Source organism: Carcharhinus amblyrhynchos, chromosome 6 (assembly GCF_965287045.1).
Source record: "Carcharhinus amblyrhynchos chromosome 6, sCarAmb.v2.hapA, whole genome shotgun sequence".
NCBI classification, from domain to species: Eukaryota; Metazoa; Chordata; class Chondrichthyes; order Carcharhiniformes; family Carcharhinidae; genus Carcharhinus; species Carcharhinus amblyrhynchos.
The window spans coordinates 64774630-65046227 of NC_137329.1; the positions used below are offsets into that span (position 1 = coordinate 64774630).

Consider the following 271598-nt stretch of genomic DNA (forward strand, 5'->3'; position numbering starts at 1 on the left):
GGGTCAGTAATCTCAGCTCCAGGACATCTCTGTAGGAGTCCTTCAGGGTAATGTCCTAGGCCCAACCATCTTCAGCTGCTTCATCAATGATCTTTCCTCCATCATAAAGTCAGAAGTGGGGATGTTTGCCGATGATTGCACAATGTTCAGCACCATTCGCGTCTCCTCAGATACTGAAGCAGTCCATGTTCAAATGCAATAAGAGTTGGACAATATCAAGGCATGGGCTGACAAGTGGCAAGTAATATTTGCACCACACAAACGATCATCATCAATAAGAGACACTCTTACCACCATCATCACTTGACATTCAATGGTGTTACCATCACTGAATCCCCACTGTCAACTTTCTTGGGATTGCCATTGATCAGAAGCTCAACTGGATGCATCACATAGACCCGGTGGCTACAAGAGCAGATTAGGGGCTAGGAATACTGCGGCGAGTAACTCACCTCCTGACCAAAGCCTGTCCACCATCTACAAGGCACAAGTTAGGAGTGTGATGGAATACTCCCCACTTACCTGGATGGCTGCAGCTCCAACAACACTGAAAAAGCTTGACACCATCCAGGACAAAGCAAACCGCTTGATTGGAACCACATCTACAAACATCCACTCCCTCCTCCACCAGCGCTCAGTGGCAGCAATGTGTACTATCTACAAGGTACACTGCAGCAATTCACCAAAGATCCTGAGACAACACCTTCCAAACCCATGACCATTTCCATCTAGAAGGACAACGGCAGCAGATACATGGGAACACCACCACCTGCAAATTCCTCTCCAAGCCACTCACCATCCTAGCTTGGAAATATATCGCTGTTCCTTCGCAGTCGCTGGGTTAAAATCCTGAAATTCCCTCCCTAACGGCATTGTGGGTCAACCCACAGCACATGGACTGCAGCATTTCAAGAAGGTGACTCACCACCACCTTCTCAAGGGCAACTCAGGATGGGCAATAAATGCTGCACAGTCAGTGAAGTCCATGTCCCCCGAATGAATTTTAAAAAAATCTCGTTTGGCACCATCACTATAGTTGAGCTCTACTCACTGGAACTCACTTCAATTATGTAATTTCAAGCATACTTTCAATCTATTTTTGAACCTGTGCCACTTTTAGAGAGTTACATTTATAAGGATGTTATTTAATTGGAACAGCATTTCCCACATCTACATCATTATAACCATTCTAGTACTTCACAACATATTTCTATATACTTGCCCATGTGATATTAATAACTCTTTCAGGTCATTTTCTGGAAGGTAACGCAATAATTTATCCCAATTTCTGATAACTTCCTCATTATCCAATTTAACGTGAGGAATCTCAAATTCATCTGGATTTGGTTCTTCACTCTTGAATTATAATCACTAAAACATCCTCCTTCTGCTTTCCTTAACCAATCAAAATACCTGTTAAGCATATTCACATAACACGTTCTGTGAGTTTTCTTTCTATCTGGCGTACTTAGCAAATAATTCACCTCACTTAGCTTCTTTTCAATTTGGCTAGGTGCACTAAACCTTGCTTTCAAAGGTTCACCTACCACTGAAAACAGTACTAAGACTTTATCTCCACTAGCAAAACTACAAATTTTTGATTTCTTATCTGCTTCCCGTTTCATCACATACTACGCCACTTTTAATTATTGTCTAGCCAATTCACCTGCTCTATTCAATTTTTCCCTAAAATTTGACACAAAGTCCAATAACGTAGTCTCAGAATATTGACACACCAATTCCTCCTTAATCAAATAAAGTAATCTCCTTACCGCATGACAAAAATCCATTCAAATAGATTAAATTTGATTGACTCATTAGGTGCACCCCTAATTGCAAAGAGTACAAATGGAATTCCTTTGTCCCAATCCTCCGGATAATCCTGACAAAAAGCCATCAACATTGACATCAAACTTTAAAGACATCGCTCTAATGCTCCCTGTGATTCTGGATGGTATACAGTTAATTTGAATTGTTTTACTTCCAAGCTACCTACAACATCTTTGAATAACTTGGATGTAAAATCTGATTTGACTCTATTTCTGTGAGTAGTCCATATCAAGTAAATTCCTCTACAATTCTTCACTGTGTAACGGAATCCCCTCTGGAAGCCTAATAGAGACATCCATTATAATCAAATAGATATTGATTCCCACTTTTTGTTTTAGAGAGGGGTCACTGGGAGTCTTCAGAATGAAGGCCCTGGCTTCTAGGGTGTTTTCCTGTGAAGAGGGAGCCAGTGTAGGGAAAGCCCCATCCCTGGCACTGCAACACCAGCTGCAGGGCCCATGTGACCAACTGGTCCAGGTCAGCTTCAGGTCGGGTGTTTCCAGGGTCCTAAGGATCGCCAAACCTGCAGGAGATTCAATTAAAGCATTGTTAGAGAGTTTAAAAGTGTTAGAATAAAGTTTTAGAAACATACAATGAGAATAAAAGCCAGATTTAGAAGGTATGCTGGGCAAAGCTTACAAGAAGCTGCCACACTCCGGCACCATCTTGCATCATGAGTGATGCAGATATCTCACTAACTCTACCTACCAACCTTGTTTGAATCAGTAATACCCAAATGGTTTGTGGCCAATTCATTTGTTTAGCTACTTTCTCAAATGAAATGAAAAAGGCTTCTACATTCTTCTCATCAAACCTTGGCAACGCTTGGACATATTTAAATGGATCCCCACCAGGCCTTTGACTAGGATAAGAATGTAAGAACATAAGAAATAGGAGCAGGAGTAGGCCATCTAGCCCCTTGAGCCTGCCCCGCCATTCAATAAGATCATGGCTAATCTGAAGTGGATCAGTTCCACTTTCCTGCTTTCTCCCTATAACCCTTAATCCCCTTGCCTACCAAAAACCTATCTACCCGTGACTTAAATATATTTAGCAAGGCAGCCTCCACCACTTCAACGGGCAGAGAATTCCAGAGATTCACCACCCTTTGAGTGAAGAAGTTCCTCCTCAACTCCGTTCTAAACTGTCCCCCACTTATCTTGAGGCTGTGTCCTCTAGTCCTGCTATCCTTTCTAAGCGGGAAGAATCTCCCTACCTCGATGATGCTGTTCTTCTTTCTCACTGTCCTTATCACTATTCTCAAACTGTATTCTTCCCTTTACCTCTGCCAATTTAAACTGATGCTCACTTTTTATTTCCAATTTCCAAAGTTCAAATTCTCTCTCTTTTTCTTTTTCCCTGCCTGCAATTTGAGCAGTTTCATTACTTGTGCTTTTTGCTTCTCTCTTCCTCTTGCTTTCGCTAATCTCTCTTTCTTTTATTTCAAATTCAAGTTGCTTTAGTTCCTTTTCATGTTCAAGCTGTTTCATTTGTGATTGAACTCTAGCGATTTCCAATGACTCTGACAGTGTTTTTGGCAATTTTAAATGCTGGACTTTCACCATAATTATCTTCCCTTCCTTACACAGGTATTGCCAACTGTAATGTTTTTGTCTATTCCAAAAGCTTTGTTTTAGTCACCTTTTCTAAACTACCCTGCATGACTTCTTCTACCCCCAGGAACTTCTTAGCCTCTGAAAGAGCCATTATTCACAAGGCATTCTCTATTTAAAACTGAATACAACACCTGAAAAGAAAGCACAAATATGCTCACTATTCATGTTCTTGCGTCCAATAATAATTCCAAACCAATCAAGGAATGTAGATTTTAATCCTACAAAAACCCCCAAGTTGTTAGGAACCAGGTCAGAAATTCTAAAGTGTTTTATGAAGTCTGTCTAGATCATGAGTTTTGCACTTTGAATTTGGTTAGGATAAGCATGAGATGTTTCACTTCAGGTATGATTCAAATGAGCCACTAAGGGAACTTTTATCAAACAAAGTTTATTTGTGAATACAGTTAACACATAGAAAGTAAATTAGCAATAGTTTTTACCAATTACAAAGAAGGAAAAAAAAACAACCATGATATTGTATAAACTTTAACAACTAAATCCCCAGTTCCAATACAACAAATCTCCTTATAAACATACACCTGCCACAGGTTAAGCACAGAAAATAAGAATGCTCATGTGATGCTGAAACTTAGTCGTTTGGTTAGAGAATTGATAATCTGACTTCCCAGCCCTGTAACTTCCAGCAGACCTCAAGGTAGAGATAATGCCACTGCTGGCCTCTAGCTTTTGGCCTATAAACCACTGCAAGAGACAGAGGTAATCCTTGCCTCCAGTTACGAGCTAGCAAACTAGCAACAGCAGGATTTTCACTTGAGAGAGAGAAAAGGAAGAAACATGCTTGTCAATCTGGATTCCACACAGCTTCTAATCAGCCAGCATCAAAAGCTGAAAATGAAAGAACTCTTGGGAGAGAAAATAACTGTCCTGTTGAACTGTCAATCATTCTTCCCCCCACCAATTCAAGACGTCATAAACACCTAAAAAGTGCATTAGGCCCGGATTTAAAATAAACAAAATCCCATTTAAGCCATCTAAACAAAAGGACATCTAATCAGGCAGCTAATGCCACAACAAAAACAAAAGGCTTGCTTACAAACTGCAGAGAACATGATTAAAAAATATATTTCTTAAAAGGCACAATACCATCACACTTGAATGCCTGCCATTGCCTGTCCCCACTGTCCTTCCTTTCAGTAATGTTTCCTAGTCCATCATAACCAATTTGTACATCATCACAGTTACCTTCATTGAGATTCAGGAGCCTGGTCTCAGGATCAACAGCCTCACTATCCACTCTGACAAAGAATTCTATTGTATTTTGGTCACTCATCCACAAGAGTCCTTTCACAACTAAAATGCCAACTAATCCTTTCTTATTGCACAATACCTAGTCCAAGATATTCCCTTGTTGTTTCCTCAACATCTTGGTCCAGAAAGCCATCTCGTATACACTCCAGAAATTTCTCCTCTGTTGTACTGTGACTAATTTGACTGACCCAATCTATATGCAGATTAAAGCCAACTATAGCCACAAATATTCCTTGATCAGATGCATCTCTGATTTCTTGTCTAATGTATTCCCAACATTACCACTACAGTTTGGTGGTCAGTATACCACCCCAGGAATGTTTTTTGCTCCTTGATGTTTCTTAACTCGGTCCATTCAGATTCCACATTGTCTGTGCTAATATGTTTCCTCAATATTATATCAATACCTTATTGAATTAACAACGCAACTCCACCACCTTTTCCTTTCTGTCTATCTTTCCTAAACACTTATTAGCTCTCAATGTTTAGTTCCCGTCTTTAGTCACCTTGGAGCCGTATCTCCACAATTCCAACTATATCACACTCCTTTACATTTATCTGTGCAATTAATTCATCTATTTTATTTTGAATGCTCCGAGCATTCAGGTACAAAACCTTAAGGCTAGTCCTTTTAATGTTCCTTGCCCTGTTCCTACTTTTTTAAAATCTTATCTGCTTCTGGCCTTTGATTTCCCTGCCTGTCCCTAGTCTTATCTCCTTACTGTCTTTTTCTATTGGTTTTGATTTCCCCCTGCTCTGAATCCTGACACAAGTTCCCATACCCCTCTCATATTAGTTTAAACTCTCCCCAACTATTCTAGCACAAAGAAATCAGTCCTGTCCAGGTGCAACCTGTAATGACTTTGACCAGTTCCACGAGGTGGGCCTTTTAGAACATAAACTCCCAGATTAAGGCAGTAATGGCTTGTCCAATCAGGGAGCCCTGCATATGTGCATAATATGAAGTGTCAGGGCTACTGGCATTCTGGGCTTATATTCTGTATGAGGAAGTATCTGTCTGAGTGTTGTTTCCTATGTAAGTAAATCTAAATTTGGTTAAAGGACACCAGCCTTGGAGGAGTTAGGAGGAGGAGGAGTCCTCCCTTGGAGGAGTGCGACCAATACAAACTGGACAGGTTCTGAAATAACTCCTCCAAGCCTGGTGTCCCTTAACCAAATTTAGATTTACTTACATAGGAAGCAACACTCAGACAGATACTTCCTCATACAGAGTATAAGCCCAGAATGCCAGTAACCCTGACTTAATTTGGTGACTAGTGGAGTGCCCCAGGGATCGATGCTGGGGCCTCAGCTATGTACCATTTATATAGATGATCTGGAGGAGGGAACCGAGCGTAAAGTGTTGAAATTTGCTGATGACACAAGATTGGTGGAACGGCAAATTGTGCGGAGGGTGTGGAAAGTCTGCACAGGGATCTAGATAGGCTGGGCGAATGGGCCAGGAACTGGCAAATGGAATTTAATGTTGGCAAGTGCGAGGTTGTCCACTTTGGTAGGAAAAATGGTAGGAAGGACTACTACTTACGTGGCGAAAAGCTGCAGCATGCTACGGTGCAGAGGGACCTCGGGGTCCTTGTGCATGAGTCACAAAAAACCCAGCCTGCAAGTGCAGCAGGTGGTCAGGAAGGGGAATGGGATGCTGGCCTTCATAGCGAGGGGGATTAAATATAAAAGTAGGGAGGTCTTGCTGCAACTGTACAGGGCACTGGTGAGGCCGCAGCTGGAGTACTGTGTGCAGTTTTGGTCGCCGCACTTACGCAAGGATATTTTGGCCTTGGAGGGAGTGCAGAGGAGGTTCACTAGGCTGATACCAGAGTTGAGGGGGTTGAGTTATGAGGAGAGGCTGAATAAACTAGGCTTGTACTTGTTAGAGTTTAGCAGGGTGAAGGGAGATCTCATTGAGATGTACAAGATGATGAATGGGATGGATAGGATAGAGGTGGAGAGGCTCTTCCCACTCAGAAAGGACAGTAGGACTAGAGGGCACAGCCTCAAGATAAGGGGGGGCAGTTTAGAACAGAGTTGAGGAGGAACTTCTTCACTCAAAGGGTGGTGAATGTCTGGAATTCTCTGCCCATTGAAGTGGTGGAGGCTGCCTCGCTAAATATATTTAAGACACAGGTAGATAGGTTTTTGATAGGCAAGGGAATTAAGGGTTATGGGGAGAAGGTGGGAAAGTGGAACTGAGACACTTCAGGTCAGCCATGATCTTATTGAATGGTGGGGCAGGCTCGAAGGGCTAGATGGCCTACTCCTGCTCCTATTTCTTATGTTCTTATATATCCACTCTGAGACATCCTTGACTCGAGCATCACAAGGTAACATACCATCCTGCGGTTTCTGTTGCAGCCATAGAAAAATCTAAAGTTTATTTATTTGTGTCACAAGTCGACTTACATTAACACTGCAATGAAGCTACTGTGAAAATCGCCACACTTCGGTGCCCATTCGAGTATTCGAGGGAGAATTTAGCATGGCCAATGCACCTAATCAACACATCTTTCAGACTGTGGAAGGGAACGCACGCAAACACAGGGAGAACATGCATGCAGAGAGTGACTCAAGCTGGGAATTGAACCCGATTCCTCAGTGCTGTGAGGCAACAGTGCTAACCCTTGTGCCACCTTGCTGTCCCATGTCTATCTATTCCTCACACATTTGAAACCCTTATGACTATTGTATTTCTACTCCTTTTGCTCTTTCCTTGTGCAGCTAAGCCAACCGTGGTGCTATGAATTTGGCTGCTATTCACCAAGAGGGCATTCCCGTCAACATTATCCAAAACGGTATAACTGTTTTGCGGGGGAAATGCCTCAGGAGATTCCTGCACTGCCCTCTGAGCTCTCTTGCTCTGCCTGGTGGTCACCCAGTCCCTTTGTGACTGTGCAGTCTGAGCCTGAGGTGTGACCACTCTCTATACGTGCTTTCACAATATTCTGCATCTCACAGATGCTTCAATGTCCCCAGATGATACTCCAGTTGCGAAACTCAGGCTTCCAGAAGCTGCAGCTGGACACACTTCCTGCACACACGCTGGTTCTGGGATGTGCACGTTAGGTGAATTGGCCATGCTAAATTGCCTTTTGAGGTCAAAGGGATTAGCAAGGTAAATACATGGAGTGACGGAAATAGGGCCTGGATGGGATTGTGGTCGGTGCAGGCTCGATGGGCTGAATGGCTTCCTTCTGCACTTTAGGATTTTATAAACTGGAAAAGTTCCTTGTCTCCCACGTAGAGCAGGAAAAACAGAAAACTGCTCATAGCTTTCCTGCCATCTCATACCCCTTTGAATTAAATCAATCCTTTTAATTTCAAACAATAGCAACTCAGGTTCTTCTACTCTGCTCTTAGTAAGAAATATATTCTATAATAACAATGAACGACAGAATGCTACCTTAACCATTAGAACCAAGTAAGTACCCAACTGTACTCACCCAAAGACCTGTGTAAATTTCCTTTGGAAATGTAAATATGCACATGAAACAAGCCCAGTGAGTGTGAGAACAGCAAAAACCACCCATAATACAGTGAAAACAGCAGAAATAAGCCTGGAAAGTGTGAGACCAGCTCAGAGGGCGTGAAACCAACAGACATAAACCCAGAGAGTGTGAGACCAGCACAAAGGAGACCAAGAAGTGTGAAACTAGCTCAAAAAGTGTGAGACCAGCAGACACAAGCCCAGAGAATATAAAACTAGCAGAAACCAGCCCAGAATGTAAAACCAGCACAAAGTGTGAGACGAGCTCAGAGAGCGTAAGACCAGCAGAAACCAGTCCAGAGAGAGTGAAACTGGCAGAATAAAGCCCAGAGAGTGTGAGAACACAGAAACCAGCCCAGAGCATGTGAGACCAGCAGAAACCAACCCAAAGATTGTGAGACCAGCAGAAACCAGTCTAGAGATTGTGGGACCAACAGAAACCAGCCCAGAGAATGTGAGACCACAAAAACCAATCCAGAGAGTGTTAGAACAGCAGAAATCAGCCCAGCGAACGTGTGACCACCAAGACCAAGCTCAGCGAATGTGAGACCAGCAGTGCCAAGCCCAGCGAATGTGAGACCAGCAGAGCCAAGCCCAGCGAATGTGAGACCAGCAGAGCCAAGCCCAGCGAATGGGAGACCAGCAGAACTAAGCCCAGCGAATGTGAGACCAGAAGAAACTAGCCTAGAGAGCTTGAGATCAGCAGAGTGGCACAGTGGTCCACATTGCTGCCTCACAAGCAGCAGGGACCAGCGGAAACCTGGGTTTTATTTTGGCCTTGGGTAACTGTGTGAAGTTTGCATATTCTCCACGTGTCTTCATGAGTTTCCTCTGGGTGCTCTGGTTTCCCCCCATAGTCCAAAGATGTGCAGATTGGTGGATTGGCCATGCTAAATTGCTGCTTGGTGTGTGCCAAGGTGTATAGGTTAGATGGATTAGCCATGGGAAATGTGTGGAGTTGTGGGTCTGGCTAAGGTACTCTGTCAGAGAGAATCAGTGAATACTCGGCAGGCTGAATGGCCTCCTTAAGCACTATAGGGATTCTATAATAATAATGATATTGTCTATATCAATATCAATTGTCTATCTAATACGCTGCAGAAAAGGATGTCTGAAGCATGGTACATTGGGGAGACCATGCAGACGCTATGACAACGGATGAATGGACATCGCTCGACAATCACCAGGCAAGACTGTTCCCTTCCTGTTGGCAAACACTTCAGTGGTCACAGGCATTCAGCCTCTGACCTTCAGGTAAGCATTCTCCACAGCAGCCTTCACGACACACGACAGCGCAGAGTCGCTGAGCAGAGACTGATAGCCAAGTTCCACACACATGAGGACGGTCTCAACAGGAATCTTGGGTTCATGTTGCACTATCTGTAACCCCCGTGACTTGCCTGGGTTTGCAAAACCTCACTTACTGTACTGTCTAGAGACAATACACATCTCTTTAATCTATGCATAAAGCTCTTTCCATTCACATTGTCGGCATCTTTAAGACTTAAGTAGCAGGTTAGTTGTAAAGACTCGCATTCTAATCAGTAATCTGTAAACTGTGCTGTTATATGCTCTGTCTGAGGCCAGAACTCTCCATTCACCTGACGAAGGGCAAACCCCGAAAGCTTATGAGTTTACTATCAAATAAATCGGTTGGACTGAAACCTGGTGTGATCAGACTTCTTACCATCTTGCTCATTACCAGTGTCAAAATTGGATATGGTTTGAGCCTAAGAGCTGCCAGTGGTGATCTCTAGCATATCCTCAAGACAGAATCTGTGATGAAGCCTGTGCAAAAGATCATCAGCGTGTGCGATGGTATGTGGGCACTGCACCAGGTGTGCTCTCAGCATATTGTCCCCACCCACCCTACCACAGACACAAGGAGCAGGTGGTATCTTTTGAACCAGTACTGAAGCTGGCATTCAGTGTTGCTTTTGGCAACTTCTCAATGTCCTTGATGAGTGTTCCTTTTCTCTCTTATACAGAGGAAGAGAACACAGTCTGAGTGGCTTGTCTTTAAAATTTTGTTAAAGTTGTTTTGTTGGGGTACGCTCAAAATGTGATCCAGCTCCCTTTGATCCTGTGTCACCTCAACACAGCCTGGTGAACTTCAGTTCCTTCTGGAGACCTCCCTCACCCCGTGACCTTCCCCTCACCCAACAGCCTTACCCCACTCCCCCGGGCTAGCCCTTTATCCATCCATTTACTCTGCTGGTTACCCATTTGAAATGTATTTCCTCCCAATGAAGAACTGCTGGAACATACAAACTGTTTTTTTTAAATTGTCAGCTGATCGTGAGCTTTCATCTTCCACTTTCTATCTTATAGACAATATCCTTTCAGTAGAACTCATAAAGAGGGCGGAATAAAAATGTTGTGAGAAAATGCTGGAAAGGGAGAGTTGCAGCCACCCGGATGTGTGAAGTGAAAAGGCAGCTTGATGGGCAGGTGGAACCGGTCAGCTAAAGCATTCCGCTAACCTCACTGCGCGTGTGTTACTGCTCAACATAGAGAGAGGAAGCAGGTAACTGCAATTCATTATTACTGTGTGTGACTGATAGCAGCTAATCCAACAATTAACACTGATTCACAAATATTCATGTCTCTGGGACTCTATTGCTCTCTGTGTCTGTCTTCCTTCTCCTTGCTTCTCACTCTCCCTCCTTTTTCTAGCCCTCATTTCTCTTCACCCCCACCCCCCGCAAACTGCCGGCAATTTTCTGCCTGCCCCCTCTCTTTTCCACCTCTCTCTATTCCCTGCCTCCGCCCTCTGCTAACCCTTCCTTCTGTCGCCTGCCAAGCCTTCCCTTTGCCCCCCCCCCCCATACTCCTCTTTCCCCTCTCTGCCAACCCCTCCTTTTTCCCCCTCTGTTTCTGCCCCACCCTCTCTCTGAGCAGCCCCTCACCGTTGCTCCCAATGTGGTTATTTTCTGTGTGTCTTACTCTTTATTTCCACCGTATTTCAGTTGCTGTCATCTTTCTGAATTTGTCTGACTACGTTCAAGGCTGTGATGATTTCAGTGAGAGCTGGAACTGGGCTCGGATGAAGCAAACCAGTTCTGGTTGCCATGACATTCTTGTTGTCTTGATACGTCTCTGTATATTTTGAAGAAGCTGTGTGCTTTGGAGTTTCCTGTTCTAGCTGCTGTGGAGTATTCTGTTGGTGAGCCCTCTTACTGTGTAACCCTCAGCTGACTCTCAACTGACTTCATTGCCAGGCCGAGAGCTGCGCATTCTTTGTTTCTTTGTTCTTAAATTCTGCATATGAAAGGAATGTTCTCTGTTCTTGAATTGCAGGAAGATCCGTCCAGAGAAACAGAGAGAGGAAGAGGAAAAGAAAGCTGCGTGACAGCGCGGTTTCTATGTCCTAGTTCTCAGTAAATGTTCAACGAAAGGTTCTGCAGAGCCCTCGGTAAGTGTTACGTGTGTATTCGCTGTCTGTTGTTACCACAGGCTTCACTCTGCTAGCCTGACTTTTCACCTACTTTCTCGAGCAATGATTAAATCATTGACAGGGAGGAGGGGCGAGAGATTGTTGTGTTCTGGGACGAGAGTGGCAGAAAAGCAACAATGCCAAATTCACCCGCCACCTTCTGTATGGAAACTATACGACAGTGAAATGGAGTCTGCTTCTCCAGCTCCTGCTGCCTGCTTTCAATATGGCATTTATAACTGGCATAAAACCCAGAAGGAAATTGATTTCATACAGCCAATTGCAATGATCTGGAATGCAGTGTCTGGAAGGGTGGAAGGAACAAATTCCTTGTAAACTTGAAAAATATATTGGATAAATACCCAAAAGACAAGGATTTTAGGTTTTTTGAACAGAGCAGAAGAAGGTATTGCTAAATTCTGACATAGCCACAATAGGCAGGATGGTCTTTTTCTGTGCTATATCCTACAATGACTCGAGAATGACGTCAGGCTTCAAGTTCACTCAACCAGTAGTGAAACAAGAGGCCGTTGCTTAAAGCTAGTGAAGCTATTCTAACTTACAGAGCTTCCTGAGCAGGTTGTTCTCAAAATAAATTATAGTTTAGGCCCAAATACTGAAGTTTCAGTCAGGAGCCACTGAGTGATTTTTTTTTACTGTCTTCATCATGCATGAAGCTACAGAATGAAGCTAAACCTGCTACACTGGCCCCATTAAACACGATATGGAGATGGACTGGGGTAAGCTTAGTAAGAAGTCTCACAACACCAGGTTAAAATCCAACTAGCTTTCGGAGTCTCAAGCTCCTTCATCAGGTGAGTGAGGACTTGTAAGGACAAGTTACTTGGATTTTAACCTGGTGTTGTGAGACTTCTTACTGTCATTGAACACTCCCAGGATAGGTACAGCACGGGCTTAGGTAGAGTAAAGCTCCTGCTTTACTGTCCCCACCAAACACTTCCAGGACAGGTACAGCACAGGGTTAGATACAGAGTAAAACTTCCTCTACACTGTCCCTATCAGGCACTCCCAATGTAATATATGTATATAATGTACCTTGGGGTTTGAGGTGCATACTGCACCTTTAAGAATGCAGGTCAGATGATCCCTGGGGATTAGCACCTCCTCTGTCAAACCCATGACCAAAATATCATCTCGGTAACACTGGACTGCTGTCAATCCACTCAAGATTTGGTCTATGGCCCTCTGGAACAAAACTGGAACTGACATAATGGATAAAGCCACTTACTGTGGAATAGGCCCCTGTGTGTGATTATCATTAGCAGTGGTTGTGAATCCTGACTGAATTTTTTCGCTCTGCCAGGCCTCTAAATAAGTCCTCCTATGACAGCAAGCTGGGTTTACTGTCACTTCAAAATCCCCACAAACTCTCACCAATCCATCTGATTTCAAGACTGAAGCAATTGGGGAGGCCCGATCACTGGGGACCCAATGCTCCCAGATCCACCAGCTCTTCCAAGCCAGCATGCACCTTAGGCCTAATAGTGTTTGGTACCAGACATGCCTTTTAAGCTTTTAGAACAAACATCCACTTTTAGCTGTAACTTTATCTTGATATTCTTGAAAGGGTTCCTTGAAAGGCATCCTTAAATTTTTCCAAAAAGTCTTGACATCTTGTGTTCGCATCCGCCAGCCTATTTACCACACCCAGTTCAATTTCAATTCTGTAACCAGGAGCGTCAAGGGGAGGTTTCGAATAAAAGGGAGGGGTGTAATATATGTACATAATGTATGTTGCGGTTTAGAGTGCATATTGCCCCGTTGAGTATAGGTAGTTGACCCTTGGAGGATAAGGTCCTCCCACTGTGGGACCCGGTGTTTAGTTTTAGATCTGATTGTGGAACAATAAACACCTACAAATAGAGCTCTCATTCTTCAAGTTAGCAAACCCACCTTGTGGCTCTTCAGGTACCAGAATTCGAGAGGGGCATACATAATACCCCGGCCAAGTATAGCACAGGGTTGGATACATGGTAATGCTCCCTCTACACTGTCCCCATCAAACATAGTAAGAAGTCTCTCAACACCAGATTAAAGCCCAACAGGTTTACGTGGTAGCAAAAGCCACTAGCTTTCAGGGCACAGGCCCTTCAAACACCCCGAGGACATGTGCACTACAGGGTTAGATGCTGAGTGAAGATCACTCTGCACTATAAGACATTGGTCTGGTGCATTTTGTGTCCAAGCATAAACATCAAAATATATTTTGAATCTGATTTGACTTTTTATTGCTGAGTTTTGTATTGAGGTGGCCAAGCTAATTTTTAATGATTTTGTTTTGGTGAGCTTTAGATTATTCCTGATTGTCCTCCTTTACTTAAAGGATGGAAATGATCTTTGATCAGGAGGGTGTTGCTCTGTTGTTTACCAGTTCTGAGCCGTAGTTTGTTGAACCTGGAGTTGTTTGAATCTGGATTGCGTTTTTAGCTCCATTCATCGTTGTTTTTCTCTTTTGTTTTGCGCATGGTCTGTTTAAACCAGGTCACATGTTGAAATGGAGGCTGGGAAATGTCATCCTGAAATTGTTGAACATTAATAATACCAAGACCTGAATCTACTGGGCAGTGCTGGAAAAGTTGATTTTTTTTTTCATTCATTCTTGGGACATGGGTGTTGCTGGCTGGCCAGCATGTATTGTCCATCTCTAGTTGCCTTTGCGAAGATGAACTGTCTTCTTGAATCATTGCAGTCTACGTGGATTGACAGACAATGCCATTAAGGAGGGAATTTCAGGATTTTGACCCAGTAACAGTGAAGGAAGGGCGATATATTTCCAAGTCAGGATGATGATTGACTTGGAGGGGAATTAGCAGGTGATGGCGTTCCCATATGTCTGCTACCCTTGTCCTTCTAGTTGCAAGTGTTTGTGGGTTTGAAAGATGTTTTCTGAGGATCTTTAGTGAATTGCTGCAGTGCATCTTCTAGATGGTACACACTGTTGCTACTGTCAGTGGTGGAGGGAGTGAATGCTTGTGGATGTGATGCCAATCATGCAGGCTGCTTTTTGTCTTGGATGGTATCAAGCTTCTTAAGTGTTGTTGGAGCTGTACCCATCCACACAACTGGGGAGTATTCTATCACATCCCTGATTTGTGCCTTATAGATGGCAGATAGACTTTGGGAAATCAGGAGGTGAGTTACTCACTGCGGTATTCCGAGTCTTTAACCTGCTCTTGTGTTTATGTGGCGAGTCCAGTTGAGTTTCTGGTCAATGGTAACCCTAAGAATGTTGACAGTGGATGATTCAGTAATGGTAACACCATTGAATGTCAAGGAGTGGTGGTTAGGATGTCTCTTATTGGTGATGGTCATTGCCTAGCATTTGTTTGGCGTGAATGATATTTGCCACCTGTCAGCCCAGATCTAGATATTAGATCTTCCTGATGAACTTCCACCCCAAAATTGCTGTGAATTACTTTCAGGGTCTTCTGATCCTGACGGTCAGGGGTTTGCACCCTATCTTCCTCAGGAATTCCCTCGAGCAGAGTAGAGTTGGGGGAAGACAGTAACTGCTGTACTCTGTATGATAAGCTTAAAGGTCCAATCTTCAGGTTTGTGAATAGATGGTTGAGGTGGGTTGTCGGAGGTTCCTGAGGTTGGGAGGTGGTTGTTGCGGGGAGCTTCAGGTTGTAGTTGAGGCCTCTGCAGGGTTAGTTAGCTCAGGTTGCAGGAAGGGTAGTTGGGTGGTCTCAGGCCTCCGGTTTGGAAAAAGAAACCCTCTACAATCAACCTCTGGCTTCTGTCAAAAAGCCAATTTTGTATCCATTTAGAAACCTCACCCTGGATCCCGTGAAATTCAACCTTATGCAACAACCCACCATGTGGTACCTTGTCAAAGGCCTTGCTAAAGTCCACGTAGACATCAACTGTACTGTCCTCATCTACCTTCTTGGTTACCCTTTCAAAAAACTTAATCAAATTTGTGAGACATGATTTTCTACTCACAAAGCCATCCTGACTGACCCTAACCAGTCCTTGCATCTCTAAATGCCTGTAGATCCTGTCTCTCAAAATATCTTCCAACAATTCACCCACCACAGATGTGAGGCTCACTGGCCTGTAGTTCCCAGGCTTTTCCCTGCAGCCTTTTTTAAACAAAGGCACAACATTTGCCACTGTCTAATCTTCAGGCACCTCACAGTGACTATCGATGATTCAGATATCTCAGCTAGGGGACCCGCAATTTTCTCCTTAGGCTCCCATGAAGACATGAGTTCTGAGCGTGTGTTAGTGGCGGGGTGCATGGGGAGTGTGTGTTGCTGGGGAGTTGTCCGAGGAATGGGGAGTGAGAGTTGCTGGTGGGCCGTGGGAAGGAATGGGGGAGCTATGGTGCTGGGGGGGCTGTGGGAGGGGGAATGGGGAATGTGTTGCTGGGCTGGGAGTGAGCAGAAATCTTCAACCTTTCCATCTGTCTCTCCCTTCCCCAAATTCACCCCGGCCCCCCTTCAGATTGATGAGATGGCTTTTGTAGTGCAACCCATTGATCTTCCTTTTTTTTTGGTTGCTACTGGAACTGAGGAAGAGGAGCAGGAGGATAAATTGTGGGCAGAAATAGGAGTAGAGGGAGATGGCTGCCAGAGGCAGGATGTGGGTGCCATTTTTACCCCAAGAGGGAGGGGGGGGGAGAAGGAGGGTATGGAGACCCTAGCAGTTCCACACACAAGTATCCTTTGAGCAACTGTCTGACATCACGTGCTGCTGATAGCTCCAAAAGGAGATACGGCACAGGCACTGCACTTTGTTGTAGGGCCTGGCACCTTGGGGCACAAGGGAGTGCACCCACTCCCAATGGCTATGAAAGTGATGGCCGCCTTAAACTTTTTCACCACCGGATCCTTCCAGACATCCACTGGAGATCTTTGTGGCACTTCACGATCACCCATCCACAAGTGTGTAAAGGAGGTCCTTTATGCCCTGAATGCTCTGGCTGGCCAGTATATCATATTTGACCTGGGATAGGCCCAGCAAGAAGCCCAGGCTGCAGGATTTGCAGCCAGTGCAGGGGGCTATAGACTGCACCCATGTCACCCTCGAGGCCCCTGTCAAGAATCCAGAAAGATTCATGAATAGAAAGGGTTTTCATTCAATAAATGTGGAATTGGTGTGTGACCATTGGCTCAACATTATGTACATCTGTGCCAGACGTTCCATCAGCATGCATAACAGCTTCATATTGAGGAGCTGAGATATCTCGGAGGTCTTTGAGGAGGAGTCCTAGGTGCAGGGATGGCTTGTGGGGGACATGGGGTACCACTTCAGATTTGACTGATGATGCCTGTGCAGAGGCCTGAGACTGATGCGGATACCCGCTATAATGAGGCCCACGTTGCTATCCGTTCCACAGTGGAGCAGTGCCTCAGGCATCTCAAGATGGGGTTCAGGTGCCTGGACACCTCTGGTGGAGCCCTCCCAATACAACCCCCGATATCATCCCGCCTTGTGGTGATGTGCTGTACCCTTCACAACCTAGTGCAGCAACGAAGAGGCCAACCAGCCGGACATCAGTGGGAAGGAGGCCGCTGAGCAGGAGGAAGAGGATGAGGAGGAGGAAGAGGACGAGGATGACAAAGAGCAACACCAGCCAAGCATTGGAGGGCTGGCGGCAGCAAGAATCAAGCATGTGAGGGTGGGGATGGAGACCCTGATCAACCAATGCATTGGACAATAGGAGGCTATGTTGCTGCATGTGGGTTCCATTCGCCCCCACCCTCCCTCCCCAGTGTCCCACAATCTCCTGCAACATTGTAACACCAGAGTGGTGGGCCTGGGTACACTGTGTTAGCAAGTTTCTTTGGCAGATGGGAAGGTGATGACCGCTTGCTAAGCACCATTGTGATGATGCCCTGGTGCAAAGTAGTCTGACTCCTACCTGTGCTCTGAATGCGTGCTGGCACATGGTGGGTAAGGGCTCACTAAACCCCCATACAGGGCTCCAGGGCAGGGGAATGGGGGAGGTGCAGGAATCTGTCATGAGTTTTGGGGATGCCAAATGGTGTATGTTGTTGCCAATGCATGCCACCCACCATAGCCAGTGATTTTTTCTTTTCAGCACCTTCATTTTCACAGTGACAGAGTGATAAGCCCCCCACCCCACATGGACGTCAATATGCAGTGCCCCTCTGGCAACTGTCAGGGTAACCATGTTCCTGTTACAGGCAAATCTGAGACAAATTAGTCACAGGTGGATGGTGACATAACATTTATTGGTGCCAATAAAAGTGCCTTAATGCTCAGTGATAATGTAAAAACATGTGAACAGGAGACATTAAAGTGCCTAACTATTCTTTCTACCCAGTGTTGCCTTCCACCTGTGCTATCTTGCTGCCACTACAACTTAACTTTACGTGGCTTACCGCAGTGTCTCGGTGTCTCCCCAGTATGTATATCGGAGGTGGAGAACAAAGAACAATACAGCACAGGAAACAGGCCCTTCGGCCCTCCAAGCCTGCGCCGCTCATTGGTCCAACTAGATCATTCTTCCGTATCTCTCCATTCCCAGTCTGCTCATGTGACTATTCAGATAAGTCTTAAACGATCCCAGTGTGTCTGCCTCCACCACCCTGCTCGGCAGTGCATTCCAGGCCCCCACCACCCTCTGTGTGAAATACGTCCCTCTGATATCTGAGTTAAACCTTGCCCCCCTCACCTTGAACCTGTGACCCCTCATGCTTGTCACACAAGGCAAAGACTCACCTGGACCTTCAGAGCCCTGGCCAGCTTCCAGGTGTCTGGGATGTACCCATGATACCCTCTTCATCCAGCTGTCCCTGAGATGCCCCAATGTTAGGAGGTGGGGGGGGGGTGGGCAGTCAGAAGGTGTAGCTACCACTCCTGGGTGGAAGGCCCCAGCGTGGGCTTGAGCACCTCCTCCTCCCTTGAGGTTTCTGTGGGCCCCTGGGCCACTCCATGGGACTGCGATGCTTCTGCAGTGAGCTCCAGTGTCACCTTGCCCTGCCAATTTTGGAGGACCACCTGTGTTCTACCCATAGTGATCAAGCCCTCTGCGATGGCTACCTGAGTTGGGGGCCACCAGTCAATGGCGGCAGCAAGTGCCCTCTGAGACGGGGCCACACTCTGCAGCCTCTCAGCCATGACCCTCTGCGATTGGGCCTCGTTCTCAAGGGCTGCTGTCATTGCCGGCAGTGTCTGTGTGCTGTCCTGCTGGGTCTTCTGCAAGCTCTTGAGCCTTTCAGCCATGGACTGCAGAATCTCAAGAAGCCTGTTGAGCCCTCAGTGGCCTGCTGTAACTCGGCCACGGCCTCTGGGACTCCACTGTGGCCTGCTGTGACTCGGCCATCACTTGGGGCCTGCCACCCACGGTGAGGATCTCCTGCCCCAGGCTTTCCATTGCGTTTGCCATCCTTGGAGTACTGGTCTTGGAACCAATACTCTGGAAAGTTTTGGGACTCCTCCCAACAGCCTCACAGTTGGTCCAGTGTGGCCGCCAGCCCCTCCTGCATTCCCTGGATCTGTTGCTGCATCTCCAGCAACTGAGGGACAAGTGATCTCAGAGGCCCAGCATGTAGCCTGGGGCAGGTGAATCTTTGCCTCCGACAGGCCCCTGCGTGCCAGAGGCCTCAGATGTTCCCCTCTCCAACCGATGTACATCAGCAGATGTGTCCTGCGCACCAGAGAGTGACCCAGATGCCTCACCGCTAACTTGACCCACCGACATGAGTGTCTCTGGGATGGTGAACTGTGAGATGGAAGCTGACGCAAAACTGGTGCCGGCCTCAGAGTTCCTTCATCTGCTTCCTCCGAGGAAGGCTGGATGGGTGGTAGTAGCAATGGGGGCCAGAATGCCAGATGGCCCAGGCATATCAGGGACCCTTCCTGCAGCATTGGACAGAAAGTTAGTGCAAGGGAGGGAAAGGAATCTGGACTGCATGCAAACTACTTACATAAAATTTAACTTACTCCATAAAGTGGAGGAGTGGCGAGTGCTCAAGTCTATATTGCTGTCACTTAACATCTGCATCTCCTCCTCTCCCATAAGCTCTAATGCCCATTCCTGAAAGGGGGTGAGGATTCAGGGGCTCATTACCCTCTCCCGGTGATTATAGGCATTCTTCTCCTTTGGGGACAGAAGGAGCCATGAAAAATCTGATGGCATGACTCCTGCAGAGTAGCAGAGGGTGGCTCCCAGGACAAATACTGTGATACTCTTGTGGGGGGGGGGGGGGGGGTGGTGGTGATGGAGAAACGAGGGAAGTGCTTGGGGGTCAGGGGCTGGAAGCTTGCAGGATGTTGGGGGTGGGGGATCCGGGGGTCATTTAAGGGAAAGATGCGAGATGAGGTTAAACACTTACCATCGCTGCCGGATTAGGTCATTCATTTCTTTCGACATTGCTCCCCAGTTCTCCTGGCACAGAGTCATGTGGCCACACTCTCCCAGGTTGCTTTCCCATCACTTCTCCGGGGATGACATCCTGCTGGGGCTTTGCTTCCACTATCTTCAGCAACCTGGCCAAATCAGGTCCCAAAAATCTGGGTGCTGACTTCCTGGAGACCATATTTTCCTGAACTGGCTGTCCTTGCTTGGGGATTTTTATGAAGCTATCCCTTATTAGGGCACATGAGCTGTAGGCAGTTTGGAAGAGTCAGGTGCCCATTAGAGCATTCCAGCAAGTTCAGTGAAGTTTGCCTGGTTACCATTGGAGAGGAAGCCAAGTCAGCACTTACAGGTGTACTGATGGAACCGCAGGAGAATTTGTGCCTCTGTGATGATTGGGAGCAGGAAAGAAAGAGGGTCATGTCAGGCAGCCATCAGGGCCAGGGGGTGATGAAAGGACCATGTGCACGTGGGTCCAGAGGGGAATGGGGATGTAAGGGAGTCAGTAACGTTGCCAGGGGGGGCTCCAGTATCTGTGGGGGAAGAGAGGGAGGCTGTATCTGGCCTTGGAGCATTCTGCCATGAGAGCTTTATTTTCTGTTTTTTCTGTGCATGTGCAGTTTGTGGCTCCAATCTGAGTTGCTGTCTGGTGAGTTAAGTCCTGCCCACTGCCTCTTGTGGTCAGAAATGGTCTAACCTTAAATTTCAGAGAAAGATTGCATAAGATTAGGTGTGAAAACACGCCCGCAAAACAGCTCAGGAACTCTCCCATTTTCACAGCAGCTGGACACTTAGAAAAAATCTCATAAAATTCTACCCAAAGAATCTTCAAAGGGATATAAATAGGTTAGAGGAACGAACAAAAAACTTGGCAGATGGAATATTATGTGGGAAAATGTGAAGTTATGCATTTTTGGTAGGAAGAATAAAGGAGTTGAATATTATATAAATGGGGAAAGACTGCAAAAAAACTGCAGCACAGAGGGATTTGGGGGTTGTCCTTGTGCATAAATCACAAAAACCTAGCATGCATATTCAGCAAATGGGGAAGATAAATGGAATATTAGCCTTTATTTCAAAAGTAATTGAGTATAAAAGTAGGGAAGTCTTGCTAAAATGATACAAGGCTTTAATTGGACCACACGTGGAATACTGTTCACAATTTTGTGCTCTAATTGAAGGAAAAATACACTGGCATTGGAGGCAGTCCAGAGAAGGTTCACTAGGTTGATCCTGGGTATGGGGATTTTTTTTATGAAGAGAGGTTGAATAGGTTGGGCGTGTACTCATTGGAGTTTAGAAGAACAAGAGACAATCTTATTGAGACGTATTGGATTCTAAGGAGATTTGACAGGGTACATGTTGAGAGATTGTTTCCCTTGAAGGAGAGTCTTGGACCAGAGGGCGTAGTCTCAGATTAAGAGGTTGCCTATTTAAGACAAAGATGAGGATTTTTCACTCAGGTGGGAATGAATGTGTGGAGTTCTTTACTGCAGAGGGCTGTAGAGGCTGCGTCATTAGGCGTGTTCAAGGCTGGGATAGACATATTTTTAATCAGGGAATTTAGGGTTTTGCAGATAAGTGGGGAAATGGAGTTGAGGATTATCAAATCAGATTAGTCATGATCTCATTGAATGGCAGAGCAGACTCGTTGGGCTAAATGGCCTCTTTCAGCTCTTACGTTTTATGGTCTTGTAGATCCTAAGTCCTTTATGCAGAATCTTTCATCCTAATCCTTCATTAAGATTCATTTCTCCCGTTGACAATTTCTTCCAGCTCCTGACTCAAGTGCAAGTACAGTACAGGTATAGGTTTACTATCAAATAAACCTGTTGGACTTTAACCTGGTGTTGTGTAGGTCGTGCCTTACTAACCTTATTGAGTTTTTGAGAAAGTGACCAAAGAGGTGGATGGGGGTAAGGCAGTTGACGTGGTATATATGGATTTTAGTGAGGCGTTTGATAAGGTTCACCATGGTAGGCTTCTGCAGAAAATGCAGATGTATGGGATTGAGGGTAATCTAGGAAATTGGATCAGGAATTGGCTAGCAGATAGGAGACAGAGGGTGGTGGTTGATGGTAAATATTTGTCATGGAGTTCGGTTACGAGTGGTGTGCCTCAGGGATCTGTTTTGGGGCTTAGATAGGGTGGACAGTGATAGCCTTTTTCCTCGGATGGAGAAAGCTAGCACGAGGGGGCATGGCTTTAAATTAAGGGGGGGGTAGTTATAGGACGGATGTCAGGGGTAGGTTCTTTACCCAGAGGGTGGTGAGGGATTGGAATGCCCTGCCTGCTGAGGTTGTAAATGCGCCTAGTTTGGGGGCATTTAAGAGATCTGTGGATAAGTTTATGGACGAAAAGGGATTGGTTTAGGTTAGTGGGTCATTGTTTTTTAACTGGTCGGCGCACCATCGTGGGCCGAAGGGCCTGTTCTGCGCTATAATGTTCTATGTTCTTACTGTGTTTACCCCAGTACAACACCGGCATCTCCACATCAAGTGCAAGTCTCAGAGTAAGAGGTCGCCCATTTAAAACAGAGAGCAGGAGGAATTTCTTCACTCAAAGGGTAGTGGAGCTGTGGAGATTGTTTGATAAATATGCTCAAGACTGAGATGGACTGATTTTTAATCAGTAAGGGAATAAAGATGAAGTGAATCTATGTGCAGAACCAGGTGGTTAAAGATCACAAGAAAGAGTGGAGTGCAAGTTTACATCTCCAAAGAAAATCTAAACAGCTCTTTGGGCGAATACAGTTGGTACTTACTTGGTTCTAATGGTTGAGATATCTTTTTGTGATTCATTGTAAGAATTATATTCTATAACAATAAAGAGCAGAGGAGAAGGGCCTTAGTTGATATTATTTGATATTAAAACGATTAATTTAACTTAAAGGTACAACATGGTAGGAAAACTCCAAACCGTTATCTGCTCTTCCTGCTCTATGTGGGAGTCTGAGAAGTTTTCCAGTTCTCAGGACTAGCATGTGTGCAGGAAGTGCCTCCAGCTGCAGCTCCTGGAAGCATGAGTTTCCGAGCTGGACTGGCATCTGGAGACATTGGAGCAGATGCGAGGTGCAGAGTATTGTGAAAGCACATATCTAGAGAGAGGTGGTCACACTGTAGATTCAGACTGCACAGGTAGGAAAGAAATGGGTGACCGCCAAGCAGAGCAAGAGGACTAGGCAGGCAGTGCAGGAATTTCCTATGGCTGTTCCCCTGCAAAACAGATGTACCGTTTTGGATACTGTTGAGAGGGAATGGTCTCTTGGTAAATAACAGCACTGCCAAATTTGTAGCAGCTGTTGCACAGCAGAAGAGCAAAGGGAATAGAAATGCAGTAGATGTAAAGGATTCAATTGTGAGGGTAATAGACATTTCTGCAACAGAAACTCCAGAATGATATGTTGCTTCTCTGGTGCTCGGGCCAAGGATGTCTCAGAGCAGATGCTGGACATTCTGAAGGTGAAGGGTGAACTGCCAGTTGTCATGGTACACCTTGTTACAAACAACATAAGCTTTAAAAAAAGGACGAGGTTCTAAAAGGAGAATATAGGAAGCAAGTTGAAAAGTAGGACCTCAAAGGTACTAATCTAAGGCCTAATACCAGTGCCACATGCTAATCAGCGTAGATGTAGCAGGGTATATAGAATAAATATGTGGCCAAAAGGATGGTGTGAGGGGGAGGGTTTCAGATTTTCACATTTGTGGGGCATTGGGATTAGTACAAACTGGATGAGTTACACCTGGGCAGGTCCAGGACTGATGTTCTGGTTGAGGTGGGGGGGGGAGCAGGGGCAGAATGTTTAGGAACGGTTTAAACTATACGGCGGGGGAATGGGAACCTTTGTCAGGATTCAGAGCAGGGGCAATCAACAAGAGGAAAAGTCAGCAAGGAGAATAAGAGTGATTGGCAAAGAAATCAAGAGCCAGAATCAGATAAGGACACAGTAAAAAAAAATAGTAGGAATGGGACAAGCAATGTTAAAAGAACTAGCCTTAAGGTTTTATAGCTGAACACTTGGAGCATTCCAAACAAAATGGATGAATTAGTTCCACAGATAGATGTAAAGGGATGTGATATTGTTGAAATTAAGGAGACATGACTCCAAGGTGACAAAGGGTGGGAACTAAACTTTGAGAGCTATTCAATATTTAGGAGGAACAGACAGAAAGGAAGTGCATTGTTGATTAAATAAGACATTGATACCATTTTGAGGAAATGTAAAATCATAGAATGCCTACAGTGCAGAAGGAGGCCATTCAGCCCATTGAGTCTGCACTGACCGTTACCCAAACTTATCCCTCAGCCTATATATGGGTTAGATAGATAGATGATTATATCAGGGCACTAAGGAACAATTTTTCATGGCCAATCAATCTATCGTCTTCGGACTGTTGGAGAAAACCGGAGCATCCAGAGGAAACCCACACATACACGGGGAGAACATGTATACTCTGCACAGTCACCCAAGGCTAGAATTGAACCTAAGTCTCTGGCACTATGAGGTAGCAGTGCTAACCACTGTGCCGCCCAAAGATATTAACACAGACGATGTGAAATCTGTCTGGATTGAGTTGAGAAACACCAAGTGGTCAAAAACATTAGGATTGGTAAACAGTCCACCAAACTTTAGTGGTAATGTTGGGAATAACATTAGATCGGAAATCGGATTTGCGCGTGATAAAGGAACGTCTGTGATTATGGGCAACAGTAATCTGCATATAGATTGGGAGAACCAAGTTAGTCACAGTATAATGAAGGAGGAATTTCTGGAGAGTATGTGGTCTAGTTTTCTAGACCAATATATTGAGGAACCAACAACGGAAAAGGCCATCTTGGACTGGGTGTTGTCCAATGATACATGTGACCATTATATCATAGAATTCTTTATTCAGGTGAATCATGATTTGTTGATTCTGCAACCAGGCTCCTGAATCTTAATATAGGTAATTATGATGTAATGAGGCATGAGCTGGCTATGATGGACTGGGAAACATTACTGAAAGGAAGGACAGTGGGCAGGCTATGGCAGGCATTCAAGGAAAGAATATGGGAACTCCAAAAGTTGTTTATTCCTGTTTGGCGCAAGAGTGGAAGGGAAGCTGTTGCCAAACCATAGCTTACAAGACAAATTAGAGATTGTATTAGATTCAAAGAGGAATCATACAAATTGGCAAGAAAAAGCAATAGACCTGGGGACTGGGAGTTTAAAATTCAGCAAAGGAGGACTAAGAGATTGATTAAAAAGGGGAGAATACAGTTTGAAAGTAAAATAGCAGGAAACATAAAAACTGACTAATAGTCTCCACAGGTATGTAAAGACAAAGGGGGTGATTCTCAAATCCCACTGCACAGCTTTTTTAGCATAGCAGACTGGAGACTCTTAATAGTGGCCAATTTGCGCTGGGTATCCAGGCTCCTGCACATCTCCGTGCTGGATTTCTGGTGCTATCAGCTCCACACTGATCATATATTCAAATAGAGGTTTTAATATAATTTAAATATAATTAGTGGGCCCCAGGACTGAAGTCTCCAGACCCACGAGTCTCTCCTGCCCCACCAGGAATAATTCACTCCAGCGGTGTTTACTATAGCTCCCCATTAGTGGCTGCCCAACCCCACTGAAATGAAGTGGGGGGCAATCTAGGCCCTCCCAGCAGTTGAGTGCTGGGGAAAGCCCTGGGCATTGGCACTTTGCCCCTTGGGCAGTTCTGGGGGCCTTGGCTGATTCTGCCAATGTTCAAAGGGCATCTTGGCACTGCCCACCAGGCATAGGGCAGTGCTAAGGAGGTCAGACATAATGAGGGAAATGCCTCTGGGGTATGATCAGAGGAGGTGACCACTCTGCAGTTGGGATTGGTGGGGGAGGAAGGGAGGCCAGTAATTGGGTCTGGCCATGGGTGGTGAGGGGGAAGGCAGTCTGCTGCAGGGGGAGGGGTAGCGGTTTGGAACTGCTGGTGGGGATGTAAGGGGAATCAGGGGTGGGGCAAGAGATGGAGGCAGGCCATCAGGGTGGGGTGGGGGGGTGGTGGGGAACGTCATGGCTGGCCTCGACATAGTAAAAAGCCTGACAACACCAGGTTTAAGTCCAACCGATTTATTTGATAGTAAACTCACTAGCTTTCGAGGTTACCCCCTTCGTCAGGTGAATGGAGAGTTCTGGCCTCTGTCTGAGGCCGGAACACACTATTCACCTGACAAAGGTGGTAACCTCGAAAACTAGTGAGTTTACTATCAAATAAATTGGTTGGACTTAAACCTGGTGTTGTCAGACTTTTTACTGTTTACCCCAGTCCAACGCCGGCACATCCACGTTATGGCTTCGACATGTCAGGGAGACCAGTGATCAGGCTGTCGGGGGCTGAGAGAGCTAGTATTGCGGGAGTAGTGAGGCTGGCCAGCAATCGGGTGGCTGCCAGGTAGGGGCCACTGTGCATGCGCCAATCTCACACTGACAAATCGGCACATGCGTAGAAGCTTGGTCATCGCTGTGCTGCTAGCCTTTTGGGTGGGAATGGGAGAATCACTCTATTGATTTCTGTAGTGAATCATGCTAGTGCTCTTTGCAATACACAGTGTGTAGGAGATTCATTTTGAAACTTCTGCTGAAAACTTGATTTACTCCAGTTTTTACGTGAATTTGACACTTAGAATTTTTTTTGGGAGAATCCCACCCAAAGCTTGGCAAAAACAAATGGTAGCCCTTATAGTCAGAAAGGGGAAATTCATAACAGAAAACACAGAAATGGCTGAGAAACTGAATTTGTACTATTAGAATACAAATCTGAAATCCCAAGGTATATTATGAAGTCAGGTTAGGTCCCAACAACTTGCTGTTTTGCCAATAATGTGAAGATACAATATTTCACTCCAGGTATGCTTCTACTGACATACTGGGAAGCTTTTATCAAAATAAACTTTATTTAGCAATGCAGTTTAACTATAACAAATGAATTAGGTGAACTTTTAAGAATTGAACAACACTTAAACAAGATAAGACAATTCTTAACTGTTAACCTCTCATTACTAGTTCCAATTCAAGCAATATTCCTCTTAGAGACTTAAACCCCTGTTTAAGATTAGTCAGCAAAACTTAGTCTTACTGGCTTATACTTAAATTAATAGCCTAGAGCTTTCAGAAAACTTCAGAGAAAGAGAGAGAGATACACCTTGTTTCTTTCAGAACCAGGCACTAACTGGTATATTTTTTAAATGAAACTGAAACAGTATTTTTTTCCCTGCAAGCTTAGCTCCTCCCATTAAGTATGCAATTCCGTCCTTGTTAATCAACCTAATCAAAACTCTGCTCTAAACCACAAGGGAAACCTAAGTAAACACAAACACATTTGTTTAATTAAAACAAACACTCCAAGCCTAAAATGAATACTCATTCTGTGCTCACACTATTAATTTACAAAACTTCTTCGACAAATCAGCACCTTGCAAAACAGATCTAAGTTCTAAACATGCCCCTTACAAGAAACATGGCATACATGTATTATCACAATACTTTGCTTCTGTCACCACAAAGGAATACATGAATAATGTATTGGACGTTTTGTGAAACGTAAATTTTAGCTAGGAGCTGAAGAAAATCAGTCTTAGTAGAAAAATGTTTTGGGGAAATTAATGGGATTGAAGGTGGTTAAGTCTCCAACATCTGAGAATCTTCATCCCAGAGTACGTGAGGAAGTGGTCCTGGAAATAGTAGATCCATTGGTGGTCATTTTCCAAAATTCTTTGGACACTGAAATGGTTTCTAAATATTGGAGGGTAGCTAATGTTAGCCAGTTATTCAAAAAAGGAGATAGAGAGAGAAAACAGGGAACTATAAACCAATGTGTCTAATGCCGGTAGTAGGGAAGTTGCCACAGTCCATGATCAAGAATTTCGTAACTCAGCATTTGGAAAGCAGTGGCATAATCAGACTAAATCAACATGGATTTATGAAAAGGAAATCGTGTTTGACAAATCATTTGGAATTCTTTGAAGATAACTAGTTGACTAAGGTGAATAAGTGGATGAGGTCTATTTAGACTTTCAGAAGGCTTTCAACAAGGTCTCACATAGCAGATTACTATGTAAAGTTAACATGGGATTGCATGTAGTGTCTTGAGATGATTAGAAATCTGGTTATCAGACAGAAAGCAAAGTGTAGGAATAAATGGATCCTTTACCGATTGACAGCTGTGATTAGTGGCGTACGACAGGGATCTGTGGTAGGACCCCAACTGTTCACATTATATATTAATGATCTGGACTACAGAACCATATGTATTATCTCCAAATTTTCAGATGATACAACATTGGGTGGAAGGGTGGTTTGTGAGGAGGATGCAGAGATGCTGCAGTATGATTTTGACAGACAAAGTGAGTGGGCATTTTTATGGCAGATGCAGTACAATGTGGATATATATGAGAATATCCACTTCAGTAGCACAAATAGGAAAGCAGATTATTATTTGAATGAGTGTAAATTGAGAGAGGTGGATACTCAGCGAGATCTTGGTATCCTCATGCATCAGTCATTGTAAGTACGTGTATAATTACAGCAGGCAGTAAAGGTAAATGGCATGTTGGCCTTCATAGCAAAAGTATTTGAGTAGAGGAATAACAATGTTTTACTGCAATTGTATAGGGCATTGGTGAGGCCACACCTGGAATATTGTGTGCTGTTTTGGTGTCCTTTTCTGAGGAAGGATATTCTTGTTATAGAGGGGGTACAGTGAAGATTTACTAGGCTGATTCCTGGGATGGTGGACTGACATATGAGGAGAAACTAAGTCAATTAGGATTATATTCATTGGAGGTTAGAAGAGTAAGAGGGAATCTCTTAGAAGCCTACAAAATTCTAACACGATTAGACAGGGTAGATTTGGAAGGAATGACCCCAATGGTGTGGGAGTTCAGAACTAGGGATTGTAATTTGAGGATAAGGGGTAACCCCTTTAGGGCTGAGTGAGGAGAAATTTCTTCACCCAGAGAGTGGTGAATCTATGGAATTCACTACCATAGAAAGTAGTTGAGGCCAAAACATCATGCGATGTCAAGAAAGAATTTGATATAGCTCTTGGGGCTAAAGGCATTAAGGGATATGGAGGATCAGGATATTGAATTTGATAATCAGCCATGATGATAATGAATGGCAGAGCACGCTGAAAGCTACTTTTGCTTCTATATTCTGTGCATGCATCTATATGTGAATCATGGGTTATGGGGAAAAGGTAAAGTGGAGTTGAGGATTATGTAAGATCAGTCTTTTTTTATTCATCCATGGGACATAAGCATCATTGGCTGGCCAGCATTTATTGCCCATCCCTTTTTGTCCGAGGGCTGTAGAGAGTCAACCACATTGCTGTAGCTCTGGAGTCGCATGGAGGCCACACCAGGTAAAGACAGCATATTTCCTTCCCTTAAGGACATCAGTGAACTAGATGGGTTTTTCCAGCAATCAATAATCGTTTCATGGGCATCAGTAGATTCTTAATTCCAGATATTTTGTTTTGAATTCAAATTCCACCATCTGCCGTCGTGGGATTTGAACTCTGGTCCCCAGAATATTAGATGAGTTTCTGGATTAATAGTCTAGCGATAATACCACTACGCCATCACCTCCCCATGATGAGCATGATCATGGTCATAGACCCAGTGGGCCGAATGGCCTACTTTTGTTCTTAAGGTCTGGAATCATTCCCTCGAATAGCCCTCTGCCTATGACCGCTCCCTCGAATAGCCCTCTGCCTATGACCGCTCCCTCGAATAGCCCTCTGCCTATGACCGCTCCCTCGAATAGCCCTCTGCCTATGACCGCTCCCTCGAATAGCCCTCTGCCTATGACCGCTCCCTCGAATAGCCCTCTGCCTATGACCGCTCCCTCGAATAGCCCTCTGCCTATGACCGCTCCCTCGAATAGCCCTCTGCCTATGACCGCTCCCTCGAATAGCCCTCTGCCTATGACCGCTCCCTCGAATAGCCCTCTGCCTATGACCGCTCCCTCGAATAGCCCTCTGCCTATGACCGCTCCCTCGAATAGCCCTCTGCCTATGACCGCTCCCTCGAATAGCCCTCTGCCTATGACCGCTCCCTCGAATAGCCCACTGCCTATGACCGCTCCCTCGAATAGCCCACTGCCTATGACCGCTCCCTCGAATAGCCCTCTGCCTATGACCGCTCCCTCGAATAGCCCTCTGCCTATGACCGCTCCCTCGGGTATGTCCCAGACTGCGATTAGTTTGTTGAAAGTCGTCTCCCTCTGTCTGTGACAGGACTCTTGAATTAACTTCCGGCGGTGATTAGCCACCTTTTGTTGCATCTAATAGGTCCTTCGTGACAGGTTCCTTTAAAGATTGAAAGCACCTCCCTCCTATTCTGTGATGGCCTGTCAAAGGGACCCTGTCTATTGGTCTGCCTGTTTCAGGTTTTCTCGTTAAGATAGTTATGGCTAAAAATTAAAATTCTAAATTGGGGCAAGCCAATTTTGATGGTATCAGGTAGGATCTTTCAAAAGTTAAATGGGGGAGTCTGTGGGAAGACAAAGGGATGTCTGGTAAGTGGCACACTTTCAAAAGTGTGTTAACCAGCGGTCAGGGTAAACACATTCCTCTCAGTGAAGGGCAAGGCTGGCAGTAGTAGGGAACCCTGGATGACTCGGGATATTGAGGCCCTTGTCAAGAATAAAAAAGAGGCACGTGATATCCATAGGCAGCTGGGATCAAGTGGATCCCTTGAAGAGTAGAGAGGGTGTAGAAGTAGAGTTAAGAGAGAAATCAGGATGATCAAAAGGGGACATGAGATTGCTTTGGCAGGTAAGGCAAAGGAGAACCCAAAGAGTTTCTACAAATGCATAAAGGGCAAAAGAGTAACTAGGGAGAGGGTAGGGCCTCTTAAGGATCAACAAGGTCATCCACAAGAGATGGTGAGATCATAAACATTTCTTATCAGTATTTACTGTTGAGAAAAGCATGGATGTTAGGGAACTTGGGGAAATAAATAGTGATGTCTTGAGGAGTGTACATATTACAGAGAAGGAGGTGTTGGAAGTCTTAAAGCGCATCAAGGTAGACAAATCCTCTGGACCTGTGTTCCAGGCCATTGTGGGAGGCTAGGATGGAAATTGCGGGTCTCCTAGACGAGATATTTGAATTATCGATAGTCACGGGTGAGGTGCCTGAAGATTGAAGAGTGGTAAATGTTGTACCTTTGTTTAAAAAGGGTTACAGCGAAAAGCCTGGGAACTACAGGCCAGTGAGCCTCACATCTGTGATGGGTAAATTGTTGGAAGGTATTTTGAGAAACAGGATCGACAGGAATTTAGAAATGCAAATACTGATTAGGAACAGTTAACATGGCTTTGTGAGTGGAAAATCATGTCTCACGAATTTGATTGAGTTTTTTGAAAGGGTAACCAAGAAGGTAAATGAGGGCAATGTTGTCTCCATGGACTTTAGCAAGGTAGGTTATTGCATAAGGTTAAAAATCATGGGATCCAGGGTGACGTATCTAAATGGATACAAAATTGGCTTCTTGACAGAAAACAGGGACTGGTTGTAGAGAGTTGTTTTTCAAACTGGAGGCCTGTGGCCAGCGGTATGCCTCAGAGATCAGTGCTGGGTCCACTGTTATTTGTCATTTATATTTGTCATGATTTGGATGAGAATATAGGAGGCATGGTTAGTAAGTTCGCAGATGACACTAAGATCGGAGGCATAGTGGACAGTGAAGAAAGTTATCTCCGATTGCAGTGGGATCTTCATCAGTTGGGCCAGTGGGCTGACAAATGGCAGGTGGAGTTTAATGTAGACAAGTGCAAGGTGATGCATTTTGGTAGATTGAATCAGGGCAGTACTTACTCAGTTAATGGTATGGCGTTGGGGAGAGTTGCAGAACAAAGAGATCTAGGGGTACATGTTCATAACTCCTTGAAAGTGGAGTCACAGGTGGACAGAATGGTGAAGAAGGCATTCAGCATGCTTGGTTTCATCGGTCAGAACATTGAATACAGGAGTTGGAATTTCTTGTTGAACTTGTAGAAGACACTGATAAGGCCACACTTGGAATACTGTGTGCAATTCTGGTCACCCTATTATAGAAAGGATATTATTAAACTAGAAAGAGTACAGGAGAGATTTACTAGGATGCTACAGGGACTTGATATTTTGGGTTATAAGAAGAGGCTGGATAGACTGGGACTTTGTAGGAGGCTGAGGGGTGATCTTATGGAGCTCTATGAAATCATGAGGGGCATAGATCAGCTAGATAGTCAATATCTTTTTCTAGAGGTAGGGGAGTCTAAATCTAGAGGGCATAGGTTTAAGGTGAGAGGGGAGAGATACAGAAGTGCCCAGAGGGTGGTGATTGTCTGGAAATAGCTACCAGAGATAGTATTAGAGGCGGATGCAATTTTGTCTTTTAAAAAGCATTTAGATAATTACAAGGGTACGATGGGTATAGAGGGATATGGACCAAATGTGGGCAATTGGGATTAGCTTAGGGGTTTTTAAAAAAAAAGGGTGGCATGGACAAGTTGGGCCGATGGGCCTGTTTCCAACCTCTATGACTCTATTTAAAAAAAAAAGTTTTATTGACACACCTCTCCCCCATCACAGTAAGAGTTCAAGCTTGTGGTTTTGTTCAGCTCAAACACAAGGATCTGAATATTTCCCACAGTGCTAGAAGGAAAAGTGTTGAAAAACTTTTCCTCATCCCTATGTGCTATGGATTGAATGACTGTGAACATTTGTTCGTTTGCTCTTTGCCCGAATGTTATTGTCCCTCTGACAGGAAATACAGATGTGGTGGCTGCACGTGAGCTATTGGCTGCTGTCTGGAGTGACCTTGTTACATGACCTGAACTTCCTCCGTGTAAATAAGAACTGCTGCTCAAATCTTCCCTACCTGATTGGTAGAAAGTGACATAAAGATAGGGTGAATGAATGTACAGGCAAATTGCAGTGAAATATCCAACAGATCACAGACTTTGGAGCCATTAACCAACAGGAAAGACAGTGTGAGCAGTGTATTAGAAATTGGTGAGAGAGTGAAGTTTATTTTCCGAATTCCTGGATCAAGGCAACTGTTAACTTCAGGAGGGCTCAAGGGCAGAAGAAAAGGTTAGATTTTAACTTGTTGAATTTATGATTTTCTGTGATTTGAATTTTTTGATAACCTAATGAGAAAATAAAATCCTGAAAGCTGTTTCTGTTTGATTGGGGTTGGTTCTTAAATTGGGCAGTGCATCCCACTGGGGAGGGGTGCAACTGAACGAGGCAGTACTGGTCACAAAACCAAAAAAATCAGAGCTGTTTTGTGTACTGAAACTTGTCCATGTAAATTCACACTGCGGCAGAAGATGTATCAGCTTGATATTAGGGAGAGAGAGAGATTGGGGGTAAGGAACTTACCTGGTGTTGCTAAACGCCTGACATGATGTTTTTCGAAGATTCTAAATCCATCTGAGGTTAACAGTTTCTGGATTTTATTAAGCACTGATCATGTATTCTGTGGTTAACAGATTCTGTGGCACATTGGAGAGTTCACCATATTGTCCTTGTACACGCATTCAGATTAGCTGTCCCATCTATAAGTTGTAACTTGCCTCTGTCCCTTTCTCCTTCACCTGATGGTTCTCAATGCCTGGTACAAAGAAACTGTCAAATCTAAATAAATGGCTGGATCATGCCCACAGCAGAGCAAAATGTGTACATATTTAATGACTCTTGGGATCAGTGTGTCCTGCTCCCATTTCATTTTGTTCCTTTTTCTGAACAAAACTACAGAACTAAATTAATGCAAATGGTTTAATCATTTGAGACCATGTTATGCCAGGGAGATTAGATGCAGTTATTCTGAATATTCAATTTAGGTTCCTTTTTCACAACCCCTTCAGGTGCCACTTCCTCCTGTGGGGAAATGGTGTACTTCACACACTGTCTACTTGTGTGGCTATCTTAAAAGCAAAATACTGCAGATGCTGGAATCCGAATCTGAAACAGAAACAGAAAATGCTGGAAAATTTCAGCAGGTCTGACAGCATCTGGCAAAGGGTCATTTAGACTCAAAACATTGGCTCTATTCCCTCTCCACAGATGATGTCAGACCAGCTGAGATTTTCCAGATTTTCTGTGTTTGTGTGGCTAACTTGTTTATTCTCAGGGTCTAAGCAATATTGACATGGCTACAAGTTTAGACTCTTAGAATTTCTGCAGTGCAGAAGGAGGCCAATCGGCCCACCAAGTCTGTACTGTCTCTTTGACAAAGCACCTTACCCACGCACCACCACATCCCCAATTCCCTATCACTATAATTACTTTGCTAACCCCTCCCAACCTGTACATCTTTGGACACTAAGGGGCAATTTAGCATTTCCAATCCACCTAACTTGCACATCTTTGGACTGTAGGAGAAAACTGGACCATCCAGAGAAAACTCACACAGACACAGGGAGAATGTACAAGCTCCACGTGGACAGTCATCCAAGGCCAGAATTAGAACAGAGTTGAGGAGGAACTTCTTCACTCAAAGGGTAGTGAATCTCTGGAATTATCTGCCCATTGAAGTGGTGGAGGCTACCTCGTTGAATATGTTTAAGTCACGGGTAGATAGACAAGGGAATTAAGGGTTATGGGGAGCAGGTGGGTAAGTGGAACTGATCCACTTCAGATCAGCCATGATCTTATTGAATGGCGGGGCAGGCTGAAAGGGCTAGATGGCCTACTCCTGCTCCAATTTCTTGTGTTCTTATGTTCTTAACCCAGGTCCTGGAGCTGAGACAGCAGTGCTAACCACTGTGCTGCCCATATTTCTATTCCTTGTTACTCTGATGGGTAGTGAATGGTTGCCTTGAACGGTTGCAGTCATTGTGGTAATGACATTCCCATTGGAGAGTCCCAGGATATTGGACTATTCAAAGGGTTGGAATAACTGTCCAGGCAAGATGGTGTGTGACTTGGACAGGAACTTAATTAAGGTTTCTGCAAAATTGCTGCTTTTGTTTATCTCAGGGGTAGAGGGTACAAGAGAGAGTCAAAGTGTCTCTGGTTGCTTCTTGCATTGTCTCCTGTATATGGTACATGCTGCAGGCACAGTGTACTGGTGAAGGAGAAGCTGTTGATTTGAGTACGAACAAACTGCTCTGTTAAAGCTTCCTGAGGATGCACACATTCTGGTAAATGGTGAGCATTCCCTCATGCTCTGAATATTACCCTTGGATGTGGAGGGCTTTGAGGGGTCAAGTGGTGAACTATTTGTTGGAGAGTGTCTGATCTTTCTCTTATTCTAGTAATGTCTAGTTCAGCTTCTGGTCAACTGGCAGTGATGGTTTTGAGCAAGATGTTACTGTTGAATGCCAGTAGAGTTTTCTGGGCTTTTCTGTTGTTTTTACGGCTCAAGATTTGTACATCTTAGTCTGAGTCTAAGATGTAACTGAGAGTAGGGGGTCTGAGGGCAGATTCCTGGGCAACATTGATTCTCCATCAACCCCAATGTTACCATGCGCAGAATAACCTACTTACTCAATCAAGCCTCAAATGAAGAAATTACCAACATGATTTCACTTTATACGAACCTGTGCAAATAAATTACCAGGTAAATTATATTGAAATATAAAGGGAAATTTTACTTTAAATAGCTGATGCTATAAAGATATGTCTTGCACTTCAAAATGCACCTGAATTGTCCGCCTCGGGCATGTAGCACAATGGGTACTTCCAAATTTCTCTCACTTGACATCCGGTATGTGGGATCTTTCATTTTCCCACTCAATCAATTTGGCACTGGAGTCCCATTCACTTGAAGCCGTATCCTTTCCTAGATTTCCAGAACTTGTCATTATCAAACCACGTTGAACAGTGATAGAACGGCTCTGGTAGAACTGAAGCCCTATTTTCTGTATTACGTACACAGGCTTTCTGTCCTATTTAACTGTAATGCCTGCGCATGCTCACACCTGGTGAGGTGACAATATCTTTCCCTCAATGTCATCAACTTCAGAAATTGTAGAGGAGAACATGCACCTGTCTACATCATGATGTGGGTATGCCGGCGTTGGACTGGCGTAAACACAGTAAAAAGTCTGACAACACCAGGTTTTAGTCCAACCGATTTATTTGATAATAGACTCACAAGCTTTCGGGGTTAGCCCCTTCGTCAGGTGAATGGAGAGTCAGAACTTTTCAGCTTTTGAATGGATCTATCTTGCATTAATTTGATCTTTCTCTACATCCTAGCTATGACTATAACACTACATTCTGCACTAATTTCCTTCTCTATGAACGGTATGCTGTGTATGTATAGCACATAAGAAGCAATACTTTTCATTGTATGCCAGTACATGTGACAATAACAAATCAAACCTCCTTGTAAATGTACCTTCTCTGCTCTCTGTTCTGTTGCAGCTGTTCTTTGTATCTGGCCACATGACTTTCATATCATAACTCCCTGTTCTTACTGTTTCCAGGTCAAAAGTCACCAAGTTACAAGTTTTAATGAGTCAAGGAAAATAAATTGGTCTGTTTACAATTGATGCAAACTCTTAAAGGTCCTTTTCAAATATTTTAAAAAATAATTATAGATTCCACAGACATTTTAAAGAAATTACAAATGCTCCTGACTCCTGGGTCAAAGGTTGTCACAGTCAAGCACTATCAGTCAGATTGGAAGGAGGCACTTGGGGTCAGACATGGGGCTAATATTCTAAACACCTTGAAAGGCTGTCAGACACCTGGGTGTTCAGGGAGTGAGCCTACTGCTATAGGACACTGCCAACTTAGAATAAATCGCTGATCTGTTTAACTCTGATTAAAACAGTCAGATGCTTGTGTTAAAGTGATAGTGTGAGAGCAAGTATAAAGAGAGGAGGGAGTGCAGTGCTTTTCATAAACGTGGTGGCGATGATGGTGAGTTATACATGTTATGTGAATGGATTGCTGTTAATGGATTTTGCATAGTTGTCCTGTCCATAAGCAGATTTCATAACCATCCATAAGCCTCAGTAGCAGTTTCTCACCAGGTTCAGTGAATACATTTGGAGACTGAGCAAAGAGAGACGTGCTGTTTCAGCTCATTGTGCTTTGAGGTGACATTCCATTGCTTTTGTGGCGTTGCTGTTCTAGTTTCCATGTTGTAATGAATAACACCTAGGAATTTGATACAAGAAATGGCAGTACCCTGTGTTCTGCTGTGTTTCTGTATCCCCCTCTCATTGTCAGTGTAACTGGAGCAGGGACAGGTTCACATTACTCCTACCCATCTCTTCTTTGTCTTCTCTTTCCTCCCTGGCAGCTCAGTCTCTTCTGTGTCCTGCTCACTATCCCCTAACTGTCAATTCGTCCCTCCCCGTTCCTACTTGTACCAAGCACCAGTGTGTGCGTGTATACCTGAGGAGTGCCGGCTGATTGCTATTTATTGATTGACAATGGATCAGAGTTCATGGATTGTGCATCGAGTCTGTTAATACTGTGTTTCTCTTTAGGCCAGATTTAATCACCGGAGATGGCAGAAGCCCACCAGGCTGTGGCATTTCAGTTCACAGTCACCCCAGATGGAATCGATTTGCACTTAAGCCATGAAGCCCTGAAACAAGTCTACCTGAGCGGCCTGCGTTCATGGAAGAAGAGAATCCGCCGGTACAGGGTGAGCTCCGGGGTACTCAGTATTCATAAGGGTTGCCTAAGATGAGTCAGGTCCATTTGATACCTTGTGAGCTTCCAGTCACTGTGACCCAGATCAGAGTTGTTGTTTACTGCCACTAGCCTGCTCCCCTACGGATGCAAAAACCTTCATTAAAATATTCTGTGGCCCACAATGCATAGTCATTTAATCTTTCCTCCTCCAGCCTTCACATAACCTCCAGTTTCAGAACTAGCACCTGAAGCTGTGACTGGATGACTTTGGGTGAGATGTTTCCCAGTGAAACAAGCAAGACAGAATAGAACCAAGCATGGGGAATGTTTTGGGAAGGGAATTGGGACTGACACGAGCTAATGATTCCGGTCTCTGCAAGATCAGTTTGAAGATTCAGATAGAGAACAAAACCTCCAGGGTGGTATTGTCAGGATAATGTCTCAAATGGATCTGGAATAGCGTGTTGTGAGTGGGTTGCCATGACGAGCTGCCGTGAGGGTGTGAGTATTATGACATTGATGTCATGTTTGACTCAATTAGCAAAACTCTCAGCTTGGAATTCAAAGATTTCAGGTCAAGTCCCTTAGTGAAACTGAAGCTTATAGGCAGGGCTAAAGATCCTAGGCAATAGTGAGGGAACATTGCATTGTCAGAGGGTCAGTACTGAGGGAGAGTTGCACTGTTTGAGGGTCATTACTGAGAGAGTGCTGCACTGTCAGAGGGTGAGTACTGGAGGAACACTGCACTATCTGAGGTGTCAGTTTTCAGATCTCTATTCTGCCATTAAAGGTGGACAGAACAGAATCACTGTTTTTGTGTAGAGCTGGTGGGAATGGTAGGGTTTCTATTTTGTGTCCCTGTCAACACACACCAATAAAATTGATTATTTGTTTACTGATTTTATTGTAAACAAATTGCAGTACACAGTGACTAAGCACCTGATTTTACCATTTTTATTCTAAGTGCTCAATCTGGGTGCGATTCAGATGTAACTTGGAAATCAGCTCTCAGGCACCCCCATAAGCACTCAGCCTGAAAAAAAAGGGTCTGATTTATGCTGTGGGCGGGGCTTAGCATGCCCAAAATGATTGGAGCTCTGAATTGTGGCATGCGCAGTTAGAAAACAATTTAAAAAAGCGTACCCATGTCAAATCGTTCCTGGGCTGCAAAAAGCAGAGAACGTGGCTTGGGTGCGAAAAGCAGGAGCGATGGCCCCCACAGACATCACTGTCCCCCTTATCCACCCACCCCTCCCCACTACCCAGACCAATTGTGACTCCCTGCCCCACCCCAACCGATTGCCCACAGAATGGCAGCGCCCGAAACAGAATTTATTCAGCATATCCATTTCGGCGCGATTCGAGATTGGCGAATGTGGTGGTATAGGGGGAAATGCTGATAAAGTAGGGTGGGCAGTTCATTAATTCAATTGAAATGCATGCTAATGCATTTAAATCACCATTGCACCCGATTCAGGTGCAAATCGAATTGCAGCTATTCCTGAGCCTTGGGTAAAATGGCCACCTGCGCGGACATGGGCGCAGATCGCGTTAATGGTCTCGCACCCAACTTTACCATGTTTTCATGCCCAAAAATGGGCATGACGCAATGGTAAAATCAGGCCCTAAGTATCAGAAGTACTTCCAAAAGAGAAAACGCTGGAAAATCTCAGCAGGTCTGACAGCAGCTGGAAGGAGAAAAGAGCTGACATTTCAAGTCCAGATGACCCTTTGTCAAAGCTAAAAGGTGTAGAAAGTGGGAGATATTTATACTGCAGGGTGAGGGAATGAAAGATGAGTCATAGCCATAGAAATCAAAGGTAAAGACTGCCAATAGCTGTTCACGGAGAAAATAACGGCCAAACGGCAGAGAAGCTGTAAGGTGACAGATAAAAATGTTGGGGGGTAAGGAGAGAGGAGGAAGGAAGATGGGACAGAGGTAGAGTGTAGAAAAGGGGAAGCAAGGGGAGAAAAGGGGAGGGGGATGAAATAGGGGGAAAAATGAAGAAAGACTATAAAGAAATAAAAGGTAGAGAACAATAAAAAAATAAATAAAATAGAATGAAAATGAAGGGGGCCAAAGTAGGGTAGAGCAAATCATCTAAAGTTTTTGAATTCGATGTTGAGACTAGAAGGCTATAAAGTGCTTAGACAGAAGATGAGATGTTGTTCCTCCAGTTTGTATTGAGTTTCACTGGAACATTACAGCAAGCTAAGGACAGATATATGGGCATTGGAGCAGGATTGTGTGTTAAAATGGCAAGCAATCGGAAGGTCAAGGTCCTGCTTGCGCACAGACCGAAGGCGCTTAGCAAAGCGATCACCCACTCTACACTTGAACTCTCCAATATATAAGAGACCACATGGGAGCAGCGAATGCAATAGACCAAATTGAAAAAGGTGCAAGTGAAATGCTGCTTAACCTGAAATGAATGTTTTGGACCTTGGATGGTAAGCATAGAAGGGGTAAAGGAGCAGGTGTTAGACCTTGTAGAACTGCATGGGAAGGTGCCATGAGTGACAGGAGAGGTGTTGGGTATAGTGGAGGAGTGGACTAGGTTATCCGGGAGGGAATGGTCTCTGCAGAATGCTGACAGAGGAAGTGAAGGGAAAGTGTTTGGTGGTTGCATCATACTGGAGTTGGCGAAAATGGTGGAGGACTATGCTTTGCATGCACAGGCTGGTGGGGTAAAATGTGAGAACAAGAGGGATTCTATGTTTGTTCTGGGAGGGAGGGGAGAGGGTGAGGGTCATGGCATGGGAGATTGACTGCATGCTGTTGAGGGCCCTGTCGACAGCTGTAGAGGGGAATCCGTGGTTGAGGAAAAAGGAGCACCACTTTGGAAAGTGGCATCATCATAACAACAAACGTGACGGAGGCGAAGGAGCTGAGAGATGTACCAGGCGTGACCTCCTGAATTGGTAGTCCCTAAAATAAAAACTTAGAAATGGAAATGATCTAAAGATCAGTCCTGAAGATTTCCAGTGTTAGGCTGTGACTGTTTCCTTTGTCATCTTGTTCCACTGTGGGATTGTCTTTGAGAAGAAAGGCAGTTAAAATTGTTTGTGTGGTTTGGTATCTAGTGTTTTGTCTTTGCTGGAGCGCACCAAGTATTTATTTCTGTTAGTTCAGACCAGTCATTCCTCATTTTATAGAATGTGGTCAGTTGAATTTCTCTTCCCTCTACTGCACAGATTACACAAGAACTAGGAGCAGAAGTAGGCATTTCAGCCCTTCAAGCCTGTTCCACCATTTAATCAGATTATAGCTGATCACTCCTGGTCTCAAATCCACCTACCAACCCGTTCCCCATATCCTTTAACTGCTTTCTTTATCAGAAATATGTCTGTCTCCCTCTTGAAATTATTTAATGACTAAAACTCCACTATGCTATGGGGCAGCGAGTTCCACAAATTCACTACCCTCTGAGAAGTAGTTCCTCCTCATCTCAGTATTAAATCTACCACCTCTCAACCTATACCTATGACCTCTTGTTCCAGATTGCCCCATATGAGGAAACATTTGGTTTACGTTACTCCATCAATCCCTTTTAATATTTGATATGCGTCAATCAGATTCCCTCTCATCCTTCTAAACTCCAGTGGGCATAAACCCAAACTATTTAATCTCTCCTCATTCATCAACCCTTTCATCCCTGGAATCAATCGGGTGAACCTCCTCTGAATTGTCTCCAATGCCATCACATCCCTCCTCAGATTAGGAGACTTAAACTGGACACAATACTCCAGATGTGGTCTGACCAACATCCCTCACAATTGCAACAATACTTCTCTACTTTTACACACCAGTCCCTTTGCAATAAATGCTAACATTCCATTTGCCTTTTTTATTACATGCTGCACCTGCATACTGACTTTGTGATTCACGGACAAAGGCACCTAGACCCCTCTGCTCGGCTGCATTTTGAATTTGCTTTCCATTTAGATAATTTGCCTTTCTATTTGTTTTTTCAGCCAAAATGATACCTGACACTTAGTCACAATAAACTCCATCTGCCAAATTTTGGTCCTTCTTTTAGCTATCTATATCATTTTGTAAAATCTTTATCTCCTCTTCACAGCCTGCTTTCCCACCTATTTTAGTATCATCTGCAAATTTTACTATGTTGCACTGTATTCCTATTTGCAGATCATTCATCTGGTTTGTAAATAGTAAATAATTTGATCCAGGAGGCAGTCCGCTAGTTACAATTCACCAACTAGAGAAGGCCCCATTTACCTCGACACTGTATTTTCGGTCAGTCAATCCTGAACTGAATCTAGTTCTCTATCCTTAATCCTATGCGATCTCACCTTCTGGATCAGTCTTTTGTGTCACCTTGTCAAATGCCTTCTGGAAGGCTTGATCATACCACATCCACAGGTCCTCCATTATCCACCTTGCTGGTTAAGTACTCAATGAACTCCAACAAAGGATTAACCTTTGTCTTTCCAAATTTTAAGTCATTTCCTCCTTAATGATTGATTCCAGCAACTTCCGCACCACAGAAGTCAAGCTAACCATCTTAAAGTTTCTTACTTTTTGCCTCTCTCCCTTTTTGAATAGAGGTGTCACATTAGCATGTCTCCAATCCATCAGTCTTTCTAGATTCCAAGAAATTTTGAAATATCAGAACCAATGCATCCACGATCTCTGCTGCCACTTCCTTTTATACCCTCAGATGTAGGCCATCAGACCCTGGGGGTTTATCTGCCTTTAATCCCATGAATTTATTGAATACCTTCGTCCATTCCAAATCTATGATGGTGGGCACAGAGTCAAAGGTTATGAACCAGAGTTATGAATACAGCCCTTTGTGGGAAAGGGATTATTTGAAGTGTTGTTAATCTGCATTGGTGTTGAGGAGTGTTGTTAATCTGTGTCATCTCTCTCCATCCAGAATGGCATCTTAACTGGAGTTTACCCAGCTAGTCCTTCCAGCTGGCTCTTTGTGGTTGTAGCAGTGATCGCTACAATGTACGCAAGGGTCGACCCCTCACTAGGGATGATTGAGAGAATCAGGGATCATCTGCCCACCAAGTAAGTGATTACGAATTCCAGCTTGTCTCATCAAAATAATGCATTGAATGTCATTTTGGTGCATTCAATCTATCTCTGTCTCCTGGCAGCGGATATCTGTCCAATCAAAGCCAGAGCATTCTGAGTGGCCTGCTGTTTAGCACTGGGTTGTGGTTTGCCCTCGTCTTCACAATGCGTCAGACTCTCAAGCTGCTCCTGTCCTACCATGGCTGGATGTTCATTGAACATGGAAAACCTCCTCCAAGTGTGAAAATCTGGATGGTGAGTCAAATTCCTCAAGGCCAGAGATATCAAGGGAGGGGAGGGGCTTTTTCCGTGTCTGAACAATAACTGATTTGATCTGTTTAAGTGTTATCATTCCTTAGCAGCCTTCTGCCCCCACTTCCTGAGCCTCTTGTACGTGTAGTTACTGGACTGTGGTGTTTCTTCATTTCCTGAAAACATTCCCAGGGCTGAAATCAGCCAGTAGTGAAGAATTCGGGATCTGATCTTTGAATAGGGGGCTATAGGCTTCAAGACTTGGTTGGAAAAGCTACAGTCACGAAGCAAATGCTCAGGAGGAATTGAGAGCACTATCACTTTCAGAAAAGCAAAATACAGTGCGTGTTGGAATTTGGAAACAGAAAAGCTGGAAAAGCTCAGCAGGTCTGGCAGCACCTGTGGAAGAAGAAACAGAATTCTTCATGTTTTAATTCCATAAACCCTTTAAGACTGCCTGACTGCTGAGCTTTTCCACCGTTTTCTGTTCTTATCTTGTTTCATAACTTCCACAATCATAGAACATTACAGCACAGAAGCAGGCCTTTTGACCCTTCTTGGCTGTGCCGAACTATTTTTCTGACTAGCCTCACTGACCTGCACCTGGATCATATCCCTCCACACCCCTCTCATCCATGCAGAAGTCCAAGTTTTTCTTAAATGTTAAAAGTGAGCCCGTATTCACCCCTTCATCTGACAGCTCATTCCACACTCCCACCACTCTCTGTGAAGAAGCCCCCTCCCTAATATTCCCTTTAAACATTTCCCTCTTCACCCTTAGCCCATGTCCTCTAGTTTTTTCTCTCCCCTAGCCTCAGTGGGAAAAGCCTGCTTGCATTCACTCTATCTATACCCATCATAATTTTATACACCTCTATCAAATCTCCCCTCATTCTTCTACGCTCGAGGGAATAAAGTCCTAACCTATTCAACCTTTCTCTGTGACTCAGTTTCCCAAGTCCCAGCAACATCCTTGTAAACCTTCTTTGCACTCTTTCAACCTTATTAATATCCTTCCTGTAATTAGGTGACCAAAACTGCACACAATAGTCTAAATTCGGCCTCACCAATGTCTTATACAACCTCACCATAACATTCCAACTCTTATACTCTATACTTTGATTTATAAAGGCCAATGTTTCAAAAGCACTCTTTAAGACCCTATCTACCTGTGACGTCACTTTTAGGGAATTATGTATCTGTATTCCCAGATCCCTCCATTCTACTGCACTCTTCAGTGTCCTACCATTTACCATGTATGTTCTAACTTGGTTTGTCCTTCCAAAGTGCAATACCTCACACTTGTCTGCATTAAACTCCATCTGCCATTTTTCTAGTTTGTCCAAATCCCTCTGCAAGCTTTGAAAACTTTCCTCACTGTCCACTACACCTCCAATTTTTGTATCATCAGCAAATTTGCTGATCCAATTTACCACATTATCATCCAGATCATTGATATAGATGACAAACAACAATGGACCCAGCACCGATCCCTGTGGCACACCACTAGTCACAGGCCTCCACTCAGAGAAGCAACCCTCCACTACCACACTCTGGCTTCTTCCATTGAGCCAGTGTCTAATCCAATTTACTACTTCTCCATGTATACCTAGCGACTAAACCTTCCTAACTAACCTGCCATGCAGGACCTTGTCAAAGGCCTTACATGTGGACAAGATCCAGTGCCTTCCCTTCATCCATTTTCCTGGTAACCTCCTCAAAAAACTCTAATAGATTGGTTAAACGTGGCCTACCACGCACAAAGCCATATTGACTCTCCCTAATAAGTCCCTGTCCATCCAAATATTTGTAGATCCTATCTCTTAGCACTCTTTCCAATAATTTACCTACTACTGACGTCAAACTTACCAGCCTATAATTTCCTGGTTTACTTTGAGTCTTTTTAAAACAACAGAACAACATGAGCTATCCTCCAATCATCAGGCACATCACCCGTGGATACCAACATTTTAAATATATCTGCCAGGGCCCCTGCAATTTCAACACTCGTCCCTGTGAGAAACACAGCTCACAGTTAAACAATTTAGTCAAGTCAAGTTCTGAAGGAGCAAGATTTTATTTGACGTTCTTGCAAGACCGGGTGTCTAGCGAAATAGGCACACTTTACATAAATTGGCAGCACATTTTATACTCTTTTTTTTTTTACAAGCATTGTAATGGCTTTGCAATATGTTGTTCTCCCCTAATTGGTGGTCCCTGTCCCATCTATGTGTTGTCATTCCCCTATTGGCTCGAGGTGTCATCCCCATTACCCCCATCCAACAATGTCTCCTGTTATCACAAGAGTGCATTAGCAAACTCATCCATCTTATCCAATACTGTTACATGTCCAGTTCAGATTGGCGGTAATCAATCCTTTGCCAATTTAATCACTGCTGTCCCAACTATCTCAGTGACCTTTTCCCCTTTTATGCTTAGTTGTAGAAACAACACATCTTGCAGACCATTTGCTTTTTATAACGTGGGCCTCTTACATTCCTGCAGGATGTGGTGTATGCTTCACTGCACATCACATCTCTGATGTTATCTCTACATTACAGGCAGTCTTTTTATTATCCCTAATTATTGCTGTGTTAGCAGCATTGAACCTTATGTCCTATGTTTGTGACTAAACTCACAGTTGTTTCCATAAAATGGGTTATCAATGTGCCTGACTATATCCAATCTATTTAACTTTAAGCTATTTCTCTATGCTCTACAAATATATGTGTTAACAACATCTTTACCTATTGCTCACATCCCCTTCAAGGTCCAAGGGAATACCCTGTCCGGTCCTGGGGATTTATCTACTCTGATTTGCCTCAAGACAGCAAGCATCTCCTCCCCTTTTTAATCTGTATAAGTTCCATGATCTCCCTACTTGTTTGCCTTATTTCTGTAGACTCCATGCCAGTTTCCTTAGTAAATACGGATGCAAAAAACCCATTTAATATCTCCCCCATTTCCTTTTGTTCCATACATAGTTGACCACTCTGATCTTCAAGAGGACCAATCTTATCCCTTACTATCCTGTTGCTCTTAATACACCTGTAGAAGCTCTTAGGATTATCCTACATATCGAATCTGCAAACAAACTTTTAAGCATTTCAAGAGATTCCGAAGCTCAGAAACAAATCTTTACGAAATATCTCCTCAGAGGCCAGTGTCCCTCACCAGATTCCCTTTGTTTACGAACTCAGTTCCATTCCTAAGAGTGCTTCAGGTACAAAGTCAGCGTCAAACTGTCAGCATCCCTGACACTGCTCAGTAGTACCATGATGTGGAGATGCCAGCGTTGGACTGGGCTAAGCACAGTAAGAAGTTTGAACCACAGCCTGGTGTTGAGACTTCTTATTGTACTTCTCAATATATCCATCTCACAGGTGAGACTCCTGATTGGGCAGGCAATCATTACCTCAACCTCAGGGAGCTTATACTCCAAGAGATCATCCTCATGGGTGGGGCACCCCACCCAGTCCAAGGAACCTCAGTGGTTCACGCATCTCATGGGTCTCTTGTGGTGTTTCAGCTCTGGGTCCAGTTCCTCCAATTCGGTGCCCAATGTAGGCAGGGTGTATCGAGCAGGCGCCAGTCTCTTATGACATGAGCACCAGAGTTCTGGTTTGTTTCATTCCTCAGGAGGCAAAGGAGTAGTTACGGCAACATCAACAGTGTCCATTTTGGACTCTGAAGTCCCAACTATGAGCAACAGACCCTGTGGGAGGCTGGTCCAGGGAACGCTCCTTGATTCTTGGCCCACAGGGCACAGTTGGCTCCTGCAATTTCCAGGCCTGCAGCCGGTCCAGATATTTTTTTTGAATGCTCCCTTCCCCTGTCCCCACCACGTTCAGGAAAATCGAACTCCATCTAGTTCAAAGCGGTCTGCCCATGAGTAATTCTGCGGCCACTATTACCGTAGTGGCATGGGGTGGTTGTCCTATAATTAAATAACCAACATGAGAACTTGGTCTCCATTGAGGCTGCTGTTTTTTTTAAACCAGTTTTTAATGTCTAGCCGCTCTCACCACAAGGCCGTTCGATATTCAATGGTAAGGTGCCATCCTGATGTATCGAATCCCATTTGACTTTGGGACATTTTTGTCAGCCAGGAGTTCACGTTGTCAGAGACCAGCAATTCTGGGATCTCGTGTCGAAAATGAGGCGCAAAGTTTCTTTTCTGTTAGTATTGTGGTTGCCCAATGTACTTTATGAACATCCATCCACTTGGAATAGGTACTCATTATGACTAGAAACATCAAATCCATGAATTGTCCTGCATAATCCACGTGCAGCCAAGTGCATAGTCTACCTAACCATCCCAACAGGTGTAGGGGAGCTGCTAGTGGCAACATCCTGGACGAACCCACAAGTGCCACTATGTCCACATCCATTCCGGGCCACGAAAAATATCTTCTAGCCAACATCTTAATTTTGGATGCTCTAGGGTGGCCGTGATGTAATTCAGTCTGTATGGAATTGTGGCCCTGTCTCGGAATTACCATTCATGCCCATTAGCAGTCTTAACTTTTGCAAGGGCTGGGTTCTTTTGCGTCTAAAGATGTGCATTAAGTACGGCCACTGGAAAGGTATCCAGAAAATTCATGGTTCTTATTGCACCATCTGCCTGTGGTTCCCTCAGTGGGATGTCTACCAAAGACAGCCTCCTCAGGCATCTGCATTTGCCACGTGGCCTCCCGGCTAGTGTTCCAAATGATAGTTGCCCATCTCTGAATAAGGGCCAGTACTATCGATGGTACCGCTCTGTGCTCTCTTAGTAGCCCCAGTAGCAGCTTAGAATCCCATTTGGCCCATCGAATCTGCACTGACCACAATCCCACCCAGGCACTATTCCCATAATCCCACATATTTACCCTAATCTCCTGACACAATTTAGCATGGCCAATCAACCTAACATCTTTGGACTGAGAGAGGAAACCAGACCACCCGGAGGAAACCTACACAGACGTGAGGAGAATGTGCAAACTCCACACAGACAGTGATCCGAGGCTGGAATTGAACCCCAGGGTCCCTGGCAGTGCTAACCGCTGTGCCGATTGGTGACAATCACGGATCTCCATTCGTGAAGGTAGTAATGGAACTATTCACTCCAAATATTACCACCAGCCCTTTTTTCAATATGGGCATACTTTTTTCGGCTATAGCCAAGGTCCTGGTGGCATAAGCTATTGGCTGTTCCTTTCCGTTTCGCCACCTATGTGCTAATACCGCCACCGCCTCCCCCTCCCCCCCCCCCCCCCCCCCCGCCCCCACCCCCGATGCCATATAGAGACGCATCACAGGTTAGCACCAACTCTTATCTAGGATCATAACCTGCTAAGATATTTGTCAATGACAGCTGTTGCTTTATTCTTTTAAAAGTCAGGCCTTGACAGGTGAACCATTCCCAAGTTTATGTAGGGGAACCAAGGGTGGGGGCTTGGTTTGGTCTCAATTTTCTGTTGTACATCACCAGCTCCAGAAATGACTATCTCCTGGATGAAGAACTTCTTCACTCAAAGGTCTGCCCGTTGAAGTGGTGGAGGCTGCCTCGCTAAATATTTTTAAGACGCGGGTTGATGGGTTTTTGATAACAGAGGGATTAAGGGTTATGGGGAGAGGGCGGGAATGTGGAACTGAGCCACGACAGATCAGCCATGATCTTATTGAATGGTAGGGCAGGCTCAAAGTGCTAGATGGCCTACTCCTGCTCCTATTTCTTATGTTCTTATGTTCTTATGAGCATGGGAGCTGGGGCATCATTTATCACCTGCATTCTGCCTTTCAAAGGATGTAGACCCGACTTGTCCACTTAGTAGCCCAGATAGATCACTTGAGGTACCAGGGATACTCTCAATCAGTAAGGATAGGCAACAACGCCTCTTCCACAATAATTGAAGAATGACAGTAAGAAGTCGCTTAACACCAGGTTAAAGTCCAGCAGGTTTATTTGTAGCAAACGCCACTAGCTTTTGGAATTCAGAACTTCCACCCACCTGATGAAGGAACATCCAGTTCTGGAAGCTAGTGGCATTTGCTACAAATAAACCTGTTGGACTTTAACCTGCTGTTGTGAGACTTCTTACTGTGTTTACCCCAGTCTGACACCAGCATCTCCATATCATTGAAGAATGAGACAGGCCAAGTGATTGACATTTCACTGGGGGAGCATTTTGGGCTTAGTGGCCATAATTCCATAAGATTTCGGGTAGTCATTGGATGAAAACAAGAGTAGCTCTCGGGTGAGTGTGCTTAATTGGGCAAGGGCCAATTACATTAAATCAGACAGAAACTGGGGAATGTGGATTGGGAGCAGCAATTTGAGGGCAAATCCACACATGGCATGTCGGAGACTTCTAAAGGCCAGTTGACTGAAGTACAGGACAGGCATGTCCCTGCAAAGGTGAAGGATAAAAATGGCAGGATTCAGAAACCGTGGATGAAAGGGAAATAGTAAGCTTAGTCAAAAGGAAAAAGGATGTATGTGATAGGACTAGACTTCTAAAAACTGACAAAGCCCTTGGGAAGTACAGTGAAAGTAGGAGGGAACTTAAACATGTAATTAGGAGGCCATGAAATGCCTTTAGCAAACAGGGTCAAGGAGAATCCTAAGGCTTTTTTTGCATATATTAGGAGCAAGAAGGTAGCAAGAGAAAGAGAAGGCCCATTCAAGGACAACGGAGGGAAATTATGTGTGGAGTCACTGGAAGTGGGTGAGATCCTCTAATGAGTTCTTTGTATCAGTATTCATCAAGGAAAAGGACATGACAAATGTTGAGCTCAGGGATAGGTGTGTGAATGCTCTAGAGAATGTCAATATATTGAAGGGAAAGTGTTGTTTGTGGTGTATATATAAATGATCTGGAGGAAAATGTAAGACTGCGGGTGACACGAAGATTGATGGAGTTGCTGATAATGCCAAGGATTGTCAGAGGATACAATAGGATATAGTTTGGAGATTTGGGCACAGAAATGGCAGATGGACTTTAATCCAGACAAATGTGAGGTGATGCATTTTGGAGGATCAAATTTAGGTGTGAATTATATTGTAAATGGCAGAATCCTTAGAACATTAACATTCAGAGGTATCTGGCTGTACAGATCCATAGTTCCCTAAAAGTTGCAACATAGGTGGCCAAAAAAAATGAAGAAAGTATATGGCATGCTTGCCTTCATCAGCCAGGGCATTGAGTACAAGAGTTGGGAAATTACGTTGCAGCTATATAAAACCTTGAAAAGGCCACGTTTGGAGTATTGCACGCAGTTCTAGAACCATAGAAAATTACAGCTCAGAAACAGGTCTTTTGGCCCTTCTTGTCTGTGCTGAACCATTTTTTGCCTAGTCCCACTGACCTGCACTTGGACCATATCCCTCCACACCCGTCTCATCCATGTACCCATCCAAGTTTTTCTTAAATGTTAAAAGTGACTCCGCATTTACCACGTTACCCGGCAGCTCGTTCCACACTCCCACCACTCTCTGCGTGAAGAATCCCCCCTAATATTCCCTTTAACCTTTTCTCCTTTCACCCTTAACCCGTGCCCTCTGGTTTTTTTTTCTCCCCTAGCCTCAGTGGAAAAAGCCTGTTTGCGTTCACTCTATCTATACCCATCAAAATCTTATACACCTCTATCAAATCTCCCGTCATTCTTCTACGCTCCAGGGAATAAAGTCCTAACCTATTCAATCTTCCTCTGTAACTCAGTTTCTTAAGTCCCAACAACATCCTCGAGAACCTTCTCTGCACTCTTTCAACCTTATTTACATCCTTCCTGTAATTAGGTGACCTAAACTGTACACAATACTCTAAATTCGGCCTCATCAATGCCTTATATAACCTTACCATAACACTCCGACTTTTATACTCGATACTCCGATTCATAAAGGTCAATGTACCATCAGCACTCTTTACTACTCTATCCACCCGTGACATCGCTTTTAGGGAATTCTGTACCTGTATTCCCAGATCCCTTTGTTCAACTGCACTCTTCAGAGTCCTACCATTTAACCTGTGCATTCTACTTTGGTTTGTCCTTCCAAAGTGCAATACCTTACACTTGTCTGTGTTAAATTCCATTTGCCATTTTTCAGTCCATTTTTCTAGTTGGTCCAAATCTCTCTGCAAGCTTTGAAAACCTCCCTCACTATCCACTACACCTCCAATCTTTGTATCATCAGCAAGTTTACTGATCCAATTTACCACATTATCATCCAAATCATTGATATAGATGAGAAACAACAGTGGACCCAACACCGATCCCTGTGGCACACCACTAGTCACAGGCCTCCACTCAGAGAAGCAACCCTCCACTACCACTCGCTGGCTTCTTCCATTGAGCCAGTGTCTAATCCAATTTACAACCTCCCCATCTATACCTAGCGACTGAACCTTCCTAACTAACCTCCCATGAGGGACCTTATCAAAGGCCTTGCTAAAATCCAGGTAGGCAACACCCACTGCCTTCCCTTCATCCACTTTCCTGGTAACCTCCTTGAAAAACTCAGATTGGTCAAACATGACCTACCACGCACAAAGCCATGTTCACTCTCCCTAATAAGTTCCTGTCTATCCAAATTTTTGTAGATCCTATCCCTTATCACACCTTCCAATAACTTGCCCACCACCGACGTCAAACTTACTGACCTATAATTTCCTGGATTTCTTTTGGAACTCTTTTTTAAACAATGAAACAACATAAGCCACCCTCCAATCATCCGGCACCTCCCCCGTGCATACTGACATTTTAAGTATGTCTGCCAGGGTCCCTGCAAGTTAATTACTAGCCTCCCTCAAGGTCCGTGGGAATACCCTGTCTGGTCCTGGGGATTTATCCACTCTGATTCTAGTCACCACACTACCAGAAGGACATGGATGCTTTGGAGACAATGCAAAGAAGGGTCACCAGGACGTTGCCTGGTCTCTAGGGCATTGACTATGAGGAGAGGTTGAGTAAACAAAACTTGTTTTCACTGGAAAGACGGAGGCTCAGTGGAGACCTGATCTGTGTTGGGTTGGTTTGGGTTAGGGTGCTGGTCTTTATGTTGTGTTGGGTTGCCTTTAAATGCTGATCTATATGTTGGGTTTGGGTTTGAGCGCTGCTCTGTGTTGGGTTTAGGTGTTGGTCTGTGTATTGGGTTGGGTTTGGATGCTGGTCTCTAGTTTCAGCTTGGGTGCTGGTGTCTGTGCTGCGTTGAATTGGACGCTGGTCTCTGTGTTGGGTTGGGTTGTGTTTGGGCACTGCTTTCTCTGAGTTGAGCTTGGATGCTGGCGTCTATATTGGGTTGGGTTGTGTTGAGTTTGGGCGCTGATCACTGTCAAGGGTTGGGTTTGGGTGTGAGCTCTGGTGTGTGTGCTGGGTTTGGGTTTGGGCACTGACCTCTCTGGGTTTGAGAGTGCTAGTCTCTATGTTGGATTAGGTTGGGTTTGGGCGCTGGTCTCACTGGGTGGGTTGGGTTTGAGCCCTGGTCTCTGTGTTGGACTGCGTTGGGTTTGGGCTCTGGTCTCTCGTTTGGATTGGGTTGGGTTTGGGCCCTCGTCTCTGTGTTGTGTCGGGTTGGGTTGGGTGCTTGTCTTTGGGTTGGGTTCGGGTTGTGCACTGATCTGAGTTTGGGCATTGGGCTTTGTGTTGGGTACTAGTCTCTGCCTTGGGTTGGGTTTGGGTACTGCTCTCTGTGTTGGGTTGGATTAGGTTTGGGCACTGGTCTCGTTTGGGTTCTGGTCTTCATGGTGGGTTGGGTTGATTTTGGGTGCTAGTCTGTGTTGGGGCATGGTTGTTTTTGTTTCCTTGGCTTCAGGTGTTTGTCTTTCCTTGTGCTCATTTCTGACCTTCATTGTTCTTGTCCCCACAGTTGTTGGTGAGGATATTTTCTGGCCGCAAGCCACTGACATACAGTTTCCAGACCTCGCTCCCACGATTGCCAGTTCCTGCTGTGAAGGACACCATGAGGCGGGTATGTGGGATCCTGAGGATCATTCAATCTTTCAACATTCATTTCTATCCCTAGCACTGTAGCAGTGCTGTGGTGGGAGAGGCTGCTTTGCAGATTAGTTTCTGAGCTTGTGTTCAACTGTTTGTGGGTTGTCAATACTGGACGTGTATATGTGACTCAATCTTCATATTCCCAGTAAAGTACCAGCAGGAACCGCATTCCAGTGACTTGAATCCGAGCTCTCAATTTTATTACTGAAACTCAATTTCAAAACTGCACTAAATATAACAGCACAAAGGGAACTTTATATCAAACCCAGTGCTGTACCTGTCCTGGGAGTGTTTGATGGTCAGAAGTCTCAATGCCAGGTTAAAGTCCAGCAAGTTAACTTGTTGGACTTTAACCTGGTGTTGTGAGACTTCTTACTGTGTTTATCCCGGTCCAACGCCAGCACCTCCACATCAGTGTTTGATGGGGCAGTGTAGGGGGAACTTTATTCTATATCTAACCCCATGCTGTACCTGTCCTGGGAGTATTTGATGGGGACAGTGTAGGGGGAGCTTTAATCTGTAACTCCATGCTGTACCTGTCCTAGGGTTGTTTGATGGGGTAAGAAGTCTCTCAACACCAGGTTAAAGTCCAACAGGTTTATTTGGTAGCAAAAGCCACTCGCTTCCGAAGCCCTCCTTCTTCAGGTGAGTGGGATTTCAGTTCACAAACAGGACATTTAAAGACACAAACTCAATTTACAAAATAATGGTCGGAATGTGAGTCTTTACAGATAATCAAGTCTTAAAGATATAGACAATCTGATTGGAGAGAGGGTTAAGCACAGGTTAGAGAGATGTGTATGATCTCCAGCCAGGGCAGTTAGTGAGATTTTGCAAGTCCAGGCAAGTCGTGGGGGTTACAGATAGTGTGACATGAGCCCAAGATCCCGGTTGAGGCAGTCCTCATGTGTGCGGAACTTGGCTATCATTCTCTGCTCAGCGACTCTGCACTGTTGTGTGTCATGAAGGCTGCCTTGGAGAACGCATACCCCAAAGATCAGAGGCCCGAATGCCTGTGACCGCTGGCATTCCCCAACAGGAAAAGAACACTCTTGCCTGGTGATTGTCAAGCAGTGTTCATTCATCCGTTGTTGTAGCGTCTGCATAGTCTCCCAATTTATCATGCCTCGGAACATCCTTTCCTGCAGCATATCAGGTAGAAAATGTTGGCCCAGTTGCAAGAGTATGTACTGTGTACCTGGTGGACGGTGTTCTCATGTGAGATGATGGCACCCATGCTGATGATCTGGCACTTCTTGCAGAGGTTGCTATGGCAGGGTTGTGTGGTGTCGTGGTCACTGTTCTCCTGAAGGCTGGGTAGTTTGCTGCATGATGTGGATATGCTGGCGTTGGACTGGGGTAAACGCAGTAAAAAGTCTGACAACACCAGGTTTTAGTCCAACCGATTTATTTGATAGTAAATTCACTAGCTTCCGAGGGGATTCCCTCTTCTTCAGGTGAATGGAGAACTCTCCATTCTTACCTAGTTTGCTGCAGGCAATGGTCTGTTTGAGGTTGTGTGGTTGTTTGAAGGCAAGGTATGGGGATGGCCTTGGCGAGATGTTCATCTTCATCAATGACATGTTGAAGACTCCAGAGAAGATATCGTAGCTTGTCCGCTCCGGGAAAGTACTGGATGATGAAGGGTACTCTGTCTGCTGTGTCCCGTGTTTGTCTTCTGAGGAGGTCGATGCGGCTTTTCGCTGTGGCACGTCGGAACTGTCGATTGATGAGTCGAGCGCCGTATCCTGTTCCTATGAGGGCATCTTTCAGCATCTGGAGGTGTCTGTTGCGATCTTCCTCATCTGAGCAGATTCTGTGTATATGGAGAGCTTGTCCGTACGGGATAGCTTCTTTAACGTGTTTAGGTTGGAAGCTGGAGAAGTGGAGCATCGTGAGGTTATCTGTGGGCTTGCAGTACAGTGAGGTGACTGTCCTTGATGGAGATGTGTGTGTCCAAGAATGCAGCCGATTCCAGAGAGTAGTCCATGGTGAATCTGATGGTGGGATGAAACTTGTTGATGTCACTGTATAGTTGTTTCAACGATTGTTCACCGAGTCCAAAGGAAAGAAATGTCATCGATGTAGCTAGTGTATAGCATCGGTTGAAGGTTCTGTGATGGTGTTCTCGCATGAGAGCACCATCCACCAGGTACACTGTACATACACGTATAACTCTGCCAACATTGTTTACCTGATACGCTGCAGGAAAGGATGTTCCGAAGCATGGTACATTGGGGAGACCATGCAGACGCTATGACAATGGATGAGCGAACACCGCTCGACAATCACCAGGCAAGACTGTTCCCTTCCTGTTGGGGAACACTTCAGCGGTCACGGGCATTCAGCCTCTGATTTTTGGGTAAACGTTCTCCGAGGCAGCCTTCATGACGCATGACAGTGCAGAGTTGCTGAGCAGAGACTGATAGCCAAGTTCCGCACACGAGGACGGCCTCAACCGGGATCTTGGGTTCATTTCACACTATCTGTAACCCCCCACAACTTGCCTGGGCTTGCAAAATCTCACTAACTGCCCTGGCTGGAGACAATACACATCTCTTTAACCTGTGCTTAACCTTCTCTCCACTCACATTGTCTGTACCTTTTAAACTCGATTACCTGTAAAGACTCGCATTCCAACCATTATTTTGTAAATTGAGTTTGTGTCTTTATATGACGTGTTTGTGAACCGAAATCCCACTCACCTGATGGAGCAGGGCTTAGAAAGCTAATGGCTTTTGCTACCAAATAAACCTGTTGGACGTTAACCTGGTGTTGTGTGACTTACTGTGTTTACCCAGCCCAACACCGGCATCTGATGAATGGGATGGATAGGATAGAGGTGGAGAGACTCTTCCCGCTCAAAAAAGACAGTAGGACTAGGGGGCACAGCCTCAAGATAAAGGGGAGGCGGTTTAGAACGGAGTTGAGGAGGAACTTCTTCACTCAAAGGGTGGTGAATCTCTGGAATTCTCTGCCCTTTGAAGTGGTGGAGGCTGCCTCGCTAAATATTTTTAAGAAGCAGGTTGATGGGTTCTTGATAAGAGAGGGGATTAAGGGTTATGGGGAGAGGGCGGGAAAGTGGAACTGAGCCACGACAGATCAGCCATGATCTTATTGAATGGCGGGGCAGGCTCGAAGGGCTAGATGGCCTACTCCTGCTCCTATTTCTTATGTTCTTATCTCCACATCACTGTTTTAATGGGAGCAGCATAGAGAGAGATTTACACTGTATCTAACCCCATGGTGTACCTGTCCCAGGAGTGTTTGGGGACAGTGCAGGGGAGCTTTACTCTGTATCCAATCCCATGCTGCACTTGTTCTTGGAGTGTTTGACGGGGACAGTGTAGGTGGAGCGTTACTCTATCTAACCCCATACTGTATCTGTAATTTTGCGCTGCTTTTCGGCTGTCGGAAATTAATTTTCCTTGTAGAGGAGTAATGTCCAATAGGAGTTATTATCACCTGAACTGTCAGACAGCCAAACTGCTGACTGCCAGTAGTCATCACAGATGTTAAAGCACACTTTGGTCTGTTTTAGATTAATGCAACACTATCACTTTACCATGTTATTGTTATGTCACAAATATTCTTTAGAATCTGATTGTGGCAGCATTGCGAATGGACCTTGCTGAAATTCCCTTGTTTATATTTCTGCTCCCTTTAGTACCTGGAGTCAGTGCAGCCACTACTGGATGCTCAGCAGTTCAAACGAATGCAGGCGCTGGCTCGAGACTTTGAGCTGAAAGTGGGACCGAGACTTCAGTGGTATCTAAAGCTGAAATCCTGGTGGGCCACCAACTATGTGAGTAAATATTTGTCAGTGATTCTATAGTGAGGGTCAGATTTCCTCCCTTCATATTCAGTCTGCTGCCTGAATATAGAAATGTGGGAGCTGAAGTAGGCCACAAGCCTGTTCTGCCGTTGAATGAGATCATGGCTGACCTTTGACCCATCTCCTTTAATAACTTTGCTTAACAAAAATTATTTATCTCAGATTTAAATATAGCAACTGATCTAGCATCAACTGCCATTTGTGGAAGAGTGTTTCAAACCTCTACTACTACTGTGTGTTTGTAGATGTGCTTCCTGTATGGTCTGGCCCTAATTTTTAGACTGTGCCCCCTAGTTCTAGAATCTCCAACCAATAGAAATAGTTTATCTTTATCTATCCTGTTTTTTATGCTCATATCTTGAGGATTTCAATCCGATCACCCCTTAACCTCCTAAATTCTAGAGAAAGCAGGTCTAATTTGTATAATCTCTCCTCATGATTAAACCCCTGAAGTCCGGTATCATTCTTGACCTGCAATCCCTCCAAGTCCAATATATCCTTCCTTGGGTGTGGTCCCCAGATCGCTCACAGTACTCCAAGTGGGGTCTATCCAGGGTTTTGTATAGCTGTGTCCTTATACTCCGGGCCTCGAGATATAAAGGCCAGCATTCCATTAGTCGTCTTGATTATTTTCTGTATCTGATGTGAAATTTTAAAGATCTATGCACCTGAACGCCCAAGTGTTTAGACATCTCCTGAATTTAACTTCATACCATCTAGAAAGTACTCTAATCTTTCATTTTTCAATCAAAAATGGACAACCTGACACTTGCTTGGATTGAAATACATCTGCCACTGTTTTGCCCATTTACCTAGGCTGGCAATATCCCTTTGGAATTTTATGCCATTGTTGTGAAGTTAAGATTGTAAAGATGTAAAGAATGTTTGTAAAGATGTAAAAGAATTGTAAAAACTGTTAGAGGGAAAAGCAGTGCATGGTCCCTTTGAAAGCTGTTTTTGTGTTCAATGCTAGAATGTTTAAAATGTGGGCATACAGAGTACACAAATGGCAACATTTGTGCAGAAACCAAAAAAATCAAGGTTGCCTTGGTCACAGAGTTTGCAGGCAGTTGCATTTTGATAGGTTATTAGCTGAGTGTCTTCTTTAAATTTATAGGCTATCAGTTTAATGAGGACATTCAGCAATCAGGGCCCTTTCAAATTTGAATTTCCCATTGTTGACACCATCAGACCAATCATGCATAGGTCATCAGGAAGATAAAAATAGGAATTCAACTGCCTGCTTTCAGTGACTACCGTTCTGCTCAGTGAGTTCAGTTGAATTCAATTGAGAGCCATCCCTAACAGCAGGTCAGCTCTAGAGTAGCCCTGCCAGCTGAAGAACTACCTATCTAACACAGGACATCAAGTTGGAAAGACTTTATAGACAGAAAAATCACCAGAAAAACTCAAAGGTTCTGAAAGCCATCATATATATTTCTTTTGAGAGTGACTAAAATTCTGTTATTACTGTTTTGGTTCTGAATGGTCCTTGTATTTATTTGAACAGCATTTCAGTCACACTTTCCTTTAATTAATGTATTACTTGTTTAGTTAGAGTTCTGGTTTGTTAAATAAAATAACTTGTTAATTTGTTAATTATTCACTTAAAGCGAGTGTTAGGTCTTTATATTAATGAACCTTTAAACGTTAATGTAGAACAGATAACATCTTCCCAAACACTTCTAACATATTACGAAGGAAGGTCAAAGGGATTAACCTCCATATCATAACACTATAATCTATGCTGTCTACAGTGCCACCTAACTTTTTGTCATCAGCATATTTGGATATATGACTTTGTATGCCATTTTAATGCCCCAACACAGATCCTTGTGGATGTGACCACTAGTCACATCTCATCAATTTGAGTACCTACCCATATCCTTACTTTCTGTCACCAGCCACTCAACCAATTTCCCAGCTATGTCAGTAATTTGCCCTCAATTCTGTGGGCCTCTATCATGGTTAACAGTCTCCTATATGGAATTTTATCAAAGGCCTTCTAGAAGTTCATATAAACAACATCCAAAGACATTCACCTGCCCATGATCTTAGTCACTTTTTCAAAAAATTCAGTGAGGTTTGTTAGGAATGACCTACCTGTCATGAATCCATGCTGGCTCTCCCCAGTTAACTGAAAAATGTCAAGGTGTTCAGTTACCCAACCTTGATTATAGACTCCAATAATTTTCCCATCACAGATGTTAAACTAACAGATCCATAATTCCCTGGTTTTCCTCTTTCACCCTTCTTAAAAAAACGGAGTGAAGTTAACAATTTTCCAATCCAGAAGGATGACTCCTGAATGTAGGGAACTCTGAAAGATTATAGTTAGGGCATCTACAATGTGCTCCCCTATCTCTTTGAACACCCTTGATGGAAACCTTTAGGTCATGGAGATTTGTTACTCTTTAGTTCCATTTAATTTCCTCATCATCAACATACATTAATTTTATTTAGACCATGGCCTTGTTTAATTTTCTCAGGATTTCTGACAAGCGATCCTCGTTTCCTATTGTAAATACTGAGGAAAAGTAATTATTAAACATGTCTGTCATTTCCCTATACCCACTGACAATATCTTTTGCTCTTTAATAGGCCAACATTGCTCCTAATCACCCACTTTCCCTTTCTGTAACTATAATATTACTTCTTCTTTGAAGGCCCTTGCAAGTTTTCTTTCATAATCCCTTTACTAGCTCTTTTAAGCTGCTTTGTGGCCCTTTGCTGATCTTTATCTTTCCCATTTGATAGAATCTGTGCTGTTTCTGCATTTTTGTAAGCCGTTTCTTTTAGTTTTATGCTGTTGTTTCTGAAGTTGTACTTTTCCTTCTCAGGGCTATAAACTGGTTCTGAACTGTCAAATGTTTCTTTAAACATCCTCCACTGTTCTTCAGTTGGTTTACCCATTAGCAGAAAAGTACAGCACAGGCACAAGCCCTTTGGCCCTCCAAGCCTATGTTGATCATGATGCTCTAACTAAACTAAAAAACCTTCTGGTCTTACTCGGTCTGTATCCCTCTAGTCCCTCCTTATTCATGTATTGATCCAGATACCTCTTAAATGTACCTAATAAAGTGGGCACAACTGTGGACAGTCTCTGTGTCATCTCATTAAAGTTGGCCTCATCTAAATCTCAAATCCTACAGCTGATTCACTTTCAAATGTTACATTTAAACTTGACTATGTTATGATCATGATTTGATAAATGTTCCTGCGCAACGAGGTTACTAATTAAATCCGGCTCATTATTCCATCCAATATTATTATATTAATATTATATTAATGTGCATGAGTTGCAAAAACCCAGCTTGCAGGTGCAGCAGGTGGTCAGGAAGGCGAATGGGATGCTGGCCTTCATAGCGAGGGGGATTGAATATAAAAGTAGGGAGGTCTTGCTGCAGCTGTATAGGGCATTGGTGAGGCCACAGCTGGAGTACTGTGTGCAGTTTTGGGCGCCGCACCTGCGCAAAGATATTTTGGCCTTGGAGGGAGTGCAGAGGAGGTTTACTAGGCTGATACCAGAGTTGAGGGGGTTGAGCTATGAGGAGAGGCTGAATAAACTGGGCTTGTACTTGTTAGAGTTTAGAAGAATGAGGGGAGATCTCATTGAGACGTATAAGATGATGAATAGGATGGATAGGATAGAGGTGGAAAGACTCTTCCCGCTCAAAAAAGACAGTAGGACTAGGGGGCACAGCCTCAAGATAAAAGGGGGGCGGTTTAGAACGGAGTTGAGGAGGAACTTCTTCACTCAAAGGGTGGTGAATCTCTGGAATTCTCTGCCCGTTGAAGTGGTGGAGGCTGCCTCGCTAAATATTTCTAAGACGCGGGTTGATGGGTTTTTGATAAGAGAGGGGATTAAGGGTTATGGGGAGAGGGCGGGAAAGTGGAACTGAGCAGCGACAGATCAGCCATGATCTTATTGAATGGCGGGGCAGGCTCGAAGGGCTGGATGGCCTACTCCTGCTCCTATTTCTTATGTTCTTATATTACTTGACCCCTTGTTGCATCCAGGAATATTGCTTTACGAAATATTCCAGCAACACTCTTTAAAAAGTTAAAATCCCTCATTGATACCACACTGCATTTGCCTAATATCTGCATTCATATAATCTAGCACTTCAGAGCTGCTACCAGGGGGTCTGTAGACATTTATTACAGTTTTAGATCCTTTAGAGTGGAGGAGCAGAGGGATCTAGGTGTATGTGTACATAGATCCCTGAAAGTTGGGAATCAAGTAGATAAGGTTGTTAAGAAGGCGTACGGTGTCTTGGCGTTTATTGGTAGGGGGATTGAATTTAGGAGTCGCAGCGTCATGTTGCAACTGTACACAACTTTGGTGCGGCCGCACTTGGAGTACTATGTGCAGTTCTGGTCCCCACATTACAGGAAGGATGTGGAGGCTTTGGAGAGGGTGCAGAGGAGGTTTACCAGGATGTTGCCTGGTATGCAGGGGAGATCCTATGAGGAGAGACTGAGGGATTTGGGGTTGTTTTCACTGGAAAGAAGGCGGCTAAGAGGGGATCTTATAGAAACATATAAGATGATTAGAGGTTTAGATAGGGTGGATGGTGATAGCCTGTTTCCTCGGATGGAGAAAGCTAGCACGAGGGGGCATGGCTTTAAATTAAGGGGGGGTAGTTATAGGACGGATGTCAGGGGCAGGTTCTTTACCCAGAGGGTGGTGAGGGACTGGAATGCCCTGCCTGCTGCAGTTGTAAATGCGCCTAGTTTGGGGGCGTTTAAGAGATTGGTGGATAGGTTTATGGACGAAAAGGGATTGGTTTAGATTAGTGGGTCAATGTTTTTTTTTAAAAATAAGACTGGTCGGCGCAACATTGTGGGCCGAAGGGCCTGTTCCGCGCTGTAATGTTCTATGTTCTATGTTCTATGTTTACTGTTACTCAGTTCCACCCATAGGGGCTTTATAATAAATCAACTGTAAAGGAACAGTAATTTTTTGCACAAAAGATAATAAAGCAAAACCACAAACAGGTCCCAACCGAGGCATCAATGAACCCATTCAGGAGCCTGCTTTATAAAGGGTTCAGTATATGGGTCCTGCAAGGAGGTCAATCGGTGATTGCCCATGCAAGTCCTGGGGTTATCACACTCCTCCCCCTTTCAGTCTAAGGGCTCTCCCTTGCTCTTAAAGCATCAGGGCTGTCTTTTTTTTGGCTTTCAGCCTGTGGCCTCCTTTCCTGGTCAGTAGAGAATACCATGTTGGCAAGCGTCTCTTTCTAGATGACCATCAAAGTATCACTGTAGTGGTCCTTCAGCAACGAGCTCTGTTTGGGGTTCCACTGCTTCCGTTTCCATTTTGGTGGTGGAATCCTCATAGGCTGTCTTTGAACCACTTGTTAATTGCGTTCCTTTGTAGTCTCTCCATGTACACACAGCGTACATGTGCAGATGGCATGCTCACTATGTTAGCTGCTTCTGTTGACAGCTCCCAACACATAGGTGGTCTATATGTTTCCTTAAGATCTTGTCCCCAAACTTTACCATATAGGACACCAAGCCCTGTTTTTGAAAGAATTGTTCCTGGTGTCCAAGGGGTGCTGCCTCTAAAACTTTGCATTTGGATTGTGCTTCCTGACAATAAAAACACATCAGCTTTTGGTCCATCATGGCCCTTTATGGGCTTCTTGCTTTTCTCCAATTCTTCCACTTAAGTTCAGAAGGATAAGGCTTAAATCTGGTCTGTAGAGGCCTGCCATTAGTAACTCATACAATCCCTTATGCATGTTTACCATCATATGTTTCCTTAATGATGCTTTTAATTCTAACTGGAGGTACGCATGACTCATATGGTGGACACCACCTATGCATATCAATCCTCTTAAAGTGAGTGTCAATTCGTATCAGAAACATTGAGTCTATAAATGGTCCTGCAAAATCCACAGGCATCTATATCCATGGTCTTCCTGGTCGTTGCCTGCGGTGTAGGGAAGCTACTGGTGGGTCTTCTGGTTTTCTTGGTGCATTCTGCATGTGCACCATCTTTTCTACGTGCCCATTTATGCTGGGCCAAGAGTCATAGCTTCTTGCTATTTTTTTTAATATCCCTGAATGTTTGTTAGGGAGTTCTTGAAGGATAGAAGGCTGTCTTCGATGCTTAGTTCTGGACATTTTGTAATTTCAAGTCTGTGCCGGACATTCTTGCGTTCCTCTATTTAATATTATGTGGCTCAATTTTGCCAATTTGGGATCATTCGAGTGTAAAGGTGCTCCTTCACCCCTTCTCTCTCCCTCTCATCTGTTTTTGTTTTTCTCTCTCTCTTTCTCATTCACTAACCAAATGCCACTGTTACAATATTCTATACAAAGTGTGTTGGACTGAAAAAGAATATTTAAGTTAATTACAAGGAAACCACATTGTAAATGTCCCTTGCCTTTTGCTGGGAAACCAGAGTGGCTATTTATGAACTGGTTCCACCTCGCTCCTACGTTTGCTAGGCTCACTCGTATTACCTCTCCAGATGTAAAGAGTATCGATTTGGGTTTCCTGAGAGTGTTAACCCCTATCAGTCAGCAACCTCTGGTTTAAAGATGAGATATCTGATGCTGTGGAGTTTCAATGTTTGACATTTTCTGCTTTGACTCTGTTCTGACACCCAGGTTAGTGATTGGTGGGAAGAGTATGTCTACTTGCGAGGCCGTGGTCCCATCATGGTGAACAGCAATTACTACGCAATGGTGAGTTGGCCACTTCCACCCTCCAAAATTTAGACTTCATCACACTGTTGGGTGGGGCAGCAGCAGGTTGTGCTGTTTGTCCAGCCCTTGAGAAGGTTAGATTTCCTGGGAGAAGGGGCATACTTGAGGGTGGAAGACAGAGATTTTAGACTATGTTGGTTCAGATGGTGGGGTATTGGGAGGATTGTGTCCAGATTGAGCTGGAGGTAAGGATTGATGGTGTCTGAGATGGGAGGTGTTGGAATGAGGGCACTGACGGTGTCGAGGCTGGCATTTGGCACTGACGGTGTCCAGGCTGGCATTTGGCACTGACGGTGTCCAGGCTGGCATTTGGCACTGACGGTGTCCAGGCTGGCATTTGGCACTGACGGTGTCCAGGCTGGCATTTGGCACTGACGGTGTCCAGGCTGGCATTTTGGATTATGCCACAAAAAATGTCTGGGAAAGTCACGACTGGCTGGATGTTGGTCACGATTCCTATTTCAGCATCATCCACTGGTATTTCCCTGCCCGCTGTGCAGTTCACTGGGAAAATCATGCCCATCTTGTTCAGGATATTGGGATTGAGATTGTCCAGCTGTGTAGAACGGTTTATTTGTTAAGATCTCCACAGAGATAACTGACTTTAAAACAGGCACAACTAGCGCTGTCTATTCTATGAACTGGATAGGTTTTTAATACCTTCTCATTCTGGTTTTCTAATTTCTGTTTCCACTTTTTCCCTTAAAGCAAAATTGAGGGACTGATCAACATGTAATGTCACATTGGCTCCTATTTATAGTTCTTACCCAGATGTTTTCCAAGAAGGGTTATTTGAGTAGACTTCACTCAAGTGACCATTTTCTAACTGGAAGATATTTTCCCAATCCAGCTGGATTTGCTCAATCTGTTTCATCCCACTAACTCAGGTCCAAACCTCACACTACCATTAAGGGTAACCAAACCTCTTGTAAGAGACAGGAATAAAGTTAGTACCCACAATCCTCAGAGGTTCCCCTGTGTAGGTTCTCAAACTTTCTGAAATCTTGACTAAAGTTAAGCGTTGGAATATGCAAATTTTACTGAACACCGATTCTCCAACCATAAATACAGCAACACCTGTATCAACCTTCATTAATACTGAATGTCCATTTAATCTTAATTGGATGAGATTTTGACATTGCTATTTAGTTTAATTTTTGCATATCAGATGTAGGTGGTTCTTCCAGGATGTGCACTTGTCAGGACACCGACCTACGTGTCGTTTTCCTAAATCTAGGTCTTGAAGTCTGCTCCAACTCTAGCATCAGTTACAATGTCTTGCCAAGCGGAATTCTGAAGGGGCTGTTGAAGTCTGGTCAGAACTTGGCTTTGCTCTGGGGCTGAACTGTGAGCAGACCTGGGTTTACTTGTATCTGGATACTTCCTAAGGAAGGCAATGAAATTGCTGTGCTCAGGGGGTGGCCTCCAAACTCAGTCGAACTGGTATGAGTGCCCACTTTCATCAGGATACATTGCAACTCATGTACTCTACTTGCAGTATTTTCCAATGATAAGGTCAGCTGTAGTGCCTTTTTTCAGTCCAGTCAGGCTTCAACCAGTGGGCGCTTTTGGATGATTACATTATTTGTCCTGCATACCAATAGGTACAGACAAATAAACCTGTATGTAAATGTGCAACAGGCAAACCTGCATGCAGGGTGTAATGACTTCAGTGAGGTCCATGAGGTTGGCCTTTTGGAGTATGAGCTCCCTGATTGAGGCATAGTTACCTGCCCAATCAGGGATCCTCACCCTGTATATAAAAATGGGAGTGTCAGGTCCACTGGCACTCTTGATTCTGACTTAAGTCCAATCCTAAGAGCAGCATCAAACTGAATTTACATGCTTACGCCAGTTATCTCAACCTAGTTAAGAAACTTGTGACAGACTCCTTCGTCTCCCAGATTGCTGAGTAAAACCAATAACTTCTCAGGATCAAAGGTGGCTTCGGGTCATAATATTCCCTCGCTTGATCTGCCAATTCCTAGAATGTTTTGGTATATGGTGCATCCAGGAAATTTGAGCTATGAATAACTGCAAGTGGTCAGAAGAATGACCTGTTGCTTTTCATCTGCCACAACGTCATCATCCCTAAAAAAAAAGTTATATATGCATTCCACATATTGGGCCCAGTCCGCCACAGCTGGGTCAAAAAAGTTCAGTTTCCCAAACTGAGGCATGATGCCAGAAAATGGCTTACCCTCAAACAAAGCCAGCTGTTGTAAACAAGTTCCTTAGGGTTGTTCTTTTTCATTGTTGCCACTTCAGTAACTCCTCAGAGGCCCAGGTCCCTTCACCAGATTGCCTTTATTTACAAGCTCTGTACCTGAAGCATTCTTAAGAGTAGAATAAAGTCGGAATCAAGAATGCCAGTAGAACTGACACTCCCATTTTTATATATACATGAGGCTCCCTGATTGGGCAGGTAACTATGACCTCTCAGAGCTCATACTCCAAGAGGTCAACCTCACGGGCCTCATTTGAAGTCATTACAGCTTATATGTGGGTTTGCCTGTGTGGGGGTTTGCATACAGGTTTATTTGTCTGTAACTTTGTCTCTATTCAACAGGTAATGTTGGTGATTATTTTTCAGGATTATCTATACATTATTCCAACACGGAAGCAGGCAGCTCGAGCTGGGAATACCATCCATGCCATGTTGTTGTACCGACGTAAACTTGATCGAGAGGAAATTCGTCCTGTACGTATCCTCTACCTTTTCTCCACTCCCCTCATTTCCATCATCCGCTGCCTTTTATCATTTCACAGTTTTATCACTTTCACCTCATTGCCCCCTCTCTATCCCCCCACAACTACTTTACTTCCTCCCTCTTGTGTTCCCTCTCCCTCCCAGGGTCACCTCTTCCTTCGCCCCAAGTCACCCCTCCCACTCGCTTGCATCCTGATCCTCTCTACCCACTGCGTTGCCTCCACCCGCTCAACTCGCCTCTCTACCCTTGCCTCCTCCCTCCCAATCTGACCTCTCATTCAATTCTCTTCCTGCTTCCCCCTTTGCCTAGCTATCTTTTGTTTGTCCCCATTCTCACTCTCTTCTGTCTCTTTTGTTTTTCCCCTCTCTCTTGTTCCTTTCTATCTCTGGGAACTGTGCAGAGATGATACAGGTTTCTATGTGTGGATCAGGTATATATTTACAGTGCTTTAAAATTTTGGCTCTGGCTTTCTACAACCTCTGGAGGACTGGGCCCAATATGGGAAATGCATGCAACCCGTACAGTTTGTTTTCTTTTCTTCAAGCACAGTGAGCATCAATAGTAAACAGACACTCAAATAGAACAATTGAACATGACACCCTGCATCCTTCTCTCTCATTCTTCCTCTCTCATTTCCCTCAGCAATTTATCTCTCTATCTTGTTTCTTTCACACTCACCCACCCTTCTTTCCCTGCTTCTCTTTAGCTAATCATTTCATTCCTCTTCCAAGTATTTGTATGAACCCGGAGTTCATTGTTAAAATCAAATATTTCAGTGAGTGCTGATGAAGTTGATAGCCGGAGATTCCAAGTGACTTTGCTTAGAGGCAGAAGAAGCTTAGCCTGTAGGCAAGGAGAATACACAGAGCTGAGAAAGATGATGTGATATTTTCACTGTTACGAACAAGAGGAGGCTTAATTTGACAGACCAATTTCTTCTTTAACTACTCATCCCATAAATAGAATGGCATTTGGATTATTTTCCCCTTTACTAGCAGTAGTGCATTTGTTGTTCTGGCGTAATCCAATTTTCTATTAATAAGCCCGCAACAAACTCAAGATAGGATGAATTCAAAGTGTTAGTTTGTTTGCACACTCAAAAGAGGCTTTACAATGCCCCCCTCTTATCTTTCTTTAGTGAAACAAGGGATAGAGAATAGAAAGATTTGCAATATAGAGACCACAGAGGAAAGTGTAATGACCCAGCTGGGAGGAGTGCATAGTTTATCTGGCCCCATTATTCTGCAGGTTTTAAAGTTCAATTCGCGCACCAAAATCACCAATTACTTACCTTCACCGCTGTTAGATCGAGAATAAAATAGACTTTAATGAGGCTTCCTTCAATGAACTCTAAATGACTGAATTATAATAAAACTTAGTTTTTGCCATTTGTTTTAAAAAATATTAACACAAATTTATATAACTATCTATCCCTTTTTAGAATACTCTAGGACACAACCCCCAACAGGCATTCTATGCAAACCATACAGGGGTTGGAGAAATTGCCTATGGAGGATAGGGATAAAATTAAAGGATAAAGTTTGCTGTTCACCTGGAACTCCGTTATGAAGATGGCTGCTGAACCCAGTAGGCATCTGGAAGTTCTCACCCATGAAGCTTCAGCATGAAGGAGAATATAGAGATGGATCAGTTGTCCTTATTGCAGCCTTTCAGGTTTTTAGATGCAGACACATCACACTCAGATGAGGATTCGCTAGCCTCAGGTTGATAACCACACATAGATCATCAGGCAAGGCAGTGTAGGCCAGTTTACTTCTTAGCTTATTTCCCAAGCCATACTGATCTCAAGGTAGCTGGCGGGATGTTCAGACATGCATATCCCAAGACAGGAAATTCCAGCCCAAGTTCAACAGTCCATTAAACGGTCTGCCAAATTTTCTGTCTCACGCACTACAATTCCCACAGTGGGAAGACTGGGAAATTTTCAGCAGCAGGTACAAGACTGAAAGCTTGTTTCTGCCGTGTGTTTTCCTGTACATCACTAGGCATTGCCAGTTTTCTCCACATCAATTAAAGTCAATACAGTTCAAATCAAACAAATCAGCTCTCTTCTCTCCTATACCAGGCTGGTCAGCTAAATTCTTGTCTTTCTCTCTGTCCAAATGTGAACTGATGACCTTTTAAAATATGAAAAGTCATTGCATTATCTAAATATTTGACTGCTGACTTGGATTTTTTGAAAGAGGCCCATCAGTTCCTTTTTGAGAAAGTGTGCCTTTTTCCAAGAAATCACCTGATCAACACAGTACTTAAGGGGCAAGAGAATCATGTCTTTCAAAATGATATTTTTGTTGCATTATTTAGACATGTGGTTCTGATCTGCAGAATCTTAAGAAAAAATATAGGAAGTGATTCTTCAAGCCGCTGTGCTGCTCTAGCTGCTAGGGGTGTTGGGGGATTACTGGGTGGGTGGTGGGGTGGGGTGGGGGGGGTGGGGAGAGGTGGTAGGTGTGGGGGCAGATTGGGGAGATCAAAGCAGGCCAGGGGAAGAGAGTTTGAGGCTGGCCCAGAGATATCCGGGAGGCCAGTGATCAGGATGGGCTGGGAGGGGAGGGGGGGCGGTGGTGGTCTGAGAGGCAGCGATTGGGGAGGGTCACGGAGCTGCTCAGTGATCAGGATGGGGAGGGGGGGGGCGGTGGTGGTGGTCTGAGAGGCAGCGATGGGGGTGTCACGGGGCTGCCCAGTGATCAGGATGCCAGCAGTGCAGACAGGGTTACCTCACATACGCTGATATTGGTGCTGACAGTTCGGCACATGCGCAGTGGCTGGCTCAGTGCTATGTTGCCAGCCTGTCCAGCAGGAATAGACACTGCCCACTGATTTTCAGCGTGAATCTCCCTGAAGCACAGAGTTTTGGAGATTCATTTTGAAAATCTCGCTAAAAGATCAGCGGGAATTACACTCATTTTCACGCGAATTCAGCATTTAGAATTTTTTTGTAAGAAACTGGCCATAGTTTTGAAAGATTGTCCTATCAGACACTTCCAGGACAATTAAAGCACAAGGTTAGATATAGAGGAAAGCTCCCTCGACGCTGTCCCCTTCAAACACTCCCAGGACAAGTACAACATAGGGTCAGATACAGAGTAAAGCTTCCTCAACACTGTCAGCATCAATCATTCCCAGGACAGGTACAGTATGGGGTTAGATACAGAGTGAAGACAGAATGTGAACTGCGTGTGAAAGTGTTTAACTCTACAATTTGATCATTTTTAAAATGCTGGCTGATTTTTGCTGTCTCCTCTTTCTGTCTTTCTTCCTCTTCGTCCTTTTCCCTGGCCTCCTTTTTGTCAAATTGGAACCATCCGGCCCTTCCCCTTTCCCGATTTCCCCTGACATGGCTGTGTGAGTTTTGGGGCACTCTGCTGACCGGACACAGGTTTACCTCACCGGATCGACAGTTCCTCTCTGCTCCTCGCAGTTTGAGTGGCTGTTTAATACAGCCCGCATTCCTGGCCTGTACTCAGGTAAGAGGCTCACGGAGAGGGAGGGAAGAGGGGGTAGGGATGTCAACGTTAACACCAAGCAACTGCAGTGAGGATAAGGGGGTCATTGACCAGCTCACTGATACCCTCCCAGTCTTGCAATGCACTCTCAGCTTGTTTCAATGGCTTATGTTATTTGAGAAAGCTCTGCACACCCATGTGGATGGTTGTATATGAATGGATATCCCTGTGAGGTCACCGCGAATCCTGGTCCTGTCAAGGCATTAGTGTAAATGTCTATTTCCAAAGCTGCTTTCTGTTTCATTGTGTCTGTCTGTCTCTCTTTTTCTCTAGTGTGAACTTTGTGACATGTGTGCTCCCTCCATTTCATTCCCCTCCTCTCCTCACTGCCTGCCACCACCACACCCAACTCCATTACAGGTTTTTTTATTTACTCTGTGTGTTTTCACTCTTCCTTTCAGCTTATGGGTCAAAGTGCAATCCCCATGTGCTCCTATCAGTACGAACGTATGTTCAATTCCACTCGTATTCCGGGTTTAGAGACAGGTACAGTTACATCCTGAGCAATCTCTCTGCCTCTATCATAATGCCCTTTAAATGCTTGCTGCCTATTGCTTCATGGTAGAAACATGAAAGGGAACAGGTCATCGAATAAACATACCGGTGAGACAATGAGTGAATGTGTGAAGGGCTGCAGTGTGAGTGAGTGAATGAGAGTGTGAGGGGCTGTAGTATGAGTGAATGTGAGGGGCTGCAGTGTGACTGAGTGTGAAGGGCTGCAGTATGAATGCCTCTCCAGTGCATGTGTGTTGAGTTGTCTTATGGTGTTCATCTCTCTGGATCACTGCCTGAAGTGGATTTGAAGTGAGTCCAACCGACTCACCCAATTGTCTGTCCCTGTTCGCCCCATTCGTTGGGTGGTTTGCCAGTGGTGAGGAATCCTGGTGAATTGTCTTTTGGTTCAGCGATTACTGGAATGGGGTTGTGATTGTTACAACATGGCCCGCACTCCTGACTGTCTATTTCCTTTCCCTCTGCATTTCATTGGCAGCCCCTGCCCCGTGCAAGGAGCAAGGGCCAAAATACTGTGAAAGTATTTTGGGATGGAGCATTCTCCAGTCAGATTTTGCTGTGAATGTGCACTGGGTGACATACATTTGAGTAAATGAATTCCTAGAAGGCTGCAGAAATCTAATGCCCAACTCATCATGAGGGGAGGAATCACTTTGCAGACTTTTGTCCTGAGTTTCTCACTGGTCACATCTTCATTTGTGCCTGGATGTTACCCTCCCTCATGTCCCACTCTGTTCCTCCTTTATTAGAAAGCCGAGCTTTGCATCGAGTCCAGTAACTGCCTGGCTCCTGTTCAATTTGCTGATGCAGCTTCTGACTGTCTGCTTCTGTTTAACATTTCTCTGGCTTTGCTCAAACACAGGAGCAGGAGCTTTGTGTACTTTCCCAATGTGCTTTTGTCTGATTTACCTCAACACTGTCAATAAATTCTTCTCATGTTTTCTTGTTGGCCATTTGTGTGCCTCTCTCCCTCCCTCTCTGACACACCCCTTCTCTCACTCAGACACCCTCCAGCACCTCAAGGACAGCAAGCATATTGCCGTTTACCACAGAGGTCGTTACTTCAAGGTCTGGCTCTACCATAGTGGCAGGCTGCTCAAACCCTGTGAGATTCAACTTCAGATGCAGAAGATCTTGGATGACCAGTCACTGCCCCAACCTGGAGAGGAGAAACTGGCAGCTCTGACTGCTGGTGACAGGTGAGAGCTCGAGGAGAGGCCTGGCTAACCCTGCGGCTGCCACCATTCCTGAATGCAGACACAAGTACCAAAAGAACAGAACCACTGATCAGCAGTACTACTTCAGGAATGTACAGTGTGGCGAATGGAAATCTCCAGCCTACAAGTGAGGGAGGCTGTTGGCTTGCTAGAACCTGTTAATCCGAATTAAAATGCTGAATCAAGTTTCCAATGGGAGACAATCCCACGCTTTGATCCTCCTTTACATGAAGGCTTTATCCTAAACACTCCCATCAGTGGAAAACATCCTCTTTATCTAACCAAAATCCTACAAACCCGTTGAAATACCCCTTAATCCCTCATATTTCAGGAAACTCAAGCCGAGATGTAATTTCTCCTCATAATCTAACCATTGTAGCTCTGGTAACATGCTGGTCGTTTTGCACTGCACACCTTCTAATATCTGTGGAGTTTGCATGTTCCCCCATGTCTACGTGAGTTTCCTCCGGGTACTCTGGTTTCCTCCCACAATCCGAAAGAAATGCTGGTTAGGTGCATTAGCCTCCTTCAGTGTACCCAAACAGGCGCTGGAGTGTGGTGACTAAGAAATTTTCACAGTAACTTCATTTCAGTGTTAATGTAAACCTACTTGTAACACTAATAAATAAACACCAATGTATTCCTTCTTAGGTGTAGTTTCGAGCACTGTACTCAGTGCCCCAGGATGCAGTATAACCAATCCTTTGTCCATTTGTAACAAAATCTCCTCACTTTATACTCTGCTTTGAGATATAAAGATTTCTAATCCTTCAGCCCTTTTAATTTGGAAGCTGTTCTGTGGACGTGGATCCCTGAATCTCTTGGGAGCTTCAGTGTTTCACCGTTTAAGTAATACTTCATCTATCTTTCTTTGTCAAATGTACCAGTTTTTCCCAATTCCTTCATCTGTCAATGTCTGTTTACGATTCAGTAAATATAGATATGTGGCTCTTTGTCATGCCGTCTAAGTCATTGATAAATATGGTGAAATAGTTCCTTGTGGAAACACAAATCATTTTCTACCATTACTACACTGTCTTCTAAGACCAAGCCAATCTAATCAACAGGTTAAGATTTCCCTCAATTCTGTCAGCTTTCATTTTAGCTGACAAGTCTCCTCCTCAAATACGTTCTGGAAGTCCATGGAGATTACATCCACTCCTTGAGTTAGCTTCTGAAAGAATTCAATATGATTCATTAAATATGACTTCTCCTTTTATCCATAATTGTTCATGGAATCAGAATAGATCATAGAATCCCTACAATACAGAATGAGGGCATTCGGCCCATTAGGTCTGCACCGACCATAATCCCACCCAGGCCATACCTCCATATCTCTACATGTTTACCCACTAATCCCTCTAACCTACACATCTCAGGACACTAAGGACAATTTTTAGCACGGCCAATCGACCTAACCCAAAACCTTTGGATTGTGGGAGGAAACTGGAGCACACGGAGGAAACCCATGCAGACATGAGGAAAATGTGTCAACTCCACATAGACAGTGATCCAAGCTGGGAGTCAAACCCAGGCCCCTGGAGCTGCGAAGCAGCAGTGTTGATCACTGTGCTACCCAACTCATGTTCTAATCTGACCACTCACTAATGATCAGGTAATGTTTGGTTCTACACTTTCTAAACTGTGGTTGGGAAATGCTTTGGGATCATAAAGACCCTGTTGAAATACCAGCTCACTCTTTCATTCTTAATAGAAAAGATTTTGTTGTGTTGATGTTTTCTTCCTCACCCCATACCTACACGACACATTACTGCCTCCCAGTTCATTCTCTCGCTGAGCTCTGTTGTTGGTCCTGGACTATCTCCCAAAAAGACCAGAGAAAGCTGTATTACTGCCACATTTTGCTCAGACTCTATGACCATCAGTCGCTGATTTATGGAACTGGTTTATCAGGTGGACTGGATCCTATTTGGAGTTAAGCTGGTTAACTTGACTGTTGAGCTGGTCCTCTTTTAAGAAGCAGGAGGATTGCATGAGGTTCTACAAGAGTGTTTTCAATACCTCCAGATTATTTCCAGTAGCCATGATGTTTTACTGTAAGATCAACTCTACCTGTTGCCGTTCAGTGCTATTGATGTGCAGCATGCAGTTAGATGACCGCAGCATCAAGGACATAGGAGTATACCTTTGAATGTCTATATTTGCCTTGTCTGTTCCTGTTAAGTCTCCACTGTGTGTTTTACATCCTCTCATTCTAGGGTACCCTGGGCTAAAGCTCGTAATTCCTTCTTCAGTCAAGGAAAGAACAAGCTGTCGTTGGACACCATTGAGAAGGCAGCTTTCTTTGTAACCCTGGATGATACCGAGCAGGGATTCCGTAAAGAGGATCCAGTGGCTTCACTCGACAATTATGCTAAGTCTTTGCTACATGGCAAATGCTATGACAGGTAGGTGACTGACCTGGACCAATGACTAAGCAAGTTGAGCAGTGTCTGTTTGAGGATGACCTGGTTAACACTGTTGGGGAAGGTGTGGGAAGGACCTTGTCAAGGATGCGGGGAAGTGAGTGGGGGGGGGTGGTGTGGTGTGGGGAAGTGAGTAGTGGTGAGGGGAAAGTAGGGTATAGGGAGTTGAGTAGGGATGTGAGGGGGTCAGGAGTGTGGGGGTTATGCGGGGTGGGGAGGTGGTCAGGGGTATGGGGAGGTTCGTAAGGCAGTGTTTGACATTGGGAGGCTCAGTCTGGGGGAAGGGGAGGTTCTGTGAGTGGGAATGTCCCTCTGGGGGAGAGTTACTCTGAGCAAAAGGTGAACCTTGGACACTGTTTGTAATATACATCTCCTTTTTTACAGGTGGTTTGACAAATCTTTAAGTTTTATTGTCTTTAAGAACGGTAAAATTGGTCTTAATGCTGAACATTCGTGGGCAGACGCACCCATCATTGGCCATTTGTGGGAGGTAGGATAATCCTATCAGTATTCGAATTGTCCAAGCTTCATACTGCAATAAAGGAACTTCTACACGACAAACCGTGGCAGTTGCTATTCTGTACCAAAAGTGATCAATTCAACATAGTCCCAAAGGATCTGAGGAGGCTGGGAAGGTTCTCTTCACGCTGAGTGGTTCTACATTGCTTTACCAGAATGGTTGGGATATAAACCATTGTACATCAACAAGGAAATCTGAGACAGATGCACAACTGGTGATAGGAAGCAGAGAAAGGGTCATAGAATCATCAAACATAATGCAGAAGAAGGCCATCCTACCCCTTGTGAATCTGCTGCTCTCACCTTATCAGCAAATATCAGTTTCCAGATTCACTCTGTACCACGCACATTCCACTTTTCAGATAATTATCCATTTCCCTATTAAATGTCTCGACTGACCCTGTGTCCACCACGCGCCCAGCGCCACCCCACCCCCCCCCCCCCCCCCCGTCTCCACCGCGCGCCTGGCGCCGCCCCTACCCCTGTCTCCACCGCGTGCCCACGCAATATATTTCCGATCCTAGCTCATGTCACCTTTTCTGCATTGCCAGTCACTTTAAATCGATGCTGTCTAGTTTTCAACACTTTTCCACCAAAGGGATTAGTTCCTCTCTCTGTCCACTTGATTGTTTTCATTGGAATTTGGGAGTTGTTGGGAAGGGCAGAATCGATGGACTGATTTTTGCTTCAGTGCTGAACAGCTCTGCATGTCTTTTGGCACCTGGTGGCAGAGCTGCCTTGGCATAATTAGACAACAGCTTCTGAGTCAGCTGGGAGTGTCAAACCTTCTTTCTGATTCATGGCAGTCAGTGGAAAGAGAACATTCTCGGTGTCTTCCACACTGAGTACAGACTGGCCCAGCGTGATTTTATTCACATGGAGCGCTGAGTGTTTTTTATGCAGAGCTGATTTCTTGTGAATTCTTTAATGGCAGAGCTCCCTGCTGCTACAGACAACGTGGCGGCATTCGGGCGTGGTTTGACTGAGTTTGAGAGTGAGGATAGCTGTCCTTTTTGTAGTCTGTGTTTCTGCCTGCTCTCGATAAAGGTTCCTCCTAGGTTTCTCACTAGAAATTCAGAGTTTGAGAACAGTGTTAATCTTTTGTCATGTCTCCCACAGTCCATCTTGGCCACCGACCAGTTCCAGCTGGGATATACAGAGGAGGGGAATTGTAAAGGAGAGCCCAATTCCAGGATTCCCCCACCCCAGCGCTTGCAGTGGGAGCTCAACGAGCCAGTAAGTTCCTCATTCACCATGAAGTAGGATGGAAGCAGTGCCCATATGATGTTAGTTTGTGTGGGTGATCTCCTCCTGTCTCAGAGTGGTCTCAGTTTGATGAAGCTCATGCTGACTGATATCTTCTTCTCTCAGTGTCAGAAAGTCATCATGCAGTCTTTAAGTGTGGCTCAGCAGTTGGCCGATGATGTGGATTTTCATTCCTTCCCATTCGACAACTTTGGTAAAGGCCTCATCAAGAAGTGTCGGATCAGCCCTGATGCCTTTGTCCAGATGGCACTACAGCTGGCACATTACTGGGTACAGTCATCACTACTCCCTGAACAGTAATAGGTTAAACGCAGAGGTGTAGAACTCCAGCTACTTGGAAAAGAAGAGAGAATGGGCTAAAAGAAAAGTCAGTAATATTCTGAGCTTTCAGCACAGGGCCCTAGAATATCAAAGCAAATATCATGGTTGGACAGTTTGGAACATTCCATTGTCAGAAAGACCCATAGGAAGGAGAGGAATGGAGATCAACTAGATCCACATCTGATTGATCGGAATCTTGTAAAATGGTATTTTCTTCAGAAGAGCAAAGATCATCAGGGATGCACTAAAGCTTATTTCAAAATTAATGATTGTTGTCAAGAAGGTTAATGATTATTTTCAGTAATAAAAGACATTAGACTTTGTATTAAGATCAGAAAGAGGAAAGAGAAGATTTTAAGATTAGAAATCAAGAATATTCAGATCTGCAGTAATATGGAATTGGTTCAAAAGTCAGGTGAAAACTGATTAGCTTCAATGGGCTGCTTGATTCCCTGTGTATTGCGAACCTTACAGCTTCTCAGTAGCGTCATGTATTTGATGATTGGCAGTTTTCAGACACTGCCAGCCTTTCCTTCTAGCGTCCTTACTCCAGTGTGTTCTGTCACTAGGACAAAGGTACATTCTGTCTTACGTATGAAGCCTCAATGACTCGCCTGTTTAGAGAAGGTCGTACAGAGACGGTTCGTTCCTGCAGTAGTCAGGCCACCAAGTTTGTACTGGCCATGATGGACCCCAATCAGACGGTAAATACCTCTCTTTTCCCATAGTTTTCTTCATCATGATGTTCTCACGGTTTCCAAAGTGTTGTGGGACTGTTACGATGGTTTTCTTCTTGTATTTAAAACTATTGTTCCCTCAAGTAGCCTGACGAAGCCACAGAGTGGTTTCAGTTGATTTATTAAAGAAGACTATAGCTGTAGGACCCTGAATGAAATCATTCAAACCATTCGGTGAAAAATTTAGAAATACAGAGGTAATTAAAGTCTTAGCTTCGATTATAAGTAATTAGCATATCTCAATTAAAGAATAGGCGTTATCTACATCCGATTATAAAAGGTTACATCTTATAAAAGTACAGTTTTAAAACCAATCACAATCACCTTACTCTTGCTTAATAATAATATCCAATTGACATAAAGTTTTTACTTGTCTCAATTGAGTATTGTTTTCCCCTATCTTTTAGGCATTCCAACTGTGTCTGGATATTAGAACATGGATCACTCCTTTGTTCAATGCGTGATTTAAAGGGCTTTTGCCTGCATAGTATCTGTCTCTGTTCCTTATCTGAAGGTCAGGTGTCTGGAACTAGTTGCTTACTATCCTGCAGTTAAACATTGTGCAGGCTTTTGTGATTTGTCTTTGTTAACCTTTTCTCTGGACACATTTATTAATGACTTATTTTCCTCCATAATTAATTAGTATGGGTATTAATCCTCCTCACATAGAAACCATTTTCCTGTTGTCCCTAACCTCCGGAAAATTCAGGCAAGGAATTTGAGAAGGCCACTCGTGATCAGTAAGTGGAGAACGTGGTTTGGAGGGGTGTCCTAATGAAAAGTTTTCATAGAACATAGAACACTACAGCACAAACAGGCCCTTCAGCCCACAAGTTGCGCTGATCACATCCATACCTACCCAGCCATAGAACTATCTGTAACTGCCAATCCCATGTACTCATCCAGAAGTCTTTTAAAAGACCCCAGCAAGTTTGCCATCACCACCACCGACGGCAGCCGATTCCACTCACTCACCACCCTCTGAGTGAAAAACTTACCCCTAACATCTCCTCTGTACCTACTCCCCAGCACCTTAAACCTGTGTCCTCTCGTAGCGACCATTTCAGTCCTGGGAAATAGCCTCCGAGAATCCACCCTATCTATTCCTGTCAACGTTTTATAGACCTCTATCAGGTCGCCTCTCAACCTTTGTCTCTCCAGGGAGAAGAGACCTAGCTCCCTCAACCTATCTTCATAAGGCATGCCTCCCAATCCAGACAACATCCTTGTAAATCTCCTCTGCACCATCTCAATATCTTCCACGTCCTTCCTGTAGTGAGGCGACCAGAACTGCACACAGTACTCCAAGTGGGGTCTGACAAGGGTCTTATAAAGTTGCAGCATTACCTCCCGATTTCTAAACTCAATCCCTCAATTAATAAAGGCCCGTACACCATACACCTTCTTAACCACATCCTCCACCTGCAAGGCTGATTTAAGAGTCCTATGGACCCAGACCCCAAGGTCCTTCTGCTCCTCAACACTGCTAAGACTCCTTCCCTTGATATTGTACTCCTTCATCCCACTGGACCTGCCAAAATGGACTACTACACATTTTATCTGCATTAAAGTCCATCTGCCACTTCTCCGCCCAGTCTTACATCCTATCTATGTCACGCTGTAACTTCTGACATCCCTCCAGACTATCCACAACACCACCAACCTTCGTATCGTCAGCCAACTTACTAACCCATCTCTCCACTTCCTCATCCAGGTCATTTATGAAAATGACAAACTGGAGAAATTGGCAGATTGAAGGAGAAGGTTTGGGTGTGAATAGGAACAAAGTGTCAAGGTGAGGCATGTTGAGATTTGGTGGTTAACAGGAAGCAGGTTTTAATTTGGAGAATAGCATCCCATTTCTAACAAAACATCAGTGTAGTTTCTCTATTCAGATCTGCCATTTCCATTTTACCACCTGGTTTTAGCATCCTAAAATAGTTCATAACCACATTAATGGGAAGAGGTTAACCAGAGAAAGAAAGAAAACTCAATAACAAAAAGGATGCATACATGAGGTCCAGGCAATTAAAAACAGATGAAGCATTTGAAGAATACAGGGAAAGTAAAAAAGAGCTCAAGCAGGAAGTTAGGAGGACAAGAAAGGGGTCACAAAATGTCCTTGGCAGACAGGATTAAAAGAGAATCCCAAGGCATTTTATACATATATTGGGAACAAGAGGGAGGCAAGAGAGAGAGTTTGTCCACTCAAGGATGAAATTATGTGTGGTACCAAAGGAAGGCACATTAGCACTGCTGCTTCACAGGTCCAGGGACTGGGTTCGATTCCAGGCTTGGGTCACTGTCTGTGTGGAGTTTGCACATTCTCCTCATGTCTGCGTGGGTTTCCTCCAGGTGCTCCAGTTTCCTCCCACAGTCCAAAGATGTGTGGGTTAGGTGAATTGGCCATGCTTAAAAAAATTTGCCATTAGTGTCCTGAAATGCGTTGGTTAGAGAGATTAGTGGGTAAATATGGATGGATATGGGGGTAGGGCCTGGGTGGGATTGTGAACGGTGCAGACTCGATGGACCTAATGGCCTCTTTCTGTTCTGAGGGGTTTCTAAGATTTCTATAATAAATGGGTGAGATCCTTAATGAATACATTGTATTTGTGCTCACAAAAGAGAGGGACATGTCGATTGGTGTCTTGGAGGGCTGTGTGTAACAAGTCATTACAAAGGAAGTGTTAGATGAATTAAAAAGCATGAAGGTAGACAAATCCCCAGGGCCAGATGGCATTTATCCCAGATTACTGAGGGAGGCAAGAGATGAAATTACTGGGCCTCTAACAGAAGTCCTTGTTTCTTTGTTGGCCACTGATGAGATACAGAGGATTGGAGGATAGCCAATGTTGTCCTGTTATTTAAGAATGATGGCAAGGATAACCTAGGTAATTATAGGCCAGTGAGCTTGCCATCAGTCATAGTGAACCTGTTGGAGAAGTTCTTAGGAATAGGATTTGATACACATTTGGAACTGAATGGTCTTGTTAGTGACAAACAGTGTGATTTTGTATGTGGGAGATCATGTCTCATTAACTTAATTGAGTTTTTTAAGGAGGTGACTAAAATGATTGACAAGGAAGGATTGTGGATGTTGTCTACATGGACTTCAGTAAAGCATTTGACAAGGTCCCTCATGGCAGGTGCAAAACATTAAATCTTATGGGATCAGCGGTGAACTAGCTAGATGGATTCAGAACGGGCTTGGCCATAGAAGACAGAGTAGCGGTGGAAGGGTGTTTTTCTGAATGGAGGTCTGTAACTAGTGGTGTTCCACAAGGATCAGTTCTGGGACCTGTAATATATATAAATGACTTGGAAGGAAATGTAGCAGGTTTGATTAGCAAGTTTGTGGATGATCCTAAGATTAGCGGAGTTGTGGATAGTGATGAAGATTGTCAGAGAATACAGCAAGATATAGATAGACTGGAAAATTGGACGGAGAAATGACAGATGGAATTTAATCCCAACAAATGTGAGGTGATGTGTTTTGGTGGATCCAATTCAGGTGGGAGCTATAAAATAAATGACAAAACAATCAGCTGCATAGACACACAGATCTGGAAGTACAGGTCCACAAATTCTTAAAAGTGGTAGCACAGGTGCCAAAAGCGGGTGAAGAAAGCATATGGCATGCTTGCCTTCATCGGATGGGGCATCGATTATAAAAGTTGCAGTTGTATAAAATGTTGGTTAGGCCACATTTGGAATACTGTGTCCAATTCTGGTCACCACACTATCAAGAGGACATGGAGGCTTTGGAGGGAGTGCAGTAAAGGTTTACCAGGATGTTGCCTTGTATGGAGGGTATTAGCTATGAGGAGAGATTGAATAAACTGGGATTGTTCTCCCTGGAAAGATGGAAGCTGAGGGGTGACCTGATAGAAGTTTATAATAATGATGAGAGCATAGATAAGGTGAACAGTTGAAAGCTTTTGCGGAAATGACAATCACAAGGGGGCATAAGCTCAAGATGAGGGAGGAAATGTTCAGTGGAGATGTGCAGGGGAGGTTTTTTACACAGAGGGTGGTGGAAGTCTGGAATGCACTGCCAAGTGAGGTGGTTGAGGCAGTTACATTAGACACATTTAAGACTTATTTTGATAGACAAATGGGTGACTGAGGGATACAGGTGGTTGGTTTAGATAGGTAAACGTAATCAGTGCAGGCTTGGAGGGCTGAAGAGCCTGTTCCTGTGCTGTACTGTTCTTTGGTCTTAAGTGTGGGGCCCATTAGAGACCAAGGGGGCAATCTTGTGTGTGAAGCTGCAGGATGTTGCAAGGTGTTAAATGAATGCGTCTCTTGGTCTTCACACGGAAAAGGAAGACATAGGTACAGAATTTAGGAAAAGGAACAGTGAGGAACCTGCACAGTTTGACGTAGGAAATGAGGAAGTATTGGAGGCTCTGACTGGCTTAAAGATGGTCAATACACAATCACCCTCAGCATCAACTTTATAATGAGAATATTGACTTCATAAATGGTAATTCCCCAGCCCACCCATGACATCATGAGAGGTAGTGCATTGTGGGCTATGGTGATATCATGTGGTAGGACCCAGTGCATTTTGGACCATGATGGTGTCATGGGTGGATCTCATTGCATTGTAGGCCATAGTGATGCCATGGGGCAGGATCTAGAAAGCTGACTCATTTTTCTTCTCTGATTTTTAGTGTGAACAGAAACTGAAGTTGTTCAAACAGGCAGCGGAGAAACACCAGAGTCTGTATCGTCATGCTATGACAGGTGCTGGCATCGACCGCCACCTCTTCTGTCTTTACGTGGTGTCCAAATACCTGGGAGTAGAGTCTCCATTTCTGAAAGAGGCAGGTATTGTTGAATTGGAGCAGTGTGTTTGCTTCTTTTTCAATGTGAACATGGTGCATTTGGCTTTCTCACTCTCGCAACACTCTGAAGTGGACTTTAATGAACCAGATGGTGGTTGGCACTGCTGCCTCACAGCATCAGGGACATGGGTGCAATTCTGGCCTCGGGTCGTTGTCTGTGTGGAATTGGCACGTTCTCCCTGTGTCTGCATGGGTTTCCTCTGGGTGCTCAGGTTTCCTTTCACAGTCCAGAGATGTGCGGGTTAGGTGGATTGGCCAAGCTAAATTGACCCTTGTGTCAGGGGGATGAGCCAGGTAAATAGATGGGGTTATGGGGATAGGGCCTGGGTGGGATTGTGGTTGGTGCAAACTTGATGGGTCGAATGGCCGCCTTCTGTAGGAATTCTGTGACAATCTAAACTTGTGAAACAGTCATACATTTTACAAAAAGAAACAAAATGCCACCAGTTAAACCGATTTAGTGAGGCTGGAACAGTGTCAGAGTAGCAGAAAACCTCCTGTCCTTCAAGTTAAGGTATGTATAAAACTTCTTACATGGCCTAACCTCTCATCTGGAAGACAGTGCTGCATTCCATCAGTGCCTCTTTGGAGTATCAACCTGGCTTAAGGATCCAAATTATTAGAATAAGGGCTGAAATGATTTTTAATTCAACTATGAGAGAACTAGCCAAGGCTGATTCTATGTAATCTGAAATTCAAATTTCATTGATTTGTTTTATTGCAAAAATCCATCTGATTCACCAGTGTCCTTTAGGGAAGGAAATCTGTTGTCCTTACTTGGTCTGGCCTACATGATCCACAGCAATGTGGTTAACTCTGAATTACCCTCTGAATCACAGAATCCTAGATACCACAGTGCAGAAGAGGCCCTTCAGTCAATCGGGTCTGCACCATTGCATTAAAGGTGCTGACCTGCCTACCTAATCCCATAGCCTTGAATGTTATGGCATGCTAAGTACTCATCCAGGTACTTTTCAAAGGATGTCAGGCATCCCACCTCCACCACCTTTCCAGACAGTTGCCCCCCTCTGGGTAAAAAGGTTTTTCCTCAAATCCTCCCTAAACCTTCCACCCCTCTCTTTTAGTTTGTGTCCTCTCATAACTGACCCTTCAACTAAGGGGAACAGTTGCTCCCTATCCACTCTGTCCATGCCCCTCATCATCTTGAACACCTCAATCAGGTCGCCCCTCAGTCTTCTCTGCTCCAGAGGAAACAACCCATGCCTTACCAACCTCTCTTTTTATAATTTAAACATTCCATCCCAGGCAACATCCTGGTGAATCTCCTCTGCACCCTTTCCAGTGCCTTCACATCCTTCCTATAATGTGGCGACCAGAACTGCGCATGCTACTTCAGCTGTAGTAAGTAGTCTCACAACACCAGGTTAAAGTCCAACAAGTTTATTTGGTAGCATGCGCTTTCGGAGCGTTGCCCCTTCATCAGATGAGTCAAGGTGACTTTAGTATACCTTTCATAGTATACTTCCTTGTCAAATTACTCCTCCCAAGGTATATCACATCACACTTTTCAGGGTTAAATTTCATCTGCCACTTATCTGCCTACTTGACCATCTCGCCTATATATTCCTGTAAGCCAAAGCATTCAACCTCACTGTTAACCACTCAGCCAATCTTTCTATCATTGGCAAACTTACTAATCCTACTCCCCACATAGTCATCTATGTCATTTATTTAACTGACGAACAATAGGGGACGAAGCACAGATCCCTGAAGAATGCCATTGGTCACTGGCCTTTTGTCAAAGGCTTTACCAAAATCCATATAAATTATATCAATCACACCACCCTCATCCACACAGTTGTGTGCTCAAAAAATTCAACCGAATGTGTTGGGCATGACCTCCCTCTGACAAAACCATACTGACTATCTCTGATCAAACCTTGCCTCTCCAAATGAACATAGATTCTCTCCTTCAGAATCTCCTCCAATAGTTTCCCAACCACAGATTGAGACTCACTGGTCTGTTTGTCTCTACAACATTTCTTAAATAGCTGTTTTCCAGTCCTCAGGAATTTCTCTGGGTGGCCAGAGAGGAATTAAAAATTTGGGTCAGAGCCTCTGCAATTTCTTCCCTTGCCTCTCACAACAGCCTGGGACACAATTCATACGGATCTGGAGATTTGTCCACTTCTAAGCCTGCCAATACCTCCAATACTTTGTCACTCCTAATGATGATTTTCTCTAGAGCCTCACAGTCTCTCTCCCCGAGTTCCATAAGTACCTCCTTATTCTCATGGGTGAAGCCAGATTTGAAATATTAGTTTAACACCCTACTAATTTCCTCTGCCTCCACCCTAGATATCCCCCTTGGTCCTTAATAGGCCTACTCTTTCCCTGGTTACCCTTTTCCCATTGATATAAAATATCTTAAGATTTTCTCTACTTTTACCAGCCAGAACTTTCACATATCCCCTCTTTTCTCTCTCAATTGATTTCTCAAGCTCCATCCTGCACTTCCTGTACTCCAGTAATGCCTCTGCTTTTATACTTGTTTTATACTTGTTAAAAGGCTCTCTTTTCATTCTGATTGGATCCTGAATGTCTCTGATCATCCATGGTTCTCTGTGTTTATTACACCTTTCCTATTACCCTAAAGGGAACATGTTGGGCCTGTATACTCCCCATTTTATCTTTTAACACCCCCCATTGCTGCTGTGTAGATTTCTCCACAAGTAACTTGTTTTGGTCTATCTTGGCCAGATCCTGCCTTATTGTATTAAAATCTACTCTCCCCTAATCCAAAACCTTTTTCTTGTCAATTTCTTTGTCCATAACAAATTTGAATTAAACCATGTTGTGGTCATTGTCATCAAAGTGCTCCCCCACCAACACCATCAACCACCTGGCCACCTTCATTCCCCAGAATTGGGTCCAGCACTGTGCCATCCCTTGTTGGATCCTCTACATATTGACTGAAAATGTTTCCTGTATACATTTTAAAAACTCTATTCCAGCTAAACCCTTAACATGATGGCTATCCCAATTAATGTTGCGAAAGTTGAAATCACCCTCTTAATATTTTTACACCCCTCTGCAAATTGCATATATATTTGCTCTGCTATTTCCTGCTGATTATCTGGGGATCAATAATAAACACCAAGCAACATAACTGTCCCTTTTTTAGTCCTGAGCTCTATCCACAAAACTTCATTTGATGCCTCTTTCAAGATATCATCTCTCCTTACTGCAGTAACTGCCTCTTTAACTAATAATGCAATGCCTCCTCCACTTTTATCTCCTCTGTCTCACCTCAAGGTTCTACATCCTGGGATATTGAGCTGTCAAACCTGCCCCTCAACCACATCTCTGTCTTGGCTATTATGTCATAATTACGTATGTCAATCCTTGCACTTAACTCACCCATTTTATCTTTTATCTTTAATGAGGCTATGGCCTCACCAAAGTTCTATTCTGGAAGGAAGGGATCTCAGCAATGACTGGATGAGGACAGCACAACTCCTGCACGCTGAACTCCCCTCTTGGATGTAAAGTGCTTCACAGAATCTGTGACATCTGTGCCGTAAAACACTTCCCCTCGAGTAGAGGCCCTCCAGCCTTGTCTTACTCCCTTGAAACTTACTGCTGCTGCATTCCCTCTCACCTGTTTTTCTGTGTTATACTGTTTCTCTATTTTGGTAACAGTCTGAATCCCCTCCCCCTGCCAAACTAGTTTAAACTTTTCCCAACAGCACTAGCAAACCCACTAGTAAGGATATTAGTTCCGCTTGTCCAGATCCCACCTTCCCCAAAAGTCTCATGATCCATGAATCTAAAACCCTCCCTCCTGCACCAACTTTTTAAGCACACATTCATCTGTGCTATTCTCCTATTTCTGTACTTGCTAGCTTGTGGCACTGGGATTAATCCAGAAATTACAACCTAAGAGGTCTTGTTCCTTAGCCTATTGCTTAACTCCCTGAATTCCTGATGCAAGACCTCATCCCTCTTTCTACATATATCATTGGTACCAACATGTACCATGACCACTGCCTTATCACCCTCCCCCCCTTCAGGATGCCCTACAGCTGTTCAGTGACATCCCCATCCCTGGCACTAGGGAGGCAACACACAATCCTGGAGTCTCTTTCACGACCATAGAAGCACCTATCTGTGTCCCTGACTATTGCTGTTCTCCACTTTGACACTTCCTGTTGAAAAACAGAGCCAGTTGTGGTGTCACTGCCCCTACTTGCTGCTGTTGTTTTCCCCCAGTAAGCCATTCCCACCCACCCCCCACGCAGCCAACAGTATCCAAAGCGGTATACCTATTAGAAAGGGAACAGCTACAGGGGATTCCTGCTTTGACTGCCTGTCCTTTCTGGTGGTCACCCATCTATCTGCCTACACCTTGGATGTGACCACGTCTCTGTAACTCCTGTCTGATGCTGTCTGCCACCTGCATGCTCCGAAGTGCATCCAACTGTTGCTCCAACCGAACCACGCGGTCTGTGAAGAGTTGCCTTTGGGTGCACATCCTGCAGATGTAGCCATCCCAAATGCTGGAAGCTTCATGGGCCTCCTACATCTCAGTTAGAACACTGCACCCTGCTGACTGATATAATCACGTCAAAATAAATAGTTATTAAATTTAGTACCAATTAAGCCTTTTTTCTTGTCCTCCCTCATCCAGTCAATTCCAGCCTTTAGTGATTGTAAACCACAATATGTATTTTCAAACTATAAAGAGTGATAAAAGTTGTAAAGACTTTGACTTGATCCACTACCTACTGATCAACGTTCTCTCTCATATCCTCTGTTGCCTGTTTCGCCTAGCTCCCTGTTTCCACCCAACCACAAAAGCATTCTTAGAGCAGGTAAGACCAAGCAAATCACTCAGTTCAAGGGTAATTAGGGATGAGCAATAAATGCTGGCCTTGCCAGTGACACCGACATCCCATAATTTAATAAATAAGACCACACAAATAAGTATTTGATGCTTCACACTGTTCTATAGATTATGGATGCTCAATCTCTGGGTTCACTGGCCCCTCCTGTGGGACAGAGGGTATGGCACTTCTGTGTAGGAGGAGCTGAAATTACTATCAGCAGCACAGGTAGTACTTCAATAGTTTCTGTGAATCTCCCCTTCCTCACCTTGTTCTATTTCATTAATCTTTTTACTTTCCTTCAGGTGCTGTCTGAACCTTGGAAACTCTCCACCAGTCAGACCCCCCATCAGCTCCTGGAACTGGTGGATCTGAACAAGTTTCCGGAGTATGTGTCGAGTGGCGGAGGTTTTGGTCCAGTGAGTATTGTATTGTAATTTGGCCAGAGCTGACATTGGCTTAGGTGGATAAGGGGAGAGGGTGGTTGAGGGTCTCTGGACGTGGTTATGAGGGCTGCGGAGCTTTGGAGGTCGGGATGAGGGACTCTTGGGTGGGGCTGTGGGAGCCGGGATGAGGGGTTGTGGGGGGGGGCTCGGGATTTGGGCTGTGGGGGCCGGGATGACGGGAGGCTGTTCACACTATACCTGTTTGATTTTATTAATCTTTACTCTCCTTCAGGTTGCTGATGATGGTTATGGAGTCTCATACATCATGGTTGGAGAAACTCTCATCAACATGCACATCTCCTGTAAATTCTCCAGTCCTGAGACGGTACGAATCCACTGCGGGGTTGAGAGTGCGGGGGTGGGTGGTGGTGGTGGGACATTTGTGCTGCAAACCAACTTGCCTGTGCCTCGGGTGCCCTGGTTTCTTCCCACAGTCCAAAGATGTGCAGTTTAGGCAAATTAGTGGGGTAAATACATAGGGTGATGGGATTGTTCTCAGTGCAGATTTGATGCACTGTAGGAATTCTATGATTTCCTTTCTCAGTCCGTCTACCCCCCCACCCCCGCCGTCTCTCTCTGTCTGTCCGTCTCCCCCAACCTACCCATCTCTCTCTCTGTCCGCCTCTCCCTCTCCTCCCGTCCCCCTCTCTCTGTCCGCCTCAGTTCCCACAAACTCACATAGGTTAACACCAAAAGGGGAATGAAGTTTACAGGAAGAGGTGTTGGTGTTGGCAGGCTCCAATTGAGAAGATGGTGAGGGATGTGATTGGTATCCTTTGTGTTTAGGATTCTCATCGGTTTGGTAAACACTTCCGGCACGCCATGCTCGACATTCTCGCCCTGTTCAACTTGGACAAGAAATCCAATGAGTAACATCAAGTGAAATCGGTGCAGCCTTGAGGAGCCTTGTTAAGACTGAAACAACTGCCAGACCCTGGGATTTCTCCCACTGTTTAGGATGATGAGTATAATTTTAAGCATTGACAAATTTACAGCTTCCCCAGGAATTCTGGTACCTCTCGTTCTGTGGCTGAGAGGCTGTGTGTGTTTTTGATAGCCGCTGTCTGTCTCACTCTCTGTCTCAAACCACTGAACTGCTCTGACGCTGGTTCAGGGAGTGAAGGACCTGCCTTGATAGCAACTGCTACAAATTGCATGCTGAGGCCTTGGCCCAGGATTATTTCACAGGGTGAGAGCTGCTGTAAATGAATTGTGTTTCCAGCAGCCCTTCCCTCCATCAGGATGTTTAAAAAGACCTTGGTCCTCACCATTTTATAGTTATCTTTCTCTGATTGTTCAATCATATTTGCTCAGGATATATAACTTGGAATATCAGTAAAACAAGGGAGCCATTTGATCACACATGACAGTTCTTGATGCTAACTATGTTGGAAGTTTATACAGAATGGATCTAATTTAGGAGCAGGGCTGATCTCTCTCTCCAGACACCAATATGAAGTGATTTGATGTGATGTAGTTTTTGTACAAAAATTGAATTAAATAACAAAGTATTACAGACTGTTTAATGAAAGCATCATGTATATATTGTATCACCAATAAAGAACTGGCAAACCATTGCTCACTTACTGCTCTGCATCATCCACTAACTTCTCTTATTTCTTCCTGGGGTGGGGGGTTGTTCCAAATGGAGAGGTCAGGGTGGGGAGGTTACAATAGAGTTGTCAGTGTGAAGTCATTGGTGGGGGGAGGGGGCTGGCAGGGAGGTTGGGAAAGTTGGGGGGTGGTGCAGGAAGCCAGGATGGGAGGGGAGATCAGGAAGGAGGCAGCAGGGTGGGTTGGACTGGAGGGGTCAGAATAGAGGGGTGGGGTGGAGGGACACCCAGGAACTGAGCTGTGAGAGCAGAACATTCCAGACTCCCAGACACTCGGGAGCATCAAAATTCAAAAGCCTGATGTCAATTTTTGAAAATTGGATTCAGCACAAGAGAGGGTGGTACGTGGTAGGTAGTGGGTTAATTTTTTTCTCCACTTTAAAGCCACATTAAGGAAAAGGAAGAGTTCTGCATTTTTTTTAAAAAATTAATTATCAACTTGGCATGAATGTGACACAGAAAAATGGTTCTTAAGTGAATGCACTCTGGGGCTTTCCTGACTACCTGTCTGCACCCCGCACCAAACCCCTCCTCCTTCTGATTGGTGGTCACCCACTCCCTCTCTGACTGCACTTCCTTAAGCTGTGAGGTGACCGCATCCACGAATCTTTCAACATTGCAGATGCACTGCTGTGTCCCCAGACTGCCACTCAAGCTCTGAAACACAGCTCTCAAGCTGGTCAAACCAGTAGCATTAGCTGCAAATGTGGACACCCAGACTGCTTTTAAACCAAAAGACTGGTGAGCTCAGTTCCATGTTTCGCACAGCCTACAGTGTGTGAGAATTCTTAGATGCTCCTTACAATGTGAAAGAAGGGGCGATTGTTGTAATATAGATGAAGGAGTCAATTTCTGCAGTGAGGAGGGATGATATCTTAGCAGCTCCTTGACTGATGCCATATGGGTGGAACTTAAAAACAGAAAGGGGCCAATCATAGAATCCCTACAGAAGGAGGCCATTTGGCCCATCAAGTCTGTAACAACCACAATCCCACCCAGGCCCTATTCCCATAATCCCAGATGATACTAGGGTCAATTTAGTATGGCCAACCAACCTAATCAGCACATCTTCAGACTGTGGGAGGAAACCCACACAGACACGGGGAGAAAGTGCAAATTCCACACAGATGGTAACCCGACGCCAGAATTGAACCTACGTCCCTGCTGTGATGCAGCAGTGCTAACCACGATGCCACTGCCACACCTAATCGTGTTGCTGGGAGTGTACTGTAGGCCCCCAAACAGTCAGGGAGAGATAGAAGAGCACTGGATAAAAGCAAATTACTGCAGATGCTGGAACCTGAAACCAAAAGAGAAAATGTTGGAAAATCTCAGCAGGTCTGGCAGCATCTGTAAGGAGAGAAAAGAGCTGACATTTTGAATCCAGACCACCCTTTGTCGCCAGGTCTTGAAACAATCAGCTCTCTTCTCTCCTTAAGGTGTGTCAGACCTGCTGAGATAGACAAGCAGATATGTAGACAAATCTTAGAGAATTTTAAAATAATAGGGAATAATAGTAAGGATTTTTAACTTTCCCAATGTTAATTGGGACAGGCAAAGTGTGAAAGGCTTAGAGGAAATGAAATTCTTAAAATGCATCAAGGAGAGCTTTTTGAGCCAGTATGCAGAAAGTCCTGCTAAAGAGGGGTGGTACTGGACTTAGTTTTTGGGAATGAAGCTGGGCGGTTGGTAGAAGGGTAAATGGAGCAGCATTTTGGTGGTAGTGATCAGAACTCAGTAAGATTTAAGGTAGTTATTGAAAAGGATAAAGATGGATGGAAAATAAAGGTTCTGAATTGGGGGAAGACATGTTAGCACTGCTGCCTCATAGCACCAGGGACTCAGGTTCAATTTCTTGGGTGACTGTATGCATAGAGTTTTCCCTGCATGTCTTCCTGTGTCTGCATGGGTTTCCTCTAGGTGCTCCGGTTTCTGCTGTTAGAACAAAAACAAAGAAAATTACAGCACAGGAAAGGCCCTTCGGCCCTCCAAGCCTGCATGATCATGCTGCATGATTTAACTAAAATCCCCTACGCTTCCAGGGACCATAAGCCTCTATTCCCATCCTGTTCACGTATTTGTCAAGACACCCCTTAAAAGTCACTACCGTATCCGCTTCCACTACCTCCCTGGCAACAAGTTCCAGGCACTCACTACTCTCTCATAAAAAAACTTTCTCATACATTTCCTTTAAACCTTGTCCCTCGCATGTTAAACCTGTGCTGCCTAGTAATTGACTCTTCCACCCTGGGAAAAAGCTTCTGACTATCCACTCTGTCCGTGCCTCTCCATAATCTTGTAGACTTCTATCAGGTCTCCCCTCAACCTCCATCGTTCCAGGGATAACAAACCAAGTTTTTTCAACCTCTTCTCATATCTAATGCCCTCCATTCCAGGCAACATCCTGGCGAATCTTTTCTGTTTAAGAGATCCGTGGATAGGTTTATGGATGGAAAGGGATTGGTTTAGGTTAGAGGGTCATTGTTTTTTTTAACTGGTCGTCGCAACATCGTGGGCCGAAGGGCCTGTTCTGCGCTGTTATGTTCTATGTTCATCTCCAAAGCCTCCACATCCTTCTGGTAGTGTGGTGACCAGAATTGAACACTATATTCCAAGTGTAGCCTAACTAAGGTTCTATAAAGCTGCAACATGACTTGCCAATTTTTAAACTCAATGCCCCGGCTGATGAAGGCAAGCATGCCGTATGCCTTCTTGACTGCCTTCTTCACTTGCATTGCCACCTTCTGTGACCTGTACACCCAGATCCCTTTGCTTATCAATACTCTTAAGGGTTCTGCCATTTACTGTATAATTCCTATCTATTAGACCTTCCAAAATGCATTACCTCACATTTGTCTGGATTAAACTCCACATGCCATCTCTCCGCCTAAACCTCCAACTGATCTATATCCTGCTGTATCTTCTAATGGTCCTCATCACTATCCACAAATCTCCCAACCTTTGTGTCTTCCGCAAACTTAGTAATCAAACCAATTACATTTTCCTCCAAATCATTTATATATATATATATATATATTACAAACAGCAAAGGTCCCAGTACTGATCCCGAGGAAGGCCACTTGTCACAGTCCCTCTTGTTAGAGACAAGATCAGAAATTCCAAGGTATGTTATTGAAGTTTACCTAGACTCCAGCTATTTTTGATTTTGGTATTAGTATGAGCATAATGTGTTTTGTTCCAGGTGTGATTCTAGTGACCCATTAGTAAGCTTTTATTAAAACAAACTTTATTTAAGAACTTTAATTATAACAAAAAGAATGAGCATAACCTTTACCAATTGAAATACTTAAACATGACAAGGTATAATTCTTAACTGCTAGCTATTTCTATTTGTTCTAATTTAAACAATATTCATCGTAGACTCATTAACTCTTCAGAATCAGTTAGTAAAACTCACAGGCTTACATGAGTTGCTAGTCCTCCAGCCTTTTAACACCTCTGGACAAAGATATAGAGAGACAGCTGTCTTCTGATTCTCAGACAGCAGCCTCCAGAGAAAGACCTGTCTTCAAACGGTACAACTCCAGAGAAAGAAAGGGAGGGAAAGAATTGCTGCTCCTTTCAAATTCAAACAGCAAACTGTCTGCTTGTCTCTCTGTAAGCCAAGTTCCATCCATTCACATGACTCTCTCCTGTCAATCAATATAATTAAACCTCACTCTGAAACTCCAGGGGACAACACTGATAATAGCAAAACTGCATTCACTCTGATTAAAACAAGCACTCCAAAGTTGGGAGTAATAATTGTGTTCAGCATGTGGGCTGCCAGTTGTAGACAAATCATCATCATTTAAACAGAGTTAAATCTTAACATCTCCTTCACAAAAAAAGACCAAAATACATTTCTTAAAGGTACAGTATTGTCACACCTCCCACAGTCTAAGGATGTACAGGTTAGGTGAGTTGGCCATGATCAATGTGTGGAGCTATGGGATAGGGCAAGAGAGTGGACCTAGGTAAAGTGCTCTTTCAGAGAGTCAGTTTTGACTTGATGGGGAAAATGGCCTCCTGCATTGTAGGGATTCTGTAGCTTCCAACAAGATAGGATTTGACCAAAGAGGACTGGAAGCAGCTATCTGTAGGAAAATCCACATTCGAACAGTAGGAGTCGGTCAAAAAGGAAATAGAGTACAAAACCAACATGTTTCCACGAAAGTAAAGGGTGGAATTAATATGTTCAGAGAATGCTGGATGACAAGGAATATACAGGATAAGGGAAAAAAAGAAAAGCTTACGGCAAATACAGGGGAGCTCAAACAGTTGATACCCTGGAAGAGTGCAGGGAGATACTTAAAAACTAAATCAGCAGAGTTTATTTGTTACTGTTACAAGTAAGCTTACAATAACACTGGGCGTCTTTGGGCTGTCAGGGAGGAGTAGTACCTTTGGTGGGGGAACATGTCGCATCCTTTCAGGGCAGTTTGTCCATCCTTTGTCCCCACCTGGCACTCAGCTCTCACCTGTGGCTCCCTGTAGCTGTTTGCATGCGACAGCAGCCACAGCCCGGGCAACGGCCTCGACAAGCCGGCTAAACCAGGTGAGGGTAGCTGACGGGTCTCAACCCTTGGTGAGACAGGGAGATGTCTATCCCAGCATGTGAAAACAGAGTCCAGCGGATTGAGTGGACAAGACCAATGGAAGGTCCAATGGTCAAGAAGGCGGTCTCTACAAGCATCGTGGGACGTGAAGAGCAGGACAAGACACAGAAGACGTCCTGGTCATCCACTGCACCTAGTCCCACCTCCAGCCGTCTTGACTCTTGTCTTGCCACTGGATCTAGATGGGAGTTGGGAAGAGAGAGTGAGGCTGACGCTGCGCAACTCTCCCTCACTTTAATCCAAATCAAGTGCTAGTTTCGACATCATCATCAGTGTCCTGTTCAACCCTTGAAGTCCTGTGGTGATGGGCGAGTGACGAAGCAGCAGGTGTGGATAAACTGGGAGCTATAGTCACAGACCTGCACGCAGGCGGCTCAGGTCTAATGGTCATTTTCCGCTGACCAAAGCAGCAGTGGAACTCGGCATCTACCTGGGCAACTGAGCAGTTCTCTTCAGGAACGCACGGCTCACCTCCGTAGAATGAGGAAGGGGCTAGAAAAGGTGCCCTAAACACTGCCTGCTTCACTACACCCTGGCCAGTTTACCGCGGCTGGCAGGGATCCCATCTTGCGATCAAACACACAAAATAAAACACAAGGTGACACCGCTCACTATTGGCACTTGGAACGTGCGCACACTTTTGGACAACCCTACAGCAGACAGACCAGAGAGAAGAACAGCATTAGTTACCAGAGAGCTTGCAAGATACAACATTGACATTGCAACCCTGAGCGAAACTCATCTTGCCAACGTAGGTCAGTTGACTGAAACTGGAGGTGGATCCACTTTTTTCTGGAGCGGTAGCGGCAGCGATGAGTGTCGTGATGCTGGAGTTGGATTCGCCGTCAGGAGTCACCTTGTTCGGAAACTTGATGGTCTACCCAAGGGTGTGAATGACCGGCTTATGACATTACAGCCTCTGCTACAGAACAGAAGTCAAGCCACCCTGATCAGCACCTATGCCCCTACAATGAACAATCCAGACAAGATGAAAGACAAGTTTTATGAAGAACTAGACGCCCTACTATTAGCAGTGAGCAGTACCGACAAGCTGATCTTGCTTTGCGATTTCAATGCAAGAGTAGGGTGTGACTCTGCAATCTGGCAGGGAGTCATTGGGAGGCATGGAGTGGGCAAGTGTAACAGTAACGGCCTACTCTTACTGAAGACCTGTGCAGCTCTCGACCTCCTCATCACCAAACAACCTTCCGTCTGCCTACCCATAACAAGACCTCCTGGATGCACCCCTGCTCTAAGCATTGGCATCTTATCGACTATGTCACTGTCAGGAGAAAAGACAGGCAGGATGTCAGAGTAACCAAGGCCATGTGTGGTGCTGACTGCTGGACAGATCACAGGCTCATTGTCTCCAAAATGAGGCTCCACATCAGACCCAAGAGGTGACCACAAGGAAGCAAGGTTATGAAAAGAATCAATGCGGCCAAGCTAAAGAACCCCAGCATAGCTTCAGCACTGGCTGAAGACTTAGAAATCAAGCTTGCTGACCTGCACCTCGCAGGCAGCACTGAGGACAACTGGGAACACTTCAGGGATGCTATCCATACATAGAACATAGAACATTACAGCGCAGAACAGGCCCTTTGGCCCACGATGTTGCGCCGACCAGCTTTTAAAAAAAAAACACTAACCCACAAATCTAAACCTATCCACAGATCTCTTAAACGCCCCCAAACTAGGCGCATTTACAACTGCAGCTGGCAGGGCATTCCAGTCCCTCACCACCCTCTGGGTAAAGAACCTACCCCTGACATCAGTCCTATAACTACCCCCCCTTAATTTAAAGCCGTGCCCCCTCGTGCTAGCTTTCTCCATCCTAGGAAAAAGGCTATCACTATCTACCCTGTCTAAACCTCTAATCATCTTATATGTTTCAATAAGGTCCCCTCTTAGCCGCCTTCTTTCCAGCGAAAACAACCCCAAATCTCTCAGTCTCTCCTCATAGGATCTCCCCTCCATACCAGGCAACATCCTGGTAAACCTCCTCTGCACCCTCTCCAAAGCCTCTACATCCTTCCTGTAATGTGGGGACCAGAACTGCACACAATACTCCAAGTGCGGCTGCACCAGAGTTGTGTACAGTTGCATCATGACGCTGCGACTCCTAAATTCAATCCCCCTACCAATAAACGCCAAGACACCGTATGCCTTCTTAACAACCTTATCTACTTGATTCCCAACTTTCAGGGATCTATGTACACATACACCTAGATCCCTCTGCTCCTCCACACTATTCAAAGTCCTCCCGTTAGCCCTATACTCAACACATCTGTTATTCCTACCGAAATGAATTACCTCACACTTCTCCACATTAAACATCTGCGCTGAAGACGCTCGGGCCCTCTACCCACAAGCAGCATGATTGGTTCAATGGGAATGATGAGGAGATACAGGCTCTACTTGTTGAAAAGCACCGTCTTCATCAGGCCTGTCAGAACGACCCATCTTCAGCTGCCAAGAAAAATGCTTTTACCAGTGCTCGCAGGACAGTCCAGAATAAACTGTGTAAAATGCAGGATGCCTGGCTGAGCACCAAGGCAGATGAAATACAGGGATATACTGACAGAAACGGTTCTATGAAGCCCTCAACACTCTCTATGGAACTCAATCTTCCGGGAGCTCCCCCCTCCTGAGTACAGATGGTACAACTCTTATTACAGAGAAGGCTCAGATCCTGCAGAAATGGGCTGAACACTTTGAAACCGTCCTCAACTGACCGTCATCTATTAACGATGAGGCAATAGACGGGATTCCCCATGTTGATAACAACAGTGCCATGGATGATCCACCGGTTGTAGCCAAAATCACGAAAGCTGTCAGCCAGCTTTCCAGTGGCAAAGCCCCAGGGGCAGATGCCATACCCGCAGTGATCTATAAAGCTGCTGGTCCTGCACTTTTCGAGAAGCTCACCAAGTTGTTTCAGTCCTTTTGGAAGCAAGGATCCATTCCTCAGGAACTTAAAGACGCTTCCATCGTACACCTCTACAAGAGGAAGGGCAATCGGCAAGTATGCGATAACCACCGAGGAATCTCGCGGCTCTCCATCAGAGGAAAAACCCTTGCAAGAGTCCTGCTAAATTGTCTGGTCACTCATCTGGAGCTGGGCCTGCTTCCAGAGTCACAGTGTGGCTTCTGCAAAGGTTGTGGGACTACTGACATGATTTTTGCTGCGTGCCAACTTCAGGAGAAGTGTAGGAGCAGAATCGCGAGCTCTACACAACCTTTGTTGACCTCGCGAAAACCTTCGACACTGTAGCCGACAAGGGCTATGGAGGATCATGTCAAAGTTCAGCTGCCCCCCCCAGATTCATTCAGATGGTACGCCAGTTCCACGATGGCCAGAGTACTGGATGGCGGGGAATCCTCTGAGGCATTCCCAGTCACCAATGGCGTCAACAGAGCTGTGTGCTTGCACACACGCTGTTCAGCATGATGTTTACTGCCATGCTGAATGATACCTTCCAGGACAGTGTTGCTGGAATCAGCCTCAAGTACAGAGTGGATGGGAAGCTTTTCAACCTGAGGAGACTTCAAGCTATTACCAAAGTGAAAGAGACTGTTCTGAGAGATTTCCTCTTTGCCGTTGACTGCGCCCTGTATACTGGCTCACAGCCAGAGATGCAAGTTAGTGTGGACAAATTTTCCGCGGCTTGTGACAACTTTGGACTCACCATCAACATTAAAAAGACCGAAGTCATGCACCAGCCTGCTCCTCATGCACCGTACACAGAACCCATAATCACAAGGGAAAAGGGCAGAAACTACAGGCAGTGGACCAGCTCACTTATCTTGGCAGCACCCTCTCCCAAGCAGTGACTATTGATGCAGAAGTTAACTGCAGAATAGCAAAGGCAAGTTCTGCTTTCGGTAGACTGTGCTCCACTGTATGGGAACATCGAGGAATCAGCCCAGCAACAAAACTGAAGGTCTACAGTGCCACAGTACTCACTACCCTCCTGTATGCCTGTGAAACGGGGACTGTGTATCAAAGTCATGCAAGACAGCTCAATCATTTCCACATGACTTGTCTTCGCAAAATATTACGCATCAGATGGCAAGACAAAGTACCAGACACTGAAGTTCTCTCTAGAGCAAGTCTACCGTCAGTCCACACACTGCTGACGAGAACGCAGACACAGTGGGCAGGTCATGTCATCCATATGTCAGACAAGCGCATACCCAAGCAGCTTCTTGTTTGGGGAACTCTCTGCTGGAAGATGCTCACATGGAGGACAGAAGAAACATTTCAAAGATACACTCAAGGCCTCCCTGAAGTCGCTTGACATTGACACGATCACCTGGGAAATGTTGGCACAAAACAGCCCAACCTGGCGCTGCCTCATCCACAAAGGCTGTCAAGCTCACGAAGCAAGGTGTATAGTTGAAGCACAACTTAAGCGCGAGCTGTGCCAGTCCAGAGCCACCAGCGCAACAACTACAGTGTCTACACAAGTCTGTCCAATATGTGCCCGGACACACCATGCCTGAATTGGCCTGATCAGTCATCTTCAGTCACACCACAACCAGCCTCAAAATGACTAATGGTGTCGAGGTCCTCACCGATGACGATGGACAACAACAATAACACTGCAGTGAAATTACTGTGAAAATCCTCTAGTTGCCACACTCTGACATCTGTTCGGATACACGGAGGGAGAATTTAACATGGCCAGTGCATCTAACCAGCACATCTTTTGGACTGAGGGAGGAAACCAGAGCATCCGGAGGAAACCCACGCAAACACAGGGCAAGTGAACAGACTCCTCACAGATAGTGACCCAGCTGGAAATTGAACCTGGGACTGTGTAGGGCAATAGTACTAATCTCTTCAAAATAAGGGAAATTCCAAGATGTTTTATAAGTATATTAAGGGCAAGAGAGTAACCAGGGAAAGAGTAGGGCCCATTAGTTACTAAAATGGCAGTGTGTGTGTGGAGCCAGAAAATGTAGGTGAGCTTTTAAATGAGCATTTTGCATGTGTGATCCCTAAGGAAAAGGACAATGTTGGTACAGAAATCCGGGAGAGGGATTGTGATATAACTGAACAATTTAGCATTGGGGAGGGAGGCTTTAGCAGGCTTAACATAGATAAATCTCCAGGCTGCTATGAGGACAAGAGAGGAGATTAGAGGGGCTCTGACGCTAATTTTCAAATCCTCTTTGGCCACAAGAGAGAATGATGTGGATATGCCGGCGTTGGACTGGCGTAAACACAGTAAAAAGTCTGACAACACCAGGTTTTAGTCCAACCGATTTATTTGATAATAGACTCACAAGCTTTCGAGGAAGCCTCGAAAGCTTGTGAGTCTATTATCAAATAAATCGGTTGGACTAAAACCTGGTGTTGTCAGACTTTACACAAGAGAGAAGCCAGAGGACTGGAAGACAGCTAATATAGTACCGTTATTCAAGAAGAGAAGTAAAGATAAACCAGGTCATTATAGCCAGTGAATCTGATGTCAATTTTGAAGGGCAGAATTGGAGAGGCAAGATAATTAAGGATAGTCAGCATGGCTTTTTCAGGGGAGATCATAGTGAACAAATTTGATTGAATTTTCAAGGAGGTGATTCAGTGTATAGATGAGGACAGTACATGGATCCATCTGTGTGACTTCATTAGTCTTTTGACAAGGTCCTGCATGACAGACTGATCAAAAAAGGTAACAGCCCATGAGATCCAAAATTGGCTTAGTGGCAGGAGGCAGAGGATGATGGTCAAATGTTGTTTCTGTAACTAGAAGACTGTGTCTAGTGGTGCTCTGCATGGATTAGTACTGGGTCCCTTGCTATTTGTGGTATGCATTAATGATCTAGACGGGATTACAGAGGGTATGATCAGAAAGTTCACAGATATTACAAAAATTAAGGTTGTGGTAAATAGAGAGGAGGAAAGCCTTAGATTACCGGACAATATAAACAGGCTGGTTAGATGGGCAGGACAATGGCAAATGGAAGTTAACCCTGAAAAGTGTGAGGTGATGAATTTTGGGAGGACTAATAAAACAAGGGAATATACAATGAACAGTAGATTGCTAGAAAGTATAGAGGACCAGAGGGAACTGCAGGTGCATGTCCAAAGATCCTTGAAGGCAGCAGCTCAGGTAGATAAGTTGGTTAAGAAGACAGATGGGATACTTGCATTTATTAACTGAAACATAAATCAGAGCAGGGAGTTACGAAGAAGTTATAGAAAATGCTGCTTAGGCCATAGCTGGAGTACTGTGTGCAGTTCTGGTTGCTGCACTATAGGAAGGATGTGATTGCATTAGAAAAGCTTCACCAGGATAATGCCTGGGATGGAACATCTCAGCTATGAAAAGAAGCTGGATAGGTTGGAGTGGATTTCCATAGAGCAGAGAAGGCTGAAGTGGGGTGGGGGTGGGGCTGATTAAGATGTACAAAATGATGATGGACCTAGATAGGGTAAATAGGAAGAAAACTTTTCCCCTTAGTAAAGGGGTCAATAAGCAGAAGCAGAAATTTAAGACATGGAGCAAGAGATTTAGAGGGGATTTGAGGAAAAATCTTATCACCCAGAGGGCAGTAAGAATCTGGAACTCACTGCCTTAAAGGGTGATAAAAGCAGTGTTGGATGGATATGTGGTCAAAACCCCACCTTGGGGTCAAAGACATCAAATAATTCATTTGGCTTCACTTTAGGTCATTACCACAATGCCATAGAACCCTACAGTGCAGAAGGAGGCCATTCGGCCCATTGAGTCTGCACTGACCACAATCCCACCAGGCCCTATCCCCATATCCCCATGCATTTACCCTAGCTAGTCTCCCTGACAGTAAAGGGCAATTTTAGCATAGCCAATCCACCTAACCCACACATCTTTGAAGTGTGGGAGGAAACAGGAGCACCCAAAGGAAACCCATGCAGGCACAGGGAGAACATGCAAACTCACATAAACAGTGACCCAAGCCAGGAATTGAACCTGGGTCCCTGGTGCTAAGTCTGCAGTGCTAATCATTGTACCACCATGCTGCCCATGTTGAATATTTTGTTATTACTCCACATGACACAAACAGCTGAAATTTTGTTTTAATATTAATGTGATTTTTCATAACATCAGCCATACCTTGATAAGACACCCTGCATTGCAACTTCTTGGCAGGCAGATTAGGGTGGATTTCCCAATTCTTGCCCAAACCTCAGGCAAACAGCAGAATGTAGGGAAGCTGGTCTCTCAGCTGAACAAGTTAAAAATTCTGGACAGCACCTTGGGTTTATTAAAACAATTCTGCATTCTCCTTAGTGCCAGCCCACCTTTCAAATTGTTCACTTAATTCAGGGAAAGTGGGCATTGATGGAAAGGCTGGCATTTTTAGCTCATCGCAATATCTTGGCAAGCTGCCTTCTTGAACTGCCTCAGTCCCTGAGGTGTAAGTCCACTCACAGTGCTGTTAGGGAGGCAGTTCCTGGATTTTAATCCAATGACGATGAAGGAACAGTGATATATTTCCAAGTCAGGATGGTGAGTGGTTTGGAGGGTAACCTCTACATGGTGGTGTTCCCATGTGTGTGGCCCTTATCCTGAGAGTACTGCAATCAGGGCTGGGGTGCTCTGTCTGTGTCTTTGCCTGTACAATGGGATAGTCGAGTGCCACGGGGTAACATCATCTGTGAGAATGCAATTTCAGTATGACACATTATGGATTGGCTGTGATTTGATTCAGTAGTTATCCCATCTCATACTTGTATTAATTTACTGTTACTTCATATGTTTTCAAAGTACATCATTCAAAAATTAAGGAGCTACATTAAATTAAAAGCCAGAACTTCTGTTTCCATGTAACTTTTACAGAGCTCTCAGAAAAGGTTTTAATCTATTCATTTTTAACTTATCTTTTTAGACTGAAGTATACTGTACTTCAAAAAACTATAATTTCATTCTATGATGAGGGCTGCAATGTTTTTACTTTCTCAAGAGTGGAAGATTTGTTGTAAATACAATTTCAAACAAAATACAGTGGGCAGCATTTTCCGGCCCTGACACCATTGGGCATTGTTGTGGACAGAACAGGAACATTTTGGCTCTTCATATTTGCCTGTCACACCAGTGTCAGGGCCAGGAAATCCAACACACTGTGATCCATAGTACAGGGAGCTTTACTCTATATCTAACTCTGTGTTGTACCCTGTCTTGAGAGAGATTGATGGGGACATTGTAGAGGGAGCTTTACTCTAAATCTAACCCCCATGCTATACCTGTCCTGGAATGTTTGATGGGGTCAGCTAGAGGGAACTTTACTCTGTATCTAACCCCGTGCTGGAACTGTCCTGGGAGTGTTTATGGGGGCAGTGTAGAGGGAACTTTACTCTGTATCTAACTCTGTGCTGTAACTGTCTTGGTAGTGTTTATGCGGACAGTGTAGAGGGAGCTTTACTCTGTATCTAACCCCGTGCTGTACCTGTACTGGGAGAGTTTGAATGGAACCTTGGGTGTTTTGAACGACGTTCATGTTAATGAGCTAAAATAATGCACAATGTTTTGATATCTAAATGGCTGGCGGGAATGATTAAGACTGAGTGGTGACTTGAACCTGATCTTGGCCTGGAGCCTGGGCCCTGAATCCAGAACATAAGCCTCAATCTGAGCCTGGAACTGATCTCTCCTCTGCAGTGCTTGGAGAATACTTTATTCGACTGTATTCAGGAGACAATTCGTTGTTACTGGTAGCACAGCTTTGGGAAGACTGGACCTGTTTGCAGGCTGAGCTATTAGGAATTCAACCATTGTGAGAAAGAAATGTTTTTCCTCCCACAAAGTTGCTGATTGTGGGTTGGGGCATTTTCTCAGGTAGCTACTGACATTCAGGATACTGCCAACAGCCAAGCTATAGTTAGTAAGGAAAATCTTGGTGATTGTCCAGGAATTAGAAACCATTTCAGTCTCAGGCCTAGGGTGCTGTTCACTGGTTCTCAAATGTCGGAGAATTTCAGGACTTCTGTCTAACAAAAACTGCCACTTCGGTCAGAGCAACTGGGTAATCTTGCAGAAGAGTTCCGCCATCAAACACTTGTGCTGTGTTCACATCCTTCCATTGGTAGCTACTTCCTGGCAAGTAGATATCCCTGTGGACTCTGCCTGGCTCTGTCACTGGTGCCACCAGCACCTGTATGTGAGGAAACAGACAGGTTAGACAGAATGGGCATTGGACCGAACAGGAATTGCCTCTTCCATCCATATCGAGTCTAGCCTACATGTGACTCCAGACCTTCAGCAATGTGGTTGACTCTCAATTACCCTCTGAAATGACCTTGCAAGCCACTTAGTTCAAGGACAATTAGGAATGGGCAACAAATGTTGGCCTTACCAGCATTGCCCATATCTCATGAGCAAATTAAAAAAGGCAAGTCCAGCATTTTAAAGGTAGCTTCTCAGTAAATGAAGAGAGTTCCCTATAAGAGTAACAAGTTTCTATCACAGTGCTGCATCAACGGAACTAATTTTACACTGAGGCATTATAATTCCCCTCAATATTCCAGGGCTGAACCTGGGGTGACCACTAATTCCTAACCATGGACTCCAGCTGGCAAATGGTCACATATGGAGATCAGGTGAACAAAAGCACAAGTCGTGTGTGAAATCCCCACAGAGCACCTGACTCTCCATTATTTGTGGTCCCAGTGGTGAAAATAGTTTTCAATTCAATTTTAATCTGTAGATATGACTTGACTGGATGGAGCAGAGCCAAAAAAAACATGGGATCAGAGTCTGTGCATTTACTGGCTGCCACACCAGCTCCATCATACCAGCACCTTGACTTCAAACCCTTCTCTGCCCCTATATTGTCAAACAGTTTTCTCAATATCTGCTGCAGGGATGAGCTGTAGTTTTCTCAAATGAAATACTGGGATGCCTGAAGCCATTGGCGTCCAGTACAAACTTTAATACTGACTTCAGCTATTGTATTTGACACCGCCAATCACATATCTTCTCATTGCTAAAAGTATCTTTGCAATATTGCCTCATTTTCATCATTACCACATCTCCTGTTGAAACCTTCATTCATACCTTTCCCATCTCAGGACTTGAGGAATCCAGGTTGCCTCACATCTTCCACCTTCAATAATCTCGATCTCATCCACAACTCTGTTGCCTATATCCTAACTCACCACAAGATTCATTCCCTTATCACCTCCTCTGTCGCTGACCCACACTGGCACCTGGTCCATAACACGTGGACTTTGAAATTCTCATCCTTGTCCTAAAGCCCTTACTCCTCCTTATTGGTGTAATCTTCTCCAGCCTCACAACCCTCCAAGATGTCAGCACTCCTCCAATTCTGGCCTCTTAAGCATGTTCTTTTTGTTGCCCCACTGGTAGCTATACTTTCACTTGCAAAGCTCCAAATTTCCCTGTCTTAATCTCTCTGCTCTCCTTGAAGACATTCCTTAGAACCCACCTCTTTGACCATGCTCTCAGTAAACGTCCCAATTCTATTACCAAGTTTGGTTTCAGCTGCCTTCTGTGAAGAGCCTTCAGAGTCACTCATTCATTATATGTATGTTCTTGAAATCAATTGTAAATAAAATGCAACTGGCTGTCTTAAGGGCTGCAGACTCACTTTCACCAAAGGTGATTTTATATCCCAATGTTTCTATTGTGAAAACTGAATTGGAAAAGACCAATGGACAACACAGTTCTCAGGAGCCAGTCAGCCTGTGCTGGTGATATTAACTTGACCAACAACATACCTCATCACCAATTAGAAAAGCATCATCAATGGTCAACGTCCTTGGGTCATCAGGGCTGACCCACCACACAGGCCGAAACACAGGGTGTCCAAGCGATGCCAGCACTGCACTTTGTCTAACAATAAGTGGCACGACAAAGGTCTGGTGTCTGTGTATGTATGACCGGGTCATATTCACAATCTGAAATAGAGAGTGCCATACCAATGAACTGGGATTAAGAATTGAGGAACTCAGGGAGGTTTATATTCAGAATAACAGAAACTCAGGATTAAGTACAGACTAGAGCGTAACAGATAACCGGGAATGAGTTACAGCTTGGAATCTAATCGAAAGTTTCAAGGTAGTTTAGATATAGAATAACAGATACCCAGGAGTGAGTCACAATCTGGAATCTAATCTAGGGGTTCTGGATGGTTTATATACAGAATAACAGGTACCCAGGAGTGAATTACAGGCTGGAATCTGCTTTAGGGGTCTGGATGGCTTATGTAGAATTACAAACTGGAATCTAGTCTAGGGGCTCTGGAGATTTATGTATAAAAAAAAGATATCTGGGGGTGAGTTACAGATTGGAATTTAATCAAGGGGTTGGAGTGGTTTATGTATAGAATAACAGAAACCCGTGAGTGAGTTACAGCCTGGAATCTAATCGAAAGGTTTGGTGTGGTTTATGTATAGAATAGCGTTATAGAGGTCTACAGTACGGAAACAGGCCCCTTTGGCCTAACTTGTCCATGTCTCAGTTTTTACCACTAAGCTAGTCCCAATTGCCTGCGTTTGGCCCATTTCCCTCTATACCCATCTTACCCATGTAACTGTCTAAAAGACAAAATTGTACCCACCTCAACAACTGCCTCTGGCAGCTCGTTCCAGACACTCACCAACCTCTGAGTGAAAAAATTGGTCCTCTGGATACTTTCATATTTCTCCCCTCTCATCTTAAACTATGCCATCTAGTTTTAGATTCCCCTACCTTTGGGAAAAGGCGTGACTATCTACCTGATCTACAACCCTCATTATTTTGTAGACTTCTATAAGATCACCCCTAAGCCTCCTACACTCCAGGGAAAAAAAGTCCCAGTGTATCCAACTCAAACAATCAAGTATCGGTCGCATCCTAATAAATCTTTTCTGCACTCTTTTTAGTTTAAAAATATCTTCCTATAATAGGGTGATCACAACTGTACACAAGTGTGGCCTTACTAATGTTTTATGCAACTTCAACAAGATATCCCAACTCCTGTATTCAGTGTTCTGACCAATGAAACCAAGCATGCTGAATGCCTTCTTCATTACTCTGTCCACCTGTGACTCCACTTTCAAGGAGCTATGAACCTATCCCCAAAGATCTATTTGTTCTATAACTCTTCCCAAAGCCCTACCATGAACTGAGTAGGTCCTGCCCCGATTCGATCTACCAAAATGTAGCACCTCACATTTATCTATTTTAAACTCCATCTGCCATTCATAATAACAGATTCCAGTAGTGAATTACAGACTGGAATGTAAATGGGGTGTTCAGCGGGTTTATATAGAGAATAAGATACCCAGGAGTGAGTTACAGACTGGAATCTAATCGAAGGGTTGGAGGCGTTTTATATACAGAATAACAGATACCCGGAAATGAGTTACAACCTAAAATCCAATCAAGGGGTTTGGAGTGGTTTATATATAGAATAACAGATACCCAGGAATGACTTACAACCTGGAATCCAATCAAGGGGTTTGGAGTGGTTTACATATAGAATAACAGATACCCGGGAATGAGTTACAACCTGGAATCCAATCAAGGGGTTTGGAGTGGTTTACATATAGAATAACAGATACCCAGGAATGACTTACAACCTGGAACCCAATCAAGGGGTTTGGAGTGGTTTACATATAGAATAACAAATACCCGGGAATGAGTTACAACCTGGAATCCAATCAAGGGGTTTGGAGTGGTTTATATATAGAATAACAGATACCCAGGAATGAGTTACAACCTGGAATCCAATCAAGGGGTTTGGAGTGGTTTATGTATAGAATAACAGATACCCGGGAACGAGTTACAACCTGGAATCCAATCAAGGGGTTTGGAGTGGTTTACGTATAGAATAACAGATACCCGGGAATGAGTTACAACCTGGAATCCAATCAAGGGGTTTGGAGTGGTTTACGTATAGAATAACAGATACCCGGGAATGAGTTACAACCTGGAATCCAATCAAGGGGTTTGGAGTGGTTTACGTATAGAATAGCAAATACCCGGGAATGAGTTACAACCTGGAATCCAATCAAGGGGTTTGGAGTGGTTTACGTATAGAATAACAAATACCCGGGAATGAGTTACAACCTGGAATCCAATCAAGGGGTTTGGAGCGGTTTACATATAGAATAACAAATATCTGTTTGAGCTACAGACTGAAATTCAGTGAGAACCCTTCAAACATCCATCCAAAAGTGCACATTTAGTTCCCCCGTCCCCCACCTCACCTACCCAGCTCTCCCCAAAGGCCCAGGGTGGAGTACTGAATGTTATCACAGGTAGGAAGGTCACAATCTGCAACCAGCGAACAAACAGCTCTTCATCTGCTAAGAACCCATTCGTCAGTGAGCCTCCTGAAAGGTCAAAGGACACAAAGATCAGTCACATGGTTTGCTTAAAGAACAAGACCAGCTTACACATTTAACTAAATTGCTTATCATAGAATCATAGAACCCTACAGTGCAGAAAGAGGCCCTTCGGCCCATCGAGTCTGCACCGAACACAATCCCGCCCAGGCCCTACCCCCATATCCCTACACATTATACCCACAAATCCCTCTAACCTACGCATCCCTGGACACGAAGGGGCAATTTCTTAGCATGGCCGTTCAACCTAACCTGCACATCTTTAGACTGTGGGAGAAAACCGGAGCACTTCTCTCTTTCTGACGCCATCCAAACCACACCAACCCGCCCCCCTTCCATTGTGAGCCCTTGAAGCATTGACATGAGTTCAGCCATTGCGTGAGGGAGGGAGGGGGAGGGAAACGCCATCAGGGAGTGTGGTTCATCAACAGAAAGAGGCTCCACTCCTTACTTGTGCAGATTGTCAGTGATCACAGTTCGAAGATCATGCATAACAGCTTCATCCTGAGGAGCTCGGGTATCCACGATACAATGAAGCTCATGCTGCCACTAAGCAGTGCATCAGGCTCCTGAAGATGTGGTTCCACTGCCAGGAACTCTCTGGCAGTGCCCTCCAGTATAGCTCCCTCAGGGTCTCCCGCATCATTATGGTGTGCTGTACGCACCACAACCTGGCACAGCTGCGAGGAGACTTCCTGGAGGAGCAGGGGGATGAGGAGTGGACCGAAGAGGATGTAAAGGAGGAGGCCAAGGAGGAGCCAGAGAATGGAGGATAAATGGTGCTGGCAAGAGTCCATCAGGGCAGGGCGGCGAGGGAGGCCCTCATCGCAGCCAGTTCACCTAATAGTCAGCATGCAGTCCGGCAGTTGCAACCCTCGCTATTATCCTGGATCTGTAACCGCACCACCACCACTGCACCCCCCCTCTCCCCCCCCCGCCAATTCTCCCACCCATTCCTACCCCTCTGTCCACCACCAACCCACCAGGCTGATTGGCTGGGTTGGCTTCATGAGTGAGTTTTTGGTCCAGTCAGGAGGGTGATGACATTTCACTATGCAGCACAATGCAATACTGCCTGGTGCCATGGTCCACTGTGGCTCCAGAATACGTTAGGTGTAAGTGGTTAGCTGTAAAGGTTTGCATTCTAATCAGTAATCTGTAAACTGTGCTTTATCTGCTCTGTCTGAGGCCAGAACTCTCCATTCACCTGACGAAGAGGTTAACCTCGGAAGCTTGTGAGTTTACTATCAAATAAATCAGTTGGACTTAAACCTGGTGTTGTCAGACTTCTTACTGTGCTCCACAATACCAGTGACATACATGGCCATGACCCACTGTTTCTCTGCCATGGCCTGCTGGTTCTCCAGGATGCCCTGCACTCTGTCACCCATGGGGACTATTACTATTGGGTGGCACGGTAGCACAGTGGTTAGCACTGCTGCTTCACAGCTCCAGGGTCCTGGGTTCGATTCCTGGTTTCGGGTCACTGTCTGTGTGGAGTTTCCACATTCTCCTCGTGTCTGCGTGGGTTTCCTCTGGGTACTCCGGTTTCCTCCCACAGTCCAAAGATGTGCGGGTTAGGTTGATTGGCCATGCTAAGAAATTGTCCCTTAGTGTCCAGGGATGTGTACGTTAGAGGGATTAGTGGGCATAATATGTAGGGATATGGGGTTAGGGCCTGGGTGGGATTGTGTTTGGTGCAGACTCGATGGGCCAAAGGGCCTCTTTCTTTACTGTAGGGTTCTATGATAATTCTATGCCCCAGGCTATCCATTGTGGCTGCCATCTTTGCAGTGTTTGCCTGAGTACCATGGTGTGCCGGCACCACCTCCTGCAACAGAGGTCTATGGGACTCCTCCAAACAGCCTTGCAGTTGCTACAGTGTTGCTGACAATCACTGCTCAATGATGCTGATGCATCTCCAGCAGCTTTGGGATGACCAATCGCAGAGCCCTGGCACCTGGTTTGGCGACAGCTGAATCCTTGACCAAGGCCTCAGATGTTCCCGCCTCCACCCAATGTGCATTTATGGCTGTGTCATGTGCACCAGGGAGTGACCCAGGAGCCTCACTGCTAACTAGTCCCATCATGATGGTAGTATCTGCATTGGTGAATTGTGTGGTGGAAGCCTTTATGAAATGTGCTGGGCTCTGAAGATTCCTCAGAGCCTCCCTCCGAGGTACTGTCGCTGCTGTGTGCTAATAGTTGCAGCAGGAAGAATGGGGGTGGGTGGGGGGTGGAGGTAGTGACTCCCAAAGGGGCTGGGATATTGCGGCCATTCCCTGAAACAACAGACATAGGGTTCATTGGAAGGGAGGGACAAATATCAGTGCAGCATGCCACTTGCCTCAAGTAAATTATTTGAATGAAGGTTTTGCCATGGTCACTTTCACAGTGCATGCTGATCTGGCTGTTGTTAACTGTTCTTTCCTTGCCCTCTCTCACCACTTCAGTGCGCACTCCTCAAAGACAGTGAGGAGACCCAGCTCGGGGACCCCCACCTCCAGTTTTTACATGCACACCTCTTATCCAGCAGGTACATAAGGGAGAATTGAAAGGGTCAAAAGCTTCAAGTTTTTAGGTGTCCAGATCATCAACAACCTGTCCTGGTACCCCCATGCTGACACTATAGTTAAGACTGCCCATCAGCTCCTCTACTTTCTCAGAAGACTAAGGATATTTGGATGTCAGCTACGACTCTCACCAACATTTACAGATGCACCATAGAAAGCATTCTTTCTAGTTGTATCACAGCTTGGTATGGCTCCTGCTCTGTCTGAGACTTCAAGAAACTACAAAAGGTCGTGAATGTAACCATCACGCAAACCAACCTCCCATCCATTGAATCTGTCTACACTTCCTGCTGCCTCGGCAAAGCAGCCAGCATAACTAAGGACCCCACACACATTCTCTCTTCCACCTTCTTCCTTCGAGAAAAAGATACAAAAAGTCTTGAGTGGGTCATGGTCACGTATGTCACTGGTATTCTGGAGCCACAGTGGACCATGGCACCAGGGCAGCATCACATTATGCTGCAGGTAGCTTGGCCGAGTCACAAGCCCGTAGAGTCTATTCCAGCAAGAATAATGTAGAGTCTGTTTGGTTGCAATAAATTGGAGAGGGTGAGGTGGAGAAAAGAGCAGGAGTGGTGATCAGGGAGAGAGTAATGATCAGAGAGGGGGTGGTGATCAGAGAGGAGGTGAAAATCAGGGAGAGAATGGTAATCAGGGGGGCAGTGATGATCGCGGGGTGATGATCAGGGTAACTTCTCCAAGGCTGGGATTCAGGGAGAGGAATGGGGGCCTGATGTCACTGGGGTGGGGGTGCCAATTTCTGGGGGTGGAGGTGGAAATGTCTTGAGGATAGGGAGGCACCATGTCCTGGGGGGGGGGGGTGGGGGGGGGGGTGCAAGGGCATGTCCTTGGGGGGCTGGAGATGGGATGGAAATATGTATGAGGGAGTTGGGGGTGGGGGAGATGTTCCTGTATGTGGGGGAGATGGGGATGGACCACATCTGTGAGGTAGGGAGCAGGAGATCTTCCAGCATATTGGAAGATTGCTGCACCTGCACAATGGCACCCCAAGCAGTTGGCTATCGGATTCACTGGCGTCATTAGGCTCTACCCACCTCTCCCCAACTTGCAGAAATTGCATGATGCCTTCTGATTTGCATAAAGTGCCGTAAGCTAACCTCATTGAAAAAAAATTCTAGAATTTTTTTCATTCCACCCCCCCACTGTATAGTTCCACCCACTATACAGTGTATATGTATATATGTATATATTATAGGGCTAACGGGAGGACTTTGAATAGTGTGGAGGAGCAGAGGGATCTAGGTGTATGTGTACATAGATCCCTGAAAGTTGGGAATCAAGTAGATAAGGTTGTTAAGAAGGCATACGGTGTCTTGGCGTTTATTGGTAGGGGGATTGAATTTAGGAGTCGCAGCGTCATGATGCAACTGTACACAACTCTGGTGCGGCCGCACTTGGAGTATTGTGTGCAGTTCTGGTCCCCACATTACAGGAAGGATGTAGAGGCTTTGGAGAGGGTGCAGAGGAGGTTTACCAGGATGTTGCCTGGTATGGAGGGGAGATCCTATGAGGAGAGACTGAGAGATTTGGGGTTGTTTTTGCTGGAAAGAAGGCGGCTAAGAGGGGACCTTATTGAAACATATAAGATGATTAGAGGTTTAGACAGGGTAGATAGTGATAGCCTTTTTCCTAGGATGGAGAAAGCTAGCACGAGGGGGCACGACTTTAAATTAAGGGGGGGTAGTTATAGGACTGATGTCAGGGGTAGGTTCTTTACCCAGAGGGTGGTGAGGGACTGGAATGCCCTGCCAGCTGCAGTTGTAAATGCGCCTAGTTTGGGGGCGTTTAAGAGATCTGTGGATAGGTTTATGGACGAAATGGGATTTGTTTAGATTAGTGGGTTAGTGTTGTTTTTTTTTAAAAGCTGGTCGGCGCAACATCGTGGGCCGAAGGGCCTGTTCTGCGCTGTAATGTTCTATGTTCTATGTTCTATATGTAAATGTACCAAAGAAATGTGTTCATTCTGAGTATATTAATATGTCTGAGGAATTTGTTCACCGTATGCGTGTGTGTGTGTCTCCACCGCACTCTCAGCACTGACCCTGTCCCCACCAAACTGTCAGCACTGTCCCTGACCCAATTATACTCTCAGCACTGACGTCTCCACCGCAGTCTCAGCAATGACCCTATTTTAACGCACTCTCAGCACTGACCCTGTCTCCACCGCACTCTCAGCACTGACCCTGTCTCCGCCGCACTCTCAGCACTGACCCTGTCTCCACCGTACTCTCAGCACTGACCCTGTCTCCGCCGCACTCTCAGCACTGACCCTGTCTCCACCGTACTCTCAGCACTGACCCTGTCTCCACCGCACTCTCAGCACTGACCCTGTCTCCACCGCACTCTCAGCACTGACCCTGTCCCCGCCGCACTCTCAGCACTGACCCTGTCTCCACCGCACTCTCAGCACTGACCCTGTCCCCGCCGCACTCTCAGCACTGACCCTGTCTCCACCGCACTCTCAGCACTGACCCTGTCTCCACCGCACTCTCAGCACTGACCCTGTCTCCACCGCACTCTCAGCACTGACCCTGTCTCCACCGCACTCTCAGCACTGACCTTGTCTCCACCGCACTCTCAGCACTGACCCTGTCTCCACCGCACTCTCAGCACTGACCCCGTCCCCACCGCACTCTCAGCACTGATCCCGTCCCCGCCGCACTCTCAGCACTGACCCTGTCTCCACCGCACTCTCAGCACTGACCCTGTCTCCACCGCACTCTCAGCACTGACCCTGTCTCCACCGCACTCTCAGCACTGACCCTGTCTCCACCGCACTCTCAGCACTGACCCTGTCTCCACCCTCTCTAATGCCCTTTGCTCCATCCTAAAGCATAGAGCCAGAATTAAACATAATAAATACTCCACCTGATGCTGAACCAGTTTTCTACACAATATTATAAGATCCTTGTTCCTATACTGTGTGTACCTATTTATAACGCGCAGGATATGTTATGCTTTATCAACTAGTCTCTCGGGTGTCCTGCCACCTGTATAATTTGTATACATAGGCACCCTCTGATTTCGCTCCCTGAGAATTGAATTTATATTGTCTCCCTTTGTTCTCCCTACCAAAATGAATAACTTCACAGTTCTCTGCATTAAATTTAATTGGCTATTTATCTATCCAATCCAGCAACCTCTCTATGTCCTCTTCAAATTTATCTTTAATCTTCTCACGGTTCACAATGCTTCCAACTTTTGTGCAGGTTTTGTGTCAGCTTATATGGATGGTCTTTAGCAGCAAAAATCAGCTTTTTAAAAGTTTAAATATCCTAGGTAATTACATTGTGGAAGGACTGGCGCAGGGTTCCAATGCACAATCAGGAGTATTCCTGGTACCAAGTCCTGGAGAACCACACAATATAGCACTCTCAATTCAATAAAGAACCATTTGCCATAACTCTCTTTTCTGCCTTGTATCTATGCTAACACTGCGCCTCTTCTTTCACTTTGCTGACAATTTATCAGGTGTCTTTTAGACGTCTATATACACCACATCAACCACATTACCCTCGGTACCATGGCCCAGTTCTTGTTGTGAGGGGTAATGCTGAGCACATTGCTGCTGCCCACAAAGCTTTCCGTGCTGCAGCTATATTGCACATTTCAGCCAGGACATCTGAACCTGCCCAGAGCTGAAATGGGCCCAAGTCCAGTTTCTCCCAGAGCAAGTCCAGCAAGTGTAGAGGAAGATGGGCAAAGAGAAGAAAATAGCTGCCAACATCGGGTATGTTTTTAGATTTCTCACTCAGTAAATCGTTGGGTAGACAGAGAATGAGTAAGGGATGACTGAACTATGACTGAGTGGGTAGTTAGATCAGTGGATAGTCGGATTGGGGGTGTGTGGTTGGGGGGATAGGTTTGTTAGGTAAGGGGGGTAATTGTGTTAGGTCTGGATCAGTTGGGTTGGGTGAGGGGGCAGTTGAGTCTTCTCAGGAGGGGTAGTCAGGCTGGCAGGTGGTTGGGTCAGGAGAGTTTGCCCTGGCTTTAACTCAGCCTATCTCTCATTTTGCTCTAGATTTAATTTGGTTCTATCTCTGATTTTGGTCTGGGTTTAACTTAGATATATCTCTGATTTTGGTCAGGTTTTAGTTTGTTTCTATCACTGATTTAGTCTGGCTTTAACTCAGTCCAACTGATTTTGGTTTGGTTTTAACCTGAGTCGACCTGCGATTTTAACTCGGATCTATCTTTTATTTTGGTCAAGTTTAGATTGGGTCTATCTGTGATTTTAGTCTGGTTTTAACGCAGGTCAATCTCTGATTTTAATATGGTTTTAACTCCAGTCTATACAGATACAGACTTTCAATTAAACACAACATGCCAAGGCACACAGCCCTAACCAGTGGGTGAATGCAATGCTGGCTTTGAGGCACCAATCAGAGCTTGTGAGCTGTAAATTTGCTGATAGACTCAAGAAATACAAATGAACTGTCAGCAATCAATGCAGAACAACATCAAGCTTTTGCTTTATTATTTTGACATGTATTAGCATACAGTGAAAAGTATTGTTTCCTGCATGCTATACAAAACATACTGTTCATAGAGAATGAATGGACAGTGTGCAGAATGTAGTGTGACAATCATAGCTAGTGTGTAGAGAAAGATCAGTTTAATATCAGGTAAGTCGATTCAAAAGTCTGATGGCAGCAGGAAGTTGTTCTTGAATTGGTTGGTATGTGACTTTGGATGTTTGTATCTTTTTCTGGATGGAAAAAGGTGCAAGAGAGAATGTCCAAGATGTGTGGGGTCTTTGATTATGCTGGCTGTTTTCTGAGGCAGCAGGAAGTGTGGTCAGAGTCAATGGATGGGAGGCTGGTTGAGTTATGGACTGGCTTTTGTCCACGACCCTTTGTAGTTTCTTGTGGTCTTGGGCAGAGCAGGAGCCATACCAACCTGTGATACAACCAGAAAGAATGCTTTCTAATGGTGCATCTGTAAAAGTTGGTCAGCGTTGCAGCAGGCATGCCAAATTTCCTTAGTCTCCTGAGAAATAGAGGCGTTGGTGGGCTTTCCTAACTATAGTGTCACTATGGGAGGACCAGATCAGGTGATCTGGACACCTAAAAACTTGAAGCTTTTGACCCTTTCCACTTCGTCCTCGTTGATGTAAACAGGAACATGTCTTCACTCCGCTTCCTGATTGTTGGAGACGCTTAGAGCAGGAAGCACTGTGAAAGATCATTGGGAGTTTGGAGATTTTGGAAAAGGGAGCAGCAGTAAAAATATTTTTAAACAGCAGTATGCTAGGTTTCTTAACCAGAGCTGAGGAGGCCAGATAGCTGGGCAGTCAGCCTGAGCCAAAATGAGGCTGTTATCTTATCTTGGGTGGGGTGTGAACTTACAGGGGCCAAGTGAAGAGAACAGATGCTGGCCGGCTGTTGTTGAGGAGAGCAGCGGGGAACTTTCAATCCCCGTGCCAGGGCTCAAAAGGTTGGGTGGGCAACATAAGTAGTTAAAAAAAAGGCAAGCCAATTTTTGACCAGATCTAGGGGTCTAAGAAGGCCAGAGCAACGTTAGCCAACAGTGAGCTTGCCTTTGGTGCAAAGACTGAGATCATTGAGAGGATCACCATGGTGACTCGACCAGGCCAGTAGCAAGGCTGAGAGGGCTGGTGGGCATCCAACCGAGAGTAATGCGAGGAGAGAGGGCCAGCCAGGAAGCAGGTGAGGCAGCCAGTTAGTGAGCGAGTCAGCACATTTCCCGAGGTCGTCGGAAGCAGAGGTGAGGTATGAGGGCTAAGAAGGCATTAGCGGTCATTGAGGGAAGAAGCAAGGCGAATTGACCAGCCCAGCAGAGCTGAGGAAGTTGGGCAATGAGCTGACGATTGAGGTGAGGCGGCCCGAGAAGTTTTGCAGTTTGAATGTGAAACCAATTTAGAAGTCTTCATGAGTCCCATTTTCTGAGGGTGAAGACAAATGGCATGATGGAAAGGAGAAATTGGTTGATTTTTTTCAGAAACTTCTAAGGCTCCTACAGTTATGTTTGCAAATTATTTCCTGACTCTAGTAAAGCAAAACAAGCATTTGTTGCTCTAACTGGAGAAATGTTGGAAGAGATCTTGGTGATCATGAAACTTCCAAAAGTCATATTCAGGCTATGTGTGTACATGCTCAAAGATGTAAATTATCTGGAAGAATTAATTCTGCGTTATCGGCTCAGTTTGATAAGTTTGGAGGAAAGTACAGGGACATGTTGTTGCCACAGTCAAACTGCTGTCTTCCTCAGGACTTCCTTTAAGAGGACATGATGAGTCATCCTTGGCAGCTCAAAAGAGATTTTTTTTATCCTGCCTTTAATATCTCAGTGAATTTGCCTTTGCAAAATAGAATCTGTTCACACCATACCATTCAATGTAATCACGGTTTCAGGTCAATGGACTGGACTGGACTTTCGATTTGAATCAGAAGTTAACAACCTCAAATACTTGTGATAAAACGTGAAGCAGTAGTTGTAAATGTTTTTGTTCCATAGGATATTAATGGACTAACTGAAGACCTGAATGATGTTACATTTGTGTCACTGTCTTATGATGCATCGAATGATGGACTTGTAAAATAACTTATTGCTTTGCCAGTTTGTTTGTACAAGGTAAACTTGTGGATTTTGTTAAATATAAAGAGGCATCAGAATTTATTGCAGCTTAGATCAGACTTGTTACGACTATAAATTCAAAAATAATGTTGTAGCATTGCGAGCAGATGTTAAAAACACAAATATTGGTGGCTTACAGAGAGAGGTATGCTGAAAAAAAAGCCATCAATAAAGTGTAAAAAAGGCAAGTGACATCCTCGTCATATTGCGCATGACATGGCTCAAACTGCAATTGAACAGTGGGCGGCACAGTAGCACAGTGGTTAGCTCTGCTGCTTCACAGCTCCAGGGACCTAAGTTCGATTCCCGGCTTGGGTCACTGACTGTGTGAAGTTTGCACATTCTCCTTGTATCTGTGTGGGTTTCCTCCAGGTGCTCTGGTTTCTTCCCACAGTCCAAAGATGTGTGGGTTAGGTTGATTGGCCAGGCTAAAATTGCCCTTGGTATCCTGAGATGCATAGGCTAGAGGGATTAGTGGGTAAATATATGGGGTAGGACCTGGGTGGGATTGTGGTTGGTGCAGACTTGATGGGCTGAATGGCCTCTTTCTGTACTGTAGGGAGTCTAAGCAGTGGATATTTAATTTATTCGCTGTGTATAGAAAGATTGAAAAATTTCTGTGTGTGTAAGAGACAAGGATATCAGGATATACTGGGGTACAGTCATAAAAGTTGGCTATCAGTGTTACCTTTTTTAGACAGTTTCCTTCAAATTTAGAATCATTGAAGTTACTGTTCTTGTCAGAGAGGTGACAGTCGACCATCACAGAAAAGAAATATGATAACCCACATATGGAACTCTGGCTTGCTTTTAATGATGTAAATATGTTTGCTTTTTAGCTGAGTCAGCTGATACCTTAAACAATCTCAAAAAGGGATGTTACAAGGTATGAAGAAAACTGTTCTAGTAAGGAAACAACTTTGAGACCTGGAAGAATTGAGGATCACATCATGTCAATACTATCTAAATGTGACAAGATCTGTCTTCAACGCAGCCATTTATTAGGTGGATTGGCCATACTAACTTGCTCCTTAGTGTCCAAAGATGTCAAGGTTAGGGGATCAGCAGGATAAATATGTGAGGTTCCAGGGTTAGAGTCTGGGTGGGACACTCTGTTGAACAGCCAATGCAGACTGAATGAGCCAAATAGCCTGCTTTTGCGCTGTAGAAATTCTATGATTCTATGTGCAAAATAAGCATACAGGTGACTGGAGAGATGTAGAGCATCTGCTTCCAAAGAAAGTTAGGTTATGATTTAAAATTGAAATAGCATTTGTGCAACTAGAGAAGAAATGCATGAATAGGATAATTATCAAGGGTGTATTGTTTGATGATGAGGAGATCTTGTAGTGCAGTGGGTAGCATCCCTCGCTGAACCAGAAGCTCCAGGTCAAGACCCATCCCAGGATGTGGCCAAACAGGTTGAGTTTCAACTTGTAAATCATTTCAACAGACAGCAAAGGTAGGTGGTAAGAGCAGGAGAGATCCCTGGTCAGCCATGTGATAGAAAGAAAATTAGAGCCACTACTATCACTAATCATGGCTCCAGTATGTTGCCACTGTAACAGGAGTCACTGAGTGAACTATAGTATGTACACAGTTCAATGAGGTTTGTGACAGAGGAACTGAGTAAATGGAACAATGAAACTATAGTCACAGGATGTGGCAGTTAAGATGAAGTAATCAAATATTTCTGGGAATTCTCAGCAACAAATGTAAAATAGAACATGGCCTGCCTGAGGGTATTGCTTCAGTCAAGAGGCTGTTTCTGTCATGGACAGACTTTCAACAGCAGAAATACCAACAATAAGGTTGAAACTGTGAAAATCATACTCTCTGCTAAAACTAATTTTACTTTACCCTGATGTGAGTTTTTAATAAATTAAGCTAAAGATAAAATTCTAAACTGATACACTAGAGAGAAATGCAGCTATTAAACAAGTGAGCTGCTAAAGTATTCCTACTATCAGGAATACTGTGAGTACATTTTCTTGTACGTTTAGTGGGGGTATTTTTGCCCAAAAACATTTACTGTCTCCGAGACATTTTTAGGGAACTGAAAATTGAGAGTGTTGTCTATGCAAGCAGTTTGAAATGTATTTTGTGTGTAATTTTGAAGTTTTTACAAATATATAAAGAAGTGGCTGGCTAGAGTGAATGTTGGACCCTTGGGGGATGAGAGGGGGAGATGAGGAAATGGCTGAGGCTTTAAATAAATTTTTTGCCTCAGTCTTCACGGAGGAGGACACGAATAGTTTGCCGGATATTAAAGATAGAAGAATGGTAGGAGACGAGGGCCTGAATGCGATTACTGTCACTAGAGAGGTAGTGCTTGATAGACTAATGGGACTGAAGGTGGACAAGTCCCCAGGACCGGATGGAATGCATCCCAGGGTTCTGAAAGAAATGGCAGCGGTGATAGTGGATGCCTTAGTAATTATTTATCAATATTCGCTGGACTCCGGGGAAGTGCCAGAAGATTGGAAAACGGCTAATGTTATGCCGCTGTTTAAAAAAGGTAGCAGACAAAAGGCAGGGAATTACAGGCCGGTTAGTTTAATGTCTGTAGTTGGAAAAATGCTAGAATCCGTCATCAAAGAAGAAATAGCGAGGCACCTAGAAAAGAATGGTTTGATCGAGTAATCGCAGCACAGATTCATTAAGGGGAAGTCGTGTTTGACGAATTTATTGGATTTCTATGAGGATGTGACTAGTGCGGTAGACAGTGGGGAACCGGTGGATGTGGTGTTCCTCGATTTTCAAAAGGTGTTTGATAAGGTGCCTCACAAAAGGTTGCTACAGAAGGTTAGGGTGCACGGAGTTGGGGGTAAGGTGTTAGCATGGCTAGAGGATTGGCTGTCTAATAGGAAGCAAAGAGTTGGTATCAATGGGTGCTATTCTGGTTGGCAGTTGGTGACTAGTGGAGTGCCGCAGGGATCGGTGTTGGGGCCTCAACTGTTTACCATTTATATAGATGATCTGGAGGAGGGGGCTGAGTGTAGGATAACGAAATTTGCTGATGACATGAAGATGAGTGGAAAAGCAAATTGCATGGAGGGTGTGGAAAGTCTGCAGAGAGATCTGGATAGGCTGAGTGAGTGGGCAAGGACCTGGCAAATGGAGTATAATGTTAGCAAGTGTGAAGTTATCCACTTTGGCAGGAATAATAGTAGGAGGGATTATTATTTAAAAGGCGAAAAGCTGCAACATGCTACGGTGCAGAGGGACCTGGGGGTCCTTGTGCACGAGTTGCAAAAACCCAGTCTGCAGGTGCAGCAGGTGATCAAGAAGGCGAGTGGAATGTTGGCCTTTATAGCGAGAGGGATAGAATATAAAAGCAGGGAGGTCTTGCTGCAACTGTACAGGGTACTGGTGACGCTGCAGCTGGAGTACTGTGTGCAGTTTTGGTCGCCGCACTTGCGAAAGGATATATTGGCCTTGGAGGGAGTGCAGAGGAGGTTCACTAGGCTGATACCGGAGATGAGGAAGTTGGCCTATGCAGAGAGACTAAATAGACTGGGTCTGTACTTGTTGGAGTTTAGAAGGCTGAGGAGGGATCTTATAGAGACGCATAAGATAATGAAGGGGATGGATAGGGTAGAGGTAGAGAGATTCTTCCCGCTTAGAAAGGACAGCAGGACTAGAGGGCACAGCCTCAAGATAAGGGGGGGGCTGTTTAGATCAGAGTTGAGGAGGAACTTCTTCACTCAAAGGGTGGTGAATCTCTGGAATTCTCTGCCCATTGAAGTGGTGGAGGCTACCTCACTGAATATATTTAAGTCACGGGTAGGTAGGTTTCTGGTAGACAGGGGAATTAAGGGTTATGGGGAGAAAGCAGGAAAGTGGAACTGATCCACTTCAGATCAGCCATGATCTTATTGAATGGCGGGGCAGGCTCGAAGGGCTAGATGGCCGACTCCTGCTCCTATTTTTTATGTTCTTATGTAATTCTGACAATGTGCCACTAGGTGGCAATTGTCATCACTGTTGATTTACACTGCAGTTACACTTCAGCCGACTAAGGAGCAGCACTCTGAAAACTTGTGATTTCAAATAAACCTGTTGGGCTATAACCTGGAATCAAAAGAGAAAATTCTGGAAAATCTCAGCAGGTCTGGCAGCATCTGTAAGGAGACAAAAGAAATGTTTCGAGTCCAGACAGCCCTTTGTCAGAGCTTTGGAATGTCTCACTTATTGAGACTTTGAATTGGAGTTGGATTGGATTGAATTGGATATAAACAAAAAAAAACACTGACCAGAGAAAGAAGGAAGGAAGAAGCTGCCTGTTGAGACTCACCTTCGTGACAAAGGACCAGAGGACTCAGAGAACCTGGCCTGCAGTTTAACCAAATAGTCTTTGTGGGTCGTACACTTGAACCTGGGAATATCCTCTTGTTTTATGTGAGTAATTTAAGAATTAATAGTATTATAAATAAACTTATTGAACATTTACTTGTGTTTGTCCTTTGTCCATCTTGCAAATAAGGACACCTGGATGAAACTTTTGAGTAAGTAAACTGATCGAAAGTATCTGAGGTTTTACAGGTACAACAGGCTGCCTTTGTGAGTGAAGTTGTGGATGAAGGTTTCCGTTCCCCAGCACTGACTGCTAACGCTCACGTTGATGAACTGCGAGATATCCTAAAGTGAATGGATGAAACAGAGAAGAGAATCCTGTCAGTCGAGAGTGCAGTTCCCTCAGTGCGAGCTCACCTTGAATCCTTAGAAATGCTGTTGCATGGTGCGTCGAACCTCCTGGTTAATTCAGGGAAATGGGGCCGGTTTCCCAAGAGGAGCTGGAATGAACGCCTGACCAAATTCGAGAACTGGCTGCCATGCTTTTACAATCTCAGTTTGAAAACTGGATGTTTTGAGTTCAATGGAGCACATTATATCTGGTCTTTGAGGCCTGGTGTCAGTTGAAAACTCTACCACTGGTCTTCTGTTGCCTTGTCCTCGCCATTCGTCAGGAAAGGCTGGCTGTGATGGGTTTTCTCCACCCACCGAGGCTTTGGGACGACAACATGGCGAAAGCGCAAGGGCTTGGATGGAACTCTGGATGGATCTTGGATATCGCTCGACGATCCCATCATGACTTGGCCTTTCAAGTTCCGTGGATGGTATATTATTCAGCAGTTCATCATTAATCCTGAACGTTATTCCCTTGTGATTATACTCCTGATTTTGTGATATTGTCTTTTATCCAGACAAGGGTGCATGATTCATTTTGATAGGACAAATTTGAATGTGGATTAGAGGGTCAACGGCAGGGTTCTGAGGAATGTGGAGGAACAGAGAGATCTTGGGGTTCATATCCACTGATCTCTGAAGGTTGCCACTCAAGTGGATAGAGCCGTAAAGAAGGCATATAGTGTGTTAGCATTTACTAACGGGGGTTTGAGTTTAAAAGCCGTGGGGTTATGCTGCAACTATATCAGTGAGACCACATTTGGGATATTGCGTGCAGTTCTGGTCACCTCATGATAAGGATGTGGAAGCATTGGAGAGAGTGCAGAGGAGACTTACCAGGATGCTGCCTGGTTTGGAGGCTAGGTCTGATGAGGAAAGGCTGAGGGAGCTGGGGCTTTTCTCTTCAGAGCGGAGGAGGAAGAGAGGTGATTTAATGGAGGTTTATAAGATGAGGAGGGGGATAAATACAGTGGACGTTCAGAGACTATTTCCTCAGGTGGATGTAGCTGTTACGAGGGGGCATAACTATAAGGTTTATGGTGGGAGATATAGGAAAGATGTCCGAGATAGATTCTTTATTCAGAGAGTGGTTGGGGTGTGGAATACACTGCCTGCTGTGATAGTGGAGTCAGACACTTTAGGAACTTTCAAGCCGTTATTGGATAGGCATATAGAGCACACCAGAATGATAGGGAGTGGGATAGCTTGATCTTGGGATTGGACATAGCTCGGCACAACATTAAGGGCCAAAGGGCCTGTACTGTGCTGTACTGTTCTATCTATGTTTCTATATATGAGCAGTGACACTTTTTGCCTATTATGCTGTTACACTGTGAAAATCATGATTATTAATCCTGGATTGAACCCCTGTAATTCTACCTTTCTGTTGATCCAGTACTGTGCTGTTTTCATACTGATGGGGGTGATCCTGTAACTGAGCTCTGAAATGAATTCCACCAACTATCCTGTTTAGAGTAATGCTTGAATGTATCCCCTGTAATTTTATCTCTTAATCACATGTTACACGATTTATCACATTGATAGGGAAAATCCTGTGAGTGAACGTATGAGAAAATCTTTTCTTGTTATTCTGATATCCTGGTGAATCTAAGGACATCTATTTATCCTTATCCTTTGTAATTTCATCTCTTAATTGTTCCTGATTAATGATTTATCACATTGATTAGGGAAATCCTGAGAGTAGCATGGAGTGAATTTTTGCTTGTTATCTGATGAACCCAGAGAAATCCATTTACAAGAGCTGTGCAATTTTTATCCATCTTCTTGCCTTACAATCCTGACACAAATATTGCTGGACTTTTTTTTAACTGATGTCCTTTATTACAATTCAGATAAAGATGAGTAATGCCATTGCAGGGAGGTGGGCAAGTGTTTTAATATGCAGGTATTGGATAAGGCCCTACCAACCCTCACAGCAGATGAGGAAAACCCTCCTCGAACTTATGAGCTTTTTGTACGTCTGTTATTTTGGGATGAAGAATTCCTTGCTTGATTCCTATGAACAGATAGACCATTATTCTGGAAAAAAAATTGTTTTTTTTTGTCATTGGCATCTCTGGTATTGTTGGAGTGGGGGAATTACATATTGGTACATACCTAGGCATGGTTGGCTAACCCTTGGATATCTAGCCTTCTTAGGTTGGTCTTCTACTTTGACTTGCCTGCATGCGTAGTAATAGTGGTTACTTGACTCATGGAATGTACAGTGGGCATATTATTCTGCTGTTAGGGTTTCTCCGATGAGGGGAAAAGGGTCGAATCTTGCAGATGACAGGGCCTAAATGGAGCCTTTGGGATGCCTAGAGACAGGGTAGTTTGCTCAATGTATAAAAGTGCTATGAGTAGTTTTGGCTTGTTGGCCCATATTCTGGTGTATCGTTGAGTAGGTTAGGGCAGTAGTGGTGGAGGGTATGTTGAGCAGGGGTGTAGGTTGCTGTCACTACCCCCGCACCCTAGAAGTCCCCTTTTAGGGACTTCTGAATTGCTCCCCTTCTTGAGACTTGCTTCCCTTGGGGATATAGTATCCTGTTGGCTGTGGGGCCTGAATGTCAGTCTGAATGCTTAGGTTCAGCATGGTTTGGAGTCTTTTTCCAGATGTAGATTAGGCTGGTTGAAGGCGTGGGTGGCCTCTTATATGGAGATTTCCAGTGTGTCCACCATCTTGAAGTTTGGGCTCCTCTGACGGGAGGTGGTGGCTCTCATTTTGGTGTTTCTTTTCTTTATAAGCTCTGATTTGTTGCAGTTAATCCTAGCGGGTTAGGGAAAAATGTGGAGGTGTCGTACAAGGTGATTTATTCTTGTAGAGAATCAGCACATCACAATGGTGTTCCTATGTGATAATTATTTTATCAGTCTTTGTTTATGAAATGGGAACATTATTGGCTAGGTCAGCACTTATTACCCTTGTGAAGGTGTTATGAACTGCCTTTTTGAACTGCTGCAGTCTCTGTAGTGTAGGTACAGGTTTTAGAAAGGTTTTAGAAAGAATTATTAGGGATAGGATTTATAGTTATTTGGAGAGTAATGAATTGATTAGAGATAGTCAGCATGGTTTTGTAGCGGGAAGGTCGTGCCTTACTAACCTTATTGAGTTCTTTGAGAAGGTGACCAAAGAGGTGGATAGGGGTAAGGCAGTAGATGTGGTATATATGGATTTTAGTAAGGCGTTTGATAAGGTTCACCATGGTATGCTTCTGCAGAAAATGCAGATGTATGGGATTGGTGGTAATTTAGGTACTTGGATCAGGAATTGGTTAGCAGATAGGAGACAGAGGGTGGTGGTTGATGGTAATTATTCATCATGGAGTTCGGTTACGAGTGGTGTGCCTCAGGGATCTGTTTTGGGGCCACTGCTGTTCGTAATCTTTATTAATGATCTGGATGAGGGTATAGTTGGGTGGATTAGTAAGTTTGCTGATGACACCAAAGTCGGAGGTGTGGTAGATTGTGAGGAAGGGTGTCGAAGTTTGCAGGGTGACTTGGACAGGTTGCAGAGCTGGGCCGCGAGGTGGCGGATGGAGTTTAATGCGGAGAAGTGTGAGGTAATCCATTTCGGTAGGAATAACAGATGTGTTGAGTATAGGGCTAACGGGAGGACTTTGAATAGAGTGGAGGAGCAGAGGGATCTAGGTGTATGTGTACATAGATCCCTGAAAGTTGGGAATCAAGTAGATAAGGTTGTTAAGAAGGCGTACGGTGTCTTGGCGTTTATTGGTAGGGGGATTGAATTTAGGAGTCGCAGCGTCATGTTGCAACTGTACACAACTCTGGTGCGGCCGCACTTGGAGTACTGTGTGCAGTTCTGGTCCCCACATTACAGGAAGGATGTAGAGGCTTTGGAGAGGGTGCAGAGGAGGTTTACCAGGATGTTGCCTGGTATGCAGGGGAGGTCCTATGAGGAGAGACTGAGGGATTTGGGGTTGTTTTCACTGGAAAGAAGGCGGCTAAGAGGGGATCTTATAGAGACATATAAGATGATTAGAGGTTTAGATAGGGTGGATGGTGATAGCCTGTTTCCTCGGATGGAGAAATCTAGCACGAGGGGGCATGGCTTTAAATTAAGGGGGGGTAGTTATAGGACGGATGTCAGGGGCAGGTTCTTTACCCAGAGGGTGGTGAGGGACTGGAATGCCCTGCCTGCTGCAGTTGTAAATGCGCCTAGTTTGGGGGCGTTTAAGAGATTGGTGGATAGGTTTATGGACGAAAAGGGATTGGTTTAGATTAGTGGGTCAATGTTTTTTTTTAAAAATAAGACTGGTCGGCGCAACATTGTGGGCCGAAGGGCCTGTTCCGCGCTGTAATGTTCTATGTTCTATGTTCTATGTTCTAGGTACATCCACAGGACTGTTAGGGAGTGAGTTCCAGGATTTAGGTCCAGTGACAGTGAAATGTTTAGAGTGAAACTTGAGCATATCTTTGTGGATATGCTATCTCAATAATTGGATAACGAAGTAATTGTTGTAAATCATTGATAGGTCGAGTGAATGTTTTTGGTTTTGAACAGGGGGAGATACAACAGGGGAAGATGTAGGTGGCTTCAAGACACCAATCTAGAAGGACAAGAGCAGCAAATATCTGGGAACATCATCACCTGGAAGTTCCCCTCCAATTCACCATCCTGACTTGAAAATATACTACCTCTCTAACAACAGTGTGTGTGTGTACCTACATCTCAGGCTGAAGCGTTTCAAGAAGGCAGCTCACCAACACCTTCTGAAGATGTTTCTGAAGAAATGAGAAATTAATGCCTAGAAAGCAATACCCACATTGTGAATGAATTTTAAAAAACCTAGAGGATGAACCAAAGATTCAAGCAGGGCAGAGGCATGAGCTATTTGACATTTATCCAAGGCAGCAACAGGGGAACATAACTCTCAATGATACTGTGTCATCCATAACTCAGTCTGATGGAAGGCCATTGAACTGAAATATTAACTCTGTTTCTCTCTCCACAGATGCTACCTGACTTGCTGAGTACTTCCAGCATTTTCTGGTTCTATTTCCTCAGATACTGCAATAAATCAAGCCTTACTTGTGCTGAATACAGTTTAATGCAATGTGAATCATTAGTGACTGGAGTTTACCAAAACGAAACCAAACATTATCTGGGTGTGTTTCGGTCTTATTCTATAACAAATGTGATCTGTTTCCTATGATACCCTTCCCTGCTGGACAGTTTAGGGATTAGCCCTCATAAGAGCAGCCCTAAAGAAGTCTGGCTCAATCAGCACCTTCCTCTTCCAGTCTCATACTGACTGTTTACCAGCTTCCAGATACATGGATGATGAGTGACTGGTGCTTGCCATCTCGAGAGTTGGAATCCAACATGTGGCTGCCAACTTCGAACTCCTATTACCATTCATTGTTCACCTGAGCATTGATTGGCAGTGGGTGGGACTTCCATCTGTCCTTGGAAGGAAGTCCCACCTGTGAAAACTGTTGGGACAATCAGATTGGCTAACAGTTCTTCAACCTGGCCAGGCACAGAAGTGGCACTGCAGTGTTCTGACTGGGTCCAAGTCCTGGCACCTGGAGTCCGGGGTGGGGGGGCCTAAGGAAACCTTGTGGGAGAGCAGTTGGAGCATGGGAAGTGATCATGGCATCAGGGAGAATGCCAGGGAGGAAGAAGTCCCAAAGCTTCAATGCCTGGATGGAAGGGTGCCTCAAATTTGAGGGGGTAAAGCGTGAGACACCCCTATCCTTTCCCAGGGAAAAGTGTAAGTGTCACTTTCCCACTGGACCCACAGCTACTCTCCTGCCAGCCTAAAGATTGAGACCGGATGGGACAAGACCACTTATAAGGCCTTACTAGATGAATGTATGGATTTCCCACCAAGGCCCTGCTTGCCCATGTGTGAAAATCATAGAATCATAGAAACCCTACAGTGCAGAAAGAGACCACTGGGCCCATCGACCACAATTCCACCCAGGCCCTAGCCTCATATCACTATATATTTACCCGTTAATGCCAATAACCTATGTGAAGTCGGAAAAGGGTTAATGCATTTTGTACCTAGAATATGTCACAAACATAACCCTCCCCCATGGCTGATCTCCTTTAGCTTATACTGCTCCTGGCATTAATATAAGTTATTTGTTCATGTCTTACATGCTTTAACACTAATTTTTATAAAGGCAGATAGTTTAATGTGGCTGTTATTTTGTGGACTTTGTAAATCTTACCTATTTGTGCTCTTGAATGAACACCAGAGCTTTGAAATAAAAACCACTGTATTTTGACCCACTAACAGTCTCAGAGGTATTATTTTACCTACAACACTATGCATCTCAGGACACTAAGAGGCAATTTTAGCATGGTCAATCAGCCTAACCCGCACATTTTTGGACTGTGGGAGGAAACCAGAGCACCTGGAGGAAACGCACGCAGACACAAGGAGAATGTGCAAACTCCACACAGACAGTGATCCAAGCCAGGAATCAAAACCAGGTTCCTGGAGCTGTGAAGCAGCAGTGCTAACCACTGTGCTACCGAGAATTTTATAAGTCTCTACGAGATTCCCCCCCCCTCGTTCATCTGAACTCGAGCAAAAACAATCTTAACCTCATCAACCTTTCCTCATACGTCGCTGCACTCCCTCAAGAGCAAGAACATCCTTCCTCAGAAAAGGAGACCAAAACTGCACACAATATTCTAGTGTTGTTTGCAACAACACACCCCTGCTCCTATACTTGTAACCTCTCACAATGAAAGCCAACATACCATTTGCCTTCTTTGCCACCTGCTGCGCCCACATGCTTATCTTCAGCAACTGGTACACAAGGACATCCAAGTCCCACTGTATACTCCCTTCTCCTCATTTACAACCATTCAGGTAGTAACCTGCCTTCTTGTTTTTTGCTTCCAAAGTGATTAACCTCACATGAACTGCAACATAACCAGGACAAAGTCTGCTTTCCCAGAAACCTCAGCACAAAGAAAAGGACAGTAGGTAACTACATTAAACCTACACTTGGCTGAATTTACAGGCCACAATCCACAAAAATAATGCAATGTGTTCATTTTTTCTACAATTATTAGAATCCTCGGCTCTCTGCCACTCTGAAAATATTTTGTCAGCAGTCTTTCAACAATTTAGGACGGGGAGCTTTCCTTTGTATCTAAATGTGTGCTGTACCTGTCCTGGAAGTGTTTGATGTGGACAGTGTAGTGGGAGCTTTACTCTGCATCTAACCCCATGTAGCACCTGGAAATATTAAAACAGAATAGCAAATCAGTTTGAATTGTCGACTGGATGCCAGGAAATGATTATGACAGAGTTCCTGATTGGCTCCTCTTGTTGTTATATTACCTACTGTATCCGGAATGAAGAAATTGTATCCCAGCAAGCTGTAATGAAGAACAGTGGGAATGAGGCCTTTCAATCCTGCGTAAGTCCAGTCTGATTGTCGAGGAGCCATCCGAACATATACAGGGAAGTGTGCAGCCCTGCAGCATACAAAAGTACAGCTTCAATCAGCATTTCCGAGGACCATAAACATTCTTATAACCTCAGCTTGAAAAATTCTTTAAAGTTGTTCTCAAAAGAGCCAAATCATTGGTCAAACAAGGTGACCTGGGAAACCATCACAGGAATGAGCGTGAGCGCAGGATGATGACAAATTTACAACAGATAATAGCCTACATGCATGCTTGAGAGAGGGAGAGAAGTAGTGGGAGAGGTAGATATTCAGGATAAATAGTGCAAAAAAGAGAGAGAGAGATACTGAGGCTCGGAGAGTAAAACAGAGTGATCCACAGAGTAGCAGGGAGAAAAAGATACACAGGGTAATAGAGCAAGAGGGAAAGTGATAATTAGTATAACAGTGAGAAAGAGAGGAAGAGATACCTATACTAAGTTGATCTTTCGCTAAATCCTAGCTTTGACTGTAACTTCTGTAGCCTCTCTTTTCCTTTTCCCTTATGTACTCTACGAATGGTATGCTTTGTCTGTAAAGCGCACAAGAAACAATACTTTTTACTGTATTCCAATACGTGTGACAATAATAAATCACATCATATCAAAAAGATACACAGGGCAATAGAGTGAAAGAGATATTCAGAGTAATACAGCAAAAGAGACTCGGGGTACTGGAGAAAGAGTAGAGTGAGAGAGTAGAGGGAGAGCGCGAGGGAGGGAGAGCGAGAAACAAAGAGATACTCAAGGTAATAAAGTGAAAGACAGAGATACTCAGGGTCATAGAGCAAGAGAGAGAGGTAGAAAGAAAGATATTCAGGTAGTAGGGCAAGAGAGAGAAAGAGAAAGAAAGACAGACTTGGGGTAATAGAGAAAAAGTGAGAGCGAGAGTGAGAGCGCGAGAGAGCGAGACAGAGAGCGTGAGACAGAGAGCGTGAGACAGAGAGCGTGAGACAGAGAGAGAGTGTGAGAAAAGGAGAGTGTGAGAAAGGGAGAGTGTGAGAAAGGGAGAGTGTGAGAAAGGGAGAGTGTGAGAAAGGGAGAGTGTGAGAAAGGGAGAGTGTGAGAAAGGGAGAGAGAGTGTGAGAGAGAGTGTGAGAAGAAGATACACAGAATAATAGAACGAGAGAAATAGATACTCAGGGTATTAGAGAGAGAGTGGGAAAGATATTCTCAAGGTGTGTATGGGAGAGAGAGCGAGAGAAAGAGACAATGGGTGATGGAGCAAAAGAGAAAGGTGCTCAGAATAAAGAATGAGAGAGAGAAAGAAAGAAAGAGACAAAGATTTTCAGGGTATTAGAGAGAGAGGGAAAGAGATACTCAGGATAATAGAGTGAGAGACAAAGAGAGAGAGAAAAAAAGAGAGCTACTCAGGGTATTATGGGAGAGGGAAAGCAAGATTTATTCAGGGTAATAGAGAGAGAAAAGATACTCAAGGGGCATGTGTGTGTGTGTGAGAGAGAGAGAGAGAGAGAAAGACAATGGGTGATAGGGCAAAAGATAGAGATACTCAGCATAATAGATAGAGAGAGAAAGAAAGAGATACTCAGGGTAATAGAGAGAAGGAGAGACAGAGAAAGAGGTGCTCAGGGTAATAGAGCAAACAAGAGAGGTAGAGAGAGATACTCAGGGTAAGAGAGGGTGAGCGATAGAGAAAGAAATGCTCAGGTTAATACTGATTCAGAGAGCGAGTGAAAGAGATAGAGTAATAGAGCGAAAGAGAGAGAGATACTCAGAGTAATGGTGTAAGAGAGTGAGACAGAGAACAACATACTCAGGGTAAAACAACAAGAGACAGAAAGAATACTCAGGCTAATAAAGCAAGAGTGCCCAAGGTACAGTCTTCCCAATGGCAATTAGGGATCAGCAATAATTGCTGGTCTGGTCAAAAATGTTTATATCCTATGAATGCATTAAAAAAAACAGAAGGAAAGATGATCAGGCAAGTGGAGAGCATTCTATCACACTCCTGACTTGTGCCTTGTAGGTGGTGGACTGACTCTGGAGGATCAGAAAAGGAGTTACCCACCGCAGGATTACCAACCTCCTACCTGCTCTGGTAACCACAGTATTTTTATACCTTGTAGAGTTCAGTTTCTGGTCAATGGTAACCCTAAGATGTTGATAGTGGGGGATTACTCTATGAAAATGCTATTAAACGTCATGCAGAGATGATTAGATTTTCTACTGTTGGTGATGGTCATTGTCTGACATTTGTGTGGTACAAATGTTTCTTGCAACTCAACAACCCTAGCCAAAGCTTGCTGCATTTGGACATGGACTGCTTCAGGATCTGAGGAGAAGCGAATGCTGCTGAATATTGTGCAGTCAGAGAACATTCATACTTCTGCCCTTATGATGGATAGAAGGTCATTGATGAAGCAGCTGAAGATGGTTGGGCCTAGGACACTACCCAGAGGGACTCCTGCGGTGATGTCCTCGAACTGAGATGATTGACTTCCAACCACCACAACCATCTTCCTTTTTCCATGTATGGCTCAAACCAGTGGATAGTTAGCTCACTGATTCCTTTCGATTGCCATTTGTTAGGGCTTCTTCAGTTAGTTAAATGCTGCATGATGTCAAAGGCACTCTCTCCTCACTTCTTGAGTTCAGCTGTCTTGTCCATTTTTGAACAAAGGCTGCAGTGAGATCAGGAGCTGAGTGATCCTGATGGAACCCAAACTAAGCGTCAGTGAGGAGATAAGTGCCACTTGATAGCACTGTCGACAACACCTTAAATCTATGACCTTCAAACATTTTGCTGATGAATGGCAGTTGACTCAGCCATGATGTGGAGATGCCAGCGTTGGACAGGGGTAAACACACAACATCTCACAAATTTCACAACACCAGATTAAAGTCCAACAGGTTTATTTGGTAGCAAACACCACTAGCTTTCAGAGTGCTGCTCCTTTGTCAGGTGAGTGCTCTTGCCTGACGAAGGAGCAGCACTCCAAAAGCTAGTGGCGTGTGCTACCAAATAAATCTGTTAGCCTTTAACCTGGTATTGTGAGACTTCCTTCTGAGTTGACTCGCTCTCCAGCCCTGATTACTGTCACACCCAGCCCCAGTTACAGAAGAAAAGAACATGTGATGTAGCAAAGGAATAAGTCATTTGGCTCCTCAAGCCTGTTCCCTCATTCAATAAGAACACGGCTGGTGTGTGGCCTTCACTCAACTTTCCTGCCTGTCCCCCATAACTCTCTCCAGCTGATAAGAAGCCTGTCTAATTCAACCTCAAATATATTTAATGTCCCACCTGTTACTGCTTTCTGTGGAAGAACATTCCAAAGACCCTCAGAACAAATTCCTTCTCATCTTTGTCTTAAATGGGAAACCTTTTATTTTTGGAACGTGCCCCTAGTTCTAGATTCCCCCATGATGGAAAACATCCTCTCAGCATCCGCAATGTCAATCCCTCTAGGGATCTTGGATATTTCAAGATTGTCTCTCATTCTGCTAAATTCCAAAGAGTATAACTCTACATACTCAAGCTTTCCTCATAAGGCAAACTCCTCATCCAGGAACCAATGGAGTGAACTTTCTCTGAATCACCGCAAATGCAAGTATTTCCCTCCTTAAACAGACTAATCCAGTACACAGTACTCTAGATGCAATCTCACCAATGCCCTGTAAATTGTAGCAAGACTTGCTTTTATATAATGGGGGTTAAACCAAGTAAACTAAATGAAACAAACTTTTTAAAGTTTTTAACTTTTACTTATTAGTATCACAAATAGGCTTACATTACCACTGCAATGAAGTTACTGTGAACTTCATTCCTGTGAGACAAATTAAAGGAGCAGCCTCTGAAAGGGCTATTCTATAAAACAAAAATAAGTAGCAAAGAAAACTTATAACATCAAAGATGTTATATTTAGATGTTTCAGTAAGATCAGGGAAGGTGGTAAAAGAGGGGGAGGCTTGGCATTGTTGGTCAAGGACAGTATTACGGTGGCAGAAAGGACATTTGATGAGGACTCGTCTACTGAGGTAGTATGGGCTGAGATTAGAAACAGGAAAGGAGAGGTCACCCTGTTGGGAGTTTTCTATAGGCCTTTGAAAAGTTCCAAAGATGTAGAGGAAATGATTGCAAAGATGATTCTGGATAGGAGCGAAAGTAACAGGGTAGTTGTTATGGAGGACTTTAACTTTACAAATATTGACTGGAAATGCTATAGTTCAAGTACTTTAAATGGGTCAGTTTTTTCCAATGTGTGCAGGAGGGTTTCCTGACACAGTATGTAGATAGGCCAAGAAGAGGCGACGCCACATTGGATTTGGTACTGGGTAATGAACCAGACCAGGTGTTAGATTTGTAGGTAGGTGAGCACTTTGTTGATAGTGACCACAATTCAGCTACATTTACATTAGCGATGGAAAGGGATAGGTACATACCGCAGGACAAGAGTTATAGCTGAGAAAGGAAATTATGAAGCGATTAGGCAAGATTTAGGATGCATAGAATGTGGAAGGAAGCTGCCGGGGATGGGCACAATTGAAATGTGGAGCTTGTTCAAGGAACAGCTACTGTATGTCTTTGATAAGTACGTACCTGTTAGGCAGGGAGGAAGTGGTCAAGCAAGGGAACCGTGGTTTACTAAAGAAGTTGAATCTCTTGTGAAGAGGAAGGAGGAGACTTATGTTAAGATGAGACGTGAAGGCTCAGTTAGGGCACTTGGGAGTTACAAGTTAGCCAGGAAGGACATAAAGAGAGAGTCAAGAAGAGCCAGAAGAGGACATGAAAAGTCTTTGGCAGGTAGGATCAAGGAACACCCTAAAGCTTTCTATAGGTATGTCAGGAATAAAAGAATGATTAGGGTAAGATTAGGGCCAGTCAAGGACAGTAGTGGGAAGTTTTGCGTGAAGTCTGAAAATATAGGAGAGGCACTAAATGAATATTGTTCGTCAGTATTCACACAGGATAAAGACAATGTGGTCGAGAAGAATACTGGGATACAGACAATTAGACTAGACGGGATTAAGGTTCATAAGGAGAAGGTGTTATCTATTTTCATACTTTCCAGGATTGCTAAGTCCCCTGGGCCGGATGGGCACGTTTATCCTAGGATTCTCTGGGAAGCTAGGGAAGAGATTGCAAAGCCTTTGGCTTTGATCTTTATGTCATCATTGTCTACAGGAATAGTGCCGGAAGACTGGAGGATAGCAAATGTTGTCCCCTTGTTCAAGAAGGGGAATAGAGACAACCCTGGTAATTATAGACCAGTGAGCCTTACTTCTGTTGTGGGCAAAGTTTTGGAAGGGATTATGAGGGATAGGATTTATAATCATCTAGAAAGGAATAATTTGATTAGGGATAGTCAGCACGGTTTTGTGAAGGGTAGGTCGTACCTCACAAACCTTATTGAGTTCTTTGAGAAGGTGACCAAGGAGGTGGATGAGGGTAAAGCAGTTGATGTGGTGTATATGGATTTCAGTAAAGTGCTTGATAAGGTTCCCCATGGTCGTCTATTGCAGAAAATAGTGAGGCATGGGATTGAGGGTGATATAGTGATTTGGATCAGAAATTGGCTAGCTGATAGAAGACGGAGGGTGGTGGTTGATGGGAAATGTTCATCCTGGAGTTCAGTTACTAGCAGTGTACCGCAAGGATCTGTTTTGGAGCCACGGCTGTTTGTCGTTTTTATAAATGACCTGGATGAGGGCATAGAAGGATGGGTTAGTAAATTTGCAGATGACACTAAAATCAGTGGAGCTGTGGACAGTGTGGAAGGATATTGCAGGTTACAGAGGACATAGATAAGCTGTAAAGATGGGCTAAGAAGCGGCAAATGGAGTTTAATGTGGAAAAGTGTGACGTGATTAACTTTGGAAGGAGAAAAATGAATACAGAGTACTGGGCTAATGGTAAGTTACTTGATAGTGTGGATGAGCAGAGAGATCTCGGTGTCCATGTGCATTGATCTCTGAAAGTTGGCATCCAGGTTTGTAGGGTTGTTAAGAAGGTGTACGGTGTGTTGGCTTTTATTGGTAGAGGGATTGAGTTTCAGAGCCATGAGGTCGTGTTGCAGCTGTACAAAGCTGTAGTGGGGCTGCACTTGGAGTATTGCATATAGTTCTGGTCGCTGCAATATAAGAAGAATGTGGAAGCATTGGAAAGGGTGCAGAAGAGATTTACCAGGATGTTGCCTGGTACGGTGGGAAGGTCTTATGAGGAAAGGCTCAGAGACTTGAGGCTGTTTTTGTTAGAGAGAAGAAGGTTAAGAGGTGACTTAATAGAGGCATATAAATAAGTTGATCAGGGGATTAGGTAGAGTGGACAATGAGAGCCTTTTTCCTCGGATGGTGATGGCTAGCACGAGGGGACATAGCTTTAAATTGAGGGGTGATAAATATAGGACAGATGTCAGAGGTAGGTTCTTTACTCAGAGAGTAGTAGGGGCGTGGAATGCCCTTCCTGCAACAGTAATGGACTTGCCAACATTAAAGTATTTAAATGGTCATTAGAGAAACATATGGATGATATTGGAATAGTATAGGTTAGATGGGCTTACGATAGGTTCCACTGGTCGGCACAACATCGGGGGCTGAAGGGCCTGTACTGCGCTGTAATATTCTATGTTCTAAATCAAAATGTGATGAAACAGCCCAGTCCAGGAATGGAAAGCCTGATGATGCTGGCAGACACATCATGCTCCCTCTTAAGGGACACCTGGCAGTGAATACAGCCACAGTAGAGGTGTAGACAGTCAGGCTAGACAACCCCTTGCCTCTTTTTATATTTCACCCCTCTTGCAGTAAAAGCCAACGTTCAAGTTGCCTTCCTAATGACTTGCTGTACCTGCATGCTAACTCTTTTTGTGATTGTCGTACAAGAACACCCAGATCCATTGTGAAGAATTATAGAGAATATCATAACTTACCGAGTAGCGGTTGATATAATGGTTGTATTCCCAAGTTTCTCAGCCAGCAGAGTGAATTGGCTGATGTACTCATCATGGGCAAGCTGCCAGGAATGCTGCTGCAACATATCAATACTGGCACTTCCCTCTCCTCCTTCCAGTGTGAGATATTTCACCTCCAACCTCCTCTGAAGTCTGAGAGCATGAGCGAGGAACCAGTCACATGCCTCCACATTGCTGAGGTTCAGCTTCACAGCAAGCCTTCCCCTCCAGTTCATCAAGAGGGGAGCCTGTGGGTAAAGAAAGGGACAAGTAGAGCTCAGGGAAAGGCAACAAGGCAGGTCAAACAGCAGTCTGGGGAGAGAATGATGCAGTGATGTTTCGTAGAGAAGGGAGATGTTTGACAGAGATCTCTCTCTGCATTCAACATTCTGAGCTTCATAAAAATAAATATAATTATCCCCGTCCTGTTAAACCTAGCCTAGTGCAGCCCACCAGAGGGCACTCTAGCCTAGACCAGGCCTCAAATCCACTCATACACAGGATCTGATAAACGAAATAGCGAAATTAGCACAGGGTTCAATTCTGTCTAACCCCATATTTCCAGTCGGTACTGTAAACTCTGCAGGGCAGGTACAACCTGAGGTGAGATACAGAGTAAAGCTCCCTCTACACTGCCCCATCACATAATCCCAAGACAGATACAGACTGGGTTAGATACAGAGTAAAGCTACTTCTACAATGTCCCCATCAAACACTCCCGGGACAGGTACAGCATGGGATTACTTAGAGTATAGCTCCCTCTACATTCTCCATCAAGCGAACCCAGGACCAATAGAGCTCAGGGTCAGATACTAAGTAAACATCCCTCTAAAAAGATTCCTATTAAAAACTCCCAGGACAGATACTGCATGGGGTTAGATATGGAGTAATGTCCCCTCAACAGTGTGACCATTTAACACTCCCAGGACAGTGAGGGCACGAGATTAGATACAGAGTATAGTTCCCTCTACACCGTCCCATTAAATATTCCCAGAACAGATACAGCACTTTGTTAGATATAAAGCTCCCTCTACATTGTCACCATCAAACACTCCAAGGATGGGTATAGCACAGGATTAGATACAGAGTAAAAAAGCTCCTTCGAAACTGTCGCAGTGCATCCTTCTCTACTTGTACGTAGTTCTCTTCTACTTTTGAGAGGGTTCTAGATGCAATTGCAATGGGCCTCTCTTCACTCGGCATCAGATGGGATAGCATTGCTCCTACACCTTACAGCGACACATCACAAGCCAACTGCAGAGGTAACTTGGGGTTAAATGCACAAAGATCCTGGAATCCTTCAACGCCTTCTTCACAGCTTGGTTAAGTTTTTCACTGTCAAAATTCAGTTTAAAAGTGCCTTCTCACAGTTTGGCACCCACTGCCACACTTATCCCTTCATTAAGAACTGATTGAGTGGTTTCAGTACTGTCACCAAAGTAGGCACAAATTTGCTATAATTGTTTATGAATCCCAGGAAAGACTTCAACTGAGACACGTTTTTTGGTCTTGATGCCTTCATTATGGCCCCCAGCTTTTCGGCACTTTATGGATTCCTTTGCCGTCGATAACGTGACCTAAATATTTGACAGAATCCTCAAACTCACGCTCGTCTTCCCTAATCTGCAGCCCATGTTCCTGCAGTCTCTTCAACATCTCTTCTAAATTCCGCCAATGTTCTTCATCTGTGAAGCCCATTACTAGGATGTCATCATTAGACCCCCAAGAGACCACTTAAAATCTAGTCCATTGGTCTTTGAAAAGCAGCTGGGCCGAAGTGATCCCAAAAGGCAGTCGTTTATAAAGAAATAACCCGTTTTGGGTAATAATGGTTAATGATGGCTGAGTGTTTTCAGCCACCCCACCTGCAAGAGAGCTATCTTGGTAAACTTCTGAACACCAGCAAGGCAAATAAACAAGTCTTCAATAAGGGGCAACAGATATTGATCCGCACGTAAGTCAGGGTTCACAGTGATTTTAAAAGCCCCATGTAGCCTCACTGAGCTGTCGATCTTCATGACAGGGTCAATGAGCATGAACCACTCACTCATGGCTGTTGATTCTAATACCTGCAAACCTATTAATCTCTTAATATCGGCCTTCTCTTTAGATCTAATTGCATACTGCACTGGATGTGCCTTCATGTTCTTCAAGCATATGCCTGGTTTCAATCATAAACTCACTTTAATACCTTAGAACTCTCCACGGTTGCATTAAATATGTTCTTATATTTCTCTAAGATGTTATTCAGATTGGAACAAGATTCAGTTAGTCTATTCACCAGTTTAATTTTAATTATTTCAGTCAAGATTGTCCATATAATGTGGGATAATCACCATAGCCACATACAAAAGCAGCAGATGCATGCTGGTCCCTCAGCTGCACCTTGGCTGAGACACAGCCTTTCAGAGGAACCAACTTTTCTGTTTATGTCCTCAGAATGATGTTTGCAGGCTTCAGGGAAGATGATTCAACTTTGCTTTGTATATTGACTTTGGAATCAATGACACTGCCATGCCTGTGTCCACCACCATCTTCACTAGTTTGTCTTCAACTTTAGGCATTGTCCAGAACTTGTCCACTTCACCTCGTACCAACAGGATGTTGAACTTCAATTGTGTCTTCTCAGTCTGCTCTGTTCCATCCGCAGTCTCCATGGACTCCTTGTCCTTATCCAAATTGGCCACTCACCATTTCCTTCAGGGTTTGCCACCTGACCATTCAGCTTTGCATTCTCCTTGGATGTCAGTACTCTTCAGTTTTGGGTAATGTAGTCCATCTCCTGGCAGCTCCAGCACTGAGGTACTTTTGTCCAATGACTGTTCTCCGTGCGTCCTCGTCAATCACAAAAACGGCATTCCTCGGACAATGACTGGCTCTTTGGAATAAACACTTAAATGTGCTGACTCCATATTAGCCTGTTCCATGGAGACCATGATTTCTGATGCCTTCTTAAATTCCAGCTGCAGTTCTGCCAAAAGTCTCTGCTGAATTGCTTCCTGCTGAGGCCACATACAAGCCAGTTCCCATAGCGCATCCTGAAAGAAATCCCCAAAGTCATAGTGCTCTACGAGGCTCTTCAGGAAAGACACAAATTTAGGAATGGTCTTGCCCTTAGTCTGGTCCCGCTTGTAAAACCCAAACCGCTCCGCATTCAGCAGTGGTTTTGGTGCAAACTGCCCCTCCAGTACCATACACAACTCTTGAAAACAACTTCTCCATTGGTTTTTCTGGAAGTAGATGGTCTTTCAAGTTCTACTTCCCATTGTGCTCAAATAGACCAGCATCACGAGGTTGTCACTCAACCTATCCACAGTGACTCAATGTAGACCATCCACCACTCAGCCTCTTCATCTTCCCGCCCCTAAACTAGGACTAGAGCTTGTTTTTTCTGTACTGGCTTCTGCGCTCATTTCTCACTGAGTGCTCGGTAGTGCTACCACCCAATGACCAAGTCTTCCTCTGGTTGCCTGCAACCCAATGTCAGTGATGGTCATGGAGATCAACTTCTAACCACTGATGGCTCCCAAGACCGTCCACTTGCTGTTTCCAATTATGCCCTCTTACCTCCATGGTCTTACCCGTCCCTGAGGGTTTCCTTCTTTGAGTACACTGTGGATCTCTAGATGGTCCCATTTAAGGTCCCTGTCCTTCACTTTACGAGCCATCGAACAGTCTACCCTTCATCACCAGTGTTCAACTGCTTAGTACTGAGATGTCTCCTCAAGAACTACTCCACAGTCAGGCATCTGGGAACACAGATCTTTATTCAATCTACTTGCTTCACACTCCAAACATTCACTGCCCACTCAGGGTGATGCCCAGTCAGCTCACCTCACATATCCAGGCACATGACCCATTTCCTTAAAGAGGCTCTGCCTCAACATATGTAACAGAGTGCAATCATTCTTTACACTGTCCCAATCAAACATTCCCAGGGCACATAGCAAGTTAAGCTCCCTCTATCCTATCACTATCAAACATTCCAGTATAGTAGCACAGTGGTTAGCACTGCTGCCTCACAGCACCAGGGACTCGGGTTCAATTCCAGCCTGGGTCACCCTGTGGAGTTTCCATATTGTCTGTCTGCGTGAGTTTCCTCCACGTGTTCTGGTTTCCTCCCATATTCCAAAGATGCTAAATTGCCCATTAATTTTGGAGGGTTAGTAGGGGTTACCTGGGTGGGATTGTCATCGGTGCAGGCTCGATGGGCTGAATGGCCTCCTTTTGTACTGAAGGCATTCTATTGCAAGGACAGATATAGAACAGGATTAGATACAGAATATAGCTCCTTCAATTCTGACACCATCAACACTCCCAGGACAGGTACAGCAAGGGGTTAGATACAGAGTAAAGCTCCCTCTACACTGTCACAATCAAACAATCCATGGATAGGAATAGCAAGAATTAGCTACAGAGTAGAGCTCATTCGACACTGTTCGAAGCAAACACTCCCAGGACACATTGAGCATGGGGACAGATAGAGAGTAAAGCTCCCCCTACATGTCCCAATCAAATACACCCCAGACAGGTACAGCCTTGGCTCAGGTATAGAGAAAAATTCCATCTACAACAAAGACAAACAGGATAGTTATAGCATAGGGTTAGGTACAAAGTACCGCTCCGTCTACACTGTCCCTATCAAACACTCCCAGGACAGGTACAGCACAGGGTTAGATATAGAATAAATCACCATCTTTATTCAAACATCATAAACACCAGGACTGGTACAGCATGCGATAAGATACACAGTAAAGCTCCCTCTAGATTATTCCCATCAATCACTCCTAAGACAGGTACAGCAAAGTGTAAGATACAGAGCAAAGTTTCCTCTACAGTGTCCTCATCAAACACTTCCAAGACAGGTATAGCACAGGGCTAGATACTGGGTAATGCAGAGATGATGGCTTAGTGGCATTACCAATAGACTATTACTCCAGAAACTCTCTACATCAAACCCCCACTGCACAAGCACAGATTGGAATTAGATACTAAGTAAAATTCCCTCTAGACTGTCGCCATTAAACACTCCCAGGATGGGTATAACATGGAGTTAGGTACAGAGTAAATCGCCCTCTACATTGTCCCCATCAAACACTCCCAGGATAGATACAGCACGTGGTTAGATACTGAGTAAAGCTCCCTCTAATCTGTCCCCATCAAACATTGTAAGAAGTCTCACAACACCAGGTTAAAGTCCAACAGGTTTATTCAGTAGCAGAAGCCTTTAGCTTTCGGAGCACTCACTGCTCCTTCATCAGGTGTGTGGGGGTTCTGTTCACAAACAGGGCATATAAAGACACAAACTCAATTTACAAAATAATGGTTGGAATGCAAGTCTTTACAGGTAATCAAGTCTTAAGATACAGACAATGTGAGTAGAGAGAGGTTAAGCACAGGTTAAAGAGATGTGCATTGTCTCCAGACAGCACATTTAGTGAGATTTTGCAAGCCCAGGCAAGTCGTGGGGGTTACAGATAGTGTAACATGAACCCTGTTGAGGCCATCCTCATGTGAGCGGAACTTGGCTATCAGTCTCTGCTCAGTGACTCTGCGTTGTCTTGTGTCGTGAAGGCCACCTTGGAGAACGCTTACCCGAAGATCAGAGGCTGAATGCCCATGACCGCTGAAGTGTCCCCCAACAGGAAGAGAACACTCTTGCCTGGTAATTGTCAAGCAGTGTTCATTCATCCATTATTGCAGCATCTGCATGGTCTCCCCAATGTACCATGCCTCGGGACATCCTTTCCTGCAGCGTATCAGGTAGACAACGTTGACCAAGTTGCAAGAGTATGTACCATGTACCTGGTGGATGGTTTTCTCACATGAGATGATGGCATTCGTGTCAATGATCTGGCACGGCTTGCAGAGGTTGCTGTGGCAGGATTGTGTGGTGTTGTAGTCACTGTTCTCCTGAAAGCTGCGTAGTTTGCTGCGGACAATAGTCTGTTTGAGGTTATGCGGTTGTTTGAAGGCAAGTAGTGGGGGTGTGGGGATGGCCCTGGTGAGATGTTTGTCTTCATCAATGACATGTTGAAGATTCTGGAGAAGATGTCGTAGCTTCTCCGCTCTGGAGAAGTACTGGACAATGAAGGGTACTCTGTCTGCCGTGTCCCGTGTTTGTCTTCTGAGGAGATCGGTGCAGTTTTTTGCTGTGGCACTTCGGAACTGTCGATCAATGAGTCGAGCGCCATATCCTGTTCTTATGAGGGCATCTTTCAGCATCTGGAGGTGTCTGTTGCCTCCTCATCTGAGCAGATCCTGTGTATATGGAGGGCTTGTCCATAGGAGATGGCTTCTTTAATGTGTTTAGGGTTGAAGCTGGAGCAGTGGAGCATCAGGAGGTTATCCATGGGCTTGCAGTAGCGCAAGAAGTGTACCAACAACTGAACAACGAGGAACACTACAGTTACCCGCAGATCAGACCAAAGACCACACCCATCAATTCAACAGACTGATCAAGACCTTTGATCTGGACTTTAGAGCACCCTCCTTGCTTTCATCTCACGTACTCACCACGTTGGAGATCTCTACTGCCTCCCGAAGATACACAAGACAAACGCTTGGCCTTTTGCAATGTTCCAGTGAACCCCAATGCAAACTGGAGGAACAGCACCTGGCCTTTCAATTGGACACTTTACAGCCTTCTGGACTGAACACTGAGTTCAACAGCTTCACAGCATGAACTCTCTCCTTCACTTTCACTCCATTTCCATTTATTTTATTTCATTTTGATTCGTCTCATTCATCCACCAGTATTATCCTTCTCTCTCATTTCCATTTTATCACTTCTCCATACAAGCTCTCCTTCTTGCCCCTCCCCCCATTCAGGGCAACTACCACAATCGTCAGGCAGTCCTTTAACAATCTATACCTCTGTTCTACCATTCACACATTCTGATCATTTAATGGTCGGTTGTAACACCTTCTCAGCCTCATACCCTCATTTACATTTCCTTTGTCCTATTCCACCTCCCCCACTCTCACCGTATAAATCTCTGCTGATTCTCTTTGCTCTCAGATCTGACGAAGGTCATTTGGACTCGAAATGTTGGCTCTGTTTTCTCCCCACAGCTGCTGTCAGACCTGCTGAGATTTTCCAGCATTTTCTGTTTTGTTTTAGGCACAGCATGGAGTTAGATGCAGAGTTAAGCTCCTTCTACACTGTCCCCATCAACCACTTCCAGGACAGGTACAGCACAGAGTTAGATGGAGGGTAAACCTTCCTCTACTCTGTCCCCATCAAACACTCCCAGGACAGGTTCTGCACAGGGTTAGATACAGGATAAAGCTCCCTCTACACTGTCCCCGGCAAACATTAGCGGGACAGTACAGCATGGGGGTAGATGCAGAGTTAAGTGCCCTCTGCACTGTCCCCATCAAACACTTCCAGGACAGGTACAGCACGGGGTTAGATACAGAGTAAAACTCTCTACAGCGTCCCCATCAAACTCCTAGCTACAGTATGGGGTTAGATACAGAATAACATTCTCCCTGCACTGTCCCGGCAAAAACTCCCAGGATAGGTACAGTATGGGGTTATGTACAGAGTAATTCTCCCTCTACACTGTCCCCATCAAACTCTCCCAGGACACGTAACTTGGGGTCATATACAGAGTAACACTCCATCTGTGCTGCTCACATGAATGGTCTCTGCATACCATGCTGAAATACTTCTTTCTGTACCAGTTTCTAACCAGTTATGCTGTGGGTTGAGAGATTAATTGGTGAATGGGTTCTAGATTGGGGGCAGTGCTGTGTGATTGGTATTCAAATTCACAAAATGTTGGAAGCATGAACTACCAGATAAAACTTGCAAACTGCTGGATTGGAATGGACTGGAGCTGGGCAATGAAAAGCCTTGTGGATGCAGAGGTGACCGAGCCCACTCAGAAAAAAAAGAGAAAAGAGAAATAACCCAAGGAATTACAGAAGATGATTTTGCTGCCGATGGGAGTCTGAGCCAGAATCTCTCACTTCCCTCCTGTTGGATCGTCCGGAATTGCCTGGAATCGATGCTGATGTAAGGGGAAAGAGTTAAGGAATATTTTAGCTGATGCAGGTCAAGGTATCTTCCCTGTGGAGTGTGACCCTTCCCCAGGGTGCCAGGCAGATGGTGTTCCTGTGAATGGGAGAGCACAGCAATTAAAGATTGGAAAAATCTTCGAACAATACAACTAAAACAACTAAGTGCAAAGGCACAGGCATTGAGATACACCACAACAGACCACAGGCAGCTAAATTCAATTAACTACCAGCCAAAAAGTTTTCACAGAGCCTGCATCTTCAACGGAAAACCATATTCAAGCTTATTACAGCTCCTGAGGTGAGAGGCACGATAAGATCCCACTAACAGCAATAAACAAAATGACACATCTCCTCACATGAATAACTTCCATGACCATGTACAAAGGATTTGGTTTAACATGCAATCCAAAAGTAGGAGCTTACAACTTTGCAGCACTGCCTCAGCACTGAACCCTCACACAGTACAACAGTCTTTCAGGACTGACCCTCTGACAGTGCGGTACTGCCTCTTAGTACTGAAGCTCTCTCAGTATAGTGCTCCCTCAGTAATGACTCTTGGACAGAGCAGCATTCCCTCAGTACTGACCCTCTGACAGTGCAGCACTCCCTCAGTACTGATCCTGTGACAGTGCAGCACTCCCTCAGTACTGACCCTCTGACAGTGCAGCACTCCCTCAGTATTGATCCTGTGACAGAGCAGCACTCCCTCAGTGCTGAGCCTCTGACAGTGCAGCACTCCCTCAGTACTGACCCTCTGACAGTGCAGCACTCTCTCAGTACTGACCCTCCAACAGTGCAGCACTCCCTCAGTACTGACCCTGTGACAGTGCAGCACTCCCTCAGTACTGACCCTCAGACAGTGCAGCACTCCCTCAGTACTGACCCTCTGACAGTGCAGCACTCCCTCAGTACTGACCCTCTGACAGTGCAGCACTCCCTTAGTACTGATCCTGTGACAGTGCAGCACTCCCTCAGTGCTGACCCTCTGACAGTGCAGCACTCCCTCAGTACTGATCCTGTGACAGTGCAGCACTCCCTCAGTGCTGACCCTCTGACAGTGCAGCACTCCCTCAGTGCTGACCCTCTGACAGTGCAGCACTCCCTCAGTATTGATCCTGTGACAGTGCAGCACTCCCTCAGCACTGACCCTTCAAAACTGCAGCACTCTTAGTTCTGATCTTCGGACCGTGCAACACTCTCAGTACCAACCCTGCAACAGTACAGCAATCCCTCAGGACTGACCCTCTGACAGTGCGGTACTCCCTCAGGATTGATCTTCTGACAGTGCAGCACTCCCTCAGTACCAACCTTCTCACAGTGTTGCATTCCTTCAGTAGTCACCGTTTATCAGTGCAGCACTTGATCAGTACTGACCCTCTGACAGTGCAGCACTGTCCCAGCCTTGATCTCTGACAGTGCAGTCATGGTGTCAGTCCTTACCCTGCAACAATGCAGCACTCCCTCAGGCCTGATCCTCCGACAGTACAGCACTCCCTCCACACAGACCTTCTGAAAGTGCAGCATTCCCTCAGTACTGACCCTCTGACAGTGCAGCACTCTCCCACTACTGACCTTCTGACAGTGCAGGCATTCTCTCAGTCCTCACCCTACAACAGTGCAGCACTCCCTCAGGGCTGACCTTCCGACAGTGCAGCACTCCCTCAGGACTGACCCTCTGACAATGCCGCACTACTTCCATATAGAACTTCTGACAGTGCAGCACTCCCTTGGTCCTGATTTGATTTGATTTATTATTGTCACATGTATTAACATACAGTGAAAATTGTTGTTTATTGCATGCTATACAGACAAAACATACTGTTCATAGAGGAGAAAATGAGAGAGTGCAGAATGTAGTGTTACAGTCACAGCTAGGGTGTAGAGAAAGAGTAACTTAATGCAAGGTAAGTCCACTCAAAACTTTGATGGCAGCAGGGAAGATGCTGTTCTTGAGTCAGTTGGCACATGACCTCAGACTTTTGTATCTTTTTCCCGAAGGAAGAAGGTGGATGAGAGAATGTCCGGGGTGTGTGGGGTTTTTAATTATGCAGGTTGCTTTGTTAAGGCAGTGGGAAGTATAGACAGAGTCAATGGATGGGAGGCTGGTTTGTGTGATGGATTGGGCTACATTCAGGACCTTTTGTAGTTCCTTGTGGTCTTGGGCATAGCAGAGCCATACCAAGCTGTGATATAACCAGAAAGAATACTTTCTAAGTGCATCTGTAAAATTTGGTGAGAGTCATAGCTGACATGCCAAATTTCCTTAGCCTCCTGAGAAAGTAGAAGCATTTGTGAGCTTTGTTAACTATAGTGTTGGCATAGAGGGAATAAGGACAGGTTGTTGGTGATCTGGACACCTAAAAACTTGAAGCTCTCGACACTTTCCACTTCGTCCCCATTGATGTAGACAGGGGCACGTCCTCCATTATGCTCTCCGAAGTCGATGACAAACTCCTTTGTTTTATTGACATTGAGGGAGAGATTATTGTTGCCGCACCACTTCACCAGATTCTCGATCTCATTCCTGTACTCTGTCTCATCATTATTTGAGATTTGATCCTCTACAGTGGTGTCGTCAGCAAACTTGAATATTGAGTTACAGAGGAATTTGGCCGCACAGTCATTCGTGTATAAGGAATATAATAGGGGGCTGAGAACACAGCCTTGGGGGCACCGGTGTTTAGGATGATTGTGGAAGAGATGTTGTTGCCTATCCTTACTGAGTGTGGTCTGTGAGTTAGGAAGTTCAGGATCCAGTCACAGAGGGAGTTGCCAAGGCCCGGCCCACGGAGTCTGGAGATGAGTTTCATGGGGATAATAGTGTTGAAGGCTGAGCTGTAGTCAATAAATAGGAGTCAGACATAAGTGCCCTTGTTCTCTAGGTGTTCCAAGGTTAAGTGCAGGGTCAGGGAAATGCCGTCTGCTGTGGACCTGTTGCGGCAGTCGGCAAACTGTAGTGGATCCAGGCAGTCCGGGAGGCTCGAATTGATTTGTGCCAAGACTAACATTTCGAAGTACTTCATAATGATGGATGTCAGAGACACCTGCCAACTGACAGTGCAGCACTCCTCCAGTACTGACCCTCTGACAGTGCAGCACTCCCTCCATACAGACCTTCTAACAGTGCAGCACTACCTCACTACTAATCTCTGACAGTGCAGTACTCCCTCAGTACTAATGCTCTGACAGTGCAGTGCTCCTTCAGTAATGACCCTCTGACATGCACTGTCTCAGTAGGGACCCTCTGATCCTCTGATAATGCAGCACTCACTCAGTCGTGACCCTCTAACAGTGCAGCACTCACAGTGTACAGACTTCTGACAGTTCAATGTTCCCTCAGTCCTGACCTTCTGACTGTACAGCACTTCCTCCGTACAGACCTTCTGACAGCCCCGCACTCCCCCAGTACTGACCCCAAGAGTGCAGCACTCCCGCAGTACTGACCCCAAGAGTGCAGCACTCCCTCAGCACTAACCCCCTGAGAGTACAGCACTCCGTCACTACAGACTCTCTGGTAGTGCAGCACTCCCTCCTGACAGACCTTCTGACTGTGCGGCATTCTCTCACTCCTGATCCTCTGATGGAACTAAAGGAGAGCTGCTATGACTACCTGACAATACAGCACTCGCTTAATACTGACCCCCTGACACTGCAGTGCTCCCTTAGTACTGACCCTCACACAATGTAGCACTCCCTCAACACTGACTCTCTGACAGTGCGCAAACTCTCAGTCCTGACCCTCTGATAATGCAGTCATTTCCTCAGTCCTCACCCTGCAACAGTGCAGTAATCCCTCGTGACTGATCCTCTGGCAGTGTGGCACTACCTCTGTACAGATCTTCCAACAATGCAGCACTCCCTCACTTCTGACCCTCTGACAGTGCAGTCATTCTCTCAGTCCTCACCCTGCAACAATGCATCTCTGTCTCAAGACTGACTCTGCAACAGTGCAGCACTCCCTCCGTTCAGACCATAAGACATAGGCGCAGAATTAGGCCACTCAGCCCATCGAATCTGCTCTGCCATTCAGTCATGGCTAATATTTTTCTCAGCCCCATTCTCCTGCTTTTTCCCCATAACCTTTGATCCCCTCATTAATCAAGAACTTATCTATCTCTGTCTTAAAGACACTCAGCGACCTGGCCTCCACAGCCTTCTGTGGCAGAGTTCCACAGATTCACCATTTTCTGCTAAAGAAATTCCTCCCCATCTCTGTTTTAAAGGATTGTCTCTTTAGTTTGAGATTGTGTCCTCTAGTTCTAGTTTTTCCTACTAGTGGAAACATCCTGTCCACATCCACTCTATCCAGGCCTTGCAGCATCCTGTAAGTTTCAATAAGATCCCCCTCATCCTTGTAAACTCCAACGAGTACAGACCCAGAGTCCTCAACTGTTCCTCATATGACAAGCTCTTCATTCCAGTGATCATTCTTATGAACATCATCTGGACCCTTTCCAAGGCCAGCATATTCTTCCTTAGATACAGGGCTCAAAACCACTCACAATACTCCAAATGGAGTCTGACCAGAGCCTTATACAGAAGTACATCCCAGCTCTTGTATTCTAGCCCTCTCGACACAAATGCTAACATTGCATTTACTTTCCAAACTGCTGACTGAACCTACACATTAACCTTAAGAGAATCTTGAACAATGACTCCCAAGTCCTTTTGTGCTTCTGATTTCCCCATTTAAAATATAGTCTATACATCCATTCTTCCTTCCAAAGTGCATAATCTCACACTTTTCCACATTGTATTCCATCTGCCACTTCTTTGTCCACTCTTCTAGCCTTTCCAAGTCCTCCTGCAGCTCCCCTGCTTCCTCAATACTACCTGTTCCTCTATATATCTTTGTATCCTCTGCAAACTTAGCATGAGTGCCTTCAGTTCTTTCTTCCAAATTGTTAATGTATATTGTGAAAAGTTGTGATCCCGGCACTGACCCCTGAGGCACAGCACTAGTCACCGGCTGCCATCCTGAGAAAGACCCCTTTATCCCTGCTGTCTGTCTTCTGCCCGTCAGCCAATCCTCTATCTATGCCAGGATCTTACCCTTAACACCATGGGCTCTTAAATTTAACAGTCTCCTATGCGGCACTTGTCAAAGTCCTTCTGGAAATTTAAATAAATCACGTCCACTGGTACTCCTTTAGCTAACTTCTTTGTTGCTTCCTCAAAGAACTTAATTGATTCGTCAGACATGATCTCCCCTTGATGAAATCGTGCTGACTCAGTCCTATTTTATCATGCACTTCCAAGTGCTCCACAATCTCATGTTTAATAATGTACTCTAAAATCTTGCCAATGACTGAAGTCAGGCTAACCGACCTATAGATTCCCAAATGCTGCCTCCCTTCCTTCCTTAAACAGCGGTGTTACATTAGCTACTTTCCAGTCCTCTGGAACCCTCCCTGTCTCCAGTCATTCTTCAAAGATCACCATCACCAATGCCTCCACAATTTCTTCAACTATCTCTTTTAGAACTTGGGGGTGTAGTTTATCCGGTCAAGGTGATTTATCCACTTTCAGACCTTTCAGTTTCCCCAGAAACTTCACTTAGTGATGACCACTGCATTCACCTGTGCCCCCGATTCTCCTGGAGCTCTGGCATCTCACTGGTGTCTTTCACTGTGAAGACTGATGTAAAGCAACTATTCAGTTCCTCTGGCATTTCTTTATTTCCTATTATAACTTCTCCAGCCTCATTTTCCAGTGGCACAATGTCCATTTTTGCCTCCTATTGAACCTTTAATATATTGAAAAAACTCTTCCTAGCTTCTTTTAATATTACTAGTTAGCTTACACTCATTTCACCTTCTTCTCCCTTATTGCATATTTAGTTGTCCCCCGCTTGCTTTTTTAGTTGTCCTCTGCTTGCTTTTAAAGGCTTCCCAATCCTCTGGCTTCCCACTAATCCTCATCACTTTCTATGCTCTTTCTTTTATGCTGTCCTTGACTTTCCTCATCAGCCCTGGATGCCTCGTTCTCCGCTTAGCATGCTTCCTCCTCCTTGGGATGAATTTCTGTTGTGCCTTCTGAATAACCCCCAAAAACTCCTGCCTTTGCTGTTCCACTGTCTTCTCTGCTAGGCTCCCTTTCCAATCAACTCTGGCCAGCTCCTCCCTCATGTCTTTGTAGTTACCTTTATTTAATTGTAATACTATTATACCCAATTCCAGATTCTCCCTCTCAAACTGTAGTGTAAATTCTATCATATTGTGATCACTGCTCCCTAAGGATTCCTTCACCTTAAGTTTTCTAATCAAGTCTGCCTCATTACATTTCATCAAATCCAGAATTGCCTATTCCCTAGTGGGCTCTGTCACAAGCTGCTCCAAAAACAAATCTCTTAAACATTCCATAAATTCCTTTTCTTGGGATCCACTTCCCACCTGATTTTCCCAGTCCAGCTGCATATTGAAGCCCCCCATGATTATTGTAATATTGCCTTTTTTATTTGCCTTTTCTATCTCCTGATTTATTTTTTGCCCCACATCCTGACTACTGCTAGGCAGCCTGTACATAACTCCCATCAGGGTCTTTTTAATTTTGTGAATCCTCAACTCTACCCATAGACATTTTATGCCTTCTGATCCTATAATCACTTCTTGCTATCAATTTAACTTCATTCTTTACTAAAAATGCAACCCCGCCCCCTCTGCCCATCTGCCTGTCTTTTCAATAGAACACATATCCTTGGATATTTAGATCACAGCCCTGATCCCCTTGTAGCCACATCTCTGTGATGCCTACAACATTGTACCAGCCAACTTCAATGTGCGCAAACAAGCACATTTACCTTGTTCCATATACTGCGTGCATTTAGGTACAACATCCTTAGTCCCGCATTGACTACCTCCTTCACACACTTGTCACCATTTTTGCTCTGCCTGAGGTTAGATTCCTCCCTTCTTCTATACTCTGTTGTATATGTGGTCTAGAAAATTTACTCTCCTGAGTCCCTGGCTCCTTTAATAGTTGAAAGTCCTCATCATTAACCTGCACTTCTACCTTCTCTTTCTGACAGTGCAGCACTCCCTCAGTGTCGGCCCTGCGACAGTGCAGCACTCCCTCAGCGCCAACCCTGTGACAGTGCAGCATTCCCTCAGTGCTGACCCTGTGACAGTGCAGCATTCCCTCAGTGCTGACCCCCTGACAGTGCAGCACTCCCTCAGCGCTGACCCTGTGACAGTGCAGCATTCCCTCAGCGCCGACCCTGTGACAGTGCAGCACTCCCTCAGCGCTGACCCTGTGACAGTGCAGCACTCCCTCAGTGTCGGCCCTGCGACAGTGCAGCAGTCCCTCAGCGCCGACCCTGTGACAGTGCAGCACTCCCTCAGTGCTGACCCTCTGACAGTGCAGCACTCCCTCAGCGCTGACCCTGTGACAGTGCAGCATTCCCTCAGTGCTGACCCTCTGACAGTGCAGCACTCCCTCAGCGCCGGCCCTGTGACAGTGCAGCATTCCCTCAGTGCTGACCCTGTGACAGTGCAGCACTCCCTCAGCGCCGGCCCTGTGACAGTGCAGCATTCCCTCAGTGCTGACCCTGTGACAGTGCAGCATTCCCTCAGTGCTGACCCTGTGACAGTGCAGCAGTCCCTCAGTGTCGGCCCTGCGACAGTGCAGCAGTCCCTCAGCGCCGACCCTGTGACAGTGCAGCACTCCCTCAGCGCCAACCCTGTGACAGTGCAGCATTCCCTCAGTGCTGACCCTGTGACAGTGCAGCATTCCCTCAGTGCTGACCCTGTGACAGTGCAGCACTCCCTCAGTGTCGGCCCTGCGACAGTGCAGCAGTCCCTCAGCGCTGACCCTGTGACAGTGCAGCACTCCCTCAGCGCCGACCCTGTGACAGTGCAGCATTCCCTCAGTGCTGACCCTCTGACAGTGCAGCACTCCCTCAGCGCCAACCCTGTGACAGTGCAGCATTCCCTCAGTGCTGACCCTGTGACAGTGCAGCATTCCCTCAGTGCTGACCCTGTGACAGTGCAGCACTCCCTCAGTGTCGGCCCTGCGACAGTGCAGCAGTCCCTCAGCGCTGACCCTGTGACAGTGCAGCACTCCCTCAGCGCCGACCCTGTGACAGTGCAGCATTCCCTCAGTGCTGACCCTGTGACAGTGCAGCATTCCCTCAGTGCTGACCCTGTGACAGTGCAGCATTCCCTCAGTGCTGACCCTGTGACAGTGCAGCACTCCCTCAGTGTCGGCCCTGCGACAGTGCAGCAGTCCCTCAGCGCCGACCCTGTGACAGTGCAGCACTCCGTCAGCGCTGACCCTGTGACAGTGCAGCACTCCCTCAGCGCCGACCCTGTGACAGTGCAGCATTCCCTCAGTGCTGACCCTGTGACAGTGCAGCACTCCCTCAGTGTCGGCCCTGCGACAGTGCAGCACTCCCTCAGCGCTGACCCTGTGACAGTGCAGCACTCCCTCAGCGCTGACCCTGCGACAGTGCAGCACTCCCTCAGCGCTGACCCTCTGGTAGGAGATGAATGTTGAAGTGTCAATTTCATGTCAACATCTATATTCTCTATAATATCTGTATCAATGTGAAAGAGAAAGAGAGAGAAGGCCTCGTTCATCTCTGTGTCGCTATGCCCACTTATTCCCCCCTCATGATCAGAATATTACACTCGCTTCTGTCAAAAGATTTTCCAGTCCTGCTGAGCTCAGTGAACTTTTGATTGGCTCGCTATATTTTATGGCTTTGCCGCTGGCACAACAAGCCTGTAACATTCTGCCCCGTGCGTATTTTGGACAAACTCTGCTCATTTCAAAGGGAAATCTCAAAGTTAATCTGGAGGCTGGGTACTGTAGTATAAGGGCATCTGGCATAGTAAGGGTTAATGTGGAACTGGGAGATAGTGCCGCCCACAGTGTGATGTAAAAAGACACATGACTTGAGAAAAAGGTCAGTTGGCAACTTGTCAGAGACCTGTGTAGAAGCAAGCTTGGTGTTTGCTCTTAGTTTAGAGATTATATAGAGATCATGTACACATTTGTATATGTCCATAGCTATGTGTTATCAATAAATACTTAACATACAACCATACAAGACTCAGAATCTCTTTAAGAGATCTACTGACTATACAATGGTAGTGAATGGAAAAATCCAGAACCTCATACAAACTGGAGCATAACTTCAAACACTGGAAAATGAAAGGAGCATCATTCAGACCTAACTGAGAGCACTTCAAGTAAATATACAGAGGAAGGTCACCTAAGAGAAGCTCCATAACAGAATTGGAAACTAAAAAGCAGAAGAAATAATTCCACTGTGCAGCTGAGGACTTCAGAAGAACTCATGGAGGTCCAGTGTAAATGCCCACATAGTGCAGAGTCAAAGGACCTAGTAGACATGAGCAAAACATTCAGTTCTAAACCAAGACTAGTTTTAAATAGTTTTAGTGCTGCATAAAAATCAAAACACCCATTTGTAAGAACACAATAGTCAGCCTGAGTCAGAATCATCACCAGACCACGTGGCACTGCTGTACAGATAAAAAGCAGAAAGCCAAAGCTGGGAACCAATCACAAAATGCCCAAAGATACCCCCATATCACAGGAAAGGCTCCAACTCATTAATTTAACAAATTGCAACAAAAAATGAAATCCCAAGGAAGTCTGGCCTGCCATTGCTGTGGGAGCCCACCAAAGCACATTAGGTGCGGGAAAACTCTTTGAAACAACAATTACCCTGATGCCATCTTCTAACCTGTGCAGTATTTAAAACTATACTCATCTGAACTTTAAAGCAACAATGGACAACAAACCAAAATTATCAGACCAATTTGAACTGATCCAATCACCAGACCAAACACAAAACTGGGAACTTTCTTGGAAGAGATTCTTAAGATACATCTTACCTTCAAAGTTCAATAAAAAGGCAGAAATGGAACACTGCTTTATTCAGTAAGTCCAACAGCTGACAATATTATTGCAAGTCAAAGAATAAATAAATTCTCACATACATTTCATAAAGTTCTAAAATTATTCAATGCATAACTTAAGAGGTGACAAAAGTTTAGAGAAAGCAAAATTCAACAAATGTGTTCAACAGTCTAGAGAACTGACTGACTCTCTAATAAACATATTTTACAGATTGACTGAAGGCTATTACTACAGTGACCACAAATCAGAGTCATGGGTCAGAACTGTTGTCAGCATGGTTGAAGATGCCCTTTCAGATATACTAGAGGCCAAGAAAGATCTGACTCCAGATAATTGGACAGTCTGAAATCCACCAATTGCATCAATTTATTTTACATGGCAAAAGCAAGCCACGTTACAGAGCAACACCAACTGTCCAGTTAGTAAAGCAACAAAAGGGTAGAGAATCTCTCGGCCAAGGAGGGCAATACACGAACAGACCATAAGAGGATGGCTCCATGTCAGTGTTGTGGAGTCAAATGACCCCACGGGCAAAAGCATTTTATCTCAGCATCAGCATTTTAATTGCAACTGCCTGGGATACTTCAAAAAGCGACATACAGCTAAGACACCTAGATGGGAGGAGCATTTCAGGATAATCAGCAAGATTGAGGTACCACACCAGGAAGAGATCCAACCATGTTTCTTGGGTGAGATCAAGGAACCTGGATTCTCTTTCTGGAATGTTGACACTTTAGTAAATGGTCACCTCACCAACTTCAATTTGGACATGGGAATCACTGCTACAGTCCTCTCAGAGAAGGAACCATGGCTAGTGACATCATGTTTGATGCCATCCACAACAGAATTGTGCAAAGCAGGCGGTGTCAAACTCCCAGTTAAAGGTACATTGCAGGTCACACTCCAATACAAAGATAAACAAGGTGTCGTTTACGATCAAGAATTTTCCTTTTCAAGACGAAAGGCCAGTGTCGACCCCAACTCCTTCAGAAAATTGTCAAGATTGACCAGCAAGCGTCTGGTTCCAAATTTTAAAAAAACATACACTTGTACATTCAGGGAGGATGCCAAACCCATGTGCCTGTTCACACTCAGAAAATGCCACAGCCCATTTTTGGACAGTAAGAAGTCTCACAACACCAGGTTAAAGGCCAACAGGTTTATTTGGTAGCAAAAGCCATTACTTTTCGGAGCACTCGCTGCTCCTTCGTCAGGTGAGTGGGAGTTCTGTTCACAAACAGGGCATATAAAGACACAAACTCACTTTACAGAATAATGGTCGGAATGTGAACCTTTACAGGTAATCAAGTCTTAAAAGTTACAGACAATGTGAGTGAAGAGAGGGTTAAGCACAGGTTAAAGAGATGTTAGTAGACAGTTAGTGAGATGTTGCAAGCCCAGGCAAGTCGTGGGGGTTACAGATAGTGTGACATGAACCCAAGATCCCAGTTGGGGCTGTCCTCATGTGTGCAGGATTCCCACAGTGCTGCCCCTCCTGATACTCTCATGACCTGATCGCGGCTCCCATGAGCATTCCTGGGCCAACCCGGAATCACCCCCACCCCATCCATTCAGGAGCACCCCGATCTCCCCCTCAGCATATAGCCACCCCCACAATGGGAGGCAGGCCACCTTGGCAGACACCCCTTCTCACCCCGGCAGAAATCCCCCAGCAACCACACCACCCCCCCCACAAACTGGAGGCATACACCACCCCTACCCCCCCACCTGCAAACCACAGCCCAGCCATGCTCCGAATACCCAGGGGTTTTAATGGCCAATCCCCCAGTGAGGCCATGGTCTCTGTTAGTGGAGCTAGATAAGTCCTTTTAACTCTTGCTAATCGGCCTAGTCTCACTAGCAAAACAGGGCACAAATCATTTTTTATCCTCACCTGCGATCTTCCTGGCTCACCATGCTGATCGACGCGCATGGTGAGCTGGTAAGATGGTGTCCCCCTGACTGCACCGACAGCTCCATTCTCCTCGAATAATAGGATTTCAGGTTAGGTGTTAGCTCTGAAGGCTCCTCATAAAACCGTATCCATCACTTCGGAAAGTACAAGTTCACTCCTAGTGTGTTTTCTCACTTGCCTACAAGTGACAAGTGTGTTGTCTACTTGTTCAAATTAGAATATGTCAAAGGAAAGACAGGAGTCAGATATTTTGTGATCATGAGGACCACCACAACTTTCCTCACAGCAGAGACCCAGTGACGCTGCTAATCCAAGACCATCATCCTGGTATAAGGTACCGGTGGCCCTTTGGGAGTGGGATTGAGGGGGAGTGGGGAGGGTAGGGGTGGCACAGTTCATGGGAAGAGGGAAAAGGTTGAAGGGGAAGTATGTCGAGGGCCCGGGGACGGGGGTGCATTCAAGGGACTGGCACTGGCGCGTCTTCTGGCTAGTGGGCAGAACAGGCTGACATAGTGTCAGCTGTGACTCCCAGAAGGTGGCCGAGGCCTTCCTGTCCAGGCCCCCAAAGGACATCTGCCAAGAACATCGTGGGCCACAGGGCACGGAAAACATGGGGCTGCCTCCACTTGACGTGAAATCTGGGGAACTCCAGAAGAAGCAGGAGGGAATGTAAGATTAGGTACTGAGGAAGGTAGAGAGATGAGGGACTGAAGAAGAAAGAGTCTTTGGGTATGTTGGGATTGAGCTGCTGGACAATGATCCTGCTTGGTGGCAAATCTCAAGACCTTCAGGGCCTCCATGGTCCTTCATTCCCGTATGACCCTGGCCATGACCTGTGCAGTCTCCTCTGTCATTCCAGAGCGCTTCCTCCACCCAGTCCTGGTCATCCACATGCTCCAACAAAGCCTCCTGATCCTCCCTCCTCCTCCTCCAACATATCGCTCTACTGTTATGTCAAATTGTGTGGGTAACAGTGTGTGACCCCGATTTGAGCATCCCTATGAGGGCTGTACTGTAGCGCCGTCCCGGACAGCTGAAATGCATCTTTAGGAGGCTTATGTACCACTCAATGACGTCCCTGGTCATTGGCCTTATCGTAGCAGTTCTCCATCTCAATCTTGGGCCGCTACACAGGCGTCATTAGCCATGACCTCAACGGGTAACTCTTGTCCCACACGAGCCAACCCCTAAGCCAAGGGTGACCCTCGAAGGCTTCCAAATGTGCACTTATGCAGATTTCCAGGGTAATGTGCAGAGACATGCATGATGTTCAGTTGGTGGTTTCCCGCCACCAGGGAGTGCAGCCTTTCCTGTTGATGTAGGGACAGTGCTCTTAGGGTGACATGGATGTTATCGATCGCCCCCTGCACCCAGGGCATCCCGACAACAGCACTGAAGCCTTCAACCCAGGCATCCTGATGGGCCTGGTCAAGGAGGAGGATGATGTTATCTGATGCCTGGGCATACAGGGATCCATCACCTCACAGAGGCACCTACGCATCCCTTCGGCCTTCTTGTCAAGCTGTTTATGTGGCACAGATGTTAATTTCCTGCAGGCAAGCAGCTCCTTCTGCAGAATCTACTGTGGTATCCTAGTGTGAAGCATTTTGTCACAGAGCTGGAACCTTTGCAGTGCAGAATGATAAAGCCAATCTTTAAAATAAGAGACTTGTCAGAAAGAACAAGCAGCTGCAGGGCAGAGGGAGCGAGTATAAATCTCTATGGAGTTTTCTTTGATGAGATGTTTGATGTGATGTGGACTGTCTGCCAATGCATCTATCCACTGCTACCTTCTGAACAATTACCTCAGCAATATCCCTCCCTCCTCTGCCATGGGGCTGTCAATGAAGTGAGTTCCAAGACGTATGCCAACTGCTTGGGCTCATTAAAGCTTGAAATGGAGAAAGCCCTAGTGATTCCAACATTTCCTGTGAGTGAGAGGGCTGCCACTGGCTGGGTGTCATGAAATGAACTAAGGGCTAGGGCAGATTGTGAGCGGATTGCTGATACAACCATACATGTTTCCAGATGGCCACAGTGCATGGAATTATCATTGAACATGAGAGCTCAGAGCTATTACAGGATACAATGAGAAGTGAACACTTTTACTGGCCAACTGCCTGAGAGTGACAGTGGGACTCACTTCATTGATAGTGAGTTGCTACCAATAAACACAGTGAAGTTGGTCAACCAAAGCATCCCTGACCCATGGGGGAAATCCCCCTGAGATGACCCCTCAGTCCTCCAGCATAAACCACCCCCCCCTCCCCCATGCACTGCATTGCGGGAGGCTGCTGACTCGGGCTTTCAGCTCACTAATGAGATTACAATGAGCAGTTTTGCGCTATGCACTGGTTCTTGACCAGTCTGGACAGGAACCTGACCGGTGCTGGCGCGACCGGCTGGGTGAATCACAATGAATTTGTCACCCATCAGGAATCCCACTTTAGCCCTGATGTCCCATTCAACAGGCCACTGGGATTCCCACCAGCAGCTAGCAGGCCTGGTGAATCCCCTCCGAAAGGATTTCCCCCTCATCACATTCAGAAAAGTGGGCACTAAAATATCTTCAGCTTCTTTGTTTGCCTGCGCAAAATAGTCAAAATGCTCAAGATAAGAGTTCCATTGCTCTTTATTTTCAACAGAATGTCCCATGATGCTGAAAACACCCACCATTTGTTCACTTAAGCAGGTTTCCTGTATGCACGCTTCACACCGACGTTTCCAGCAGTACCTCGATTTTCTTATGCACAAGCGTCCTAACTGAGCTTTGGTTAAAAACAACAGAGCTTTATTAATAGTGTACGATAAAGCTAAAATTGCCATATTCCCAGATGGCTGAACGGGGAGAGATGACTGGTGGTGATTTAACCTGAGGATCATCACACCTCGACCTCTTCCAAGGCTATTTCTTCTTTAACTGTTTCTCTCGCTAGATCTATGCCATCATTTCTGGTGTATACATTGATACAGTAGAGCTCCATGGATCCAACAGGAATAAATACTAATACATAACACAAGGGAATCATCAAACAACTGCACACCCTCTTTCCAGGTCAATCTTCCTGCGATACATGACATTAATATGAATGAGGCACTCAATTCGTACTTCAAATTGGTGAGGTGACAACTGCCAGATACCTCAGGGAAACTTCAGCAAATCTGCAAAGAGCATATCAGGAGTGTGCCCACATTCGCCATTACTGTAAACAAGGATAGCCATAGCAGAGTTCAGGTAACACAGTCATGAAAATTTGGTTTGAACAGCAGAAGCACTTCACCCTGATAGATTTGCTCCTATACAATGAATACAGTAGAGGTCAGTACAGTCTCCAAAAATTTTACCTAGGTGACTTGGACATTACAAATTGCAGAGTGCATATCCAATCTGCAGTATGATAGTCAGGCATAACAAGAGCCATGAAGAAATAATCACAAACTATCAGGTGTGTGCGATGCACAGGCCAGACCAGAGACTGCTCCTCAATTATACAGTTTCCTATCAGACCATAGGAACCAATTCATTTGTCTCTAATGGCAAGTCCTCCTAATCATGTTTGACTATTTCTCCAGATGCAGCAAGGAGAAGCAATTACACATGACAACCACCTAGGTGGTCCTAAGGTTCTTGAAGAAAGTGTTTGAGAGCCATGGCATCTGAGACTTGATGGTTTCCGGTAATGGTCCACAATTTGCAAACAAATGCTTCACCTAATTTGCCATCAGTTACACTTTCAGCACTGCGCCAGCTTCCCAAGGTATCTACAGTTCAACAGTGAGGTGGAAAGGGCCGTCCATACTACTAAAGTTCTTCTGAGAAAGAACAACAATTCCCTTTGGTGCCTTTAACTTCTAGATCCACCTCACTGCAATATGGATTGGCCCCATCAGAGCTCCTGATGGGTAGGACATTTCATACTCAACTCCTAATGTTGCCAGAGAAACTCATTCCAGAGCTATTGAAATATTTTGGATCAAAACGAGCCCTACAGTCAATGGCAAACTTCTGCCTGCAATAGAAGGTCCCATAAGGGGAACCTCCTCCTCGTCCCTTGAAGTGAAGTCCTACAATACAGAGAATGAGAATCACCATATGGCAGAAACTCAAACTACAACTTAAAGATTGACAAATTAGCAGAACCTATCACGCCTCCAAATGTAACCAGAACAAGATTTGTAAAAATTGTTAAACCTTCAGACCATTTGAATTTATAAAGTCAGAGACTTGAGGGAGGGGAGAAGAGGTAATCCGATTGTAATGGTTAAAGATTGGGGAAGGATAGCTAGAATAGCAAGGATTAATGTGGGCATGGGAAACAGTGCCACCCACAGTGCAGAAGAGGCCCTGACCTGGCCACCTAATCCTACTTGCCACCACTTGGCCCATAGCCTTGAATGTTATGGCGTGCCAAGTAAGCATCCAAGTGCTTTTTAAAGGGTGTGAGGCATTCCGCCTCCACCACCCTCCAGGCAGCACATTCCAAACTGTCACCACTCTCTGGATAAAAAAGATTTTCCTCAAAGCCCTCCTAAACTCCCACCTCTCACTTCTAACTTGTGTCCCTTCATAACCTGCCCTCCAAATAAGGGGAACTGCTGCTCCCTATACATCCTGTCTATGTCCCTCATAATCTTCAACACCTCAATCAGGTTGCCCCCCAGTCTTCTCTGCTCCAGAGAAAACCATCCAAGCCTATCCAACCTCTATAACTTCAAAGTTCCATGTCAGGCAACATCTTGGTTAATCTCCTTTGCACCCCTTCCAGTGCGATCACATCCTTCCTATAGTGTCGCGACCAGAACTGCACACAAATAATCCAGCTGTGGGCTCACCAAAGTGATATAAAGTGAAACATTCATTTATGGATTGGACAGAGACTGTGTAGAAGCAAGCTTGGGGTTTGCTTTAACTATGTTGGAGGTGTGGTAGATTGTGAGGAAGGGTGTCATAGTCTGCAGGGAGACTTAGATAGGTTGCAGAGCTGGGCCGAGAGGTGGCGGATGGAATTTAATGCGGAGAAGTGTGAGGTAATTCACTTTGGTAGGAGCAACAGATGTGTCGAGTATAGGACTAACGGGAGGACTTTGAATAGTGTGGATGAACAGAGGGATCTAGGTGTATGTGTACATAGATCCCTGAAAGTTGGGAATCAAGTAGATAAGGTTGTTAAGAAGGCGTACGGTGTCTTGGCGTTTATTGGTAGGGGGATTGAATTTAGGAGTCGCAGCGTCATGTTGCAACTGTACACTACTCTAGTGCGGCCGCACTTGGAGTACTGTGTGCAGTTCTGGTCCCCGCATTACAAGAAGGATGTGGAGGCGTTGGAGAGGGTGCAGAGGAGGTTTACTAGGATGTTGCCTGGTATGGTGGGGAGGTCCTATGAGGAGAGACTGAGGGATTTAGGGTTGTTTTCGTTGGAAAGAAGGCGGCTAAGAGGGGATCTTATTGAAACATATAAGATGATTAGAGGTTTAGATAGGGTGGATAGTGATAGCCTTTTTCCTCGGATGGAGAAAGCTAGCACGAGGGGGCATGGCTTTAAATTAAGGGGGGGTAGCTACAGGACGGATGTCAGGGGTAGGTTCTTTACCCAGAGGGTGGTGAGGGATTGGAATGCCCTGCCTGCTGCAGTTGTAAATGCGTCTAGTTTGGGGGCGTTTAAGAGATCTGTGGATAGGTTTATGGACGAAAAGGGATTGGTATAGGCTAGTGGGTCATTGTTTTTGTAACTGGTCGGCGCAACATCGTGGGCCGAAGGGCCTGTTCTGCGCTGTAATGTTCTATGTTCTATGTCATATCGGGGAGGGGGGAAACCGAGCCAGGCAGGTGGGGGAGGGGGGAAATGAGCGAGGCAGGTGGGGGAGGGGGGGGAAAACGAGCCAGGCAGGTGGGGGAGGGGGGGGAAACGAGCCAGGCAGGTGGGGGAGGGGGGGGAAAACGAGCCAGGCAGGTGGGGGAGGGGGGGGGAAAACGAGCCAGGCAGGTGGGGGAGGGGGGGGGAAACGAGCCAGGCAGGTGGGGGAGGGGGGAAATGAGCCAGGCAGGTGGGGGAGGGGGGGGAAACGAGCCAGGCAGGTGGGGGAGGGGAGGAGAGGAGTGAGTTTGGCTGTGTCGGAAACATTGAAGGAAGCGACTACATCAGCCAGCAGCCTAAGCAAGCCATTCAAAATGTTCCCAATGGAATGAACGTGGGCAGAGACGTGATCCTGTGAGTGAGCGAGTGAGGACCATCTGTTTCAAAGATCAGCCTCCCTGTAGACATGTGTGAAAATCAGTGGTCTCAGCATTCACAGAGTGTTTACAGTAAAGGCCTTCTCTTTGACCTTCTGTTGATTCTGAGTCAAGCTGTTCCAGTAGCACTGATATTCTGAGTTACTCCCTGGCAACCAATAATGTTACATGAGACAGGAGGCCTGTCACTACCAGTTAGCATTCGTCAGCGACGTTTGACTATTCTACACTCAAGTTTCCTTGCCCACCCACTGGTTCTCCCCACAGACTGGCTGTGAACTCCCATTTATTTCTTCAGACAGCTTGAGGTCAGTGAACAGCAATCCCTGAGAGAAAGGCCTGAAACTGGAGAGGGTCCTGGGCCTGGAGTGAGCCTGGAGGTTGGCCTAGGCCTGGGAGCTTATACCTGGGGAGGGCTCTGCAACCTGAGAGGGGCCTGAGCCTAGAGGGGAGCGGCCTGAGCCTGGAGGTGGGGGGGTGGGGAGGCTGCATGGGCAGGGCCTGAGCCTGTAGGGGGCCTACACCCTGAGACCTGCACTGGGAACAGAGTCAACGCTGTTTGTAAAAATGCCTTTGAGCACTTCGCCATAATCATGTGACCATTGAGGTCATCTTAGGTAAGGGCTTTGACCGAAGCTATTTTTATCCATAACATGAAGCATGATGTCAGAGGTGTACAGTTGAATTTGAGTGGATTTTGATAACTGAAAGAGAGCCAGCTGCTGTCAGAATCAGCAGAGAATAATTAAAAGTTCAGTCTGCAACTTTGTACAAAACATTGTTTGCTGGGTTAGTCAGTATGGCTTTCCAGCACCAGATTATATGGAGATAAACAGTGATTTGAGAGTAACTTGGAAATGCTTCCAGTCTCAATGGCAGAACTATGGGGTTGCCACAGAGTTAAACAAAGTACCTGAACAAATAAGAATAGTGACTATTGTCAGTGCTGGGGAAAGAGTGCTGCAGATTTTACTGTATCCTAGTTCACTAAAAAGCAAAAAAGCCAGTGTTGTGAAATGCTGAAGGCCTTAAAGTTGGTGGTTGCTGGAGAGATGTTGGACAAGGAATTCTGATAAATCGCTTTATTCCCTAAAACAGGGTGGCACCATCAAGTCTCAATGTAAAAATGGTTCCTAAGAATTGGATGACCGGAAAAGAGAGTATGGAGTGAATGTGAAATATCAGATTTTAGATTTTAGCACCCTTTTCAAGTTGAACTCTTTATTACCTCTCCAAACAGCAGCTGTGTGGATTGCTCGCTGAGGTCCATGACTCCATCTCCCAGCCAATGCTGTTTAATTTTGGTGGCTAACGAGTTCAGGTTGTGCTCAAGTTTCTGGACTACATCAGCAGTTTTCTGTAACCTCCAAAATGGGAAGCTGCATTCAGGAGAAGCAAAGAAACATTTTTCATTAACCAGAACAAAAATAATTACAACTTCTCCATTTTAATGGAGAGAGTGGTCAGGTGAACAGAGGAAAACTAAGTATTAAATAGAGAAAGGGAGAGAGCTGGGAAAGAGAAGGGAACTTGATGTTAAACAGAGAGGAGAAAGTGAAATGGGTATCAGAGACAGAGAGAGAGAGCATGTGAGAGAGGAGGAGAGGATAACTAGACATTAAACAGAAAGAAAAGAGAGACCAAGGACATGGGCAGGGGAAGCGGGGGAACTGGGTATTAGAGAGAGGGAGGGTGGGGGGGTGATGAGAAGAGAGAGAGGGAAAAGTAGTGTTAAACAGAGAGAGAGGATGAAAGAGAAACTGGGTATTGAATAATTATTGATCAAATCTGCCATCATCACCTACATGACAGCCAGCTCTACCTCACCACCAAGCTCAGAATGATCAGACTGCTTATATGACATACAGTACTGGATGAGCAAAAATTCCTTCCAATTCAATGGTAAGAAGGCTGTAGCTATTGTTTTCGGGCTATCATAAACTCCAATTATTTAACTTCAGTTGTGTCTCTCACAACTGTCTGAAGCAGAACTGGCTTGTTTGCAATTATCTCATTTTCTTTTTCAGAAATGAGCTTCAAACCAAATGCATATATTGTTAGTAAAACCGTCTATCCATTACATCACCGTGCTTCAACTCAGCTCATTTGCCAAAACCCTCATTTTTGCCTTTGTTTTCTCTGGATTTGACTACTCCAATGCTCTCCTGGCTGACTTTCCTCATTCTACTCGCCGAAAACACGAAGTCATCCAAATATCTGCTGCTCATGTCTGAACTTACCATGTCTAGTTCATTTCTCATCCCAGTGCTCGCTGATGTAAATTAGTTCACAGTTAAGCAACAGCTCAATTTTAAAATCCTCATCTTTGCGTTCAATTCCCTTCATGGTCTGATCCTTCCATCTCTGTAATCTACAGCTTTACAGATCTTTGAGATTTCTGCTTTGCCAATTAGGTTTTCTGGCCTACTACCTCTTTATGTGGCTCAATTTGTATACATTATAAGAACTGGAAGTTGCTGTTGAGCAAGGGACGGGGGGAAAGAGTAGGGAACTGGGAGGTGGAGGGAGTCATTCAGAGAGGAAATCTGAATGGTGGAGAGAGAACAGCTGTCATAGGTCAAAGGAATTAAGGGCCAATGTGCTGATGATCCAGCTATCTGGCACAAGCTGGAAGATGGTGTAAGGAACCTGGATAAACATGTCCTGGGAGCAAAGGTGAAAGCAAGGCCTCAGCACTGGGTTGTAGGATCCCACTCCAATAGAGTCCAGAACAAAGGAAAAGAGAGTTAGGACATTCAGAAAGTACTCCTTCACAAACAGGGTGATGGATATCTGGAACTGCCTTCCCCAAAAGGCTAATGAAGCAGGGGGTGGGCTCAATTAAAAATTTTGACTGATAGACTTCTTTTAAGAAGATGTGTAAAGTTAAAATACAGATCGGACGTAATCTAAGTGATACCACGATAGCCTCAAGAAACTGAATAGCCTACTCCTGTTCCTGTGAAAATATGATGTGGAAATGCCAGTGTTAGACTGGGGTAAGCACAGAAAGAAGTGTCACAGCACCAGGTTGAAGTCCAACAGGTTTATTTGGTAGCACAGCCACACATTTTCGAAGTGCAGCTCCTTCATCAGGTGAGTGGGAGTTCTGTTCACAAACAGGGCATTTAAAGACACAAATTCAATTTACAAGATAATGGTTGGAATGTGAGTCTTTACAGGTAATCAAGTCTTTAACGTACAGACAATGTGAGTAGAGAGGGTGGAGAGTGGGTTCACGTCCACACTATCTGTAACCCCCACAATTTGCCTGGGCTCGTAAAATCTCACTAACTGTCCTGGCTGGAGACAATATACATCTCTTTAACCTGTGCTTAACGCTCTCTCCATGCATTGCCTATACCTTTAAGACTTGATTACCTGTAAAGACTCACATTCCAACCATTATTTTGTAAATTGAGTTTGTGTCTTTACATGTCCTGTTTGTGCATAGAATTCCCACTCACCTGATGAAGTAGCAGTGCTCTGAAAGTGTGTGGCTTGTGCTACCAAATAAACCTGTTGGACTTTAACCTGTTGTTGTGAGACTTCTTCCTGTGAAAATAGCTCAGCTTTGACTGTGTAATCTCACAATGTTGGTCTTGTTCTACTCATGTTGCTGTTGCAATATTCTCCCCATCTCTCCTGAGTCTTTGCAGCTCACTCTGCAGCACAAAGCCCAGTCTGCAACCCTTTAACCTCATCCGCACTGATCCAAAAGTGAGCCAAAATGGTGGTTAGAAGCTGGGGGTCTGCTGTGGAGAATGTGGTGCATCGGGTAATGTTATCAAACTAGCCTCCAACCAAGTTGACAACAGAGCTATTAGGGCTAGGATTCAGTGCCCCTGTCACCTAGAGGGGAAGAGTTTAATCATCTGACAAAGGAAAACGTATGTAGCAATGAGTCAACATCATTAAATGATTGGATAGGGCTGTCAATGCTGCCTTCTACAGTGCAATATCCTGTCAGAACTCACATGGGCTGTTTGAATCTGATTCACAAGGGCTCAGCTGCAATCCTTATCCAGAGGATTATCTCCGGAAAGGCCTGGACTTATCGTTTCCCTGACCTCTTTACCAACATAACATTCTCTTTAAATAATCTTTCTCTGATCTCTTTGTAATCCCCTGTAACACCCCTCCATCTACTCGCCCTTCGTTTAATAATCACTTGCACTTCTCTCTCCCCTCCACTCCCTACTTCCCAATTATCTTCCCCACTCTTTAATTCCCACTAACCCCCTCCCCTCTCAATCTCTATTTCCTAATTACCCTCCCCACTTAACCGTCTTAGTCTCAGTTACCGTTCTATCTCTGTCCAATTTACAGTAACAGAATCCCTCCTCACTCTCTGTCACTATCCTTTTATGGTCACTAATCAGCCTATATTTCATTTGACCAACCTGTGAGTATTCAAATGTTTACAAGATTCTTTTGGATTCCATGTTGTTAGCCCAGATTGGTGGAGACGCTCAAGAAAGATCAGTCAATATGAAACAACTCTTGCAATCTGACTGTCAAAAGCACAGAAACTTGAAGGTGAGGATGAAGCTGGGCAAAAAGTCAGTTTTTCATTTTACTTTAAAAAGTTCAAAGTATTGAGCATTGCACCAACTGCACAATCCTTTTCATCCACCAAAAGTATAGCTGAATTATCTTCCTTTAAGAGAACATGATGAGTCATCCTTGGCAATGCAAAGAGCTATTTTTTGGCCAGCCTTGAATATCTCAGTGAAGTTAACAAACTTCTCAAAGAGCATTTGAAAAGTTATCAATATTGTGGCTCAGATAAGACCAACTTTTTAATGCACAGAACCTATAATGATTTCATTACTATAATGGCAGAGTGGCTCAGTAACCAATTCACTACTGAAGTTAAAGATGCCAAATGCTATTCCATAATAGCTGATTCAACAGCAGATTCAATACCAGATCTGAGTCCTGTGGACCAATTAACATTAATTTTATGATTTGTGACCAGTGATGGTGTAGAATGATTTCTCTATTTTGTCCAATTGCAATCCCATACTTCTGAATGCCTGGGGACAACTGTTTTGGAAATCCCTGCAAATTAAGGCTTGGACATCAAGAATGGTCACAGGCAAAGCTTTGATAACAACATGGCAGGAAAATATTCAGGTCTATAAGCAAGACTGAACAATGCAATGCAAGCCCCTGTATATTATTCTTCCCACGTTCCAGTCACTCCTTGAATTTAACCTGCAACGCTGCAGTTGAATCACATGAGGAAGCTGTATTTTTTCAAATTTTGTTCAAAACTTGTATGCCTTTTTGTCAGTTTCCATGCATCGATGGAATATGCTGCAATTACACTTGGAGCAGGCATGTGGAAAATATTTGATGGTCAAAAGAATTTGACACACCAGGTGATCCACTCATGCAGATAGTGTTTTCACTTTGAAACTGAACTTTGTCACTATAAAGGAATGCTTATCAGATATGGCCACAACAAATTCAGAGAAACCATACGTGAAAGCTGAAGCAAAATCCTTAGCAGAGAAATTTGAAAGGTTCGATCTAACCATTTTTCCAGTTTTGTGGAAAAATTTATTTCAAAGGGGAGTTAGTGGCCTAGTAGATTTATTGTTAGACTATTAATCCAGAAATTTAGCTAGAATGTTCTGGGGACCCAGGTTCGAATTCCCACATGGCAAATGTGGCATTTGAATTCATTAAAAAATATCTGGAAGTAACAAATACCTCTGCAGAGCTCCCTCCCTGCTGATTACCACCCCTACAGAGCTCCTTCTCCCTGAAGCCATTGTCGATAGTCGGAAAAACCCATCTGGTTCACTAATGTCCTTATCTGGTCTGGTCTACATGTGACTCCAGAGCCACAGCTATGTGGTTGACTCTCAACTACCTCTGAACAAGGCCAAATAGAGATAGGCAATAAATGTTGACCAGACAGCAATGCCTATGTCCCATGAATTAATTTTTAATAATGATATCAGCAAATCACTGAAAAACATTAATTCAATTTTATTGAATGCTTCAAAATTGTTAACTTCAGTTAGAAGTTTGTCATGAAAGTCCAAAAATGACTATATCTCAGTCGAAGCAGGGGAGCTACATTAACAAAGAATACAGTCCCTCTGATGATAAGGAATGTGTAAGAATTAGGGAGTTATTTTGTGATGAAACTAGGGGAATGAAATTACTTTTAAAGGGAAAAAGAGAAGATCATCATCGAGACTGTTAATGTCGTTTGTGATCCAATAATGGTGCAATTGCAGAGTAGAAGTTGAATCATTTTCTGTGCTTTTTGATAGAAGTTTGCATGAGAATGCTAAGAGCTGCTATTATAAGAAATTAACTGAATTTAACCCTGACAACATAGACACAAATCTTTTCAAAGATGAAGTGAAACAATTCAATCAATAACAATCGCTAACAACGAACTCTGTGCTTTGAGATCACCAGCTGATTTGTACAGACTTGTATGTCTGGTTTGCAGGAAGCCTTTTGAAATGTGGAAACCATTCTGACCATATTTTTTAACAATACCTGTCACAAATACTTCCAGTGAATGTTCTCTGTTTTGAAAATAGTTAAAAATTATCTGTGAAGAACAATGAGTCAAGAACATTTCACAAGTTCAGCAAACTGATGACTGAAAATGCATCCTTACAAGATTTTACCTATGATGATGTTATTGATGATTTTGTGAAGAAAAAGTGCAGAAGGAAAGCTATCTAAAGTGCCATGGATTGCAAACAACTGATGAAGCAAGAAAATCTTAAAAATATGTCCCCCTCTGATATTTTCTTGTTTAAATTCTGTTTTTTCAAATGGGACCACTATTTGCTGCTCTGACATCGTAGCTATTGCATGCAATCAGTTATAACAAGCGTGTAACCATCATTCTCCACTACTCTCAATCCTGGCCATCAGAAATTCTCTTTTGGACAAAGAACAGAATGCTGCCAAGCAGTTGTCAGTAAAGCTGTTGATATTGGATTTGGATTACTCTTGATTGGAGTATTTGGTCCTGTACTGGACCTTTTCTGACTCATTCTGTCCTGCACTGGCCTGTGCTACAGTCATATCATTGGCTGATTTTTCCATCTTATTGCTCATTGGCTTTTGCCTGACTCAAGATACATAGATCGCAATATTGACCATCTCTACCATCATGCTGAGAATAGGTAGGCTTGGATTTCAATTGATCAACTACAGAACTTTCAGAAGTTAAAAAGCACTAAAGCAGTTAAGCGGTGATTTGTCATTTGCGTATTTTTTCTGTATTTTTGTGGCTTGCACTGTGTATTTGAATGCATCAGTTACAGGCTTGTTTTCAATAGCTAAAAAGCAGTGAGCAGTGACTTATGTAGCTTTTCTGTGTTCCTGGGGCTTGCATTATGGATTTGAGTTCACCAATTACAGGTTTGTTTTCATAAGTTAAAACGCACTGAAGCAGTGATTTGTGTACTTTCTGTATCTTTATGGCTTGAATTGTATGAGCTGAACGTGAACGTGGTCAGGAGGGCAAAGATATAATTTGGAGTAGAGCTGGATGTCACTGGGAGCTTAGGGGGGTGGGGGGTGCGTGATATCATGAGGTGGGCCTCGGCACAGAGGGATAGTGTGAGAGACCCCTAAAAATATAAGTCTGCCTCTGTGTTAGCCACTACACTATAACACTAGTTACATTAAGCCACTACCATAGTTCACCTTGATCCATTGTAATCTCTTTTTAGACTCACTTTGTACTTTCTATTTCTGAGTTCTGCTAAAAGGGCAGTGACCTGAACTGTTAACTGTTTCTTTTCCAGATGCTGCCTCGTCTGTTGAGTATTTTCAGCATTTTTTATTTTGAATTCAGATTTCCAGCATATGAAGTATTCTGCTTTTGTACTTTCTAAATTCAGCTATTCCAAATCTTTCATCCTCTTTAATACTCTGTTCCCTTCTTTCCCTGATCTTTCTTAACTATGCTGCCTCTTTCTCTGTCTCTCAACCTCTCTTGTTTTGAACTGTCCTGCTTAGTGATCGTTCTGAACAGACATGGTTTTGTGTAATAAAAAAGGGCCATTCTGATCAAACAAAATAGCTCGGATTTGAGTGAGCAATGCCACAGAAGGGTTTACTCAAAATGAAGAGAAGTTTTGGAATGTTGCCTCTTACTGTAGGATGCTGGTGTCTGGGAGTGCAGACTGGACTGCAGGGATCGTACTTCCCACTTGCTGGTGGACTGTTGTAAGGCTGTCACCGACACACACTGTGTAGCTCAGAGGCACCATCTCAGTGCTGGGTGGAACTCCCAGACACAGCCACTTCTTGCTAGCAATCCCAACGTGCAACGGGACTTCCTGATGAACCCACACAGCCACGCCTAACAACAGAGAGACATACACACACAAAGAATAAACAGAGGTAAATACAGATCTTGTCCTTCTCCCCACCACCCCCGGCCCCGCCCCTCCCCACACCCACAACTGAGGTAGAATCCCACTGCTCTCAGTCTCGCTTCAGCAGACTCTTCTAATAAATGAGCCAGAACAGTAAAGTTCTGGGAAGCTAACAGCCTACAACAGGCATCAGCTCCTGTCTTCACTCAGCCTTCCAACAAGAGTCATAGGTCAGTATAAAGATCCCTGGCTGACCAGGGTCATTTAGCACAGGACCTGGGCTTACACATCTAGACCCACTAGCCCACATATTCGTGGCTATTTACTACTTTGACCAAAGTGGAATCTTGACATTCTCTGTGTCCTGCCAGACCTGGTTTGGCTGCAGTGTATCATGTCTATAATGCATAAAAAGCTACAGGATCTGCAGCCCTCTGTACTCTGCATTCTCTCAGAGATATGTTTCACTGTTTTGATGGTGGCTATATCCAGTGTGTGTGTGTGTGTGTGTGTGTGTGTGTGTGTGTTTCCTCCACCCAACCAGCACCTGCACCCTCCTCTCACATGTCTCATGCGTGACATCACCTGATCACACTCTAAATCCAGTTAAGCCCTCGTTGGCAGGACTGTCTATTCTGCGAATTCCAAGATGACAGATGCAGCCTGAAAGCTCGTTCGAATAGAAAGCAAACACAAGAAGCTGTGATGCTACGTCTTAAGCATTTGTATAACAGACAAGAACAATTTCTCAATGTGTCATCCAAAACCCTGCTGACCATGTCCTAGTTCACACCAATTCCCTCTCCCCCTGTGCTGGTTGACTTATATTAGTTCCCAGTTAAGTATTGCCCAGATTTTAAAATTCTCATCCTTATTTTCAAATCCCTCCAGAGCCTTGCCCCTTCACTGTCTTGGTAAGCTCCACCAGCTCCACAAGCCTCCGAAATACCTCTGTTTCTACAACTCTAGCCTCTTGAGCATCATTGATTTGAATTGATCCACCATTGGAAACCAAGTCTCTAAGCTCAGGAATGCCCTTCCTAAACCCCTTTGACTTCCTAACTCACTTTAGTCCTCTAAAATACCCTGTCAAATCTCCCTTTGTGCCCTAATATTTCCTTTTATGAATTGGTGTCAAATTTTGCTCTCTAATACTCCCTGAAACATAATGGGCGCAATCTTTAGGCCTCAATCAGTGCAGCAAGCAGGGATGATAGCATGCCAGGTTTTTGCACGGGGCACAAACCAGTTTCACGCCAAAAGCCATTTTCTCAGCCATGCTTTTTCTGTGTGGTCAGCTTCACAACCAAAAAGGGCAGCAAAACTGATTTAAATATTAACGAAATGCTTTCAACATGGCCGTTTCTGGCTTCCTGGTACATTTCCTCTCTCATCTGCGAGAGATTTCACTGGCAAGAATCACTCATGGTCCCCACCAACAGGGACTAGATGTGGTGGCCACACCAGGAGGATTGACAGCCATTCAAGCCCTTGTATGGTAAGGGTTATGGCCGGGCAGTGCTGCCACTGCCCACTGGGCACCATGGCACTGCCTGATGAGTGTCATAACTGTGCTGGGGCAGTGCCAAAGTGGTGGGGCCTGAGGTGGGGAGGGTGAAGCAATGACAGCGGGATGTAAGGGGAGAGCTCTGCTGGGGGCTGGGAGTGGGGGGGAGGGAGTTCTTCGAGGGGCTGACAAGGAAAGAGCTCTGCATCTGCATACGGGGGTTGATCGGTGGAAGTGGCTCTGCAGGAGTGGTGATCGGTGAGGAGAGACCGACCCAGGGAGTGCTCGACAGGCTTGGGGGGATACGATATTTGGGCAGTGGGATTGGTAGCAGGAGAACCATGGGGGCCATGAATTGGGATCTCAAACAGTCTGCAGCCAGCTTCAGCGGTAAGCTTAGCCATCCACCACTGGTGAGAATCGCACTTCTGTCCAAAAAAGTGACAGAGTGTCATAAAATTGCATTTTCAAACTTGATTTGATTATTTTGTCACACGTATTAGCACATAATGAAAACTATTGTTTCTTGTGTGCTATACAGAGCATACCATTCATAGAGAAGGAAAAGAGAGTGAGCAATGTATTGAGAACAAAAATAAAAAATAGAATTAGAAGTATGCGAGGAACTCTCCTGTTCGGCACTTAGAATGTTTTTGGGAAGACCTTGCTTATCTTTATATTATATGAAATGTGCTAGAAAATTAAGCTTGTCTTTTTCTCTTCTTCTGCTAGGTACTCTACTGCCCTTTCACTTTCCTATTAATTTAGCCAAGCAGTTGTTCTTATTGATTTAGCCTAAGCTGCATTGTGAGCTTGTGGTCTTTGCAGGCTAAACCTACAGCCCTCTGTCATCCTTGCTTGATATCTCCCCACTTCCCTTGCTGCTCTCAATATAGACCAGGGTCAGGAAGGAACCTTCCTTAACTGAAGTGCTCAGTTACATACTGGGCACAGCATTTCTCAACTGAAGCTCCAAAGGGAGCTCCCAGCATCAACTCCCTGAGCTAATAACTTCTAAAATAACACCACTCTACATCATCAAGAGGGTGTCGTCAAGGCAACCTGCTGTCCATCAATAGCAGCCAACTGGCCCGCCTGTCATGATTTCAGAGAAATACGATACTCCCTAGCGAGCTCTGTCTTTGCATTAAAAGCTTGATGTGTTCCCTGCATCCCTACAGACGCTAGCTCAATAACAAGCGTCCCAAATTAGCAGTGAAGCCTTGTCTACTGGCTAGTCTGATGGATCCTAGCATCCGTTCAGTGTGGAAAGCCCCAGAGAATGACAGGGAACGTGACTCATGTATGTGCCCCAAGGGAGTGGCATTGTGGAATCATTTCATATGAATATTGAGCTTAGCCTAGATGCTGAAACGTTCAAAGTGAGAAGTGCAGCAATAAGATAGGTTAACAGTTCCAAGGCCTTAGCTGTATGGCAGTTATTAACAGCTCGACAAAGAAACCTTGGACAATCCCTTTATCCAGAAAGTGGTGAGAATGGTAAGACTGCCATATGATTTTTTTTTATTCAATCATGGGACGTGGGCGTCGCTGGCTGGCTACCACTTAATGCCTGTCCCTATCTACCCCTGAGGTGGTGATAACGAGCTGCCTTCTTGAATCGCTGCAGTTCTCATGCTGTGTGTTGACCCACAATGTTGTCAGAGAGAGAATTCCAGGATTTTGACCCAGTGACAGTGAAAGAATGGTGATATATTTTGAAGTCAGAATGGTGGGTTACTTGGAAAGGAGCTTGCAGGTGGTGGTGTTCCCATGGATGCGCTGTCCTTGCCCTTCTAGATGGAAGTGGTTGTGAGTTTGGAAGGACTTTGATGTGTACTATCTACAAGATGCAGTGCATTTTGTAGATAGTACACACTGCTGCCACTGAGTGTCAGTGGTGGAGGGACTGGATGTTTGTAGATGTAGTGCCAATCAAGCAGGCTGCTTTGTCCTGGTTGGTGTTGATCTTTTTGAGTGTTATTGGAGCTGCACCATCCAGGCAATGGGTGAGTATTCCATCATACTCCTGATTTGTGCCTCGTAAATTGTGGCAGGCTTTGGGAATCAGAGAGTGAGTTACTCGCCTCAGAATTCCTAGAGTCTGACCTGTTCTTGTACCACTGTGCTAATGTGGTGAGTCCGTTTGAATTTCTGGTCAAAAGATAACCCCCAAAGATGTTGATCATTGAATTGTAGAATCTGCCAGCACAGAAAGCCATTCTACCTCCAATGCTTTTAACAGCTCTTTGAAAATACTATCCAATTTCATCCCACACCCCAGCCTTTGCCCCCCTTAAGCTACAAGTAAGTCCTCATCAGGCTGATGCCTTTTATAAGTTCCAATGGAAGCTGCCTGTCCAGGGAATGTGTTCAGAGTATAATAGCTGTGTGTGTGAAATCAGTTCCTCTCCTTGCCTCTTTGTCAATTTGTTCAAAACTCTGACCTTTGGTTATGAATTCACCATGTGGAGTTGCCAGCGTTGGACTGGGGTAAACAAAGTAAGAAATCTCTCAACATCAGATTAAAGTCCAACAGGTTTATTTGGTAGCGAAAGGCACTAGCTTTCAGAGCACTGTTCCTTCATCAGGTAAGTGGGAGTTCTGTTCACAAACAGGGCATATAAAGACACAAACTCAATTTACAAAATAATAGTTGGAATGCGAGTCTTTACAGGTAATCAAATCTTAAAGGTACAGACAATGTAAGTGGAGAGAAGGTTAAGTACAGGTTAAAGAGATGTGTGTTGTCTCCAGACAGGACAGTTAGTGAGATTTTGCAAGCTCAGGCAAGTTGTGGGGGTTACAGATAGTGTGACACAAACCCAAGATCCCAGTTGAGGCCGTCTTCATGTGGGCAGAATTTGGCTATCGGTCTCTGCTCAGCGATTCTGCGTTATCATGTCACGAAGGCCATTTTAGAGGACATTTACCTGAAGATCAGAGGCCGAATACTCATGACTGCTGAAGTAATCCCCAACAGGAAGAGAAGACTCTTGCCTGGTGATTGTCGAGCGGTGTTCATTCATCCGTTGTTGTAGTGTCTGCATAGTCTCCCCAGTGTACCATGCCTCAGGACATCCTTTCCTGCAGCGTATCAGGTGACTTGACCAATATTGTCTACAAGAGTATGTACCGTGTACCTGATGAATGGTGTTCTCATGTGAAATGATGGCATCCATGTTGATGATCTAGTATGTCTTGCAGAGGTTACTGTGGTAGGGTTGAGTGGTGTCATGGTCACTGTCCTCCTGAAAGCTGGGTAGTTTGCTGCGGACAATGGTCCGTTCGAGGTTGTGCAATTGTTGAAAGCATGAAGTGGGGATGTGAGGATGGCCTTGGCGAGATGTTCATCAATGACATGTTGAAGGCTCTAAAGAAGATGTCGTAGCTTCTCCGCTCCAGGGAAATATTGAACGACAAAGGGTACTCTGTCCACTGTGTCCCGTGTTTGTCTTCTGAGGAAGTTGGTGTGGTTTTTCGCTGTGGCGCGTTGGAACTGTCAGAACTGATGAATCAAGCGGCATATCCTGTTCTTACGAATGCAACTTCCAGCATCTGGAGGTGTCTGTTGCGATCCTCCTCATCTGAGCCGATCCTGTGTATACGGAGGGCTTGTCCATAGGGGATGGCTTCTTTAATGTGTTTACCGATTCCAAAGAGTAGTCCATGGTGAGTCTAATGGTGGGATGGAACTTGTTGATGTCATCATATAGTTGTTTCAGTGATTGTGACATCTTCGTGCACAGGTTTGAACAAGACTTCTTCACTACACAGGATCTTCAACCGATGCTATACACTAGATACATCGATGACATTTTCTTCCTTTGGACTCATGGTGAACAATCACTTAAAACAACTGTATGATGACATCAACAAGTTCCATCCCACTATCAGACTCACCATGGGCTACTCTCCAGAATCGGTTGCATTCTTGGACACGCATCTCCATCAAGGATGGTCACCTCAGCACTTCACTGTACCGCAAGCCCATGGATAACTTCACGATGCTCCACTTTTCTAGCTTCCACCCTAAACATGTTAAAGAAGCCATCCCCTATGGACAAGCCCTCCGTATACACAGGATCTGCTTAGATGAGGAGGATCACAACAGAGACCTACAGATGCTGAAAGATGCCCTCATAAGAACAGGGGGGCGGTTTAGAACGGAGTTGAGGAAGAATTTCTTCACTCAAAGGGTGGTGAATCTCTGGAATTCTCTGCCCGTTGAAGTGGTGGAGGCTACCTCGCTAAATATTTTTAAGAAGCGGGTTGATGGGTTTTTGATAAGAGAGGGGATTAAGGGTTATGGGGAGAGGGTGGGAATGTGGAACTGAGCCACGACAGATCAGCCATGATCTTATTGAATGGCGGGGCAGGCTCGAAGGGCCAGATGGCCTACTCCTCCTCCTATTTCTTATGTAACAGGGTATGGCGTTCGACTCATTGATCCACAGTTCTGATGCGCCACAACGAAAAACTGCATCAACCTCCTCAGAAGACAAACATGGGACACGGCAGACAGAGTACCCTTCATCGTCCAGTACTTCCCCGGAGCTGAGAAGCTACAACATCTTCTCCAGAGCCTTCAACATGTCATTGATGAAGACAAACATCTCGCCAAGGCCATCCTCACACCTCCACTTCTTGCCTTCAAACAACCACATAACCTCAAACAGACCATTGTCCGCAGCAAACTACCCAGCCTTCAGGAGAACAGTGACCACGACACCACATAACCCTGCCACAGCAACCTCTGCAGGCCGTGCCGGATTATTGACATGGATGTCATCATCTCACATGAGAAAACCATCCACCAGTACATGGTACATACTCTTGCAACTCGGCCAATGTTGTCTACCTGATATGCCACACAGAAAAAGATGTCCCAAGGCATGGCACATTGGGGAGACCATGCAAACGCTACGACAACGGATGAACGAACACTGCTCAACAATCACCAGGCAAGGGTGTTTTCTTCCTATTGGCGAACACTTCAGCGGTCACGGGCATTCGGCCTTTGATCTTTGGGTAAGCGCTCTCCAAGTAAGAAGTCTCACAACACCAGGTTTAAGTCCAGCCAATTTATTTGGTAGTAATCCCACAAGCTTTCAGAAACTGTGTTCTTTTGCTACGTGTCAGGTTTCTCAGGTTCCTTCTGACGAAGGAACACTGTTTCCGAAAGCTTGTGGGATTACTATCAAATAAACTGGTTGGACTTAAACCTGGGTGTTGTGAGACTTCTTACTGTGTTTACCGCAGTCCAATGCCGGCATCTCTACATCATAAGCGTTCTCCAAGACAGCTTTCACGACATACAATGCAGAGTCACTGAGCAGAGACTGATAGCCAAGTTCTGCACACATGAGGATGGCCTCAACAGGGATCTTAGGTTCATGTCACACTATCTGTAACCCCCACAATGTGCCTCAGCTTGCAAAATCTCACTAACTGTCCTGGCTGGAGACAATACACATCTGTTTAACCTGTACTTAACCCTCTCTCCACTCACATTGTCTGTACCTTTAAGACGTGATTACCTGTAAAGACTCGCATTCCAACCATTATCTTGTAAACTGTGTTTGTGTCTTTATATGCCCTGTTTATGAACAGAACTCCCACTCACCTGACCAAGGAGCAGTGCTCCAAAAGCTAGTGGCTTTTTGCTACCAAATAAGCCTGTTGGACTTTAACCTGGTGTTGTGAAACTTCTTACTGTATGAATCCATCTACCAAAGGAAACTTTATCCTCAATTCTGAAAACAAGTTAAACATTTGCAGCTGAAGTTAAGTACACGTTACCGATGTAGACTTTCAGTAGGAATACAGGATGAGGGGTAGGTCACTGAACCGTTCAAGTTTGTTCCACCATTCAAAAGGTCATGGCTGATATCTGATCCACCTCCATTTACCCACCTTAGCCCCATAAAGGAACAAAAGAAGCAGGAAGGAGGAAGCAATTCGGCCCTCACACCTGCTCCACATTCAGTTAGATCCCAGCTGATTGTCTCTTCAATGCCATTTTCCCACATGGTCACCATATCCTTAGATTTCTAGATATTAAAGGCATCAATCAACCTCAGTCTTGAATATACACACTGACTGAGCCTCCACAGCTTCCTGGGGTAGAGAATTCCAAAGATTTACCACCCTTTGTGTGAAGAAATTCCTCCTTATCTCAGTCCTACATGTCCTTTCCCTTATTCTGTGTCTGTGTTCCTTAGTTCTAGACACCCATCCCTGCAGTCAGAGGAAAATCCTTCCTTGATTTACCCTGTTGAGTCCTGTAAGAATTTTGTAAGTTTCAATAAGGTTACCTCTTATTCATCTAAACTCTAGAGAATACAGACCCAGATTCCTCAATCCCTTCTCATACAACAATCCTGCCATTCCAGGAAGCAGTCTGGTAAACCTTTGTAGCAATCGTTCTATGGAAAGTATATCCTTTTTTAGTTAAGAAGACAAAAACTGTATCCAAACTTCAGGTTTGGTCTCAACAAGGCTCTATACAACTGTAGCAAGCTAGCTTTACTTTTGTATTCAAATCCTCTTGCAATAAAGACCAACGTTCCATTTGTCTTCCTAACTGCTTGCTGCACCTGCGTGTTAGTGACTCATGAACGAGGACACCCAGGTCTCTTTGGACATCAACGCTTCCCAGTTTCTCACCGTTGAAGAGATACTCTGCATTTATTCTTCTTACCAGTGAGGGTCACCTCACGTTTCCCAAATCTCATCTGCCAGATTCTTGCCCATTCACTTAGTCTGTCTAAATCCCTTGAAGCCTCTTTGTCTCATCCTCACAATTCACATTCTTACCTAGTTTGTACCACCAGCAAATGTGGAAACATTACATTTAATGCCCATGTCCAAATTATTGACATAGATTGTAAATAGCTGGAGCCCCAAGCACTCATCCATGCGATACCCCACTAGTCACAGTCTACCAAACTAAGAATGGTCTGTTTATCCCTGCTTTCTGTTTCTGTCCATTAACCAATCCTGAATACATGTCAGTATATTACCCTCAATCCCACATGTTCTAATTTTGCTCATTGCCCCCTTATATGCGACCTTATCGAAAGCCATCTTAAATTCCAGAGGCATCAAATCCAATAGTTTCCCTTGATCTAGTTTGCTAATTAAAAATCATAAAATTCCAACAGGTTTGTCAAACACGATTTCCCTTTCATAAATCTATATTGACTCCAGCTAATTCTATTACTTTCTAAGTGTCCAGTTACCATGTCCTTTGTTATAGACTCTAGCATTTTTGTCACAATGGTGTCAGGTGAACAAGTCTGTAGTTCCCCATTTTCTCTCTCCCTCCTGTCTTGAATAGTGGGTTATATTTGTTCCCTTCCAATCACAGACACCATTCCAGAATTTGGAGAAGATGATCACCAACACATCCATCATCTTTACAGCCATCTCTTCCAACACCCTCACATAGACCATCACAGGTACAGAGGATTTATCAATCTTCAATCCTATTAACTTCTCCAGTACTACCTTTTTACTAATCTCTTTCAGTTCTTTGTTCTCATTAGTCCCTTGCTTCTCCAGAATTTCTAAGAGACTTTTTGTTTCTTCCTCCATGAAGACTGACATAAAGGGTGGGATTCTCCAGCCTTGTAAGAGGGTGGAGAGAATCCAAATGCCCCAAACAATGGGGTGTCAGGCAAAAATCAGCATTCTCGATGGATGTCAAATCAATCAGGATTCACCTGGCCTGCACCAGCGACCCCAATTGGGTTCCTGTCCGGAGCAGCCCAATTATTCAAAATCCCTCATTTCAATGTCATTAGTCATGCAGCAGCCTCCTTCTATGCACCCACCCTCTCTGCCAAAGTCACGTGGGCATCATTTGGTGCTGCTTTTCAAAAGTGGGGACCCGGCAGCAAGACATCTGAGAGGGAACAAGGAGGTAAGTGAACATTTAAAGACTACTCTGCTCAGCTTGTGTGGGTGTGAAGGTCTGCATCTCAACTTGGGTAAAAGGTGTTCGAGTTTCCCTGGGATGGGAAAACCTTGATGTGGAGATGCGGGAATTGGACTGGGGTAAATACGGTAAGAAGGCTCACAATACCAGGTTAAAGTCCAACAGGTTTATTTGGTAGCAAACGTTTGCTACTAAATAAACCTGTTGGACTTTAACCTGGTGTTGTGAGACTTCTTAATGGGGAAACCTTAACAGGCTTTGTTCATTCCGTTTGCGAGGTGTGGCAGGTACCATCTGTGTTAGTGTCAGGCACCTGTGTTAAACTGTGCGCTTGTGTGTCCTTTCTCAGCTCAACTTTGAGCTTGATGCAAGGCTATAGACCAAGGCCATCTGCACACCTATATATTGTACCAATTATCCACTCATTGTCTGGCCTAGTCTTGGCTTCATTGAGAAACCCTGAACTCAGACCAGCCCTCCCTTTACTGCCTCCACACACAGCAAGTGTCACTGACCCCAGTGACTCTCCTTCTTTAAAAGTCTACATTGCAATCAGTTGGAGCAGCTCTTGGAACACTTCTCACTGGCAGTCTCACACCAGGTGAAGGAAGGGATTCAGAAAAGGAATGAATGGCAGGTGGATGATATGCTGCCAGGTAGTCCATAATCACATAAAAGGCCACATTGCTGAGGCAGTCAGGGGATGCTGTCTGCCCCTGCCCACCTCCCTCTGCACTCCTTTACATCCCAATAGCTAACAATAACAGTTTTGCATCCTTGTTGGATCTCAGCCAAACTTTCTAACAGAAATCGCATTTGAAGCAGAGTCTGTATCACTCACTTCTACCATAGATTCACATCTCTCACTGAAGGAATCCTTCATCTGTGGCCTCTTCATGAGGAGACACTCAGCTGCACAGAATAAACACCCAGGCTACACATTCACCTGCCATAGCCAGGCATGCGTCTATGAGGGTTCACCCTCCCCTTCCTCACGGACTCCTCATGAGTTTGCTCACCAACACCCAACATTGAGACCCCATGTTTGTCAAGTGACAGGGAGTGATTATGAGAACTAAGGCAAACCAAGGGGTGGCAATACCCAGTAGGCTGCAGGGCTCTAGTGTCTTATGTAATTCAGGAAGGAGCCAAGGTTTCAGGAAGGGACAAGAAGGTGAGCATTGAAGGAACAGAGTACAGCCATTGGGCTGTTAATTTCCAGGTCATGCAGCTGATCACCACTTCCAAACAGTCAGCCAAACTGCCTCAGATAAGCTGCAGTAATGCACATCCAGGTTTCAGCAGGAATCCTTCCTTGCCTCTGAGACTGAGAAATGGCCTCTCTCATTCATCCTGTCACTCATCCTCTTGACATTTGTCCTTCACCTTTGAGGAGGCTGCAATCCTCCCAGGGAAACACAAAGTCAATGATCAGGGTTAGAGGCAGTCACAACAGGCAGGGCCATGAGGCTGACAGGCATGCAAACTTGTGGCAGTGCCTCAGAAATCTAAAGCCCTCTCTGCCTGCACCATCTGTCCAGCCATGTCTTCACTTGCTCTTTCTTCCTATTCCAGTTTAGCCATCTGTGGTGTCATGGACTAGGATTTGACTGCATTCCTCTGGGGAACCATCAATATCCAAAATGGAAAACAAGTGTGCAAGTGAGATGGACTCTGGGGACTCCTCCATTACATACTTGGGCCTCCTAAGGGCATCTGCTCCTTCTCGGCCTACATTCTCTTAACCTGTGGTGTAACTATCCCTAAACATGCTATCACAAAGTTGTTAGCCTTTTAAATGCCTTTAATAACTCTAGCCTTCACTCAAGTTTGAAACATGGAGCTCAACTTTCTGCAGCTGGTACTGCTTGCTGCACATGTGATGGCCTAGGCAACAGGAAGCATCCATGACTTTCCACAGGTTACAGGATGGGCATTCCATGGGGCTGAGCTGCCCTGGCATACCTTAACTTCAGTAAGAAGTCTCACAACACCAGGTTAAAAGTCCAACAGATTTATTTGGCAGCACAAGCTTTCAGAGCGTGCTCCTTCATCAGGTGGGTGAAGGCTTAAACCTGAAGAATATTAACCTGGAGTTGTGAGACTTCTTACTGTGCTTACCGCAGTCCGACACAAGCATCTCCACATCATACCTTAACTTTAAGATTATTTATTATAAAGCTGGAGACGAGAAACCAAACGCTATTGCTTTGAGTAAACTTTGCCACTGCTAGTAAACTATACCTACAACAAATAAAACCTTACAATTTTGCCTAAATTACTTGAGTTTTGAAAGATAAATGGGCAAAGTACCAACCAATCACATAGTATTTCCCTGCGTTGTCACATTTTGAATTTTTCTCAAAAGGTGGCTGTTCCACAGACTCTAAGCTCTTTTAAATCGGTCAATGGCCCTTCACACTATTTTAAACTCAAAATTAAGGTAGCTACTTAAGTGACCAGCACATTCTCCCCCATTGCACCAAATTCCCTCATTCGCTAAATCGCGAAAAGATATGGATAAAGTAGACGTGGAGTGGATGTTTCTGCTAGTGGAGCATTCTTGAATGAAAGGGCATAGTCTTAGGATAAGGGGTAGCAAATTTAAAACAGAGTTGAGGAGAAACTACTACTCCAAAAGGGTTGAGAATCTGTGGAATTCACTACTCCAAAGTGCAGTGAATACTCGGACAGTGAGTAAATTTGAGGAAATTTAAAGACTTGATTGGGTAAGAAAGGGAAAATCTATTCCCCTGGTCATTGAGTCCAGAGGAAACATGAAGGCATAATTTTAAATTAGAGCTTGCCCATTCAGGGATGATGTCAGAAAGTGTCAGGATGCTATTAGAGTGAAGGGCAAGGCTGGCAGAAGTCAGGAACCCTGAATAACTCGGGATATTGAGGCTCTGGTCAAGAAGAAAAAAGAGGCACATGACATGCATAGGTCAAGTAGGATCAAATGAATCTCTTGAAGAGTATAGGGGATGTAGGAGTAGAGTTAACAGAAAACAGGAGGCAAAAAGGGGACATTAAATTGTTTTGGCAGATAAGGCAAAGGAGAATCCAAACAGCTTCTACAAATACATAAAGGGCAAAAGAGTAACAACGGAGAGAGTAGGGCTTCTTAAGGATCAACAAGGTCATCTATGTGCAGGTCCACAAGAGATGGGCAAGATCCTAAATGAACATGTCTCATCAGTATTTACTGCTGAGAAAAGCATGCATGTTAGGGAACTTGGGAAATGAATACTGGTGTCTTGAAGAATGTACATATTACAAAGGAGGTGCTGGAAGTCTTAAAGTGCATCAGTGTAGATAAAACCCCGGGAGCAGATGAAGTATATCCCAGGACATTGTGGGAGGCTAGAGAGGAAACTGTCGGTCCCCTAGCCGAGATATTTGAATCATCGATAGTCACGGGTGATTAGCTGAAGACTGGAGAATGGCAAATGTTGTGCCTTTGTTTAAAAAGAGCGGCAGAGAAAAGCCTGGGAACCGCAGGCCAGTGAGCCTCACATCTGCTAAGGGAAAACTGTTGGAAGGTATTTTGAGAGAAAGGATCTACAGGCTTTAGAGATGCAAGTACTGATTAGGGACAGTCAGCATTGTTTTGTGAGTGGAAAATCATGTCTCACAAATTTAATTGAGTTTTTTGAAAGGGTAATTAAGAAAGTAGATGAGGGCAGTACGGTTGATGTTGTCCATGTAGACAACATCTACTGCAAGGCCTTTGACAAGGTATCATGTGGTAGGTTGTTGCATAAAGTCAAATCTCATGGGATCCAGGGTGAGGTATCTAAATGGAAACAAAATTGGCTTCTTGACAGAAGTCAGAGAGTGGTTGTAGAAAATTGTTTTTCAAACTGGAGGCCTGTGACCAGCAGTGTGCCTCAGGGATCAGTACTGGGTCCACTGTTACTTCTCATTTATATTAATGATTTGGATGAGAATATAGGAGGCATGGTTAGTAAGTTTGCAGATGACACCAAGACTGGTAGCATAGTGGACAGTGAAGAAGATTGTCTCAGATTGCAACGGCATCTTGATCAATTGGGCCAGGGGGCTGACGAATAGCAATGGAGTTTAATTTAGATAAATGCGAGGTGATGCATTTTATTTTGGCCTTGGAGGGAGTGCAGAGGAGGTTTACTAGGCTGATACCAGAGTTGAGGGGGTTGAGCTATGAGGAGAGGCTGAATAAACTAGGCTTGTACTCGTTAGAGTTTAGAAGAATGAGGGGAGATCTCATTGAGACGTATAAGATGATGAATGGGATGGATAGGATAGAGGTGGAGAGACTCTTCCCGCTCAGAAAGGACTAGGGGGCACAGCCTCAAGATAAAGGGGGGTGCGGTTTAGAACGGAGTTGAGGAGGAACTTCTTCGCTCAAAGGGTGGTGAATCTCTGGAATTCTCTGCCCGTTGAGGTGGTGGAGGCTGCCTCGCTAAATATTTTTAAGACGCGGGTTGATGGGTTTTTGATAAGAGAGGGGATTAAGGGTTATGGGGAGAGGGCGGGAATGTGGAACTGAGCCACGATAGATCAGCCATGATCTTATTGAATGGCAGGGCAGGCTCGAAGGGCTAAATGGCCTACTCCTGCTCCTATTTCTTATGTTCTTATGTTCTTATTTTGGTAGATTGAACCAGGACAGGACTTACTCAGTTAATGGTAGGGCGTTCGAGAGAGTTACAGAACAAAGAAATCTCAGAGTACATGTTCACAGGTCCTTGAAAGTGGAGTCACAGGTGGACAGAGTGTGGTGAAGAAGGCATTCGGCATTCTTGGTTTCATCAGTCAGAATATTGAATACAGGAGTTGGGACATCTTGTCGAAATTGTACAAGACATTGGTAAAGTCACACTTGATTCCAAGTGTGCAATTCTGGTCACCCTATTATAGGAAGGATATTATTAAATTAGAAAGGGTGCAGAAAAGATTTTTTAGGATGCTACCGGGACTTGATGGATTGAGTTACAAGGAGAGGCTGAAGAGACAGACTTTTTCTCTGGGGCATAGGAGGCTGAGGGGTAACTTTATAAAGGTCTGTAAATAATGAAGGGCATAGAGAAGGTAGATAGTCAATATCTTTTCCTAAAGGCAGGGGCGTCTAAAACTAGACAGCATAGGTTTAAGGTGAGAGTGGAGAGATACAAGTGTCCAGAGGGGCAAGTTTTTCACACAGAGGGTGGTGAGTGGCTGGAACAAGCTGCCAGAGATAGTAGTAGAGGCAGGTACAATTTCAGCTTTTAAAAAGCATTTAGTTAGTTACATGGGTACGATGGGTATAGAATGATATGGGCCAAATGTGGGCAATTGGAATTAGCTTAGGGGTTTTAAAAAAAGGAGCAGCATGTACAAGCTGGGCCAAAGGGCCCGTTTCCATGCCGTAAATCTCTATGACGCTGTGACTATTGGGACAGATAGTGGTATTATTGCTGGACCAGAATCCTACAATGCAGAAGGTTAGTCGGCCCATCAAGTCTGCAACAAGCACAATCCCACCCAGGCCCTATCCCCATAATCCCATGCATTTATCATAGCTATTCCCCCTGACTAAGGAACAACTTAGCATGGCGAATTCTCCTAACCCGCACACCTTTGGACTGTGGGAGGAAACCCAGAAGAAATTCACGCAGACACGGGGAGAACGCGCAAACTCCACACAAACAGTGACCCATCCTGGGAATCGAACCCGGGTCCCTGGTGCTATGAGGAAGCAGAGCTAACTACTGTGCCACCCCAGTAAGCAGAGAGACCCAGTAAACAGAGACCCAGAGTAACATTCTGGGGATCTGGGTTTGAATCTTCCCACAGCAGATGGAGAAATCTGAACTCAATGAAACAAAATGTGGAATTAAAAATGTAATAATGACTATGAAACCACAGTGAACTGTTGTAAAAACCCATCTGGTTCACTGTTGTCCTTTAGGGAAGGAATGCTGCCGTCTTTACCCAGATCTGGAGTCAGATCTGGCTTTCAGATCTGATTCCAAATCCACAGCAATGTGGTTGACTCTTAAATGCCCCCTGTGAAGTGTAATAAATATTAGCCCAGCCAGTGGCACCCACATCTAGTGAACAAATGAAAAAAACACTTCAAAGGCTAGTGAGAATCTGGAACTCTCTCCTTTAAAAAGATTAAGACTGGGGCTGGGGATAATGGGGCAATTGAACGCTTCATAACTGACCTAACCTTGTTACGTGTAAGTATTAAAAGTTAGAGAATCAAGGTGGGTAGATGGGGCTAAGGTACAGATCAACTATGATCTAATTAATAGTGGAACAGGCTCCAGAGACTGACTGATTCAAACATGAAGATCAAAGAATCTATTAATAGGATCATTATTTGCACTGGGGTAAGGAGATGTCTACTGATGTGGATTCAATTTACACTAGCATTAGGTACACGTAATAAACAAAATGATAAATGGAATAGACTATAACTAGAATACAACGTAGAGGGAGTTCTGCTGAATTCCTATAATGCCTTGATGGATCCGTTCTGGAGTACTGGATACAGTTCTGGGCACTATACCTGAGAAGGAATATATTGAATATCATACAAAATGACCAGACTGTTACCAGGGCTACAATGGTTAGATTATGAGGAGAAATTACATCTAGGTTGTATTCCCTAGAATATGAGGGTGTTTCGATGGGGTTTGTAGGATTTTGAAAAGAACTGGTTGGTTAGATCAAGGGAGTATTTTCCATCCGTATTTAGGGCAAGGTTGTTGAATCTTAAAATCAGATGTAGGCTGTTCAGGAGAGAAGTTAGAAAATACTTCTTCATGTAAAGGAAGAGAAAAGTGTGGATTGTTTCCCACTGGAAACTTCTTGATTCAGCATTTTAAATTGGAGTTTGATAAGGAATCTAGCTAGGTTGGTGCAGTTAAAATACAAATCAACTGCAATGTGGCGTTGTTCAAGGAACAGCTACTGCGTGTCCTTGATAAGTATGTACCTGTCAGGCAGGGAGGAAGTGGTCAAGTGAGGGGAATCGCTTGTGAAGAGGGAAAAGGAGACTTATATCAAGATGAGATGTGCAGGCTCAGTTAGGGCGTTTGAGAGTTACAAGTTAGCCAGGAAGGACTTAAAGAGAGGGCTAAGAAGAGTCAGGAGGGGACATGAGAAATTTTTGGCAGATAGGATCAAGGAAAACCCTAAAGCTTTCTACAGGTATGTCAGGAATAAAAGAATGACTAGGGTAAAATTAGGGCCAGTCAAGGACAGTAGTGGGAAGTTCTGTGTGGAATCCGAAGAGATAGGAGAGGCGCTAAATGAACATTTTTCATCAGTATTCACAATGTTGTCAAGGAGAATACTGAGATACAGGCTATTAGACTAGATGGGATTGAGGTTCATAAAGGAGGAGGTGTTAGCAATTCTGAAAAGTGTGAAAATACATAAGTCCCCTTGGCTGGATAGGATTTATTCTAGGATTCTCTGGGAGGCTAGGGAGAAGATTGCAGAGTCTTTGGCTTTGATCTTTAGGTCATCATTGTCTACAGGAATAATGCCAGAAGACTGGAGGATAGCAAATGTCGTCCCCTTGTTCTAGGAAGAGGAGTAGAGACAACCCTGTTAATTATAGACCAGTGAGCCTTATTTCTGTTGTGGGCAAAGTTTTGGAAAGGATGATAAGAGATAAGATTTATAATCACCTAGAAAGGAATAATTTGATTCGGAATAGTCATCACAGTTTTGTGAAGGGTAGGTCGTGCCTCACAAGCCTTATTGAGTTCTTTGAGAAGGTGACCAAAGAAGTGAATGAAGGTAAAGCAGTTGATGTGGTGTACATGGATTTCAGTAAAGTGTTTGATAAGGTTCCCCACGGTAAGCTATTGCAGAAGATACTGAGGCATGGGGTTGAGGGTGATTTAGTGGTTTGGATCAGAAATTGGCTAGCTGCAAGAAGACAGGCTGGTGGTTGATGGGAAATGTTCATCCTGGAATTCAGTTACTAGTGGTGTACTGCAAGGATCTGTTTTAAGACCACTGCTGTTTGTCATTTTTATAAATGACTTGGATGAGGGCGTGGAAGGATGGGTTAGTAAATTTGCGGATGACACTAAAGTGGGTGGAGTTGTGGACAGTCCGGAAGGATGTCGCAGGTTACAGAGGGACATAGATAAGCTGCAGAGCTGGCAAATGGTGTTTAATGTGGAAAAATGTGAAGTGATTCACTTTGGAAGGAGAACCAGGAATACAGAGTACTGGGCTAATGGTAAGTTGCTCGGTAGCGTGGTTGAGCAGAGAGATATCTCGGTGTCCATGTACATAGATCCCTGAAAGTTGGCACCCAGGCTGAGAGGATTGTTAAGAGGATGTATGCTGCGTTAGCTTTTATTGGTAGAGGGATTGAGTTTCGGAGCCATGGGATCATGTTGCAGCTGTACAAAACTCCGGTGCGGCCACTCTTGGAGTATTGCATTCAATTCTGGTCGCTGCATTATAGGAAGGATGTGGAAGCATTGGAAAGGGTGCAAAGGAGATTAACTAGGATGTTGCCTGGTATGGTGGGAAGGTCTTAAGAGGAAAGGCTGAGGAACTTGAGGCTGTTTTCATTAGAGAGAAGAAGGTTAAGAGGTGACTTAATGGAGGCATATAAGATGATCAGAGGATTAAGTAGGGTGGACAGTCTGAACCTTTTTCCTCGGATGGAGGTGGCTAGCACGAGGGGACATAGCTTTAAATTGAGGGGTAATAGATATAGGACAAATGTCAGGGGTAGGTTCTTTACTCAGAGTAGTAAGACCATGGAATGCCCTGCCTGCAACAGTAGTAGATTTGCCAACATTAAGGGCATTTAAATGGCATTGGATAAAAATATGGATGATATTCAAATACTGTAGGTTAGATAGGCTTTAGATGGTTTCACTGGCCAGCGCAACATTGAGGGCCGAAGGGCCTGTATTGCGCTGAAATGTTCTATGTTCTACAATATCACTGAACAGTGGGAAGGGCTGGAGGAATTGAATGGCCTCCTCCTGTTCCTACATTGGAATAAGGAAGAGTCCATTGATAGAATCATTATTTACACAGCACTCGAGATCAAAACCAGCACTGCCTGTAAACATTCTACCATTAAATAGACACTACATCACTTACTTCATCTCCGAGGGAAATTCTGTCAATGTTCTCCCTCACTTTTTAAGCTAAATGTAGAACATTTGTTTGTTTGAACGGTTATCAAGTGGAATTTTGGCTCATTGCTGTGGAAGGAGATTAAAAGGGTGGGAAGAAACCATGATAGGTCTGTAAAAAGAGCTGAAAGGGGGTGGGCTTCAGCATGAAATGGAATGAGTTGCTTGTCGTCACTAAGAGCAGTGGAATTCATGTATAACTGACCTTTCCTCAAACTGTGCTGACATTTGTCCTTACAAAGTACAGGGAAATTTGAAGGATTTCAAGAGAGTTCATGGATTCCACTCGTCTTCTTTCACAGCCTGTATAGAGAACGCTAAGTAGAACTCTGTGGTAATATAATCAGGGCCTAGTTTTAAGGCTGATTAAATTGGATATCCTAAATTAAAGAACTGGGCATATTAAAATCAAACACAGTCAAACCTCAGTTAGGCCAGATTTGATGAAAGTCAAGTATACAAAGACACAAGAATATGTCCGTCGGTCAACCATCAAAGATCATTGCACTCTACTGAGAGCCAGCAGGAGGTCATCACACCCCATTGGAATGCACTGGCCTATTGTTAGAAACTGGTGTTGTGAGACTTCTTACTATCGTTAGAAGCCCAGGTTGGCCAGACTTTGTCACTTAGAGCTCCAGCAGTTATCTTATCTGGCAACAGGTTTGATGTAAGCAACAGCATGGAGAAGGACACCTGAGGGCGGACCCTGGTGTCCAGTCAGGCAGACATCAAGAAACCCACTGGGTATTGGGACTCCCCCTCCTGGGACCTCATTGGCCGAAAACCAGAGAAGTTTCTGGAAAGACAGCTAAGCAGGGGGATAAAGGTACACATCTCAGATATGTAAGCAGCAAAGACTCAATGAGGAAGGCGACCTTGACATCTAGAAGACTGACCCGAGAAGGAAGGAAGGAAGGAAGGAAGAAGCTGCCATCGAGATTCACCTACGTGATGACAGACCAGAGGGTCTTAGAGAATTGGGCCTGCAGTTTAACCAAGCTATCTTTGCGGATAGTATCCTTGAATCTGGGGTATCCTCTTGTTTCATGTGGGTAATTTAATGGTTAATAGTGTTATTATTAATAAACTTATTGAATCTTTACTTGTGTTTGTCCTTCGTCCATCTTGCAACTAAGGGCACCGGGGTAAAACTTTTGCGTAAGTAAACTGGTCGAAAGTATCTGAGAATTAACAGGCACAACTCCAAGGGAAAATTGTTGGTGCAACAACAGTCAGAGATTTATACTGACACTGAGACTGGAGAAATCTGACCTCTGTCTTTGAATTGCTGGAATACTAGACTAATTATTAGCTGAACTCCAATCCAATACTAATAAATTATCAATGTAAGTAATCAATTAATTATCATCTATGAGTCATGTCAATGTGCTATCCAATAGCAGCCTCAGGAAGTAGTTAGAGTAAGTCCAAGGCAAAGCTTCTGGACCGGAAAGTGCTTTTTGTAAATGAACATACGTTGGGATTTTGAATCAGTCTGATCTCAACTAGATGCAGGGACCTTGTGATTAAATATACAACACTGGGCATAAATATTTTACAATTGATGATTGGACAGTAATGATTTATTTACGGTGATGACTGGCCCTTAAGACGGATGATACGGATGATTCAAGTCACTTTTCTCCCTGATGGCAGAACCCATCACAACCCCTTCATTATTCCATAACTGCACAAATCTGCTTTCACTGCAGGAGTTCATCTTCGACAGTGAATAGACTCCACTCGGAATAGTAACCACAATTTTCTCCATTTCCTGTCTACCATATCCCCCAGGCAGGCTCAGCTATAGCTTAAATTGATGCACATAATGGCACAGAGGGTGACTAAACCCCTCTCCTATCATTGCTTGTGGCCATGACTTATCACAGTGATGGGTTATGTGACCATGTGTTCAAACTTGAGATCTAAGCTGAAGGACAAATTTATTTTGATTTGCAAAAAGTGCACAGAATATCCACATTCTCACCTGTTGATCCAAGGAAATATCTCTCTAACACAGATCCATAACCTGTGGGAGTGTCCTGAAGGTCACTGATGATAAATGGCTGTGAGTCAATGTCAGCATTGTTTATGGGCCAGTACTGTGAGTGCATGCTTCCTCCTCCGAACCAGGACACATTCACCATAGAGAAACAATCCTGTGAACAAGGTACAGACAATCTAATTACACATTATATATACCTGTAGGACAGAAGTAGGCCATTCAGCTTATTGAGATGATGCTCCCTCTATTCCTTCTATCAGTATAACCTGTAAATTCTTTCTCCCTCTTAATCATACCTATGTATTAGAGGGATATGATCCCCAAAGGATAGAGGGTTTTAGTTCAGTCGGGTAGCACGATCAGTGCAGGCTTGGAGGGCCGAAGGGGCTGTTCCTGTACTGTAATTTTCTTTGTTCTTTGTAATGAGTCTCAAATTCCTTGTAGTCATGAGTTCCACGTTCCTACTGAATCCTCCAATGGATTTATTAGTGACCATCTCATATTCATGGCTGCTAATTTTGGACTCCACCTAATCACATTTACAATATTTCATTTTGAAAAGTGTTAAGAGGAGTCTGAAGAGCATAGAATGTTCTCCACTAAGCTCCTTATCTACTGGAAAGTTATAATAAAAGTAATTTGATACATCAATCTCCTACCAACGCCCATCGGCAGTCCATATGATCATGGCCTCTTTCAACACAATGAATCACCTTCCACAGCTTAGCTTCTACCTCCACGATTATGGATTCTCCCCCATTCATTGAAACTCCTTCAACTGCTTGTACATACTCTTCCTCTCACGATCACTTGTCTATTTAAACTAGTATTTGGAGGGTACTTGATTATAATAGGAATTGCAGCTTAATCTAAGCCTCACATAACATTCGCACACATGTGCACAGTTATGATTCTTGTAGAGGCATAACTTTTTAATAAGATAGGGATTTCCATGAAACTAAAAAGAAAATTACTGTACAAGATATCACTTCTTAAAAACTTTTATTGTAACAAATCAACATAATATAAACATTAATAGTGTGATGTTAGTGTACCTTTAAGGCTTTCTTTTAATTCATGTCTAGGTGATGTCATTGTTGGGAGGAGAAACAAACTGTGTGTAGGTCAGGTGATAGGGATTTACTTTTCAGTTTCAGTTTAGAGCTGCAGTTTTGGGTGTTTAGTTTTAGAAAGGAAGGCAAGCTAAAGAGTGTTATCTCTCTCTCCCCTGTTTTTTATTCTTCAGAAATCTGTTGTTATTGAGGCCAGACCAGTGTTTCTCTGGTGCTTTGGGAAGCGGCCTTTTCTTCTAACTGTCCGGAGTGAATCCAGAGAACTGTAACTTCATCCAAAGGTCCCAAGTCCAGTATCATGTAAGCATCATCTATGCTATGTTAAACCTGTGAAAAGGATCTTTTATCTACAGGATTGGTCTGATTGGAACATGTTAGATATAGTTAAGGGTTATATATTATAGTGGTTGTTTTGTTTCTTGTTTGTAATTGATAAAAAGGTTTCATTTTAAATGGTCAATAAAACAAAGAAACTCACTTAGTTACAGCATACATCTTACTTTACGCATAAATTTTGGAATATTTGTAATCTCATTGCCTTTCCAATTCGGCCTCACTTATCATTCAAGTGTTTTGATTCTTGAATTCCATTCACCAGCATCTATAATCTATCCAAAGTCCCTGTACATGATTACATGATGACAAGGCACACATCCTCAGACCCCCTCTTGGGTCACAACACCGAAACAGCTGCAACAGGTATTGTAAAGCCATGAGACATAGTAGCAGAAGTAGGATATTTGGCCCATCACATATGCTCTGCCTAGTGGTATTACCACTTCTCTACTTATCCAGAAACTCAACCAATGTTCTGGAGACCCAGGTCCAAATTCCACCATGGCAAATGGTATAATTTGAATTCAATTAAAATATTTGGAATTAAGAATCTACTGATGATCATGAAACCATTGTTGATTGTTGGGAAAACCCATCCGATTCACTAATGAACTTTAGGGAAGGAAATCTACTGCCCTTACCTGGTCTGGCCTACTTGTGACTCCAGAGCCACAGCAATGCAGTTGACTCAACTGCCCTTGGGCAACTAAGGATGGGCAATGAACATGTGCCAACCAGTGATGCCATGTGTCATGAATGAATAAAAAAAATTCAATGAGATCATGACTGATCTGATCTATCTCAACTACACTTTTCTGCCTTATCCCTATAACCCTTGGTTCCATTACTGATTAGAAATGTCTCTCTTATCCTTGGAAGTAATTAATGATCCAGCCTCTACAGCCCACCGTGGTAAAGAATTCCATGGAGTCACTACCCTCTGTGAGAAGAAATTTTGCCTTATCTCTGTCTTAAATGGGCGAATCCTTACTCTGAGATGATACCACAAGAGGAGCAGCCTTCTCAGCATCTATCCTGTCAAGCCCCCTGAAAATCCTATGTGTCTCAGTAAGGTTGTCTCATTCTTCTAAACTGCAATGAATACAGGGTCAACCTACGCATCCTCTCTACCATAAGAAAATCCCTTCATTCCTGGAATGAACCTAGTGAATCTTCTCTGCCTTCAATGCTGGTATATCTTTCCTTAGGTAAGAGGGCCAAAACAGTTCACAGTATTCCAGGTGTGGTCTAACTGTTAGTACCTTATATAGTTTTAGCAAGGCTTCCCTATTTTTATATTCCATTCCCTTTGAAATAAAGCCAATATTTCATTTGCCTTCCCCATTACCTTGCATGTTAGCTTTTTATGACTTATGCACAAGGATTCCTTAATCCCGTTGCTGCAGCTTTCTGCAGTCTTTATTTAAATAACATTTAGCTCCTTTATTCTTCCTACCAAAGTGAATAACTTCATGTTTTCCTATGTTATTTTCCAACTGTCCAATCCATAAGGACTTACTTTTTCTGTTGTCAGTGTCCTGTCCTTTCCAGTTGTAAAACTCAGAGTAACACATCTCTGCTCTATTCTCAGAGTCCTACTTCAACACCAGGATTTGGTTAAAGACTACCAAATAGAAAACTGTTAATATTTGGACAGAATCTTGCTTATTTTCTCTTTGCACAAATACAGTGTTGTAAACTGCCAAGCAGATCAAAACAGGCAGAAATTAAACCCCACTGCAATTGCCTATTTTACTTTTTGTTTCTTAGTTGCTCATCTCCTTGCCAACCCCAGTTTACATGTGCATTTTTTTTGGAAATGAATGATGTCATTGTCAGGAAACCAATCACCTCTCTTTCTCCCAGTCCACTTTATTCTTAAAAGGACGTCACACAAAATAAAACTAGCACAAGATATTTACAACTTCCAGTAGGCAATTCTCCCAATGAACTAAGAGGAATGATGCAAGGCTTGAGACAAGGTTCCATAGTTTGTAGCTATGTGGGAGGTACTGGATCATGACTCTCACTATTGGTTATTATGTATGGAAAGTAATCGTTTGAAATTAAATAGACAGCTGGATTGCTTGCTCGACCATAATGTCACCTGAGATTCTGCATTATTGTCATCTGAGACTCTCTGTATTATCATGTAGGTTTGCTGATATATATATATGCCAATAAGGAAAAGATTTTTCTGGTCATCAATGTAACTGTTTGGAAGCAGCAGCAGAGTGAACTGCACAATTACATCTCTCCTCTTACTAATTTGCCTTGTCTTTCAATTGATCCCAGTTGACTTCTAACCCCAATTTAATCTGAATAAGGGGGAAGGCAGAGGATGTTACATAATGTAAACTTTCAACAACCACTTCAGCACATGACATACTAGTAGTTATGTAATCCGCAGGCCACTTCAATGAGTTACGAATGGGATACATAAGCAACATGGGCACCTAATATAATGAAGGGTGCAGAAGAGCATGCCAGGAGCAGCACAGGATATTATCTAAAAATGAGCAGCCAACCTGATAAAGCTACAACTTAGGACCAAATGCAAGTTAAATAGCAGAAGCCTGCTAGGTGAATGCAAAGGAAAGGCTGAAGTATTTGCAACCATCTCCATCCAGAATTACTGAATAAAAATCTACCTCGACTCCTCCTGACGTTTCATCATAAATGCAGTCTTCAGCCAGCTCAGTTCACTCTGGGTGATTTGAAAGAAACAGCTGAAGATACTGAATGCTTGCATTGGAGGCAGGATAGTGAAGGTTCACTGGATGAGGGCATTGTGTTTTCCTATAATGAAAGATGGAATAAATTGCGTCACATGTTCTACATGTTAGGAAAATGATGGGAGATGTCATCAAAATATGTAAGATTATGAAGAGGTTTGATAGGGTGGATGCTGAGATTGTTTCCACTGATCTAAAACACTGGTGCACAGTCTCAAAATTAGAACTAAGAGCACAGACCTCCTCAAAGGGTTGTGAATCTTTGGAACTTTCTTTGGATTGTGAATGCTCCATCACTGAACATATTTAAGTCTGGGATAGATAAATTTTGGTGTTGGGGAATCAAAGCATATGGGGAGCAGCAAGAAAATAGAATTTGGGCACAAGATCAACCATGGTCATACTGAATGATGGAACAACCTCAAGGGCCATTTGGTCTACTCCTATTTCTTATGTTCTCATGTTCTGAATGGTAAACATTCTAGAAAAATCTCAGCAATATCATTGAAGACTTGTGCTCCAGAACCTGCCACACCCTGAGCCAAGCTTTCCAGTATAGCTACAATACTGGCATCTACCCAGCAATGTGGAAAACTGTCCTGGTATGACCTGCACACAAAAAACAGGGCAAATCCAATCTGGCCAATTACCATCCCATCAGCAAGGTGATGGAAGGTATTGTAAAGACAAAGTATCAAACAGCAGTTACTCACCAATGCTCAGTTTGAGTTCAGCCAGGACCATTCAGTCCTGAATTTCATTAAAGCATTGGTTAAATATGGGCAAAAGAGAAAAGCTCAAGAAGTGAAACTGCCATCAACATCAAGCCAGTATTTGACTAAGTGTGGCATCAAGGTGCTCTAGAAAAGCTGAAGTCAACAGTAGCTCTCTTGCCTCTGAATCACAAGATTGTAGGTTCAAGTTCTGATCTAAAGATCCTTGGAGCACAATAATCAGGGCTGCCAGTGCAGTGAGGAGTGCTACACTGAATGACGCATTAAACTGAGGCTCCATCTGTCCTCCTATCATGCGGAAGCAAACGATTCCATGTCACTATTTCAAAGAAACGCAGGGAGCCTATCCCTCATCAATATTTATCTCTAATCGACAGCACTGAATCATACAATGTGGAATCTTGCTGCATACAAACTACAACAGTGGCTGTCCTTAAGAACATAAGAAATGGGAGCAGGAGTAGGCCATCTAGCCCTTTGAGTCTGCCCCGCCATTCAATAAGATCATGGCTGATCTGAAGTGAATCAGTTCCACTTTCCCACTTTCTCCCCATAACCCTTAATTCCCTTGTCTATCTATCTATCTACTCGTGATTTAAATATATTCAACGAGGTAGCCTCCACCACTTCAATGGGCAGAGAATTCCAGAGATTCACCACCCTTTGACTGAAGAAGTTCTTCCTCAACTCCGTTCTAAGCTGCACCCCCCCACTCCACTTATTTTGAGGCTGTGCCCTCTAGTTCTGCTATCCTTACAAAGTGGGAAAAATCTCTCTACCTCTACCCTATCTAGCCCCTTCATTTTCTTGTAAGTCTCTATAAGATCCCTCCTCAGCCTTCTAAACTCTAACGAGTACAGACCCAGTCTATTCAATCTCTCTTCATAAGCTAACCCCCTCATCTCTGGTATAAGCCGGGTGAACCTTCTCTGTACTCCCTCCAAGGCCAGTATATCCTTTCGCAAATACGGCGACCAAAACTGCACACAGTACTCCAGTTGCAGCCTCACCAGTACCCTGTACAGTTGTAGCAAGACCACCCCGCTTTTATATTCTATCCCCCTCACTATAAAGGCCAACATTCCATTCACCTTCTTGATCACCTGCTGCACCTGCAGACTGGGTTTTTGCAATTCGTGCACAAGGGCCCCCAGGTCCCTCTGCACTGTAGCATGCTGCAGCTTTTCACCCTTTAAATAATAATCCCTCCTACTATTATTTCTACCAAAGTGGATAACCTCACATTTGCTAACGTTATAATCCATCTGCCAGGTCCTCGCCCACTCGCTCAGTCCTTCAGAAATACTTCATTGCCAGCAAAGTGCTTTTGAGATAGCCTGAGGTTATGAAATGTAAATCTTTTTTACTGTCAATTACTGCCTCAAATTTGATGGATTCCTGGTCTGTGAATTAGCCAGGTTAGAAAACATTCCAACACTCAACTTCCCTGACTTTCCTATAATAACATAGCTTCACACAATCACAATTGTCTAATGGCTGGCAAAGGAAGTCCAAATACCCAAGTGCCAAAGACTGACTCAGTCATAACTCATTTGGGTTTTCTGTTATGCCTATTAGAAAAAGGGATTAATTACTAGGGAGATGACCCTTGCTCCCATACTCAAATCTCAGAGTGGGTGACAGTACAGCACCTCTAATTTGCAATGCCTCTGTAGTTGTAGTGAGATGCTGATGAATTACAGGGTACTGTGAAGCTCAATGAGCTGATCCTTTCTGTCTGAGCCCCACATCAATGTTCTCTCTGTTTGCTGCAAGCCTCAGAACCAGTTACAATCTGCTAAGCTCTTGTAGGAATTAAATTCTGTCTTTGAATGGCCCACTAATCCAATTTTACTGCTGGTTTACTCTCACTAAATGCCAACTCTGATGTACGAATATTTACAGCTAGAAACAGGGCATTTCAGATTTAACAGGAGAATAAGCAAATACATAAAAAGAGACTTAAATAGTCAAAAGGTAGACGATATGTAATAAAACTTGTAGTTATATAATACCTTTTCACATCTCCAAAACAGCCCAAAGCATATCACCGACAATGCAGTCACTAATGTTATTTGAAGAATAAGGCCGCTGATTTTCACAGTGCAAGATCTTACATACAGCAATGATACAAATGACCAAGTGATAAGAGCTGGTGGTTAGATGAAGGTTGGTCAATTACCTCAACTACATACTGCAATTGATTGATTCTCACAAAGTACCTTTAAAAATCATGAACACAAAATCTGGAGCCAAAAAACGAGGTTGGGAGACGTTAGAAAAAGTTCAAATGGTTGCACTTGTATCTTAACATTGATTTCAATCAGGCACGTTGTACCTTAGATTTCTGTGGAGACTGCAAGACTTATTTAAGATATGCTAGGAACACAGATCTGGAAGTCCCGTCCCCATTTCTGATAGATCCCATTTTCTCCAGTAGGGGAATGGTGATGGGACATGACTCGCACATGGGGGAAGCTCGAACACAGCAAGGTCATTTGAGTTCAGTGCTAGGTTGAAACAGACCCTATTTTTGCTGCAGTGTAGGTATTACTGTCAAAGATTTGCTTATCAGCAACAATAACAAGAATTTAAAATGCCTGAAAGTTAGAAATTTGCCTAGCAAAAGTAATAAGAATTTAAGAAAGCCTGAAAAGTAGAAATCTGCCTAGTGACAGTAACAGCCAACATTTTATAGAATCCCTACAGTGCAGGAGGTCATTTGGCCCATCGAACATACGCAAATCCCACCCAGGCCCAATCCCCATAATCCCTTGACACTAAGGGCAATATACCGTGGCCAATCAAGCTAAGATGTGGAGATGCTGGCATTGGACTGGGATAAACACAGTAAGAAGTCTCACAACACTAAGTTAAAGTCCACTTACCTGATGAAGGAGCAGCGCTCCAAAAGCTAGTGGCTTGTGCTACCAAATAAACCTGTTGGACTTTAACCTGGTGTTGTGAGACTTCTTACAATCAAGCTAATCCATACATTTTTGGACTATGGGAGGAAATCAGAGAAAACCCACACAGGCACAGGGAGAATGTGCAAACTCTACACAGACTGTCACCAAAGGCCAGAATTGAACAGGCTCTGGGGACTTATTTAATGCTTTTTAAGACAACCAACACCACCTCTTTTTTGATATCAATATGAGCAAAAATATCTACACATCCTACCCTAGGCTCTTTATCCAACAAGTCCCTCTCTTTGGTGAATACAGAAGCAAAACATTCATTTTGTATCTCACCCATTTCCTCTGGTTCCATGCACAGATTCCCTCTACTATCCTTGAGAGGACCAACCCTTTCCCTAGCTACTCTCTTACTCTTTAGATATGTATAAAATGTCTTAGGATTTTCCTTAATCCTGTTTGCCAAACACTTTTCATGACTCCCTTTAGCTCTCCTAACTCCTTCCTCAAGTTCCTTCCTATGTTCTTTACACTTTTTAATGGCTGCATCTGTCCTAAGCCTTTTAGACCTTACAAATACTTCCTTCTTCTTTTTGACAAAGCACATAATATCCTTTGTTATCCAGGGTTCCTGATACTTGCCACACTTATCCTTCATCCACACAGCTACACGCTGGTCCTGAATTCCAATTAACTGACATTTGAAAGACTCCCAATTGTTGGATGTTCATTTACCCTCAAAACAGCCTCCCCCGGACTAGACTCTCCAGATCCTGCCTAATGTTGGTGTAGTTAGTCTTCCCCCAATTTAACACCTTCATCCAAGGACCACTTTTATCCTTATCCACAATCACCTTAAAACTTAGGGAATTATGATCACTGTTCCTGAAGTGCTCTCCTAATGAAATTTAGATCACCTGGCCGGGTTCATTCCCCAACACCAGGTCTAAAATGGCTCCTTTGAGTTTGCCTATTTAGCCCAGAAGGATATGGGCCAAATGCGGGCAATTGGGATTAGCTCAGGAATTTTAAAAAAAGGACAATACGGACAAGTTGGGCCAAAGGGCCTGTTTCCATGCTGTAAACCTCTGTGACTCTGTAACCTCTGTACATATTTTTTCAAGAAATCCTCCTGAACGATCCTTACAAATTCTGTCCCATCCAAGCTGGTGGCAGTAAGTGATTCCCAGTCAATATAGGGAAAGTTAATACCAACCATCACAACAACCCTGTTGTTTTTGCATCTTTCCAAAATCTGAGTGCATATCTGCTCCTCTATCTCCCACTGACTGTTGGGAGGCCTATAATAAACTCCCAACATTGTGACTGCACCCTTCCTATTCCTGAGCTCGACCCATATCACCTCACTGCCTTAACACTCCAAGGTGTCCTCTCTCAGTACAGCTGTGACATTCTCCTTAGTAAAAAGTCTGACAACACCAGGTTTAAGTCCAACCGATTTATTTGATAGTACACTCACTAGCTTTCGGGTTAGTCCCTTCGTCAGGTGACTGTCCTGACGAAGGGACTAACCCAAAAGCTAGTGAGTGTACTATCAAATAAATCGGTTGGACTTAAACCTGGTGTTGTCAGACTTTTTACTGTGTTTACCCCAGTCCAACGCCGGCATATCCACATCATATTCTCCTTAACCAGTAATGCAACTCCTCCACCCTTTTACATCCCCCTCTATTTTGCCTGAAGCATCTAATCCTGGAAATGTTTAGCTGCCAATCCTTCCCTCTTTCAACCAAGCAACAACAGCATAGTTCCAAGTACTGATCCAAATTCTAAGTTCATCTGCCATACCTGTTATACTCTTCGCATTGAAACAGATACACTTCAGGCCACCAGTCCTGCTGTGTTCAACAACTACTCCCTGCCTGCTCTTCCTCTGAACCTTACTGGCATTAGTCTGTAGCTCTCGCTCAGTTATTTCTCCTGCCGACCTACTGCTCTGATTCCTACCCCCGTGCCATTATTTTAAACCCTCCTGAGTGACTCTAGAAAATTTACCTGCCAGGATATTGATGCCCCTCCAATTTAGATGTAACCCGTTCTTCTTGTACAGGCCCCACCTGTCCCGGAAGAGATCCCAAAGATCAAGATATCTGAACCACTCCCTCCTACACCAGCTCTTTAGCCATGTGTTTAGTTGCACTATCTTCCTTTCCTCACCACACTGGCACTTAGCACAGGAAGTAATCCTGAGATTACACCCTGAAGGGTCCTCTTTTTTAAACTTACTACCTAACTTCCTGAATTCCCTTGCAGGACCTTATCACTCTTCCTGCCTATGTTGCTATTCACCCACCCTTTCAGAATGTCCCACGCCTGTTCAGAGACATCCTTGGCCCTGGCACCAGGAAGACAACATACCATCCTGGAGCCTCTTCCCCGGCCGCAGAAATACCTGTCTGCACCTTGGCTGTAGAGTTCCTGATAACTACAGGCCCTTCTGCGCCTTGACCCTCTCTGTTGAACAGAGCCAGTCATGGTGCCATTGCCATGGCTGCTGCTGTTTTCCCCTGACAGGCCACTGCCCCCAACAATATCTAAAATGGTATACCTGTTAGAGAGAGGGACGGTCAAAGGGAATTCCTGCATTGATTGCCTGCTCCTTCTAGCGGTCACCCAGCTATCCACCTGCATCTTGGGTGTGACCACATCTCTAAAGCTCCTGTCTATGACACTTTCTGCTACCTGCATGCTCCTAAGTGCATCCAACTGCTGCTCCAACCTATCCTGTGAGGAGCTGCAATTGGGTGCACTTCCTGCAGATGTAGTTGAATGCTTGAAGCCTCATGGGTTTCCCTCATCTCACAGATGAAGCACTTCACCCTGTTGACTGACATTTATACCATTAATGAATTTATTTACAAATAAAACACTTAAATTTTAGGCTCTAATTAGCTATACAGTCCCTGGTGCTAGATTTCCACTATAAATAATAATACCTAAATACACAAGACTACGTAATTAATTTTATTTTTTTAAAAACTCATTATTTATCCCTCTTGATCGGAGATCAAATTAAAATCAGTAACTCAGATTTTCAAATTTAGCCCAGACTCCCTGAGAACTAATCAGGTCACAGTCTTTGACATCACATTACCATTTTTTTAATGAAACAAAGTCTTACCTTTACCCAACTGTCTCTGTCTGTTCCTGCTTGGCTCCGCTCCTGGAATGAAGGCCATGAATCCCAATGTAAAGTACTTATACTTTCACCTTTACTGTCCCTCTAATAATCAGCTCCTTCCCTTGTGTCCTCTAATACTGCAGCAGGGCAAGACAACACTTTGCTTTTAATCCTCACAGTGCCTTTTTTAAAATTTCAAAATATGTATTTTATTCATAGATACTCTGAAATAAACCATCACAAAACAACATTTCTGATAACCACAAACAGTGCAAAAAAAAAGACCAATCATATTTACAATACTTTATGGTGCTCAGTTAGAAGACATTGCATTCATTATAGCTCAGTTCTTCAAACTATATACATTCATCACATTTCACTGTGTGCTGTCATTTTTACAGATTAGCACACAGTTACGCAGTCCAAGGGTTTTCTACAGTTACTGACCCTTTGGTCTGCCTTGGTTGAAAGGCTTTAAACAGTGGCCTTTCCCCATTGTGCCTTTGGAGTAGCTGCCCCAAGCTTGAGAGCATCCCTCAGCACATAGTCCTGGACCTTGGACTCTGCCACTCTGCAACACTCAGTCGAGGACAAATCTTTGCACTGGAAGATCAGCAGGTTTCGGGCAGACCAAAGTGCATCCTTCACCAATTTGGTGATCCTCCAGCAGCAGTTGATATCTGTCTTGGTGTGTGTCCCTGGAAACAGCCTATAGAGCACAGAGTCCTACATCACAGAAGTGCTCGGGATGAATCTCAACAAATTCCACTGCATCTCACTCCAAATGTTCGAAGGGCTAGATGGCCTACTCCTGCTCCTATTTCTTATATTTCTTATGTTCTTAAATGTTCTTTGCAAAAGCACATTCCACAAGGAGGTGTGCAACCATCTCATCACCCCTGCAGCCGTTTCGAAGGCAGCGTGTGGTGGTGCTGAGACCCTGAGCATACATAAAGGATCTGAGAGGGAGTGCCCTTCTCACCACCAGCCAAACCACGTCTTGTACTTGTTTGTAAATTCTGCTGATGAGGCACTCTGCCAGAAGACACTGACAGTCTGCTCAGGGAACTATCCGACAGGATCCTTTTCTCTCAGGGTCTCAAGGACATTATACACTGACCACTGCTTGATTGCTATGTGGTCCAAGATGTGTTTCTGGAAAAATTTCTCCATGAAGGACAGATGCTGCAGTATGGTCCAACAACTTGGAGCGTTTTGCGGCAGTATGGCCAGACCCATCCTCCGCAACTCACAGTGCCTTTTTTTGGGTTAGAGGGAGGGAAACAGTAATGGATAACCACTCCTTGACATCAGATCTTCCACTTCCCACTTTTTGATGATGTTGTTGGGCCAACTTCTCCCAGAATGCTCCAGTGAAGTCCCTCTGCCATCTCTACCAGGGGAAGGTAGAGAGAAAAGGTCATTGCTGATGCTTTATCCAGGGTTAGGGTGCAAATTATCTGGGGATCTTCTGTGTTAATCACAGAATCCCTTCAGTGAAGGAGGCCAGTCAGCCCATTGAGGCTATACTGACTCTCTTTCAAAGAGTACCACATCTGGCCCTCCACCCCCCCCACCCTATTCATAACCCCATACAATGACACATTTGGGTCAGTAAGGAGCAATTTATCCTAACCAATTCATCTAAGCTGCACTTCTTTGGAATGCACGCTCTTGAATTTTTGTGATGTTTAATGAGATAGAACTAGTAAGAAAAGAGTTGTGAAATGAAATGAAACAGGTTGGGTGGAGGGTGCTGCAAGCTTGATCAACAAATCAAAGAGGTAAGTAAGGGATTCCAGGACCCCCTTGAGATGTCATAACTGCAGAACTTGTGGAAAAAAAAAACCTTTTCTCTCTCCCAAAACCTGATTTACCTACTGGCAAACACAGACTAATCAACCACAGAAGCCACCACAACTGCTGAACAGAACTGTTCATTTCAACCCTTCATTCCAAACAACCAACGCTTCAACAGCAAGCTATGGGCCTGCAACCCTATCTTAAAAGACTGAACTGAATTTCATAAGTATATTTTCTCTTTATCTGCATTTCATCTATGTATTTGGTATGTAACTTTATTACTTTTACTTAAATAATCTACAGCAGTCGTTTTGTAATAAGTAAAGAACTTAGTATATTGCTTAAACCGATAGCTTTGCTGATGATTGTTTTAAATTAAATGATTTGCAAATTAAAAGGAGGGCTACACGTGCACAAATTCTTAGTTCACAGACCAGTTTGAGCAAATTGAGATTTCATGTCAGAGACTGCACCCATTGCAAAACAAATTGTGATAGCACCCACGCAATCCATGGGGAATCACTGATCTCCTTGTTGGCCTTTTTGAATACAAGTTTCTCTGGTAACAGACAGTGGCCTGTACTATAGTCCCAGGCCGGGACTAGTGGATCAAGGTGACTCTGCCTCTGTGGATGACTGTCACCAATTTGCTACTGCTGCTGAGATTGCTGCTGCCTCTTCTTTGCCTGACCATTGATACCCGCAACACCTTGATAGCCCACCCCTGGTCTTCCCTCCTGTACCTTCTGCTATTCCCTCTCTCTCCCTGTTTTTGAGCTCTATTGTGTTTAACATCTGGGGAAAGATGTGCTGTAGCCCACCTAGCACAGGCAGGGACGATTGGGCTTCTGTGGATGACTGTCACTAATTTGCTACTGCTGTCTGGACTAGCTTATTGTCTGCTGCTAAGAGCTGCTGAGCGGAGAGAGAGGGGCTAAGAAAAGCCTGGAGCCTGAGGCCTAGGAGCTCGTAGACCTCTTCAACCTTCCAGAGTGAAGGACTGCATCGGGCTCATTGCCCAAGTTTCATCAGGGGTCAGCATGTACTGTTGGAAGGGAAATGTATTTATATGGCTAGGAGGTGAAGACAGTTTTCTGGACTCTTAGCCAGAACCCTGAAGATTGAAACCCTACCACCATCCTCACTATTTTCGGGATTTATAACCAGGCCTTTCCTGGGCTGAAGAAAACTCCCCACAATGTCCAGCAGTGGAGGACCCTCTATGGAGGGATCCCTCCTCACCATATCAGGAACCTGGGGAGGAGAGTAGTGCACACAGCAGTAGATACAAGCGAAAATTGCATCGGTTCACAGACTCCCAAGAAATGTGTCCTTTTTTCAGTCTTGTGGGGTACGTGGACCAAGTCTGTATTAATTGTCTTAGGCTGAACTCCCCTTCATCATTTGAAAAACCTTTTATTAATGTTTTGTTTGCACTTCAGTTCCACTTCCCTGATCTACAGGCACCCAGTACAGAAGGGGACCAGGGAAAAATAGAGGACCTCATGAACCTGCTCCAGGGCTTGGCCAAGCTTGCCATAAACAGGTCCAGGCAGTGGATGACCTAAGGGGCTGTCCAACCTGACTGTCTGCCCCTTTACCGCAGCTAAATTTGAGGTCAAGTGTCCATAAAAGAAAGCATGCAGTGTCCGTTGAGGCCTTCTGTGGCCGTTGGGCAATGCAGGGTACTAGGGTGTATTATTGACCTCTTTAATCACATTTTGGTTTGATGTTTTAAGCTTCTTTTACACTTTGGTTTTGTTCTGATGGTTCTCCCCCTCCCCCATTCACCCTTTTACTTTGTCCCTCAATTGTTTGATTTCGTTTTTGATTTGCCAAGATTGGCCTGAACCTCGAACTCCGTTTCTCAGGCCTAACAGCATTGTGGATATACCTACACCACATGGACTTCAGGGGTTTAGGAAGGCAACTCATCACTATCACTCTCAAGGGCAATAAATGCTGGCCTATCTAGTGATGTGCACATCCTGTGATTGCTTTTTAAAAAATGCCCCTTGTGAATTAAGTTTATTTATTAGTATCACAAGAAGTTACATTAACACTAACGCATTGAAACGTATATTTAAGTATAAGTACATTAGAGTCAATCATCCAAGTATGTTAACTCATGAATTCGTGCCCTTCTCCCTTGTACATTAACTCTATTAAGATTACAAAGATATTTTAACTCCCAATTGTATTCAAATTCCTATCATAAATTCTTATATTAAAGCCCATCAGGTACCTCAACTCTCCCACTGAAATCTACACTCTGCAGGATAAACATGAGTATATATATGTATGCAGGTAGGGTCAGGACTTAGTTTAATTTCAGATGATACTCTTAACATAATAAACTTGTTCACAACCATGGTATTTCAGGCTTTAATGTGCTTATGATAAATTTTCACTGAAATGACAGAAAATCTCTTGAATTGTTATTAGGGCCACATTGGGGAAATAGCTGTGTGGAAGAAAAAAAATAATTGAACAAAAGAGTTGGCAATTGTTGTCTTCAGGAGAATTGTCCTACTTCAGGGTCTTGTTCATAACGGTACTTATGTCATCATTAATTATCCCAAATCAAATCTTCCCACCCAAAAACTCTGCTTTTTTAAAATTTATCATATATATTGATACATAGTGAAAAATATTGTTCCTTGTGCACTATACAGACAAAGCATACTGCTCATTGAGTACATAGGGAAGAAGCAAAGGAGGGTGCAGAATGTAGTGATACAGTCACAGCTAGGCTGTAGAGAAAGATCAACTTAATATAAAGGTAGGCCCATTCAGAAGTCTGATGGCAGCAGGGAAGAAGCTGTTCTTGAGTCGGATGGCATGTGATCTCAGACTTTTATACATTTTCCCAGATGGAAGGTGGAAGAGAGAATGCCCAGGTTACATGGGGTCCTTTATTATGCTGGCTACTTTTGCAAGGCAGCGGAAAGTGTAGACAGTGTCAATGGGTGGGACTGATGGACCGAGTTCCATTCAGAACCCTTTGTAGTTTTTTGCGGTTTTGGTCAGAGCAGGAGCCATTCCAAGTCGAGATACATCCTAAAAGATGCTTTCTATGGTATATCTAAAAGTTTGAGGGAGTCATAAGGGACATGTCGAATTTCCTCAGCCTCCTGAAAAAACAAACGCGTTGGTGGGCTTTCTTAAGTATAGTGTTGGCATAGAGGGAACCAGGAGGTTGTTGGTGATCGGGACACCCAAAAACCTGCAGCTCTCGACCATTGATGTTCATCCCCATTGACGTAAGCAGGATCATGTCCTCCACTATGCTTCCTGAACTCGATGACTAGCTCCTTCATTTCTGCTCTACCCACTCTCCAAACCACACCTTCATTACTACTTTGAATCTGAATTCTCCAATTGCCATTTCTGCTGTTACACAACCTTTTTCATTCTAGGATACGTTAAATTTTCCTCACCATTGACTACATTTACACGGAATGGAGATTGACCCCAACAATTGATATAAATGAGAGGGCTAGACGGTAACATTGTGGGCAAACCCTTCAGAGTCACTGTACAGTTACCTTGAGAGCCACTTGGCAGTGTCTGGGTGTCCATTCCACTCTGTAACATTCTGCCATACTCTGGTTCACTGGTTCCAGTAAGACTTGCAGTTCAGTCATTCCGTCCCAACTGGCGCAGAACTGGCTTTGGTTAAACCAGCAGTGGTTTTTCAGTAGAGTTACTCCGGTGTGGGGCAGGTGCCGGTGCTCGATCTGTGTAAAGATCTTGTCTTGGTTTAGGGATCTGACTGAGAGGGACATGGTCTTCCTGTCCCAAACCAGCCCGCTGAACTGTCCCTTTAGGATCCAGTCAGTGTCCGCTTTCTCCGCAACCTGCCAGTAAAGGACTCCGATAGTCATCAGCGACAGCAAAGCAACCCCAAGGCAGCCGATCGCCCCTTTCCACGTCTCGTTCATCTCCTTGACGCCAGGCTCCAGGCTGGCATCGCCCCCGGGGCTGGGTAGATCTCTGCCCCGTCTGACCATGTCCAGGGTCCGGCCCTAATGCCCCCTGAGCCCTCCCCGGGAAGGGAAAAAAGCAGAGCAATCCCTGCAGCAAGTCTGCTACTGAACACTCACTCACTCAGTGAACTCGCTCAGTCTACACACTACAAACAAGGCAGACACATGACCCGGGCTGGAACCGGACCAAAATCACACAGCTACCCGAGTTAGACCCGAAACACAATCAGATAGACCTGAGTTAAAACTGGAGCAAAATAAGAGATGGATCAAGTTTAAACCAGAGCAAAATTACAGTTAGTAAAATTAAGTGTACCTGATTAACTAAGACCTTATAAAGTTCAAGCCCCCGAAATTTTAGAATAGTGGGAAGATTAGAGAACCAGGGTAAAAAATATTCAGTTTTTTTTGTTCATAGTGGGATACTGTGCTTAATTAATTAAAACGAATAAAATAAGGCGGGGGGTTAGCACGTTTACTTTTATTAATTAAATATTAACTAGAAGATGAAAATGGCAGTTCGGAGCATCAGGTGCTCGACCTGTGACATGTGGCAACTCAAAAGAGTTCAACTATCCGGATGGCTTCGTTTGCAGCAAACGTGTACAGCTACAGCTCTTAACTGGTCGCTTAGATCAACCAGAGCAGCAGGAAGCCGAAAAGATTAGTGACAAGAGTTTCGGGGAGGTGGTCACACCCAAGGTTGAGATAGTTAAATGGTTGATGGTCACAAGAGGCAGGTACTTAGTGCAGGAGCCCCTGTAACATAGATTGGCATTTCTGTGGCCATAAACAAGACTCCAGGACTGTGTGTTGCCTTTCTGTCGCCAGGATTAAGGATGTCTCCAAGTGTGCTCAGAACATCCTGAAGAGGGAGCAAGAATAACCAAAGGCTGTGGTACAGATTGGTACCAATGACATTGGCAGTAGAAGTGACCAGTCTTGTAAGGAGAGTTCAGAGCTAAGCAGTAAGTTGAAAAACAGAACCTCCAGGGTTGTAGTTTCAGTATTACTCCCTGTTCCATGTGGTAGAGTGCCAAGGAATAGGAAGATAGTACAGCTTAACGTGTGGCTAAAGAGCTGATGCAAGGGAGTTTCAGGTTTTTGGATCATTGGGATCACTTCCAAGGCAGGTGAGATGAGTCCAAGAAGCTGGAGGGGCACCAAAATCCTGATGGGGAGGTTTGACAGTGTAATTTGAGTGGATTTAAACTAATAAAGGCAGAGGGTTGGGAACCAAAGCAGCAGGTCTACTTGTGAGTAGAAGGTAGAGGTTAATAGACAAACAGGTGGGGCAGTCTAATGGCCATGGTGAGGGAAAGAAACATAAAAGATCAAAATGTGAGTTGAAAGTTGGAGTAAATCACCGAGATAAAAACTGAGTTTTATCAGGGATTAATAAATAAGAATGGAGAGTGTGGAGAGCATCTTGCACAAGAAAATATTAGAAGAGAAGGACAAATCATTAAGATTAATTTAAAAATCTTATACCTCAATGGACACAGTATTTGGAATAAAATTAATGAGCTGATGGCACAAATAGAGACAAATGGGTACGACCTGTTGGGGATTACTGATACATGGTTGCAGGAGGATCAAGACTAGAATTGAAATCCAAAGATACTCAGTATTCCAAAAGAATTTTAGTGTGATCAGAAGTAGTCAGCATGGCTTTGTCAAGGGCAGGTCGTGCCTTACGAGCCTAGTTGAGTTTTTTTGAAAATGTGACTGAACACATTGATGAAGGAAGAGCGGTGGATGTGGTTTACATGGACTTCAGCAAGGCACTTGATAAGGTCCCCCCATGCAAGACTTCTTGAGAAGGTGAGAGGGCATGGGATCTAAGGGGCTTTGGCCTTGTGGATCCAGAACTGGCTTGCCTGCAGAAGGCAGAGAGTGGTTGTGGATGGGTCGTTTTCTGCATGGAGGTCGGTCACCAGTGGAGTGCCCCAGGGATCTGTTCTAGGACCCTTGCTGTTTGTCATTTTCATAAATGACCTGGATGAGGAAGTGGAGGGATGGGTTAGTAAGTTCGCCAACGACACAAAGGTTGGTGGTGTTGTGGATAGTCTGGAGGGATGTCAGAAGTTGCAGCGTGACATAGATAGGATGCAAGACTGGGCGGAGAAGTGGCAGATGGACTTCAACGTGGATAAATGTGTAGTGGTCCATTTTGGCAGGTCCAATGGGATGAAAGAGCACAATATCAAGGGTAGGAGTCTTAGCAGTGTTGAGGAGCAGAAGGACCTTGGGGTCTGGGTCCATAGGACTCTTAAATCGGCCTCGCAGGTGGAGGATGTGGTCAAGAAGGCATATGGTGTACAGGCCTTCATTAATCGAGGGATTGAGTTTAGGAGTCAGGAGGTAATGCTGCAACTTTATAAGACCCTTGTCAGACCCCACTTGGAGTACTGTGTGCAGTTCTGGTCGCCTCACTGCAGGAAGGATGTGGAAGCTATTGAGAGGGTGCAGAGGAGATTTACAAGGATGCTGTCTGGATTGGGAGGCATGCCTTATGAAGATAGGTTGAGGGACGGAGGTCTCTTCTCCCTGGAGAGACGAAGGTTGAGAGGTGACCTGATAGAGGTTTATAAAATGTTGAGAGGAATAGATAAGGTGGATTCTCGGAGGCTATTTCCCAGGGCTGAAATGGTCGCTACGAGAGGACACAGATTTAAGGTGCTGGGGAGCAAGTACAGAGGAGATGTTAGGGGTAAGTTTTTCACTCAGAGGGTGGTGAGTGAGTGGAATCGGCTGCTGTCGGCGGTGGTAGAGGCGAACTGGCTGGGGTCTTTTAAAAGATTTCTGGATGAGTACATGGGATTTATTGGGATTGGGAGTTATAGATAGTTCTATGGCCTGGTAGGTACGGATATGATCGGCGCAGCTTGTGGGCCAAAGGGCCTGTTTGTGCTGTAGTGTTCTATGTTCTACATTCTATGTTCTAATAGACAGAACAAAGAACAAAAACAGCCCGGGAAACAGGCCCTTCGGCCCAACAAGCCCGTGCCGCCATTTTAACACTACCAGTCCCCCCCCTCCACCCATGACCCTTATCTATGGTTTTATGGCCATCCACATTGAGGGAAACTAATTTAGGGACAATTTATTACTGCCAATCAGCCTAATAGCACATCTTTGAGGTGTGGGAGGAAACCGGAGCACCCGGAGAAAACCCACGCAAGCACAGGGAGAATGCGCAAACCCCCACAAACACTGGCCCAAATCCACGTGTCTGCATAGCTAGCTGTGATAGTCACTGAGCTGTTGTGTTGCCCAGCATCTGGTCCAGTTTAAGCACACACTAACGATATGAAGCACTAGGCCAATCTCGAACAATCAAGAGCAGCCCAAGTACGACCCATTGCGTGTATGCCCCTCGTTGGACAACAAGTCGACTTAAAACCCGTGAATGAAAAGAGAAAAAACATTCTTATCTAACCATATCCATTTACCTTACCAGGGACGCCCCAATGCTACTGAACCTTATTTAAAACAATCTCCTATATCCACCCATCTCCAACCCACTCATGTGCCTGTCTAAGTTACTCTTAAACAACTCTAGCATGCTTGCCTCCACCACCTTACTTGGCAGAGCATTCCATACCCCCACTACCCTCTGTGTGAGAAACCTCCCTCTAATACCTGTGTTATACCAGTTCCCCCCTCACCTTAAGCCCATGGCCCCTCGTACTGTGTATCTCTAACATAGGAAATAGCTTACCTCCGTTTATCCATACCCTTCATAATCTTATATACCTCTATTAGATCCCCCCTCAGTCGCCATCTTTCAAGGGAAAACAGCCCCAATTTGTTCAATCTTTCCTCATAACCCAGTCCTTTCATACCAGGCAATATCCTGGTAAACCTCCTCTGCACTCTCTCCAGAGTCTCCACGTCCTTCCGGTAGTAAGGCGACCAGAACTGGACGCAGTACTCTAAATGCGGCCTAACCAACGTTCTATACAGCTGCAACATTAGACTCCAGCTCTTATATTCTATACCCCTTCCTATAAAGGCTAACATACCATAGGCTTTCTTAACAACCTTCTCCACTTGTACTACCACCTTCAAAGACTTGTGCACTTGCACCCCCAGGTCTCACTGCAATTCTATACTCCTTATGGGCTTACCCTTTAACATATAACTCCCCCCTACATTATTCCGGCCAAAATGCATCACCTCACATTTATCAGGATTAAACTCCATTTGCCATGTATCTGCCCAATATACCAGCCTATCTATATCCCGTTGTATTGCCAGACACTGCTCCTCACTGCCCGCCAAACCAGCCATCTTGGTGTCATCAGCAGATTTGCTGATCACACCACTTACTCCCTCTTCCAAGTCATTTATATACACTACAAAGAGAAGAGGTCCCAGTACTGAGCCCTGCGGCACACCATTAGTGATAGACCTCCAGCTAAGAAAACAGGATGGAGTAGGAGGTGGAGTTGCTTTATTGGATAAGGATGACATCAGGGATGCATTAAAAAATGATATTGGCACTAAGAGCCAAAGGTCATGATTCTCCCATAAAAGTTCAAGTGCTGAATTTGTGGGAAAACTAGTGTAAATCACTGCAATGCAGAGGTCACAATCATGAATATCATTGAAAGCTCAGGGGCGGGGCCTATTCCCACTGAAGAGGCCGAATTCGACACGATGAGCAGGAACCCTCCAACCTCCACTGGCTCCTGTCCCCTTGCTTCCACTTCTTCTTCCCCTCCACCCCCCAGAAAACACTTCCCTGGCCCCTGTCCACATGCTCCCATTGAGCCAGATATCACGCCTGCTTCCTCCCTCCCTGCCCATGAGATCTTAATGATCCAAAAATCTGAAACCCTCCCCTTGCATCAGCTCTTTAGCCATGTGTTAAGCTGAACTACCTTCTTGCACAGAAATTGTGCTGTGCTGCTATGCACACCCCCTGCTTGCAAGTATTCCCTCTGCTGAATGAGAGCCTCGAGTATTGTACACCTCCTGGACACAGGAGCTTATTGAATGAGAGCCAATTAGCACCCCAAGACATGGCCGACCCTCAATTGAAACCAGGTTCCCTTCAAATTTCTCAAGGAATTTTTACCATCTGGCCCATGACTGGCCTAAACTGACCACACCTGCACTCCCCTCACAACGGTAAGAAGTGAGACTTGTTATTGTGCTTACCCCAGTCCAATGCCAGCATCTCCAATGCCAGCATTTACCCTAACAAGCCAGAGCTCTATACAAACAGCAAGAATGGGCACACTACCAGTCATGCCACAAAGATGTCTGGCAAGAACCCTGCCCTGAGGTTTCCTGAGGCTGACCAAGCTCACCTGTTTTGATATGGTGAAGGAGAGGTACCAGCTGTTGTTCCCCAATGAGAGCCATTGCCCAAGGGATATTGCTGTGAGGGCATGGGAGGAGGAGGGAGCTGCATTAAATGCCAGGGGCCTGACACTTCAGTCTGCGCAACACTAAGAAGAAATTCTTTGGGCAGTGAGGGTGAGTGTCCATCTCATTTTGAAACCTGCACACATTTGGTACAGATCTCAAACCACGTTTAGAAACCTGAAGGGCACCCAAAAATACTTCCCCCCACCTCAAGAACTGCATCTAACCCCTGACACCCCTTCAACCAGCACCTCCCCAGTGGTGACCCCTTTTCCTTGAAACTGCCAACGCAAGATCCAAAATACAGGCACACATTGCACACTATGCAGTCCAGTATATTAATGCTTGCAATCCACCTTATGTTCCCACAGGACACAAAAACTGCGTACAACCAATGAGAGAAGACACAGACTGGTGGAGGTGTGCCTGAGCTGCGACAGCAGACTTGTGTGAGTAGCTTGCCATGGAGCTGGCAAGGGGTGATTCAACAGCCTGAATGACTGACAGCCAGATCTTCCTAAGTCCTCTTTGAAGTAAGTGCAATGCTGCGCAGGATGCTTTCCCTCCCTTCCCCTAATTTGCGCTGGAGCAAACTCCCCATGACATCCTGGACAATACCTCAGAACGAGGCCCTGAAGAATCATCTGAGGACAGCACCAGTGAAACGGCACCGGCATCTATCACACAACCCACAGCATAGAGACTATCACGTGTTGTAGCGTTGAAGCTTCTGGGTCACTTACTGGTCAGCATATCATAGACAGTTATGCATGTCAGATGGAGACGGGCACATCCAATGCCTCGGGCACACAGAGGTCTGCCAAAGGCAAGGTTTCTACTATCCCCAAGCCAAATGCTGGGCCTCGGGGTTCGTTATCCCAAGGCTAATGGAGATGCATCAGCAAACCTGGGGAGTTGTGGAAGGGCTGTCAGCAATTATGCTGTGACTGCAAGGCTGTTTAGAGGAGTCAAACAGAGTGCTGTTGCAGGAGGTGGTGATGGCACAGCGTGCAAACCCCAGGCCAACACCACAAGGGTGGGTCCACAGTGGAAAGTCTGGGTCAGGGACCTGTTCTTATGGTTGACAGGGTCCAAGCCATCCTGGAGCCCTGGCCAAGGGAGTTGCTGGTGTCCAGGAGGCACATTGTTCTGTGTCAGGGGCATGTGGGAGACACTGCTGGCCACGGCTTGGACTCTCACTGGCATTCTGGAGGCACAGCAGGCCATGGCTGTGAGCTTCGACAACTTAGCCCAGGCTCAGAAGGCTACCACTGAGGAGCTCCAGAGCCGGCCTGCTCACAGAATGCTGTAGCGGAGGAGCACCAGGGTTTGGCCCAGTCTCAAAGGGCCATGGCTGAGGGATCACAGACCATGCAGAAGATGCATTTGGGCCTCCAGGACTGGGGGAGACAGGTGAGGCCAGAGCTTCTGGAGCTCAGTCCAACTACTCTAGTGTACCATGGAGTGTCCCTGGGGCCTCTAGGCACCCCAAGGGAGGAGGAAGGGCTAGAGCCCATGCCAAGGCCTTGCACCCGGGAGATTGCAGACATCCCGAAACCTTCCAATTTTCTCCCTTCCTCACACCTCAGGGCCAGCTAGATGAACAGGTTATACAGAGACAGTGTCACCCACAAGTCAGCTGGGGCCCTCCAGGTCCCAGCCACACAGGGGATATGCGCCATGGGGAACAGGACATGGATCACAGCTGGACATCTTCAGGGAGCAGCTAGAAAAGCAGTAGGCCACATAAAGTTAGAAAAGTTGTAGGTTCACTAAGCAGGCATGGGTGAAAGTCATCAGCAGTCAGGGTTTCTTTGGGCTAAATGTTAAGAGCACAATAAATGTTTATTTGCATCTGTAACTAATGTGTCTTTGATTTCCCCCTCCCCACTGAGATGAGTGTTTCTCATCCCCCTGCATCGAGGCGCTGACTGTGCTGTGTGGAACTTGGACACACATTACAGAGTACCTTTGCTACCGGGCCCTTAGTGAAACTGGACCCCTGCCCCTCCTGTGATGCCCCCTACTGATGGCCTCACACACTTGTGTCCCCAACTCTTACTGCTATATGGGCCAGGGTGGCAGCGTGCATTCAGACAACACATAGGAGTGAAGTAGGGAATGGGTTAATAAACTTTGTAATGCTTAGCAATTTACAAAAAAGTATTGTGAGACTTGTTTTCATGTATCCCAGTCCAGTAAGATAGCAGCTGTCCCTGCTGTCGGACACAAGTTTATGATTTTCCCATCTAATTGTGTTCAGGAATGTGACTTTAATATTATGGACTTCTGTCTAACATAGTGGAGCTTACATGCGTGCTTTCATATATATTTGTTATGTACTATTTATGTATTATGTATAACAATTGGTGCTGAAACCTGACACCTCTTTACTGGTCCGGTTGAATGGCCACGACCGGAGCTCTGGAATAGATCCGAATGCTGTACATATATTCCAGATGCTTCGGAGAATATAACTCTCTTGGCAGATCATATCAAACAAGTAGCAAAGACAATACAAGATGAAGAGAACCAATATCATGATTATAACCCTGTGGGCTGGCTGGGGCAATGGTTCGGGTCATACCTGATGCATGGATTGATTGTATTACTTGTAATTTTATATTGCTTGCTGTGTTTGTATGGCATTATTGACCACCTTACGTAAAACAGTAACAGCCCGAGTCATCCCGGATGCAAGTGTACAGGCAGAGGGGGCAGATCTCCTGATATAGGAGCTAATTCTATATGTCGGTAAGATTCTAAGTTGGTCATGGGGCCATGTCTGGGCCTGGTCCCTGACCGAAAGGGGGGAGTGAAGTAGGGAATGGGTTAATGAACTTTGTAATACTTAGAGGTTTGTAAAAAAGTATTGTAAGACTTGTTTTCATGTATATTTGTTATGTTTTATTTATGTATTATGTATCAATATGTTATATGCTACACAGGTACCTATGAACATAAAATTGTTATACCGGCCCCCTTATCTTGTAAGAACATAAGAAATAGGAGCAGGAGTAGGCCATCTAGCCCTTCGAGCCTGCCCCGCCATTCAATAAGATCATGGCTGATCTGAAGTGGATCAGTTCCACTTTCTTGCTTTCTCCCCATAACCCTAATTCCCCTGTCTATCAAAAACCTATCCACCAGTGACTTAAATATATTTAGCGAGGTAGACTCCACCACTTCAATGGGCAGAGAATTCCAGAGATTCACCACCCTTTGAGTGAAGAAGTTCCTCCTCAACTCCATTCTAAACTGCACCCCCCCTTATCTTGAGGCTGTGTCCTCTAGTCCTGCTATCCTTGCTAAGCGGGAAGAATCTCTCTCCCTATCCATCCCCTTCATTATCTTATATATCTCTATAAGATCCCCCCTCATCCTTCTAAACCCCAACGAGTACAGACCCAGTCTATTTAGTCTGTATGCCAGTTATCTTGTTTGTGCCAGCCTGAATGTTAGCTAATAGCTAATCACACCACAGATGTTGAGATGTGGGACAATTGCGGCCTTGAGATAAGCATGAAGAAACTACCGAGGCAGCCATGATCACACGATGGATGACAAGCCACAGCCTGGGAATCTGCCGAGTATGGGAAAATACGTACGTGCTTTGGGGGGACATAAATATGTGCTCTTAATTTGTTTTCAGAGAGAAGCCTAGGGAACCACTGTTAGGTGCTCAGTGTGTCTCCCAAAAGCTTTTGAATAAACCTGCTATACTTTAACTCACAACTGGTCTCAGAGGTAGCATTTTACCTACAACAGGGAATCAGACTTGAGTGGCACCAGGGGCAGGATCCCAGTGTGCACCACAGCAAGTTGTCATCATCCTCCAGCCTTCAACCAAGACTCGCTACCGTTGCCAGCCCAGTCCTAGTAACAGGTTTTGGTGTTTCTGGGGGGCAGGGTGGTGGGATGAGAGGGGCTGGGGAAGTGTATAAAGGTGTTGGGATGAGAGAAGCTGGGAAAGGGTCAGGTGGTTTGAGAGGCCATTTCAGGATTGAGAGGGAATGGCAGCTGCATTTGCTCCTGGGGTGTGGTGGAAGTGCCACCCCCAGACTGAAAGCAGCTGCTCTCAAGGTATCCCTTGCTGCCCTACCCTGCCAGACACCTGCCATCACTGCCTGCCCTCCATCCTCTGGCTCCTCATATGGCAGGCCATCCACCTTGCCCCCTCAATGCTCCTCCTCCTGCTCCAGTCGGTCTCCCCACTGCTGCACAATGTTATGCAGGATTATGATGCATGAGACATACTGCAGGGCACCCCCAGAGCTGTCGTGTTGCCCGTCAGTTGGTCCAGTTTAAGTGTAAACTAACGACACGAAGCACTAGGCAACTCTCGAAGCAACATCCAAGAGCAGCCCTTGCATGACCCACCATGTGTATGCCAGTTTTCTGCATGGTTTCGATGGCATCAGTAATCTTGGGTTGGGAGATGCACACGGGGCACCAATGCTCACTGGAATCCTACGAATTGGCTGTCATGCAATTCTCCTAGCCCAACGTGCTAAAAATTGAGCACGTCATGATGGGAGAATCGCCCCTAAAATGTTGGATCAGTCAGGGTGGAAATAAAAAGCAAAAGAAGAAACCCCTTGGTAGGAGTAATTTACAGGCCCCTGAACAGTACTTCCAAAGTAGGAAATAACAAGGGCTTGTGAGAAGGACACAACTGTGCTTACAGGTAATTTTAACATGCATTTTGACTTGATTAATCAACTTAGCAAGGGTGGTCTTGAGGAAAGGCTGATAGAATGTATGAGGGATTGTTTCTTAGAGCAGCATGTCATGGAGCCAACCAGAGATTTGGAGAATGTACAAACTCCACATAGACAGTGATTCAAGGCTGGAATTGCACCTGGGTCTCTGGTGCTGTGGTGCCCCGTGTGCATCTCCCAACCCAAGATTACTGGTGCCATCGAAACCATGCAGAAAACTGGCATACACGCGGTGGGTCGTGCGAGGGCTGCTCTTGGATGTTGCTTCGAGAGTTGCCTAGTGCTTCCCGTCGTTAGTGTATGCTTAAACTGGACCAATTGATGGGAAACACGACAGCTCAGTGACTATCACTGTTTGCTGTGCAGATACATGCTAAACACTGTGCCACTCTTTTATTATACAAAATGAAAATAAACAATAAACACAAATCTGTGGGGAACACAAATGGTCCCAAATGGGATAAAAGGTTAATGGACCCTTTTTATATCGGGCACAGTATACGAGCTCCACCTGGTTGGACAATTACCAAGCCCCTGGGTGCTCATATTCAACTGGGGGTCAATTATTGATTCTCTATGCAGATCATGGGGGTTATCACAGCCCTCCCTTTCCGAGTCCAAAGGTTCTCCTTCGCTCCATCGGTGCCACAGCTGTCTTTGTCTTTTGGCCCTTCGCCTTTTTCCTATTTCGTACTGCACTTGGCCAGATGGTTTATAGTGTATCAGTGAGTGACTGGCTGCTTCTGTTGATGGCTCCCGATATTTTTGGTGGTTCACATGTTTTATTTGTAGCGTGTCTCCAACTTTTGCCATGTAGGACACTAGCCCTGTTTTGACGAGAATTGTTCTTGGTGTCCATTGGGTGCCACCTCCAAAATTTCATACTAAGGCCACGTCTCCCAACAAAAATACACTATCCGCTTCTATTTTATCATGGCCCCTTTTATAGGCTTCTTGCTTCTCTTCCACTCTATTTAGGTTTGGGAATGTAAGGCATAACCTAGTCCATTAGTAACTTAGCCAGGGCTACACCTGCCACTACACGTGGCAACGTTTGATGACTGAAAACATGCCAGTTTGATGTCAGATCCCTTGGTCTCACTTTTCATTCCCCTTTAAAAAATTTGGACAGCTTGTTCCTCTAGTCCATTCAATGATGGGTGGTAAAGGGCTGTGTGAACATATCATTTTCCTTAAAGGTCTTAAATTCCCTACTGGAAAATGGAGTTCTGTTGTCCATTGCTAAAACTTCTGGGATTCCATAGGTATTAAAAAATTGTTATAGGTTCTCTATTGTGTATTGCAATGTGGTGCATGTGATCCTCCATCCACTTAGAATGGGCATCAAACAAAATAATGGAGTCTATAAATAGTTCTGCAAAGTTCACATGTATCCTAACTCATGGTTTTCCAGGCCATTCCCAAGGGTGTAGGGAAGCTAGTGGTAGTGCCTTCTGGTTTTCTGGTGCATTCGACATACTTTTACAATTTTCTCCATTCCCTGTCAATTCCAGGCCACAAGATGTAACTTCTCACTAGCCATTCTGCAGTTAATGAAGAATAGGCCTTTGAACAGGATGTGGGCTCCCTAAAGGACAGTGCCATCTTCTTTGTTTAATTCCGGATATTTTGTCACATATGGCTTCAAGTCATGTGTCAGGCATTCCTGCATTCCTCCATTTAATATCATGTGGCTTTGTTTCATCGATGTAGGGTCATTGCGAGTCCAAGTCTTTACTTGTGTCCATAAAATTTAACATCATTACTATTGTCTATTTTCAATGGTGATGGAAAGTTTGTGGGCAAAGATAAGTAGATCAGCAGATCTGCGTTGATGACTTGTGTCCATGGTCTATCTTTCAGGGTATATTCAAGTGCCTAGTAATAGTGCCATCGTTGTATTCAGGCTCACGTTAAAGGAGGGAACATTTTGTGCTTGAAAAATAAGCTCGAGCTTTGTGATCTGTTATGATGGTAAAGAGTCAACCATACATATATTGGTGGAATTTGTTCACTGTGAAGACCATTACCAAACTCATCCTATTTGTGCGTTCCTCTTTTCGCATCAGTCTATGTGCAATCAGTGCTATATCTTGTTCCATTGGTGCAATAATACTGCACCTGTTCCATAAGAAGAGGTGTTGCATGTTATGACCAACAGCCTTTCTACGTTGAAATGGATCAATACGTTGTCCGATTGCAGTCGGTGTTTTACCCTCACAAAAGAATCCTCCTATAGTTCTTGCCATGCCACTTCTGATGGTTTTTTAACAACATATTTAGAGGTACCAGTAAAGTTGCCAAGTTTGGAATGAACTTTACATAATAATTTACGAGGCCAAGGAACGATTTTAATTCTGTCATTTTTCTTGATTTTGGAGCCTCTCTTATGGCTCTTAAATTTTCCTCGACAGGATGTAGACCATTTATCTGAGATATCTTACCTCTGGCGCTCTGGTGTTATGTAATGAGGTGGGTAGAATTAGGGACCTTGCGGTGAAGGATCCTCTTGGGGAGAGTGATCATTGTATGGTGGAGTTTCTGGTGCAGATGGAGGAGGAGAAAGTGGGTTCCCGGACACGCGTCCTTTGTTTGAACAGAGGGGAGTACGGTAGGATGAGAGAAGAATTGGCGAATGTTGACTGGGGGAGTGCGTTGGAAGGTAGGTCTGCTGAGGAGCAGTGGAGGATCTTTAAGGAGATCTTTCTTGGTGCTCAGCAGAAATTTATTCCGATGGTTAAAAAGGACAGTAGGAGGAGAGGTAATAAGCCGTGGATAACGAGGGAGGTGAAGGAAAGTGTTAAATTAAAAGCGGAGGCGTTTAGAGTAGCTAAGGGTAGTGGGCGAGAAGAGGATTGGGAGAGGTTTAAATGTCAACAAAGGTTGATAAAGAAGTTGATAAAGAAGGGTAGGAGAAACTATGAAGCTGGGCTAGCGCTTAATATAAAAAAGGATAGCAAGAGTTTTTATAAATATATAAAAAGGAAGAGGCTGACTAGGGTGAACGTTGGACCCTTAGAGGATGAGAGGGGGGACTTAGTGGTAGGGGATGGGGAAATGGCTGAGGTCTTGAATAACTTTTTTGTTTCTGTCTTCACGGAGGAAGACGTGAATAATTTGCCGGGTGTTAGCGATGGAAAGGTGGTAGGACTGGAGGGTCTCAATGACATTATTGTTACTAGAGAGGCGGTGCTCGACAGACTGGAGGGACTGATTGTGGATAAGTCCATAGGACCGGATGGAATGCATCCGAGGGTTCTGAAAGAAATGGCGGAGGTGATAGTGGATGCCTTGGTGGTTATTTTCCAAACGTCGCTGGATTCCGGGGAAGTGCCAGAAGATTGGAAAACGGCTAATGTTACGCCATTGTTTAAGAAGGGTGCCAGGCAAAAGGCAGGGAATTATAGGCCGGATAGTTTAACGTCTGTTGTAGGTAAAATGTTAGGATCCGTCATCAAGGAGGAAATAGCGAGGCATCTTGAGGGGAATTGCTTGATAGAGCAGACGCAGCACGGTTTCGTTAAGGGGAAGTCGTGTCTGACAAATTTACTGGAGTTCTATGAGGATGTGTCTAGGGCGGTGGATAGAGGAGAGCCGGTGGATGTGGTCTTCCTTGATTTTCAGAAGGCGTTTGACAAGGTACCTCACAAGAGTTTATTGCAGAAGGTAAGGGGGCATGGAGTTGGGGGTAGGGTGTTAGCGTGGATAGAGGATTGGTTGTCAAATAGGAGGCAGAGAGTGGGGGTTAATGGGTGCTATTCGGATTGGCGGTTGGTGACTAGTGGAGTGCCCCAGGGGTCGGTGCTGGGGCCTCAGCTATTTACCATTTATATAGATGATCTGGAGGAGGGAACCGAGTGTATGGTGTCGAAATTTGCTGATGACACCAAGATTGGTGGAACGGCAAATTGCGCGGAGGGTGTGGAGAGTCTGCAGAAGGATCTAGATAGGCTGGGCGAATGGGCCAGGAACTGGCAAATGGAATTTAATGTTGGCAAGTGCGAGGTGGTCCACTTTGGTAGGAATAATGATAGGAAGGACTATTACTTACGTGGCGAAAAACTGCAGCAGGCGACGGTGCAGAGGGACCTCGGGGTCCTTGTGCATGAGTCGCAAAAACCCAGCCTGCAGGTGCAGCAGGTGGTCAGGAAGGCTAATGGGATGCTGGCCTTCATAGCGAGGGGGATTGAATATAAAAGTAGGGAGGTCTTGCTGCGGCTGTATAGGGCATTGGTGAGGCCGCAGCTGGAGTACTGTGTGCAGTTCTGGTCGCCGTACTTACGCAAGGATATTTTGGCCTTGGAGGGAGTGCAGAGGAGGTTTACTAGGCTGATGCCGGAGTTGAGGGAGTTGAGCTATGAGGAGAGGCTGAATAAACTAGGCTTGTACTCGTTAGAGTTTAGAAGAATGAGGGGAGATCTCATTGAGACATATAAGATGATGAATGGGATGGATAGGATAGAGGTGGAGAGACTCTCCCGCTCAGAAAGGACAGTAGGACTAGGGGGCACAGCCTCAAGATAAAGGGGGGGCGGTTTAGAACGGAGTTGAGGAGGAACTTCTTCACTCAAAGGGTGGTGAATCTCTGGAATTCTCTGCCCGTTGAAGTGGTGGAGGCTGCCTCGCTAAATATTTTTAAGACGCGGGTTGATGGGTTTTTGATAAGAGAGGGGATTAAGGGTTATGGGGAGAGGGCGGGAATGTGGAACTGAGCCACTTCAGATCAGCCATGGTCTTATTGAATGGCGGGGCAGGCTCGAAGGGCTAGATGGCCTACTCCTGCTCCTATTTCTTATGTTCTTATGAAAACGCATTTTCTTCTTTTTAGTCTGACCTGGCTACTGTAAACCATCATATGGATTCCGCTAAATTTTCATGGTATTCCTTGACAGTGGCTCCTATGATTAGAACATCGTCTAGGTAAACTGCCACTCTAGGCATTTCTTGCAATATGCTTTTATTACTCTTTGGAATATGGCACACACCAATGTTGCAAAGTTGGTATCTGTAAAATTGTCTGTTAAAAAGATAGTGTTTTTTTCTAGACTTAAATTTTAAAAAAGATGCAGGTGTGTGTGCAGCACACAGACTGAAACATTATATCAAAGGCCAAACAAGACAACAGGCTGTTTTTAAATTTTGCCCAATCAACTTAAATTAGGTACTTGGATCACAGCAACTATTAGATTTAAATTTGATGTTTTGGTAACCTGAGAACCAAGCCTATAGAGGGGATGTTGGTATGTCATCAGGGGTACAAGAGATGGGGGGAGGTGGGGGTGGGTAATGGCACAAAGTGGGGAAGACCACAGCCTAAGAGAGAAAGAGAGAGAGACAGCCAGCAACTGCTCTCTGCCAGAGCTCATTTATGCCTTAAAAGAAAGCGTCATCTCGATAGTGAAGATAGCAAAAGAAGACAGAGGTTCCAAACAGAAGAAAGAAGATTCTGGAAGATGGCAAACCTGGTTGTAATTTAGTGAGTGACTAAAAATTATGTTTTTTAATTGAATTTATCTCAACGGCATTCATTTCAAATAGCGTTTTATTCAGTTTGTTAATAGCTTAGTTAACCTGTTCACTGTTAGTAGATAAATGAAGTGTTACTTGTTGATTTTACCGAGGCAGTCTCAAGGTAGTTATTTTGATCTAACCACTAAAAGTCCCTGAAGCATAGATTGTATTATTTCTGTCCCACTGTAACAGATTATTTCACAGGCAAGGTACACCTCTTTGAGTGGTTGCGTGTTAGTTCTCAGAGAGGAGATCAACCTCCCCTTTATAACACTGATGTTTCCCCAAATAGTAGATGAGTGTATTCATATTCGTGGCATTGGATATTTGTCTAAATGAGGTGTTCTGTTCACCGTCATCTCACAATCACCACATGGTAGATTGTGTTGTCCGGCTTTATCACTGGGACCCCCAGTGTGGTCCACCTGGAAAATTGTATGGATCAAATTATTCTCAGCCTTTCTAATCATTTCATTTCAATCTCCACTCTCGCTCATAATGCATAAGGAACTATCTTGCTTTAAAAAATCTTGGTTGAGCATCTGAGTCCATGTAAATGTTTGCCTTGGCCCCTTCTATTTTTCTAAGCATGTCATGAAAATCTCTGAGTACTTTCCTATTTGTTGAGTGCATTCAGGAAGAATTTCTCGTTCAGTATGCGGGTGGCCCGACTACAGAGGAAGCAAAACTTGACCTCCTTTTGGGAAATAAGGAAGGGCAGGTGACAGAAGAGTAGCAAGGGGTCACCTTGGGACCAATGACTATAATTCCATTAGTTTTAAGATAGTTATGGAGAAAGATAGGTCTGACCCAAAAGCTAAAATTCTAAATTGGGGCAAGGCCAACTTTGATGGTATTAGACAGGAACTTTCAAAAGTTGATTGAGCGAGTCTGTTGGCAGGCAAAGGGACGGCTGGTAAGTGGGAGGCTTTTCAAAATGAGGTAAACAGGGTTCAGGGTAAGCACTTTTAGAGTGCTTACTTTTAGAGTGAAGAGCAAGGCTGGTAGAAATAGGGAACCCTGGGTGACTCGAGGTATTGACCTGGGCAAGAAGAAGAAGGGGGCACATGACATGCATAGCATCCCTTGAAGAGTATAGAACAAAAAGAACAAAAGAAGAAAAACAGCCCGGGAAACAGGCTCTTTGGCCCAACGAGCTCGCACCGCCATCTTAACACCACCAGTCCCCCCCTCCACCCATGACCCTTGTCTAATGTTTCAAGGTGTAGGAGTAGATATAAGAGAGAAATCAGGAGGGCGAAAAAGGGGACACAAGATTGTTTTGGCAAATCAGGCAAGGGAGAATCCAAAGAGCTTCTACAAATACATAAAGGCCAAAAGAGTAACTAGGGAGAGAATACGGCCTCTTAAGGATCAACAAGGTAATCTATGTGCAGATCCACAAGAGATGGGTGAGATCCTAAATGAAAATTTTTCATCAGCATTGACTGTTGAGAAAGGCATGGATGTTGGGGAACCTGGAGAAATAAAGTGATGTCTTGAGGAGTGTAGACATTGTACATATTATCGACAAGGAGGTGCTGGAAATCTTAAAGCGCATCAAGGTAGATAAATCCGTGGAACCTGAAGTGTATCCCAGGACATTGTGAGAGGCTAGGAAGGAAATAGTTGGTCTCCTAGCAGGGATATTTGAATCATCGATAGTCACAGGTGAGGTGCTTTTCTAAGTCACATCAGAACTCTGTCACTGGTTCCCCTGCAAATCTAGTAGTTGCATTGAACCTGTATTTGTTGTAAAATCACAAAGGTTGGGGGTTGCAATGATTTGGCACCATTTCTACTAACTCAATGATTTTGGACTCCAGTATTGCCAGCTACATCTGACTTCTTATAACATTGAATATTGTAGCTCCACACACAGTCAACAGAATGACCCTTTGCTGAGTATCTCCTATTTCATTTGCGTGAAAGAAGTATCTCATTCTCTCAGCATGTTGTGGCCAGTCCTCCGTACTCACATCGTTTGACACCAATTTCCCAAAAAAAATGGCATTGCAAAACTGAATGAAATAGGTTCATCAGGATCTGATGAGGAGGGTTTCCAAAACATTCCTTTTACTTCATCACAATATAGTAACTCCAGGAGTCAGCTGTGAAGGAAGCTTGCTTTTATTGCACAGAATGAAAATAAACAATAACCACAAACCTGTGTTAAACACAAGAAGTCTCAACTGGGACTAAAAAGGCTAATGGATTCTCTTAGGGTCTTGCTTTATATAGCGCTCAGTATATGAAATCCACCTGGTTGGCTAATTATCAATCCCCAGGGTGCTTATATTCAACGAGCCCAACTGGGAGGTTAATTAGTCATTCTCCATTTAGGTCATGGGGGTTATCACACAGACCAAAATCACTGACAGACCCTAGTTAAAACCAGACCAAAATTATATATAGAGCAAGGCACTAAAAATCTTGGGTGGTTTGGGATCTCCCAGGTGATTGGCGTGAACAGCATTGTGCCCAAAATGTCAAATTCCATGCATTTGTATATGTTTACATATAATTAGCAAGTTTCCCTTTCCCCAACTCCCATATCTTTTCTGCCTCTCTGGTGTGACGTAACGCGGATGTGATTCACAGATGGTCTTTAAAAATCTGGGCCAGGCACAGCAGTAGTGAAGGGGAGCAAGGAGATAAATCCCATTAAGCAACAGTCACCGGAGTGCGGTTGGGAGAGGTTGGGGAGGGAGGGGGCAGGGTGGTTGGTTCTCACTGCTGAGTTGTTGGATCTGGTGGGGGTCTTGCATGAGTGGTGGGGTTTGGGGGGCCAGCGGGTTGTGGTGGGGGGTTAGCATGCTGATCTAGAGGTCCGTTGGTCAGGGGTGGCTGCTGACTCCAGACCCATGGTGCATGCATTGCCCTCTGCCTACTGGACCGGCACTGTAGCTCACTGCAGACATTCCATCCCAGGCCCCAGTAGAGACAAGCAGCAGCTCTGGCAACTGTTGCTCTGATCAAGGGAGCTCGGCACAGCCCTCACTGGACTCTGCAGTGCTGCCTTCAATGAGAACCCACCTGGTGATAGTCACGAGGCTGACCCTCCTAGTCTGGCTGAAATGCAAATTATATGTGGAAGGCAATGCAGTGGCTGAACCCATGTCAATGTGTCAAGGGCTCACAATGGAGACCCTTGCGTACCCTTGATATGCTCTGCATGCCTGCTGTGGTGAGGATGTCAATGGTAGGCAACCCACTGAGTGACACATGGCACCAGGAATGGTATAGGATTGTCCGGACCCATGGAGCATTGGTTACTGGGAAGGAGTGAGGGGCCTGGGGTGGAAAACCGTACTAAATATTTCTCTCTGTCACCATCCAAACTAACCCCCCCCCACCTACTATGCACTCCCCTCCCACCTATGCTCTTAGCACAGGTATGGATTTTGGATTGGCAACTATTGAGAAAGTAATCACTGTAGCAGCTGCTGAGGAGGAAGGAGGCGTCTGGCCACTGCAAGGCCAGCCCAGGCCAGAGGCTGCAGCAGAAGGGTGGGGGGGGGGGGTCTGCCGATTAGGTTCAGGATGTGGCAGCGCATTCTGGATGTGCTGGGGGCCAGGGGAAGGAGGAGTCGGAAATTCAGGACGCGCAGATCCTTCGAGGGGGTGATGGAAGCTGCAGGCTCCATCTATTTAAGGAGGTAGTGCAGCACTTGTGTCAGGTCCTTGCATACCAAACACCTCTAGGGACAGTGTAAGTGAATGTCACGGCAGCCCTCAACTTCTATGCCACCAGGTCCATCCAGACATCCAGCGGGCACCTCTATGGCATCTCGCAGCCCTCATTGCACAAATATGTCTGCCAAGTCACCATGCTCTGATCACCTGGGCTGGCAATTGCATCCAGTTCTACGTGGACAAGGCCCAACAGAAAGCCCGAGCCGCAGGCTTCGTCATCTGGCATGTCCCATGAAGAGGGAGCCGTAGATGGTGCACACATCGCCCTGTGGTCCCCAAACCGTCAGGGAGTACAGTTCATCAAAAGAAAGGGATTTCACTCCTTGATTGTGCAGATTGTCAGTGATCACAGTTTGAAGATCATGAATGTGTGTGCACGCTGTCCAGGAAGCATGCATAACAGCTTCATCTTTAGGAACTCAAGTATCCCCAGGCTGTCCAAGGACCAGGCTATAGGGATCGTTTGTGGGAGACAAGGGATACAAAGAACAACAATAACAACAACAAAGAACAACACGCACAGGAAACAGGCCCTTCGGCCCAACGAGCCCGCACCGCCATTTTAACATTGTGAGTGCCCTCTTCTACCTGTGACCTTTGTTTACACCTATTGGACTCCACAATAAAGGAAGTATAACCAGATTGAGGGGCGACTAATTTTGAGACAATTTGTTAACACCAATCAGCCTAAGAGTACGTTTTGATACCTGCTGAGGGCTTTGCTAATGAAGTCAGAATGGACGCCAGAGACTAAGGCAGAGACCCGATACAATGGAGCCCATGCTACCACCAAGCAGTGCATCAGGCTCCTGAAGATGCAGTTCCGCTGCCTGGAACTTCCTGGCAGTGCCCTCCAGTACAGTTTCCTCAGGGTCTCCTGCATCACCATGGTGTGCTGTGCGCACCACAACCTGGTGCAGCTGCGAGGAAATTTCCTGGAGGAGGATGAGGAGCAGGACAATGAGGAATGGGCCCAGAAGGATGTGGAGGAAGAGACAAAGGAGGAGCCGGAGAATGGAGGACAAGTGGCGCTGGCAAGGGTCCAGCAGGGCAGGGCAGTAGTGAATGCTTTCATCGCAGCAAGGTTCAATCACTACTTGTCATGCAGTCCAGCAGCTACTACACTCACCCACCACCTACCACACCCAAAGAGCCATTACCACTTCCCCCCATTCAATACCACCCCCCTTTTCCCCCACCCCCCCATCCGCACCATCCCCCATGGGTCCAATTGACAACACAGCGGAGTGATAGGCTTGGATTGTCTGTATGAGCGAGTTTTTAGTCCAGACAGGTAATGATGATGACTCTCTATGCAGCACAATGCGATGCTGCCCTGGTGCGACACAAGTCTGACTCCTACCTGGGCCTATATCTGAGTGATTGTATGGGGCACAAACATGCTGGGCAATGGCTCAACTTTTGGGTGAAGATTCAAAGGCTTGGGGGGGGGGGGGGGGGGGGGGGGGGCGGGGGTGGTAGCGGGGTTGACACAGAAACCATGGGTGCTGGAGATACCAGGTCATCTGTCACTATGGGCGGAAGGGCCTCTATTGTGCAGCACAACATTCTGTGCCTCTTTGATTGCAATCAGGGCATGGTCATTCCTGTGGGGAGAATCACAGACAGATTAGTCACAGCTGTGAGGTGCAATAACATTTATTGGTGAAACTAACAGTGGAATAACATGAAGGGGTGATATTTAACTGTGTGATATAACAAGAATGCCTCATTCTGAACAGAGCCTATTTTTCTAAACCTTACTATTGAAGTCCTTCACCCGCACCTTCTTGGTCACCTGAACTTCTTAATTTTACAAGGCCAATTGCAGTGCCTCAGCGTTGTCCCCGGATGCATGTTGAAGGCAGAGGCGCGCAGTTGCAACCCACACCCCATGGTCTGTAATGCCCTTGGTGGGACCAAGACTCAGAGGCACCCAGCCAACTGAGGAAGGACACTGATGGAGCCGTGCCACTCCATTCATCCTGCTGCTTGTGGGATGCTCCAGTCAGGAAGAGGGGAATCAAAAGGTCTGGGGATGTCTGTTGTCCCCTGCCTTGAAGGTCCCGGCATGGGTCCTCCTCCCATGGTGTGTCCATTGGCCCCAGGGACACTCCATTGGATGTCAGGGCAGCTGGAGTGTTCTCCAGAAGCCTCAGCATCACTTGACCTTGCCAGTCCTAGAGGCACAACTGTGTCTGCCCCTTGGCATGCAAGCCCTCAGAAATGGCCCTCTAAGACTGGGCCAAACTCTGGAGTCCCTCAGCAACAATGTTCAAGCTTTGGAGCCCTCAGCGTTAGCCCTGTGAGACTGGGCTATGCTCTCACAGCCCACAGTCACAGCCCGCCCACAAAATATCTCCAACACTCTTGGCCATAGCCTACTGTTCCTCCGCTATGGTCCACTGTGTCTCCAGGATGCCTTGGATCATCACACATGGTGATCATTCCCTGACCTCCACTTTTCACTGGATGCCACCTTTACAGTGTTAGCCTGAGTACCATGCAGTGCCGGCATTGCCACTTGGTGATCAGGGAGGGGGAACTCTGCAGGGATCAGGGAGAGGAGGAACATTGCAGGGTTTGGGATTGGCAGGGGGCAGTGGGAGGCTCAATGTCTGGGAGCGGGTGCATGTCCATAGGAGCGAGGAGGTGGCAGAAGATCTCCCAGTTTACTTGGGAGATCAGGGTGCCTGTGCAATGGCACCCCAAGGGCTCAGCAGCTTACTTCACCGATGAACTTAAACTCTAACCACCCTCTTCCTGGCGAGGATTGCACGATAGCTCCTGTTTCGCACCGAGCACCAATAAATTGTGGTCCTTACTTCATTGAAAAATGATGAGAAGCCCTTTTGATTCTTAGGGTAGAATTTTCCCAAAGAAATGGGAGGTTTTCTCACCCATTTTTTTCAGTGAAGTAGATGATGGTAGGTGTGCATTACGTTGACTGTAATGTGAGTCTTGACTACAAGGCCAGCTACTGAGCTCTAGGGGCACTAACGTGCAGGCACCCAAATCTTTCAGTGTACTGGATAAACAGTGTACACACTACACAGAGAGATCTGTCGCTATCCCCCGCCCCACTAATTGCGCCCCCACCCCCGCCACCCTCCTCCGCTCACTGATCGTGGGCCCGGCCGACCGCAGCCCCTGATCAACCCCTCCCTTCCCACACATCATGAAACTGCCCACCTTCCCCCTCACCACATTCCTCCCCACCCCCATCATGGCCCTGCCCCATGAGGCCCCACCTCCTTGATATTGTCCATCCCTGGTGAGCACTTCCAGGGTGTTAGGCTGGCACTGCCAGGGTGATAGGCTTGCACTGTCAGGTAGTTATGCTGGCAGTGCCAGGCTGATACTACCCCATGGGCACTGCCTGGCCCTGACTCCGACCACCCAGGTGGCTTCAATGGTCTCTGGTCCCACTGGCAAGGCCATCACATCTAGTTCCCCTTAATCTGAACCATGTGTGATCTCCACCAGTGAGGACCTCGACCGGCGAATGGACTAAGACAAGTGAGGCTGGATAATTGCTAAACATGCCAATAACATTTAAATCAGCCTCGCACCCTTCCTTGGTGCGACACTAATTTTGCTGGTAGAATGGAACCAGCAAGTTGCAAGAGGCAAGAAATCAGGTGCGAAGCCGATTTTTCACCTTTCACGCTATCTTACCAGCTCACCAGACTGGTTGATTGGCAGTAAGATCCCACCCTTAGAATTTTTTTTCAGAAAATTTTGTTCCTTAGATAAAATGACACCGAAATCAAATTAGACATGTGTTAAAGCAAGACTAAATTCAGAGATAAACCTGAGCTAACACCAAAATCAAAGATAGACCGGAGTGAAAACCAGAGCAAAATCAGAAATAGACACCAGCCAAAAAAAATCAGAGATTGATCTAAATTAAAACCAGAAAAAAATCAGAAATAGCTCAAGCTAAAATGATAGCAAAAGCAAAGATAGATCAAAATCAAGTTAAAACAGAACAAAATCAGAAATAGACCCCAGTGAAACCAGAAATAAAATCAGAAATAGCCCAAGGTAAAACCAGTCCAAAATCACAGATAGATCTGAGCAAACACCAAAAATAAGATAGAGTCATAGAAGCCTACAGCATAGAAACAGGCCCTTTGGCCCAACTTGTCCATGCCACCCTTTTTTTTAAACCCCAAAGCTAATTCCAATTGCCTGCATTTGGTCCATATCCCTTTATACACATCTTACCCATGTAACTGTCCAAATGCCTTTTAAAAGACAAAATTGTACCTGCCTCTACTACTACTTCTGGCAGTTTGTTCCAGACACTCACCACCCTCTGTGTGAAAAATTTGCCCTTCTAGACACTTGGATCTCTTGCCTCTCATCTTAAACCTATGCCCTCTAGTTTTAGACTCCTGTACCTTTGGGAAAAGATATTGACTATCTACCTGATCTGTGTCCCTCATTGTTTTATAGATCTCTATAAGATCACCTCTCAGCTGCCAAGCTCCAGAGGAAAAAGTCCCAGTCTATCCAGCCTCCCCTTACAACTCGAACCATCAGACCCAAGCTAAACCCAGACCAAATTCAGAGTTAGACCCTGAGTTAAAACGAGACCAAAATTAGAGATACGCTGAGTCAAAACAGAGCAAAATCAGATATGTCAGTATGAAAACAGAACAAAAGCAGAGATTGACTCGAGTTAACATCAGACCAAAATTAGAGAGAAATCCGACTTAAAACCAGAACAAAATCAGATAGATCCGAGTAAATCTTGGATCAGAATCTAAGATAGACCAGAGTTAAAACCAGAACAAAATTGAGTTAAAATTAGAAACAAATCAGAGACAGACCTGAATTAAAACCAGAACAAACTAATGCTGCAAATTCAAGCTTGTGAAGTTGGAATTTGATGTTGATAAAAATGAAAGATGTGTAAAAATGATCATAGGAAAAAACATTAAGTGGTCCCTTTAAAAGCTGGTGTTTTGTTTCAGTGTTTGTTGGTTCAAAATGCAATGTGTATAAAGAGGACAAGCTGAAACATTTGTATTAAAGGCCAGGCAACAGGGTTGCCTTGATAGCAGGCTTTAGGCATTTGAATGTTTTTGAACTTAGCCCAATCAATTTAAAGCAGGAACTCAGCTTCCAGAAACCTGTAATATTTCAATTTGATAGTGTTGAAAAAAAACCAGACCAATCCTATTGTAGGAACATTGATGGGTCATCACAAATATAAAAGAGAGTGCAAAGGGGAAAAACAGGAGTTAGCAACTGCCACCTCTCAAGTCTAAGAGGGAGAGAGCAACTCTCCACCCTGCCAGCTTCAATTATCTCTTAAGAGATGCACGATCTAACCAGCGAAAGGTACCAATTCGGAGAGAACTTAGACAGAGCAATCAACCAAGAAATTCCAGAAGGTTCTGAAAGCCATAAAACCTGGTTGTGTATTTTTTGAGAGCGACTAAATTCTTTTTTTTTGTTAATGAATGAGCATTACATTTATTTGAACAGCTTTCCATTAGAATCTTACTTTATTCAGTATGTTACTTGTTTGGTTAAAGTTCCTATTAAATAAATTGTGTTCATTTTGAAGTGTCAGGTATTTCTGTTGGTTAACCACTAGATGTTACTGAAGAACAGTGCACAACTTCCCACACACTTTTAACAGATTACAAGGTGAGGTATTCCTCTTTGGGGGATTCGGCGTTCAACCTCCGCATCGTAACACCAGAGATGGACCCAAGTTAAAACCAGAACAAACCAGAGATTGGCCTGGGAAAAAAACAAACAAAATCATAGTTAAAACCAGAGTAAAATCAGAAATATACCTGAGTTAAAACCAGAACAAGATCACAAATAGACCCGAATTAAAACCAGAGCAAATTTGGAGGTAGTCCAAACTAAAACAAGAACAGTCAGAGATAACCTGAGATAAAATCAGAAAAAAAACAGATTGACCCGAGCAGACTAGAGCAAAGTCAGAGATAGACCAGGGTTAAAATCAGAATAAAATCACAGATAAACCCAAGTTAAAAGCAGAACAAAATCAGACTGACCTGAGTTAAAAGCAGAGCACAGCTTGACCAACGTCAAAAACAGAACAAAATGAGAAAGAGCCCAAGATAAAACAAGGCAAAATCAACAATAGGCTTGAAATATAACTGGACCAAAATCAGTGACAGACCTGCGCTAAAACCACACCAAAACCTGAGATAGACATGTGTTAAAGCAAGAATAAACACAGAGTTAAACCTGAGCTTATACAACCAAAAACAGAGATAGACTCCTGTCAAAATCAGAACAAAACCATAGCAAACTCAGAAATAGACCGAGTCAAAATCAGAGCATAATCAGTGCAACCAGGAAGTGAGAAGGCACAAAGGCACATTAGAGGCACAGAGCATTGCGCTGCACGATAGAGGCCCTTCAGCCCACCAAGCATGTATTTCTCAGTTCTTAGCATCTGTGTCAGAACTCTGACTGTGCGGGATTCCAATTTCTCATCCCAAGCTGTCCAGGCAATGGGTGCCATGTAGGCCCACTATGCCACACAGCCTAGCATGGTGTCCCCAGCACCCGCCGGACCCTGGGAACATACTCTCCCCCCGCACTTTTCAGGGCTTTGAACCAAATGCTTGAGGTCCTAACCCTCACTCAGACATGGGCCCAGGCGCCAGTATGTGCTCATACAACAGATAGGAATCAGACTGGTGTGGTACTGGGATTATCATCACTCTCCTGCCTGGGACGGTAACTCGCCAACATGATCAACTGAGGCCCATTACACTGGTGTGATGTCAATGGGACCCATGGCGGGGAGTGTGGATAAGGGTTGGGCAGGGGCTAGTGGGGATCAAAGGCTACAGAGGGTGGGGGTAGGAAATGATGGATTGCATCTTGTGGTGATGAGAGTCTCTCTCTCACTGCTCTGTCCTGCTGAACCCTTGCTGCTGCATGTCGTCCATCCTCCTCCACATCCTCATGGCCCCCTCTGCCTCAGAAGCGTATGCCTGCTCACTTTCCTCCTCCCTCCTCCTCCTAAAGATGTCCCCGCTACTGTGGCAGATTCTGAATGGCACAGCAGACCAAGATAATATGAGAGACTCTCCAGGGGCTGTACAGCAAAGCACTGCCAGAGTATCCCAGGCAGTGGAACTGCAGCTTCAAGTGTCCAATGCAGCTCTCAATGATCCACCAGGTGGCAGCGTGGATCTCATTATAACAGGACTCAATATTGGTTCGGGCATCATCAGCCTAGCCCTTAATGGATAGCCCTTGTCCGCCACAAGCCATCCTGGCAGCATGGGCTGGTCTTCGAAGATCCCAAGGATGTCAGAGCTCCGCAGGATGAAACTAACATGCAAGCTCTCTAGGTGGCATGCACACACATGCATGGCATTCATCTTGTGGTCGCTCAAAAGCTGCACTTTCAGGGAGTGTCTGGCAATACAGCGGGATATTGATAGGCTGGTTGATTGGGCAGATACATGGCAAATGGAGTTTAGTCCGGATAAATGTGAGGTGATGCATTTTGGCCGGAATAATGTGGGGGGAGTTATATGGTAAAGGGTAAGCCCGTAAGGAGTATAGAATCGCAGCGAGACCTGGGGGTGCAAGTGCACAAGTTTTTGAAGGTGGCAATACAAGTGGAGAGTGTGGTGAAGAAAGCCTATGGTATGTTAGCCTTTATAGGAAGGGGTATAGAATATAAGAGCTGGAGTCTAATGTTGCAGTTGTACAGAACTTTGGTTAGGCTGCATTTAGAGTTCTGCGTCCAGTTCTGGTCGCCTTACTACAGGAAGGACGTGGAGACTCTGGAGAAAGTGCAGAGGAGGTTTACCAGGATGTTGCCTGGTATGGAAGGGCTGTGGTATGAGGAAAGATTGAAGAAATTGGAGCTCTTTTCCCTTGAAAGATGGCGACTGAGGGGGGATCTGATAGAGGTATATAAGATTATGAAGGGTATAGATAGAGTAAACAGAGGTAAGCTATTTCCTATGATAGAGACACATAGAACAAGGGGCCATGGACTTAAGGTGAGGGGGGAGAGGTACAACACAGATATTAGAGGGTAGTGGGGGTATGGAATGCTCTGCCAAGTAAGGTGGTGGAGGCAAGCACGCTAGAGTCATTTAAGAGTAACTTAGACAGACACATGAGTGGGTTGGAGATGGGTGGATATAGGAGATAGTTTTAAAAAAGGGTCATTAGCATTGGGGGTCCCTGGTAAGGTAAATGGATATGGTACAATAATAATTTTTTTTTTCCTTTTCATTCACAGGTTTTAAGTCGGTCCGCCTTGTGTCCAACGAGGGCCATACACGCGATGGGTTGTACTTGGGCTGCTCTTGGTTGTTCGAGATTGGCCTAGTGCTTCATGTCGTTAGTGTGTGCCTAAACTGGACCAGATACTGGGTGAGATGACAGCTCAGTGACTATCACTGATTGCTGTGCAGACACATGGATTTGGGCCGGTGTCTGTGGGAGTTTGCGCATTCTCCCCGTGCTTGCGTGGGTTTTCTCCGGGTGCTCCGGTTTCCCCCCACACCCCAAAGATGTGCTGTTAGGCTGATTGGCAGGAATAAATTGTCCCCAAATCAGTTTCCCTCAATCTGGATGGCCATAAAACATTAGACAAGGGTCATGGGTGGAGAGAGGGACTGGTGGTGTTGAGATGGCAGCGCGGGCTCGTTGGGCCGAACGGTCTGTTTCCCGGGCTGTTTTTTGTTCTTTGTTCTTTGTTCTGTTCTGTTCTTTGTTCTTTGAGTGGAACCCCTTCTGTTCACGAGGTGCAGTGCCTGATATTTTGGGGACCAAAGGGTGACATGCGTGCAATCAATAACCCGATGCACATTCGGCATCTCAGTGATGCAACAAAGCCTGCTAAATCTGGTACACAGAGAAATTGATGTATTGGCCTGCCTGGGCAAACAGGGCTTCCATCACCTTGCAGACGCACCTGTGGACCAAGGAAAGCAAATTCCTACAGAGGTCCATGCCGGAAGCCTGGAAAGACTCATGTGCATAAAGGTTTAAGGCCAGCGTAACCTTCAGGTGCAGGTGTTCACCCTATCCCTCAAGGTGGCAGGTGCCTCACTGTCTCCTTGCTGAGCCAGAGCCTGCGGCGGCACACAGTGTCCATCAACTCATTGAAGGGCATACATGTTCTGCACTGCCAGGGTCTTGGTCTCCTCTTTGGTCTGCCCCCTCCTCGAGCCAATGACAGCCTGCCTCCTGCCCATGACCAGTGGCCCCTTGCCCTGCTGTAGCAACATCTGGCCTGGTCTGGTCTTGCAGTGAGCAGCCATCTCTCTCCTCCTCCTTTTTCACAGCAGCAACCTCAAGAATGACTATTGGCTCCTTGCCAAAATCTATCTTTGTTCTGGGTGGGAGGAGAGGGAGACAGTCCATTAGGTCATCCATTCCGGATCCGCACACCCTTCCAGCAACCCGTGTCCTAATGAGTGTGGGTAGAGGCAATCCGACACAATCCCTGCTGCCATGTGTCACCTCAACAGGTTGGTAACTGCTACTGCACCTTCACCATGGGAAGGGGCGTGGAGGGCATACTATTATGAAAAGGAGGGTGATCTCCTCTCTGAGAACTAATACTCAACCACTCAAAGAGAAGTACGTCCATTTTATAATCTATTAAAGAGTGTGTAAGAAATAGTACAATCAGCCTACAGCAATGTTCAGTGGTTAAATCAAAATAACTACCTGAGACTCTGTTTAAAAGAAACAAGTAAGACTTTACTTTAATGAACAATGAACAAATTAACTAAAATATTAACAAATCAAATATCGTATTTTCGGCACGCCCCACACTGCAATTGTTCGACACTTATTGCAATGAAAGAGCCTCCAGGCAATTCTCATCAGAATGGAGGCTTCAATATTCACCCAAACTGGCTGCAGCTGTTTGCCATTGAGCAGCAGGGGGAGCTCCATATAAACACAAACGATGCACACAGTCAGTTACGCCAGGAATAGAGCAACCTACAAAGCAGCCCCACGATTCATAGAGGAGGGAGCTGGGACGGATGACGGATGCTGGATGCTGGATGCTGTGGAGGAGAGGAGGGCAATCTATACCCTCAAGATGCTCAGTGGCCCAGGGGTCAGGCCAGCAATGTGGCCTGGGAGACAGTGGCAGCAACAGTCAGTGCCCACACACTGGCACAAACGAATGAAGACCAGTGCCAGAAGAAAATGAATGACATTGTTCGGACATCAAGGGTGACTGTCCATTCCGTCCTGACATCAGTCCAGTCTGTTATGCCTACAATGTCCACGTCAAGCCACTCCCGTGGCCTCCCAGCACCCGACCTCTTTGCAGCTTCCTCCAACCCTTCTGGCACCCACTTCATACACCGGCCTGATAAGGCACAGCCCTGGAATACCCCACCCAATTCACTCGCCGCCCCGACTCCCTGGGCCCTTCCACCTATCAGTCTTTCAAGCCCCCAATCTGCAGGAGAAGATGGCCCATAACAGGAGATGGAGTTCCCAAGCTGTGCATCTCAATGCCTTTGGGGACATTGCCATGGAACTGTTGGGAAGCTCAGAGAAGAGAACTGGGACTGACAGCCAGTCGGGGTGCGCTGCAGAAGTGAGGTGCCACAAAACCTTAATTCATATGACCTGTCTCAAATAGGCTGCAATCTGACCAGAGACTTGTTCGTCCCTTGCAATTACCCATGAGACCATGCAGACACTACGACAACACGTGAATGAACACCGCTCAACAATCACCAGGCAAGACTGTTCTCTTCCTGTTGGGGAACACTTCAGGGTCACGGGCATTTGGCCTTGATCTTCAGGTAAACATTCTCCAAGGCAGCCTTCACGACACACGACAGCGCAGTCGCTGAGCAGAAACTGATAGCCAAGTTCCACACACATGAGGACAGCTTCAACCGAGATCTTGGGTTCGTGTCACACTATCTGTAACCCCCATGACTTGCCTGGGCTTGCAACATCTCACTTACTGTCCTGTCTGGAGACAATACACATCTCTTTAACCTATGCTAAATGCTATCTCCACTCACATTGTCTGCATCTTTAAGACTTGAATAGCAGTAAAAAGTCACATTCTAATCAGTATTCTGTAAACTGTGTGTGCCTTTATATGCCCTGTTTGTGATCAGAACTCCCCACTCACCTGACAAAGGAGCAGCGCTCCGAAAGCTAGTGGTGTTTGCTACCAAATAAACCTGGTGAACTTTAACCTGGTGTTGTGAGATTTCTTACTGGGACAGAAGGAGCCATGAACAAAATGATGGTGTGACTCCTGCAGAGTATCAGGTGGTGGCCTCAGAGGGCAAGAATGCTACTCTTGGGGGAGGTGGGAGATAGGATGAGGTGCTTGGGGGTCAGGGCTGGAAGCATGCATACTCTTGGGGGGAGGGTGGGAATGGATCAATTCCTTTATAATGATTGAGAACAGGAGGGAGAGAGAGAGGGAGGCATCATACAACCATCAGAGCCAGGGGGAGATGGAGGCCTTGTGCAGGTGGGTTTGGGGAGGGAGGAATCACTCTGCCTGAGATGGACAGGGGGGAAGGGGGGCCGCTGCCACTCTGCCTGAGATGTGGGTTGGGGGGGGGAAGAGAGCCACTGCCACTCTGAGATGGTGGAGGGAAAAAGAGGGGCTGCTGCCACTCTGCCTGCGATGAGTGGGGGGAAGGGGGAGTTGCTGCAATTAGTGGGGGGGGGGGGGTCACAATCGGTCTGGATGGGGGTGGTATTGAGGATAAGGGGGTCAGTAAAGTTCAGGCGGTGGAGCAATGTTTGTGAGGGCCAGGGGAGGCATTATCCGGCCCAGGAGGTATGTGGCAGGGGAACAGTATTCTCTCATTTCTTTTGTGCACGCACAGCTGGAGACTCCAATCAGAGCTGCAGGGTTTTCAGGCGTGTTAAGCCTTGCCCACAAGCTTCTGCAGCACGGTTCGGAATTGCTGATATTTTTGCGTATGGGGGCATCTCAGAACAGGTCTAAAAGTCAGATCAGAAACACTCCCAGCTTCAACTCCGTCCAGCACTTAGAATGAAAACGGTAAAAGTGTCAGTTCAGAAAATAAGTCTAATAGTGAACGTGATCACAGGAGAAAATTGAGAACTACTGAAAGAACGTACGACAACAGGAGGAAAGATCAAGTTAGTTCAGAACGAGATATCAGGTGGGATAGAGGGCATAGCTTGACAAGGTCTCGAATATGAGTAAGACTACAAATGCTCCAAGGAGTAGAAGCCCACATGCTCATGGGCTTTTGGTAGCTTCCAATAAATTAGTTGCAAAAGTTATAAAAGATGCTAAACAGCAAGAGCTGTTGGAGTGAATTTGGGGCATACTCGGAAGGACCAGATAGGGGTAAAGATCTCCATCTCATAGATGGATTTGGACAGAAAAAGCAGTTCCTGATGGAACTTATAAAGCAAAGGCCAAGCTTGTGGCAAGGGGATCTGAGGAAAATTAAGGAGACCAGGAGATAAGGATGGATTCACCCATAGCAGAAAAGGTTATTTTAAAGATCTTCTTGGCTCTGTTAGTCACAAAAGCCTGGGCATGCAAATCAATAGATATTAAAGCTGCTTTTTTGTAGGGGAATCAGCTTCAGACAGACATTTTTCTCCATCCTCCTAAAGAGGCAGCTAACACAGAAGGGTATCCTGAAAGTTAAATAAATATGTATATGGACTATAGAATAAATGTGTATATGTGTAAAGTGTATTTTTCGATAAGGTTGGTTTCATTAAATTTAGGGTGTTGCCAGTTGAAAATAAATCCTGCTGTGTATTACTTGCACAGTGGAGGTAATCTTTCTTGTATCTTTATGATGTTTTGTGGCATGGTAGTAGTGATTTTGAAGCTATTGTGATTTCTGGGCTGAGGAAGGAATTCAAGGTTGGAAGTCAGGCTTCAGGTGCTTTCAAATACATTTGGGCTAGAAATTGCATAAAGGTGTCACTTTACAGTAGCAATCTTATCTGGAGAGTATCAGCCAATAACAATATGTCACAGTGGGACTTCAATTCACCTGATGGTTTCTAAAATGGAAAGGGAGGAACTCTGAAGTTTGATTGAGTAACTGAATCGGCTAGGCAGACATACCAGACCAGACACTAGTTTTGATGTCCAAAAGTTGATTAAGTACAAAAAATGAATGATCCTACATTGGAAGACATAATGTGAGCAAACAACACATTGGCCAAACTGTAAGTGCAGCAGTATATTTTGTGGTTCCTGCTTTTGGGTGATCTTATACACTCATTGTTTATAGTGATGCATCCTGTGCCAATTTGTGTGATGGGTCTTCAAGGACAGAATGTTTTATAATCTTTCTTTTGGGGAGAAAATGATAAATGTTGCTCTCTTGTCTGGGAAACAAAGAAAATATGGACAATGGTAAAAAGCACATTGGCTGCTGAGACACTAAGCCTTGTAGGAGCAGTGGATATGGCTTTTCTCATTGACAGAAATTTTGGTTTGGGGATTTGGGTAAAATAGCCATTGAGTGTCACATCGATAAGTCACTTTTGGGAAAATGTGCACTCAAGAGCGTAAATGAGAAAAAGTTACAAATAGACACAGCCAGCTTAAAGCAGATGTTGGATAATGGCGAAATATTGAAAATAGAATGGGTTGATAGCAGTTAGCAATTGTCCAATTGCTTTACCAAAAGAGGAGCTAGTTCAAAGAAACTTTTGGATATTGTGAAAGGAGGTTGTATCTTCCAATAGTTATTTTTTAGATGAATAAGAAAATTGGGGAAAGGGTAATACAGCGTGCTTTATATTTTGTGAGGAGACAAATTTATCAAAACTTTTTTCTTTAAGGAAGGGGAGTTTGTTCAGAAGGGTTGTCTGCAACCTTCCACTTTATACCTAATTTGTATATTAATTGTTTCGTAGTACTCACTGGGTTACATAAAAGGTTCACAAATGGCACTGGAGGTTGGGTGTGTACAGAATCATAGAACCGTGCAGTGCAAGAGGGGGCCATTCGGCCCATTGAGTCTGCATGGACCACAATCCCAGCCAGGCCCTATTTCCGTAATCCCACATGACATTAACGTCAATTTCACATTGATAATCAACCTAACCCACACATCTTTGGACTGTGGGAGGAAACCGGAGCACTTGGAGGAAACCCAAGCAAACACGGGGAGAATGTGCAAATTCCACACAGAGTGTGGAGTTGTAAAAGAGAATAAAATGAGTTTGTGAAGAAGCTGGATTTGCATCATCTTTTATTACTGGACTGCAACTGAGAAGCTGAACATGTGTGTCCATCCTTTCTATGGCCCTCATGATTTTACATATCTCTATAAGTCACCCCTCATTCCCCTATGTTCCAAGGAATAATGTTTTAAAGTTTAAAGGTTTAAAAGTTTAAAGTGAAAATTTTAAAAGTTTAACAAGGAATAAAGTCCTAGCCTGGCTGATCCCTCCCTCTAATTCAAGCCCACTAGTCCTGGCAACATCCTTGTAAGTCTTCTTTGCATTCTTTCCAGTTTATTAATGTCTTTCCTATAACAGCGTGACCAAAACTGTATAGAATACTTCAAGTGTGGCCTCACCAATGACTCATACAACTGTAACATAATGTCCCAAGTCCTATAATCATTGCCCTAACTGATGAAGGCCAGTGTGCTAAATGCCTTTTTCACCATCCTGTCTATCTGTGACATTGCTTTCAGTGAACAATGTACTTGTATTCCTAGATCCTTCTGTTCCCCAACACTTCCAAAGGCCCTATCATTCACTGCGTAAATCTTACCCTGATTTGACTTTGCAAAAAGCAACATCTCACACTTATCTGTATTGATATCCATTTGACAATTCTCAGCCCCCTTTTCTAACTGATCAAGATCCCTGCCACCTACTCTGTAATTTTTGGTAACCTTCTTCGCTTTCAACAATACCTCCTAATTTAGTATCATCCACAAACTTACTAACCATGCCTTATACATTCACATCCAAATCATTTATATAAAGAAAGAATAACAAGGGTCCCAACAGTGACCCCTGATGCACACCACTGGTAGCAGGCCTCCAGTCCAAGAAACAATCTTCGACCAAGTCCTTCTGTTTTCTACCATCAAACCAATTTTGAACCCAATTAGCTCGTTCTCCCTGGATCCTACCTGACCTAACCTTCCAGATTGCCATGCGGGATCCAATCAAAGGACTTGTTACAGTCTGCATCTGCTGCCCCATCCTCACCCATCCTCTTGGTTACCCCTTTGAAAAACTCTAAAATTACTTCCCATACACAAAGCCGTGCTGACTATAAGAACATAAGAACATAAGAAATAGGAGCAGGAGTAGGCCATCTAGCCCTTCGAGCCTGCCCCGCCATTCAATAAGATCATGGCTGATCTGAAGTGGATCAGTTCCACTTTCCCGCTTTCTCCCCATAACCCTTAATTCCCTTGTCTGTCAAAAACCTATCTACCCGTGACTTAAATATATTTAGCGAGGCAGCCTCCACCACTTCAACGGGCAGAGAATTCCAGAGATTCACCACCCTCTGAGTGAAGAAGTTCCTCCTCAACTCTGTTCTAAACTGCGCCCCCCCTTATCTTGAGGCTGTACCTTCTAGTCCTGCTGTCCTTTCTGAGCAGGAAGAATCTCTCTACCTCTACCCTATCCATCCCTTTCATTATCTTATATGTCTCTATAAGATCCCCCCTCATCTTTCTAAACTCCAACAAGTACAGACCCAGTCTATTTAGTCTGTCTTCATAGTCCAATCCCCTCATCTCCGGTATCAGCCTAGTGAACCTCCTCTGCACTCCCTCCAAGGCCAAAATATCCTTGCGCAAGTACGGTGACCAAAACTGCACACAGTACTCCAGCTGCGGCCTCACCAGTGCCCTGTACAGTTGCAGCAAGACTTCCCTACTTATATATTCTATCCCACTCACTATAAAGGCCAACATCCCATTCGCCTTCTTGATCACCTGCTGCACCTGCAGACTGGGTTTTTGCAACTCATGTACCGCAGCATGCTGCAGCTTTTTGCCCTTTAAATAGTAATCCCTCCTACTATTATTCCTGCCAAAGTGGATAACCTCACACTTGCTAACATTGTACTCCACCTACCAGGTCCTCGCCCACTCGCTCAGCCTATCCTGATCCCTCTGCAGACTTTCCACACCCTCCATGCAATTTGTTTTTCCACTCATCTTTGTGTCATCAACAAATTTCGTCACCCTACACTCAGCCCCCTCCTCCAGATCATCTATATAAATGGTAAATAGCTGAGGCCCCAGCACCGATCCCTACAGCACTCCACTAGTCACCAACCGCCAATCAGAATAGCACCCATTGATACCAACTCTCTGCCTCCTATTAGACAACCAATCCTCTATCCACGCTAACACCTTACCCCCAAATCCATGCCCCCTAACCTCCTGAAGCAACCTTTTGTGCGGCACCTTATCAAACGCCTTCTGAAAATCGAGAAACACCACATCCACCAGTTCCCCTCTGTCTACCGCACTAGTCACATCCTCATAGAAATCCAATAAATTCGTCAAACACGACTTCCACTTAACGAATCCGTGCTGCGTCTGCTCTATCAAACCATTCTTTTCCAGGTGCCTCGCTATTTCTTCTTTGATGACGGATTCTAGCATTTTTCCAACAACAGACGTTAAAGTAACCAGCCTATAATTCCCTGCCTTTTGCCTGCTACATTTTTTAAACAGCAGCATAACATTAGCTGTTTTCCAACCTTCTGGCACTTCCACGGAATCCAGTGAAGTTTGGTAAATAATCACTAAGGCATCTACTATCACCTCTGCCATTTCCTTCAGAACCCTGGGATACATTCCATCCGGTCCTGGGGACTTGTCCACCATCAGTTCTGCTAGTCGATCAAGCACTACCTCTCTAGTGACAGTAACCGCATTCAGGCCCTCAACTCCTACCATCCTTCTATCTTTAATATCCGGCAAACTATTCACGTCCTCCTCTGTGAAGACCAAGCCAAAAAACTTATTTAAGGCCTCAGCCATTTCCTCATCTCCTACCACTAAATCCCCCTTCTCATCCTCTAAGGGTCCAACATTCACTCTAGCCAGCCTTCTCTTCTTTATATATTTGTAAAAACTCTTACTGTCCTTTTTTATATTTAGTGCTAGTTTAGCTTCATAGTCTATCCTTCCTTTCTTTATCAACTTCTTAGTCATTCTTTGTTGATTTTTGAACCTCTCCCAATCTTCTACTCGCCTGCTACTTTTAGCCACACTAAACGCATCAGCTTTTAATTTAATACTCTCCTTTATTTCCTTCAATAACCACAGCTGATTATCCCTTCTCCTACATTCCTTCTTTGCCATTGGAATATATTTCTGCTGAGCACCAAAGAAGATTTCCTTAAAGATCCTCCACTGTTCCTCAGTCGTCCTACCGACCAATCTGCGCCCCCAATCTACATTAGCCAATTCCTCTCTCATCCTATCGTACTCCCCTCCGTTCAAACAGAGGACACAGGTTCAGGACCCTACTTTCTCATCCTCCATCTGCATCAAAAACTCAACCATACAATGATCGCTCATCCCAAGATGATCCCTTACAACAAGATCCCTAATTCTTCCTGCCTCGTTACACAACACCAGATCTAAGTTAGCTTGCTCCCTCGTTGATTCCGTCACACACTGTTCAAGGAAACTATCCCTACAGCATTCCAAGAACTCTTCCTCAAGTCCACCACATCCGACTTGGGTCAACTATCCCTAATCAGACAATGAGTATCCAAATGTTGATAGATCCTGTCCCTCAGAAAGAAACCCCTCCAGTACATTACCCACCACTGATGTCAGGCTCAACAGCCTGTCATTTCCTGGCTTGTCTTTACTACCCTTCTTGAACATTAGCCATCGTCCAGTCTTCTGAAACTTCGCTAGTAGAAAGAGATGAGGCCAGGGGATTTATCCATGGCACTTTAAAGCTGCAACTACCTTCTCCCTAGTAATGTGCATGTGGCTGAAGACATCACATGTTTCCCTTATTTCTTGAGTATCCATAATTTTCTCTTCAGTAAACAGCGAGGAGAAATATTCACTTAAAATCTCACCTATCACCTGTGGCTCCACATAGGCGGCCATGATAATCCTTAAAGGGACCTATTCTCTCCCTGGCTACCCTTTTACTCTTAATATAGCAATAGAACCTTTTGGGATTTTCTTAAACTTTACCTGTCAGAGCCATCTCATGCCCTCTTTCTGCCTCCTGATTTCCCTCTTAGGTGTACCACTACACTTTTTGTACACTTTTTTGAGTGATTGGCCCTTGAGAAGATGGCGGTAATACAAGGGTTTTGATGAAGTTCGAAGATGAATGAAAGCCATTGGATGCTTTATTGTATCCTTCTACACAGAGGGTGACATTTGACAACTCTATAAAGACATCCGTGGGGGCTGTTTCACAGAAAACATTACTCCTAGAAGGAGTGCGCTTTGCAGGTTGTACAACACTAGAGCTGTGTGAAAATATCCTTCTTCCCTTCTTGAACTGCTGCAGTCCCTGAGATGTAGGTACATGCACAGTGCTGGTAGAAAGGGTGTTCAAGGATTTTGACCTAGTGACAGTGAAGGAATATCAAGTAATTCAGGAACCCAGACCTAGGTTTCCATTCCACCATGGTAGGTGGTCAATTTGAATTCAATAAAAGTATGGAATTAAAAGTCAAATAGCAGCCATGAAACCATTGTTGACAGTAATAAAAACCCACTTGATTCACTAAAGTCTTTAGAGAAGAAAACCTGCCATCTGATCTGGTCTACATATGACTCCAGACCCACAGCAATGTGGCTGACTCTTAAACGCTCTTGCAAGCCACTCAGTTTTAACCAACAGCTAAAAAAGCAATAAGGAGTGAAGCTGGACAGACTACCAGCATTGACCTAGACAATGGCAAACTCAGCTCTGTCAAACTTACAAAGTCCTCCTTACTTTAACATTTTTCATGAAGGTGGGGTGGGGGGGTGGTGTCATGTGATGCAAGTGCAGGAGTAGCTATGTTTCTGTGAGCTCTGGCAATACTCAGTTTGAAGGCCTTCCAGTTATTAAACTTACACAGTTCATACTGAACTAATCTGAGAATGACAACTCCCTGGAAGATTTCTAGTTAAATGTTGGTGACAAAATGCTGAGATATATTAAAAGCATCAACAAAAGAGAGCAGTCAGAAATAACTGGGGTGAAGCCGAGTCCTCAATAAGGTGACTTAATAAATGAAATAGCTTTCAATCGGCACTCTCAAAGGCATTATAACTGATGACTGCTCATTTTATTAAGGTTATTGATAAGAAACCCATTCTGTTTGTACATGTAGGGATACGGGGGTAGGGCCTGGGTGGGATTGTGGTCGGTGCAGACTCGATGGGCCGAAGGGCATCATTTTGCACTGTAGGGTTCTATGTTCTATGATTTCATGATATCAGTGCTCATAATATCAGAACTGCAGAAAACTGACAAAAGGTTTGGTGAAGCAGAGAATTGTTAGTCGAAAATGCAACTTCCTCAGTTGAGGAATCCCTTGAAAAACAGCTGTGTGCTATGCTTTGACCATCTGAAGAACTGAGGGCAGAGGAAAAATGCCTGGATTGTTGGTTTGTCAAAAGAGCTAAGGATAATGTTCCAGTTAAGGCGCTTTATCTGAATGCACGAAGCATTCAGAATAAAGTGGATGAGCTGGTGGCACAGATCGGCACAAATGGATATGATCTGGTGGCCATTACAGAGACGTGGCTGCAAGGTGACAGGGACTGGGAGCTGAATGTCCAGGGGTATCAAGTGTTTAGGAAGGATAGGCGGGAGGAAAAAGAGGGGGGCGTAGCTCTGCTGATTAAGGATAGAATCAGGGTGGTAGCAAGGGATGATATTGGAGCCAAGGTGCAGAAAGTGGAATCGTTGTGGGTAGAGATTAGGAACAGCAAAGGGAGGAAGACGCTGGTGGGTGTCGTCTATAAGCCCCCGAATAATGATCTGGAGGTGGAGCGGGCTGTTAACGCGCAAATAGGTGCAGCGTGCAGGAATGGGACGGCAGTAGTTATGGGGGATTTCAATCCACATATAGATTGGTCAACCCATGTTGGACACGGTGGGCTCGAGGAGGAGTTCTTGGAATGCTGCCGGGATAGTTTCCTTGAACAGTGCGTGTTGGAGCCGACGAGGGAGCGAGCTATCTTGGATCTGGTGCTATGTAATGAGGCGGGTAGAATTAGGGACCTTGTGGTGAAGGATCCTCTTGGGGAGAGTGATCATTGTATGGTGGAGGTGGTGGTGCAGATGGAGGAGGAGAAAGTGGGTTCCCGGACACGCGTCCTTTGTTTGAACAGAGGGGAGTACGGTAGGATGAGAGAAGAATTGGCGAATGTGGACTGGGGGAGCGCGTTGGAAGGTAGGTCTGCTGAGGAGCAGTGGAGGATCTTTAAGGAGATCTTTCTTGGTGCTCAGCAGAAATTTATTCCGATGGTCAAAAAGGACCGAAGGGGGAGAGGTAATAAGCCGTGGATAACGAAGGAGGTGAAGGAAAGTGTTAAATTAAAAGCGGAGGCGTTTAGAGTAGCTAAGAGTAGTGGGTGAGAAGAGGATTGGGAGAGGTTTAAATGTCAACAAGGAGAAACTATGAAGCTGGGCTAGCGCTTAATATAAAAAAGGATAGCAAGAGTTTTTATAAATATATAAAAAGGAAGAGGCTGGCTAGGGTGAACGTTGGTCCCTTAGAGGATGAGAAGGGGGACTTAGTGGTAGGGGATGGGGATACGGCTGAGGTCTTGAATAACTTGTTTGTTTCTGTCTTCACGGAGGAGGACGTGAATAATTTGCCGGGTGTTAGAGATGGAAAGGTGGTAGGACTGGAGGGTCTTAATGACATTACTGTTACTAGAGAGGCGGTGCTCGACAGACTGGAGGGACTGATTGTGGACAAGTCGCCAGGACCCGATGGAATGCATCCGAGGGTTCTGAAAGAAATGGCGGAGGTGATAGTGGATGCCTTGGTGGTTATTTTCCAGACGTCGCTGGATTCCGGGGAAGTGCCAGAAGATTGGAAAACGGCTAATGTTACGCTATTGTTTAAGAAGGGTGGCAGGCAAAAGGCAGGGAATTATAGGCCGGTTAGTTTAACGTCTGTTGTAGGTAAAATGTTAGAATCCATCATCAAGGAGGAAATAGCGAGGCATCTTGAGGGGAATTGCTTGATAGAGCAGACGCAGCACGGTTTCGTTAAGGGGAAGTCATGTCTGACAAATTTACTGGAGTTCTATGAGGATGTGTCTAGGGCGGTGGATAGAGGAGAGCCGGTGGATGTGGTCTTTCTTGATTTTCAGAAGGCGTTTGACAAGGTACCTCACAAGAGGTTATTGCAGAAGGTCAGGGGACATGGAGTTGGGGGTAGGGTGTTAGCGTGGATAGAGGATTGGTTGTCAAATAGGAGGCAGAGAGTGGGGGTCAATGGGTGCTATTCGGATTGGCGGATGGTGACTAGTGGAGTGCCCCAGGGGTCGGTGCTGGGGCCTCAGCTATTTAGCATTTATATAGATGATCTGGAGGAGGGAACCGAGTGTGTGGTGTCGAAATTTGCTGATGACACCAAGATTGGTGGAAAGGCAAATTGTGCGGAGGGTGTGGAGAGTCCACAGAAGGATCTAGATAGGCTGGGCGAATGGGCCAGGAACTGGCAAATGGAATTTAATGTTGGCAAGTGCGAGGTGGTCCACTTTGGTAGGAATAATGGTAGGAAGGATTATTACTTACGTGGCGAAAAACTGCAGCAGGCAACGGTGCAGAGGGACCTCGGGGTCCTTGTGCATGAGTCGCAAAAACCCAGCTTGCAGGTGCAGCAGGTGGTCAGGAAGGCGAATGGGATGCTGGCCTTCATAGCGAGGGGGATTGAATATAAAAGTAGGGAGGTCTTGCTGCGGCTGTATAGGGCATTGGTGAGGCCACAGCTGGAGTACTGTGTGCAGTTTTGGGCGCCGTACTTACGCAAGGATATCTTGGCCTTGGAGGGAGTGCAGTGGAGGTTTACTAGGCTGATGCCGGAGTTGAGGGGGTTGAGCTATGAGGAGAGGCTGAATAAACTAGGCTTGTACTCGTTAGAGTTTAGAAGAATGAGGGGAGATCTCATTGAGATGTATAAGATGATGAATGGGATGGATAGGATAGAGGTGGAGAGACTCTTCCCGCTCAGGAAGGACAGTAGGACTAGGGGGCACAGCCTCAAGATAAAGGGAGGGTGGTTTAGAAAGGAGTTGAGGAGGAACTTCTTCACTCAAAGGGTGGTGAATCTCTGAAATTCTCTGCCCGTTGAAGTGGTGGAGGCTGCCTCGCTAAATATTTTTAAGACGCGGGTTGATGGGTTTTTGATAGGCAAGGGGATTAAGGGTTATGGGGAGAGGGCGGGAATGTGGAACTGATCCACTTCAGATCAGCCATGATCTTATTGAATGGCGGGGCAGGCTCGAAGGGCTAGATGGCCTACTCCTGCTCCTATTTCTTATGTTCTTATGTTTAAGAACTGTTGTGATGATACTGTGCCTTTAAGAAATGTATTTGCGTCATATTTCTTGAGCAAGATTTGTTTTAGCAGTTTGTTTTATTATTGGCATCAACAGTCTATGTTGTTACTGCAGCAGCATAATTCATCTTACTTGTTAAATTGTTTTGTTTTAATCTGGACTAATTCAGGGTTGTTATTTTAGTATTTCCCCTTTGGCTTTTCAGAGTGGGACTTGCTTTGGGTTTTGATAGGAAAAGTCATATGATTGTGTGGGGTTAGGCTCACACAGAGAAAATAAGCTCAGATGCTGTTTGAGAATTGTAGAGAGAAGTAATAGTTCTGAGTCACTGGGCACTGAGACTGGGATTTGCCAGGAAATATGTCTACGTCTCTGAATTCTATTGCTTGAAGGTGTTTCTTTCTCTAGAAACTGTCCAATAAGAGTCAGAAGGCAGATTACTTTCTGTATCTGTCCAGAGGGATTAAATGCTGGAAATCTAACATCCACACAAGCATATCTCTTTTGGTGCAAATTGGTTCTGAAAAAGGATGTATGTCTATGAGGATGTTGCTTAAATTGGAATTATAGAGATAGAGAACTGTGAAGAATTACATTTTGTAATGTTTAAGTATTTCCATTGGTAAAAGTTATGCTAATTCTTTTTGTCATATTCTAACTGTGTTCTTAAATAAAGTTAGTTTTAATAAAAACTATCTAGTGGGCCAATACAATCACACCTGGAGTGAAACACCTTATACTCACACTAACACCAAAATCAAATATAGTTAGTGTCTAGGCTAACTTCAGACTATATCTTGTAGTTTCTGATCTGGTCCTAAACTCTGGCTATCGCATTTCTTTAACTTAGAAGCGAAAACTGGGTGCATTAAGTTAGGAAGGGCACATTGTGTGCTGTTTCTGAGGCCTAGGGACAATCAAAGACCCCAGCCTATAATTACGTATTTTCATAACTTCAAGGATCACTAAAGAATATTGGAGCAGCTAGATGTAATAGGACCTTGCTCAATGATAAACCAAAGCTCTCTTTATTTCAAGATTTCTCAGTGGTAATACAAGGGTTTTGATGAGGTTCAAAGATGAATGAAAGCCATTGGATGCTTTATTGTATCCTTCTACACAGGTGACATTTGACAACTCTATAAAGACATCCGTGGGGGCTGTTTCACAGAAAACATTACTCCTAGAAGGAGTGAGCTTTGCAGGTTGTACAACACTAGAGCTGTGTGAAAATATCCTTCTTCCCTTTTTATTCATACGCTTATAATGGTGGTATATGTTTTATGGTCTCCTTTGCTCCAATCATCATAAACTGAGCAGTGTCACTGCTGAGAGGTGGGAGAGTGGCGTTAGTTTTAATAGGACAGGTAAGAAGGACATTCTGTACTCATTCTTTTTGTGGTAATTCTGGTCTTTTTTGACAAGAAATACTCTTTGGTGTAATTATAGAAGGTTTGTAGGTATAGCCTTATAGGACCTCACATTTGGTGAGGTAAACTTCCTTAGAATTAATAGTTTCACTTCTTAAAAATTATTCTGGGGTTACGGAATCATTAATTGGTTCCTGCAAAGATAGAGATAAATCTTACATTCCAGAACAATCCTTTATGTGTCACCGGTGTAGCTGGAGATGGGGGAAGCATGTGTTTTAAGGTGAAGCTTCAGAGAGTGATCTTGTCAGCCGGACAACCTGTCTTTTTCTGTCCCACCCCACTTTGACCAGCACTCCCTTCGATCGTGTCCTAACTTGCAGCAATTGCTGTATCGACTAATATTCTCTATGAGTTTGCTTTGACAGTTTCTAATATAATGCACTTTCTTCCCACACACAAAACAATCTCCCGTCACCCTGAACTGGGGCTTGTCAGTCTGTATACTGGGGCGATCTTGAGTCGGGGTCCTTGTGCATGAGTCGCAAAAACCCAGCTTGCAGGTGCAGCAGGTGGTCAGGAAGGCGAATGGGATGCTGGCCTTCATAGCGAGGGGGATTGAATATAAAAGTAGGGAGGTCTTGCTGCGGCTGTATAGGGCATTGGTGAGGCCGCAGCTGGAGTACTGTGTGCAGTTTTGGGCGCCGCACCTGCGCAAAGATATTTTGGCCTTGGAGGGAGTGCAGAGGAGGTTTACTAGGCTGATACCGGAGTTGAGGGGGTTGAGCTATGAGGAGAGGCTGAATAAACTGGGCTTGTACTCGTTAGAGTTTAGAAGAATGAGGGGAGATCTCATTGAGACATATAAGATGATGAATGGGATGGATAGGATAGAGGTGGAGAGACTCTTCCCGCTCAAAAAAGACAGTAGGACTAGGGGGCACAGCCTCAAGATAAAGGGGGGGCGGTTTAGAACGGAGTTGAGGGGGAACTTCTTCACTCAAAGGGTGGTGAATCTCTGGAATTCTCTGCCCGTTGAAGTGGTGGAGGCTACCTCGCTAAATATTTTTAAGAAGCGGGTTGATGGGTTTTTGATAGGCAAGGGGATTAAGGGTTATGGGGAGAAAGCGGGAAAGTGGAACTGAGCCACGACAGATCAGCCATGATCTTATTGAATGGCGGGGCAGGCTCGAAGGGCTGGATGGCCTACTCCTGCTCCTATTTCTTATGTTCTTATGATTGGATTCGGCTTGCATAGCCCAATTCATAATTTCTTGATAAGTGTTTCCCACCAGTTAGGGCTGGACTGAAACCTGCAAAGATACAGATAAATCTCACATTATCATCATCTCTTTAAGGGTCCATTACCCCTCCCTCATCTACTTAAACCCTGAACTTTCTTTCCTTTATTCTTCTGCTGTTTCCTTCGGAGTCTGCTTAATGAGGGTTACTTTTGTCCAGTTGACATGTCCCCTACCAAGAGCCCACCCTAGGTCCTGCTTAAATCTATCATACTTTTGCTGAGTGGGCAGATCTTGCTCTATTATCCATTGGCTACCTTGTAGGGCAAGATTTGCCATATTGGCTCAGCTGGTTTCCCTTTCACCAATAACTTTACATCATCTAAAGTTAAATTGTGAACTTCTCTTAATCCATCCACTACATCCCAAAAAGCAGAATTCTGATGGTTAACAACAGACTTAACTTATCCATAAACATTTGTTTCTCAGCTGCTGTCAGCGGCACTTTGTGGGCAATGCTCATCCATTCATGGGAGTTTTCACCATGGTACAAACTGGGGCCATGGGAGCACATGGGGCTGTCGTATTATAGGGAGGGGATTATCATACTGAGCACTTTCCCATGATGTGGAGATGCCAGCATTGGACTGGGGTAAACACAGTAAGAAGTCTCACAACACCAGGTTAAAGTCCAACAGGTTTATTTGATAGCAAAAGCCACTAGCTTTTGGAGCGCTGCCCCTTTGTCAGGTGAGTGGGAGTTCTGTTCACAAACAGGGCATATAAAGACACAAACTCAATTTACAAAATAATGATTGGAATGCGAGTCTTTACAGCTAATCAGGTCTTAAAGGTACAGACAATTTGAGTGGAGAGAGCATTAAGCACAGGTTAAAGAGATGTGTATTGTTTCCAGACAGGACAGTTAGTGAGATTTTGCAAGTCCAGGCAAGTCGTGGGGGTTACAGATAGTGTGACATGAACCCAAGATCCTGGTTGAGGCCATCTTCATGTGTGTGGAACTTGGCTATCAGTCTCTGCTCAGCATCTCTGCACTGTTGTGTGTCGTGAAGGCCACCTTGGAGAATGCTTACCCGAAGATCAGAAGCCAAATGCCCGTGACTGCTGAAGTATTCCCCAACAGGAAGAGAACAATCTTGCCTGGTGATTGTTGAGCAATGTTCGTTCATCTGTTGTCGTAGTGTCTGCATGGTCTCCCCAATGTACCATGCCTCGGGAGGTCTTTTCCTGCAGCGTATCAGGTAGACAACATTGGCCAAATTGCAAGAGTATGTACTGTGTGCCTGGTGGATGGTGTTCCCACATGAGATGATGGCATCCATGTCAATGATCCGGCACGTCTTGCAGAGGTTGCTGTGGCAGGGTTGTGAGGTGTCATGGTCACTGTTCTCCTGAAGGCTGTGGTACAGTGAAGTACCGCAAGCCCATGGATAACCTCACGATGCTCCACTTCTCCAGCTTCCACCCTAAACATGTTAAAGAAGCCATCCCATATAGACAAGCCCTCCTTACACACAGGATCTGCTCAGATGAGGAGGATCACAACAGACACCTCCAGACGCTGAAAGATGCCCTCACAGGAACAGGATATGACGTTCGACTCATCAATCGAAAGTTCCAACATGCCACAGTGAAAAACTGCACTGACCTCCTCAGAAGACAAACACGGGATACGGTGGATAGACTACCCTTTGTTGTCTAGTACTTCCCCGGAGCAGAGAAGCTATGACATCTTCTCTGGAGCTTTCAACATGTCATTGATGAAGATGAACATGTCGCCAAGCCCATCCCCACACCCCCACTTCTTGTCTTCAAACAACCACATACCCTCAAACAGACCATCGTCTGCAGCAAACTACCCAGCCTTCAGGAGAACAGTGACCATGATACCACACAACCCTGCCGCAGCAACCTTTGCAAGACATGCCGGATCATCAACACAGATCTCACATGAGAACACCATCCACAAGGTACTTGGTACACGCTCTTGCAACTTGGTCAATGTTGTCTAACTGATACACTGCAGAAAAGGATGTCCCAAAGCATAGTACATTGGGGAGACAATGCAGACACTACGACAACGAATGATTGAACACCGCTCAACAATCACCCTTAAGGACTGAAGCTCCGATGTCAAATGAGTAACTTGGCTCTTCAGCTCAGAGATAGTGTTTCTACTGAATGCCTCCGAGTCCTCAAGCCCCTTCAAGCGGTTCTCACAGGCAACGGTGACACCTTGGAGAGATTTAACAGATGATCCGAGCTTCTCACTCAACTCATCTATCTTGGCCTGCGACTCAGTGGCCCACCAGTCCAACTTACTGTCCAATCTTTGCACTGCCTCCGTAATAGCTTCCCCTGTCCTTTCACTCAGCATGCTCTGTTCAGGGATCCCTCCAGGAGAACGTGGTGGGGACTCCCCCTCTGCTCCTGTGATCTCACTCTTCGATTTTGGTTTGCCTCCTGCCACTTTGCCAATGCCAGCGCCTGTGGCTTACCCATTTCCTTCAGCCTTAAACGCTATTTCTTGGTCCACGTATGAAGCTGACTCGCTGTTCAATCTACCAGAGTTCTTACATAGATTGCTTTTCATCTTACTTCACCCTTAACTGAGTGAACAGAAGCAGCAAAGCGTTCCCAGCCGAGATGCAAGTTGCAACTCTTCTCCCTCACTTTAATTCACCCATGGTTGGGTGAAAAAAGGAACAGTACAGGGTCCCCAGGTTGATCTGACAGTTGCAGTTTTTATGACACAGGATTCTTCCCTGGTCTGTCCCCCACTCTAAAACAATTCACACTCGACTGAGTGACAAAACTACAAGATGGTTCCAGGCTGAACTGCAAGTCCCAACATGCTCCTCATTGAGCTCTAGCTGCAAAAAAAAAGCAATCCAAAAATAGAAACAGCAGCTTGCAATTTGCAGCAGGACTTCAGTGGCTCCTGCTTCCCACTTTCATTCACCCTTTCTTAGGTGAAAAAACAGAGTTTGCAGACTGAGCTGAAATCCACATTCCCTCCTCCGCTGAGCATACACAGTAAATTCCAAACGGCAGGAAGGAATCTAAAAATAACCCTTTCTGGTTAGACTCTCTCTTTGCAACTGCACTCCAGGTATGTTTAAAGCCTGCTTGATGTACATTAACCTCTCTCCAGACCTCAACAAACAGCTGGATTTCAAGAAGGGTCTTGCCATCTACAAATCATGCTTCCTCTCACAACAACACCATCTTTGATTCTATATTACACCAAGTTTAAGCCAGAGGATAGACCTCCACTATCTCACTGTCAAAATGCAAACTGGTTAGAGATGACTACACACTTTCAGAATTCTCTCATCCCACCTGCCACAGGAGTCAAAGCAGGTGAAGGGTGGACAATGGAAGGTCCATTGACCTCGGGTGCAATTTTCTAGAGTTGGGTCGAGCGAGGCTGTAATAAAGCCCTGCCCATTGGATGGAATTTTACCAGCACGTCCGCCCGAGGTTGGTACGAACCCACCCAAGGCCAACAGAAAATGTGGTAAAGTTCCAGCCATTTTATCTGGTCCTATGTCAAACTTAAATCCTACTGGTGGGCATACTTAAAGAGCTTGGGGAGAAATTTGGAGAAGCCTTAGAGTTTGATCCTTTGTACTTGATTCTGGGAAATGAGAGAAGGCTGTATATTATTCTAACATTTGGACTGCAAAGAATATCCTTTGCTCCTGGATTAGCAATAACTCTTCTTCTGTTCAGAATTGGCATAACATTATTCTGGGATTTATCCCAGTGGAATTCCCAACCTGTATACTCCAATCCAAATTGGTTGCATTCCGGAAAGTAGGTGGCCCTTATTTCAAATAAATAGGTTCCGTAACATCTGACTTACTCTTACAAGTTTTTCCATAGGCTGTGTAGCACTGTCCCTAATATATTAAATGCATGAGTGTACAATACATTGCCACATTTCCATGACTTTATCCTCTTTCCCCCATCCTGTCACTTGTCTTCTCTATCTTTTTGTAAATGTAGAAGTGTTGAGTATACTGAATAATACTGAATGAACTGATTTGGTTTCATTTTTCTTTATTTCTCAATGGAGAAATGATCAAGTTGTACTGTTACCAGTTTTGAGGGTGTGTTGCATTATATGTAAAAACTCTAATAAAACTATATTTTTTAAATGATTTACAGCATGAGAGCCTCTGGAGCCTAGTGCCAAAATTGAGAGCTGTCTCACAGACAAATCAAGTAAGATCAGAACAATCATACTCATGGAATAATACTTTTACAGATAATGTCCCAGACAGCACGATCCCTGGGTATGTCCTGTCCCATTGCACAGGATCCTGCACTCACCTGATGAAGGAGCGACGGTCCGAAAGCTCGTGCTACCAACCTGGTGTTGTGAGACTCCTTATTGTGCCTACCCCAGTCCAATGCCGGCATCTCCACATCATGATATACAGTTGGGAGTTGCCCTGGGTATCCTCAACATCAATTCTGCTCCCCATGAAGTTTTATGGCATCAGGTCAAACATGAGCAAGGAAAACTCCTGCTGATTACCACATATCATCCCTCCCAGATGATGAATCAGTACTCCGCCATATTATATGTCACCTAGAGGACGCATTGAGGATGGCAAGCGCACAGAATGCACTCTGCATGGGAGACTTCAATGTCCGTCATCAAGAGTGGTTCAGTATTCCTAGTACAGACCTAAAGAACATAACCGCTAGACTAGGTCTATGGCTGTTGTTGAGGGAACCGACAAGAAGGAAAAACATACTTGCTATCAAGCTGTTTTTTGATATCATATGGAGCAAATTGAGTAAACTGAAGACTTGCATCTGTAATGCTGGGAAATTCAGAGGAGGCTGAAACAGATCATCCTTCTGGTATTTATGGGTGAAGATGGCTTTAAATGCTTTAGCCTTGTCTTTTGCATTTATGTACTGGGCTCCCTCATCATCAAGGATAGAAATATTTGTCGAACCTTTTTCTTCAATGAATTAATTGTATATAGCCACCCAATACTAGATGTAACAGGGCTGCTGAGCTGATATTTTCTGCAGCAGCCTCACCTCAGGTCTTCCTCTGGTCATGTTGATATTGCAAGTTTGTCATGGATGATCTCTGAAACATGCTGAACCAAATTTCAGTGCTTGCCACCATGTGAACCGGTCAGCTGCATTTTTTCCCCAAGAAAAGTCTTCTGCGAGGCAAATGTTTGTGAGACTCCTTTTTATCATTTGTATCATTTTATTAACCACACTGAAATTGTCTACCTTGAGGCAGTTTACCATGGAAGATGGGGATTCTATAGAGAACCATGTGGGAGATGCATGGCCTACGTATCTAAGTTGAATTTTCTCGAGTAGTTTCAATGAACACAATGAAGGACCTTTTCATATTAAGGGAGAGCAATCATACTGACAATTATGCAGATGAACCTGACTAATATTTTTTGGCAAATGACCCTGTGTGTACTATTATAAAATGGTTGAGCTAAACTGTATGTTTAATTCAGCAATCATCAAAAAACTAAAGTCAAAACAGGAATTAATCCAGAATTAGGAAAGGGCTAATGGTGGTGGTGAAAGTTAGTTTTCATAAAGCCTGAATTAATTTTTAACAGTTTGAATGACTTTGAGGTGTTAAATATTTTCTGTGAAAGGTAACAGTAAAACAGAGGTGCATATCCTAGAATTGAAATAGAACACATTTCACAAAATGAGCTTTTAGTTATCTTCAGCGAGATTGCGGTCACTGGCTAACAATCACAGATTTATTGTTACATTTCTTTTTACACCTAGCATCTTCACAGGGCAGTACCCTATTAAGCAAGCCAATTTTCTGCTCACCAGCTCAAAGTAAGTGTTAAATTCAAAAAGTTATTTCAAAGCATTTTGTACATTTTTCTTATGAGATTAACCACAGGGAAAAGTCTGGAATGATGGACTGCCTGAAAAGGTAATTTATACAGATAAAATAATAACTTTCAAAAAGGAAATTGATAAATTGGATAGCTCTTTTAAAGAGCCAGCACAGGCATAATGGGTTAATTGCCTCATTGTGCATTGTGTCGTTCTTTGATTCTGTGATAGACACCAGCTGATGTGCCTAGCGCTTTGCATTTGGCTTTCTATGGTCCTGATTAATAGGGAAATGCAAATAGCTGGAGCATTGTCTGATATACATAGACATTATTGAACCCATAGCATGGTGGAAATCTGGAACTCGCTGCCTGAAAGAGTGGGAGAGACAGAAACCCTCAACACCCTGTCACTATATGCAACTCTGCCAGTTTTTGTGTCATCCGCAAACTTACTAACCAGACCATCTATACTTTTCTCCGGATCACTTATATATATTACAAACAAAGGTTCAGCCTTCAACACTATTATTCCTACAAAGCTAATCTCCAAACTCCATGGCATGGGACCTGGCTCCTCCCTCGGCATCTGAATCCTGTACTTCCTAACCCACAGACGACAATCAGTAAGGATAAGCAACAACACCGGTGTCCTGCAAGGCTGTGTCCTCAGCCCCTTACTATACTCCTTATACACCTATGACTATATGGCCAAATTCCCCTCCAACCTCGATTTTCAAGTTTGCTGATACTACCACAGTGGGTCAGATCTCAAACAGTGATGAGACTGAGTACAGGAATGAGATAGAGAATTTGATGAAATTTTGCAACACTAATCTCTCCCTCGATATCTATATAACAAAGGAGATAATCATTGAATTCAGGAAGCGTAGTGGAAGACATGCCCTTCTCTACATCTATGGGGTGAAGTGGAAATGGTTGGAAATTTCAGGTTTCTCAGTGTCCAAATTACCAACAACCTGTCCTGATCTATCCATGCCAGGCTATAGTTAAGAAAGCCCAACAATGCCTCTACTTTTTCAAAAGGTGAATGAAATTCAGCATGTCCAGTACGACTCTCATCACTTTTAACAGATGCACCATAGAAAGTATCCTTTCCGGATGCGACAAAGACTGAAAAAAACTATAAAAGGTTGTACCCAGTCCATCATGCAATCCAGCCTCCCATCCACTGACTCTGTCTACACTTCCCGCTGCTTCAGAAAAGCAGCCAGCATAAACAAGGACCCCACACACCCCGAACATATTCTCTTTCATCTTCCATGGGGACAAACATACAAAAGTCTGGAATCACGTACCAACTGACTCAAGAACAGTTTCTTCCCTGCTGCCATCCATTTGAATGGCCTACCTTATACTAAGTTGATTTTTCTCTACATTTTATATATGTATAAAATATATATATAGGACTATGACTGTAACCGTAGTGGGGACCTATACAATAAATGGCAGAACCATCAGGAGTATAGACACGCAGAGGGACCTGGGGGTGCAAGTCCACAGATCCTTAAAGGTGGCAGCACAGGTGGAGAGGGTGGTGAAGAAGGCGGTGAAGAAGGCATATGGCATACTTGCCTTTATTGGACGGAGCATAAGTATAAAATTTGGCATATGATGTTGCAGCTGTATAGAACGTTGGTTAGGCCACAATTGGAGTACTGCGTCCAGTTCTGGTTGCCACACTACCAGAAGGACGTGGAGGCTTTGGAGAGAGTACAGAAAAGGTTTACCAGGATGTCGCCTGGTATGGAAGTTCTTAGCTATGAGGAGAGATTAGGCAAACTGGGGTTGTTCTCCCTGGAAAGACAAGGATGAGGGGTGACCTAATAGAGGTGTATAAAATTATGAAGGGAATAGATAGGGTGAACAGTGGGAAGCTTTTTCCCAGGTCAGAGGTGACGAACACAAGGGGTCACAAGTTCAAGGTGAGGGCAAGGTGTCAGGGGGACGTATTTTACACAAGAGGGTGGTGGGGCCTGGAATGCACTGCCAAGCAAGGTGGTTGAGGCAGACATGCTGGGTTCCTTTAAGACTTACCTAGATAGCCACATGAACAGACTGGGAATAGAGGGATTAAAACGAATGGTCTAGTTGGGCGCATGAGTGGCACAGGCTTGGAGGGCTGAAGGGCCTGTTCCTGTGCTGTACTGTTCTTTTTTATACTACATTCTGTACCCTCTCCTTTCCATCTCCATGAACAACATGCTTTGTCTGTGTAACACGAGAAACAATACTTTTCACTGTATACCGATACGTATTACAACAATAAATCAAATTGAATCAAATAAAATATCCTTCAGGAGCACAATCTCAATTCTTAATGGGAAGTGTTCAGCAAGCTTAGTAGTTCATAGGGCAGCACACAAAATGCATTTATTTCAAAAAGGGACAAGATGGTAGTCGGGCTGCATTATTGTAAGCTATTCTAATCAAAATTGCTTTAATTTTGAATTCTGATAAAGAACAAAGAACAACACAGCACAGGAAACAGGCCCCCTCGGCCCAATGAGCCCGCACCACCATTTTAACAATGTGCTTTTTCTCTTCCACCCTTGGCCCACGCATGATGTGAGTTTGCTATGGTTCTCTGCTAAGCATAGTCTTGTGGCCATGTAACAGATAATGATGTGATTTTAGGGATCAGCTGAAGTCAGTATAAACAATAATATTTGTGTTGTGTAGACCTCGGTTAATTGACCATTCTTTCAGGAACTGAAAGCAAAGAACGTTTATTGTAATCAGTGCAGACTGTATTTTCCTAGTTGTCAAGTGTAAAGTTTTTCAAACTAGCCATTGATTGAGCTTAAGATGGATACTATTTTCCAAAACAGTATCACTTAAACAGTATAGTGATGATTATTTGAACTTATTTGGGGGATTTTATATTAAATAAATGTGTGTGTTTATTGGCTTCTGCAAATTTGTATGAAATTGTGCAAAATGTCATAGAACAGTGACAAAACTTGAACAACTGATTGACAAGGCTGATATCCAGAATTCCATCCAAAGTCTTTGACCCTTTTTATATTGTTGCTTGGTTTGTGCAGCTGAACAGCAAAACCTGCATAAACTCATATCTTAGATAAGGCTAAAACAGCTCACCGGCAGCCTTAGCAAATCTGACCTTTGGTACTACAATTGCGCTAATATCTGGCACCAGAATAATGTAAAAGTGTTTTCTCTGAGCTCTTAGTGCATAGTGAGGTTAAAACCACAAGATTTCTGGCTTGATTAAAGTTATTCTTGCTGCACAGTTTTGTTATTCCATCCCGAACTGTAGACCTGTGTTTGAATTTGAAAGCATCTGTTGAAAACTGAGTAACTAGGCGAGAGGAATAGATGAAGTAGAAATCCCTTTTATCTTTACAACTACCAGGTTGCTTTGACTCCTACTGTTATAGAGTGTGAAAGTATCTTCCTATTTGAATATATTAACTATCTTCAGCAGTTTGAGTATGCACGAGTGACATCATAGTTAGTGTGTATTTTTGCAGCTCCGTATTTACCCAAAGGGACCTGTGTAACTAGTTGCCTCTGTATTTCGATACTTTTATAAGTAAAGAAGATTGAATATTACAACACATTTTACTATCTTTTTGTAGACAGGTAACCGCATCTTATTGACAATGAGGAGAAAATGACCAAGTAAATGGAAAAGAAAAATACAAGGTTCAGCAGGGTAATACCTAAGATTTGCACACTGAATAGCTAGTTTACAGTGTGAGCGGTGGTCAAGGATTCTGATCAGCACTTCCATGAGTTTATCGAAGAAAAACAGATTAGCAGGACAATGACTCTGTTTGGGACAACCAGTGAGTTTGTAGAAGAAAACGGGGACTGGACTGAATGTGGAAAGGTTGAAACACACTTTTTTGGCAAGTGGAATTACAGATTAAAAAAACTCAATTCTCCGGAATGTATGACTTGCAAGCTAGTGAGGAATTTAGCAACACCTCAGAAACCAGGGGACATCCCATTTGTTGATTTTGTTGGACTCTTTCAAAATTACCACAATCCTAAACCCTCAGTGAATGTCCAGCATTTCAAGTTGCAGTCATTTATGGAAGGCGGGACAATCTACAGCAAATATTCTTGCTGAATTAAGGCAACTTTCTGAACATTGGGAGTTTAGACAAATATTGAAAGATATGCTCTGGGGCAGACTAGCCTGTGGCTTTAATGAGGATAGCATTCAGTGTTGTTTGTTGGGAGAGGCCACACTAACTTTCAAAAAGGCTCCAGAAATTTCTCAGGGCATGGAAACAACTTCCCATAATGCAAAAGACATTCTAAAGGCCAATGATGATGCACAAGCAGGTGCAGTGCATCAAGAAAAGAAAGAGGTTGCAAGCTAAACGATGAAAGCAGTGGAATGTTTCAAGTATGGACGGACACACTATGCAAATCATTGCAATTTATGGACACTGTTGCCGCTGCAACAAAAAGGGCCATTTAACTAAGAAAAGCAGGGGTGCTAAGTGCAGGTCAAAGACTGAGCAGGAAATTCAAATTTAAATTCAACAGCATATCACCTGGAAAGTTCAGAGCAGGCAGAAGAGCACTATTACAATATGTTTAACGTGAGTGAGGGACACAAAGCCTATTCTACAGTAGAGGTGAATGGAAAACAAATCAAGATGGAAATGGACACAAGAGACTCTGAATTTGTAATTAGTGAGGAGACCTACAGGAAAACCTGGGGCTAGGACCATCAAGAGTATAGAAACACAGAGGGACCTAGGTGTGCAAGTCCACAAATCCTTGAAAGGTGGCAGCACAGTGGAGAAGGTGGTGAAGAAGGCATATGGTATGCTTGCCTTTATAGGAAGGGGTATAGAGTATAAAAGCTAGAGTCTGATGTTGCAGCTGTATAGAATGTAGGTTAGACCACGTTTGGAGTACTGCGTCCAGTTCTGGTCACCGCACTACCAGAAGGACGTGGAGACTTTAGAGAGCGTGCAGAGGAGGTTTACTCGGATGTTGCCTAGTATGGAGGGTCTTAGCTATGAAGAGAGATTGGGCAAACTGGAGTTGTTCCCCCGGAAAGATGGAGAATGAGGGGAGACCTAATAGACGTGTATGAAATTATGAAGGGTATAGATAGGGTGAACAGCGGGAAGCTTTTTCCCAGGTCGGAGGTGACGATCACGAGGGGTCACAGGCTCAAGGTGAGACGGGCGAGGTATAACTCAGATGTCGGAGGAACGTTTTTTACAGAGAGGGTGGTGGGGGCCTGGAATGCACTGCCCAGTAGGGTGGTGGAGGCAAACGCACTAGGGTTGTTTAAGACTTACCTGGATAGTCACATGAGCAGACTGGAAATGCAGGGATATAAATGAATGTTCTTGTTGAAGATCAAGAGCCTCAGGACGTTCCTGGGAATTAATAGAGTCCTATCAGTCGTCCAACAAATTTCAAGGCTCACCTTGTCACTTATGTTGGAGCTACTGGGGATCTTCCATCACTGTCTGTATAGCCTATTGTAAATTTATGTTTATTGATGTCTCCTTTTACATCCACAGGCGATTCGGTCCACCTTTTTGGCCAACAAGGTGCATACACGCAGTGGGTCATGCGAGGGTTGCTCTTGGATGTTGCTTCGAGAGTTGTCTAGTGCTTCACGTCGGTTAGTGCATGCTTAAACTGGACCAGCTAACGGACAACAAGTCAGATCAGTGACTATCACTGTCTGCTGTACAGTTACAGGGACCCAGGTCAGATCTCTGGCTTGGATCAATGGCTGTGGGAGTTTGCACATTCTCCCTGTGTTTGCATGGGTTTTCTCTGGGTACTGTGGTTTCCTCCCACATCCCAAAAAACATGCTTTTTAGGCTGATTGGCGTCAATAAATTGTCCCTTAATTGGATCTCCCTTAATCTGGCGTACATCCAATTCCCTAAATTTCCACCCCCTTAATTGTGGAGTTCCACTAGGACGTAGACAAAAACGTCGACTAGCGATGTAAGACTTGAATAAGGCACTCACTGAGTGTGTTAAAATGGGCGGCATGGGCTTGTAGGGCCAAAGGGCCTGTTTCCTATGCTGTTCTTTGTTTTTTCTCAGACAGTGGTCCAACTTTGGATGTACACCAGAGAGGCTATCACATTGCTTGGGATGTTAGAGGTGGATGTTGCATACAACAACCACGTAACAGTATAGCTCCTGGTGGTAAAAAGCAAAGGGCCTAGTCTACTAGGGTGTGACTGACTCCATAAATTATTTTGAATTGGGATGAGATTAAGCACAGATAACAGAGGATGTCATTCAAGAACAGCCTGAGTTCTTCAAAGATCTTTTAATCTACAGGTACTTCGGTCCGCCTTGTTGTCCAACAAGGAGCATACACGTGGTGGGTCGTACGAGTGCTGCTCTTGGATGTTTCGAGAGTAGCCTAGTGCTTCACGTCGTTAGTGTATGCTTAAACTGGACCAGATGCTGGGCAACATGATAGCTCAGTGACTATCACTGTTTACTGTGCAAATACATGGATTTGGGCCAGTGTCTGTGGGAGTTTGCGCATTCTCCCCATGCTTGCGTGTGTTTTCTCCAGGTGCTCCGGTTTCCTCCCACACCCCAAAGATGTGCTCTTAGGCTAATTGATGTAACAAATGGTCCCTAAATTAGTCCCCCTTCAATCTGGTTTCCAATGTTGAGTGCCATATGCATAGACAAGGGTCATGGGTGGACAGGGGACTCACAACGTTGAAGTGGCAGCGCAGGCTCGTTGGGCCGAAGGGCCTGTTTCCTGTGCTGTGTTGTTCTTTGTTCTTTGTTCTATGAACTGAGTCCACTGTGTGACACTACAGTTAAGTTGTTCATAGATCCTCAAGCTAATCCTCACTTTTTCAATCCCTATGCCATGAAAAGTAAAGGAAAAATTGGAGTGGCTGCAAAGGCTTGGAATCATTGAGCCCATTCAGTTAAGTTGGCAGTTCCAATTGTTCCTATTCTTAAAAGTGATGGAACTGTGGGAAGTACAAACTTGCCATTAATCAGGCCTCCAAACTGGATGCTTACATGTTTCTGCAGGTGGAAGATTTGTTTTCAATCCTTGCAATAGGCAAGACGTTCTCAAAACTTGATATGAGCCATGCCTTTGTTAGAGGAGGTCCCAAAACAGTATGTCGCAATAAATACTTAAGGAAGTTTGTTCAAATACAACCATCTGGTTTTCAATATGTCCTCCAGTTTGATGGTTTTTGAAAGGACATTGGATTTCTCATATAGCAGTTTACTTTGGTGACATTCTGATTCCTTCAAAAACCGATAAGGAGCAGCTCAGCAACCTTGATCAAGAGTTAAAGAGATTTTCAGAGGCAAGGCTGCACCTGAAGCATAGCAAGTGCATTTTCCAGGCACAGAGTGTGAAATGTTTGGGTCACAAAATCACAGTGGAGGATCTGTACCTGGTGAAAGACAAGTCAGAGCTATCAAGGAATCCCAGAACCCAGAAGTGTATCAAGTTCAGGTCATCCCTGGGCATGGTAAATTACAACAGGAAGTTTCTGCCTGACCTTTCAACACTGTATCTATTTCACAAAGAAATAAAATGGAACTGGGGTCTATCACAAAAGAAAGCTTTCAAGGACATGAAAGTGCTTCTACAATCGGCTAATCTGCTGATTCAAACCAAAAGAGAAAATGCTGGAAAATCTCAGCAGGTCTGGCAGCATCTATAAGGAGAGAAAAAAGCTGATGTTTCGAGTCCAGTTGACCACTTGTCAAAGCTCTTTTTTTTTGAGAAAAAGGTGGAAGGGGAAGCAAAGGAGGAGTACGATAAGGGGGGATAAAATAGGGTGAAAGAGTGGGGGGGAAGACAAACAAAGAAAGGCAATAAAGAAATAAAAGGTAAGAATAGCAAAAAATTAAATAAAATGAAAAAGGGGTAGAGCTAATCATCAGAAGTTTTTGAATTCGATGTTGAGACCAAGGCTGTAACGTGCCTAGCCGGAAGATAAGATGCTGTTCCTCCAGTTTGCGTTAAGCTTCACTAGAATATTGCAACAAGCCAAAGACAGACACGTAGGCATAGGAGCAGGATCATGTGCTAAAATAGTAAGCATCTGGAAGGTCAGGGTTCTGATTGCGCACTGACCGAAGGGGCTCAGCAAAGCGATCATCCAGTCTACATTTGGTCTCTCCAATATAGAGGAGACCACATTGGGAGAAGCGAATGTACTACATCAAAATGAAAGACTTTATGGGATCTTTTCTGAATCATATGTTTCTAGTCATTGTGCATTCTGAGTAGTTAGAAGAATACATCATGAGCAACATTAGAACAGCCATTATAATACAGAAGCTACACCAAATTTTTGCAACTCATGGTTCACCAGATTCTCTCGTTTCTGATAACAGTACAACGTTTATGAGTGATTTGCTGCAAGAGTTAATGCAAAGGAATGGAACACGCGATGCGTGTACTGCATTTTTTCATTCAGCTTCAAATGGTTTAGCAAAGTGAGCTGTTTAGCCATTGAAAGTGCTGGAGCATATTCAACTAACTGCGATCAAAAACAGGTGGGAAAGCCTTCAATTTTCCTGTCCAGTGGGCGCTTAATGTCTTTTTGGGCAAATCGTCCCCATTATTTTTTGATTGTGGAGCTGAGGATGCAATTTTCAAAGATCTGGAAAGTTCCAGGTTCAATCCCCAATCTGGGATCAGTTAGGTAACCATTGCCAGGACACTGGGAGGAATGTCACAATTCGCCTGAATGTCCTCTTTAGAGATTGAAAAATAGCAGTGCTCCTCGGTATTCAGTGATTCCACTCTTACAACAGAATGAGTAAAGCTAAGACTAAAATCATCTGTGTTGGACTCTTCCTTCTACTCTTCATCTCTGATCACATTTGAAAAATCCCACTTTGAGATTCCCATATTCATGGCCATTTCTTTGGCTATATCATTTCCCAGCCTTTCCCATCGAGTCAATCACTGACAAGGCCATCTCTCACACTTCCTATCCTACATAATTATCCAATTCTTTTGCAAAGGTTCTTGGAAAAAGTCTGCCGCCCCCAGCTTCTCCCCCTCTCCCCATCACTTACAATGGCACTTTCAAATACCTACCTGGTTTGTCTTTATCCTCTTTTAGTCCTTCCCTCAAGTCCAAGCACACAAACTTGAATGCATTGGGCTAAAACTTTTAGGAATCCATTGTCCTTGACCATGCCTTCACCCCTTTCTCCACTACCTTTCCCGTTTACTCTCTCCCCCAATTCCCCGTCAACTCCCTCTCATTTCCCCATATTCCTTCCCTTCCCTCCCATTTTGCCATTCCTTACACCCTCCCCTGATTTGCCAACCTGTTACCTCATTACCCCTCCACTTCCCCACGCACTTCCCCCCTCAAATGTCCCCAAACCCTTTTGCCCTCCCTTTCTTCCTCTCCACATTTCCTCACCCTTTTCCAGATCCTCCCATCCTTTTCCCCATTCCTCTATTTCCTCTCTCCCCGTCCCTGATTTTCCCACTCTGAACCTCTATTCCATTTATAACTGCTTCCCAACATTTCCCCCTCCCAACATTTCCCCAATTTCTCCCTCACAGTTTCCGTACCCCCTTTCTATCCACTGACCCCTCCCCCCAACCCTCTACTCCCCAAGCCTTTTTTCCTACCCTTTTACCCTTACCCTTTTCTCCTTTTCCCCACCTATCTCTGCCACCCTTTCCACACTCCTTCCCCCTCTTCCCCATCCCACATCTGCCCCCTTTTCCCTGAACATCCCACTCTTTTCCATCCCCTCCTGCTCTTTCCCACCCAATCACCTCTTCCCTGCCACATCACCTCTTTTCCTACCCTTCCCCTTTTCTCAACCCTTTCCCACTCCACCTCCCCCTCTTTACCTGTCCTGTCCTTCCTCACTCCTCCCCCTTTTCTCAACCCTCTTTCCAACTCCACCCTTTCCCACGTCACACGCCTCTCCATACCCCACACTCTCTTTCCCACCCAACCCCTTCTTCCTCACCTCATCCCCCCAACTTCTGGGCCCCATCACCATCTTTCCTGCCCACCCCCCTCTTTCTGCCCTAGTGCCCTCTTCCCTATCTCACCCATCTCTTCCCACTCTAAGATCGCCACGTACCCTCTTCTACCCATCTCTTCTCAACCCCACCCATCTCATCCTTACACCTTCTCTCTTTCCCCACCAACTCCTCCTTCTCCCCACCGACTCCTCCCTCTTGCCATCTACTCCCTTTCCCCTCCATTTCCTCATTTTTCCCCATTGTCTCTCCCTTGTTTCCACCGTCTACTCCATCTTCCCCACCGTTCCAATTCTCCATACCCATCCATCCATTCCACCAAACCCTCACCATTTCCCCACCCCTTTGACCCTCTTTGCCACACCTCTTCCTCTTTCCCACCTCTCTAGCATTCCCACAGTCCATGCGATCATGTCCATTTCCCCAATTCCCCTGCCAATTCTGCCTCCCCCATTTTTCCAACTCTTTCTCCATTATCCAACTCCATTACTTGTCACCCATCCCCCGTTTTTCCAGCAAATTTCCCCTCACTCCTTCCTTCCCCCTCACATCAATACAGAATACACAACAGGGGCACGGGGGCGGAGGAAGGTGGGGCGGAGGAAGGTGGGGCGGAGGAAGATGGTGGGGCGGAGGAAGGTGGTGGGGCGGAGGAAGGTGAGAGTGGGGCGGAGGAAGGAGAGGGTGGGGCACGGAGGGAGAGGGTGGGGCACGGAGGGAGAGGGTGGGGCACGGAGGGAGAGGGTGGGGCACGGAGGGAGGTGGGGCGGAGGAAGGGGGTGGGGCACGGAGGGAGAGGGTGGGGAAGGGGTGGGGCACGGAGGGAGAGGGTGGGGAAGGGGTGGGGCACGGAAGCTGGGGGCGGGGCACGGAGGGAGGGGCGGGGTAGGGGAGCGGCGGGGTGTGGGGGCAGGAGAGGGAGGGGCGGGGCGAGGGGGGGAGGAACGGGCGAGGGGGGGCAGGAACGGGCGAGGGGGGGCAGGAACGGGCGAGGGGGGAGGAACGGGCGAGGGGGGAGGAACGGGCGAGGGGGGAGGAACGGGCGAGGGGGGAGGAACGGGCGAGGGGGGAGGAACGGGCGAGGGGGGAGGAACGGGCGAGGGGGGAGGAACGGGCGAGGGGGGGGGACGGGCGAGGGGGACGGGCGGGGGGGGAGGGCGGGCGGGGGACGGGCGAGGGGGGAGGGCGGGCGGGGGACGGGCGAGGGGGGAGGGCGGGCGGGGGACGGGCGAGGGGGGAGGGCGGGCGGGGGACGGGCGAGGGGGGAGGGCGGGCGGGGGACGGGCGAGGGGGGAGGGCGGGCGGGGGACGGGCGAGGGGGGAGGGCGGGCGGGGGAGGGCGGGCGGGGGACGGGCGGGGGGGGAGGGGCGGGCGGGGGACGGGCGAGGGGGGAGGGCGGGCGGGGGACGGGCGAGGGGGGAGGGCGGGCGGGGGACGGGCGAGGGGGGAGGGCGGGCGGGGGACGGGCGAGGGGGGAGGGCGGGCGGGGGACGGGCGAGGGGGGATGGCGGGCGGGGGACGGGCGAGGGGGAGGACGGGCGAGGGGGGAGGGCGGGCGGGGACGGGCGAGGGGGGAGGGCGGGCGGGGGACGGGCGAGGGGGAGGACGGGCGAGGGGGAGGGCGGGCGGGGGACGGGCGAGGGGGGAGGGCGGGCGGGGGACGGGCGAGGGGGGAGGGCGGGCGGGGGACGGGCGAGGGGGAGGGCGGGCGGGGGACGGGCGAGGGGGGAGGGCGGGCGGGGGACGGGCGAGGGGGGAGGGCTGGCGGGGGACGGGCGAGGGGGGAGGGCTGGCGGGGGACGGGCGAGGGGGGAGGGCTGGCGGGGGACGGGCGAGGGGGAGGGCTGGCGGGGGACGGGCGAGGGGGGAGGGCTGGCGGGGGACGGGCGAGGGGGGAGGGCGGGCGGGGGACGGGCGAGGGGGGAGGGCGGGCGGGGGACGGGCGAGGGGGGAGGGCGGGCGGGGGACGGGCGAGGGGGGAGGGCGGGCGGGGGACGGGCGAGGGGGGAGGGCGGGCGGGGGACGGGCGAGGGGGGAGGGCGGGCGGGGGACGGGCGAGGGGGGAGGGCGGGCGGGGGACGGGCGAGGGGGGAGGGCGGGCGGGGGACGGGCGAGGGGGGAGGGCGGGCGGGGGACGGGCGAGGGGGGAGGGCGGGCGGGGGACGGGCGAGGGGGGAGGGCGGGCGGGGGACGGGCGAGGGGGGAGGGCGGGCGGGGGACGGGCGAGGGGGGAGGGCGGGCGGGGGACGGGCGAGGGGGGAGGGCGGGGCGGGGGACGGGCGAGGGGGGAGGGCGGGCGGGGGACGGGCGAGGGGGGAGGGCGGGCGGGGGACGGGCGAGGGGGGAGGGCGGGCGGGGGACGGGCGAGGGGGGAGGGGTCGGGGTGGGGGGTGGGTGTGGGGCTCGGGGCAAGGGGTCGGGGGTGGGTGGGTGGGTCGGGGGACTCGGGGCAAGGGGTCGGGGGTGGGTGGGTGGGTCGGGGGGACTCGGGGCAAGGGGTCGGGGGTGGGTGGGTGGGTCGGGGGACTCGGGGCAAGGGGTCGGGGGTGGGTGGGTGGGTCGGGGGACTCGGGGCAAGGGGTCGGGGGTGGGTGGGTGGGTCGGGGACTCGGGGCAAGGGGTCGGGGGTGGGTGGGTGGGTCGGGGGACTCGGGGCAAGGGGTCGGGGGTGGGTGGGTGGGTCGGGGACTCGGGGCAAGGGGTCGGGGTGGGTGGGTGGGTCGGGGGACTCGGGGCAAGGGGTCGGGGGTGGGTGGGTGGGTCGGGGGACTCGGGGCAAGGGGTCGGGGGTGGGTGGGTGGGTCGGGGGACTCGGGGCAAGGGGTCGGGGGGGTGGGTGGGTGGGTCGGGGGACTCGGGGCAAGGGGTCGGGGGTGGGTGGGTGGGTCGGGGGACTCGGGGCAAGGGGTCGGGGGTGGGTGGGTGGGTCGGGGGACTCGGGGCAAGGGGTCGGGGGTGGGTGGGTGGGTCGGGGGACTCGGGGCAAGGGGTCGGGGGTGGGTGGGTGGGTCGGGGGACTCGGGGCAAGGGGTCGGGGGTGGGTGGGTGGGTGGGGGGACTCGGGGCAAGGGGTCGGGGGTGGGTGGGTGGGTGGGGGGACTCGGGGCAAGGGGTCGGGGGGGGTGGGTGGGTGGGGGCTCGGGGCAAGGGGTCGGGGGTGGGTGGGTGGGTGGGGGGACTCGGGGCAAGGGGTCGGGGGTGGGTGGGTGGGTGGGGGGACTCGGGGCAAGGGGTCGGGGGTGGGTGGGTGGGTGGGGGGACTCGGGGCAAGGGGTCGGGGGTGGGTGGGTGGGTGGGGGGACTCGGGGCAAGGGGTCGGGGGTGGGTGGGTGGGTGGGGGGACTCGGGGCAAGGGGTCGGGGGGTGGGTGGGGTGGGGGACTCGGGGCAAGGGGTCGGGGGGGGTGGGTGGGTGGGTGGGGGGACTCGGGGCAAGGGGTCGGGGGTGGGGTGGGTGGGGGGGACTCGGGGCAAGGGGTCGGGGGTGGGTGGGTGGGTGGGGGGACTCGGGGCAAGGGGTCGGGGGTGGGTGGGTGGGTGGGGGGACTCGGGGCAAGGGGTCGGGGGTGGGTGGGTGGGTCGGGGGACTCGGGGCAAGGGGTCGGGGTGGGTGGGTGGGTCGGGGGACTCGGGGCAAGGGGTCGGGGGTGGGTGGGTGGGTCGGGGGACTCGGGGCAAGGGGTCGGGGGTGGGTGGGTGGGTCGGGGGACTCGGGGCAAGGGGTCGGGGGTGGGTGGGTGGGTCGGGGGACTCGGGGCAAGGGGTCGGGGGTGGGTGGGTGGGTCGGGGGACTCGGGGCAAGGGGTCGGGGGTGGGTGGGTGGGTGCGGGGACTCGGGGCAAGGGGTCGGGGGTGGGTGGGTGGGTCGGGGGACTCGGGGCAAGGGGTCGGGGGTGGGTGGGTGGGTCGGGGGACTCGGGGCAAGGGGTCGGGGGTGGGTGGGTGGGTCGGGGACTCGGGGCAAGGGGTCGGGGGTGGGTGGGTGGGTCGGGGGACTCGGGGCAAGGGGTCGGGGGTGGGTGGGTGGGTCGGGGGACTCGGGGCAAGGGGTCGGGGGTGGGTGGGTGGGTCGGGGGACTCGGGGCAAGGGGTCGGGGGTGGGTGGGTGGGTCGGGGGACTCGGGGCAAGGGGTCGGGGGTGGGTGGGTGGGTCGGGGGACTCGGGGCAAGGGGTCGGGGGTGGGTGGGTGGGTCGGGGGACTCGGGGCAAGGGGTCGGGGGTGGGTGGGTGGGTCGGGGGACTCGGGGCAAGGGGTCGGGGGTGGGTGGGTGGGTCGGGGGACTCGGGGCAAGGGGTCGGGGGTGGGTGGGTGGGTCGGGGGACTCGGGGCAAGGGGTCGGGGGTGGGTGGGTGGGTCGGGGGACTCGGGGCAAGGGGTCGGGGGTGGGTGGGTGGGTCGGGGGACTCGGGGCAAGGGGTCGGGGGTGGGTGGGTGGGTCGGGGGACTCGGGGCAAGGGGTCGGGGGTGGGTGGGTGGGTCGGGGGACTCGGGGCAAGGGGTCGGGGGTGGGTGGGTGGGTCGGGGGACTCGGGGCAAGGGGTCGGGGGTGGGTGGGTGGGTCGGGGGACTCGGGGCAAGGGGTCGGGGGTGGGTGGGTGGGTCGGGGGACTCGGGGCAAGGGGTCGGGGGTGGGTGGGTGGGTCGGGGGACTCGGGGCAAGGGGTCGGGGGTGGGTGGGTGGGTCGGGGGACTCGGGGCAAGGGGTCGGGGGTGGGTGGGTGGGTCGGGGGACTCGGGGCAAGGGGTCGGGGGTGGGTGGGTGGGTCGGGGGACTCGGGGCAAGGGGTCGGGGGTGGGTGGGGGGGTCGGGGGTGGGTGGGTGGGTCGGGGGACTCGGGGCAAGGGGTCGGGGGTGGGTGGGTGGGTCG

The 271598-nt window shown here is 45.3% G+C and overlaps 2 protein-coding genes and 1 pseudogene across 6 annotated transcripts; 2 read left to right on the forward strand and 1 right to left on the reverse strand.

Moving 5' to 3' along the window:
* Window positions 1-10034: 10034 nt before the first annotated feature.
* Window positions 10035-10227, forward strand: LOC145344609 (small nucleolar RNA U3; annotated as a pseudogene).
* A 344-nt stretch (window positions 10228-10571) lies between these two features.
* On the forward strand, window positions 10572-88425 carry LOC145343965 (carnitine O-palmitoyltransferase 1, liver isoform-like). 4 transcript variants are annotated; one of them, XM_080190546.1, is made up of 20 exons: window positions 10572-10741; window positions 11515-11629; window positions 37471-37631; window positions 42523-42662; window positions 42752-42923; window positions 52768-52869; window positions 56566-56703; window positions 63361-63438; window positions 66053-66160; window positions 69571-69658; window positions 71214-71409; window positions 73647-73835; window positions 74238-74343; window positions 75492-75608; window positions 75744-75908; window positions 76529-76663; window positions 81373-81525; window positions 86699-86812; window positions 87072-87164; window positions 87626-88425. In XM_080190546.1, the coding sequence occupies exons 3-20, from the start codon at window positions 37491-37493 to the stop codon at window positions 87710-87712; spliced, it is 2322 nt and encodes a 773-aa protein (XP_080046672.1). In that variant the 5' UTR covers window positions 10572-10741; window positions 11515-11629; window positions 37471-37490; the 3' UTR covers window positions 87713-88425. The 4 variants fall into 4 exon arrangements, with proteins under 4 accessions (XP_080046672.1, XP_080046669.1, XP_080046673.1 ...); XM_080190543.1 differs by lacking the exon at window positions 10572-10741 and adding an exon at window positions 11141-11380; XM_080190547.1 differs by lacking the exons at window positions 10572-10741; window positions 69571-69658 and adding exons at window positions 11142-11380; window positions 70099-70183.
* A 9994-nt stretch (window positions 88426-98419) lies between these two features.
* On the reverse strand, window positions 98420-206523 carry LOC145343966 (SITS-binding protein). 2 transcript variants are annotated; one of them, XM_080190548.1, is made up of 11 exons: window positions 205962-206523; window positions 200611-200652; window positions 189655-189826; window positions 168843-169050; window positions 161923-162073; window positions 142565-142756; window positions 134614-134882; window positions 127622-127758; window positions 106277-106398; window positions 103798-103977; window positions 98420-102212 (listed from the first exon to the last, which is right to left on the reverse strand). In XM_080190548.1, exons 1-11 carry the CDS (start codon window positions 206424-206426, stop codon window positions 102036-102038), a joined length of 2115 nt encoding a protein of 704 aa, XP_080046674.1. In that variant the 5' UTR covers window positions 206427-206523; the 3' UTR covers window positions 98420-102035. The 2 variants fall into 2 exon arrangements, with proteins under 2 accessions (XP_080046674.1, XP_080046675.1); XM_080190549.1 differs by lacking the exon at window positions 200611-200652.
* Between the last annotated feature and the right edge of the window lie 65075 nt (window positions 206524-271598).

Excerpts from the sequence above, each read along its gene's own strand:
- LOC145343966 (XM_080190548.1), bottom strand. The coding sequence starts at position 206,426 with ATGGTCAGACGGGGCAGAGATCTACCCAGCCCCGGGGGCGATGCCAGC. Across the intron at positions 200,653-205,961 it reads ACTGCCAAGTGGCTCTCAAG|GAGCGGAGCCAAGCAGGAAC; the intron begins GTAACTGTACAG and ends CCTTCATTCCAG. Across the intron at positions 169,051-189,654 it reads ATATTTCCTTGGATCAACAG|GCGTGGCTGTGTGGGTTCAT; the intron begins GTGAGAATGTGG and ends CTCTGTTGTTAG.
- LOC145343965 (XM_080190546.1), top strand. The coding sequence starts at position 37,491 with ATGGCAGAAGCCCACCAGGCTGTGGCATTTCAGTTCACAGTCACCCCA. Across the intron at positions 75,909-76,528 it reads TACAGCTGGCACATTACTGG|GACAAAGGTACATTCTGTCT; the intron begins GTACAGTCATCA and ends TTCTGTCACTAG. Across the intron at positions 86,813-87,071 it reads GTGGCGGAGGTTTTGGTCCA|GTTGCTGATGATGGTTATGG; the intron begins GTGAGTATTGTA and ends ACTCTCCTTCAG.